This window comes from Raphanus sativus, chromosome 5, assembly GCF_000801105.2.
Source record: "Raphanus sativus cultivar WK10039 chromosome 5, ASM80110v3, whole genome shotgun sequence".
In the NCBI taxonomy this organism is placed as follows: Eukaryota; Viridiplantae; Streptophyta; class Magnoliopsida; order Brassicales; family Brassicaceae; genus Raphanus; species Raphanus sativus.
In genome coordinates this window covers 4,998,918-5,215,173 of record NC_079515.1, presented here as the reverse complement: position 1 = coordinate 5,215,173, position 216,256 = coordinate 4,998,918, and the positions used below count along the sequence as shown (strand labels likewise).

At 36.7% G+C, this 216,256-nt stretch overlaps 37 protein-coding genes, 2 long non-coding RNA genes, 2 other non-coding genes and 2 pseudogenes across 48 annotated transcripts; 18 read left to right on the top strand and 25 right to left on the bottom strand.

Annotated features, from left to right (window-relative positions):
- Nucleotides 1–1,867: 1,867 nt before the first annotated feature.
- LOC130495316 (small nucleolar RNA R71) lies at nt 1,868–1,972 on the bottom strand. The gene has a single exon (XR_008934588.1). It is a non-coding gene; the product is annotated as a small nucleolar RNA R71 (small nucleolar RNA).
- A 15,732-nt stretch (nt 1,973–17,704) lies between these two features.
- LOC108859115 (beta-fructofuranosidase, insoluble isoenzyme CWINV1) lies at nt 17,705–20,623 on the top strand. The gene is made up of 7 exons (XM_018632967.2): nt 17,705–17,941; nt 18,057–18,065; nt 18,287–19,158; nt 19,237–19,395; nt 19,498–19,745; nt 19,925–20,012; nt 20,267–20,623. Exons 1-7 carry the CDS (start codon nt 17,746–17,748, stop codon nt 20,444–20,446), a joined length of 1,752 nt encoding a protein of 583 aa, XP_018488469.1. The 5' UTR covers nt 17,705–17,745; the 3' UTR covers nt 20,447–20,623.
- A 1,362-nt stretch (nt 20,624–21,985) lies between these two features.
- On the top strand, nt 21,986–24,306 carry LOC108857599 (beta-fructofuranosidase, insoluble isoenzyme CWINV5). Of its 2 annotated transcripts, none has more exons than XM_018631602.2 (4): nt 21,986–22,189; nt 22,468–23,336; nt 23,417–23,917; nt 23,998–24,306. In XM_018631602.2, the coding sequence occupies exons 1-4, from the start codon at nt 22,024–22,026 to the stop codon at nt 24,169–24,171; spliced, it is 1,710 nt and encodes a 569-aa protein (XP_018487104.1). In that variant the 5' UTR covers nt 21,986–22,023; the 3' UTR covers nt 24,172–24,306. The 2 variants fall into 2 exon arrangements, with proteins under 2 accessions (XP_018487104.1, XP_056867350.1); XM_057011370.1 differs by lacking the exon at nt 21,986–22,189 and adding an exon at nt 22,196–22,342.
- On the bottom strand, nt 24,083–26,128 carry LOC108858026 (nucleosome assembly protein 1;4). The gene is made up of 10 exons (XM_057011371.1): nt 25,912–26,128; nt 25,767–25,807; nt 25,589–25,672; nt 25,407–25,499; nt 25,212–25,316; nt 24,925–25,118; nt 24,657–24,840; nt 24,521–24,564; nt 24,296–24,425; nt 24,083–24,216 (listed from the first exon to the last, which is right to left on the bottom strand). Exons 1-9 carry the CDS (start codon nt 26,126–26,128, stop codon nt 24,308–24,310), a joined length of 1,080 nt encoding a protein of 359 aa, XP_056867351.1. The 3' UTR covers nt 24,083–24,216; nt 24,296–24,307.
- Nucleotides 26,129–26,247: 119 nt separating this feature from the next.
- LOC108861458 (uncharacterized) lies at nt 26,248–27,737 on the bottom strand. Its single transcript, XM_018635323.2, has 2 exons — nt 27,227–27,737; nt 26,248–26,919 (listed from the first exon to the last, which is right to left on the bottom strand). Exons 1-2 carry the CDS (start codon nt 27,636–27,638, stop codon nt 26,411–26,413), a joined length of 921 nt encoding a protein of 306 aa, XP_018490825.1. The 5' UTR covers nt 27,639–27,737; the 3' UTR covers nt 26,248–26,410.
- A 607-nt stretch (nt 27,738–28,344) lies between these two features.
- On the top strand, nt 28,345–31,435 carry LOC108861610 (transmembrane 9 superfamily member 7). Its single transcript, XM_018635511.2, has 7 exons — nt 28,345–28,587; nt 29,066–29,230; nt 29,351–29,460; nt 29,551–29,659; nt 29,728–29,840; nt 29,928–30,078; nt 30,161–31,435. Exons 1-7 carry the CDS (start codon nt 28,462–28,464, stop codon nt 31,316–31,318), a joined length of 1,932 nt encoding a protein of 643 aa, XP_018491013.1. The 5' UTR covers nt 28,345–28,461; the 3' UTR covers nt 31,319–31,435.
- On the bottom strand, nt 31,406–33,532 carry LOC108861611 (putative pentatricopeptide repeat-containing protein At3g13770, mitochondrial). The gene has a single exon (XM_018635512.2). It carries the CDS (start codon nt 33,346–33,348, stop codon nt 31,471–31,473), a length of 1,878 nt encoding a protein of 625 aa, XP_018491014.1. The 5' UTR covers nt 33,349–33,532; the 3' UTR covers nt 31,406–31,470.
- A 335-nt stretch (nt 33,533–33,867) lies between these two features.
- Nucleotides 33,868–38,900, bottom strand: LOC108861609 (beta-galactosidase 1). Its single transcript, XM_018635510.2, has 18 exons — nt 38,521–38,900; nt 38,321–38,416; nt 38,087–38,199; nt 37,894–37,960; nt 37,670–37,762; nt 37,416–37,559; nt 36,997–37,085; nt 36,803–36,908; nt 36,611–36,698; nt 36,412–36,530; nt 36,138–36,302; nt 35,871–36,049; nt 35,675–35,784; nt 35,476–35,585; nt 35,267–35,377; nt 35,071–35,181; nt 34,447–34,989; nt 33,868–34,357 (listed from the first exon to the last, which is right to left on the bottom strand). The coding sequence occupies exons 1-18, from the start codon at nt 38,686–38,688 to the stop codon at nt 34,247–34,249; spliced, it is 2,523 nt and encodes an 840-aa protein (XP_018491012.1). The 5' UTR covers nt 38,689–38,900; the 3' UTR covers nt 33,868–34,246.
- Nucleotides 38,901–44,121: 5,221 nt separating this feature from the next.
- On the top strand, nt 44,122–45,376 carry LOC130512898 (tubulin beta-3 chain-like; annotated as a pseudogene).
- Nucleotides 45,377–47,334: 1,958 nt separating this feature from the next.
- On the bottom strand, nt 47,335–49,207 carry LOC108857780 (uncharacterized). The gene is made up of 7 exons (XM_018631791.2): nt 48,950–49,207; nt 48,684–48,814; nt 48,454–48,543; nt 48,119–48,171; nt 47,933–48,035; nt 47,675–47,819; nt 47,335–47,547 (listed from the first exon to the last, which is right to left on the bottom strand). The coding sequence occupies exons 1-7, from the start codon at nt 49,149–49,151 to the stop codon at nt 47,522–47,524; spliced, it is 750 nt and encodes a 249-aa protein (XP_018487293.1). The 5' UTR covers nt 49,152–49,207; the 3' UTR covers nt 47,335–47,521.
- Nucleotides 49,208–51,849: 2,642 nt separating this feature from the next.
- On the top strand, nt 51,850–55,176 carry LOC108857636 (3-epi-6-deoxocathasterone 23-monooxygenase CYP90D1). 2 transcript variants are annotated; one of them, XM_057010638.1, is made up of 7 exons: nt 51,850–52,195; nt 52,387–52,510; nt 52,973–53,380; nt 53,737–53,826; nt 53,925–54,110; nt 54,201–54,322; nt 54,636–55,176. In XM_057010638.1, exons 1-7 carry the CDS (start codon nt 51,939–51,941, stop codon nt 54,718–54,720), a joined length of 1,272 nt encoding a protein of 423 aa, XP_056866618.1. In that variant the 5' UTR covers nt 51,850–51,938; the 3' UTR covers nt 54,721–55,176. The 2 variants fall into 2 exon arrangements, with proteins under 2 accessions (XP_056866618.1, XP_018487141.1); XM_018631639.2 differs by having other exon boundaries at nt 52,387–52,711.
- Nucleotides 55,177–58,645: 3,469 nt separating this feature from the next.
- On the top strand, nt 58,646–59,463 carry LOC108859306 (PRA1 family protein F3). Its single transcript, XM_018633196.2, has one exon. It carries the CDS (start codon nt 58,722–58,724, stop codon nt 59,265–59,267), a length of 546 nt encoding a protein of 181 aa, XP_018488698.1. The 5' UTR covers nt 58,646–58,721; the 3' UTR covers nt 59,268–59,463.
- Nucleotides 59,464–60,838: 1,375 nt separating this feature from the next.
- LOC108861468 (protein WHI4) lies at nt 60,839–63,139 on the top strand. Its single transcript, XM_018635337.2, has 11 exons — nt 60,839–61,106; nt 61,220–61,282; nt 61,414–61,495; nt 61,587–61,661; nt 61,751–61,811; nt 61,910–61,949; nt 62,072–62,193; nt 62,307–62,376; nt 62,459–62,541; nt 62,654–62,700; nt 62,923–63,139. Exons 1-10 carry the CDS (start codon nt 60,894–60,896, stop codon nt 62,682–62,684), a joined length of 840 nt encoding a protein of 279 aa, XP_018490839.1. The 5' UTR covers nt 60,839–60,893; the 3' UTR covers nt 62,685–62,700; nt 62,923–63,139.
- A 166-nt stretch (nt 63,140–63,305) lies between these two features.
- On the bottom strand, nt 63,306–67,438 carry LOC108861466 (inactive protein kinase SELMODRAFT_444075). The gene is made up of 9 exons (XM_018635332.2): nt 66,287–67,438; nt 66,029–66,195; nt 65,844–65,938; nt 64,694–65,733; nt 64,467–64,627; nt 64,312–64,388; nt 64,097–64,244; nt 63,871–64,020; nt 63,306–63,784 (listed from the first exon to the last, which is right to left on the bottom strand). The coding sequence occupies exons 1-9, from the start codon at nt 66,477–66,479 to the stop codon at nt 63,545–63,547; spliced, it is 2,271 nt and encodes a 756-aa protein (XP_018490834.1). The 5' UTR covers nt 66,480–67,438; the 3' UTR covers nt 63,306–63,544.
- Nucleotides 67,439–72,709: 5,271 nt separating this feature from the next.
- Nucleotides 72,710–74,964, top strand: LOC108858025 (lysine-specific histone demethylase 1 homolog 2-like; annotated as a pseudogene).
- An 11-nt stretch (nt 74,965–74,975) lies between these two features.
- LOC130494353 (casein kinase 1-like protein HD16) lies at nt 74,976–78,913 on the bottom strand. Its single transcript, XM_018635333.2, has 16 exons — nt 78,295–78,913; nt 78,066–78,194; nt 77,934–78,007; nt 77,774–77,843; nt 77,633–77,688; nt 77,477–77,548; nt 77,254–77,348; nt 77,107–77,176; nt 76,891–77,020; nt 76,586–76,804; nt 76,355–76,497; nt 76,005–76,179; nt 75,835–75,925; nt 75,562–75,719; nt 75,254–75,442; nt 74,976–75,168 (listed from the first exon to the last, which is right to left on the bottom strand). The coding sequence occupies exons 1-16, from the start codon at nt 78,649–78,651 to the stop codon at nt 75,109–75,111; spliced, it is 2,088 nt and encodes a 695-aa protein (XP_018490835.1). The 5' UTR covers nt 78,652–78,913; the 3' UTR covers nt 74,976–75,108.
- A 1,711-nt stretch (nt 78,914–80,624) lies between these two features.
- LOC108861467 (casein kinase 1-like protein HD16) lies at nt 80,625–84,491 on the bottom strand. The gene is made up of 16 exons (XM_018635336.2): nt 83,929–84,491; nt 83,708–83,833; nt 83,548–83,621; nt 83,389–83,458; nt 83,251–83,306; nt 83,094–83,165; nt 82,849–82,943; nt 82,701–82,770; nt 82,480–82,609; nt 82,169–82,387; nt 81,930–82,072; nt 81,590–81,764; nt 81,411–81,501; nt 81,151–81,308; nt 80,883–81,071; nt 80,625–80,776 (listed from the first exon to the last, which is right to left on the bottom strand). Exons 1-16 carry the CDS (start codon nt 84,238–84,240, stop codon nt 80,717–80,719), a joined length of 2,040 nt encoding a protein of 679 aa, XP_018490838.1. The 5' UTR covers nt 84,241–84,491; the 3' UTR covers nt 80,625–80,716.
- Nucleotides 84,492–85,777: 1,286 nt separating this feature from the next.
- LOC108859727 (dirigent protein 7) lies at nt 85,778–86,635 on the bottom strand. Its single transcript, XM_018633635.2, has one exon. The coding sequence runs from the start codon at nt 86,553–86,555 to the stop codon at nt 85,995–85,997; it is 561 nt and encodes a 186-aa protein (XP_018489137.1). The 5' UTR covers nt 86,556–86,635; the 3' UTR covers nt 85,778–85,994.
- A 1,441-nt stretch (nt 86,636–88,076) lies between these two features.
- Nucleotides 88,077–88,958, top strand: LOC108858024 (ABC transporter E family member 1). The gene is given in 8 exon segments (XM_057010747.1): nt 88,077–88,115; nt 88,117–88,170; nt 88,173–88,266; nt 88,304–88,483; nt 88,486–88,620; nt 88,623–88,771; nt 88,838–88,921; nt 88,923–88,958. Coding segments are annotated over 8 exon segments (771 nt in total).
- A 1,360-nt stretch (nt 88,959–90,318) lies between these two features.
- LOC108856970 (probable polyamine transporter At3g13620) lies at nt 90,319–92,143 on the top strand. The gene is made up of 2 exons (XM_018630884.2): nt 90,319–90,657; nt 90,779–92,143. Exons 1-2 carry the CDS (start codon nt 90,405–90,407, stop codon nt 91,942–91,944), a joined length of 1,419 nt encoding a protein of 472 aa, XP_018486386.1. The 5' UTR covers nt 90,319–90,404; the 3' UTR covers nt 91,945–92,143.
- LOC108856971 (feruloyl CoA ortho-hydroxylase 1) lies at nt 92,072–93,702 on the bottom strand. Its single transcript, XM_018630885.2, has 2 exons — nt 93,142–93,702; nt 92,072–92,788 (listed from the first exon to the last, which is right to left on the bottom strand). Exons 1-2 carry the CDS (start codon nt 93,651–93,653, stop codon nt 92,215–92,217), a joined length of 1,086 nt encoding a protein of 361 aa, XP_018486387.1. The 5' UTR covers nt 93,654–93,702; the 3' UTR covers nt 92,072–92,214.
- A 1,106-nt stretch (nt 93,703–94,808) lies between these two features.
- On the bottom strand, nt 94,809–97,882 carry LOC108856928 (IQ domain-containing protein IQM2). The gene is made up of 7 exons (XM_018630833.2): nt 97,689–97,882; nt 96,942–97,388; nt 96,578–96,758; nt 96,399–96,487; nt 96,215–96,305; nt 95,783–96,127; nt 94,809–95,694 (listed from the first exon to the last, which is right to left on the bottom strand). The coding sequence occupies exons 2-7, from the start codon at nt 97,361–97,363 to the stop codon at nt 95,074–95,076; spliced, it is 1,749 nt and encodes a 582-aa protein (XP_018486335.1). The 5' UTR covers nt 97,364–97,388; nt 97,689–97,882; the 3' UTR covers nt 94,809–95,073.
- Nucleotides 97,883–118,929: 21,047 nt separating this feature from the next.
- LOC108859617 (uncharacterized) lies at nt 118,930–121,030 on the top strand. Of its 3 annotated transcripts, none has more exons than XR_001950505.2 (4): nt 118,930–119,013; nt 119,105–119,424; nt 119,857–120,397; nt 120,505–121,030. It is a non-coding gene; the product is annotated as an uncharacterized LOC108859617 (long non-coding RNA). The 3 variants fall into 3 exon arrangements; XR_001950506.2 differs by having other exon boundaries at nt 119,105–119,217; nt 120,505–121,028; XR_001950507.2 differs by having other exon boundaries at nt 118,931–119,009.
- Nucleotides 121,031–121,791: 761 nt separating this feature from the next.
- Nucleotides 121,792–124,442, top strand: LOC108863329 (glucan endo-1,3-beta-glucosidase 4). The gene is made up of 4 exons (XM_018637721.2): nt 121,792–122,072; nt 122,503–122,625; nt 122,700–123,959; nt 124,057–124,442. The coding sequence occupies exons 2-4, from the start codon at nt 122,553–122,555 to the stop codon at nt 124,230–124,232; spliced, it is 1,509 nt and encodes a 502-aa protein (XP_018493223.2). The 5' UTR covers nt 121,792–122,072; nt 122,503–122,552; the 3' UTR covers nt 124,233–124,442.
- A 429-nt stretch (nt 124,443–124,871) lies between these two features.
- On the top strand, nt 124,872–126,315 carry LOC108859196 (constitutive photomorphogenesis protein 10). Its single transcript, XM_018633064.2, has 4 exons — nt 124,872–125,205; nt 125,286–125,359; nt 125,826–125,973; nt 126,064–126,315. Exons 1-4 carry the CDS (start codon nt 124,968–124,970, stop codon nt 126,159–126,161), a joined length of 558 nt encoding a protein of 185 aa, XP_018488566.1. The 5' UTR covers nt 124,872–124,967; the 3' UTR covers nt 126,162–126,315.
- Nucleotides 126,316–129,025: 2,710 nt separating this feature from the next.
- LOC108860718 (transcription repressor MYB5) lies at nt 129,026–130,658 on the bottom strand. Its single transcript, XM_018634573.2, has 2 exons — nt 130,236–130,658; nt 129,026–129,611 (listed from the first exon to the last, which is right to left on the bottom strand). Exons 1-2 carry the CDS (start codon nt 130,550–130,552, stop codon nt 129,170–129,172), a joined length of 759 nt encoding a protein of 252 aa, XP_018490075.1. The 5' UTR covers nt 130,553–130,658; the 3' UTR covers nt 129,026–129,169.
- Nucleotides 130,659–134,125: 3,467 nt separating this feature from the next.
- Nucleotides 134,126–134,212, bottom strand: LOC130495379 (small nucleolar RNA U30). The gene has a single exon (XR_008934650.1). It is a non-coding gene; the product is annotated as a small nucleolar RNA U30 (small nucleolar RNA).
- Nucleotides 134,213–136,870: 2,658 nt separating this feature from the next.
- On the bottom strand, nt 136,871–137,358 carry LOC108857785 (arabinogalactan protein 12). Its single transcript, XM_018631798.2, has one exon. The coding sequence runs from the start codon at nt 137,258–137,260 to the stop codon at nt 137,075–137,077; it is 186 nt and encodes a 61-aa protein (XP_018487300.1). The 5' UTR covers nt 137,261–137,358; the 3' UTR covers nt 136,871–137,074.
- Nucleotides 137,359–139,904: 2,546 nt separating this feature from the next.
- Nucleotides 139,905–142,412, bottom strand: LOC108805118 (uncharacterized). The gene is made up of 7 exons (XM_018577087.2): nt 142,033–142,412; nt 141,605–141,691; nt 141,255–141,518; nt 140,997–141,161; nt 140,863–140,916; nt 140,638–140,784; nt 139,905–140,562 (listed from the first exon to the last, which is right to left on the bottom strand). The coding sequence occupies exons 1-7, from the start codon at nt 142,204–142,206 to the stop codon at nt 140,185–140,187; spliced, it is 1,269 nt and encodes a 422-aa protein (XP_018432589.2). The 5' UTR covers nt 142,207–142,412; the 3' UTR covers nt 139,905–140,184.
- Nucleotides 142,413–145,554: 3,142 nt separating this feature from the next.
- Nucleotides 145,555–149,076, top strand: LOC108856645 (lysine--tRNA ligase, chloroplastic/mitochondrial). The gene is made up of 14 exons (XM_018630494.2): nt 145,555–145,885; nt 146,042–146,260; nt 146,366–146,477; nt 146,569–146,677; nt 146,757–146,814; nt 146,968–147,036; nt 147,125–147,232; nt 147,330–147,422; nt 147,503–147,607; nt 147,693–147,899; nt 147,978–148,072; nt 148,180–148,270; nt 148,375–148,518; nt 148,654–149,076. The coding sequence occupies exons 1-14, from the start codon at nt 145,619–145,621 to the stop codon at nt 148,744–148,746; spliced, it is 1,770 nt and encodes a 589-aa protein (XP_018485996.1). The 5' UTR covers nt 145,555–145,618; the 3' UTR covers nt 148,747–149,076.
- A 388-nt stretch (nt 149,077–149,464) lies between these two features.
- LOC108857606 (uncharacterized) lies at nt 149,465–150,778 on the bottom strand. The gene is made up of 3 exons (XM_018631608.2): nt 150,074–150,778; nt 149,776–149,907; nt 149,465–149,690 (listed from the first exon to the last, which is right to left on the bottom strand). The coding sequence occupies exons 1-3, from the start codon at nt 150,166–150,168 to the stop codon at nt 149,528–149,530; spliced, it is 390 nt and encodes a 129-aa protein (XP_018487110.1). The 5' UTR covers nt 150,169–150,778; the 3' UTR covers nt 149,465–149,527.
- An 832-nt stretch (nt 150,779–151,610) lies between these two features.
- Nucleotides 151,611–152,849, top strand: LOC108859620 (uncharacterized). Its single transcript, XM_057010197.1, has 3 exons — nt 151,611–151,658; nt 151,902–152,400; nt 152,489–152,849. The coding sequence occupies exons 1-3, from the start codon at nt 151,628–151,630 to the stop codon at nt 152,544–152,546; spliced, it is 588 nt and encodes a 195-aa protein (XP_056866177.1). The 5' UTR covers nt 151,611–151,627; the 3' UTR covers nt 152,547–152,849.
- A 130-nt stretch (nt 152,850–152,979) lies between these two features.
- Nucleotides 152,980–155,499, bottom strand: LOC108858023 (chaperonin 60 subunit beta 2, chloroplastic). Its single transcript, XM_018632016.2, has 12 exons — nt 155,471–155,499; nt 155,283–155,343; nt 155,072–155,188; nt 154,694–154,996; nt 154,375–154,612; nt 154,114–154,283; nt 153,960–154,037; nt 153,812–153,883; nt 153,617–153,721; nt 153,479–153,547; nt 153,306–153,405; nt 152,980–153,196 (listed from the first exon to the last, which is right to left on the bottom strand). The coding sequence occupies exons 2-12, from the start codon at nt 155,334–155,336 to the stop codon at nt 153,180–153,182; spliced, it is 1,323 nt and encodes a 440-aa protein (XP_018487518.1). The 5' UTR covers nt 155,337–155,343; nt 155,471–155,499; the 3' UTR covers nt 152,980–153,179.
- Nucleotides 155,500–156,404: 905 nt separating this feature from the next.
- Nucleotides 156,405–159,909, top strand: LOC108862559 (YTH domain-containing protein ECT2). Its single transcript, XM_018636721.2, has 9 exons — nt 156,405–156,661; nt 156,975–157,051; nt 157,125–157,269; nt 157,364–157,431; nt 157,514–158,056; nt 158,144–158,731; nt 158,827–159,039; nt 159,132–159,278; nt 159,374–159,909. Exons 1-9 carry the CDS (start codon nt 156,634–156,636, stop codon nt 159,536–159,538), a joined length of 1,974 nt encoding a protein of 657 aa, XP_018492223.1. The 5' UTR covers nt 156,405–156,633; the 3' UTR covers nt 159,539–159,909.
- A 2,930-nt stretch (nt 159,910–162,839) lies between these two features.
- LOC108860938 (uncharacterized) lies at nt 162,840–168,898 on the bottom strand. Its single transcript, XR_001950772.2, has 3 exons — nt 168,713–168,898; nt 168,330–168,594; nt 162,840–162,963 (listed from the first exon to the last, which is right to left on the bottom strand). It is a non-coding gene; the product is annotated as an uncharacterized LOC108860938 (long non-coding RNA).
- Nucleotides 168,899–170,763: 1,865 nt separating this feature from the next.
- On the bottom strand, nt 170,764–172,861 carry LOC108857075 (TATA-box-binding protein 1). 2 transcript variants are annotated; one of them, XR_001950300.2, is made up of 10 exons: nt 172,604–172,861; nt 172,215–172,295; nt 172,046–172,133; nt 171,874–171,945; nt 171,709–171,759; nt 171,580–171,624; nt 171,412–171,504; nt 171,211–171,312; nt 171,017–171,131; nt 170,764–170,948 (listed from the first exon to the last, which is right to left on the bottom strand). XR_001950300.2 is itself a non-coding variant. In XM_018631001.2 (10 exons), coding segments are annotated over exons 2-10 (603 nt in total). In that variant the 5' UTR covers nt 172,292–172,295; nt 172,604–172,861; the 3' UTR covers nt 170,764–170,947. The 2 variants fall into 2 exon arrangements, 1 of the variants encoding a protein (XP_018486503.1); XM_018631001.2 differs by having other exon boundaries at nt 171,017–171,090.
- A 207-nt stretch (nt 172,862–173,068) lies between these two features.
- LOC108863547 (uncharacterized) lies at nt 173,069–174,384 on the bottom strand. Of its 2 annotated transcripts, none has more exons than XM_018638009.2 (2): nt 174,160–174,384; nt 173,069–173,944 (listed from the first exon to the last, which is right to left on the bottom strand). In XM_018638009.2, exon 2 carries the CDS (start codon nt 173,936–173,938, stop codon nt 173,177–173,179), a length of 762 nt encoding a protein of 253 aa, XP_018493511.1. In that variant the 5' UTR covers nt 173,939–173,944; nt 174,160–174,384; the 3' UTR covers nt 173,069–173,176. The 2 variants fall into 2 exon arrangements, with proteins under 2 accessions (XP_018493511.1, XP_018493510.1); XM_018638008.2 differs by having other exon boundaries at nt 174,156–174,381.
- Nucleotides 174,385–174,766: 382 nt separating this feature from the next.
- On the bottom strand, nt 174,767–176,455 carry LOC108863546 (E3 ubiquitin-protein ligase SIRP1). Its single transcript, XM_018638007.2, has 2 exons — nt 176,247–176,455; nt 174,767–175,962 (listed from the first exon to the last, which is right to left on the bottom strand). The coding sequence occupies exon 2, from the start codon at nt 175,945–175,947 to the stop codon at nt 174,970–174,972; it is 978 nt and encodes a 325-aa protein (XP_018493509.1). The 5' UTR covers nt 175,948–175,962; nt 176,247–176,455; the 3' UTR covers nt 174,767–174,969.
- Nucleotides 176,456–176,807: 352 nt separating this feature from the next.
- Nucleotides 176,808–178,889, bottom strand: LOC108859368 (uncharacterized). Of its 2 annotated transcripts, XM_018633265.2 has the most exons (5): nt 178,628–178,886; nt 178,338–178,531; nt 177,855–178,239; nt 177,306–177,453; nt 176,808–177,108 (listed from the first exon to the last, which is right to left on the bottom strand). In XM_018633265.2, the coding sequence occupies exons 1-4, from the start codon at nt 178,718–178,720 to the stop codon at nt 177,319–177,321; spliced, it is 807 nt and encodes a 268-aa protein (XP_018488767.1). In that variant the 5' UTR covers nt 178,721–178,886; the 3' UTR covers nt 176,808–177,108; nt 177,306–177,318. The 2 variants fall into 2 exon arrangements, with proteins under 2 accessions (XP_018488767.1, XP_056866299.1); XM_057010319.1 differs by lacking the exons at nt 176,808–177,108; nt 177,306–177,453 and adding an exon at nt 177,473–177,774 and having other exon boundaries at nt 178,628–178,889.
- A 126-nt stretch (nt 178,890–179,015) lies between these two features.
- LOC108856481 (uncharacterized) lies at nt 179,016–181,367 on the top strand. The gene is made up of 8 exons (XM_018630291.2): nt 179,016–179,252; nt 179,442–179,544; nt 179,611–179,670; nt 179,927–179,989; nt 180,086–180,286; nt 180,382–180,493; nt 180,581–180,792; nt 180,987–181,367. The coding sequence occupies exons 1-8, from the start codon at nt 179,137–179,139 to the stop codon at nt 181,077–181,079; spliced, it is 960 nt and encodes a 319-aa protein (XP_018485793.1). The 5' UTR covers nt 179,016–179,136; the 3' UTR covers nt 181,080–181,367.
- A 6,594-nt stretch (nt 181,368–187,961) lies between these two features.
- On the bottom strand, nt 187,962–190,631 carry LOC108859782 (L-ascorbate oxidase homolog). Its single transcript, XM_018633690.2, has 3 exons — nt 190,262–190,631; nt 188,607–189,713; nt 187,962–188,386 (listed from the first exon to the last, which is right to left on the bottom strand). Exons 1-3 carry the CDS (start codon nt 190,510–190,512, stop codon nt 188,086–188,088), a joined length of 1,659 nt encoding a protein of 552 aa, XP_018489192.1. The 5' UTR covers nt 190,513–190,631; the 3' UTR covers nt 187,962–188,085.
- A 5,867-nt stretch (nt 190,632–196,498) lies between these two features.
- On the top strand, nt 196,499–198,819 carry LOC108862804 (L-ascorbate oxidase homolog). Its single transcript, XM_018637050.2, has 3 exons — nt 196,499–196,802; nt 197,041–198,150; nt 198,250–198,819. Exons 1-3 carry the CDS (start codon nt 196,549–196,551, stop codon nt 198,554–198,556), a joined length of 1,671 nt encoding a protein of 556 aa, XP_018492552.1. The 5' UTR covers nt 196,499–196,548; the 3' UTR covers nt 198,557–198,819.
- Nucleotides 198,785–202,947, bottom strand: LOC108862803 (receptor-like protein kinase BRI1-like 3). Its single transcript, XM_018637049.2, has 2 exons — nt 202,403–202,947; nt 198,785–202,314 (listed from the first exon to the last, which is right to left on the bottom strand). The coding sequence occupies exon 2, from the start codon at nt 202,174–202,176 to the stop codon at nt 198,895–198,897; it is 3,282 nt and encodes a 1,093-aa protein (XP_018492551.1). The 5' UTR covers nt 202,177–202,314; nt 202,403–202,947; the 3' UTR covers nt 198,785–198,894.
- Nucleotides 202,948–216,256: the final 13,309 nt, after the last annotated feature.

Sequence of the window (216,256 nt, the reverse complement as noted above, 5' to 3'; positions counted from 1 at the left end):
TGGTTGATATATGGTGTTTTATACATCATTGTATATGTTTTCTAATTGGTTTTCAAGTCTTTATCGAGTCTTTCTAGTCCTTTTCGAGTCATTACAGGTCTGGAGTTGCACTGGATGGGAGATGGACCTGCTGGAACAAAGAAGCAGAAAAACAGTGCAGTTTGGTGATTTTCACGCAGAACAGTCTGATGACTGTTCCCGATCAAGCGGAACAAGCAGACGGAGTGATCCCGCGGTTGTTCCGGACGAATAAGGAAAATACAACATCTCGGGATTTGCCCTAATTATCCTCTTTTTCTCTCTGGCCGCCTGTGGCTTTGATATATCATATTTTCTGTTTCTCTTATCATTCTACGCTATTCTAGACACAGAAACCATTGGAGACTTTTAGATTATTGGATTTTGCTTATTGTAAAGGGAGAAGGCTCCATCTCTCTCTCCATAGAGAAGATTATCCTGAACCCTCTCTTTGTTTCTGTTATATTTATGCAGTATTATTCAGTATGAACTCTGTGTTTTCTCTGTCATGGCTGAGTAGTCGGCTAGCTTGTCTAGGGTTCTAGGGTGTTGATTTCGTGAGCTAAACATAGATAAGTGAATCACTCGATTGTCTTCATTCATAACCATTCTTACTGCTTGCATTAAACTGGCCGCTTAATGTTAGATCATAGGTTTAATCTGATCATCAAAAGTGCTTAGGTTGCTAGATCTGTTTTGAATGAGCATTGCATCCCTAATCAGCGAAAGTAGATATTAGGGTGTTCTGTGAACCTATCGGACTTGATCTCTATTGCTTGTTGTCGCTTCTCACCTCAACGACAGTTAGACGGTGAGATCGATCAGCATAGGGAGCAGTACCACGACAGTGGACTGTTCTACTTGAGTGATCCGAGTTCTAGACTGTTCTATTAGCACTTGAATAATTGTTTGGCTCACAAGTATTGACACCCGATGAAGTAACCCTAGGCTGGCTTCTCTTTAATCTGAATTCACATTTACTTTATTTTATTTGCTGCTTGTTACAAAACTCAAAACCCCCATATTGTTTTAGCTTAATATTGATCCTATAGAAATAAAGTGTAAGAGTTGGTCTCTGTGGATTCGATCCTAAAGTGCTACATCGACATACCATTCGATTGTGGTAGTGTGCACATTAGGTTAATTGGTGTGCGTGAACACGAATATCAATTTGGCGCCGTTGCCGGGGACCATCTTTTTTACCTTTATTTTTTCGGTTATTTATTTAGTCTAAGACCTCTAACTTGCTCTTTTCTCTTTGTTGCAGGAGATCGCAAGGTTTAGAAAATCAGAACAGACAACAGCCAAGGCCTACTGACACCACCATGGGTGATCACGGTCATCAGGATGATCTCGCTGCAGCAATGCAACTGATGCAACAGCAGATGCTTCAGATGCAGCAGACCATCCAAGCTCAGCAAGCAGCTGCAGAACAATCTGCTCAACAGGCTGCTCTCGCGCGGCAAGAACAAGCAGCGCAGACTGTTCCAATCGGGGAGAGAAACTTCCGCGGAACATTCCTACTACGCGCTCTGCCATTGTTCCTCCACTCTGCACCAGGCAGGACTTCGAGATCAAGCCTGCTCTGATTGATCTGGTGCAGCGAAAAGTGTTCTCTGGTCTCTCTGCAGAAATTCCAATGGAGCATATTGAGAATTTCGAAAAAGTCTGCAGTTTCACTCGTGCGAATGGTGTGCCACCAGACTACATCAAGTGCATGCTATTCCCATTCTCTCTTGATGGAAAAGCTGCACGGTGGTTGAACTCTCTCCCTACCGGCTCTCTCACTTCATGGGAACAGGTCCGATCAGCGTTCCTCAACCATTTCTACTCTAAGGCGAGAACAGCTACATTGAGGAACAAGATCACCTCATTCAGACAGCTCCATGATGAGCCTTTTTGTGACGCATGGGAGCGCTTCAATGACTACCAGAGAGAATGTCCACCATGGATTTGATGATGATTTACCTCTGGGCATTTATGGGTGGACTGGGAAAATACCAAGGTGCTCTAAACTCTTCGAGCAATGGAGACTTCATGACTCAGACCACTGATGGAGCGCTCCAGCTGATTGAGAACATGGCAGCTAGCTCAGCCAATGAGAATCAGGAGAGCAACCGCTCCAAGAAAGGGAACAGTGTACACACCCAGAAAATTGATGAGCTAACAGCTAAGGTCGATCAGCTACTGCAGAACAACCAGGCACAAGGATCTGGGTATCAGAACACCATCCCGCAGAGCAATCAGCAAGTTGTTCCAGCCGCGAGTGCTCCGACTGCAGGGAACAGTCCGCCAGATGATCTGAAAAATCTGAACATTATGATGCAGCAGATGCTCCAGAGCCAGCAACTTCAGGTCAAGGCACTGAATCAGGTTACCACAGACATCAACACCAGGATGGACAGCATGTTCACCGAGCTGAATTCAAAATATGATACTGTGAGCAACCACATAAAGAAGATTGATGTTCAGCTTGCTCAAACTGCTGAAACTGTTAAAAGACAGCAAGAGATCATTCGTGGAAAAAGTGTGATGAATCCTAGGGTTGAGCACTGTAATGCAACCGAGCAGAGACGTGAGAAATCTGAGGAAAAACAAGCGGAACAACTGTTCGCTGAGACTGTTCTGGCGCAGAACAGAGAACAGAGCAGTCTGCTAGCTCTAGAGTGACTGCTCCGCGACTGCTCCCGCGCGACTGCTCCCGCGACTCCGCTCCGACGGATCTACTGATATTCCACCAGTGCGAGTCTATGTTCCTAAGGTTCCCTATCCGATTCCACCTAGACACCTGAAGGTGTTGCCTAAGGTTGATGACCCTGGAAAGTTTGCTTTTCCATGTTCCATTGCTGGAGTAGAATTTGAGGAAGCTCTTTGTGACTCTGGATCTTGTGTGAATCTTGTCTCAAAGGCGATTGTAGACAAGTTGGGCATTGCTGATGTTGAGCCTTCTCAGGTGACTCTGACTTTTGCAAACTCTTCCAGAGCAGTTCCTTATGGCACCATTCGCAACCTTCCTGTCCAAGTTGGGGACTGTGTTCTCCATACTGAATTTCAGGTTGTTGAGATGAACAAGGATCATGAGATGCCTTTGATCTTAGGAAGGACATTTATGGCTACAGTGGGAGCAATCGTTGATATGCCTAATAAGAGAGTCTCCTTCTCCCACATCAACAAGAATGTCTTCTATCAGGCTGTTCCCACCAGATTTCAGAAACTACACGCCTCTTGCATCTCAGTGTTCAGTGGAGAAAAGCTGAAGGTTGTTCCAAGGAAGGAGCTTGGTAAAAACAGTGAGTTCAAGAAAGTCTGAATGGAGATCCTCACACTGATACCAAGAAACTCAGTGGGAATGCAAGGGTGAAAGAGAAAGTCCAGAAGAAAAGGGTCAAAGGAGATCCTACTATGACTTTGACACCTCACTGGTGTGATGAGAAATCCATTGAGTATGAGGTAAAGTGCAAGGGTACCTCTAAACCTTTCTCTAAAGTCAGAGTTATTCTCACTGATGAGCTGAAAGAGAAAGGAGAAGCTGCTGTGAAAGGGTTGTTGAGCAGAGTTTTGAAGCTGAACATGTCTGATTGTGGAGCTTGTTTTGGAACAAGCCCTCATGCTCAACCCGACTGATCCCTGTCACCAAGTCAAGCTAGTGACTTTAACCAAGCGCTTGGTGGGAGGCAACCCACTGGTAAGTGTAAATATAACTTGGTTTTGTTTTTGTTTGCTTATTTTCGTTTTAGTTTATTGAGTTTCAGGTCAAAAAGCAGAAAAATTCGAGATACTTCGAAAAATTCTGGGTTGCAGAAACGGAGCTCCCTGTTCTGCAGGAGCCAAGAACAACCGCCCAGGTGAAAATCTGGCGACAGAACACCCAGAATTTTTCGGAGCACCCGCTCCAGGTAAGTATCTCGACCAAAAAAAAAAAAATTGTAAATTCTTGTTTTCACCTTCTCTCTCTGATTTATTTTCACACCGAGACGTTGTGAAGTAAGTCTGGGGGAGGGTCTTCGTCGTTTACTAACTCGTTTCTTTCTTTGTTTTTTCTCTTGAGTCAGTTTGAGTCAGTTTTTAGGATCGAGTCAGTCAAAGTTTTGTGGGAATTAGGACCTTATTCTGTGTTGATCACTAACCACCTCGTGCTTTAGTTGTCTTATTCAGTGACCTTAGCAGTGGCGAAAGACACACATGTGGACCTGGAACACCCTGACATATCTCACTTGATTCTCCAGAAGTTCTCAGCCGATCAGGTTACACTGGGTAGACTTAACTCCAAATAACTTGAACCTAATCTTGACTGAAATTCTTCTTGTTATGGGCACTAGATCAGGGAAACGAGAACTACACTCAGGACTTCTTATTCTTTCTATCCATCTTGTTGTTCCTGAGTGGCTAGCTCATCTTTAGCTAGTTCCCACCCTGAACCTTAGCCTTTATTCCACCTTCATGCATTTGTTTTTCAGTGTTCTATGTGCAGATATGTGCAAAAAGGTCGGAGAGGAAAGGATCGACGCAGCCTCTTACTCGTTACTACTGCTGCGCAGATTCAGTCAGAAGGAGAACAAGCAGATTAAGGGAGCAACCGCTCCATAACCAATGAGCTGTGCAAGAACATGGGTGGAGAACCAGAATGATTTGAACCAGAAGAACCACCAGTGGCAATCCAAACATCACATGTTACCTCCTTCTTCGTCACCCCACCATCTTTGTAAAAAAAAAAAAAAAAAAAAAAACTATCTTTCATTTTATTTAGCATATGGTGATGGAGAAGGAGAAGAATTCAGGATACATGAGCCACTGGAAAGGTCGAGCAGAAGAGTAGGTATCAATATGAAGGGATGAGGAGCAGACAGATGAGCGGAGCAGTCTGATGATTGTTCTCGAACGAAAAGAACAGTCGCTCCTGAGATAGCAAAACGAGTAAGGGGCTGTGGACATCAATGGAGCCGTCCTCTCACGACTATTTTGCGCATATCCTGCATCCACTACGAAAAGTTGGTAGCCCCTAAACACTCTTTAGCTCCACCATAAAATTAGCCTGTTCCACACCTAGCCCGTCTACCCTGAATAGTGCCTGTGATGAGAAGCTCACGCTGCTCTTAAATGAATGTAGGGAGTTCTGTCTCGATAGTGTTGCTTTTTCAGGTTTGAGATGTAGAGTATGGAGCCGATTCGAACAGCAGTCAGTGGGGTTCTGGTAAGGGTGTGTTGTCCTAGTTTACTGCTTGTATGGTTCAGAGATTCGTGGTTAAGGTATGGTTGCTGAGAATAGGAGAGTTCCCACACTTTCAAACCTTTCTCCCTGTTCTTGATACTTGGCTTTGTTCGAGGACAAACAAGGATCTAAGTCTGGGGGAATTGATATATGGTGTTTTATACATCATTGTATATATGTTTTCTAATTGGTTTTCAAGTCTTTATCGAGTCTTTCTAGTCCTTTTCGAGTCATTACAGGTCTGGAGTTGCACTGGATGGGAGATGGACCTGCTGGAACAAAAGAAGCAGAAAACAGTGCAGTTTGGTGATTTTCACGCAGAACAGTCTGATGACTGTTCCCGATCAAGCGGAACAAGCAGACGGAGTGATCCCGCGGTTGTTCCGGACGAATAAGGAAAATACAACATCTCGGGATTTGCCCTAATTATCCTCTTTTTCTCTCTGGCCGCCTGTGGCCTTTGATATATCATATTTTCTGTTTTCTCTTGATCATTCTACGCTATTCTAGACACAAGAAACCATTGGAGACTTTTAGATTATTGGATTTTGCTTATTGTAAAGGGAGAAGGCTCCATCTCTCTCTCCATAGAGAAGATTATCCTGAACCCTCTCTTTGTTTCTGTTATATTTATGCAGTATTATTCTTCTATGAACTCTGTGTTTTCTCTGTTCATGGCTGAGTAGTCGGCTTGCTTGTCTAGGGTTCTAGGGTGTTGATTTCGTGAGCTAAACATAGATAAGTGAATCACTCGATTGTCTTCATTCATAACCATTCTTACTGCTTGCATTAAACTGGCCGCTTAATGTTAGATCATAGGTTTAATCTGATCATCAAAAGTGCTTAGGTTGCTAGATCTGTTTTGAATGAGCATTGCATCCCTAATCAGCGAAAGTAGATATTAGGGTGTTCTGTGAACCTATCGGACTTGATCTCTATTGCTTGTTGTCGCTTCTCACCTCAACGACAGTTAGACGGTGAGATCGATCAGCATAGGGAGCAGTATCACGACAGTGGACTGTTCTACTTGAGTGATCCGAGTTCTAGACTGTTCTATTAGCACTTGAATAATTGTTTGGCTCACAAGTATTGACACCCGATGAAGTAACCCTAGGCTGGCTTCTCTTTAATCTGAATTCACATTTACTTTATTTTATTTGCTGCTTGTTACAAAACTCAAAACCCCATATTGTTTTAGCTTAATATTGATCCTATAGAAATAAAGTGTAAGAGTTGGTCTCTGTGGATTCGATCCTAAAGTGCTACATCGACATACCATTCGATTGTGGTAGTGTGCACATTAGGTTAATTGGTGTGCGTGAACACGAATATCAATGGTCAAAGAGTTTAGAACCTCTGTTGTCTCAGTTTTCTCAAGATAATGAATATTTTATAATGCTAATTCCACTAATCTAGGCACTAATAAAATTTTAGTAAACTAAATATTAAAAAATTAGAATGATTCCTATGTACCATGAAAGATCATTTAAAATACATTAATTCAAATATAGAATGTGGTTTGAAATCTTTAAACTAAAGTGAAGAGTATAAACTTCGCTATATAGAGCATTTACTGAAAACTCAATATTTTTGAAGGGGTTAGTTAACCCACAGATTTTGAAAAAATTCAAAAATATAAAAATCTAGTTTTATTGTATAGTTTCATCGAGCACTAACATAAGAGATGGTCAAAGAGTTTAGAACCTCTGTTGTCTTCGTTTCTCTAGATAATGAAGATTTTAGAAGGGTTTAACCCCACGGATTATAGAAAGTTTTCAAAAATATGAAAATCTAGTTTTAGTGTATAGTTTCATTAAGCCCTAACATAAAATGATGGTCAAAGAGTTTAGAACCTCTGTTGTCTCAGTTCATCTAGATAATGAAGATTTTATAATGCTAGTTCTTCTAATCTCGGCAGTATATGAAATTTTAGTAAACTAAATATTAAAAAATTAGAATAATTCCTATATACCATGAAAGATAGTTTAGAAAACGTTAATTCAAATGTACAATGTGGTTTGAAATTTTTAAACTAAAGTGAAGAGTATAAACTTCAGTATATAGAGCATTTACCGAAAACTCAATATTTTTGAAGGGGTTAACCACGGATTTTGAAAAAAAAAAAATCAAAAATACGAAAATCTAGTTCTAGTGTATAGTTTCATCGAGCACTAGCATAAGATGATGGTCAAAGAGTTTAAACCTCTGTTGTCTTCGTTTCTCTAGATAATGAAGATTTTATAATGCTAATTCCACTAATCTAGTCAGTATATGAAATTTTAGTAAACTAAATATTAAAAAATTAGAATGATTCATATATACCATGAAAGAGACTTTAGAGTACATTAATTAAAATATAGAATGTGGTTTGAAATTTTTAAAACAAAGTGAAGAGTATAAACTTCAGTATATAGAAAATTTACCGAAAACTCATTATTTTAAAAAGGGTTATTAACCCACGGGTTTTGAAAAAAATTAATAAATATGAAAATCTGGTTTTGGTGTATAGTTTCTTAGATCACTGACATAAGATGATGGTCAAAAAGGTTTAGAACATTTGTTCTCTCCGTTTCTCTAGATAATGAAGATTTTATAATGCTAATTCCACTAATCTAGTTAGTATATTACATTTTAGTAAACTAAATATTAAAAAATTAGAATAGTTCATATATACCATAAAATATAGTTTAGAACACATTAATTTAATTGTGGTTTGAAATTTTTAAACAAAAGTGAATAGTATAAACTTCAGTTTATAGAGCATTTACAGAAAACTCATTATTTTAGAAGGGATTAACTCACAGATTTTAGAAAAATTTCAAAAATATGAAAATCTGGTTTTATGTATAGTTTCATCGAGCACTAACATAAGATGATGGTCTCTATTGTCTTTGTTTCTCTAGATAATGAAGATTTTATAATGCTAATTCCACTAATCTAGTCAGTATATAAAATTTCAGTAAACTAAATATGAAAAAATTAGAATGATTCCTATATACCATGAAAGAGACTTTAGAGTACATTAATTCCAAATAAATATTAAAAATGAAGATTATAAACTTCAGTATATAGAGGATTTACCGAGACTCATTATTTTAAAAGGGGTTGACCCACAGATTTTGAAAAAATTTCAAAAATATGAAAATTTGGTTTTAGTGTATAGTTTCATCAAACACTAACATAAGATGATGGTTAAGAGTTTAGAACCTCTGTTGTCTCTGTTTCTCTAGATAATGAAGATTTTATAATGCTAATTCCACTAATCTCGGCAGTATATGAAATTTTAGTAAACTAAATATTAAAAAATGAGAATATTCCTATATACCATGAAAATAGTTTAGAATACATTAATTCAAATGTAGAATGTGTTTTGAAATTTTTAAACAAAAGTGAAGATTATAAATTTCAGTAGATAGAGCATTTACCAAAAACTCATTATTTAAAAGAGGTGGATGAATATACCCGTAGCGAGCCTGTGGTGGACGACATGGCTGAACAAGAGGGATATGACAAGAGGGAGTCCTTGTATATGAAGGAACTGTAGGTGTTTGGGAAGTATTATAGCCAGGGTGAGGCTGAGATGCGTGTGTCGGATAAGCCGCTGCAGCTAGAGGTGCATAAAGTATGTGTTAGGTGTTGGCCATAAGCAGTGTTCCACTGATGTGGAGGTTGTGCAGGAGCAGCTTGGAAAGCTTGTGGCAGCGGGGGTCCCACTGATGTGTTAGGTGTTGTTTTGCAGGAGCTTATGACGAGGTCATTGTTAGTTTTCGCCCTTTTCATCCTATCTGATTCGAGAGCCTCAAACTTTTTAAGCTCAGAACCGATCAGGGGATCAAGAAAGAGTTTTGTGGTTGCAGAAGTATTAACTCCCAACTAACAGTTTTTATTTTAATGAAATATGTGTTCCAAAAAAAATGATGACTATGAAAATTTTATGTATAACATTTATATACTGTTATATATATATATGTGTAGCATATATATATATATATATTCATGTTTATTTGTAACAGTATGTTATTTTGATTAGTTATATTTATAAGAAAAACCTTTTTTTTTACAAAATCTATTCAGAACTGAAACTGAAGTTTATTGATTTTTATAGTTTCTTATTTAACTTTATATGATTTTAAAATAGATAATCATTTATTTTATATTAATTAATTTAATATATGTATTATAATGTGTCCCCATCAAATTATTGGTCTAAATCCGCCACTGAAACCGATCAATGTTTCTTGGACGTGGCAGAATAGACTCCAGATACAACAGTTCGTGGATCAACTGTGTTGACGGTTCCACACGTGGCCAAGTGCTTCCACTACAATACTCCTAGCTTTCTCAGCATCATTTAACACCAAGTATGAAAACTTTTGAGTATTGAGCATACAGCTGCGGCAGTATTTTTATAGAGTCCTTTTTGCTCTTTTCAGCAGCAATCACACCATCGTACACAGAGCAGGCATCATCCAAAGTCCCATTGCGGTGTTCCATGTTCGCATGTCTTATTACCGCTTCAACATGCCCTGGGGATATTTGAGAATACAGTAGTTTGAACGAGGCTCTAGCACCAGCTATATCCTCATTCTGCTCTTTAAACTCAGCTGCAAAAAGATGAATATTTTCTATACTTGACTGCTCGGGTACCTATGTATTCCTTCATCAACTCCTCTGGATCAGCTTCAGATTCTCCTTGAGCATCGCTAGTATCAGCAACTGACACATCACTCCTTAGTTCCGACAGAGGCAGTGATTGAGCTAGTTCCTTAAACCTGTCGAAGTATCAATCAAGAACTTGAATAGGATTATCAAATATTGTGGTGTAAATCATGGCAAGACGGCCGCAGTCCTTGGACTCATGTTCAAGGTACTTGTCCCACAGTGGAGATGACAGATAATCAGTTCCAACGAAAGCCAAATCTCGTTTTTCAAAAAGGCATTTGATGACGAATGCTATATCGACAGCTATTAGTGATGGACCTAACTCACACCCAAAAGGTAGCTCATGAGTGGAGGATTGTCCATACACTTATATATTGCCCAAGAATCTCTTATCTAAGCGATGTGGGACAACTAATAGCCCCTCTCGAGATGTGGGTGGGAAACGGTCCAACGGAAATAGCCCAAACCCAACATCTCGGAAATACCACAATAAGATGGGTTATTTTTATAGGCTACATAGGTAGACAACTATTTATATGGGAAATCATCTGCTGGACTTAACCATGGGCTATGATACCATATTAGTGATGGGCCTAACTCACACCCAAAAGCGCTAGCTCATGAGTGGAAGATTGCCTATACACTTATATATTGCCCAAGAATCACTTATCTAAGCAATGTCGGACAACTAATATCAGCATCAGATGTATTGATGACAGTCACATGAGCGCAATAGTGCAACCAGAAATCCACTGAATACTTCAACTCATCCACTGCTCTTTGATAAAGGCACAAGGCCTTGTCTGTTTCCCCTACACGAGCCTCACAAACTGCATAGTTTTTCCAATAGCCGTGACACAAAGGATACTCAGCTAGGAAAGCATCATACACCTTCCGGAATTTTGCTAGGTTCTAGAGAAAATAATACTTGTATCATGTATGAGACGTCATTTATTAATTAGATAATGACTACTGTTTTATTTTCTATATAATGTCAAGATCATCAATTATTAGATTTGAAAAATGGTCGACTTAACCTTTTATATATTCACTGTATTCGATATGTACGGTACTGATGATGGATATATATGTTACACAAAAGGTCCAAATCGTTGACGGAAGCAAAATTAGATAAAGGACAAAAGATTCTGAAATTAGGGAAACTTTTGAAAATATCAAACTAAAGACAAATAAGTAAACATAAAGAAACATATGAATGATGTAGGTAGAATATGTGTAATTTTCGTCAAGGTTTTTCTACTCAAAGACGCAATTTTTCTCAAAATCGTATGCTGGCTGTTATCGCTTGAAACAGGAATATATCACTTGTTATCATATTTATAATTTTCCGCATATCTCATACGGAGATATTTTAAGCTATTTACACCTTTGCTTGTGTATGTTTTTCCTTGAAGCGGAATGTACATGTAGTCAACTTTGATGCCCTGACAAATCTATAAAATTGTTTTAGGTGATTGTTTAATAAAATTATTGGACATTGTTAATAAAATATCATTTTATTTCTCCTGAAAATAATGTTCATATTGTCAATTAGCCATATGCCGTTTTTATATATTATATATATCACAAAAGGGAAAATTATTTTGCTATCTTTTCTGCCAATAATATGATTAATTTATACGTCACATGTTTCGTATGGGGTGGAAACTGGAGCATGGTAAGAGTAGAGGACCGATCAAAAGTTGAGGGCTGGAAGCCACAGTGAGCAGCAGAAGGTGTTAGTGCAAAGATGACACAAACAATAGTACTGCAGAAGGTAAACCAAGAGAGACAATTACACAAGCACACACCAATAGCTTTATTAGAAATCGCCTTGTACAACTCAATTACAAGTTCTGCTTAATCAGCCTCGCTAGCCTGTTAACACCCTAACAGCTGCTACTGAACAATTCCTAAGCTACCCGCTTATGTCTCTCCACCGTCAAGTACTTCAGCCCCTGCTTCAGCACGACCCAGAACACTTCCAAGCGCTTCTTTCTCTCTATAAGATCAGCCTCTGTGTCTCTGTCTCAATACAGACGACCACATAGCTATCTTATACTAACTCCACGTTCCCGAAACCCTAGTCTCCAAGGAACCACAATATGGACATCTTCCATATCAATAAGTGCAACTTTCCTTTTCTTGGAATGCACTTATTCCTTTTCCTTTAAGTCATAAACTTGCTCCTCAAGTTTATTCCTCTTTGCCTTTTCTTCAAGATACTCCCTCGCTCTCCAAATCTACACGACTCCAGCTCAGCATCTCGACTCCACATGGCTTCACCACTCACTACGACGTCTGCTTCAGCAACTACGTCAGCAACTACTTCAGGGCGGACATCTTTACATCAACAATCTCCCCCTTTTAGCTTTGTGTGCCGATCAAGCACAACCTTCTTCTGGTTCAACAACCACGTTCCCCACCTGAAAACTTCCACGCTTAATGTGCTCTTCTCCCCCACGAGATGTGCACCACACCATGCTCTTCTCCCCCATGAGACAAGCATCATCTACTTCAGGACGTCCATCACTATGCTCTTCTCCCCCACGAGATATGCACTCCTTGGACCAGAACGTCACCATTCTCCCCCTGCTTGATTGCATACTAAGCTAAAACAGATGCTTAGATGTCAAGCCTTACAGACAAACCCGTCTGCTACTCCATGCGTAATCAGGATACAGCCTCTGCTGCAGCGGAATAGATTACCAGTACTGCATCACGATCTGACGCACCTATCGAGCTACCTCTCGACCCACTTCTGTTGAGGACCAGGCTTCCTTCATGCATCGTCTCCTTGACCATGAGCCTCTTCTCAACCACCCCGAGTGCCCTCTGCACTCGTTGCTATAGCCTTGGAGTGATTTCGCTATCACCCTCCTGAAGATCCTCTCGCATCACTTCCTGACGCACTTCGATCTCCTTCCCCTTTGTGCTACGGACAACTCCGTGTCCTAGCTCCAGACTTGATGCTTCTTGATCTTCCTCAAGATCACTCCTACCAGAGCTGCATCCCTCTTCTGATGTCTCTTTCTTGATCTCATCAAGTAAGCCACTCTTGGCTACAGACACCTCTTCAACCCTCTTAGATTTAGTGAACGCCTTGTTCACCCTCTTGGTCATGTTTCTGCTCTTCTCACGAGCAAAACACTCCACCTTCTTGTGTCCAACCTTCCCACAGAACCAGCAGCACATCCGATGTTGCTTCTTCTTTGGCCTGACACAGTTGTTGATGCACCGATCAACCTCCTTCCTCGTACCAGCTGCACACCCATGCTTCAGAACCCCCTGTCTGACCTTCATGTTGCTGCACTGATGTATCACTTTCGGCTTGTTACTCACAGCCACGCGCTGTAGAACTTCCTGCCGCACTTCTTGTCGTACGTCCCGACGCACTTCCTGACAAGCTTCTTTGGCTCCACTTTTTGATGTGCTCCCATGCACGAAATGTGACAGCCCCTTCTGTACTTCCTTAGTACCCTCAGCTCCTCGATATCCCAGACCCCAGTTCACCTTGGCTGGTTGTCCCATCGAGAGTATCTTATCCAACTCCTTGGATCCACTATTGAGCATCCTGATCTGTTTGCGATTCTCAGCCAAATCACGTTCCAGCATCCTTGCTCTCTCTCGTTCCCAGTAGCAACTTCTCTCAGGTTGCTAACCTCCTTCTCCAGAGACTCATTCTTCTCATGTACAGCAGCAAGTTCTTCAGCAAGATCTTCATACTGCTCACGGCTCTGCACCAGATCGTGTTGCAACCTCAGATTCTCGTTCTTGAGATTCAACCACTTGTTGAGCATCACGTGATAATCCTTAGAGTCTGTAATGACATCTGAATCCGAGGATTCACTAGATCCTTCCTTGCGTGCACCAAACGCAACCATATTCTTCACTACCTTTTCATCTTCTTCAGACTCTGACTCATCAGACGACTGCGATGAAACTCTTTTACCCTTCCTTGAGTTAGGACATTCACGCCGTGTGTGTCCAACACCTCTACACTCAGAGCACTTGAGCTCTCTTCGTTGTACCAACGGACAGTTAGCCCTTATATGACCAACTCCTTCACACTCGTAGCACTTGAGATCTTCTCTTCTTCTGCTATTGTCACGATCACTTCCCTGGCGACCAACCTGATTCCTCCCACCTGAGAAATTCATCCTCTTGCCAAAATTCCTAGCCAACATGCCCACGGCATCTTCAAGCTTCTGAATTTTCTCTGCATCCTTGTCAACTACAAGGGCTATACTCCCTGGCGTACCTCCTGATGTAGACACCGAGCCACTGCCTGTCTCCATCTCTTCCGCCTTCAGCATACCCACAACCTTGTCAAACTTGAGCTCATCCGTGTTTGCAGTCATATTTAGGACCGCCTTCTGAGCTCCAAACCTTACTGGAAGACAGCGTAGCAACTTCTTCACCAGCTTCTTCTCCTTGTACTTCTTTCCAAGTACACATGCTTCATGCGCCATAGCACTGAGTTTGGCACTGAAGCTCGCCACCGTATCCGCATCTGACCACTTCAGATTCTCAAACTGCGACCCAAGATGATCCAGACGTGTCCTCTTGACACTATCATCTCCTTCAAACGAATTCAGCAGGATCTCTCACGCCTCTTTAGCTGAAGTACTCCCCTGAATCAGCTGGAACTGCTCTACTTCAACAGCTCCGAAAATCGTCGAAAGCGCCTTTGCATTAAATTTTGATGCATTGCGCTCTGCCTTTGACCAATCCTCCTTTGGCTTAGGCTTCTTCCCATCTGTTGTGACTATGGTGGGCTCCTCCCAACCAGTCTCCACAGCTGTCCACGCATCTTCATTGATTCCTCGAATCAACTGCTTCATGCGAGCCTTCCAATGACCATACTGGTCCGCATTCAACACGATTGCCTTCTGCACAGAAATAACCGTGTCCATCTTCACCTCTAGGATCACACCAGTAACTTAGGTGACCCGCTCTGATACCACTTGTTAGTGCAAAGATGACACAAACAATAGTACTGCAGAGGGTAAACCAAGAGAGACAATTACACAAGCACACACCAATAGCTTTATTAGAAATCGCCTTGTACAACTCAATTACAAGTTCTGCTTAATCAGCCTCGCTAGCCTGTTAACACCCTAACAGCTGCTACTGAACAATTCCTAAGCTACCCGCTTATGTCTCTCCACCGTCAAGTACTTCAGCCCCTGCTTCAGCACGACCCAGAACACTTCCAAGCGCTTCTCTCTCTATAAGATCAGCCTCTGTGTCTCTGTCTCAATACAGACGACCACATAGCTATCTTATACTAACTCCACGTTCCCGAAACCCTAGTCTCCAAGGAACCACAATATGGACATCTTCCATATCAATAAGTGCAACTTTTCTTTTCTTGGAATGCACTTATTCCTTTTCCTTTAAGTCATAAACTTGCTCCTCAAGCTTATTCCTCTTTGCCTTTTCTTCAAGATACTCCCTTGCTTTCCAAATCTACACGACTCCAGCTCAGCATCTCGACTCCACATGGCTTCACCACTCACTACGACGTCTGCTTCAGCAACTACGTCAGCAACTACTTCAGGGCAGACATCTTTACATCAACAGAAGGAGCCCAAAGATTCCAGCTAAAATCACAGTAAAAAAATGTGGTTTCGAGATTTAGTACCTACAGAGCATAGGACACAAGAGTGGTCAACAGCAAGAGAGGAGACGATTTCGCGTTGGTAATCGGTTCAGAACAGCAAGCCAGGTTAAAGAAAACTATGTTTTGAGATCTTTCCACGATCCCAAACAATGTTCTTCCAGGAAACTTGTGACTCATGCCGCTGCAACTTACTGTACATACTTCTAATTTTGTATTTTGCAAGCTCTTTTCTCTCAATCTGTCAGTAAAACTCATCATCACTGTCAGTAAATTGGATATTAGTCATGCTTCATTTGCACCAGCATTTGTTTATCTGAGCGAGGCGATCCGATTTTCCATTCTCTGTTGTTGTAGATATCAGCCAACGAAGCCGTCAAAGGGATTCCCATATTGTTCAGATGCCGGGGGATAAAAACTCGGTTAGCTTCCTATATGGCAACCAGTTATCAGTCCAAAATCGAACTGAAATACTTTTTCCCATTCTGATTTTAATCCAGTTGTAAGCAGTAGTAGCTGTTTTAAATAGTCTGTTTGCGAACCAGGAAAACTTAGGAGATGGGTTTATAGTCCATAGATTATTTAGGGAACCAGCTCGTTAAAATATTTATAATTGGAATATGCAACTTAATAAAATTCCTTATATGCGTGGTTAAAGCTGTCACCCAAAGGTAGTAGTGGATCTTTGACATCAAATAGAATTCTTATTCAAATTAGATGTGGTTTTAGTAATTAGATCGATGTATTAGTGGTTAAAAGGATTAGGATTGGTGTATTCTATGGATGCATTAGGAGACGTGGTACTGTTGTTTTTAGTATGTTCAAAGACTAAAGTTGTATCGAAATTTTCACCCCAAAAGGAAAAAGAAAACTTTGACCAAAAGAAAAGAAAGAAAAAAGAAAACTAAAAGTTGGGCCGAAATGTGAAGGAGGATACTACAAAGGGATAAATGTAGAGTCCAAAATTTGACTTTTCCACTATTGTATTCAAAATTTAGTCACTTTTTCATATGTTCATTTTCTAATCTTTTTGCCTCCTGTATGGATGATGGCCCGGTGGAGAGCGGAGACACGTTCTTATGAACTGTTTTGACTTTTAACTTCCGTAATCACCAAATTTTTTTTTTTTTGGATTGGCGTTTCTTAACGTACCATTATATATTTAAATACCGGAATACGATTAGATATGATATATAAATTAGAGATGTTTTTTCTGTCAACTAAATTCGAGATGTTAGACTCCCGTAACCGCCGTAATATTTTTATAGCCCAAAATAGTTGAATTTTTGTCAACTACTCTCTTTTATCCGTTCCTTTTGATCGAGCATTAAACTTGTTACGTTGCACTTGCCTTCGCGAACCAGATAATATTAGTTGGCTAGCGGAAAGGGATAGAACATCTTTATATAAAACTTCTAGTTTCACCATTCAAATTTTGATTTTATTATGTAACCCGAAACGCTAATAGCTAAGATATATATTAGATTAACAAAAATTATCTCTGACGTGCAACTATTGAATATTACATTTTAGGTTCTTATTAAAATTTGGATGACAAAAAAAGATTCTTTTTAAAATTTATCCCCCAAATCACTCTATTCAAATGTTTACCACTTTTTATTTTAATTCTCCAAAACATCATATTTCTATATTTTCTATACTTTACAAACTGTATATATATATGGTTTCGAAGAGTTTGGTACGAGTCCCAAACCATTAATTAAAAACTGATTATTTTTAAAACAACTAATAATATCTTTCTATATTTTCTAATACTTTAGAAACAACTTGTTTAGATGTCTGACTTATGGCAGTATGAACCTTCGTTATTAACATAAAGCCAACAAACAAAGAAAACTAGATTTGCTAATATAATATTTCATCCGTTTCAGAATAATATATGTTTTAGAAGAAAAAAAATTATTTCTAAAAAATATATTTTACATTTTCAATATATGTAATAATAAAAATTCGTAAATATCAAAGATATTAATTATGTTTACTAAATTTTGACTCGATAAAAATAATAAAAATAATTAAACACCAAAATAATATATTTTTGTCAAAAATTAGTGATTTCTTAATAAATGTGTAAACTTTAAATCATACATTATTTCGTAACGGAAAGAATATTCAATTTTTAATATTGACAGGCTTGCCCTCCTCATTTGCCTATAAATTTCACATGATCTATGGTCCTTCAAACAACAACCATAAACAAAAAAACAAAACAATGACCAAAGAAGTTTACTCCAAGATTGGAGTTTGGTTGTTATTCACCTTACTTATTAGTAACTATGTCGTCGATCTCGAAGCCTCACACCATGTCTACAAGAGGCTTACCCAAAGCACTAACATCAAATCTCCTGCCGGAAACCAGCCATACCGAACCGGCTTCCATTTTCAACCACCCAAAAATTGGATGAACGGTATGTCTAATACTACCATATCAGTACTGACATATTGTTTTTGTTTCTCTAACCTTTTGTTCATTCTTTATGGTTCTTGCTTGGACGAATTGGATTGATCTTTGGCTGTGAGCAGATCCAAATGGTTAGTTTTTTTTCCTCCTCTTTCTTTAGTCAACTCTTCCTATCCAATAGACAAATCATTTTCCCTAAAATCTAGCATTTTATTATTTTTAGAAACATTAATTATACCTATAAGTTAACATACCGTGTATTTGATTTTTCTAATGTACCAGCCGACCTTTTATTACGCTGAACCACGAGGCTTACATGTATTCTTGCAATAAACATTTAAAATATATGCAGGCCCTATGATATACAAAGGGATATATCATCTTTTCTACCAATGGAACCCGAAAGGCGCCGTGTGGGGTAACATCGTGTGGGCCCACTCCACGTCAACAGATTTAATCAACTGGGACCCACATCCTCCGGCTATCTTCCCATCTGAGCCGTTCGATATCAACGGATGCTGGTCCGGTTCAGTTACAATTCTACCCAACGGCAAACCGGTTATCCTCTATACCGGAATCAACCCCAAGAACCAGCAGGTCCAAAACATAGCCGAGCCTAAGAATCTCTCCGACCCATATCTCGTAGAGTGGACAAAGTCGCCGTTAAATCCTCTGATGGCTCCTGACGCCGTCAACGGAATCAACGCCAGCTCGTTCCGTGACCCAACCACCGCGTGGCTAGGCCACGACAAGAAATGGAGAGTGATCATCGGAAGCAAGATCCACCGTCGTGGACTAGCGATCACTTACACTAGCAAAGACTTTCTAAAATGGGAAAAATCTACCGAGCCGTTGCATTACGACGACGGAAGTGGAATGTGGGAGTGTCCTGATTTTTTCCCCGTGACTAGGTTTGGCTCCAATGGCGTGGAAACGTCGTCTTTTGGTGAACCTAATGAGACTTTAAAGCACGTGTTGAAAGTTAGCTTGGATGACACGAAACATGATTATTACACTATCGGTACGTACGATAGGGTTGGTGATAAGTTCGTACCCGACAAGGGTTTTAAGATGGACAGTTCGGCTCCTAGATACGACTACGGGAAGTATTACGCGTCGAAAACGTTTTACGACTCGGCTAAGAACCGGAGAATATTGTGGGGTTGGACTAACGAGTCATCGTCGGTTGAGGATGATGTTGAGAAAGGCTGGTCCGGTATTCAGGTAACTATTTTGACTGAGTTTAAACTAAGCAAGCATAGTTTGGTAGATATTGAACTTTTTTTGTTCTGTTTTTATTAGACGATCCCGAGGAAAATTTGGCTTGATCGGTCCGGGAAACAATTGATTCAATGGCCTGTTAGGGAAGTAGAGAGATTACGCACGAATCAAGTCAACTTACGGAACAAAGTTCTAGATTCAAGATCTAGACTTGAAGTCTATGGTGTGACAGCTGCACAGGTGCGATTATTTTATATAACATTTTTTAATAATTATTAGAAAACTCTTGTGAATGTTTTTTTAATGAACTTTTGACATTAAAAAATCTTGTGATTGTTACAGGCAGATGTGGAGGTTTTGTTCAAAGTGAGAGATTTGGAGAAAGCGGATGTGATGGAACCGAGTTGGACTGATCCACAGTTGATCTGTAGCCGGATGAATGTATCGGTTAAGTCTGGTTTAGGTCCATTCGGTTTAATGGTTCTTGCATCTAAGAACTTGGAAGAGCACACATCGGTTTATTTTAGAATCTTCAAAGCTAGTCAAAATAGCAATAAGTACGTTGTGGTCATGTGCAGTGACCAAAGCAGGTACGTTTCCTTGATCAAGATCCATATTATCTTTTAAGTACATTAATATAGGATCTTTTGTAAGTTTTTCAAAAGTCATTTACTTCAAAATTGAATATCTTGAAAAAAATGATGAAATATCCAAAATTTGACTTTCTAATATCTTTTGAGCTTTTGGTGATGTTGAATTTGGGATATAGATCTTCACTGGAGGAAGAAAATGACAAAACAACTTATGGAGCTTTCGTTGATGTTAATCCTCACCAACCACTCTCCCTCAGAGCATTGGTAATTAAATCTCCACGCCATACATATTTTGTATATATATATAATACTGTTACTATTTCCAGGAAATGTCAAAAACTTATGTAAATCCCCTTATGGGAATATCCCTTCTAACCGCAATAAATAATTGTGAAATAGTTTAATCAGCATCTGATCAAGACTATATAATATTTATCTTCTCTAAAGAATCAAGGGAAATAATTATATATGTTGTAGATTTCTTAAAGAAGTCTTTATTATTTTTGTTGTTGTTGCAGATTGATAATTCAGTGGTGGAAAGTTTCGGTGGAAGAGGAAGAGCATGCATTACCTCCAGAGTGTATCCAAAATTGGCAATAGGAAAAAGTTCACATCTATATGCCTTTAATTATGGATTGCAAAGTGTTGATGTCTTAAACCTAAGCGCCTGGAGCATGAATTCTGCCCAAATTAGTTGATCACATAAGGCGGAGATATACACACACGTATATGCATATCTCCCTTTGTTGAGCATTTAATTATATGATATGATTTTGAAATTTTGTAAGGTCATGTTTGTTTGGTTGTCAACATAGAGTCAAATCTGTTTGTTTGAAAATTTTCAAGTTATATGACATTTTATTTGACTTCTCATAGTATTGGTTCACTATATTAAGTATACAGTTTTTTGACCAAAAAAAATATATACAGTTATATTGTCGGTAGCCAAAATCTTCCAAGTTCCAACGAATATAATAGTGGACTTTATATGAATAGATGCGGACATATGTATACATATATAACTCGGATACAATTGAACGGGTTGGCCGCAAAATTTGACAATAAGTATATATTATTTATTTATTACGTATGTGTGCCTTGTTCTTAGCATAATTCGATTTTCATCTCGGGGAGATACCTTTTTACCAACCAAATCATCAATCTTTTGGCTATTTATCAGTGACCAAAATTTTCATTCCTAAATATTGTTGTTTTGCCTTAGCAATCCTTCATGATTACGAAACTTGCCAGTCATGAGTTTGATAAGCTCCTAGTTTCACGATCATACCCGTTTGTACATAGAAATTAGCTAAATGGTTAATGTTTTAGCTGTTATCGTATCTGGATAGCCCTAAACCCGTTAACGTAATAACTTTTGATTTTACAAAGACCCACTATGGAAGATATACCATCAAATGATTAGGAGAATGTGATGAGTGTTATGGGAGAGAACTTAGTGGGAAGATCTCACTTTGAGGATCTTTTGATTTTGTCTTTTTAATGGAGTTCTAAAAGATAGTTCAAGAAGAATCACATGTCACTGTACTTTGTAGGTATAATCCTATTCAATTTCAAATTGACTTCTCAATCTATATTCCTTTTATAGAATAGTGGGGAGCTATAAATGGTGGGGGAGGCAAAGCATGCACAACTATCAAAACTGTATCTTAAGCTGGCAATAGAAGAAAATGTACAATCTCTTTGCTTTTAACGAAGTAACTCAAAAGTGTTGTTGATGGCTCAAGCCTATGTGTTTGGAGCATGAAATATTCCCACATCAATGATGAGACAATGACACTCATTAAGTCATACTATTTGTTGTAAAAAAAAAAGTCATGTCATACTATTTGAGTGGGAAATACTTTTTTTAGTGGGAAATACTTTCAATTACGAGACAACAAAAGACTGAGATTTTGGAACAGTGTTCACCGTTTTGAATAAGTTAATTTACTTATCTAGCATACGATTTATTTTAAACATTAAACTTTCAGTTGCTTTTATGTCTAATATCAAACAAACCGGTGAAAAGTATCATCAAAACTTAACATGTATTGATAAAACAATACATTTCGGAGAAAATTAATATTGATTTCAACAAACATGAAAATGCCATTTGGCTCGAGATAATAGAGAACCTTATACCAAATATGGACCACCACCTCTAGCACGCCCAAAAAAACCTCTTCACTGCCTATAAATTGCACATTCTCATGACTTTTTAAGTAGAACTCAAAACATAAAAACTCAGAGAGATAAATAAAAAGGGTTCTAATCAATGGCTAATCTACTTTGCTGTAACAATGCCATAATCTTGTTGGCCTGTTTGTTTCTTGCTAACAATGCTATTGTTCTTGAGGCCTTGAAACACTCTCCCAATAGAATCAAGAATCAACCTTACCGGACCAGTTATCATTTCCAGCCTCCCAAAAATTGGATGAACGGTATTCTTATATACCAGACAAATTAATTTAGTTTCATTTGGTTATCTTTGTTTCACTTCTTCTAATACTTTGTGTACATTATCATTACATCTTTTCACTCATTTTTATACTTGTTATGTTGGGACTTTGCTTTAATTTTACAAGATCCTAATGGTTAGTAATCTTTTCTCCCACAATATTATTTTATGAGTTATCAGTATATGTCTAGGGGGATTAATTTGTATAGAAAATGATCAATATGTATGTTTATGTGGTTATATGTACATAAATTTGGACAGGGCCTATGATATACAACGGAGTCTACCATCTCTTCTACCAGTGGTACCCTAACGGCGCCGTCATGAAAGTCAACGAAATCGTGTGGGGCCACGCAACATCAAAGGACCTCATTAACTGGACCCCACATTCCCCAGCTATCAAACCATCTCGACCGTCCGACATCAACGGCTGCTGGTCAGGTTCCGTCACGATTCTCCCCGACGGCGAACCCGTGATTCTCTACACCGGCAACGACCGTAACAACCATCAGGTCCAAAACCTAGCCAAACCAAAAAACCTCTCCGACCCATATCTCCGGCACTGGACCAAATCTCCGGTGAACCCTCTCGTGACACCCAACGCCATCAACCACATCAACTCCACCGCGTTTCGCGACCCAACCACCGCGTGGCTCGGCCGCAACGGACGGTGGCGCATGATCACCGGAAGCCAGGAAGGTCGCCGTGGACTAGCTCTTCTCTACACGAGCCGTGACTTCATCAACTGGAAGCAGTCGGCGAAGCCTCTTCACTACAGCGACGGCTCCGGGATGTGGGAGTGTCCTGATTTTTTCCCGGTGGCGAAAACCACCTCATACGGAGTAGATACGTCGTCGTTTAGTGTGTCCGCCAATCACGTGCTTAAAGTGAGCTTATCAGACACAAGTCACGATTACTACACGATTGGTACGTACGATCAAGTGAGAGATCGGTTTGTACCGGACGATGGTTTTGTTCTAGACGATACGGCTCCGAGGTATGATTACGGCAAGTTTTACGCGTCCAAGACTTTTTACGACTCGGTTAATCGACGGAGGATCTTGTGGGGTTGGGTCAATGAGTCGTCGCCGGAGGAGGATAACATCAAAAAGGGTTGGGCCGGTTTGCAGGTAAACCAAGCAAGATTTTTATTTGACCTCTATGGTTTGATTTAGACGTGACTAACCGGTTGATTAATTAAATTAATTAGGCGATTCCAAGGAAAATATGGCTTGATGAATCAGGAAAGAGACTGATGCAATGGCCAGTTAAGGAAATAGAGAGTTTACGTACTACGCAAGTCAAGTGGGAAAATAAAGTTTTGAAAAGAGGATCTTTACTTGACGTGCATGGGATCACAGCTTCACAAGCAGACGTGGAGATTTTGTTCAGAGTGAGTGGTTTAGAGAAAGCTGATGTGATTGAACCGAGTTGGACCGACCCACAATTGATTTGCAGCCAGAAGAATGCATCGTCGGTTAAATCTGGTTTAGGTCCATTCGGTTTAGTGGTGCTAGCCTCCAAGAACTTGGAAGAGTACACATCAGTCTATCTAAGAATCTTCAAAGCTGGTCAGAAGAGTAAGGACCATGTGGTGGTCATGTGTAGTGACCAAAGCAGATCGAGTTTGGACAAAGGGAATAATGATAAAACATCATATGGTGCATATCTTGATATATCTCCTTACCAACCGATCTCTCTGAGGACTTTGGTAAGACTTTCTCCAACTCTCACAATATTAATTTGAGATATTTTTTTTACTTTTACTAATGTTTTTTTTTTGTGTTGCAGATTGATAATTCAATAGTGGAGAGCTTTGGTGGGAAAGGGAAAACATGTATTACCTCAAGAGTTTACCCAAAATTGACAACAGGAGAAAATACACATCTTTTTGTATTTAACAATGGATCTCAGAATGTTGATGTTTTAAGCTTAAGTGCTTGGAGCATGAAGTCTTCTCTCTAAAATCACTTCTTCATGTGTAAGAGATTCTTGAAACTCTTGGCGCGTCTGTAATAAAATAAAAAGCATATTTAAGTTAGAGAATGTGAAGCTCCTCTTTTAATTTGCAAACTCTATTGAAACAAACCTTTTCTTTTATCTAGTCATCATTCTCATCATCTTCATCATCATCATCGTCATATTCATCTTCATCAACAAGAGCCTCTCCAGTAAACCATGAAACTGCGTGAGGGATCAGTTTGTCTCTGATTGTCACACTGTAAAAGAAAAGAAAAAAACACCAAAACTTAAAAATACACTTACTTGAACAAATTTCAATGTTGTCAGAGACTGTAAAACAAAAAAAACTTACGCAATGTCATAGTCCTGATCCGTCAGGTTTTGGAGTTCTTCATCCTGCAAGAATTATATACAACTTTTTACTTTTACCTGATGAATAAACAATTGTCTATATCATAAGAGATAAGGTGGTTACAAATAAGTCTAACCATAGTTGTAAAACATTCATCAACTTCATCAATCTCAGGGGGCTTGAAGAAGTTAAAGAAACTCTCGCAGTTTTCGGTTTTAGTCATGGGGATGTTGTTCACTTTCTTTGTCCCCTTCTTTGGCCTCTTCTTGACAACAACCTTATGAGTCAAACACTTACCTGGACACCATTCTATCTCCGTTCTACACATCATAAAACCAATTTCAAAGATCAGTTAAAAAAAAGTAAAACCAAATTAAAAACAAGGATGATTAAATATTTTTTACCCAATCACTTTATCAAGAACAGGGCCATCATCATCGTCATCGGTCACATGGTAAGTTTTAGACAGAACCGAGTTCTTGAAGTAAGGATTAGGATCAAAGAGAAACTCCAGCTTGAAGTTTCTTGAACTGTTTTCTACTCTGCAACATCTGATGTCTTTGAGATACTTCAAAGCTCCCTCATCTCTTTCGGTTATCTACATAAAACCAAAACCATATACAGTCTTTTTTTTCAATCAGTTTCATGCTAATGAAGACACAGATGATTCCAAAAAAACGAAAATTTGAACCTCGTTTGCTAGCATCTCGTTGGTTTTCATTGCAATCAACCAGAAGTTAGGTACTCCTCCTTTCTCCGTCTCAGCTTCAGCCACACCATTCACAATTTCATATCTCTGCAGAGTTCACAGGAAAACCTCAGGAAAAAAAACAACCAAAACAATAATCCTAAGTTCCTAACCAACATATAATAAGACAATCTTTACCTTATCAAAAAGCGGCTTGTAGAGATTGTTGTATTTTGCTTCCAATGCAGATTTTTCTTGAAGAAACTTCTCCTCGAGTTCATCGTGTTTGACCTGACAAACCGAACAGTGAGTCTCTCCTCTCAGAGAATCAAGATTATAGTCTTCAGAGAGAGAGAGAGAGAGGATAATGACATTATTACCTGAATGTCCTTGAGAAACAGAACACGTTTGGTAACTTTAGGTGAGAGTTTCTTCGTATCAAAGGTTCGTTTTATTGTTAAGTTCTGTAAGTTATTAACACCAAAACAAAAAGATTATTAACAGATGAAACCGGAAAGGACTCTTGTGTGATTTTCATTGACGATAGAAGTGACTTGCCTTAAGATCCTCGGTAAGATCAGGATCCTCTGGTACAAAATCTACAAAATCACAATGGTCATTTTAACCCTAATCATTGTTGCTTCGGGAGCAAGAAAGATAAAAAACAGGGATGTTACTTAAGGCACAAGTATAGGGAAATTACCTAAGGCATTAGATGAATCGCCTCCACTGTTATGAACAGCTTCGATGGACGTGATGTTGTTCTCTTCGTTGCTCATGTTTCGTGAGAAAACAGGAAGAGAAAAAAAAAGCAGAAGAAAGGCAGAAAATGAGGACGAGGGAGGGAGAAAGGGAGGAGAGGAGGAGAAGACTTTTAGCGGCTTTGTGTTGTTATTTTTTTTTCTCAACTTGTAATTCATTCATACGTGAGAGGTGAAGAACTCATACGTGCGAGGAGAAGAACGTGGATCCTTAGTGGTGTCCCATGAGCAACGACAAGAGGATACGGTGACATTATCAGCCCCAAAGAAGCAAACAATGTAAAAAGAAAATTATTATAAGAACAAACATCTCACACGCACACACATGACACATATTCATACAAATGAACAAAAGATTGTAATTCTAGTTTAAAAAAAAAAAGATTAGCTTTGGTAACATGTCAAGTGCAGTTAAAACGTATTCAGGATGATTCCAGCTATTTAATCCTCATCTTCATCTTCTTCTACTAATTCTTCGTCATCATCTGTATTTGGCTCGTCCTCTTCTTCTAACTCAGCTTCTTCATCACTAACAATGAAACCTCCCAATGTTTCATCATCATCATCATCATCTTCCTCGTCGATATCTACTCTTCCACGCTGTTTAGTTTGAGCATGACTACTACTGCTGCTGCTACTTGCATTTACATCTTTCTTAGTCTTCTTGGATCTAGTAGAGTAAGTTGGAGTCACAACTCTTTTCGATTTCACCAACAAGTCCTTCTCTTCCTCACTTTCCGCACTCCAATCATCCTCCTCCTCATTCCCTTTCTTTCCTCTTCCTCTTCTTCTCTTTTTGCTTAATCCCTTCTTATCTCCATCATCATCATCCTCATCATCGCTATTTCCTTTGGTGGAATCCTCAAGGAACCATTCCCACTGCTTGATGTCTCGAATCCGACTCTTTGGATACTGATCAAACTCTTTCCCAATCACAAGAAAACCAAACTCTGCAAACACCACCAGTAGTACAACGCCACACATTGAGCGAGACTCATTCTAACAGCTTAAACAAGACCGTTACACTACATACTGAGACCCATTCTCACAGAAAAAAAACACCGTAAACACAAACAAAACTCTAGACATTATTAGAAAGATAAAGCAATACACTGTTCTGACAACATAAAGCAACTTCACTATTCAGACAAACACAACAAATCAGAACAGAGAATAAGAAGGACAATGAGACCCCCCTAGAATCCAGAATCAATATAGATCAAAACTACACGAATTGGGATGATGCAAAGTGATTACCTTTAACAGGATCGATATCGATACAATCCAACCCACTTTCACTAACCGAATCTCTCTCCTCTGTAGCTTCGTCGCGACTCTTCAAAGTGAACCAAACAGGGAGTTGACCCGATACGCAGAACCTATCGCCGGCGGCGATCTCTCCCGTCTCGGATCTCCGGAAAGTTCGAATCTTTTCGCCCGGTTCACGTCTCCGCACCCAAACCGGGTTTCTCCCGAGAACCTCGAACGAAACCCTATCGGAATCGGTTCCGTCGCCGGCGAGGAGGGGTTTTAGCTCGAGAGAGACGTGGCGGCGGGAGACTGTGAGGTCGTCGGTGGTGAATCCCGCCGCTCCTCCTCTTCCGAAGACGGTTTTATCTCCAGGCTTCAGGATGAGGAGCTTCGTGCCGTCTTCGCCTTCGATTTCCATTGTATTAAGTTTCTCCACTTTCAGACAAGACTCTCTTTTTTTTTTTGTTTCTTACAATTTTTCATTTGTTAGCCGGTTTTTCTATTCATTTCCCGGCGGTTTTAAATTTTTAATCGTCTTTAAAGTAACAGATTTTTATATTTTCCATTAAGGATTTTTTTTTTAATTATTGGGATTTTTCTAATTTAATTTTTGGAAAGAATATGTTAATATTTAATCAAATTGTTTTTGAGTGAAAATAGTTTCTCATGTTTGTGCACAATTTAGTATAACATTGATCAATAATAAAATACCCGTAATAATATTAATAAATTCTATAGCGACAGCACTTACCAGGATGATTATAAAAACAAATTTCATCTTAATTCCTCGATCGTAATCATCAACCAACTTTACTTAACAAATGATTCATGGCAAAAATTCTAAAGGTTAAAGCTAATTTCTTGAGATCAAAGTCATTTTGCTTATAGAAACTTAGGTTGGCAGCCCAATCATCTCTCTTTGCTTTGACATGAAGGCAAAAAAACATTTTTAATCACATTAATTTTTGGTACAGATTTGTAATTCAATTTTCTACCCCTTACATTTATGCATAAAAGATTACATTCTTGAATTCCTAAAACAATTTCTTATGTTTCCCAACATAAATAATTAACCATTTGCATAAAGTAAAGGAAGTAAATTAAGATTTTTTTTCTTTCTTATTTGTAAGCAATCACAGACGCAGGAAACGACATCGTATTTATCCATCTTTTTGTTAAATAAAAGTCCTCTCCTTTCTAATTGCTCCGGTAACTTCCATCTGAAAATTCCACAAGCTCTGATGAAGAAGACGAAAGGAAGCAGCTTTCGATTCTACACCACTCTCTTCCTCCTCTCTTTCCTCTCTTTCTCCTCCTTATCTCGCGCCTTCTATCTCCCCGGTGTCGCTCCTCGCGATTTCCAGAAGGTAAATAACTTTTTTTTTCTCTGGTTTCGTTTTCTCCGATCTCGCGTTTTCCATGAGAAGATCGATCTGGGGGTTTCGGGGTTTGAGTGATATTCGTGTGATTTCGTTTTCATCTGCTAAAAATTTTGTCTTTTATTTTTATTTTTTATGCCACCGTTTCTGTTAGGTAGCTCTAGCTAAGGTTAGGTAGGTACTATTGAGTGTAAGAGTCCTTGAACTGTTTTAAGTGTAAGCGTGTAGACAATAGAGATCTATGTGTTTCTGATAGAAGATCCCTTCATTTGTGTGTGTTTTTGATGGTTTCAGTCTGTTTTTTTTTTTTTTGCTTTTATTATTTTTGGAATCCATCTATTGAGATTTACAATTACTTGATTTCTGCGCCGAAGTCAAAAAAAGTTTAGGATCTTGTTGATTGTTAGCAACAATTTGTCTTGTCAGCTCTTGATTTGTCTTTTTTTTTTTGTTGTGTCTGGAACAGGGTGATCCCCTTTATGTGAAAGTGAACAAACTGTCTTCAACAAAGACCCAACTTCCTTATGACTACTACTACCTGAACTACTGCAAGCCTCCTAAGATCGTGAACAATGCTGAGAATCTTGGGGAGGTTCTCAGAGGAGACCGCATCGAGAACTCCGTTTATACTGTTAAGTGAAATTACCCCATTCTTTCTTACTTGTTGTCACATTGCTTTTCGTTCAATACATTATAACCTCTTCATTATCAGATTTTGACTTCTTTTTTTCCCAAATGTTTTTTTTTTTAGTTTCAAATGCTGGAGGATCAGCCTTGCAAAGTAGGTTGCCGTGTTACACTTGACGCTGAGTCCACCAAAAATTTCAAGGAAAAGATCGATGATGAATACCGGGCTAATATGTAAGTAGTTAATATATATAACACTCTTGGTTCTTTTGTGTCCTAGATATCTTTTGATTTAAACCTTAAACCCATCACCCATGTATACAGGATTCTTGATAATCTTCCTGTAGCTGTACTTAGACAAAGGAGAGATGGAAGTCAGTCAACTACTTATGAACATGGTTTCCGAGTCGGCTTCAAAGGAAGTTATGAAGGGGTATGTCTTTTAAACTCTGTTTTTACTTTCCTTTCATACAAAACTAATAGTTGCTATGCCTTTTCTAGAGCAAAGAGGAGAAATATTTTATACATAATCACTTGAGCTTCCGAGTTATGTACCACAGAGATCAAGAGTCTGATTCTGCTAGAATTGTTGGGTTTGAGGTTACTCCTAACAGGTATTGTTTTTTTGGTTATTACTTCATTTACTTAGTTTCCTGATGTATGTCTACGTATAAGCTAACGGGTCTTTGTCTTTTGGATAGTATCTTGCATGAGTACAAGGAGTGGGATGAAAACAATCCTCAGTTAACTACATGCAACAAGGATACAAAGAATTTAATCCAAAGCAATACTGTCCCTCAAGAAGTTGTGCAAGGAAAAGAAATTGTGTTTACATATGATGTCTCATTTAAGGTAAAATGTTTGGACTTCTTTTGCTTTTTACTGTTTCCGCTTGCTTAACATTTTTTTTTTCTTCCGGAATTTGAATCTTCAGGAGAGTGAAATCAAATGGGCTTCTCGATGGGACACATACCTTCTCATGAATGATGATCAAATCCACTGGTTTTCCATCATAAACTCACTTATGATCGTCCTGTTCCTCTCTGGAATGGTAGCTATGATTATGATGAGAACTCTTTACAAGGATATCTCAAACTACAATCAGCTCGAAACCCAAGATGAGGCTCAGGAAGAGACTGGATGGAAGCTTGTCCACGGAGATGTCTTCAGGCCACCGGTGAACTCTGGGTTGTTGTGTGTTTATGTCGGTACAGGTGTACAGATCTTTGGAATGTCGCTTGTTACGATGATGTTTGCGTTGCTGGGTTTCTTATCTCCATCCAACAGAGGAGGGCTTATGACTGCTATGGTTCTCTTGTGGGTTTTCATGGGCATATTCGCTGGTTACTCATCATCTCGCCTTCACAAAATGTTCAAAGGAGACAAGTGGAAGAGAATGACGTTGAAGACTGCATTCATGTTTCCCGGTATCCTTTTTGTGATCTTCTTTGTTCTGAATGGTCTCATTTGGGGAGAGCAGTCATCTGGAGCCATACCTTTTGGTACAATGTTTGCCCTCTTCTGCCTCTGGTTTGGCATCTCAGTCCCACTAGTCTTTGTCGGTAGCTACCTGGGTTACAAGAAGCCAGCAATCGAAGCCCCGGTGAAAACAAACAAGATCCCAAGGCAAGTACCAGAGCAGCCATGGTACATGAAACCGGTGTTCTCCATACTCATTGGAGGCATCCTCCCATTTGGAGCTGTCTTCATCGAGCTCTTCTTCATCCTGACATCGATATGGCTGAACCAGTTCTACTACATCTTCGGGTTCCTCTTCATAGTGTTCTTGATCTTGATCGTCACCTGCGCAGAGATCACGGTTGTACTCTGCTACTTCCAGCTCTGCAGCGAGGACTACAACTGGTGGTGGAGAGCTTACTTAACCGCGGGTTCATCCGCTTTCTACCTCTTCCTCTATTCGATCTTCTACTTCTTTACGAAGCTGGAGATCACAAAGCTTGTCTCGGGAATGCTCTACTTCGGTTACATGATCATCATCTCTTACGCTTTCTTTGTCCTGACTGGCACAATCGGTTTCTACGCGTGCTTCTGGTTCGTGAGAAAGATCTACTCTTCAGTGAAGATTGACTAGAAACCAACTGATAAATCTTGCAGAAGATGCCAACTTTTGAGTCTATGTATGTTTGGGTGATTGTACGGTTTGTTAGCTGTAACAAAGTAAAAGAATCAAATCAACTTTTTATTCCTATAGATGTTGTCTGAATCCAATATTACATGCCTTTTTCACCAGTAATCTCCACATGAACATATTCCTCCGACAATCTGATGGAACCTGTTTTTATCTCTCAAGCACACTTCTCTTTCAAAAACCTTCGAGAAGATCTTGGCAAAGTTATGACAATCAACGCATATACGTAAGTTCTTGAAAACTTTAATCGGAATCCCATCGCCAGTAGCAATCAAACCAAAAGTTAGAGCTAGTTTCTCACTATGGCCAAGTAACATCCTCTCCTTCTGCTCTTCATCCACGTCATACAACACACAGCTATGATCAGGAACGTAGCCAGCTTGCTTCATTTTTATCAGTATCTCTTTCAGTTTAGCTAACACCTCTTCCCTTCTCGGATGAGTACGATCATTCGCGTGGAAGTAATGCAAGGTTTGCTCGTGTTGAATCCAGCTTCTTCCTGGCTCTTTTGTTACAGCATTCCGCAACATCATTTCTCTTAAACTGTTTACATCTTCCCATCTTCCTGCAGAGGCATACAAGTTAGAGAGAATCACGTAGTTACCCGCGTTCTCTGGCTCAATCTCAATGAGCCTACGACCTACGTATTCTCCAATGTCTACAGATAAATGAACCCTGCAAGCTCCTAAAAGAGAGCCCAAGACACCAGCAGTTGGTTCCGACGGCATTCTTTTGACGAACTCAAACGCCTCCTCGATCCTACCGGCACGGCCAAGCATATCAACGATGCAACCATAATGCTCAGTGTCAGGCTTGATCCCGTAATCTCCCGCTCTCATGCCGTCAAATATACTCAGCCCCGTGTCTTCCATTTTCCCATGGCTGCATCCAGACAAGACAGCTAAAAGAGTAACTCCATCAGGCTTTACTCTCTTCTCATCCCTCATCAGCCTAAACAGCTCAAGAACCTCTTTCCCCAAACCGTGTTTACTATACCCCACAAGCATCGCGTTCCACGAAACGGATGTCCTCTCAGGCATGCCATCGAAAACCCTCCGAGCGTAAGAGAGGCTCCCACACTTCGAGTACATATCGATCAGAGAGTTATCCAGAACAGCGTAGAAAGGAAGCTCGCGTCTCAAAACATGGCAATGAACTTGCTTGCCGTGGTCTAACAAAGCAAGTCCAGATAAAGCTGTTAGAACGCTAGCGTAAGTGACGTAGTTCGGACTCATCCCTTCGCTCAGCAGCTTCTGGAACACTTGCAAAGCCTCTTCGTCAAGACCCAACTGCGCATACCCGGCGATGATAGCAGTACATGAGACAACATCTCTCTCGGTTAAACACTCAAAAACCTCGCGAGCTTCTTTAATACAACCAGCTTTAGCATACATGTCAAGAAGAGAGCTCCCCACGAAAACGTGAGAATCGTAACTCCACTTTATTATCAGTCCATGGACCTGCTTACCCACGGATGATCCAGAGCATGAGGTGAGAACAGAGGCGAAAGTGAAGTGATTAGGTTTCCCATCGGCTCTCATCATCTCAGCAAACACAGTGAGAGCCTCTGAAGAACGCCCGGTCTGAGAATAACGCGAGATCATAGCGGTCCAGGAAACGACGTTCTTCTCAGGCATTTCGTCGAGCACTTTGTGGGCGTCTTGCAAACGATCGCACTTTCCGTAGAAGATGAGCAGACGAGTTCGGAGGTATGTAGAGGGGAAATAAAGGGTTTTGATCATGTGGGCATGGACTCTCTGGCCTTCTCTAAGAGCCCTTTTGTTCACAGATGTATTCAGCAATGCATCGTAGTCATGGAACCCAATCTCGGGGCCTAAGGCGGACATCTCCAGCAAAGCTTCTTGGAGATGACCGTTGGAACATAGTTGAGGGATTGTTGGTAAGAAGGTTTGGAGAGGAGAGTTGGGGAACGAGGAGAAGGATCGATGAAGTAGTTTCATTAAGTTAAACATTAGACTGAAAACAGAGAAGGTATGTCTCTTCTCTGTTTTTAATTTCGAAACATAAATAGGTAAGGTTTTTTTTTTTGTTTCTTCTAATTTTAGCAAATCATTAACGTGAAACTCGGATAATCATAACTGTCAAGTTGACAAACTCTGCTGTTATAAAAGACGTAAAACTAGGTTTCTGAAAATCCACAAGTAGCTAGGATGAAACTGGCTCAGCTGTAATTAACGTTCATGGCAGAACAGTTGAGTATGACTTTCACATTTGCACCTACATGCTGGAACATGAAACCAGGTTTCATGTAGTAAAAGCCTAATAGGAGCCAAATAAGCATCCAAGGTGGACAGTGATGAAGCATTCGTTATATGCAAACGTGGAATCTGTTGTGTATTTCACCTTGGATGCTTATTTGGATCCTCTTAGGCTCTGACAAGCATCCATCCATTCACCCTGTCCTACGGATGCTTGTCAAATTCGCATTTATATTGGACTTGAATTGATTTATTCAAGAGAAATAAAAAACGTTAATACAAGTTTAGCAATGAGATAATTGCAGAGAAAATGTCTCAGCTAATACAACAATAACAAAGAACCGTCCCAAGGGAGAATAGTCTACTCTCAGTTTCTCGCCTTGAAGTTTCTAGCAAAGAATCTAAACACATGGACTAAGATTCTCCCAGTCTCAGTGTGCATCTTCTTTCTTGGATTACAATTACCAAACCCAACCCCAAGCTTATTTACATATAAATCAACGGTGTGTGTTGTTGTGTCCCTTTGTACAACTTCCACCGGAATAAATAGCCAAAACAAACTAACAAGGACCACAAAACCTGTAAGAATGCGAAAGTAACCAACCCCACTTTTTAACAGTTTTGATTGCTAGCTGCTGCCTCTGGTTTCATTTTAAGCGCAAACCGCTTCCACCGCTAGTTTCTTCATCACATTTGGACACGGGTCTCCACCAAACATCTCAGGTGCTACAGTTACAGAACACCAATTCTGCCCAACACAAAGCTGCAAGAGACAGAAAAAAAAAAACAACTTTCAGTACACATTCCAAAGTTCAAAACAGAACAAAATATCCATGCTTTTACGAAACTTACTCTGTTGAAGGCATCATAGGAGTGGTGAGCGTGACAGCTTCCTTGACGGTAACTACCACAAGTTCCTTCAGGTGTACCGAAGCTAGCAAACTTCACCGAGGTCATCTTCTGCCCAGGCCCACATTGCAAATGCACTTTGGGATGCAGCGGTTTGTTAACTTTCCCCGAAGAACGCAACTGGTAATTCACAAGCGTTGATTGCCATTCATAGATATCTGCACAGACACTGTCCACCTCCCTTCTGACAAACGAGATTCCGTTCGGATCTCCTCCCCATTCCTCAAAGACAACCAATAGATTCCCACTTGGTTTCAGCCACGACCTTGGGACATGGTACCATCTCTGGGAAGCCTCTCCACAGTTTCTTAAGCACTTGTTCTCGTTGAATGTTCCGGTATAAGAACACTCGCCGCAAGAACCAACTGCTTTATACGCAGGCCAGTGACGTCCCAGGCTCTGCCCGTTAATCCATATCTGACCTTTTCCCATGCTTCCCATGTCCACAGCCAACGGCGAGTCGCCAGCTGGTGCAGAGAATGTCGTCTGAAACAAAACCAATGGAGACATGTTAAACCACCAGAAACTAATATTGTTTTAAGGAAGATGAACTCGAGAGATGTTTACCTTGTACCAAGTGAGCGGCTGCTTTTGTGCAACATATGCACCTTCTGCCCACTCAACCGATGTGCTCCCGCTGAGTGAATGAAGACTTAGACTCTCTCCTCTGAGACCAACCTGAAAAAAGGTAAATCACTAAGTCAGTGGAGTGACAGAAACTCATAACTGGGGCAACAGAGGATTTTATCTTTATTAATGTTACCTTGTAAGTCCATTTCTGCCATGACAGATCCCTCCGTCCTCCATTGAGACCGTTCAATGAAACTGGACCCAGAACTCCAGCATTCCATGTCTCAAAATGTGGACCCACATTCTGCATTGTATCCACACAACACATAGTTTAAGACCATCTTCTTTGTCCAACTTAGGCCAATGGATCAGTTAGGAAAAAGTTTGGTGCTAGGGACTAACCGGGAGACCAACAGCGATGCTTAGTATCGCAATTTTGTTGAAACCAGCTCTTAGATTCACACCTTGTCGGAATGTTATCTTAGGAGAGTCTAAGCCGCCATAAGCAGATCCTGGATAAGAGATAGTCCAAAGACATGTCAAAATATGACCAGCGGATTATTCTTTGTGATGCTTTTAAACTAGTAAACAAAGCAGTTACCAGATAACTGGCCATTGATGAATACATGCATAGCATGTCCAGCTGATAGAACAGTAAGAGTCGGCAAGTCTCCACTCCTTAAAAACCCTTCGTTGGAATCAATCTTAACACTGTAAAACAATAGAAAGAAAACCATTTTTAAAGAAAGTCAAAAATGCATTCAGAGATTCTGAAAGGTCAATCGGATACTACTTACTCAGTCATGTACCACAGGTAGTCAGAAGTGTCTCGTGTGGTGTTGATCTGCTCCACTAATCCAACCATTGTGAAGGACTCATCAATGTAAGTTGATGGGTCTTCATTGTATGCTTGCCAAGATAATCCTCCATGAACAGGAACCTGAACCATTTTCATCCTTGAAATTTGAGCACCAACCTACAAGCCAAAACCAAGAAGAAACATGATACGTTACTCATATAGTTATATGTAGTCCAAGCATATAATGATTATTTCTTCTTCTTACCCTGGCTGTGTTGTAAACTGTGTTTTTGCAGTCTGGGAGAATACTAATAGACCATGGAGGTAGATTGTAGTGGTTGCTCCCAAAAGAAACTTTGGCGTAAGATCTTGGATTGTAATTTGCTAAGAATGCAGAACAAGCCCCAGATTTCGATTTGTACACATGAGCCTGCACATTTTTTCATATGTACATTTAAGTTTTAACAAGTTGATAAAAGCAAAAAAAAAACAATATTAACGAAGAAAAGGAAAAAAAAAGGCTTTGAGTTGAGTGAGACCTCTTGATAGTTTCCAAGGGGCATCCTGGTGGGCTCTCCTGATACTAATGCTGGCTCACACAGCTTGATCGCTCTATGCAAATCTTTCAAGTGACCCCACTTAGGCTGCCTTTCAAGTCCTGTTTGTAGAGGGCATCAGTTACTTACTATCTTTAGTAAATAGAAAAAAAAAGAAAGAGAGATTTAGCAGAAGTTTTACCGTATTCGTCCAGAGGCGCGTCATAGTCATAGCTGGTTGCAATAAACGGACCACCAGCAGTTCGGCCAAAATTTGTTCCACCGTGATACTGAAGCAAGAAACCATTTGTATGAGAGAATTGGGAATATAGCTCAAAAAGAGGGATATGATTTAACTTTGTGAAGAATTGGTGAATAAACAAAAAGCTTTTACCATGTAGTAATTGATGAAAGATCCACCTTTTTGGATAAACCTTGCAACGGAAAAGGCCATATCTTCAGCTGGACGATAAGGAACTGGGCCTCCAAACTTTGTAAACCTGTAGTAACATTAGAGAGAACAGACTGAGAACACTGCAAAGCAATAATAGAAGGAAGAGATTTCACTTTTTGAGTTTTCTTGCTTACCATCCAGTCCAGGCTTCAGTCCACATTTTGGGTTTGTAAGCCTTGTTTGGAGAGAAGTAATCGCAATAGAAGCCATTGCAAGCATTGATCTAGGCAGAGAGAGAGCAAATATAGATTCAACAAGTTAAACAAATATGTAAAAGGAGAAAAGAGACTGATCATTATTGTAATGATCCACATGTGTTTTTGTCGAGGAATTTGCTTAAAATGATTGAATAATATTTCATTATTTGAGACAGAAGAATGTGATAATAGTCAAGGAAAGAACAAAAGAGCATGAAAAGAAGTAACACCAAAGCATGTGCAACTTAAATGAATAACTAATATTTAATGAAATAATCTCATTAGAAACAAAGAAGGCTTACAGCTAATGAAGAAAAAAAATGTCCCAGGGGACAAGACAAAAGAAGAAGGCTTACAATGGGGTCGGGTGCATCGTCTTGTTTGCACATGACCCAAGGGACACCAGTGCCTAGCCCCACAGCCATTTTAGCTGCCCAGTTGGTGTAAGACCGTCCCGGTGCACCTAGCTCATATTCCAATGGTCCATATTCATTTTCAATCTGTCACAACACATACACAGACAAAAACTCTCCTTAGTCTCATTCTCAGTCTATACTAGGATTGCTAAAACCCAAGAATTCACATAAAGAAGGTTTTTTTTTATATTTACCTGAGAGAGGATTATAGGACCGCCTTGGGACTCAAACAGCCTCTCAGCTTTCATCATGTTAACAATCTTTGTAGTAAACCTTTGCATTTGAGCCTTCAGAAAGAACCAAAAAAAAAAAAAAATCTCATGAGTCAAACAAGAGTCAATGGAACAAGTGTGAGTGAGTTTTAGTAACTTCAAAATGAAGACTAGATTAGCTTAGGAAAAAAAAAACATGTTTAAACCTTGAAAGGACCGTTATCTGTTCTGAAGCTAATCCCTGGAACATACTTAAGCCAAACAGGAAATCCACTGAGAAAAAATTAAAACAGAAACAAACAATCATATTTAGATTATTCTGGGAAATTTTTATCCTTTTTTTACCTTTCTATTTTGAGGATAAGAGACAGTAAATTTAGCTAATAAATAGTTAGTTACCCGAAGTTCCATTCAGCACAGACATAAGGACCAATCCGGAGATGAAGATAAAGTCCAGATTGTTGGACCAACTTGACAAACTTAACCAAATCATAGTTGCCTTCGAAATAATACTGCAGATGAAGCCAAAAAAAAAACATTAAAGTGGAATCCAATGAATCAGTACTTCATTCACACACACACACAAAACAGATCCAATTAAATTAAAAAGGTAAGATTTTTTTTTTTACTTACTTTGCCAGGAGAAGGCTCGTGTCCATTCCAGAAAACATAAGTCTGAATCACATCCAAACCTCCTTCTTTAGCTTTCCTAATTAGATCTGGCCACATCTACACACACACACACAAACATACATATCCAGATAAGGAAACAATGTGGGGGGTATGAGAGATTACAGAACACTTTTGGAATAAACTCTAAAACTAAACAAAACCTCGGGAGTGCTTCTGGGGTAATGAATAGATCCAGAGATAAGGATTCTTCTTTTGCCATTGATGGTAATGGCTCTGCTATCGTAAGAGACAGAGGCAGAGACTGAAGAGACTAGAAACCCTAGAAGAAACAGAGCTGAAGCTGCCGCCGCTATAGCCACATTCTTCATGGCTCAGACTGTCTTCTACTCTCTTCTTTAGTTGAGCCGCAGAGAGAAGAGGAGATAAGAATGGTTATGGTCGGAAGCACAAAAGGTTGAAGCTTTCTTTTAGCTCAAAACTTTTGTAAGAGAATGGGGAAAGTTAGATTCTTGGAGTGTGAAAAGATGAAAACTTGCGTTTTTCCTTTTTTTTTTGTTCGGATGCTCTCAATTAGAGTTGCGTTGCAGCTGCTTTTAAGCACTCGAGCAATGTGAGAAGAGGTATCTAGTAGGACCTACCGTTGAGAGACTTTTTGGGACCCACCATGTTTTGGCCTTTCTCATTTGTTTCTTTTCAATAATTCCCGGATACGGTGTCGTTTACGGGTTATACAGTGTATATGACGAATTAATTTAATTTAAAAACAGACGACTGTATATTGTTAACTAAACTTAGAATTAGAACAGCTTTTCAATTAGATGACCATTTAAATCTAGGATTATGTCGATTTTGTCTATAATTTTGAGACCATCAGAAAAATCGAGATTGGACGGTGCAACCTATATATGGCTGGCGGTGTCAATATCTACAATTTCGTTCATATGTCCTATTCATATTAATGGATGGGAGAGTTAGCTATAGTTTAGTTATCTATTACTAATTTAAAACAAACTAGATCATGACCCGCGCGACTGCGCGGGTTTTATTTTGTTTTAACAAAATAACATATATTCTATAGTAGTCAATACAATTTAGAGTTTGTCTATTTCACATAATGTAGTTTTATATAATTTCGAGTTTGTCCAAAATGTATTGTTTAAAAACAATGAAAACTGTTATTTTGTATTAATAGTTTTTCATTGGTGTATTAGAGATATAATTGTATGGTGCAAACATTAATATAATATTAACCAGTACGATTTCGATTAAAATAACAGTGTATTACAGATGTATTGTGAACCACTAATCTAATAGTAACCAATACGATTTGGACTAACGTAATAGTGTATTATAGATATAGACATAAGATGGATACACTAATTTAATATTAACCAATACGATTTAGACGAACAAAACTGAAGTCTTCATTATAATTTTAATAAAATAGTTATTAATTATTATAAAATAGATAAACAGAAAATTTAATGGAAAAAAATAGCAAGAAAGATTAACCGTGCGGATACATAAATGTTTTATGTTTAGTAAAATAATTTAAATGAATCTGTATTAATCCAAAAACAATTATAGATTCAAATTTTTATTAGAAGAATAGTATTTTGAATGTGTATGCAAAAAATTCAATAAATTAAAAATGACAATGTGTTTTTTTAGAAAGTTAAGTGCAATAAAAATACACAATCTTTTTTGTTTTATATTTATTGACAAAATAACTATTATGCCCAAGAAAGAAAATTTCATTATAAATTTCCATGTCCATATAGAATTAATAAGCATATTAGTAACAACAAATTATCCAGGAAAGAGAGAAAAAAATAGCTACATCTTATTTTCCTTTTCTTTAATTTATTTTTAGGCTAGTAGACTCATAATTGATTTTTTTTAAGTTAAAATTGATGTTTCTGTTATTGAAATCCCATAATATGTCAAGTTACCTATTAAGTTAGATATACATAAATACAAAATCCCATAAAACCGAGATTTTTGGTATAGTAGATTAATCTTGGAGAAAGGGGGTTTTCCATATTTACGATATTTCAAATCTATAAATTTGATTGTGAATATTTGATTGCCACCGAGATTTTAGGTATAGTAAACTCTTAATCGATTTTTTAAAAGTTTGAATTGATGTTTCTATTATTGAAATAAGAATATATTTTTAACTTGGAGAAGGTGTTTTCCCATAATTGATTATTTTTAAAGAATAAATTGATGTTTCTATTTAGTGTATATTCATTATTTGAGCATCAAGAAAAAAATATTATGATATCTTTAGTATTGAGTTTCAACAAAAAGTACTGATGTGGTTGAAACATGCTGTTAAATTATTTGGTTAATTCAATCCATTGGTTTGGGAGATAATTGGATTAAGATAGTTAAAATTGGGCAATGACATGTTTTGGACTCGTTTATATTTTTAATAACATGTGTAACGTTTATTTTTATTTTTATTTATTTATATATTTATTTTTAAAAACTCAGACTCGTGTAATATTTATATTGGAGACATTTCTTGTATTCATTTGACTATAATAAAAGAGAGGGGTTGTTATATTTGTACTATTATATAATATATACGGTGGTGTTAAATGATAGTCAAATGATTTAGATATTTTGTAAATAATTTGCGGTGTAGTTAAGTTATAGTCAAATGATTTACGTTCATATGAAAGTTCGATGGAGTTAATGTTAAATGAAAGAATAGATAAAAAGAGGTGATGTTAAATGATAATTACGGTGGAGTTAAATGATAGGATAATATTAATTACGGTAGAGTTAAATGATATGTGCTCTACATTAAACTCTCTAAGGAAATATTTAAATGAAAGGTTAGGCTAAGAATAATAATGTGATGTCCAACTTTAAAATCTACCTAGAAGAAGTTAGAATGTTTCTGCTTTAATAAGATACTAGATTTTGACCCGCGCTTTGGAAGCGCGGAATATTTTACGATGAAAAATTTCACTAATAACTTAACAAATATTTTGGTAATTTTTAAAGAGTGTATATTTAAAATATTTTTGTATTTAAATCAGTGTTTCTAAATTCAACCCGATTGTAATTATACCGGTTAATCCGGAGATCTGACAATTCAATTTAGGTTTTTAAAATATTCATATTAAAAAAAATCACTAAAACCCGAGACTAACCGATTGAACTGATGGATGACCGATATGTAATCTAATTGGATTTAAATTGTAATAGTTTCATATTTTGTAGTCTTATAATCCAAATTTTAAAGTTCATTATTTTGCAATTTATGAAATTATAACGTTTCTACAAAATTTTAAAGAGAAAATGATAGATATAAAATAACTAAGATTAATTATTGTATTGTTTGGAAACATTGATAGTAGTATAAAAATATATTGTTTGGAAACATTGATAGTAGTATAAAGAAATAAATATATTGTTTGGAAACATGGATAGTAGTATAAAGAAAAGAATATTAGTGATTTAATGTAGGTTTAACTATAAAGTATAAATGTGTATTTAATTTAAAAACTTACAAAATAAATGTTAGGTCCAACACAATGTTTCTGTTTTAATAAGATAGATATACAACAATGTCTAAACTTTTTTTTTTGAAATATTATAGTCTTATATTATATACTCATCAAAACACGCAAACATACACACAATAATTGTTATTAGCCAAGAGACAAGGTGTCAAACAGAGGGAGATATCGTGTTTGTAAAGAATCGTTAAAGTTAACAACCCAATCGATTACATTGGATGGAAACCATTTCTTTGTCCTCGTCATCAGATAACATAAGAACAAATTATTCGAGTTGTGAAGTGGTAGTCGAGCAATCTATATACAAGATGCACGTGTACGTATGATATTATGGCAAAGAGCTAGCCACAGTCTAAACCACTAAGGGCATGTGTGAGCATTGGTAGGAGACTCATGTGAATCTCTTGGAATAAATAATTGCGTCTTGTTGTTTTAATAAATTGAGTCATTATCTTGATTTTCTAACATGTGGTACAAGAGTCTCTTGGCAGAAAGACTCTCGTTTCTTCTATTATCATTTGTTTTATTGTTGAGTCTTTTATTGAGACATCATCGTCAAATAAAGCCTAAATCATTATCAAAAATAAGTAACTATACAAACATACATGCATATATCTATTAGACGAGATTATGTGACTATATGTTATATATAGTATCAGTATGGACTATGGTCTATATGGAGTCATGGAGAGTATGCATACCTATATATATCATCTAACAACTATGATGAAAGCTTTGACATAAACAACTACCATGAGGAAAAAAAATAACAACTACGATGAAAGACTTACATTGGCATAGGTGTTTTACGAAGAAATAACGTTGTAAGTTGATCAATCACGCATTGAGTTACGTGGAGGAATTAAACTGAAAACGAAACCAAGAATAAAAATAGAAAAGTAGATCAATAATGAATGAAACCAAACCCGTTTAACTGCGACGACAACAACAGTTTCTGCGTTCTGTTCTCGTGTTCATTAGTTTATTCCTTTCCCACTTGCAAAGATTATCAATACTGCACTGGTTTGATTTTTCTTTTGTTCCGTAGGATCTTGAAAACCTGTACTGGGCGGCTGTACATAATGGGTTCTAAATTAATAATCATTTCCTAATGTTTTTTTATTAAGACAGTAATTAAATTATTTTTCAATTTTCTTTAAAATAATATAGCACTAGAAAGAGAGAAGCTAACGCGAAGGCCATGTCTCTGTACTTGTGATTATGTTAGAATATTTAGATCCGAGCAGTTTTCCTTAAATCTTGATTACTATCGTCTATAGTCAACTTTAAAAAAGTGATATAGTATTTCGTAACTTTAATATAATAGTAATACTAATGAGCGATTATATTTGGCAATCTTCAAGAATTGATTGCTCCTGCAAACGTAGTTAGTCATGTTTTCAACGACATGCATGTGGACGATGATCTTTGGGACTCATATGACCCAAGCAGAAATACTAGAGGCAAATACTGGTTTTAAATCAATCATGCAATCTAGCTACATTAGAGATAACCCTTCAACCTATAGCTGATCCAACTCATGGCACGTTAAATCATTGAAATACATATACATTATGTAACTACGTAAGACTGATTTTACCAAAAAAACCTATGTAAGACTGGTGAAAGCTAGAGAGTACAGATCGATTACTTGGGATTGGAGTTTCTTAATTACTATTGATTTTTACATTCCGTACGATCATACAAAAAAACTACATGTGCTCTTCACAATTGGAACATGAATGAAATTATTTTTGCCACTAAAAAATCAATCACAAGGAATTCGACTTTTTTCTCTAAAATCCAATTATGTATAAACATATAGGTAATTAACCAACTCAATTACACAGTGTTTTGACTCAATTATGGCGCATAGTTTACAACCACTTGCAAAGATATTTCTATTTTGTGATGATGACAAATTTAATAATTTGTAGTATAAATTATATTGACCCGCGGGGACAAGCATGCATGCATGTTGCAGCTTATTGATAATTATACGAAATGAGAATCTTGGTTCTTTCTTAGAAAAATGATCGAAATATATGTTTTTTCATCTACTGTAATTCTTACACATGAAACCCAACGCTGGTATACGTACATACGTTATAAGGCCATCTGCAACGGCAGTCCTTCCCAAATCCTTAGGAATTAATCTTACAATAAATAAAATATAATAATAATATTTTGGCTACTGTTACTACGGATCAGTCCGTAAATAAGGAATAGAAGGACCCGGTCCTTAGAACACATGACGATGGGAGATTGGGTTTCTTTTTGTAAAAAAAAATTAATTCTCCATGGAAGAGAACGTCGTCCGCGAAGAAGACGGGAGAGAAAGTTGCAAATCGAAATCGGATTTGGAGAAACCTTAAGAGAGGTGGAATCTTTGGGGTCGAGACGATCAAGAGCGACTTGAGTTTTTCTTTTTCGAACGAGGTTCCTGACGATACAATTTCTCCCAAATCCGGCACACCTATTAAGCTTCTAGGTCGTGACGATGCTGGCGTGTGAGTAAAACCTCTATTTGATTCATTGATTCAGTTTCTCCTTAGTCTCTTTTGTCATTGCTTTTTATGGTGGAAGATACTTTCACAGATACTTTCATGATTTTGGTCATTGTTTTGTATAGCAATTCTAATTTGCAGTATCTAATAGCCTTGATTGATGATCTCGCTGTATGTAACCTATTGTTTTGTGACTGTGCTTAGTTGTCTGTTCTTTTGTATGTATATGCCTTCTGTGTTTTGTGTTATTAGCTCTGTTGTTATTCTCTGGTCATCTGTATTGATCTCATCAACAGAATACATTATTGAGCTACTATTATCTTATACCAATGGCCAATATTAAGTGTCATCTGAGTCTTTGGTATGTTTTGTACTCATTTAACACAAGAGGTGTGCATGTTTATTGACGTGAAAGTATACTGCTTGCTCTTTAATAAGCATTTTTGTTTATGTGGCGAGGAGGTAACTTATATACATGTTCTCTCTCTTTTTTTTTCTTTATACAGTTGGTGACTTGAACCATTTGATATTTGCTCCTCTCACCTCAAGAGGATCTCAGCAGTACCGTTCCCTCACTGTCCCCGAACTCACCCAGCAAATGTGGGACTCCAAGAACATGATATGTGCTGCTGACCCAAGGCACGGGCGTCACCTCACAGCCTTTGCCATGTTTCGTGGTAAGATGAGCACAAAGGAAGTCGACGAGCAGATGCTGAACGTGGAGAACAAGAACTCTTCCTACTTTGTTGACAGTCTGTGACATCCCTCCCACCGGTTTGAAGATGGCATCCACTTTCATTGGGAACTCAACATCGAGACGGAGTTCACAGAAGCAGAGAGCAACATGAACGATCTTGCCTCAGAGTACCAGCAATACCAAGTGTGTGTATTGGCAAGTGTGTGTGCAATAGTTAGGAATATATAAACATATCAAGAGTGAACTAATTAGCTTCTTTTTGTGTCATCAACACTTAAGAACTCCTAATTAAGTAACACCATTGCACACACCTTTGTTGTAAGAATCCTTAACTATTTAAAAAATAAAAAATAATATTAAACTAATCCTAAGGATTCCATCCACAAATCCACCATTGCACATGCTCTAAGATAATAATCCTTTCTGTGACTGACTAATTGCACTCAAGTTTGCAGGTTAGATGCCGACGATCACACCTATTTGTGCATATATTATATTGTAACTATGTTCCCTTGTTGAGGTAATTTGTTGTAGTTAGATTTTTGTAGACCCAAATTTAAAGTTAGGCGTCACACTTATGCATATGTATTATGTATATAGTCGAGATACCTTTCAGGCTTTCACAATCGAAAATAGTATCGATAGAAACGTATACATTAACCTTATCCATATATAGCAAGAAGAGGTTCCTAAATAATTGTTTTGAGAGGGTGCATTTATTTCGACGGCTTAATTACGTTGTAGATATTGTTTTAGCTAGTTCTTGATTCTTTATCATCGATTGCCTTATCCTATATTTATATGAAAGGTCTCGTTTCTTCTTCACTTTCTCGACAGATCACATCTAACATGATAAATTTCTCTAAAATATATAACCAGTACATAAAAATACAAAGAATGATGATTATTTTCCTCTTTTTGGGATTGGACATTCCATAATTCAAGATAAAATAAAATGAAACTAGAACTCGAAAAGAGAACTATCACTAAACAAAGGAACAAATAAGCGGGTTAAAACAAGTCTCATTTGATTTTACTCTTCTATCAAAATAGTGGGGAAGAACGAGAAATCTGGATGAGAAACAAGTGGAAGAAAACGTCGGGTCCACGATAAGTGTGACACGTCAACCTTGTCGGTGGGAGCCATGATGAACATCTGCTGGATAATGTGCAATGTTATAGGACAATAAGGCATCGACGTTACAAAGAAAATGAGTGGCTGTCTATGTGTAAAAGATAGGAGCTACAAAAATATGATATGTTTTATCTTCTTTTCTTTTGTTCGTTCCCTCATATGATTTTTATCTTATTCACACAAGAAAAATAATACGGATGAGACTGCCACATATTCAAATTTAATACCATTCCCATCAATCTTGATCCTTTAATCTTTTTAGGGGTCCCTTGTGATACAAATTGAACAGATATAATTCTAGCAAAACGAGAATGTACTGTTCTTGGTGGGTTCGAAAGAGAGAAAAAGAGTTTAAGATATATCTTAACTAAAAACACTGACCATAGCCGTGTTCCATTGCATGTAGCTGCAACATGCAATCGCGACCTACAACCAAATATCATTCGCTTATGTGTCGTAGAATACTACAACTGATCGTTTCGACTAGGCGCAAGTGACATGCAGATAAACAACGCTACAACTGATATCTAATTCGGAAAATATGAAAATTGTATTTATTATTCTTACATACTATTTTCCCTTTTATGGTATCTTTGCTCGTGTCATCTAATTTTAGTAATATTAAAAAAAAAATGAGTAAAGAAAGCTAAGAAATTTGTGATATTTTGTACTACAAAGGAATCTCACATTGATTGATTTGGTCGGTCCATTGTAATCCATTGCAATAGTACAGGTTTTCGTAGGCCGGTTATGGGCCCTATAGTTCAAACTACTAGGCCTACTTAGAAAGAGAAGTCACCAATGACAACCGAATCTAAAGTCTACTGACTACTAGTGACTAGATACTTATTTCGCTTTTCATTTTTGGATAAGGATGTTGCTGTTGTGGATTAGATGAATAAAGGATCTTGCTGTTGTGGATTGGATTAAATGATGAAGGTAACATTTACAATTTAATATCGTGTTTATCAAATGAATTTAAAATACGTCCTATAGTAGCATTGTCTCAACTTGCAGAATTATAAGATGACGATTCCCATTTTTAACCGCTACTCGTTATCTATGTATAATATCTTTGTTAGTTTTGACCCAAAAAAATATATATCTTTGTTAGTAGTACAACTGTACAAGCATCATCATTGGGACAGAAGACAAAAATGAGCATTTTGATTTGAGAACCAGTAGGAGTTTTACACATTCGTATGTATCACGATGTGTACGCACAATACACATACTCTCCGGTTCAGTGAACAATGAAAAGCTAAACCGGCCTAACTCTGATGATCCTTCAGCGTTTGCATGATCTGAGAGAGTAAACGACCTTTACTATACTACTGTTGACACTTGCTCATCTAGAGATTCGCCAAAAGAAAAAGAAAAGGAGAAGATGGTTATGATATGTGTCGCTTCACCGAGAGTATTATCAACTAAATGAAATTTATGACTGATTTAAATGAAGGGAGAAAGATTTAAACTCACTGAGTACAAAGGAAGGCAGGTTTGATTCTGATGGCTTTGGCTTGGCCATTTCAATCATGATCTCAGTCGAAGAGTCGCTTGAGAATCCTAGCTTCTCCATTATCTTCTCTAATCTTTTCCCGTTCGTCAGATACAGATAACCAATCTTGAAATTAAAAACAGAGGAAAGCAGGTTTAGGTATCACGCAAAACAAGAAGGATTTTTTTTTTTTTAACTTTCAAACACAATGTAAGTTTAGCTACTCGGGAGGAGCTTACCAGTGTCTCCAATGATGATGCTTTGTTATAAACTGCAACACCTGCACGCCTTCTTGAACGTGTTCTAGCCGAGCCTAGATTTTTTCCCCACCTGAGGACATCCCTGCAGCAAATACACAATTCATCAGACCAGATACAATCAATGAGAGAAATGAAATCAAATGTGGACTTGACTGAGTAACTGACCTCTCTTCCTTTGTCAGGAAATCATCATCAACAAGTTTCTTCAGCAAAACATACTGAAACAAGATGATGACAAAAAGTTAGCAGTTAACATATTAGATAACAACAATTACTCAAAAGTTTTAAGCCCAAAATTTTGTAGTAAAATAAATGGAAAAGAAAACTACAAATATCATTGAGCTGATACCAATAGAATTTATGGTGTAACTAGATGAAAGATCTAAAGACTATATAGCAAACCCATGAAACAGAGCAAACACACACAATACTCTGCTTCTTCGAGAATGGGAGATAACACCACATTCAAATACTGATCTGAGAACAAAAAGATGACAAACCTGAGCTTCACAGCGCACCACAGCTCTAACACGATCGTTATAATCTTCAATACTAAGTGGAGGGAAAAGGAAATGCCTACGAGCATATAGCTGCAAAAAACAAAACAAAACCAAAAAGAAGAAGCTTTCCCGTGAGAGAGTAGTTACATACAATCCGCACTTAGCACAAAGATTAAGAGCAACAAAAAAAAAACTTAATTAAAAGCATGAGAGCAACAACAAAAACGAACCTCATAAATGGAATCACCTATAAAAGCCAAAGAAGCAGCATTGAAAACTGATCTGGGCTTCTCAAGCTTTGGTGGACTTGGAGACCACGTCTCATATCCCATATAACTATCATCAACTTCTTCACTCAACTCTACACACACATCAAACACACACAATCTTACTAAACCATATCATATCTCCAATCAATAGAACCAGAAAACAAAAAAATTGAAACTTTTAATCAGGGTTCGCTTAATCTACGCGATTCCGTTAAGAAAGCGTCTACCTTTACTTGCGGGTCGCTTGAGCAAATCGTCGACGGAGATGCTGATTCGAGGAGACGGTGGAGGAGGAGGTAAAGGCGGCGGTAAGAAAGAGTTGCTGTTAGGGGTTTTCTTCGCTTTCCGAGGCGCGTTAGGGTTGTACGGAAGTCTAGGCTGTGTATCCAAGGCAGCTCTCACGGAGAAGCTCCCTGATAGAATCACCATTGAAGCTTCACTCTCTTCTTTAGTCCTTCCTTTCGAGTTAGTTTCCAACGATAAGGCCACGAGACGCTTCGTTAGCTGTTACGTCGTCGTATTAGGTACATGGGCCTTAATTGGGCTTTTACTTGCTCTGTTAGGCCTTTTACTTTTCAATCGGGTTGGAGGGTTTATTGTTGATCTCTGCACCTATATGAGAGACCTAGGACTTGCATTTTGTGGTCCATGAATCTCCTCTATAGTGTAGTGTGTTATATAACTTGTCCACACCTGACCGAGGACCCTCCAGGGTTTACATGTTCTTTTACATAAGGTTATATAATGTTGAAAACCTTTTTTAATTTGATGTTTTAATTTTACCAGAGACTGTATACCTTTTGCTTGTGTGTTTCGTGTCCCGTAGTAGCTACAAATATGGGCTGGGACACATGAGCAGGTATAACTATTGAAACAACAACGAGCTAATGATCTTCAAATGCATGTTAGAGGAAAAAGGTGAACTGGTGGACAAGAAATCAAATATTAATTGATATACTTTATTAATATTCTAGCAGCATGCGTATGGTCACCAATAAAGATATTACATAGTTTGAGTTTGAGACACAATTCTTCTTGATGTCTGGGGCTGGGTTTAGTCAGACTATGGTCAATGTGTATAGACAGATTCTTACATAAAGATTACAAAAAGTATAGCATAAGTGTTATCGAAGGGTCAAAATGGTAGGTATAGTGGTTTTGCATCAATGTCATAAAGAGGACAAAGGATCATGTTCTTGGCTATCCAAACCCCTAGAGATTGTGAAATCAAATGGGGCAAAATATTCTCCAGTTTTTAACTTCAAGTGATTCTTCACATGGAGATATGGTCCAAATGAAAACAACCCCACAACTCCCCAAAATTATAAGTAATGCATATTATTTGACTCTCGTTTATGTTGAATTGTTTTTTTTTTCTTATTCTGTTCTGCAAACTCTCAATCTTTGAGACTTTTTGGGCAAGAAAATACAGATCAATAATTTCAGTTTCTGCAAAAAAAAAGAGAAGAAGAGGAGAAGAATGAAGTAAATAATAGATTTCATACACTTTATTCAAAAACCCTCTCGGATTTCCAAAGATGCACGACCTTAAATCAAAGGAACTCATGCAATAATTAGATATGATTGAAGCACTAATTTTGTATAGTGTCTTTCATTTTCTCTTGATCAAAATGTATATACAATTAATGTAATGATCATATAAAGATAGCTCCCGTGTTAGGTATTGCTTGATCGAAAAGCTTATAAATGGCGTTTATAGATATTATAAAAGAATCATAAGTTTCCCAAATAATTAATAAATACTGGGAAAACTATTATAAAGTAAATAAAAAGAGAATCGCTAAGTTTATTGTTTGGCATTAGTCAAAAGGTTAGATGTTAAATTTAATTAAAGGAGTGGCTTTTTAGGTTCAAAGTTTGTATAAACAAAGTAGTCAAGCGGCTAAACAACCTCACCTCTTTAGATTCTAATGTATTATACCAGAGATCATACATGCACAAGCTGTATGAAAGTGAGGTGGTGTGCATGTGGTCCACCCATGAGGAGATTAAATTAGCCTTAACCCTTAAATAAAAATATCATGATTTTATTGCAGAGCTTCGTTTGATTACGTAATGTGTTACGTGGTTAACATATCTGCAGTCCAAGAGTTGAGTATGGTTTTTGGATGCTGAGCGGTCTAGCATCATAATCATATACACTAAACTAAGCTTCAATACATCTCTAGTCATTAACATTTTAAGCGGGTTTTGATCTCATATGAACCAATTCAAAAGCAAACCACATTTTTCAAAGTCTCAAGGAACCGTTCTGATCTGCGTACGATATCCCTCCCAAAGTCGTAACCACTCCTACGTATTGACATATGTGTACACCCACACCCAGATACTGTAATTGTATTCTCATGAATATCTTTGCGCAATGCGCATAAATGATACATATGAGCATGCATGTCATGTATCCACTACGATCATGACAAAAAGATGTGTTATACGGTGAAATAAGATATGTGACCTAGTGGAATTTTGCACGAATGCGCACCCAAAATACCCCACAAGCCAAAAGACAATTAATTAGCACACTTTTCTTTCGATATATTCTTTATCTATTCTTTTAATTTTCTTATAGAACTTTACTTCTTTAAATGTTTTTTACCAAAATTATTGATATTTGCTTGGCTCAATTTATGGATATAAAAGTAACAGCTTGATAAAAATAACTTATTTCTTTCTTTTATTTTCATGTTCTAAGTAGAAAGATATTTTTGCAAGTCCATAAGATCATGTCTTGTAAAAATAACTTGAATACACTTGATATAATCTTTATATAATAAGGTTAGCGGTGTTAACAAAATAAGGTAAGATTTACTAAATGCTTAATTTGTTTTTTTTATCCCTGCGCATGCTTCAATTCATCTCTTACTATTTTCTGACTATACTCTATTTGTGTGTTTTTGTAAGTTGCGTTGCTTTGCAGGTTAGATTCTAACGAAATTAAGATTATTGAGTGTATGACGTACTATCTTACCAGTTATACATACTTCACATTATCACGTCTAAATTAAATAAATAAACTCGGAAATAAAATAAAATTATTATCAGCCACATGATTTGTTGCCACACCGCACCATGATTAAAGTTATATAAAGAGAGATACCAGGACAGATTCAAGTTGAAAGAAAGTCCCAAAAACAAACAACCAAATTTTTTTTAACACAAACCCATTCGTGTGCGTGCGGCTAAGTTAAAACATTAATGGACATTTCTTCATCACTTTTACTCTTGTCCTTCTTCCTCCTTGTCATCATCATCTTCATCTTTAACAAGATCAACGGTCTCAGAACATCCTCAACTTCAAAGAAGAAACTTATTGAGAATGTTAGTACTCACAGCCACGGACCAAGGTTTCCACAAGGAAGCCTGGGATGGCCTGTCCTCGGAGAAACAATCGAGTTCGTCTCTTCTGCTTACTCTGACCATCCCGAGAGTTTCATGGACAAGCGTCGACTTATGTATGAACTCTTCTCCCCCTCTTAACCCTTTAATGTTCACAGTATATTTACAAATTTAAAACTAAACTTGACTTTAATACTTATAAAGAAAAATAAGCCCTTGGAAAGTATCAAATATGCTATTTTGCCATTTAACAACGTTATTTTTCTATCATCTATAAATATATATGTTTGATTTTTTGTATGCAAAGGTATGGTAGAGTGTTTAAGTCGCATATATTTGGAACGGCTACAATCGTGTCGACGGACGCAGAAGTTAATAAAGCAGTTTTACAGAGCGACTCCACGGCATTTGTGCCGTTCTACCCGAAAACGGTAAGGGAGCTCATGGGCAAATCGTCAATACTTCTGATAAACGGGAGTTTACACAGAAGGTTCCATGGATTAGTCGGTTCGTTCTTAAAGTCACCACTTCTCAAAGCTCAAATAGTTAGAGACATGCACAAGTTTTTGTTGGAATCCATGGATCTATGGTCCGAGGACCAACCTGTTCTCCTCCAAGATGTTTCCAAGACTGTTAGTATACCCTTCCCTGATAATTTCACTAGTTAGTTTTTAATATATACGACGATTCATGCATTAAAATTGAAAATTAAAAAGGGCAATCATAATCATACCACCACGGAACATTAATTTATTTTAAAGAACATGGTTACAATCATTACATTTGATATAATGATTACAAGTTTCTGCGTTTTTTGTTTTGTTTAAGAGAACCAACTATTAACCCTTTTAGTATGTTTTCATATGTGATTAATTATTTTATTTAATTGGTAGGTTGCATTCAAGGTACTTGCAAAGGCATTAATAAGTGTAGAGAAAGGAGAAGAGTTTGAAGAGTTGAAGGAAGAATTTGAACAATTCATCAGAGGACTCATGTCACTGCCAATAAACTTGCCTGGAACCCAACTTCGTAGATCTCTCCAAGCTAAGAAAAAGATGGTGAAGCAAGTTGAAAAGATCATAGAAGGCAAAGTCAAGAGAGCTAAAAGCAATGAAGATGGTGTTGTTGTAAAAGATGTTGTGGATGTGCTGCTTAAGGACTCAAGTGAAAACTTAACTCACAATTTGATTGCTAACAATATGATTGACATGATGATTCCTGGCCACGATTCGGTACCTGTCCTTATCACCCTCGCTGTCAAATTTCTATCCGATTCTCCTACTGCTCTTCATTTTCTAACGGTAATTAACTTAAACCATAATCAAAGTTATGATAGTTTAATTAGTTCGGTACCCTTCTTCTAATCAAAAGCTAAAATTTTATTTTTAAAGTATATATACGAATTTTGATCCTAATGTTTATATCACATGATGGCTATAAGTTTTACATTGTAGTATGGACTCCAGTAAAATCTTCTAGACATGAAAAAGAAAAGCTTTATGTTATAATGAAAGACTATTCTCTCTTTCACAATTGAGTGAGGCAAATCACTCATTAAAGAATTTAACAATGGATTGGAAACTGATATTAACTCGTGGATATATGATTGCTACGATAAAACAATAAGCTCTAATTTAAAATATTTATGATTTTTCAGGAAGAAAACATGGAGCTGAAAAGTTTGAAGGAATTGACAGGAGAGCAACTATATTGGAATGACTATTTGTCTTTACCTTTTACACAAAAGGTATATATGTTCGCCTTTTGCCTGATATAAGTTATATAATTATATGTGAAAAGGTTCATTAGGCCGTTTAATAAACTTATATCACCAATTATCATCAGGTCATTACAGAGACATTGAGAATGGGAAATGTTATAATTGGAGTGATGAGAAAAGCGATGAAGGATGTTGAAATAAAAGGATACGTGATACCAAAAGGATGGTGCTTCTTGGCTTATCTCAGATCAGTTCATCTTGATAAACTTTACTATGACTCTCCCTACAAATTCAATCCCTGGAGATGGCAAGTAAGAATCACTCAAATACAGTTGTTAAACAACCAAATGTTTACGACGAATTATATATTTAATTAGATCTACGTTTTTTTTACTAACTAGGAAAGGGACATGAACACGAGTAGTTTCAGTCCTTTTGGAGGTGGCCAGAGGTTGTGTCCTGGTCTTGATTTGGCCCGACTTGAGGCTTCAATTTTCCTTCACCATCTTGTCACTCGCTTCAGGTAATCAAATAATTACATGATATTATTATAGAACTATTCATATATATGGTGTTGGTGTAAATAAAATTATTGATGACAAAAAAAGAAGATAAAGGTGTGGCAAGTGCTCTAGGCTTTAGACAAACCAGTACATTAGGACCATATAAGTCTCCATCTCTTTTTGACAAGTTGGACTCAGTTATTAAAAGACAAAAACGGAAATGTACTTCTTGAGAAAGCTTGTAGCTAGCAACTAACATTCAAATATAATGATCTAAGTCCAAATTTGTTTAATAACAACCTAATGTTTTGGACTTTTTGTTATGACAAGCAGATGGGTTGCAGAAGAAGATACAATTATAAATTTTCCTACAGTTCATATGAAGAACAAACTACCCATTTGGATCAAAAGAAGGTGACTCTCTTTCAGTGGAAAATGGAGAATCAATTTTGCATGATCAGAGTGTAAAAGGTTTAACAAGTTACACGAGTGGTTGAAAATGGGAGTGAAATGAAAGCGATAGTGAGACAGAAAAGACACATACATGGAGTGTAGAGACAAAAGGGAGTCACACGTGTGGGAGGCGTGTCAATTATTCGTCGTTTTCCGTCAAAGGACATATAACGACAAAATCACAAAACCTTTATAATTGTTGAAAGGGCTCCACGTGGATCCCAGCTGCTTATTTATTTTTTGTCAACATTAGAAATTCAGAACTTCTCGTTTTTGCTACAAAGTCAAAGTGTATGATATTTATATCAAATATATTCATGATGTAGAATTCTGATTAATTTCCACGACTGTTTTTCTTGGTATATGTACTAGGACATTATGGATTTTTTTTTTATGAACTCCGACGACTCATTCATTCTGATATCTTCGTTTCAATTCATTTTCATATACTATTTATATGTTATACATCAGTATTTTCGTTATTTTTCATTAGTTAGTAGTTCTCAGTAACTAAACCTGTGAGATATGCTTTAGATAATAGTTCTAATTGTCAAACAAAACTTGTGAGGTCTGCTTTAGTTACTAGTTCTCGATATTGAAGTAAACCTGCGAGGTCTGCTTAAAAAGGTCAGAGCTGGAGAAGAACTGAAGATACGTTGCGTTTGTTGCTTATGTTGCTTATGTGTTTATATTGATCATGTGGTATCAAGCTCTGCATCGTGATCATGTGTTTACATTTGAGTATCTCTGAGTTATTGTGAACAAGTATATTCAATCTTTTTATCTCATTAACTGGACTAAAAATTATCAATCATTATTTTGTAATTTCTAAAGTAGTTACGGAGTTTTTCGTATGTTACCAGTTTCTGATTTGATAAGGATTTTGAAATGATGAAAGTTAGGACAACCTTTGGCCTCTAATTTACATGTTAATTATATAATGAGTAAGAAAGTTATATTCCTTATCTTCCAATAAGATAAGTAGATGTAAATAAAATAACAACCCACTAAAGTTAATTTAAACGTAACAGATAAAGAAGGGTTGTTCGCACTGAACATCACTAACAGCCAACATCGTTATTTACACCATCACCAACCGATAATTTAATCTTTAACACATTTTATCCTAAGAAATCACTATAACCTTAGCGTCTAGCAGGTTGTAGGGGTGTCAAAATGAGTTACGACTCATGAGTTAGCTCAGCTCAGCTCAATTTTTTCATGAGTATGATCACTATATTTTAGGCTCATTTAATAAATGAGTTTAATGATCGAGCTTAAAAAAGATCACGAATTATATGAACGATCGTTAATGAACATGAGCTGACTCATGAGCTCGTTCATTTCTTTATGGAAAAAGATAATTTATCTTTAAAACTAAAATGTAAAATATACATACGTAATATAAGAGTAAAACTTTTAAAAGTTATCTATAATTTTTCCGAAGAAAAAAAAGAGACTATCCTGTTTAGAAATTATCAAAATCTTCTATATAAACTCACGTTAACCATATCATCTCTCTCACAAATTTCATTGATCTCAAATTTGACATACATCTCCTCTCACTTTGCTTATCGTAACTCAGAACTCACGGTAAGTTATTTATGATTAATAGTTTTATTAAATTTTAAATAATACTATAGAAGTAATTTTATCGATGTCTAATTTAATATAGTTATAATTATTTTGTGTTAGATCACGAGTTAGCTCATTTAACTCATGATCTAGATGATCCGAGTACGAGTTTACATATTGAAACTCATATAATAAATGAGGTGATCTGAGCTAACTCATGAAAGAGCCGAGCTTACTATAAGCTGAGCTGAGCTGAGCTGAGCGAGCTAGCTCATTTTGACACCCCTAGCAGGTTGGTGTCATGATAAAACTTGGGCTCATATATTGTCAAAATTGAGGCCTCATTTGTGACAGGCCCATTAAACTAAGTTCATTATATTTGTAAAAGCCCAAAATCAATGAAATTGCGTTAAGTAGGTGGAGAGAGACTCCTCATGTACTTGCCGACATAACATATGTTAAAACAGTAACTATATGCCAGAGAGACTCCTCTAGAAAGGGACCACGTGCAACCTGTAGGTCAGTTCAATAATGTCATCTCACTCGGTGACTCCTTGTCTGTCACCGTTACTTTATCAAAATCTTCATGAAGTTAATCACATGAACTAAACACATAATATCACATCTATCTACTAGTATAAGTTTATGTTTCCCAAATCTAACTTCAAGACGTTTGACCAGATCCCCACGCTAATCTATAAGAATATTATCAAAAAAATGTTTTGTAGAAAATAATCACGATCTTATCTAATCAATCTTTTTTTATTCCATAAACATACATTAACAAAATTAAAAAATGCAAATGTGCATCACCTAACAGTTTATACAAGAGTCCATTACATTATAGGACACTTTTGTATCTTTTTTAACAAGATCAGTCACTTTGTGCTTGAGGAGCACTTTTCATGAAATCGAGGCATAAACTGGACGAAAGTACCCTTTGTTTGTCTAAGATGATATCTGTTCGGTTAAGTAAATATAAAGATGTTATAAATATTGAAAAGTGTATATGGAAAAGTGTGCTATGCTTAGGACCGTCTGATTTAAAAAGTAAAGCAGATCTGAAGGTTTGGGTGAGTTTGACGTTTTTGATTTTTGAAAACTCAGAATAGAAGCGTAGTTGATGCGGGAGTTTTCTTCTCTTTTGTGGAAAAAAAGTTTTTTTTTGCTAAATTTGTGGAAAAAAGTTTGGTGTAAACTAATTATTATTATCATTATTGTTAATTATTTCTGGTTATTTTTTGTGGATGTGGACAAGTATATATGGACATGTCTAAGGGTACAAAATCATTTTCGAACTTAAAGAGATTGAAAACAATATTGTGTTTTAGGATTTTGGGACTGATGATTGGAGTTGGATGAGAGCTCGCACGATGGTTGGTTGCGTAATAATGCCTTAGTTCTGTGGACAAGAGAGTTGTGGACAGTGGAGTTGGGGATGGACAAGGTGTGAAAAGAAGAGTTGTTGACAGTTGAGTTGTGGACAGGAATTTATGTACATCAATTTCTGTCCACAACTCAACTGTGGAAAAATATAAATTGGCATCGAAAAATTTTCAGATTCTTGAAACAATTAAGTTTACTCGATCCATGGGTTTAATATATATCATCTCTGTGATGATGCCATCGCTGAGGCTGTCCCTGATACGGTCACAGGATCATGCTTGAATTTTTCTTGGTCCAGATTTATTGACCACGATTTAGATAAATTGGACGGTGGAAGTTCACGGAAAGAAGCTGTGAAAGTAAAACACGCAGCATCATGACAGTAAAACCACTAAGAAGCCAAGTAGTTTATCTCTTTTTTTTTCATACTCTGTTATTGTATGTTCAAAACAGAGTGTTGATAGTTTTACATCACTCTACAAAATTCATCTTTACAGAAACATCTTCACTTTCTATCTCCATTATGTTATGATATTTTCATTAAATTCATCTTAAACATCTTCATCTTCACTTCCACACTACGAGCTTGTCGTCGTTCTCACCATCAGCTCAGACCAACTCGCGGTCGCATCGTCCTCTCCACATTGAAGCTCCGTTCATGGATTTTTAAAGGTGAGAATCGGTTCATTGATTTCAGAAGAGGGAAATAAGTGAGATTATGGTTAATGGATCTGTGAAAGAGGTTTTGAAATTGGAGAGGAGAGAGAAAAGAATCAGATACTCTGATGCTTATCGGATGAAAACAATAGAATTAAAAGAAAAAGAAAGTCTATAGTTAGCTTAGAAAAGGGTAGAAGAGACAATATACATGAAAAAAGTGTGTGACAAGCACATTGTGTCTCTATGTGTAATTATAAAGTCAAAATGTGTCTGTAGATGTAATTTTTTCATAAACTAACAACAGTCTTTCATTTATTTCCCACTCCATACTAACACAATAAAATAATGACAAACTACGGCTCTATTCCGACGTCGTCTCACGGCTCGCCGGTGGTAGACCTCGACTCAATCTCACGCGTCAAGCAACACATCAAAGACGGACTCGCCACGCGCCGGCCATGGAGAGTGATGCTCGACTTCCACTCCATGGGACTCCCTCGCGGCGTCTCCGACGCTTTCTCAAGAATCAAGAAGAACCTCGTCTACTTCCAGACGAACTACGCGATCGTCTTCTTGGTCGTGATCTTCTTCAGCCTTATCGAGCATCCCACGTCGCTCATCGTCTTGACCGCGTTGGTCTTTGTCTGGATCTTCCTCTACTTCCTCCGCGACGAGCCTATCAGGCTGTTTAGTTATCAGGTCGATGATAAGACGGTGTTGGTTTGCTTATCGGTGATTACTCTTGTTTTGCTGTTCTTGACGAACGCGACGCTAAATATAGCTGGTGCGCTGTTGGTCGGAGCTGTGTTGGTTTTGATCCATGCGGTTGTTAGGAAGACGGAGGATCTCTTCTTGGACGAAGAGTCGGCGATGGCTGAAACTCTTGCCTGAGGTCATGTCCGTCGACATGAACCGATTAATTGATCTCGAACTTTCAATGTGTCGATTTTAGTTTTGTATATTATATTGTTTTTTCTTGTTTTATCATTTGATGTGTGATAATAACTTTTAATTTATTATATCGGGTGTGAGTTTGGTTTGGGAGTTGGGATTTTTTTTAGCTTTGTTTTGGGTGAGGAACGTTATTTCGAGTTTGAAGTCTGAACTCTGAACCATCTATCTTATTAAAACAGAAACATTCTGTTGGACCTAACATTTATTTTGTAAGTTTTTAAATTAAATACATTTTTATACTTTATAATTAAACATACATTAAATCACTAATGTTCATTTCTTTATAATACTATCAATGTTTCCAAACAATATACTTATTTCTTTATAATACTATCAATGTTTCCAAACAATATACTTATTTCTTTATACTACTATCAATGTTTCCAAACAATATATTTTTATACTACTATCAATGTTTCCAAATAATACAATAATTAATCTTAATTATTTTATATCTATCATTTTCTCTTTAAAATTTTGTAGAAACGTCATAATTTCATAAATTGCAAAATAGTGAACTTTAAAATTTCGATTATAAGATTACAAATTATGAAACTTTTACAATTTAAATCCAATTAGATTACATATCGGTCATCCATCAGTTCAATCGGTTAGTCTCGGGTTTAGTGATTTTTTAATATGAATATTTTAAAAACATAAATTGAATTGTCAGATCTCCGGATTAACCGGTATAATCACAATTGGGTTGAATTTAAAAATACTGATTTAAATACAAAAAAAATTTAAATACACACTCTTTAAAAATTACCAAAATATTTATTAAATTATTAGTAAATTTTTCATCGTAAAAAAATATCCCGCGCTTCAAAAGCGCGGGTCAAAATCTAGTTCTAAATTGTTAGAGAGTTTGTTAATTATAAATCCAAGACTCGTTAATTGTTTAGTAATAAGTTACTCTAATAAGTTGGACTAGTCCACCGATAATAACACAAATCAACTGAGAATTAGTCTATCAATTTCTTGAGCTTTAGTAACAACAAAAAATTAAAAAAAATTACTGAGCTAGCTCAATAATGTAGGTCGTTGTTTCTTTCTTCTTTGACATGCAGAACATGCTACTTAGTTTTGATCACCTTTTCAGCTTATCTTTTGTCAAATTATGAATTCTCTTTTGAAATGATTTTTTTGTGGAAATAATTATAGTAACTTGTTACCAAAAGAAGAAGTCATCAAACATTACATAAACCCCACAAAAAAAGCGATATAACTGGATATCCCTTTTTGCATCATGTAAGTTTTCCTGGTCATTCATCTTTTGGGTTTAACTTTAAAGTTAGGAAAGGGGACCCAAAGCTCACATGGGTACATTTTATTGGGCCCTTTCAAAACCCCATGAAAGCTCTCTATCAGTAAAGAGAATTAATTCAAATCTACCAAGTCACAATCAAGCCCAAAAATCACACTAGATTACGGATAAAGCCTTCAAATTAGGCCCAATATAAGCCCATTCCAAAAGAAAGCCATTGTCTATTTACATGTCAGCTCCCTTTCGCCGGCGCGTATCAACCACCGACCGCCAACCTCGCCGCCGACAAGAGAAAAATGGCGGCGTATCACCAACCGTACGATCCTTACTACGTCTACAACCCTCTTCCACAGCTCCTCCCTCAGTTCGCCGACGAACCCGGGGCGATCAACACACTCTTCGTCTCCGGCTTGCCTGACGACGTCAAGGCTCGCGAGATCCACAACCTCTTCCGCCGTCGTCCCGGGTTCGAGTCTTGCCAGCTCAAGTACACTGGACGCGGCGACCAGGTTCTGTAACTTCACTCAGAAGATTCCAATTTTGAGAGAAAAAGATGTAAACTTTATGATTCTTCTGTCAATGTCTCTAAAGCTATTGAAAGTTAGTTAGTTTTTCGTTTCAGGTTGTTGCGTTTGCAACGTTCTCGAGTCATCGTTTCGCTATGGCTGCAATGAATGAGCTAAATGTGAGCTTTATTTTGGTCTGATCTGAGTTGTTGTTGTTGTCTTTAACACATTGTCTTGTGAAGTTTCTATGTGTTTGTAAAAAAGATATTATAGTGTATTTGACTGTGGTGAATCCTTTTTTTTACCACAGGGTGTGAAGTTTGATCTTCAAACAGGGTCGACTCTGCATATAGAAGTAGCTAGATCAAACTCCAGAAGAAAAGAAAGGCCTGGTATGCATATTACATACTTTTACTCTCTTCTTGTCTCGTAAAGTTATAGAAATTGATGATGAGTGATCAAAACCAATTTTTGTGTGGGCAGGAAGTGGGCCTTATGTTGTAATTGATAACAGAAACAAGGAACCATCTAAATCTCAGGACGACCAGAGTAGTGAAGGTAATGATGTTGTTCTGTTACCTTGTCAAGTTCTTAATTTCTGAATTTTATGTTCATATGCGTGCTTGATCTTTTTGATACATCTTTAGGCGAAAGCGATTCTGATGAGGGAAACGATAATTCTCCAAAGGAAAACGATAACACCAAAAGGTTGACAAAATACGTTTAGAGGCTTGGTTTTGTAGTCCTATAATGTCGGAAGCAGGAGACTAATGTATATACTGATATCTTTTTTGCTAATTTTACAGCGAAGTGGACTCTGATCAAGATAGTAAAGCACCACCTATTGTAAGTACATTCCAAATCTAATCTATCAACCAGTTGCTATCTATAGTCCGTTGAAGAGTTAGAAAATCTCAATTGCTTAGACTTGTTTATGGTTCAAAAGCTTATAGACACATTTCTAACAGGGGCATTTGGAAAAAGCATCTGAAGGAGGTTCTGGTGGTGCTGCTCGACCATGTTCCACCTTGTTTATAGCCAATCTAGGGCCTAATTGTACTGAAGATGAACTCAAACAACTCCTGTCTAGGTAAACAGTATGCAATTGGCTTAAACTTATAGCATTAGCCATTTCTTTATTTCTTGAAGTATCATTGCTTTTGGAATAATCGATTGATCTGTGATCCCTCCCTCTGCTCACAGATATCCTGGTTTCAATACCCTTAAAATCCGAGCAAGATGCGGAATGCCAGTTGCATTTGCTGATTTTGAGGTACAAGTTGTTACTTGCTTGTGATTTTTTTTTTTTATGTTAGTCTTTGCAGTCTATAAATAATTACTGTCACCAATTACAGGAAATTGAACAAGCGACTTATGTCATGAATGATCTTCAAGGCAACCTCCTGTCGTCTTCAGACCGAGGCGGCATGCATATCGAGTAGTGTTTCTTGAATTTTCTCAGTTACTTAAAATTTTGGAAAGATTGTTACATTCATGGTTGATATAATGCTAAAATTAATGTCACTCTGTGGTTATTGTTTCTTCTATAGATATGCAAGATCCAAGATGAGGAAACAGTAGAAGATTCTCATAAATAGTAAGCCTCACTTCTCATCTGACAACGGGATTGAGAGATCATATAAGCAAATAAAGCTGTGTTTCTTATTTTTATGTCTCCACTTACTACTATTTGTTGTCATGAAATATGGATCTTCTATGCTGACACTTCAAAATAAATATGTGTATGTATTATCTATCTTAGCCAAAATTTACTGTGAAAGATCTGTAAAATCTTATGTTGTATTTTCTGTGCATGCAGGATCTTGAAAAGAGTGAATCAAGTTCTTAGTCTAGTCATGGTCCACTGAAGGTCATTTAATTACTGCCCCCACCAATGTCCTCACCAGTTTTGGGGGTTTCTTGTGTATATTATATCTTATCTTTGTTCAATTTGAGAAAAATGTTGTGTGGATAAGCACAGACCCAATGCATCACTGTATTGACAGGCATTCAGATTCACACACCTGACTTCTCTCTATCTCTCTCTCATTCATCATTATTACATTGGCAATGACTTCCACTGTCGTGCGAGTAAGAAAAGCCTTCAGTGTTTTGTTTCTCTCTCTGTCCCACACTGCATAACAATTCCCTTGACCCTTCAAAACCAACAATTCAAATTCAAAAGAAGATTGAAGCCTCTACTTGTTTTGTCATTTTATAATCATTTCCTTTTTACCAAAAACAATTTCAAGTTCCTAGATAACATATATAGGAAATCAATCTTGCATCTTACCCGCTATACAAACAAAAAGAGTCAGAAAAAAGCTTTCTTCCCAGCTTTGGACCACATTACTGAAAACATGGGACCTTTAACCCCTATCAACTAAAACTTTTCCATAAGACACTGTTATCTGATTGTACTCTCTTAATCCTTTTAGTTATCATTGCTTGCTGTGGTTTAGTTCCAACCTTTGACCTCTTTCCCTCTCCCTTATAGCTAGTCTTGGCGTTTCAACAGACACCCTTTCACTGAACCTATCCGACCCAAACCCATCTTTTGTTAGCTGACCGCTGCTGTACTGATCCGCCCAGAACCGCCCGCTTCTGTTGCCTGCATCTGACCCTGGAGTTGAGCAGCAGTTCCCATCCATTATCATATCTCCTTCCAGTATACGCAACACCTTTAGAATTTTGACCAGACAATTTATTAGTATCATCAGAAAAGTTAGAATCGTCATGACAATGAAGAGTGACTGCAAGCGTTTACCTGAGACATGCGTGGCCTCAAATGTGGGTCTCTACGTATACACAAGGAAGCTGCATGGAGCATACAAATGACCTCACTTTCCACAAAACGGTCCCCAAGTCTCGGATCGATAAGTTCTTCTACAGCATATTCTTCCAGTAGCGGACGTGCCTGAGATCACAAGGAACTCGAGCATCAGTACTATTTACTTTTGCTGAGCGAGTAATCAAAGATGTAGATTCATTACCCATTCAGTGAGGCATTGCTGGCCTTTCGGCATTGTAATGTCAATGGCTTTGCGGCCTGTGACTAGCTCAACTAAAACAACCCCGAACGAGTAGACATCCGCTTTCTCTGTTATCTGTCCGCTTTGAGCATACTCTGGAGCTAAATAGCTGCACAAATATACTTTCTTTTAGCAAAGTTTCAGGAAGAAAATTACAGCTTTAGTTGATGTCTCACCCGAAGGTTCCTATCACTCGTGTTTCTACTCCTAGTTCTCCATCAGGCTGCCATCTCGCTAGACCAAAATCTCCGACCTGATGGAATTTAACAGCTGTCTTAGGACCAAAGAGCATATGAAACAAAAACAAAAGCCAACATTAGTATATACATACCAGTGGCTCATTATCATGAGTAATGAGGATGTTGTTAGGACGCATGTCTCTGTGGACAATACAGCCAACTCTGCACTCTTCGTGAAGATACCGAAGACCTCTTGCAGCTCCAACAGCAATCTTCTGCCGTGCAGGCCATTCCAGCGTTTCCCTCTGGCGACCTGGATAAAAGCTTTATACTGAGCAAAACATTCTCTCTACCACAAATAAAAAGGCATCATCATTACCGTATAGATGGGAGTCAAGTGAACCATTGCATATGTATTCATAAACCAAGAGCCGTCTACTGTCTTCAATGCAGAAACCAATTAGCATGACGACGTTTCTATGCTGAGCACAGCTGAGAACTTCCACTTCGGAACAAAACTCCACATCTCCTTGAGAACTGGCAAGTTTGTGCTGCTTCACCGCGACTACCTGGCCTTCCGGTAGTACACCACGATGAACAGAACCATATCCACCCTCTGCCAAGAAGTTAGCCTGTGAGAACCCACCTGTTGCAAGCTCTAGCTCCGCGTATGAAAACAGCCTAGGTGGTTTCCCAAACACCGGCGCCTTGTGCTGGCAGATAGAGCACAGAGGAGGCGGACCAGGAGGAGCGTTACGAGAGAGTGATATTGCATCTCTCACGTTTCCACTAAACTCCACATCCATCCTTCGACTAGAAGACAGACCAGCTTCTACATCAAGCTTAGAGAACTTCTCAAGCAAGGCCTTTGTAGTGGATATTTGAGCTCTATCATCGTTTTTCCACAGGCCTTCTTCCTCGGCCTCTAAAGATGAATGGCGATGTGTGCCGCCAATACATTCTGATATCCAAGGCTGGAATCTCATACTCGTTGATGCTAATGATTGGCTTTCACTCTCTGTCTCAGAGCCGCCGGAATCATCGTTCTCCTTGATGACCAATGCTCCATCCTTCTTCATGTACCCACTCGTTCCCAAGGTGAAAAACGGTGAAGTTCCCGGGTCAGAGCTTGACACTGATGAAGTCCCGGCTTCTGTGCTTGTGAATGGCGTCCCCAGCTCCGGGCTGCTAGTAGGAGTTACAGGTAGTCCTCTATCGGAATCTAACGATCCTTTTGTGTTCTTTGTGTCTTTTTCAGATGCTGCTTCTGGTCCGGTTGGTAAAGGAGACGCTTTCTCAGCAACCTTCCTAGGAGATCCAACCAAGTTTAAGCGCAGAACTTTTGCCTGAGAACGCTTCATCACCACAATGTTACATTGCAATTCATCCATACACCGTTTCTCTTCGTGCTTAAGGTGTCTGCAAAACAAATCACACAGTGTAAGTTGGGAAAGTAGTAAAGATAATGGTGTTATCTACTAATTTTATCCATAAACATGTTCAAAAGCTAAAAGAAAGTGGATGATTACTTGTCTAGTACTACCCAGTTTGCTTGTGCTTTCTTCGACTCAGCAGCAACTGCTCCATAGGGTGATCCAGAAACAATCTTAATCTTGACATTTATCTATAGTAATATCACAAACAACAAGAACATGAGAAAGATGTGATGCTATTCACGGTATCATGATATGTGTATGCTATAAGAGCAAAAAACCTTATTGGGATCATAGACATCATGAAGCTGGAGAATCATTTGGGAACAAGTGTCAGTGAGGTCACTCTTTATCGCTGGAAGTGCTTCAGAATGTGGTTTCTGGTGACCACTTGCACAGTCTCCGGCAAACATAGGGAAACTCCTAGTGAAACCCCAAAGCTTTCTTCCTACACATTTCATTCATCAGAAGGTAAATTAGATGTAAGGATAAAACAGAGAAAATCAAAACATCCAAAGAGAGATGGGCAAGAAAAGTACCAGAGTTTTGAGAAGGGACAACGACAATGAGGGTAATGCAGTCGCCAGGGTGAACAACATGAGTCAAAGCCCAAATCAAAGCAGTCTTAGGGATCTCCCTAGAGGCTTTAACAGCGACGATAACCTTCTCAGCAGCACCATCAGATACTAGAGGAGGCTTTTCCTGCTTCCCTCGCTTCAGTAGACGACTCATTTAAAAGATAATATATCCAACAGCAGAGAGCAAAAAAGCGAAGAGAAATGCAAGAGAGTTTTCTTGACCCTCTTCTTTTGGTATGCCTTTATTATAACAGGATCCTCAAAGGTACTCTGTACTTTGATTGGAGAGATAAAAGGCTCACAAGATTCTGGAAGATAACAGGACTCTTCTAGCTTTTTGCATTATTTTAGCTACTGCCCCCACCAAGTTTAGAAACCTCAAAGACAAAGAATCAAAGAAGACTTTCTCTCCTCCTTGCAGATAAATACAAAACCTCCTCTCTGCTAAATTCACAAGAAACTTGAAAAGAACGGATTCAACTCCAAAAGATCCCAAAACCTCCTCCACCCTTTGAAGATGAATCACAGAGCCAGAAAAAAAAAAGCTTATTACAGCCTCTTTGATTTTTATCGATCTGACAACAACAACAAAGGAACAAAAAATCCTGTTGAGCAGAAGACAAAAAGACACGAGGAGATTCTTCCCCCTTTCAAAAAAGCTGTCCACAAACTTCAAAACTCCACCTGTTAAATAAATACACAAAAGATTAAAACGATAACGAAGCAAGGAAAGATTGTGATTGAAGAAACAAAGAGAGAAGAAGACTCTGAAGAAGGAATTTTAAAAAATAGATATGGTTAGAGAATGAAGATACTTAAACTCGAAGAGAATGAAGATTTTTTTTTTTTTTAAAAAAACGAATTTCACGAGAATGACAAAGGAATTTTTCCAGCGATTCGACTAATAAAACCAAAGAGAAGGGACAAAGAGATTAAATGCATTTTAATTATTTATCGCAAACTGCCAGAAGAAGATTATTATACGAGATAGATAAATAAATAAATAAAATCACCCAGCTAAGCTAAGCTAAAGCTCTCTCATGAATTTCACCGCCTATGAAAACGATTCAACGAAATAAGTGGAAAAAAAAACAAAAAAAAAGAGAGAGTGAGACGAGACGAGAAGAAGAACATAGGAGAAGAAAATGAAATTACCAGAAGAAGAAGAAGCATTGATTGTGTGTGAGTCTGTCCTCAAGCTTCTGTCTCTCCTTTCACTATCAAAGCACAGAACACTAATCCAAATTACTGGAGAGAGATAATAAGAAAACAAACCGCCAAGGAGGAAGAGAAGAAAGATGTGAAAACAGCTTTTTTTTTTTCTTTTTCTTTTTAGGGTTTTGGGTTTAGCCTTTTCTCTAGTAATAACAAAATAACTATCTTTCTAGTCCTACTAAAATAATGCAGAAGCTCTTTCTGCTGATTACTGTTTTCTATTCTGTCTTTCCCAATGCTGTTATCATTTCATTTAAAAAAATATAATATGGTTTGCCATTTGTAAAAAAGTAATTAATCTTATCATATAAATGATTATGTTTGAGATTTTGAATGATTTCTGCTAAAAGTTATAGTTAAAATCCTGGTTATGAATTTTATGATTAATCTTTTAAGTTTAGTGTTTAGGCATCGCATAAATCAATTTTTTAAACACTTAGCTGATTTTTAAGAATGTTGGTTATGGTATGCTGTACAAGTGGACTTGTTACTTTAATTTAAAACTGTTTTAGTTTTTTTTTTATCAGTTTCTAGTTGACCAAAACTCCTGCATTTGGAGAAATCGAATTTACCCTTGAAGAGATATACTGGTAAAAAAACACAAATTCGAAACTTTCCCTGTAATATATCAACTGGTTAGGTGATTGTTCGTCTAATTCATATTGCTGGTTAGATGTGAATAGACCCTTGTCCTCGTTGGATTTTGGAGAGACTTTGTCCCGGTTAGTTTTGCCCTTTGGGAAGCCTTTAGCTGGTCCCATTTTGAATGAGCTCAAAATTATTTTTCCAAAGAAGTTCAAAAAAATACAAATACAAAATAAACTATAGTTTTTTGTGTGGGGTTTATAAAATTCGTAAAATGATCTCCGAAGATAACTTATTTTTTTCTTACTAATCTTGTTTCACTTGTAGATATTGAGATTTCTTATTATTAGTTCCAAAATTGCTTGAACTGAAAGTAACCAATTCTACTCTTTTATCGCTCTTCTCCCTACTCTTTAGTTTGAAATTTAAATTTTTGTAGCTTTGTGACTATCTTTCAGATCTCCTTAAACACCCTCTCGATGACAGACCTCGGGAAACGAATCGACGTCTTTATATATGACAAATTTGAATCAAACGCAGTCTCCATCTCCTAAACGTGGTTTTCTAAACAAGTACGTAGTCACAGCCGACAGGTCTGATTAAATTCGATTAAACAAATACTAGTACTATTGATTACGTTGATCTTAAGATTCAATAGTTTACTATTATTTTGAACAGTTCAAATTCAAACGAGACAACACTTGGTTCTTTATACTCGAGAAAACAAATTGCTTGAAAAAGAACCGTGATTGGCTTTTGCATGAATTAAATTGATTACATCAGATCGGATTATATAGAAATTAGAAAATAATGAAGTTAATAAAATTTAATACAAAAGTGTAGAGACAAAATAAAAAGGAAATGGTCCAAAAATGTGTTAAGTATAGAACAGAGCACAATAACAGGTAGTTCAGGCTCGAGTGTCATGTAGTAATCCATCGTGGGTCCGTCCAACCCCAACCATCCCACTAATCATTACTACCTTTCTAATTTCACCAATTTTATTCTTTTCCTTATTACAAAATTTTCATAATAATACTACAAAAATATTCAGATCATGTGGTCCTCTTTCAAATTTTCCACGATGCATGATCCCACGGTATCTCTGGATACAAAACATAATAATTTGATCTAAATTTTATATCTTCTATGATTTGTGGGAACATGTTAGATGCCTTGTTTGGATTCCAAATACATTTGAAAAGATATTTCAGTGTTTAACTGATTGTTTGAAACTGATTAGTGTATTGATTAGCTGAATATAGGTCACATCATCAACGGCGGCCAATGCCGTCACTACTTCAATCAGCCTCCTTCTGTCACACTACCACCCACATATTATACTACTACAGTATATTTTAAGGGTCAACAACTATACAATATTAACATTATTGTACAGTATAATATATTAAACTAAACTAATAATAGCTTCTATAGAAACGACAACGTCATTTATATCGGGGTTGGTGCCGGCATGAGTCTGTATGATGTACTACGCAAAGACAATTAACTTTATTGATCTAATGTTAATATTGTATTAGTCACCGGTGATTACTCAACTATCATAGTAAAAACAGATAATTTATACTTTCTAAGTAGTAAACAAACATATAATGATTTAACGTTTACACCCAAAAAATATTTGATTTAACTTTTTGATACAGAACAAAGTCTGCTTAGCACACTTCGAAGCAGTACATTGTTTCATGTTCCTCGAGTTCTCGACTTACATTATTAATACATAACTAGATTTTGATCCGCTCTTAGAAGGGCGGGTATATTTTTTGTTTTAAATTCAATTTTTGATATTTTTGTTTTTTGAGTATATTTATATTTTTGTAATCATATTTGTGTATAAATTTTAGTCAAATATATTTATTAAATAATAGTAATTTAAAAAATTGATCCGGTATACGCACGGTTAAAGCTAGGTTGCGGGTCGAATTCGCTTCACTGACCCGCTAACCCGTGGATTTTCAATTTTTTTTGGTCAAAAAATCTGATCCGCACAAATCGCAAATAAATAATTGTGTACCCGAACCCACTCCGTTTAATTTTGTGGTTATCCGCGGGTAATATATATATTTTAAAAATCATTATTTAATTTAGTTATTATAAAAATATATTTATAATAAAAAATTATACATGATTTAAATTATAAATTATTATTTTCAAATTCCTGTATTTCTAAAAAATATATTTACTTTTTTACTTTTTATTTTTTAAATACTTTGGGGGTCGACGGGTAGTCGCGATCAAAAACTCACCAACCTACACTCATTCCGCATAAAATATTCATAACCCGTACCTGCAAATCGATTTTTCAAATAGTTGGACCAAATTTATGATCTGTCCTTAAAATAAATAACTTTTAGTTGATTAAATTTACAAACAAAAATGAAGAAAGTAGTTGACGTGTAAATTAGAGCGCAAAATGTATTAAAGAATATGCGGAAGACCTAACTCACACGTAGAGCCGGCCGTACTTTTTTCGAACACAAAAACGGTTTTGAAGATCACAACAACATGAGTAGAAACAGTTATATATACACACGCATAAGCAATTACATATAGTAATAATATTTATTTTAATTGAACTCAACTAATATCAATAGAACATACTTCAACTTTAATAGTATTGATAGTTATTAATTTTTTATATAAAAAAATAAACTATAGTTATAGTTTTGTTTAAGTAATCAAATAGTAATTAAATAAAAAAATTATATGTTTTTCATTAACGTTTCATGAGATGATTTTATATATTATGATATAAAACATTATTATTACACACGTAATATTATACCAAACAAAAAATATTACACATTATAATTTGTCACTGAATTGAAAATGAGTATTGTAAATCAAGGCCCATGATCCTATTTTTTTCTACATTCACGTGTGCTTTTGAAAAAGAAAGTCAAAGCCTCATATTTTCTAAAGAAAACCGATTATTATGCAGTTGGAGTGGTGGTTACAGCCACGATATATAATTTGATGAAGTTAATATTTTTTAAGTATAGACCATTAAAAATAATTGTTGGACTCAACATGATATCAACTGATCATGCTGAAGAATTAATAGAATAGATTAAGTAATGGAAGTTTTATAGTTTGTGCGGTGATATTGTCCGTAATGACATAGCAAACTTTTGTAATATGGTTTTATTAAATAGAGTGTATCGTGCGGGGAATTTTTCATTAAGAATTACACGCACGTCTTAATAAGACGTAATAAGACATTTTTGTCATATTTGTTACTATTATATTGTGCGTCTACTTAACTAATCGATCGTACATAGTAGTTTCGAGACAATGACCCTAAATTTAATCACCTAGCTCGTAACCTATGTTGCTAGCGACCCATCAGTTGTGTTGGAACACTAATAAATACTTCCTCCATTTAAAAAAAAATTCATGTTCTAGAAAAATAATTTATTTTTATAAGATGGTATTTTTATGTTTTAATATATTTCTTAAGTTGTGAACTTTAAAAATATTAATTGCATTTCTTAAAATTTATTGGTTTAGAAATATAAGAAATATAAAATTGCAAAAATATGTATCAATAATTAAGTTCTAATACATTTTATTAATAAGTTTGAAAATAATAAGTTTATGCAACCATCATTTATACAACCCACAGAAACACTCAAGCAACCAGTATTATGTAACTGTGTGTCTTCACTTTTCCTAATGACACTGGTACAGTGAATTGTCTCTTCCGTCATTAAAACTGTGTATTTTGTTCTTCTTTCAAGGTTGCGTACTGGATTCTTCAGTTCCGAGGAAAAATTGCATTTATATTCTTCACAATGGTGTTTCGCAAAAAAAAAGTTATTCAGAACGGTAATATACATTTATTACCATTTTGAATAAAAACCAATAAATAAATGAATGCGTAATTAACTCTTGTACAAGGTACTTCCACAATTAATTTTTCGGCCATCATAAACTAAAATGGTAAGAACATCTATTTTAACCCATTTTCAGAAAAAAAAACACAGAACCTAGATTTGGACCACTCAAAAACTAAAAAAGTAATTTTACACAGCAAAAGCTCCAATCAAAGAATTCCCACAAGAAGTTCAGTACTGAAAAAAAATTCTCGAATGAAAACCTTTGAAAAGGTCATTCATTTTTCTATTGATTCCACTTTTATTTCAAAACCAAAATTTAATTATATTTTAGAATAATCCTGAAAATATTTATTTTAATTTGTTGTTTGATAACCTTAAGGCGTCTCTCATGGATATGCTTTATAACATGGTTCAGTACCGTCACGATTTACTCACACACACACACACACACACGTTAGCGTGGCCTGATGAAGAGATCATAATGTAAAACTACTATAAGAAGCGAAAAATGATGGTCCACCGCATGCCATTTTCGAGCTTCTACTTGCTGCAGCTACTTTGTTCTTACCCATGCAGGTCCAAAGTGTACAACTATTAGCATGAAAAGGTATCTTATTCAACAGTCAGTACAATTATCCTTCCAACTTCCGCACATGATAATAATGACACTTTACACAAGTATCTGCATAAACACACCCGGTCCAATCCAATCATCATACATAAGATGTATATGCGTGAAGGTGCGTGAACGCAAATGATTAGAAATCCTATGTTCTAATCGAAGTCACAGAGTTTTGACCGTTTTTATTTACTTTAAACTTCAGTTTTATTACCACAAAACTGTCGAAAGAGATTGACACAAACATGGATAAGGTTTAGAGATCTTTACGTATGATTTCTCCCAGAATTGGGATCACAAGATAAATGACACGTGAGTAGGAAGATACGGAAGAGCCATGTGAGATATAATACGAATCAGATCGAGATGTCATTTTTTCATAATGTGATGAAATGAAGAGACAATGACCCTACGTTATTAAATCTGCATGATCTCTTTATCTTCAACCGTACACCATCTTTGTGTATGGGCCGCTTTGGTTATGCCAATCATGACATGTAACGTATCTTCCTTCATCCTTCAAATTTGTTTTCAAATACTAGTTTATTGTTTTATTAATATCATAAAAATTCACGTATAATGATTGTATTTGTACAACACTAAACTGTACTTGCACTACAAAATATATTATAAAGATCTGAATTTGGCAATCTACATGATGAACTCTTTGGTAGAATTTTCTCAATAATTTGCATAGTTGACAAATCACATTTAATTTGAGTTGAACCTATAAAAATTTTCTAACATAGATTAATCAATCTTAATAATTTTCTTATATACGACTGTAATTGTCTACATTACTATACTTTAATGTATCAAATCTTATTTACACAATTGAAATGCTTTACATTAATATCTTCCCAGGAACTGACAGAGAAAATATCTTCCCAGAGTTTAGTACTAAATAAAAATGGGCCTATATGATTTCTACTTGCTTCGGTCCATGTTTACTTAGCCCATGGTTTATTACTAAGTAAAAATTGGTTGTTGGTGCTGAACTTGATGGTTGTCTGCTGCAAGACAGCTTTTGTCTTTGGGGTTTAAGGTTCTTCTCTTAGAAACCAGGAGTCGTCCTAGTGGTAGAGTCTATACTCAGAAGATAGATTTGCCGCAAATGAACTCGGTGGTAGTGTGATCACGGGTCTACATGCGAACCCACTTGGAGTTCTTGCGAGGCAGCTTTCTGTTCCACTTCACAAGGTTAGAGACCATTGTCCTTTATATAATAACTCAGAGGGAGTGGTTGTTGACTCCAAAGTTGAGTTTAGGTTTAATAAACTGCTTGATAAGGTTGCTGAAGTGAGGGAGGTGATGGATGTGACTGCTAATAAGATCTCCTTGGGGTGAAATGTTGGAGACTCTCAGGGTACTCAGGTGTAGCTAAAGTTTTGTACACTCAAAGATCTGAGTGGACAGAACCATCTACCTTACTTAACAGTGTTTTGAAAAACCTCAGAGGTAATAGTTAGAGCGTAATCTACTTCCAAATTCTCGCTATAATAATGTTTTTTTCTTTTGACATATTTGCAGACATATATGGTCCTAAAGGTACTTTTGTGCCTGACCCAATACAGGCGATTTGCACGAGATGGGGAAGTGTCAAGTGATCCTTTGTCATATGGATCATATTCTCATGTAAGGGTTGGTTCATATGGCGTAGACTACGAGATTCTAGCTGAAAGTGTAAATAACCGACTATCTTTTTTGCTGGTGATGCCACGACAAGGCAACATCCAGCCATTATGCATGGTGCCTACTTAAAGCGGTTTAAGAGAAGCGTCGTGGATATAACAGGTTGTGAATGTTTCTCGCATTAACCCAAAAAAAAACTGTCCAAAGATACAGTGGAGTTAACAATCGATGTCCTTGAAGATCTGTTCAAAAGACCTGACTATGCAAATAGGGAAGATCTCATTCGTATTCAACCCATCAACGGACGATCCGAAATCAGTTGGATTAGTTAGAGTTTGTTTTGACAGCGTCGAAGACGATGATCCAACCAATCTTCTTCAGCTTTACAGTATTCCCTCACGGGAGCAAGCTCAGAAGCTTCAAGGGTTGGATGAAAGCAGTAACGAAAGCAAATTGGCTTATCTGATCAAGGCTTTCGGGTTAAAGTTGATGGTTGCCAACTCAATACCAGACACATGTGGTGCGTTGATCAGTGTGATAACTAACGCACGCAAAGGCAGAAGCAGGACCCGTGTGTTGTTGCAAGGCAATAAACCACCACCACAAAGTTTCGGTTTCTTCTGTTTTTCAGTATTTTTGTGACTCATTTTTTCAGAGAAACGTTTTGTATCAAGAGAGTTTCAGATTCCTTACTAACCCACCATCACATAGTTTCTGCTTTGACTTTACTCCTCTGTCATTTTTGGGGCCTTTTTAAAAAGTTTTGTTTGAAGCTGTAACAAGGCATACAAGCAATACATAGAGAGTGGCACCAACTGAAAAAAAAACACAATACCTTCATTCAATTTCAAATACATATTTATGAATAAATTTTAAGACACAGTTCGGCCATAACTTAAAGATGCCAGGTAGAGATTCTTTCCCCATTTTTCCTACATTAAGATAAAAAGCAAACACAAGATGAAGGGAGAACCAAAAACAAAAAAGTCTCAGGAGATTTGAGCAATCTTTACCCACCTTGACATGAGTGCTAGGGAACTGAGAGGTACGCAATGTCTCTTGTGTCTCATCAGCCAGTCTACGCCGTGGGATGCTTAGAATTAGAGCAGCTTGATCTGTTGTTGCTGCTGTTGATGTAATTCTGTATCCACCATCCCAACGCCTGTGCACGCCTTCACTCGGATACAGAAAATCCAGTTCCACAACCTACAGAGAGAGCGAGAGAGATTGGAGAATTTATGAATCAGAAATCAATATGGTAGAATTTATGAATTAGAAAGAGGAAGATTAAGAAGTCATCTCATGAAAGCAAAAAAAAATCAAACCTGTTCACTGTAGCCAGAATTGCGGGACATAACAACACCCCATCGGCTTCCAGCTGTTGCCATAGAGGTTACATGGAAGCCTTCTCTCCACTTCTTGTTTATCCACTTGAATGGAAATGAATCGCTTACTTTGTAAGATTGCTGTGTATATGCCGTGCCTTCAATACCCAATTTAAAAACAAAAACATCGAATAAGCACATCATATACCTTACCATTCATGAAGAAAAAAGCATATTATTATTTTACCAAAAGAAGGAAAAGTGTATATGTACCTTTTGACATGACAACTAAGGAGCTTCCATTGGTTGCACCGGCAATAGAACTTATGTAGTAGTTCTTTTCCCACTGCTCCATTATCCACTCCTGAGACAGAACCTAGTTATAAGATCATCTTGACAGAACAAAGGCCTAATAATAATCAACAGAGAGACACTGGACCAACCTTATGCAAGAAGACAGGTGAAAGTTCATAGACTTGGTTTGTGAAGCCAGTTCCAGCATCCATTATTAATGCCCATAGATTCGAACATGATGATACACAACTTATTAACAGACCATCTGCGATACCTCTCTCAATATGCTGTGCTAGCCTTATATCAGCTACATTATAATGGTACCTGGTTGCACAAGTAGATTGTTAGGTTTTTTTACTGGAGACATATTGAAGCTAGGAATCAAACTCACAAAACGCAATCTACGTTAGAAACTTTGACTTCCCACTGGAGGCACCGTTCGGATCAAAGACATTTACAAGTTGACTGCTGTATAATTTTAACCAGGATTTTTTTTTACCTCTGCTTCATTGGTTGCCTGGCATTGTAAATCGATATCCATTGCGTTGCAGGGACTCCTAGACGGACTTTTTTCCTAGGGACATCTTCTTCTTCGTCCCCAATGCTCAACCTACCTCGCTTCTGTCCAACTTGAAAAATGATCTAGCACCCAAATAAGATATCAAACAACAACTCCAAGATGACTATTAAATAGGAAAGATAGCAAAGATGAACAGCATGAAATCGTCACCTTTTGAGCACCCTCTGTGTTAATAGGCCTAATTGCCGGGTTTTCTCCCAAGAGTTCTTGAAAAAGAGATACTAACTTACCATAGTTAGGTTCCTCGTCAAATTTCATATTTACCACAATCTCAAGAAACTGCTTGAAAGGAGGGGGGCAGAAACAACAAAGCATATCCGGCGATGTGGCCATCTTCTTTTTGCAAACGAGGAATGACTTGTTATCTCCCTGAAAATTGAGCAATAGAAAGGATTAGCAGAGAAAGAAGAATGCTAATAACATCATTCTAAAAAAAAAAGATACGTCTGAACTACCTGATATCCTTGCCATGGCAGTCTGCCTCGATGAAGGAAGATCAGTGTATATGCCAATGATTCGAGATCATCTCTTCTGCTAGCAGTTCTCCCCAAGTGAGCATGTGCACTTGCATATCTAACTGTTCCCCTACAAAAAAAAGCAGAGAAATAATCAAGAAAAGAGTAAGAGTGAATACACAAATCAGAAATACGTAGTAGTTTGCAAATCATTACCTAAACATATCGGGACGTTGGTCATATTCAACATGTTGACCGTTACCACCTCCTTCTCTCCACTTTGTTGCTGAAAGGTTAGTTAAAAAGATGAGAAAGGTAAATAAGTACCTGGAAAAAATCACATAGATGTTGAAATCAACCAACCTAGTCCTAAATCAACAAGAAACAGCTTTTTCTCTTGAGGCGTTGAAGGCTGGCCGAGTAAGAAATTTTCTGGCTTAACATCTCCATGCACATAACTGAAACCAAAGCAAGTCATGACTTGTTAGGCTTGTTAACAGAGATAAAACATAAAAACTTGAAGGAACCTTGGGCAACCAATATAAATAAATAAATAAATAAAAAATAGAAAAGTTCAAGCACAAACCCTTTAGCATGCATCTTTTCAAGGATGGACAGTGATTCAACTGCAATGCAAGCTACCATTTCCGAGGACATTCTGCTAAGACAGGGGAAAGTATTGTGAAAAAAAATTATGAACGAAGTGATTAGAACTCTCCAAAGTTGTGTAATGGAGACTCACGCTTGCCCCGAAGTATTCCATATATCCCACAAGCTAGGCCCGAGTATGTCCATTACCTAAGGTAAAAAAATTGCATCAACAATCAATCATACCGCAGGAGAAAAACAGAAAGGAGAGAAGGAAGGGATCCACATCCAGTACCATAATATAATAGTCTCCTTGTCTCCCTTTGAAATGTACTCTAGGGACTCCATGGCTGCCACCCAACGTACTGAGTCACAGTAAAATAATAAAAATGTTAAATTTTCAAATACATCCTTAATAAAAAAAGTAAGAAAGAGTGAGAGAATGGAACACTCACTTGTAGACCTGCCACTCATGTGGAGGACCATAGTTGCAACCCTTGCTGCTTCGATGCTCAAACTTCAGAGCAACCTATCAAAGAAATGGTTATACACAGATCCTTGTGGTAAGGCAGACAGAGTTAGATTACCTCCAAGATGCTAGCCCCTGCACTACGATCATTACCACCACTAATACGACGTCCTACGAATACTTGTCCAAAACCACCCTTCCCAAGCTTCCTCTCAACCTTATATAGCGGTGATCCTCCAACTTGGACCTGATAATAAGAGACAGAATCGTATCGTTAGCCATTTCACCAAAACTATGCACAAATGATTATCTCCAAACAACAAAAGAAATCAGAGAGAAAGTTTTACTCTTTCAGGGAAAGGAGCAGTGTTTCCTTCTTCTTCCTGAGCAGCCGCCTTGTTAGAGCCACCACTATCGTTACCAATCGCCATCACTTTCTTCTCTTCTTCTTCCTCTTCTTCACCCTTCTTACTATCAATACCGCTGTCCTTTAGATTCTCCTGAAGGATCACCTTCTTATCTTCCTCTTTCAATTTCAATCTCCTCGCAGCTAACCTCGTCCTCGGCCTCTCTACTGCTTCTGCAACCGGTTCACGGGTTTTCCCGTTGCTCTGCTTCCTCTGATTCTTATCCGCAGGCTGCTGATTCGGAGCTACAGCGCCGGTAACACGGCCACGGCGGACTCCACGGCGAAGCTCAGGCATAGCTCAAACCCCATGCAATCGAGACGGGACGCCGAGAGTCCGATCATCATAGTCCTCCCGAAGCCAAGGCCTTGATCATTTCGGATTTTGGAAGGCGATTTGGAAGATATAATCGGAGATCGATTTTCCGATGAGAAAAGTTTGATTTTGGGGGATTAGGGTTCGCCGGTTAAAGTTGCGATGAAGAGCCAAAAAAAAAAAAGTTGTGGAGAGAGGAGACGATGTGAAAATGCGGTAGTTTATGCCACGTCAGCTGTTGCGAGTCTCTCTTTAGGAAAGAACCGAACCAAAAAAAAGGTTTAATAAATTTCCTTTTTTTATCAAAAATATAAATAATACAACGGTCTGTGACGTGCGGTTCATGCAAATAATCGTTCACGTTTTTTTTGTTACGAAACAAAATGTGATTACTTTTCTTACTATGAATAGATATTATTTTACAATTCTTGAGTATTTTTATTTTTCAAACAAAGATACATACATGACTAAAAATGTAGACATAGTATCTCAATTTGTAAGAAATAAAAGCTCTCTCCATCGGAATACTTCAAAGACAGCAAAATATTTATATCCTAATGTTTTGATTAGGTAGTGATTGGGGTAATCATTCTATTTGTTTAGTACTGCATAGTCTGCATACCAAATAATGTAGTTACAGTTCTGAGGAAAGACAGCTCTCTCTTTCTTTTTCTAGATACTTCTTCTTTTCGCTAAAGAAAACAGATTTACTGCGTTTGTCTTCTCTATATAGTGGTGCAAACTTCTATTACTGACGGTTCCTTCTCTCTTTCCTCAAGCTTCTTCTTTTTTTACCGCATTTGCTTCTTTTATCTGCTTGCTGATATACCAACACCTTGGTTTCACGGTGACTATTAGGATTTAGATATGTGGCCATGGCGAAGTCCTTTCTGCTATCGATGACACTGGTGTTGCGGTGAGGCCTGTTTTGATGGGGAAGCACTTGCGGTCAGCTTTTAGGGTTTGGCTGAAAGGATATCCCGATATCTGATCTGTTTGGGATATTCGTTTCTTGCTTGGTTTTAGAGGCGCGTGAAGGTTTGTGAAGTCTCTCTCGGCTGGGACCTCGTCTGGTCCACATCGATGTGGAGTAGTGTTGTCGGATTCTCCCCTTCTCCTTGGTGTCTCGGCAAAGGCAAATCCCTTAACCACGCTCAGGTAGGACTTCGCCGGCTTTGACTTTCAGTATGTACGTGATAAGATACAACGTAGAGAAAGAGATGACGTGGCTATCTTCACCAAGATTAAATCAATGGTCTCAATAATTTATCTTTATTTATATGTTTAGTGGGATTTGTGTTTCCTTAGTTTGTGGATGTGTTAGACCACGTTCACGTATGGGTTAGTTAATCTATTTTGTATTTAAGATCAGTTTACATTAAATGAAAGGCAGAAGAGAAAATTGCAGTAAACTTGTCCTTAAGAACCAAAGTGTTCTTGTTCTTGTGTTCTTGTTTTGATCAACATTGATTGCCCTATAACTGGGACCTATCAGTACGTCAGGTCTCCTTCCCCTTGGCGGTGTCTGGGGAGTTTTCTTTTGTGGATGATCCGACCATCATATAGTTTCTGCTTTGCCTTTACTCCTGTGTCATTTTTGGGGTGTTTGTAAAAAGTTTTTTTTTGAAGCTGTAACAACGTATACAAACAATGAAACAGAGAATCAACGTTTCCTAGCAAAATAGCCCATTCTCTTCAGCTTTGTAATCTTTGTCTGAGTATGTTCTTGAATTTCTGGTTATAACTTGCATACTCTTGCGCCATAGCTTGGTTTTCTACAAGCTTTCCCTGCTTCTTAAGAATCTTTCCTTACAAAAAGATCACTGCCTTCCCCAACGTTGTTTGTGTCCATACAAGTTGAGGAGTAATACTTGTTCCACGTCTTCTTTTTACCCCACGTTAGTTACTACTGTTATGAAAATTAAAAATGGTTTATGGTGTAGCTAAACTGGAAATACGGTACAATAACAGGTTTTTCGATTCACAATCCAACTGAAAAAAACACAATAGAGTCATTCAATTTCAAATACATATTTATGAATAAATTTTAAGACACAGTTCGGCCATAACTTAAAGATGCCAGGTAGAGATTCTTTCCCCATTTTTCCTGCATTAAGATAAAAAGCAATACACAAGATCACATGCATTGTTAATGAGGAGAGAACCAAAAACAAAACCAAAAGTCTCGAGAGATTTAAGAAATCATTACTCACCTTGACATGAGTGCTAGGGAACTGAGAGGTACGCAATGTCTCTTGTGTCTCATCAGCCAGTCTACGCCGTGGGATGCTTAGAATTAGAGCAGCTTGATCTGTTGTTGCTGCTGTTGATGTAATTCTATATCCACCATCCCAACGCCTGTGCACGCCTTCACTCGGATACAGAAAATCCAGTTCCACAACCTACGGAGAGTAAGAAATCAAAACAATAAATCTAAAACTGGAGGAAGAGGAAGTCATATCATGAAGACAAAAGTCTAACCTGTTCACTATAGCCAGAATTGCGGGACATGACAACACCCCATCGGCTTCCAGCTGTTGCCATAGAGGTTACATGGAAGCCTTCTCTCCACTTCTTGTTTATCCACTTGAATGGAAATGAATCGCTTACTTTGTAAGACTGCTGTGTATACGCCGTGCCTTCAATACCCAATTTAAAAACAAAACATCGAATAAGCACATTATATCTCATGAAGAAAAATATATAGTTTTTTTACGAAAGCAGGAAAAGTGTATATGTACCTTTTGACATGACAACTAAGGAGCTTCCATTGGTTGCACCGGCAATAGAACTTATATAGTAGTTCTTCTCCCATTGTTCCATTATCCATTCCTGAGACAGAACAGAGTTTGCTCTCATGTAAGATCATCTTGACATAATACAGATACCTAAGAATAAAACAGAGAAACATTGGACCAACCTTATGCAAGAAGACCGGAGAAAGTTCGTATACTTGATTTGTGAAACCAGTTCCAGCATCCATTATTAATGCCCATAAATTCGAACATGATGATACACAGCTTATTAACAAACCATCTGCGATACCTCTCTCAATATGCTGTGGTAGCCTTATATCGGCTACATTATAATGGTACCTGGTTGCACAAGTAGATTGTTAGTCACAGATTGTTTTCACGGTTGAAACCTTGACGGCAAGAATCAAAAATCTATTTAACCAAGCAACCACTAGAGACGCAAACGCAGTCCAGTAAGAAATTTGGACTTCCAATTGGAAGTATAATTAACCATGCAATTTTTACCTCTGCTTCATTGGTTGCCTGGCATTGTAAATCGATATCCATTGAGTTGCAGGAACTCCTAGACGGACTTTTTTCCTAGGGGCATCTTCTTCCTCTTCCCCAATGCTCAACCTACCTCGCTTCTGTCCAACTTGGAAAATAATCTAGCATTAAAAAAAAATACGAGACATCAAACAACAACTCCAAGATGACTTCTAAATAGGAAAGAAAAGCAAAGATGTAAAGTATGAACACGTCACCTTTTGAGCACCCTCTGTGTTAATAGGCCTAATTGCCGGGTTTTCCCCCAAGAGTTCTTGGAACAGAGATACTAACTTTCCATAGTTAGGTTCCTCGTCAAATTTCATATTTACCACGATCTCAAGAAACTGCTTGAAAGGAGGGGGACAGAAACAACAAAGCATATCCGGCGATGTTGCCATCTTCTTTTTGCAAACGAGGAATGACTTGTTATCTCCCTGAAAATTGAGCAATAGAAAGGATTAGCAGAGAAAGAAGAATGCTAACAACATCATTCTATTTTTTTTTTTAAAAGATACGTCTGAACTACCTGATATCCTTGCCATGGCAATCTACCTCGATGAAGGAAGATCAGTGTATATGCCAATGATTCAAGATCATCTCTTCTGCTAGCAGTTCTCCCCAAGTGAGCATGTGCACTTGCGTATCTAACTGTCCCCCTACAAAAAAGAAAATAGCAGAGAAATATTCAAGACAAGAGTAAGAGTGAATACAAAAATCAGAATTACGTAACAAATGGAAAACCATTACCTAAACATATCGGGACGTTGGTCATATTCAACATGTTGTCCGTTACCACCTCCTTCTCTCCACTTTGTTGCTGAAAAGTTAGTTAAAAAGATGAGAAAGATAAATAAAAACAAGGAAAAAAATCATAGAGATGTTGAAATCAACCAACCTAGACCCAAATCAACAAGAAACAGCTTTTTCTCTTGAGGCGTTGAAGGCTGGCCGAGTAAGAAATTTTCTGGCTTAACATCTCCATGCACATAACTGAAACCAAAGCAAGTCATGACTTTTTAGGCTTGTTAACAGAGATAAAACATAAAAAATTGAAGGCGCCGAAGCTCAAAATAGATATAAGAAGGAACCTTGGGCAACCAATATAAATAAATAAAAATATAGAAAAGTTTAAGCACAAACCCTTTAGCATGCATCTTTTCAAGGATGGACAGTGATTCAACCGCAATACAAGCTACCATTTCCGAGGACATTCTGCTAAGACGGGGGAAAGTATTGTGATAAAAAAATTATGAATGAAGTGATAAGAACTCTCCGAGGTTGTGTAATGGAGACTCACGCTTGCCCTGAAGTATTCCATATATCCCACAAGCTAGGCCCGAGTATGTCCATTACCTGAGGTAAAAAAGCATCAACAATCAATCATACTGCAGGAGAAAACAGAAAGGAGAGACGAGAAGGGATCCACATCTAGTACCATAATATAATAGTCTCCTTGTCTCCCTTTGAAATGTACTCTAGGGACTCCATGGCTGCCACCCAACGTACTGAGTCACAACAAAACAATAAAAACGTTAAATTTCAAATACATCTTTAAAAAAAATAGTAAGAAAGACTGAGAGGATCGAACACTCACTTGTAGACCTGCCACTCATGTGGAGGACCATAGTTGCAACCCTTGCTGCTTCGATGCTCGAACTTCAGAGCAACCTACAAAAGTAATTATGTGAGACAATGCTAACACGATTATGCAAATAACACAGATCCTTGTGGTAAGGCAGACAGAGTTAGATTACCTCCAAGATGCTAACTCCTGCACTACGATCACTACCACTAATACGACGTCCTACAAACACTTGACCAAACCCACCCTTCCCCAGTTTCCTCTCAACCTTATACAGTGGTGATCCTCCAACTTGGACCTGACAATAAGAGACAGAATCGTTAGTCATTACACCAAAACTATGCATTAGCAGATTATCTCCAAACACCAACAAAATCAGAGAGAAAGGTTTACCCTTTCAGGGAAAGGAGCAGTATTTCCTTCTTCTTCCTGAGCAGCCGCCTTGTTAGAGCCACCACTATCGTTACCAATTGCCATCACTTTCTTCTCTTCTTCACCCTTCTTCTTATCCTTAATCTCCTCCTTATCTTCCTCTCTCAATCTCCTCGCCGCCAATCTCGTCCTCGGCCTCTCCGTAACTCCGACGACGGCAACAACCGCTTTTCCGTTGCTCTTCTTCCTCTGATTCTTATCCGTAGGCTGCTGATTAGGAGCTACAGCTTCGGGAACACGGCCACGGCGGACTCCACGGCGAAGCTCAGGCATAGCTCAAACCCCATGCAATCGAGACGGGACGCCGAGTGTCCGATCATTATAGTCCTCCAGAAACCAAGGCCTTGCTCATTTCGGATTGGGAGATATAATCGGAGATCGGTTTTCCGATGAGATTTTTTTTTTTTGATTTTGGGGGGGATTAGGGTTCGCCGGTTACAGTTGCGATGAAGAGAAAATGCTATGGAGGAGAGGCGATGTAGAAAGGCTGTGTTTATGCCACGTCAGCTATTGCGAGTCTCGTTAGGAAAGAAACATGAAGGGATATTTATTTAAATTTTTAATGCGAATCAAAAATTTTGGTCGGGCTCATACAGCGGACTTGTGACGTGCGGTTTATGCAAATTAACCGGTCACGTTTTTTTTTTTTGTCACGAAGTAAAATAAGATTATTTTTCTTTCTATGAATAGGTTTTTTTTAAATATATATATACATAGCTAAAATGGTGAATGCTTTAGAAGTACTGTAACAACCCAAATTATTTCTAAAACATAAATTTGTACCAATCATGCTTTATAAATATTTTTTTTAAACCAGAATTTTTTTTTCTTCTTGTTTATTTTTTAGCCGTGAAAATCAGTTGAAAATTAATAAATCTAGAGTATTTATTTTTTGTTTAAAAAAAAATTATATGTAAATTATTAAAATTTTTGAAACTTACGGCTAAAAACCTACAGCAAAATAAGTGTCTCTTTCCGATCATCTCCGGTTATCTCCATTAGGAACAAAAACGTCTCTCCATCAGAATTCTCAAAAGACAACAACATATTTTATGTTCTAATGTTTTGAATTTGATTATCTAGTGATTGGACTAATCATTCTATTCGTCTAGTATAACAAACCTGAATAATGTAGTCACTAGTTAATTGATGGTCAAATCGTTTGGTAGGAATATAGGGCCTGCATGTAGGGATGGGCAAAATATCAGTAAATTTTGATTCGATCCGTTATTCGTTTCGATTCGATGAAAAATCCGAATATCCGTAACTTAACGAATCGAAGCAAATACTAAAATCCAATATCCGTCAAAGACGAAGCAAATCACAAATACTAATATTTTTAAAAACGGATATCCGATCCGATCCGTTATATACGTATATATGTATACATGTTTATAAAATTATATAATATACATACTTTTATATCTTTATATAAGTTTTATAATGTTTTTATTCACTAAATTAATTATTTAGTTATTAAAAATTTTGAAAGTATGTAATTTTTTATAAAAAAAAAATGAAATATTATTATTTTATTTCAGATTTTCTTTTTTTTTTTAATTTTTTTTTATTTTTTAATTTTTTATTATTTTTTACGGATCGAATCGGATATTCGGAAAAATTCGGATATTCGCGGATATTCGATGTTCCGGATATCCGAAGAGTTACGGATCGGATCGGATCGAAAAATCGAATATTCGTAAGGCACAGATCGGATCACGGATATCTTTAAAATTCCAGATATCCGCTCCGTGCCCACCCCTACCTGCATGCATGCCACTTGTTTTGACCCAAAATATGGTCTGTTTCATGTAGAAACATCCACTTTTATTTTGTAAATGAAATAAAACTATTACAATACAGTATAAAACATATTAAAAAAAAACTAACGTTTGCCCCTGTCAATGACCAGACCACACAACGTGACATGCAACAAACGCCGAACAACAACACTCGTCAATGCAAAATGCTACTTAAGTAATGACAATCACCATAAACAAAAATGCAAACACGATTATATTAGCAAGCTAGTAGTGCAAGACGTAACAGCTGTACTCAACAGTAGCATCTCCTGTCTTTTGATCAAACCACATAGTCCTAGCCTCGACATAACCTCTAGCGAACCGGAACAGTCCACTTCCTCCAATCACCGGCATCTCCCTAACCTTGGTCAACACCTCGTTCCGACCAAGTATCGAGATCGTACTTCCGTTATACTTCCCTGTCTTGAACGCAAAGTTCATAACCATAAGCGCAGACGAGTCGTGCAGTCCCACAGCAGCGTAAACCCCTTGGGCCTGGCCAACCAAAGTCGAGTTTATCGAGACCTCCGTGGTTAACCGGTTATCGATCACAAAGACGGCTCCGAAGAAGGATGAGTTGGTGACAGGAGGTCTCAGCGCGACCGAGGTAGGGTTTGAGCCGCTTTGAATGTCGTGCCAGTAGACACGGAAGAAAGTGAGTTTCTCTTTACGGAGGCCTAGGAGTTTCCGGTCAATGACTTTCGCAAAGTCATCGCCGTTTCCGGCGGAGACAACGGCTGCGAGAATGAGGATTTGGGAGGCGATGATGAGGATGAGGTTTGCCATATGTGTGGATTGTGGTATGAGATTTATTTCTGGTTGATATATATAGAATTAGATTATGGACTAATACAGTACAAGAAGAATAAAAAGCCGATGATGGCTTATGTATATTGATAAAAAAAATAAAAAATATTTGCCACGAAACAAGGGTGGAATCAATATATGATTTTTATTTGCGCCATAATTCTTATTTGCTGGCGGGAGAAAGGAAAGAAAGAGAAAAGTCGTATGAAACAGACAGTATTGTTATTTTACATTCCTAAATTTTGATCTGATTTGTTATCTGTTTCAATTTGAACTGAAAAATTCAGGTACGTCGTCCAGTCCAATCCGTTATTTGTATATCTATACATATATTTAAAGAATTACATATATATAAATATCATATTGTATTAAGTTTTATATTGTTTTTATTTAATAAATCTATTAAATAATCTATTAGAATTTTAAAAGTAAATAAAATTTTATTTTTGTGATAAAATATTATTATTTTCTATTATTTTAGATTTTTAAAATTTATTTTACAGATCAAATCGGATATCCAGTAAAAGTCTTAAAATTTCTGAATATCCAGAACACCGAATATTCGGATGACTACGAACTGAATCATATAATATAATTGATTATTCAAACGAAACATATCATATCACGAATATCTCCAAAAATCCGGATATCGGATATGTGCTCACCCCTAGTTATTTTTTCTCTATCGAACTAATTATCTAAGAAATGATTTTAAGAATGTTAAGTTAAGAGTTGATTAGTTTAAATTTTTTTCTCTTAAGTTTCAAAACAAAATAGTTCTGGACTAAAGTTAGTCTTGATTGTCCAGAGATCAATAAGTAAAATTAATTTACATTTCATTTAAGTAATTAGGTTCATCTAGGGTTAAGCCCTTCTGAATGTTGGCAATACTTTGATGAAGAAATGGGAAATGATCCATTGTTCTTTTATCTTGCTCGTATTATTTTTATGTTAAAACTTTTCCAACAATCGCCGACTAGTTAGTTACTTTATCCCAACATCAACATGTTATTATTTTGAGCAATTTGTCATATTTAATTGGATCTCTGTTCACCAACTAATACCAATTAGCAACGCGGCAGTGCACAACTGGTTACTAATGAATATTTCTTTTATTAATTCGGTGTATCAACGTTTTTATTTCGTTATGGTCTACGGGTCTAGTTCATATATATGATTATGATGATGATGATGATGATGGTTTGGTGGTCATTATCATAGTGGTTGGTGTAGTTTGAGTTGCTGTCACTAGTTGTTACTTTTTCTACGTTTCCATTAAATAAAATATAGCTCTCTCTAATAAAAAAAAACAACGTGAAATATAATCTGAACCCAAGATAAGTATCCAACTACTGAAAGCCGCCTAGAAGAATGTAATAGTTTGAAAAGGAAGAGGAATATGTTAAAGTTGACTAGTTGTTGTTTTTATGACAAAAAAAAAAGACTAGTTGTTGTTTCCTTTTCAAGGTGTCTCACTGTCTCATACTCTACAAGAGAGCGATGGAGAAAGTGAAGTCCTATTCCTATGCAAGATACAAATTATCCTGACATGAGTAAGACAATGGGAGATTCCAAGCTGGATGTGATGGAAGGAGAGAGTTCACAAACTCTCGAACTATTGTAATGCTTGGAGAAAACGGTAGTACTAGGAAAACGACAATTCATCCGGATTAGTCTGTGAAGGATCCTCGTGCAGGCAGGTGCATTCCCACGTGAAGAGGGCTTAGAATCAAAGATGCCAGAGTTTAATGTCTCGTAGAAACCGCAAGAAAATGATTCAAAGCGCGAGTGTACAGTGAAACAGTTGCTACATGATAGGATACGTGATGCATACACATCCTCAGTCTGTGTCGGAATAATAAATTAATGAGACACACTTCAGATCGAAACGTTGTTGGATCAAGCAGCAAAAACTTTTAGGGTGGAAAGAGGCAGAGGGTTGCCATGACTTTATGTCTGGTAAGCCTGCCTGCAGATATCTATCTGGTTAATGAGCCAAGTGCGCATCTAGGCTCGGAGCAAAGGCTCACAGTTTCAAAGGTAATTATAAAACGATTGCGTTTATTGTGGGAAATGGCTTCATAACGCAAACCTATCTGGCAGACAAACTCATAGTGTATGAAGAACAACCTGGCGTCAAGTGTACTGCTCATTCTTCACAGTCGCTCCTCAGCGGAAATAACCTTTTTCTAACCGTAAATCAGAGGTTATTGGAGATCAGTCCTGTCTACAAACTCGACTAACCTTTTGTCCCTTTGCAGCACCTGAAAATCACATTCAGGCAAGATCTAACTAACTTTAGGCCAAGGTTCAACAAACTAGAGTCCACCAGGGACAGAGAGCAAAAAGGATGCAGGATCATACTACTTCTTTGACGATTGATTACTGGGCAAAAGAGCTTTATCCATAATTCCATTCCATATGCATAAATGCCTAAATATGGTGTTTATTTAAAACATTATAACTATGTTTTCGAAATTTTATAGGATAATAGTCAAAGGAAACGATTGAACCTTTGTAGTATCCAATTCGTAAGTTGGTTGACCCACAAGTTCAAGATCATAGCCCTATATCACTTCCATTACTAAACTAAATGTGATTCTTTAGCTTTCTGTTTTTTTTTTTCCATTCAGTCTATAAGTCTCTGCTTAATCAAACCCAAAATGAAAAGCACATGTCAAGATTATGGTCTTTTATATCAACTTGGGAAAATACTGTGTATATACTGAAAAGCTAATACCATCAATTCCATCACTTAATCGATTTAACATTCCAACATATCAAATCACAAACGCTTATACAGAAGATTTTGATAAACACAATCTATAAATCTTTCGTATCGAAAGATAGAATCATGTAGTGCTTCTTTACCAAATCAATAAAAAGTGAGAACCATCATGAAAGACTGATTTCAATTTGTATAAGTTTTATGTTTTCCACAAACCCCAAAAGAAAATGAAGGCATTATCATAAGTGCCATCAACAATTAAAAAAAGCTTATATAGTCCTGGACAAAATATCTAAACCCGAAAAACCGATCTAAAACTTACCTTAAAATTAGGATTTCGAACCGGATCTGATCCAAAATTTGTAATATCCAACGTGATCTGGTTTCAAAATACGAAAAACACCTAAAAGAACCGACTTGTATCCAAATAGATACGAGGGTAAAACACACAAAAATCATATAGTAAAAAAACATGCAAAAATCCAGAATCTCTATTAGATGATAAATAAAATTGGTTTTAAGTATGACGGCTATGCACACTTTAAAACATGTTTTACGAGTTTTGTGACTTGATTAGTTTGGGTTGGTAGATTCTAGAGACTATACTATGCACACATGTTGACGAACACACTATATGTATAGTATGAACACTAATCCAAGGCGGAGTGGGTGGAAAGATGGTTGGAGACGAAGCCACTACCCACTAAACTACTACTATAACACATCTTTCGCCGGAAACAACTCCAGCCCTTTCTCTTTAATGTAGTAACCGACAAACGTGGAGTGTTGATTGATCTATCAACGAAAATCCAATAAAAAATAATTATTACTGGTTAAAAAATAATTATAATAATATTAAACACATTGAGATTGGATGGTCCCAAATATTCAGCTAAGATTCGGGTCTGATACGACCAACTGTCTAACCTTATCACATTACGTATCTCATATATTATTTTGGATTCTGCAACTTATATATAAAAAAGTTTCTTAATATAAATATTTTTGTAAATTTATATATTTCATTCTTCTCTTCGAGGCTATTCAATACAAGATTCCATGATCTGAATCCTAAGAGAAAAGAAATATAAACAGCACTCATGGCAATTACAGAAACATCAAGATCAAGCCATGAGCTCCCAGTAACAACCACCGCATCAACCGCGAAGAAGCTGACTTTGGTCCCTTTGATCTTCCTTATCTACTTCGAAGTCGCGGGCGGTCCGTTTGGAGAAGAACCAGCGGTTCAAGCGGCTGGACCGCTTCTAGCGATTCTAGGTTTCCTCATCTTCCCTTTCATATGGAGTGTCCCTGAAGCCCTAATCACCGCTGAACTCTCCACCGCGTTTCCAGGTAATATATTCATATCTCATAATGCGACAAAATAAAAGATCTGTGTAGACATTTATGTGAACAGAACAGTACTTGTGTTGTGGTCTGAACATTGAATTTTGGTTGGTTAACTTTGCCTCAGGCAATGGAGGGTTTGTGATATGGGCCCATAGGGCTTTTGGAGCATTCATAGGGTCACTGATGGGTTCGTTGAAGTTCCTGAGCGGTGTGATCAACGTTGCTTCCTTTCCTGTACTCTGTGTCGCTTACTTGGATAAGCTATTCCCCGTTCTTGCATCCGGATGGCCAAGAAACGTCTGCATATTCGCGTCAACCGTGGTCTTATCTTTCCTTAACTACACTGGCCTAGCCATCGTCGGCTACGCAGCTGTTGTTCTCGGTCTAGTCTCTCTCTCACCTTTCCTTGTCATGTCGGCAATGGCAATCCCTAAGATAAAGCCACACCGTTGGGGTAGCTTGGGAAGCAAGAAAAAAGATTGGAATCTCTACTTCAACACACTCTTCTGGAACCTGAACTTCTGGGACAATGTCAGTACTCTCGCGGGGGAAGTTGATAACCCTCAGAAGACGTTCCCGTTGGCGCTTCTCATCTCCGTGATCTTCACTTGCGTAGCGTACCTGATCCCTCTTTTAGCTGTCACCGGCGCTGTCTCTGTGGAACAGAGCAGGTGGGAGACAGGGTTCCACGCGGAAGCAGCTGAGATGATTGCGGGGAAGTGGCTGAAGATATGGATTGAGATCGGAGCTGTCTTGTCAAGCATAGGACTATTCGAAGCTCAGTTAAGCAGCAGTGCTTATCAGCTCGAGGGTATGGCTGAGCTAGGGTTCTTGCCTAAGTTCTTTGGGTTGAGATCGAAATGGTTCAACACTCCTTGGGTTGGGATTCTACTCTCTGCTCTCATGTCGCTTGGATTGTCCTACATGGACTTTACGGACATCGTGGCCTCTGCAAACTTCATATACACGTTAGGGATGTTTCTAGAGTTTGCGTCTTTCGTTTGGTTAAGAAAGAAACTACCTGAGCTAAAGAGACCTTACCGAGTTCCCTTGAACATCCCAGGGCTGGTGGTTATGTGCTTGGTGCCTTCAGCGTTTCTGATGTTGATCATTGCCTTTGCTACTAAGATTGTGTACCTCGTTAGCGGTTTGATGACGGTAGGAGCAGTAGGTTGGTACTTCTTGATCAATTACTTTAGAAAGAAGAAGATCTTTGAGTTCAATGATGATGTTGATTTTCTTGACAATGGCAATGGAGAACGTCCAAAGGTGGATGATCATGTCTCATGATAGCAGCATCTTCTTATCAAATATGAAATATCAGTTATGTTTTTTTTTTACCAGAGGTCTAGTCTCCGGTTCGAGTGACCACTGGTATTATATGATGTAGTTTTGGGCATGGTATAACATGTTCTGCTTTTGCAACACTTTTAGTTTTATAAAAGAGAAATTGTATACAACACAGTATTAAGAGAGTCTTCTTTATTAATTCACACGCATGCAACACACAAACATGAAACAAAACAAAGAAACCAAACTCGTTTGAGGTCTGGTTTTGGATCATATCTTGGCGAAGTCAACGGTCTTCTTTCCATCATGTGCTTTCTTGAAGAAGTACCTGACGTAATCAGAGTACACAACGTCTTTATAAATCGGTTCCTCACCCTTTGCGACCACCTCAGGGAGAGGACCAATCACGGACTCTGGTTTTGGATTCACAAAGATAGGAACCGAGATTCTGTTGTTGCTACCGTTAGCTAAGACACGATGCTCCACGCTCTTGTAACGACCGTTGCTCAAGATCTGCATAGCGTCTCCTATGTTGATCACAAAGGATCCGGGAACCGGTGGCACGTGGACCCAGTTCCCTGAGGATAGGGAACGAACGTGGAGGCCACCGATTTGGTCTTGTAAGAGAATGGTGAGGGAAGAGACGTCTGAGTGGCGACCAACGCCAACGGTTAAGTCAGGGTTAGGACAGATGGGATAGTAGTTGAGGTTGACTCGGATTGAGCCCATGAAGAGTGACTCTTTGGTCTCGTCTAGCTCTTTCACGTTGAGATTCTTTCCTAAATACTCTAGAAGCTTCCTCACCATTGTCTTTGACTTGTTCATGTACTCTAGAGCTTCATTCCTACCATCAAGAAAATCAAGAACTAATTAAAAAAGTTTGAACGGAACAACCAAAATAAATCAAACGGAACTAACCGAAATAACTAAATTAACTGAATATAACCACTGTTAATCAAATAATCTGAATTTTTAAAAGTGAAACCGAAATATAACCAAAACAAAAAAAAAATCGGTTCAATTTGATATTTAGAAAAAGAACTAACACAGAACCAAACTTAACCGAACCAAAATTTTCTTCGGTTGATTTTACCAAACCGAACTAACTGAAAACCGAATTATCTAAATCGATTTAACCGAATAAACCGAAACCTCATCCCTGACTAAAACAGATAAATATTTGATCCTTGAACTCACTTGCAAACATCAGGCCAAAACTGTTCAGCTTCAGCTTCGGACACAAAGAAGAGACTGAGGTAATCTTTCCACTCGAGAGCTTTCTCAGCCCGAGGACTGAAACTAGTACCAAACCTAACATTGGTCGAAAGAGAGTTCTCCTTTGTGTACTTGCTCTTCTCCTCAACAGGAAGATTAAAGAACCTGTGAGTGGCGGCCTTCACGTTTTCAAGAACATCTAAAGGAACTCCATGGTTGATCACTTGAAAGAAACCCCATTTCTCAGCAGCGTCACAAATAGCTTCAGCTACTTTGTGCTCGTCCGGGTCCGACATGTCGATGACTGGTATAGCCTCGTCTGTCTCGTTGACGAACTTGTTGATGAGACGCTCTTCGAATGGTTGAATATATTGGTCTGGAAGAGCTTTGATTCCTGTCTCTGATAAACCCTTCACGCCATTGCCTTTGTTGACCACGAACTCGGTTACTTCAGCTGGGTCTGCGAACTGTGCCGTGGAGAGTGTTGGAGCCATTTGTGTTGAAACTTGGAATAAAGGTTTGGAGCTTTGGATTTGGATTGTGTTGTGGAGATAATTTGCAGAGAGGAGAGAGTATATAAAAGAGAAGGTTTTGAAGATGAGCGAACCAACCTCTATGGCTCTCATCATGCTTCTTCTGCTGTTTTACTTCTTCCCGCTTTATTTATTTTATTTGAATTTTTTTCCATTTGTATTTAACTAATAATGTTTCAAATAATTAGTTCATGAGGTTAAAATTCTATTTCATTTGGATATGGACAACTGACTCAGCTTTTGTAATTGGCATGTTTTTGCTAATATAGCACGTTGATCTTGGCAAAGAAAAAAGAAAGAAAAACACGTTACTTTCTATAAAACTATTTGAATTTGTAGGTAACTCTAATGAAAAAATATTATATATCTTAAATTAGTTTTGACATTTTAAAAAAATGCAGGTTCTTGTGGTGATAAACTAATAGTTAAGTATGCAAATATAATGCTATTCATGACTCAAAAATCAAAGAAATTTCAAAGGTTATCCATTGATGTGCTAGATTAGTTTTGGATTGGTTTTGTTGGTGGCTAACTGTAGTGATCCAAAAGTCATACATACGGTTAATAAATCTAATTAATTCGTTGTTAATCATGATTACTGTAAAGTCAAGTGCATATATGTGTGTACGTCATGTATATAAACTATGTTGTGGCCTTCTTGTTTCTGATGACATATCCATCATCGACAACAAATAGTCTAGTTAAATTTAGTGTTTAACTTTTATTTGCAGTCGTAATGTTTTCTTGTGATAACAAAGACAAAACTTAATGATAAGTAATCTTGATTTATTCATTTGGTAGGTGGAGAACGCATGGGACTATGCATGGTTCTTGTTGCGCCAAACAATCCAACATTATAAACGGGGCTTGTTTTGACCAAGCCTAATGGGCCTTTCAAAATCCCCAAATTGTTATCAGCCACCAGAAGAAGAGGGTGGTTCCTACAAGAATTTTAATCTCTCTTCGAGGAGACAGTGGTCTTTCTCGCATTACTAGGGTTTGTGATTCTTGAGATGTGAACCAGAGCCTAGGGTTTTGAATCTCCACTGAGTGTTCCTGGGAACCGAGGAGAAATTTGCTGTAAAGGTTACACAAAAGTTAATAACAATATAAAAAAGAGAAGAATCTTGCATCGCTTTTGTGTATTGCAGGCTTTTACAAAAAAACCTATAAAGCGTTGAAAAAGAATCTTACACTTTTTTAACCTATCATTTCTTGTTAAACAAGAAACGAAATAAACAAATGAAATGCTTCTCTGTTACAGTAAAGGGGAAGAAAAAAAGAATACAAAAGAATTTCTAAGTCATCATCGTCACTATTCACACAAAAAGAATAGATCAGATCGAAAGAACTTTATGTGTAATTAAAAAAAATTCATCAGTTACGAACGGGTGATGATATCTGCAGGTAATGACAATCCTCGCCATAACGGTGACATCTGAGGGGTTTGCGTGTGAGACAAGGAGGAGAAACAGAGTCTTGAAACAGAAGCACTTCTCGGAGACAGGTTGACTTGTTCCAGTGCTTGAAACTGAAGCGCTGATGGGTAATCCCTTACACAACCTATCCTTGGTCCTGCACCTGTTGTCCATTTGCAGGATAGTTGTTTCCCAAGTTGGAAAGATCTACTTTCCTTCTTTGAATTGATCCTTTTTAGGATTGATTCTTCTGGAATCTTCACTACTTCTTCAATCTCTTTGGTTTCTTGTTCTCCTCCTCTTGGCGAGCTCTGCTCTGAAGGCATTGGTTCTTGTTCTAAGTCAAATATCTCTTCCTCTTCCTCCTCATCATCACCCGAATCATAGTCTTCAGATACTTCAATAGACTCCATCTTTATCAGTGTTTCAGCCATCACTGGAGTTGTTTCTTCTTCTAGTGGATCAGCCTTGTCTTGCAAGCTAATGGTCTTCTCAGGCTCCAAATCCTCTTCCAAAGAATGGTTTCTCATGTGAGTGCTTCTTTGTTTGTAAAGAGAAAACTCATCTTCATCTGTAGGACTCATCTGAAACACAAAACAAAAACACTTATATAAGAAACATAACCCTCACAGACTCAAGATCTCATTCAATCAAAATCTCTTCCCCCTTTACCTTTACATCAGTGATATCAACATTGTTCTCTCTTAGGAAAGAGAGAAAGTCCAAGAAATTCTCTTCAGTAGGTTGATAATGTCCACTGTGTGGCCAAACAGCCTTGAGAACACCATCTTCAACGACTAATCTCCCTGCAGCAACTGTAGCTCCTCCAGCTAAGAAGCTTGAATGTTGAAACGTACCCTTCTTCTTCTTCCCAACGTACAACACTTTCGACGTGCTCAGCACAAAAATCCATTTGGAATCACTTTCTTCCATAGCTGAAGTCTGAAGCATTTCTCCACTGTTCTTGTAAAAGAACTTGCCTTCTTCCACAACAACCTCATAAGCTTTCCTTTCCATCTACACAACATGACAAGAAAAAGAAATAAGTTTCTAGTTTTATCGGTAAAGTTACTTGTTGAGCAGGTAAAAGAAATAGATACTAACCGGACCAAGGTACTTGATGCACTGTTGCTGAAGTTTCAAACGAGGACACTTCTCCACAAGATTTACTTCTTTTCCCTCGCCAATATCAAGCCTGAAACATTTGAATCTAAATTTAGTTTTCTTGATTCTGCCAAAAGCTTTTTACATAAATGAGAAAAAAAAAGAGTAGGTGACAAGTAGTTACCAGTAGAAGAAAGGTTCTCTACTCTGACAGTGCAGCCACTTGTTGTAGTAAAAGTGCAGGTTGTGTCCATACCGATGCCTCGGGTCAATCTGTTATATACCAAAATGCATTAAACCAAGATCAGATTTCAATCCAAAAAGTTGTTTTAAATAAAACTAATAAGTCTCTATAAAACTTACAGCTTCAAGCCAGTGTTGTAGAGCAAGCTTTTGTGCTTTTCCATTCTTGGACAATCCTTTACCAACCTTAGCTGCTCTAGTCCTAGCTCTAGACCACCTCGAAATCGCGGTTTCGTGTTTCTCAATATCAAAGAAAGATATAGAACTTCTCTTCAGCTCAGCAAAATCCAAAAGCTTCCACCTGTGATTGGAAACAAGATTAGATCACCACAACACAACTTAAAAGGGAACGTTTTAGAGTTTTGAGATAAATTGTAAGAGATCAAGTATCTCTCGACAATATATTCTATGATACTACTTAAGGAATGTATCATAGAATATATTGTCGAGAGATACTTGATCTCTTACATAAATTACAACTAACCAGCTTTGCTCCACGAGCACTGCACAATCAGCCAGCTTTCTCCTTGTACGGAAACTCTTGTAAACTTTCTGTAACTTAATAGCAGCTTCGTGTTTAGGGTTCCTCGGATCAAGAACCGAGAGTTCTCTTGCAATCTCTGCATTGTCTAACTCAAAGCCGTTGTTCTCTTTCGTGTTGAGAGAGATCATTCTCTCCAGTTGCATCCCTTTGAAGCTGACAGACTTCTCAACGACCATTTTACCACCAGATCCCAGAGATTTCAAGATCGTGGGCTCGAGAGTTCTGTCACTGAAGTTAACGGATCTCTTGGGAGTTCTGCACTCGTCGTCATCACCGAAGCTTATGGACTTGACAGTGACAGAGTCTAGAGCTGTCTCCACGTCTTCTTGCTTGGTGAACTGACAGGAGAATGATACCCCCATTCAACAGATCCCAATAGGTTCTGACCTGAAGTGAAACATCACGAATCTGTTATAAACTTATGTCTGATCCATAGAACAGAGTTTGGAAGAAAAGGTTAAAAATCAAGACTTTTCGGATCTGGAAAACAGAGCAACCTGGAAATGCAAATATAATTAATTAAAAAAACATTTTTTTAACAAGAACCCATTACTGATAATTTCTTTCGAATTTAAGTATTATTATCAAACTCAAACCCACTTTGGTGTAGCTAGCATATAAGTAAAATCTTCAGAAAAAAAAACAGAGTAATTGAAAACAAAAATTATTTATACGTGGATAAGTTACCTAGAATATACGTTTTGGCAGTTGATAAGGTTTTGTCACTCGAGCAGAATAAAATCTTGAAACTTTCTCTTGGTTCTTCTTGAATCTTCTTTAGATTCTCTTCTGTTTCAAAAGATTTGTTTGTTCTTGTTTTTTTTTCCTTTAAGTGAAGAAGAAAATGAAGCTCAGAAATCAAGTTACAAACTCTTCAGCGAAGGAAGTTTATATATATAATACAGAGCGGCAGGACAGGAGAGAGAGAGAGAGAGAGAGAGAGAGAGAGAGAGAGAGAGAGAGAGAGAGAGAGAGGCGTCGATATTTCCAACCACGTGTTTGTGGCTGCAGAATATTCATTCTAGGTCAAAAGTTGAACTCGAGATTTTACTTTAGCCACAAGCAAAATTAATTATGTTGTGGGTTTAGCGAGAAAAGGTTTTAAAACTATATCATAAAATGACCAAATCCATTTCTTTTTATAATCTGAATTTGACTAATCCATTTTTTGAGTATTAGTTAGTATAATTTGAATGTTACTATGATAAAGTGACGTAGTTGCAGACGTGAGATTTTTGGTGAATACTATGCGCTGTTTTAAAAAGGGTACATGTTTGTCAATATATTTAAAAAGAAGCCCACAATAAAATGCGATTTAATGAAATTTCCTTCTTCCTTTCGTGGCGACCCACAGAATACTCTCTATTCGATTAAAAGTGTTTTGGTGGGTCAATAAAAACAAAAATCATGGAATTAAATAGGCATATAATAGAGTGTTATAATTTGTTTATTTTTCAAATCATAATGTAACGAGGCAACTGAACATTCAAACTTTGCATCTAGCGACACTTTATTACATTTTTTTGTCGACCATTTATTATATATATATGTTATGTATACCGCGCATAATACATTGAAATACACCACATAATACATGCACATGTACACTTCCTCAGGAAAATTAGATTGATAGCGACTTGTGTCCTTATTTACATGTTCCTCTAACGCACCAAACATATCGATTCTCTTAGCGAAATACACCTCTCCAATGAAAGTTCGAACAAAAAAACCAATAAACTTTCCCCCAAGAGAGAAAGACAAATACTGTTGTCAAACATCGGTCGAAACGTAGCATAAAGCCACCACTGTCTCCGTGCGCATGCGCGTATATGGATATGCCGACTAAACTATCTCAAAGCTCTTACGAGTTTTTTTTCAAAGAATGCCATTACGAGTTTGATTGGTAACTAATGCATATTTGAGTAGAGTAAATAATTAGAAATAGAAGCGCTGTTTTTGGTTTTAAAACAACGGCTAAGAAAACCAAATAATCACTTTTTGGACCAAACATTTGGTTGATTTTTTCGACCAAAAATAAACATATGGTTGATTTTCCTTTCAGTGGCTTTTGACAACATAAATGTGAAATTATAACTTAAGATTAAAAAAAAAAACTTGCGATTAAAAATTGTACTGTTACGAAAATACTAAATTTAATGCTGATATAGTTATTACTTGGCTTGGTGCGTACGGATTCATTTAATGCACTGATTCATTAATACTTCTTCCAAATCATATCATGTTACGCTACACTTAACTAGTACTCCTTTTAACGAATAAACATAAATTGAAAATATAGTATAAAGAGTTAATAAATTTTACAGTGACATTTATTATGAAACTGAGCGACTAAAAAAAAGATTAAATGTATTTGTTTTTATTTTAAAAAAATTTAATTGCATTTGTTTCATTCGTAATTTTTCATTTATATTTGTTTTTGCAGAAATTCACAAACTTACTTTTAACTAGAATACTATTGATTTTCATATTATATATTGTGTGTGTGTTTTCTGTTTATAAATCTAATCCACATGGATATTGTTTAATTAATAAACATTCAACAATAACAAACACAAAAATATAATTTCCAAATCACGAAATCTAGAACTTGGATTTAGTTCAATTTGTATAGACCTTAAATTGCTCAGGAAACCATTAAGAACCAAGCATCTTAGATTTTGTTCTCAGCATATAATGAAACTACTTTCAGTTATTCTTATGATTAATGTATACTCCCTCCGTTCTTAAAAATAAGATTTTTTAGATAATTCACGTATATTAAGAAAACAATTAATATTTTTAATTAATTTTTTTATTTATATTTATTATACATTTTCTAATAAATATGAACCAATAATATTTAGTCAATTCAAATGTTTTCAATTAATGTATCTTAAAAATATCTAAAATTACCTTAAATATATAGAAAGTTTATAGTATTTATGAAACCAAAAATAAAATCTAGAAAATCTTATTTTCAGGAACAGAAGTAGTACTAGAAAATGACATACTTTGACGTACCAAATGAGACCGTACATAAGATATCGGTAAGCTCGTCACGTGGAGAGTTTACATCGAAACACGAGGTTGATGTCTGCTTTCAAGTACCACACCGTACCTAACATGGAGACAACTGTATCTGTTCGACAGCATTCAAATTTATGACTCTTTTAATGTCTGCACTATTTTTTTTTGTCTGCAATGATCTTTAGATCTATGAAATGGTAATTATAGGCAGCTTGATGTATTTAACTTAGGACGGAGCAATAATATAATCGTTTAAAATGCGATTGACTTGATCTAGTTATAATTGGCTCCTGTAAAGTTTATTGGTCAACAGTTAAATGCATTCAATGATTATGAATTTATTAGCAGTAATAATACCCAACTTGTTTTTTTGTTATACTGAACTTACTTCTTACAAGTTGGCTGAACTTTCTATTATTGATTTTTGTTTTTTGAAATTATTTTACAAAAATACCTATAAGCTAAACACCGTTGATACTTGATAGTCAAAGAGATAAACTACGATGAATAAATAGGTAACTAGTAGTACATGTTTACACAGTAGGACTAGGAGTCTAGGAACAATAAAAATTTAAAAAGAGTCAAAGGATGAGAGAGTGGCCCGATGCCAGCTGGGAAGCACAGGGACGAATTAAATAATGCCAGCGAGGATTCTCTGGTAAAATCGTCCAATCAGTATCTAGTCGGAAACTCCAAGAAAAGACGCGGAGTTGGTCTCGGTAAAAGAGAAAAGTGCACCGACGCGACGACAAGTAGGAGTGAAGAGAACCACCCTATTTTTTGGTGCACCATCCCGTACTCTATTATCACCCACCTTTTCTCGAGAAGTACGGCCACTTTTGCTTTGTTGACCTTTTGCTGGATTTATAGTCTCAAGTTGACTAACTCGTTCCAAAAACTCGTCTATAGTTTCCACTGCTCTTCTGTCTCAAATAGGGCTGGGCATTTTATCCGTTAAATTTGATTCGATTCGTTATCCGTTGCTATTCGATTCGAAAATTCCGAATATCCGTAAGCTTTCGAAGCAAAGCAAATACTAAAATTCAATATCCGTCAAAATCGAAGCAAATCACAAATATTAAAATTTTGGGAAGCGAATATCCGATCCGGTCCGTCAATATATAAATACATGTATATTTTGATTATATTTAAAGTTTTAAATGTATAAAATTATATAATTATTATTCTAATATATTATTTGATAGATTCTATTCATATTATTACTTATATAAAAGTATTACATAAAAGGAAGAGAAAATATTTACGATAATTATAATTTTTTTTAAGTTTTGTGTTATTATAATTTTAACTAAGTTTAAAAATTTACAAAATATGAAGATTCATTGCTTTTTTTAATTTTTATCTTTTATATCATGCAAAAAATATATTTTACAAAACAAATTTGTATCAAATTTTTAAGATTATTTGTATTAATCAAAACAAATGAGAGATCCGTAAGTATCCGCGAATATCCGCAAATATCTATTTATTTTCCGGATATCCGTTTTTCCGAATATCCGTATTTTTCCGAAGCAAAGCAAATCGAAAAATCAGATATCCGTAACATTCGAAGCAAATCACAAATACCTTCAAAAACCCGAATATCCGATCCGTGCCCAGGCCTAGTCTCAAGCCTCTCAACGTGTGGAATGGATATGTTATTACAAAAACTTTGGTCTGAATTCGACCCAAAAAAAATTGGTCTGAAGGAAGTCATGGGTAAAAATTGAATGTGAATAATGAAAATGTTTTTTTCATTGCTTCATTTATTAGACTGTAGGAGAATAATGACCAATGAGAAGACCCAAAAAAGTAAAGGTGGGTAGATTGAATAATGCATTAATTTTTAATATTTGTGATTTACTTCGTAGCTTATATAAATTTAGTTTTTTTTCATTTTGAGTTGTTTCAAAAAAATACAGGCAGTTTTACAGATATGTTTCGAAAAATACATGCAGTTTTACAGATATTCAGAAAAGTTATAGATATTGCGAATATTTAAGAATATCTTATATACTTTATTCAATATAAGTAGTTTTAGAGAAAAAAACTATATGTTTTTTTTCAAAATTTATATTTTAGATTATATAAAACAAAAATTAGTGAAACTATATGTTCCATAAAATTTTAAAATTCATGATTTCCTTCATAAAACCCAAAATTTTATAAAATTTTAGTTTTTCTGTAAAGATTTTATATTCCTTTCTTAATTCAACACTTTTATAAGTAATTTTATAAATAAAATTAATAAAACTATATGTTAAAACAGTAATTAGATAAAATTATACATTTAAAATTATATATTTAATTGTAGATATATACCTAGTTCTATAAATGACAAAGCAAATCTGATATCCATCTTTAAATTTCTAATATCTATTTTTCTATGAAGATTTACATATACCAAATTTTTTGAACAAATAATAAATTGAATCTAGTTTAACGGATTAAATAAACTGCTCTAAAAATAGTCAGTAAAAACATCATTTCAACCAAATTAATATGTTGTCGTAATTTTTCACAAATACTTTTTTCAAATAATTAATCTCCTAGACAAGAATTGAATATTGGACTAAGTGAAAGAAAAGAAAATTGAAGTAAAATGAAAAACTACCTATTACTTGATAAAAAAAAAGGAACTGCCTATTAGGCTACTATTGTGTTAAGGTGGTAGGTCAATCACATAACATATATAAAACAAAATAAAGGGAAGATTACTAAAATGACACAAATTAGTTGTGTTATTACTAGAATGATTCATATTTTTCAAAAATTATTAGAATATTTTTCTGGACGAAATTACCCTCATCCATAGTTATAACAAAAAAAAACATTACCAAAGTGTCCTTGCCATATGATCCCCGACAGATTTATTTCCAGAAAAACAAATCTATCGACTAATAAGTCTATTTAGAAAATCTGTTTAGAAAAAAAATCTATCGTTCAAATGGTGTCAGACTTTCTTAAAAACGTCAGAATTATTTCTACGACAGAGTTAATTGTCCGATTTAAATTGTAAACAGATTTTGTGGCAGATGATATAGCAGATTTGTTATAAATGGTAGATTTTTGTGGTCGACTTTATTTTCTAATGAATAGACTTATTTTCTTATATTCAATTTATTTTCTTATGGCAGAGTTACGTATCCGATTTAATATTGTTACTAGACTTTTAACTTATGTGGTGGCAGATTTTTTAAATTATATTTTGTCAGAATTATTGACAGAAATTTGACTCAAATCAATGAATCAAAAACAATACCATTCCTTAAAAGTGCTTCCATCGGCAACAGGACGAACAGTGAGCGAGTGAGTGAGCGTACACACGTGCTGCAAAAACAGTACCTAAAACTCAGTCTCTCCCGTTGACTTAACGAAGAGTGAGTGAACCTATACACGCATATGCAAGACAAGACAACCAGAGTTGAATCTCGACAGATCTAAGGTGAAAGTGACTGTCGAGCCCAACAGACCTTAAAATCCGACCCATCCCAGTGACTCCTCTTCATGCAGCTCGCCGGAACTCCAAGAGATTCATCCTCAACAGACCTGCTCAGCCCGCCGCGGAAAAATCTGAGGCAGACACCACAGTTCGAAGGAGAAAGGTTTAGGGATTTTTTTTTCTAATATTGCTCGTAAAACTTCTAGATAAGCCTCGAGGGGTTTTTGGTACTTTCATTCATATTAAAGATTAGTCTAGTAATTACAAAAATTTAAGAGTTGAATCTCGACAGATCTAAGGTGAAAGTGACTGTCGAGCCCAACAGACCTTAAAATCCGACCCATCCCAGTGACTCCTCTTCATGCAGCTCGCCGGAACTCCAAGAGATTCATCCTCAACAGACCTGCTCAGCCCGCCGCGGAAAAATCTGAGGCAGACACCACAGTTCGAAGGAGAAAGGTTTAGGGATTTTTTTTTCTAATATTTCTCGTAAAACTTCTAGATAAGCCTCGAAGGGTTTTTGGTACTTTCATTCATATTAAAGATTAGTCTAGTAATTACAAAAATTTAAGAGTTATTCTAGTCATTATGTGTATTATTTGAGTCATAATTTCTCCAAAATAAATACTGTCATCCATCGACATCATCAGTTACATCATTGACGTCCATTTCAACATGGGGCCAAAACTTCTGGTTATATCCTAATCAATGAAACGTTCCATAGGTCATAATGTATTAAGTTATAACTAATATCTCGTTCAACTGCTTAAAAAAAATACGTATGCATCTATATTATTAAAACTGAAATATAAATAGACCGAATCATATTTTCAATAGATCTATTACATCTTTTCTTATCTTATTTTTAATCATCATAAATACTTTATTAATTACTCTTTTCTAAATAAATCAACACTATTTATTATAGAAGTATAAAAAAAATTATTTGAGACAAGAATTCAAAATAGTTAATAAAATATTTTTAATTTGTTTACATAATCAGTTAAACATAAACATTCAAATACATTTTAGCTACGAATCATTTTTTTGGATACCAGTTTTTTTTTTTAATTTTGAAATTAAACTTTATTCGGGTATTATAAATTTCCATATAGGTTTCAAGTTTGGATCTTCCTAAGTCCGAATGAATTCGATTTTGATGTATAAAATTTTTAAAATATCCAAAAACTAAGGCAGCTGAAACAAGTTCGAATATTCGTACTTGATTAAGTTCAAATATTTTGAATTCAAACTAAAATAATTTTAAAATAACCAAAGCAACTATATTACCCAATTTGATTCAAATTCGATTTTGATGTACATGAATCTAAAAATGTTCAAATATTTATAAAATTAATTATATGATAGCACATATAAAATATATAACACTCATTATGAAAAACAAAATATCAATTCAAAAAAATGTAAAACTAATATACGCACGGATGTGCAGAGAAATCTCTAGTATATATTATATCAAGACATTGTTTCTTGCCAATAAATAATGATATAGAAGTATATAGTTTTTAATAGTGAACTAGTATAAGATCCATGGTCTGCGCGAGATGAAAACTATATATAAAAATTATTTTTACAAATTATTATTAAAAAATAACAAAATAATAAATGCGTATTAAATAACTAAAAATAGTTGATTTACTATACATATAATTAAATAGGCGCAAACTCATGAAAACAATCACTTGAACCGCAAGTTGGCCTAAGAAAAGTACACGTAGAATATGAAGTCAAAACGTTAAGTGTCGGCCAAGAAAATGACGGTCAAGTCAACTAAAAATGATTTAAACAAAGAGAGGAAATGAAATACTTTAAGTAACATTGGTCTTTTGAATTATTAGTTTTACGTTTACCTGGACGAGTCCTTTTTGTAGCTACCGAAAGTAATCAAGACATTGGTGCTCCTTGTGGTGATGATGATCACCAGACCAACCACGTAGTTTTTTGTAATATTAAAATTCAAATTGTACACATTATTACGTAACTATAGGATAGGTACGACCATGCATAATCCACGCCTTTCAATTCAAAAACCATAAGGTGATCAGATCTATAAGATCATCCAAAAATTAATTAAGAGACTTGATTTATTTAAGAACCACACATATACAAGTACTACAGGTAATCATAACAATCATGCAGATTATGTAACGCATGTTTAGTCGTTGTACCAGTTTAATATTCAGATTATGATCTGGTTATCAGATTATTAAAAATTTGAGACTGTACCAAATGCACATGTAAATAGAAATACATTTAATCAACTGCTTCAATTCTGCTTCAGCTAATAAGCAGTGGCGGTCCCAGGATTGAACTTGACTGGGGTCAAAAATAGTTTAAGGCGACTTTGTTGAGGTTCGAACTCGGGCTTTGTGGGGTCAAACACCGTATTTTACCATCTCTGCTGCACTCTCTTTAATGTTTTTCTATACAAAAACAAATATTTATCAGATTTTTTGTGGTGTCAAGTGACCCCACACCTCTTCAAGTGGATCCGCCCCTGCTAATAAGCTCTAGATAAATGTGTAGAAAAATCCAACAAAAATGTTAAATATCCTCATGCCTTCATTTTACCGCTATTTACATTAGCTATCATTTGAAGCCAATAAGTATGCTTGTTAATTTGGTCAAAAAAGTATGCTTGTTAACCCTAACCAAACTATCTAAATATTAGACTACAATAGTCATCACAATATAACGGCAAAACCTTTGAGCTGCAACAATTAGACTAATTAAAAATATAGTATAAGTATGTATTATATAGGGTACTAGTGGTTTGTTTCCCTCGAAGTTTGTCAACACTTTAAACGAATATTTATATTTATTTAATTTATTGTTTGATATTTTTAATATTTATTGCCGTCTAATATCATACGTAAATAGAATGGTCGAATATGGTCCAAATAAAAAAAATAAAAAAATAAAGAACTTTTGAAATAAATATATAAATTATAGTCTTAAACCTTAAAATTTTAGATGTATATCTAAATTTAGAGCATATAATGTTTTTGACAACATTAAATATATATATATATATATAGTTAAAACTATTTCACTATATTGTTAAATATATCAATAATAGTTTTGAACATGGTCCAAAATTAAATTGAGACAGTCTGTTAGTATTTGACATGTTTTTGTTTTTATTTATTGTCAAACATGTTTTGTGAAATTTTACTATTTCATCCATTATTATCCATTTCTGTTCCGATTTCTTTTGTTTATTTGAAAGACATCTTCATTCTTGTACACACTGACCAGCAGTAGAGACGGACTAATGTGTGTATTATGTGATTTTTGAACGATGGGCTATCTTAAAGTGTTCGATTTTTGCTAATTCTTATGTGAACATGCACTCTCGTTGTTTGCTTTTGATGTGGTTTTATATTGCGTATTTCGTTTCTTGCATGGAAATTAGAAAGATTTTATTACTATATTAGTTTTGATTTTATATATTTTTCTATGTCATTGGATACTGAAAGTTAGTTGTTCCTAAGATTTGATCGGGAACAATAACTTTTGTTTTGTTGTTTGCTTCTATAAATAATATTTCTTTAGTATCACTATAAGTGATGTTTAAGACTTTTATATAAATATTAAAAAATACAAATTTATATATAATTTGTTTTGATTACATAAAATAGTATAAAATAAAATTACATCCAAAAATAAAAGAAAATATGCAGAATATTATAATTGGTTTGAAATTTCAAAAAACATTAAATTTTATCTAAAATTATGAAACATCACTTATAATTAAACAAAAATAAAATCTTTAAAAACTATTTAAAGTGATACGAAAAAAATAGCATATAAGATATATTTTCTCTAGGATGTTGTAATGGAATGTAGTTGTTTTTTTTTCTTTACTTGTAAAATCTTTAATTAATATGGAAATTTGAATATTTTGACTATGTGCGTGATTTCTGTTGTTATGTAGCTTCAGTTTCATTTTACTTTGGTTTCTTTCCATTCAAACTTGTCCGAAAATGCTATTTTAAATAATATCTTTCCCCAACAAAACATTATCATGCCTCTTAGGTATAGAACCGTCTCGAATTATTTATGGACCCTGTTAAAAAAATATTAGTGGTATATTTAACGATGTAATAGAGTTGTTTTAAAAATTTATAGTTTTATTTATATATGTATATTTTACATTTTTTCTGAAATTATCAGCTCTAAATTTAATACTATGATTAAAAAGTTTAAATTTTATATCATAACTTATATATTTATTTACAAAAATTCTTAATTTTTTTTTATTTTTCAATTTGGACCCTGTTCGACCACTCATTTTTTAATATATATTTTTATTTGTGAAACATGAAAGCACTATAAATTTTAAATTTCCTACTTTTTGTTCTTATAATTTTTTCTTTATTCTTAAAATTTATATACTTTGAATTATATTCTGTTTTTAATTTATTTTATTGTTTATTTGTTTATATATTGTATATTTTGATTATGCATTAATCTTAAACTATGGTTATCCATTTTTTGCTTACTAAATGAACATTTTTTCAAGCGATTCAGTTTTTTATTTTTTTATCTGGATTTTAGAAAACATGTTAAGGAATATTATAATGATTCTTTTCTTTCAGTTTTATTGATTCTTTTTGTATTTATTTTATTAAGTATTTTGTCTAAATTTACTATTTTCAACTAAGCTTTTCACCAAGCTCAAGTTATGATTGTCACAAAATTATCATTTATGTTTGTTATATTTTGTTATATTTATTTTCAAACAAAACTAAAAATGTTTTGATTAAGTATTAATATTTGATTGTTGTTTTCTTTCTCTTTTTATAATTATCTTTGAGCAGGTAGTGCTTCTGACCCGGCCATGCTTCCTTCAAAAATTGGAGCAGTGTTGCTTCATGTGGTATTCTGTGGACCACTGCTCCTCACCACAGGAGAGGAGGGTTTAATAGTGAGAGTCACAGCACCGGGAATATCATCTCCAGGGTAGTTATCACCTCCATGTAAGCAAAGCTTTGATGATGTAGCATTGGTCCATTAGTTGTCTCAATGTCATCGACGTGGGCAGTGCAGAGGAATTCTACCGTCTTTGGGTCCACAGGTGAAAAAAACAAAATGCATCATATAAGATGAGAAAACAGAGCCGAATAAATGCAATCTAACTTATTAAATTTTGAAAATATACTTCAGAATCACAATGTATCAAAAAGTTAACGGCGAATCCTAAAATCTCAAACATGAAAAGTAAAAATTTAAAGTCTCCACCTCAATGGCAAGTTGGCACAACAAACGAACAACATATTCCCAATTCTGCAGATAACAAGATACTTTATACAAATTAAAGAAACTCAGCGTTGATGAAAGCATCATTTATTCGAAACCCAAATAGTCTAACACGCAATAGTATAAAACCCATTGTATAAAGCAACTCATTAAACTTTACTTTTCTTGCAATCCAAGCAATTTCTTAAAGCCAACCCATATACCTTCCTTCCACAAAACGATGAGTTCTCTATAAATGTAACCAATGTTTTCTATAGACAAAGACATAAGTTTCCTAAAAACTAATAAACAAACCCTTATGGAAAATCTCATCACCACTTTTCATCCTACACATTTCCTTCAAGGGTATGCTCCCAGTTCCAACCATTATAATGGTAGGATTTGCGTTATTTGTGAAAACTGGAACTCTACTCGGCCTAATTGTACGTATTGTCATGCATGTGATTTATGCTTTCACAAAGAATGTTCAACCGGATTGATGAAGAATCTGACAATAGACCGTCAAGAGACACATGAACATACGCTCACCTTCATTCGCCAAAAGAACTCTTTCAACTGTGTTGCTTGCGGAAGGGTTTCCTCTAACAGCAAGATGAAATACTACAAAATGCACGAGATGAATATGTACGGATGTTTGCCCTGCAATTTCTTTATCCACAGAGATTGTATGTATTTACCAAAGGTGATAAAGCTCACTCGTCACTGGCACCGCTTGTTTCATACTTTGCAAGATCCTAATTATAACACGAAATGTCGACTTTGTTATGCCCCATTTGGTTGCGGAAGTGGAGGATACATTTGTATTGTCAAGACGTGTCATTATAAACTTCACTCGCATTGTGCAACGCGTGAAGATACGTGGGATGGCAGAGATTTGGAGCGAGAACCTGAAGAGACCCGTAACTCTGATCAAGATGTTACATCGTTGAAGGAGGTAGATGATGGCAAAACGTTCCGTCATTTTAGTCACCCACATGATTTAACGAGACTTTGTGTAACATCCCTGTCCCCCGGTGTCCGACCGGAGTTAACGAAAGGGAGTTATGGACACGCGTATACCCTTTAAGGCAACCCGCCGTGTCCGTTACTGGTCACAAGAGTCGACGGACGCATTGCTTTCTTTGAAATTCCGATCCACCCGTATCCATTTACTTCTACTTACAGTCCTGCGCAAGGAAAATGGAGATGGGAGGAGTGAGCAATTGAATTACTCAGTGAAGTGGCTCTAGTCCAACTTGCCCGCAAGACACTCTACACTACTCTATGCGGGAGCCAGGACTAACCAATCACTACAATCAAACAGTGCAACATAATACATTTCATAACAACACCATTTCTAGCAACCTAGCAGTCAATCAATCACAACGAACTCAGTCATTTCTACACAACACATTATAGAAGAATAGACCGACTCGACAACCTCCACAAGAGCAGACTGACTCCAATCAACTTAGACTTAGGACCATAGCCGTTTACGGACGTCCCACCTCGTGCCGGCCTATCCTGGAAGGGGTGCCCTCTCTCGGGAAAACCGTCCCCCTCTCCAGCTTCCTAAATGGCTATCCGAGTTGCAGCTCGTTGGCCCATCGGCGCTGTCCGCCCCCCGGTCATAATAGCCATAATTATGCCACGACTCGGCATTGACTTGACTCGATCCTAGGCGCCACTTACATCATTTTATATCCCGCATCTCGCGGTAGGCTCATCTCTTCACTTCCCGTGGGTACCTCGTGTTAGGCTACTGTCCCACGGTTCGCATCACATCACATCACATCACATCACATCCTAGACTCTAGACGCCCACCCGTTCTCGGTGGTCCAAACAGGACTACAAGCAAACTCGTTGACACTTCCACTTTCACATTCTCAACTCAAACTCATTCTTAACCACTTTCACTTTACTCAACCTCTTCCACTTAAACATTCACTTTCACATACTTTAACACATAGACTCATACTCAAGATCACACTTATCTCTTCTCAACTTCATAACTCATTCCACATTCACTTAGACTCTTACTCCATACTCCACATAGTATTCAATAACACTTAGCAACCAACCTTAATAAACATACACTGCTCAAGATACCATCACAACACTTAGTACAATGCAACTACTTTCTCTAGCAACCTAACTTCCATTCACATATCAACACATGGGACACAAATCATTCACACAAACATCCACATCAATAATAACCACATCAACACAAGGCAGTCCATTAAGTCCCATTTAACAGTGTGAAGGTTCTTATGCATCATGATCATCCATCTAACTCCCTAGCTTTCATCATGATCTAACACCCTAGCTTTCACTCAAGATCTAGTCAACCCTAGATCCAACCTAGGCAATATAAAGATCAAGGGAGCAAGATGGGTTCAAGACACCTCACCTTAGCCACGGGTTCTGAAGAAATCTGAGAAAACACAGAATGGACCTTGACGGCTCTAAAACAGCAACTCGTTAACTTTTCGATCCTTCCGGTCAGAATGTATTACTAGATGTCCTCTGTCCATAGACACTGATTTTACTCCGATCGGATACCATTTGATTAACCAAAATGGCTTCACACCTAGACTGGTCACGAACGCAGACTGCACCAACACCTCTCACGAAAACATGGATAATTCTCAGATAATAACTCTAAATGACGATCCGCTTGTTGGAGATGATAGATAAAAGAATCTACTACTTACTTACAAATTTCCAGGTTGTAAGCTTTCGTTTAGGTTGGCCGTTTGGTCTTTACGCTGAAACTGGTCGGAACTGTATCTGCATCGCTACAGCTTAAGCTTATTCTTGGCCAAGAAGCAACGTCTACAACTTTTGCGGTACAACTCCGATCTCGATTCCGTTTGCTGCTACAGATTTCTTGAAACGAGATCTATCCAAAGAGCCATGACTCGCAGCCTAGAATCTCCTGAATCGTACTATAAGTGTCTCACAAAACCACACCTAGGCCATGGATCCAATGATGCAAGTGAACATGATGAAGATATGCAACTGCTCCGTTTTACGACCTCACTCCCTCTTGTCTCTGCTCACGTCCAAAAATGTGTGAGATGGTATGGCAATGGATCTAGATCTGGAATAAGAGACAAGGGAAACGAGGTCAGATCCGGTCACCACCACACCACCACCCACACGGCTATCACTATCACCACCACCACCAATCCGCCGCCGGCGAGGAGGGAGAGAACGCCGAGGAGGAGAGAGACCACGAGAAGAGAGGAAGAGAGGAGAGAGAGATCACGCAGAGGGAGAGAGAGAAGAGAGGAGAGACGGCGGCGCAGGAAGAGAGCTTGACGGCTAGGGCTTCCAGTCTCCTGGAAATCTCTGCAGAGCTTCGCTTCAAGCTTTTTGATGAGACAAAGAAGGAGGCTGCAGCTCCTTTTTATAAGAGAATGGGGGGGGGGTGGTAACCTAGGTTTTAGGCAATCGGGCCGTAGAGGAGCCCGTTAACCTTAAAAAAAATTCTGGACCAGAACTGGGATGTTACAATCTCCCCCACTTAATGGAATTCGTCCCCGAATTCCGCGTGTCGAAACCTCACTTCCTAACATCCCATACCCAAGTGACCACCAACTCGTCATTTGTCATCCAACGGTTTCTACAACATCCCGGCTTACTTCCCTTATGGATATCCTTTATCCCTTTATAACTCATCCATCTTTCTAGTGTCACTGTTTCTTGTGGTTCACCAACTTCACTCGTATTCTGCTTACAGTTACGGTGAGACGTACTACTACTGACGACTTCGGAATATTATCCAAGGTACTTCTGCGATCTTTGCTCAACCAATCGTGTAGTGTCATTGTGAAGTCAAAAATCTGCGGTGATGTACTGCTGACTTGCCACCACGCTTCAGCTGCGCTACTCTGATTATCCTTGCTCTATGTGCCCACATGTACCACGGTCCAGGCATCCCACATTTGTGGATTCCGCAATCCTAAGGCATCCCTTGACACAATCCCGTTGCAGCCTTGTACTCCTCCTAGCAATTATCAGGTTGTTCCACTTGCTCCAGGATTTCATAGGTCCTCTTCTACTTTATCCTTAGTTCTCCCCCACTTTCGATCAGACATACGGAGTTCTTAAACGATATCTCATTCGTTCCTTGTACAAGTACTTCCAGAAGTCCAATAGGTTGTAAGATTGCGCAAGCTTTCATCAGTGGTATATGTACTCTCCACCTTCTTCCTAATCCAGCACATAAGCTTGCTACTCGGTCGGTCGGTCCGTCTCCGCGTCCTCATCTGACTCGAAGAAGTGGGCACTTTGGTCCTCTTTGCCCATCCTTGTGAAGCACTCCTCTGCGGCTATTGCTTGCACTGCTACCATTTTTACTAGTGCGAATTCCAACGGGGCCATGGCACCCTCAAGCTCGTCCCGAATGTCTTTGCGGAGCCCTGCCATGAACAACTGGCACCACTCCTCGGCTGGCTTTGACTTGCACTTCTTGGCCGTATCCATGAACTCCCTCAGGTAATCTCTTACAGTGCGTGGTTTCTTTTCCATCTGGACTGGTACATCACAACTATCAGGTTCCTGACTTTCCCCGAAGGCGTCTCTCCTCGGGGCTGAGAACTTGCGCGGACGTCTCCGCTTCTTCTTGGAAGGCTCCTCAACAAGCGGCTCAGGAACCCACTCCATATCTGACACTGGTTTTTCTTTCCTTGGCCGACCCCGTCCTCGCTTACCCGAAATTTCCTCCGACTGATACTTAGTCGATGCTCGAGCATACCGAATATCCCCACACATCAGATCCTCCACCCATTCCACTGCATAGTCCGGCGCTCGAACGTCGGCAATGAAGGCCCCCACCTAGGTTCCACTCTTCCCGCTACGATGCGTGGAGTCCGGATGTCGAACTGGCCCGGTTTTTCTGGTCCACTACGATCACGTCTGTCACCATGGTCACCACTGGCTGGCGAAGACATCATGCAAGTAAAGATCCGATAAGAACCATAATAGAAGCATAGATATAAGGGGTGGGTTTTTTTTTTTTTTTTTTTTTTTTGAAAACATCACACAACTTCCTCAAACATCAAAACTTTCGCAAACTCTTTTCTTTTAAAACAAGGTTTTTGAAAAACTTTGGAAATGCCGACCCCTTAGAATAGCACTAAGGGATCTTAACCCCCGCTCTGATACCAATTGTAACATCCCTGTCCCCCGGTGTCCGACCGGAGTTAACGAAAGGGAGTTATGGACACGCGTATACCCTTTAAGGCAACCCGCCGTGTCCGTTACTGGTCCCAAGAGTCGACGGACGCATTGCTTTCTTTGAAATTCCGATCCACCCGTATCCATTTACTTCTACTTACAGTCCTGCGCAAGGAAAATGGAGATGGGAGGAGTGAGCAATTGAATTACTCAGTGAAGTGGCTCTAGTCCAACTTGCCCGCAAGACACTCTACACTACTCTATGCGGGAGCCAGGACTAACCAATCACTACAATCAAACAGTGCAACATAATACATTTCATAACAACACCATTTCTAGCAACCTAGCAGTCAATCAATCACAACGAACTCAGTCATTTCTACACAACACATTATAGAAGAATAGACCGACTCGACAACCTCCACAAGAGCAGACTGACTCCAATCAACTTAGACTTAGGACCTATAGCCGTTTACGGACGTCCCACCTCGTGCCGGCCTATCCTGGAAGGGGTGCCCTCTCTCGGGAAAACCGTCCCCCTCTCCAGCTTCCTAAATGGCTATCCGAGTTGCAGCTCGTTGGCCCATCGGCGCTGTCCGCCCCCCCGGTCATAATAGCCATAATTATGCCACGACTCGGCATTGACTTGACTCGATCCTAGGCGCCACTTACATCATTTTATATCCCGCATCTCGCGGTAGGCTCATCTCTTCACTTCCCGTGGGTACCTCGTGTTAGGCTACTGTCCCACGGTTCGCATCACATCACATCACATCACATCACATCACATCACATCCTAGACTCTAGACGCCCACCCGTTCTCGGTGGTCCAAACAGGACTACAAGCAAACTCGTTGACACTTCCACTTTCACATTCTCAACTCAAACTCATTCTTAACCACTTTCACTTTACTCAACCTCTTCCACTTAAACATTCACTTTCACATACTTTAACACATAGACTCATACTCAAGATCACACTTATCTCTTCTCAACTTCATAACTCATTCCACATTCACTTAGACTCTTACTCCATACTCCACATAGTATTCAATAACACTTAGCAACCAACCTTAATAAACATACACTGCTCAAGATACCATCACAACACTTAGTACAATGCAACTACTTTCTCTAGCAACCTAACTTCCATTCACATATCAACACATGGGACACAAATCATTCACACAAACATCCACATCAATAATAACCACATCAACACAAGGCAGTCCATTAAGTCCCATTTAACAGTGTGAAGGTTCTTATGCATCATGATCATCCATCTAACTCCCTAGCTTTCATCATGATCTAACACCCTAGCTTTCACTCAAGATCTAGTCAACCCTAGATCCAACCTAGGCAATATAAAGATCAAGGGAGCAAGATGGGTTCAAGACACCTCACCTTAGCCACGGGTTCTGAAGAAATCTGAGAAAACACAGAATGGACCTTGACGGCTCTAAAACAGCAACTCGTTAACTTTTCGATCCTTCCGGTCAGAATGTATTACTAGATGTCCTCTGTCCATAGACACTGATTTTACTCCGATCGGATACCATTTGATTAACCAAAATGGCTTCACACCTAGACTGGTCACGAACGCAGACTGCACCAACACCTCTCACGAAAACATGGATAATTCTCAGATAATAACTCTAAATGACGATCCGCTTGTTGGAGATGATAGATAAAAGAATCTACTACTTACTTACAAATTTCCAGGTTGTAAGCTTTCGTTTAGGTTGGCCGTTTGGTCTTTACGCTGAAACTGGTCGGAACTGTATCTGCATCGCTACAGCTTAAGCTTATTCTTGGCCAAGAAGCAACGTCTACAACTTTTGCGGTACAACTCCGATCTCGATTCCGTTTGCTGCTACAGATTTCTTGAAACGAGATCTATCCAAAGAGCCATGACTCGCAGCCTAGAATCTCCTGAATCGTACTATAAGTGTCTCACAAAACCACACATAGGCCATGGATCCAATGATGCAAGTGAACATGATGAAGATATGCAACTGCTCCGTTTTACGACCTCACTCCCTCTTGTCTCTGCTCACGTCCAAAAATGTGTGAGATGGTATGGCAATGGATCTAGATCTGGAATAAGAGACAAGGGAAACGAGGTCAGATCCGGTCACCACCACACCACCACCCACACGGCTATCACTATCACCACCACCACCAATCCGCCGCCGGCGAGGAGGGAGAGAACGCCGAGGAGGAGAGAGACCACGAGAAGAGAGGAAGAGAGGAGAGAGAGATCACGCAGAGGGAGAGAGAGAAGAGAGGAGAGACGGCGGCGCATGAAGAGAGCTTGACGGCTAGGGCTTCCAGTCTCCTGGAAATCTCTGCAAAGCTTCGCTTCAAGCTTTTTGATGAGACAAAGAAAGAGGCTGCAGCTCCTTTTTATAAGAGAATGGGGGGATGGTAACCTAGGTTTTAGGCAATCGGGCCGTAGAGGAGCCCGTTAACCTTAAAAAAAATCTGGACCAGAACTGGGATGTTACACTTTGTGTCAATGGTGAAAAAGAAGAAGGAGACGAACGAGTATGTCAAGCATGCCTCCTTCCCATTGACTTTGATAGTTTCTTAGATTGTAAAGAATGTGATTATGCACTCCTTGACACTTGTGCAAATCTTCCTCGGAAGCTGGAACACACGTTTCACCGCCATCCGCTAACCCTAGAGGTGGACTTGATGAACATCAAAGAAGGGTTCTTCAGTTGTTCTAAATGTGAACGAGAATCATGTGGTTTCATGTACCGGTGCTGCAAAGAGGAATGTGACTTTAAAATGGATGCACAGTGTGCTTCCCTTGCTGATCCATTATACAATATAGCCCACAAAGACCACCCTCTCACTCTAATAGAAAATGGGGCAGGTTGTTTCGAATGCGAAATCTTTTTTTGGTCAAAAATCGTAACTCTGCCGGTGTTGGTAAAAAAAAAGTATGACACTCATCCACTTATCCTATGCATTAATGCGTCAGACGTTACATTTTCAGCCTCGATTCCTTGTGAAATCTGTGAAATAAGTATAATACCTTATTATCCATATTTCCGAGATATCTACGGTTGCTTTGATTGTAACACCGTTGTACACGTTGAGTGTGCACTAGGGAAATACCCGTATCTGAAACCTGGCCATACGATCAAGCTGAATGGTTTTGAGATTGAGATTGCATCCAACAGTCTTTCCCGGCCTATATGTCATGCATGCCACTCTATGTGCCAAGATAAACTGGTTTTCAAGAATAAGAGCAGTGCCATCTCTTTCTGTTCTATTAACTGTATAAACTCTTCATAGAAAACCCAACTGCAATGTTACACTTGTGTAAAAAAATAGTTTACATACTTCTCTACGCGTATTTACTTCAACCTTCTAATCTCTTTTATTTATTGTTGATATATTCTGTATGAAAAATAAGATGTTGCTTTGCTTTTCAGTTCAGTTGTAAATTAAACTACCATGAATCAAATAAATTTGTAAGATCCCCTAGACATTATTTGCGAAGTGATTTGCCACATGTCTTCTCTACAATCGTTTTCACAAAAAAATTGTGACGTGGCTATTAAGATTGATGACATGTCATATCGTTAAATATGACATGGACAATTACATTTAATGCTGATATATATTTTTGGAAATCTTTTTAGAATATGGTAATAACTCATATATTACATTTAATATTGATTTATATTTTTGGTAAACTTTGTAGAATATGGTAATAACTCATAAATCATCACTAAAATAAATATATTCAAATATGACATTTTGAATTTCGAAATATTATATAATTTTACTTTTATAATTAGAAATTTTATATTATCTAAAATTTTCTAAATTTTCTGAATTTAAAAAAAAATTAAATCGTAACATCATTAGTTTCTTTTAGATATCTACAAATTATATACATATTATTTAGTTTTAATTTTTGATAACTATACAATTTTATATGATTTTTAGTAATTTTGTACAAGTTGATTTAATACATTTAACCAAATGAAATAAATAATTTTTATCTAAGATTTTAACTTTATATATATACATATATATTCTTAAATATAATTAAAAAAAATTCTATTAATTTTATGCTTAATCGATGATATTTAAATTAATTATTGGTCAAAATAATAAAATATAATATTAATAAATTACATTTTAAAATATAAAATTTAACTTTTTAAAAATTCATCACTACACATGGTGCAAGAAAACACATATATTAATAATTGTGACATGACTACTAAAATTGATGACATGTCTTATATATTAATATGACATGAAAAATTATATTTAATGTTATATTATATTTTTGGTAAATTTTTTAAAATATGGTAATAACTCATATATTACATTTATTGTTGATTTATATTTTGGATTTTTTTTTAAAAATATGGTAATAATTCATAAATCATCATTAAAACAAATATATTCAATTATGGCATTTCAAATTTCGAAATATCATTTAAATTAAAAATATTTCAAAAATATATACATATTTTTGGAAATTATAAAAATTAAATCATAAAATCAAATTAAATCGTAAAATCATTAGTTTGTTATATTTATCTACAAATTTTATAAATATTGTTTAATTTTAATTTTTGACAATTGTGCAATTTTACATATTTATTTAATATATTTAATTAAAATATATAGATAGAAAAATCTACCTAAGATTATAATTTTAAATATATACATGCACATTCTTAAATATAATTCAAAATAAACAAAATTGTTTTTATCTTAATTTTAATGTTCAGTTAAACCAAATTTATATGAAAATATTGATAAGAAGAAAGAAAATTTATAATATTAATAAAAAAATAATATAATTTATATTTATCTATTAAAAAATATTTTAAAATTCTTTTACTGCAGTGCAGAAAAACACCTAGTAACTTCAGAAATCTCGTTACCTTCAAGAAAATAGATTTAAACGTTAAGTTATCTTATCTTATATATTAGATTCTGGAAACATACTTCACCATTTGCAATGTTTCCAAAAAAAAAAAACATAATTCCAACTCTCGGCCAGGCCCGGCCCGCTGCGGAAGCAGTAGAAGCGGCTGTTTAGGGTCCAAACGTATGTAAGACTTTTTTCTTTAGCTTGCTGTTCATTGTTTTTTTTTACAAAAAAAATACACAGCTGCAACCCAATCTGAGTGGGGCCTTGAATAGGTTTGGTCCGGCGCTGCTCTCGGCCCCATCTGCTTACCTTTAGCCAAGAGGACCTTTTTTGAACAGTCCGGTCCTCACAAGGATATCTATCTTCCAAGGGATTATTACACTGGGTGAGCATGCTCTGTAGTTAGATCATTAAATGCTTCAATTAGATCGTGTCTCTCTATCTCATCGTTTTCTTTTTGCTTCGTAAAGCACCTTATGTGAATCATGTTTGTCTTCAATCACTTTTTCTTATTCATAGTTATTCCTACATCTACAGCTCATACATTTGATACCCTGAATCCATTTTCTCCTTGGGGGTTTCCAAAGATTTAGTAAGTATAGTACTTCTAAAACTTCATCCTCTTATAGTGAGATACGTTCCATGTTCGATCACACTCAAAGAGTGTTTACTGAAGTTGTTGAGGTTCGTGTTACAGTGAATCTAGAGAACTGAAGAGACCAATTATTGAATCCTAAATCCGGTAACAGGAGATTTAGAGAGACTAACAAAGAAGTAATGAGATTAATTTAGGATCAAATTTCGTTTAGTGAAGTGTTAATACAAAAGCCAAACAGAGATACAAAACAAAGAACTCGTCGTCTCAAGATGAATATCTGATTTTCTCTCTCTCTCTCTTGCCTCCCTACTTTCTCATTCAATGCTCTCCTCTACTTATACTCGATCGAATGGATCTCTTGTTCTCCAGTGGTTGTGTGTCAGATGGTTGGTTTGGAACTCATCATTTCCCTATTGCTTGTTATAGGGTTTCTGTCTACGTTCGGCGGTTGGTGCAGGCTACGCGTCGTAGGACCGTTTTTATCTGATTCTTAATCATCCTCCAACACCAATGAAATAATTAGACTTGTTTGGAAGATGTTCTAGATGGTAGTGAAGGGTTGTTGGAAGGAAGTTGAGTTTTGAATTCAAGTTTGAAGATGTATCAAGTCTTGGACAAGTCAAGTCTTTATACTGAAATTTGCAAGGTTTGAAGGCAAGTCCATGCATGCTTTTTCTATGTTTATCATGATGGCTTCTTGGCACAGCGATATATCTTCCTTGGTTACTGTGTGTTTTGGTTCCGTAGTTTAAGATTTTTTTTTTTTTTTTTTTATTATTATTGGATTTGTTGAAGAGATCCAAGGGGGTTTGGTTTCATTCAGTATGTGGATCCTGCTGAGGCAAAACATCACATGGAAGGCTATCTGAAATCAGAACGAGGGATCGAGGTGGAAAAGGTGGAGATTCTTCGTCTCTTCAACCCTGAAAGAAGACGTTCTCCTCCCCCCTAAAAGACATCAATCTAGGTAGACTATCTCTGCCTTCATTTCATACTTTCAGATATGTCATTACTGTTCTGATGGATTAGAGATCATTCTCTTTCTACCTAACTCTGTTTTTTTTTTATCACAAGTCTGTCTCACCTCAGGAAAGACGACACTAGAAGGAGACCTCATACTCTCGCTCACCACTAAAAAGGGTTCGCAGTGGAAGTCATGAGAGAGTGAAGAGCCACAGCAGGAGCCGGGAGCTACACGCCTGAACAAGCCAAGAGCCCGGTCCTTTAGGCAGAGCAGGAGTAGAAGTCCAATCCCCTCGTGGAGAAAGAAATAGTGACGGTTCTCCAATCCAGTGATTTATTACACAAACCCCATATGTCTCTCTACACACCAGTTCTGCAGTCTTGTTTGTTAGCTAGCTCTACGTTATCAGATAGATATTCGTTTGCCACTAGGTTGAATTCTCTTAACTTTTAAGTCTTTTTTTGTTTTGATAAGTTTTCTAAGACAGCTCCTCTTGTGTTATTGTTTAATGTTTGATTCATGAATGAACTTAAAAGACATGACAATGAGATTCCATGTGCTTTTTTTGTCATCTTATCTCTCTTGTTATGGTGAAAGAAGATGGTCCTATTAGGGAATGTGGGAGCGTTTTTGACGTATTTGCATCCACTGGTTTTTGAATTATATGCCTTTTTTGCACTTTCCAGCTATTTTCAAGAATCAAATATAGTAACACTTATTTTTCCCCTCAAGTTGTAGGATGGATTTGTGAGAGGTGTTGGACCCGTTTCTTGATCCGACAAAACTCTTGGTTTCTGTATAAGTTTCAGCTCTCCCGTCGCGCACGTAGCTTTAATCTTAAAATTCAGAATATAACGTACTTGAGACTTCATTTTAAAAGGATGACCGATTCAGAGTTAAGTTTTGTGATATGGAAAATGCACACAAATCATTTTATAAGCTCACAAAACTTCCTAATGGTGAAAAGAAAATCACTGAAATATTTAGAGCATCCCAAGAAACATTTCAAAAAAGTCTCTTTACTATGAAACATTTGGAAGTCATGCACGCACATGAGATTAGCAAATCTTTCTTTTTGATTCAAATCCATACATTTTTAAATCAGATATAAAAAAAAGGTAACCGAATAGAACATGAGAAGAGCGTGGAAACTGTTGTCTGCAGCTACGCAAGCTCTTTCTTTTCTTTGTTTGTACATGATTCTTTAATTTATTCGCCGTATACAGTATATCGATGCGAAGGATAAAAGATTGTATAATTACTAGATGCAAATTATTCAATTAATTAATAAATACTTAATTATTTAGCTTTTTGAACTTTGAAGCCTCACAGTCCACATACACACGGTGTATAAACACAACACACCTCTCTGGTTTCCCACGCATTAAAGTTAGATAAACCAAGTTTAACACTGTGACTGTGAGCACCAAATTTCTCTTTTCTTTTTTTTTTCTTCTTTAATTTCGAAAAAAAATTTCGCCGAAAGAAAAGAAAAAGTCTTCACTTTTTTTTGTTGCTCCTCGGTGGGTTCATTACACACTACACACATCTCTGAACCTTGCTTTTACTCTGTTCTGTCTGAATAGCAAAACCTCGACCTTTTTTTTTCTCTCTTCTCTTTTTGTCTGTGATCTGAATCTTCTCCGAGTAAATCTGGAAGGCCGCAAGCTCTAACTAGGTACCGTACTAATAGTTTCTTGATTTTGCATCTGTGTATTTCATTTTTTTTGTCGCATTGCAACTAGCTATCACTTGAATCTTCTACATTCTTCTTTCACTCTGCAAGTCCTGTTTCCATAGAACATGTCTGAAAAGAACGAAACGACAAAAGAGTCAAAGATAAGATTTTTTTTTTTTTTTAAACAAAGAGTGTGGCTTTTCGAATGCTCTATAGGTTATTGTTGTTTACTGTTTTAGCTGAGCGTTTGATTAAATTTCTAGACCCCATTTAGCTTCCCTTCTGTCGGAATCCATGTGCTTGTATCTAAAAAAGTTGCTTACTTGATTTGATTCTAGGGTTCTTACCATATTTGACTAGTCCAACTAAGACTGAGAAATCTTACTAAGTCCATGTGATGTTTTATGACTCAATTTTTTGAACTTGACAGAGGTTTTTAAAGGTTTCGAGCTCTCTCTCTCTCTCTCTCTCTCTGGTGTGATGATGATGCTTCCGAGATGGTTTGCAGAAGCAATCTTGCTTCTAATCTCAGCTCTTGCTTTTACAAACAACGGTAACTTCACCATAAACCACATTGTATCACCTCTTTGATCAAAACTTCTCTAATATGATTCCTTTTATACACAGCTGCATTCATCGGAGTAAACATAGGAACAGATCTAACCAACATGCCACCCCCTTCAGACATCGTCACACTCCTCAAATCCCGCCAAATCACACACATCCGTCTCTACGACGCCAACAGCCACATGCTCAAAGCCTTCGCCAACACCACCATCCAAGTCATGGTCGGCGTGACCAACCAAGAGATCCTCAGAATCGGACGCTTCCCTTCGGCCGCAGCCTCCTGGGTCAACAAAAACGTCGCCGCCTACGTCCCTTCCACCAACATCACAGCCATCTCCGTCGGCAGCGAGGTCCTCTCCCAATCTCCCCACCTCGCTCCCATCCTCGCATCCGCTCTCAACAACATCCACAAGGCCTTGGTCGCCACCAACCTCAACTTCCAAGTCAAAGTCTCAACCCCTATGTCCATGGACGTGATGCCTAAACCTTTCCCTCCTTCCACCTCCACCTTCAGCCCTTCCTGGAACACCACGGTCTACCAGCTCCTCCAGTTCCTCGACAACACCGGCTCCTTCTTCATGCTCAACGCTTACCCTTACTACGGCTACACGACCGCCAACGGTATCTTCCCGCTCGATTACGCACTGTTCAAGCAGCTCAACCCGGTTAAACAGATCGTCGACCCAAACACGCTACTCCATTACGACAGCATGTTCGACGCCATGGTCGACGCTGCTTACTACTCCATGGAGGCTCTCAACTTCTCGAACATCCCCGTCGTCGTCACCGAAACCGGCTGGCCTTCTTCCGGTGGAAGCGACGAAACGGCCGCCACCGTTGGTAACGCGGAGACGTTCAATAACAACTTGATCAAGCGCGTGTTGAACAACTCCGGCCCGCCTAGCCAGCCGGGGATACCTATCAACACGTACATCTACGAGCTTTTCAACGAGGACAAAAGGTCCGGACCAGAGTCGGAGAAGAACTGGGGGATGTTTCATCCCAACGGGACTTCTGTCTATCCTCTCGGCTTAAGCGGTGGCGGCGGCGGCGGCAACTCAGCTGATTTGAACGGGACGACGTTGTTCTGCGTGGCGAAAGCTGATGCTGATGATGATAAGTTGGAGGACGGTTTGAACTGGGCTTGTGGACAGGGCCGAGCTAACTGCGCTGCGCTTCAGCCGGGACAGCCTTGTTATCTACCGAACGATATCAAGAGCCATGCTTCTTTTGCTTATAATGATTATTACCAGAAGATGAAGAGTGCTGGTGGGACTTGTGACTTTGATGGTACTGCCATCACTACCCCTAGAGATCCTAGTAAGTTCTCTCTCTCCTGATCGTGTTTATGTTTATAACCGTTGTTCAACATTGTGTAATTCTCTGTGATCGCTTGTGTGTGTGTGTGTTTTGTTAGGCTATAGAACATGTGCTTATACGGGAAGCTTAAACGCAAACGGAACGGGAGGAAACTTTCCTCCTGCGTTAGGACCCGCAAGTCAAGTGGGAGGGAACGCAAACGCACTTATCGTTTCTATCTGCCATCTTCCCTTCTTGGCAACGTTAGCTCTCACGCTACTACTAGTACTGTAACTTTCAGTGTTGTAGTAACCGGAGAAGTGTATGTACCGTCGGGTCTGGTTATATCCGGTTATCGGTATTATTTGTTTTAGTACTTTGGTTGTAGAAGTGTTTCAAGTGTAGCTAGAGAGAGAGGAGATTACATGTTCTCATTCTTTGTTTTCATCTTTGAACTGAAAATCTTTTGAATTAGAGTGATTTAAAATTTAATTATCAAGTGAATTATTTGTGTCTTGTATTTATTGAAAATTATGAAAAAATTACCATCATTCCTGCAATTAAAATAAATTTGATAATATGATATTGGAGAATTATAAAGTTTATTTCCAATGTGTTACAAAAAAAAATCTATAGATTATGAATAATGATTCATCGAAATTATTGAGCATTCACGTGGTAATAATACATGGTCCTAACAAAAAAAAAAAGAAACATGGTCCTATCACATGTGATTAACAAAATCCAAACACAATATTAATATTTGATAATCACGATTAAATAAATTATTTAGCTGTCAAAAATGAATACAAAATCATTGACTACTACTCTTCTCTTGTTTACTCGCCACGTCAGCATTTATTACTTTATTCGCATTAACCGATCAGACCGAAACGCAGCGTTTCGAACATTATTCTCTCGAGTGAGGGGGAGTTGAAGCGAAACGGTGAAGAAGTAAAAAAATGGATTGGATAAGCCGAAGAGGAGTAGGAGTAGGAGTAGGGACAACGACGATCTCGACGACAAGAGATGATGACAACACCAGGCGGAAGCAGCAGCGGGAGATTTAAACCGTTACCGACGGCGATGTACGCGGGATACTCGGGAACGGCGTCGTCTTGGGTAGCGAAGACATCGGTTTCAGCGTCGGGGAAGAGGATACAGAGGGAGATGGCTGAGCTAAACGTGGATCCGCCTCCTCAGTGTTCAGCTGGACCCAAAGGAGACAATCTCTACCATTGGATCGCCACCATCATTGGTCCCTCCGGTTAGTTCCTCCTGATTGATAGAACTTGTTTACGTTTCTTGTTTTTGATTCGAGTTTGTTTTTTTTTTGTTTTTGGGCAGGGACACCGTATGAAGGAGGGATCTTTTTTCTGGATATGATATTTCCTTCTGATTATCCTTTCAAACCACCAAAGGTATCAACTTCTTTAACTTTTATCTTTTTCTGTTTGATTGGTGGTATCAAAAAGTTGGGAGCTTTTTACTGGTTTAGCTTAGATTGGTTTATGGTTTACAAGTATAGAGTTGAAAGGTGGTGTCTTTTAGGCAACTGTATACTCTTCAACTTCAACATAGAGAGATGTTGGTCGTTTGATTTAAGGCTTGAACTGCATAGCACTTTGAAACAGCAGAGATCATGTAGAATTTTTTAGCTTCTGGCGTGTTAAATGTTTAGATCGTCTAGGTTTACTATGTATATGTTAGCAATATATAAAGTAGTTTTCTTTATTGAATCAATGTCTTATTTTTGTAGCAAAGTCTTGGCCTTTTTTGTGGGTTCTAGAGACTTTTAAGCTAACGGTTTAAGTTTTGAAGCACTTTTGTCTTCTTTTTTTTTCGTTTAAGTCTTTTTGGTTAAGAGGGTTGATGATTTATTTGCAGGTGGTGTTCAAGACTCGGATCTACCATTGCAATGTAGATACAGCTGGGAATTTAAGTGTGGAGATTCTAAGAGACAGTTGGAGCCCGGCTCTTACAATCACAAAAGTCTTACAAGCCATCAGATCCATCTTCTTAAAACCTGAGACATGTAAGTCTCTTCTACTCTATTCTACTCTCACAATTAGTTAGCTCAGGTCAGATAGATCTCTTTTATATCTTTCTTCTTTTTGTTAACCAGACAATCCAGCTTTACCAGTGATTGCACGGCTCTACTTGTCGGATAGAGAAAAGCATGAGGAGGTAGCTAAAGAATGGACATTGCGATTTGCCAAGTGAACAAAAGTTTCGGATATTTTAATACGGGGGGAAAGAAAACTGGGAGATAGTATTTTGTACGTACACCTTTGTTTCATAAATGATTCAATGCATCCCCACCAAAGTGGAACAACAATGTTAGATGACCAAAGAAATATTGTTTGCTCTTAGAATAGGTAACAATGTGAGTGTACGTAGGACCCTATCCTCCTCAATAACTCCAATTCCAATCTAGTGTCAAAACTTTTTCTTTGAGAACCAAACACTAGAGTGTGGCATTCTTCTAAGAGAAAAAAAAAAGTGAGTTATTTTTTCTTTTAAACAAGAAATAGGGATTATGAATAGAAAGACTGAAAGAGACAAGTACCTATCTTCTATGATGGCGATATCTTCAAAGATATAAAGAGAAACATGGGGTGATTAAACTGATGAAGATTATTAGTTGCTACCTAACAGGTTTCTGTAACCTTTATGATCGCTTTATGTCCAAATATTAAGATCGAGCTTTCCGTTGGAAACACAAACATTGTACCAAATCTACCAGTCAATCTATTCAGCTTTACATAGCTATCACAAATCTTTAACATATCCATCGATATATTCAGAGAGAGAGAGAGAGGAGCGCTAAAATTGTTTTTTAACCAAAACAAAAGAAAAACAAGGGAAGACATCGAACAGCAATGTTTAGAAAAGTGTAGCATTAGCATGTGTGTTTGAGTTTCTGCGACTGTTTCCAGTTCATATCGGTAAGCTTTTCTTTTGATTACTAACATAATTGCGTGTATTAGATATATATGTATGTTTTTTTTTGAACAAAAAAAATAAATATGTATGTATAATCATGCCGATGAGTAGGTTTATATATATGCCTCTCTACGTATGTATGTATTACATGTAAATATTCTTGATTTATTGCTCGGTTACAATGTTCTCCTTCGTTGAAATATTGTTTCCAACTTTCCATTGATTGTTTTAGTCACAAAGTTACACTTTTTTTTTCGGTGCAAATGTTAAAAAACAAAGTTACACTCTCTTAACGATTTTTCTTTTAAACGTTGGTACACCGACGATAGATCTTGGGAGATAAATAAAGTATCCAGCATCCAGTTTATGACGATGTTTAACTATAAATTAAAATTTCTTAAAATACATCTTATAAGTTATTCCGTAAGAACTCATTTTATTTAGTTTATTTCTATATATATTTGTTTGTGCCAAAAAAAATCGGTCATACGTTTTTATTTAATTTTCTGTGATGTGAACCGAAGGGTCAAAGAGAAGGTTAGGTCGGAGCAGAATACTCGCATGCAAAGAAGTTTGATTAAAGTCAACGTATGTAAACGTCAATCAATCTAACGGCTCTCCATGTACAATGGTTGTATGATTCAACACCATCTTTTACACATTTTTAGAATCCACATCTTCTTCCATTTATTAATTCAAAAACTATATAAATTTTATCACTACAATAATTATGTTTAATAAAGTTGACACCATACCTCACAATTTTTAATTCTTATTATTATTTCTATAATTTTTACATAGTAATTATTTTTTATTACAACTAAATTAAATAATTAAAATGACATAGTTTTAATAATTAAGTTTATTTTTATTCTTTACTAATTTTTTAAAAAAATACTAAAATTCATATTGTTAAAAGTTTAAAACAAACATACCATGACATAATTGAGTTCTTAAAAATTAAGATTTGTAAAAATATAGAAATTATAATGAAAAATAACGTACACTTTTATTATATATTCAAATAAAATGAAAATAGTTTCTATTTATATATCATGAAGCGATGAATTTTGATATGATTTTTATTTTGTAAAACAACATTGTTGTAAATTTGGAGCTTAATGTGAAACCTACATGTTGTCCTTCTTTTCGTTTTAACGGGATTATAACGGGAGAACACACACATGTTAATCACCAGCGATTATACATATAAGACGGTTAAACGGAGGATCTGTAACTGCATAATGAAACGCATGCATATACATTATAGACTTTTTTGCTAAATATATACATTATAGACTTATAGTAAGGTAATATTATAATCGTTAATCGACACTGTTCTATTTACACTAAGGAGATATATGTGAAGCTTCAGTACTTGAAACTTTGAGTATTCAACTTATTATACAACCCATATATACTGATTAATATATACATGCTCGTACATACTTATGATAATGCTTGAAAAACAGGATTAAGAAAAATACTTGACAAGGTTTGAGATTTGATTAAAATTTAGCATTCCATGGAAATGGAGCTTATCCTTTAGTATGTAAACCTTTCCCAAATAATAGGGCTAGTAGCTTTTTATATACATTACAGATGGACCGCAATTGCTTGATAGACAAAAAAAAAGAAGATCTCGTACTATAATGTAAAAGAACAACCACTATTTTCACATTTTTCTAATTTGTACTTAGTTAAGAATTAAACACGAATCTTATTTCACTTCAACTACAAGATTATACTCACTAAGATGATCATGTAATATACATGTAGACTAACTAATAAGACTATTGTTAAGAGCATAAGTATTGGTGAGATCAAGGTCATCCCTTAGGGGGAAGGGGAACCACAAAATGTGGGGACCAAAAAGAAAAGTGAAAGGGAAAACCCATACTTAAGAAAAAAAAAATCCTAGTTAAGAATGGGTCCTTATTTTCCACCGATAAAAAAGAATAAAAAAAGAGCCCTTAGTTAAGGGACTTACACGCATCCCACCAATGTTGATGCCCTAAAAACCTTAAAGAAAGCTTTATCACTAAATTACTTATTAGCATTAGGCATGAAAATATACATGATCTGCGAGAAACAAGAGAGATATATCCACATATACATATACGCAATGGATTATGTTATCAATTTTACACACATATGAGGTATTTTGTAATCACACAGATAACCACAAAAGAACTTAGCACACATATATACCAGCCTCTGAAATAACATGAGCACACTTCTCATTGAAGCATGATATCTAATAAACGACATCACGAGTCATCATATTACATATCTTTTGGTATCTGGTCATGCCCTAAGCTTGACGAGGTTCCAACAATAAAATCACGCGTCTGCAACGGCTGGGACAATACTGGAATATTACTATCAAAAGGATCATCATTGATAACCGAGTTCAGAAACGAAGAGAACTTGTCATCGTAGCAGAAACCAAAGTCTTCATCACCAAAGACGCTGTTACTGATCTTGCCAGCTCCATTTCCGCTGCTAACGGTGGTATCATCAGTGTGAGAACTAGAATTAGGCTCTAGAAGGTATTGTCCACCTGGAACTTCTTCTCCAGGTTTATGAGTGTTGCTTGCATCGAGAGGCTTGTGGGTTTGAGGATCAATGCCTTGGCTTAAGAGTTTCTTACGAAGATGAGTGTTCCAGTAGTTCTTGATCTCATTATCAGTCCTTCCAGGTATCCTCCCCGCGATCAGTGACCACCTTACAAGTTACAACACACAATATATAGAAGCAATTAGCATGACCATACATGTGGCTTTATAAATACGTACGACGATATGATTACTTACTAGCTAATCATATGTAACAAGCTCATTTTTGTTACATTTTCTTCATGCAAACAATATGAAAACAACTCAATCACTAGAACTATTAGCCTTAGAACAAGAAAACTAGAATTATCCTTCAATTGACAGGAATCTGAAAAAAGGATTTACTATTTTGTTGAAAAATTCAACCAACAATCAAAGCTTATATCTAAATATGTCTACCACTAGAATAAGACTAGATACATATGTATATAGTGATAACATGACCTAAGTAAAAAGTGATAGAATGAAAGAATCTTGGTGTTTATGTAGAAGAAATCAAACCCTGGTTAGCAAAAGAAAACCACCACTAGTTTATGCGTTAACAACACACATATAAATATACATATATATATATATATATATATATATATATATATATATATATATGCATAGAAACTATGATCGCTTATGTCATGTAATTAAAATACGAATAACTTAACTAGCTTTTGTAGTTAATCTAAATAACTATATAAAACATATATATATATATATATATATATATGTGTGTGCGCACTTGTTGCCAATGAGGCGATGAAGGCGGAGGATGAGATCTTCCTCGTCGGGAGCGATACCACCACGTTTTACGGACGGCCGGAGATAGTTCATCCACCGTAGACGGCAGCTTTTTCCACATCGGAGCAAGCCAGCTCTTTTAGGAAGCGATCTCCATCTTCCTTCACCTTCTTTCTTGATGAAGCTTACAAGAATCTCGTCCTCTTCCAACGTCCATGGTCCTCTCTTCATCCCCATCTTCGTGCAACACGGGGTCGTTATTTTCCTAGCTACCGATCTATTCCCGCTAGATGACGTCATGTCCACCGTCTTCAGCATAGTTCTCTCTCTCTCTCTTTATGCTAGGGTTTGGTGATCTCTCTGATTGGTTAGCTTTTCTCAAATATATACACTCTCTCTCTTCCTTATCTTCTGATGTTGCCAATGAACCTACCTATTTTTTGCTCACTCTCTAGTCTTGGTGTTTAGTGATTACGCGTTTGTAGTCTCAATTTTCTTTTGTCTACTTTTTTCTTTCATCTTTAAGAGTCAGTACTACTATGCAAGTATGCATAATGGTTTCGCCAAAGCATATAACCCTGAGCAAAATGAAACAACACGTACGTATTAGTTAACTGTCACATGTATAGAGGTGAAGGCATATATGTTACTCACTATTACTAACATTATATATAAGCCTTCACATTCACGTTAATGAGAAACAGAATTTACAGCAGTTCTAATTAAATCTGTAAACCCACCAACATCCAAATTGATGCTCAAGTAACCAAATAGTTCATACGCGCGTCACTCATGGTTGAACACGTTTATGTTTCAAACAAATTGGAAAATACAAACAAATTTACGTTTCAAACCACCGTGTGACGTACGCGGGTTAGATGCTTTCTTAATTACTTTTGTATTAAAGATCACGTTATCTTTTCGTGAAATTAAAGATCACATTATTTATAAAACCATAATTTGAATGGCCATAACATCCGCATATCCTTAACTCCTTGGAAATCGAAAACTATAGTGTTAAAACGTGTTGATAATACGTTCATTAATGAATACGAACCACCTCAATTTTAAAACAATTAATTAACAATGACAGAAACTAAATGAAAGCAGCATTTAATATTCGAACTGACTTTTTTAAAAATGATGAAAATTTTAATTTCATTACTGGACAAAAATACCAAATGTTTAAACAGATGAGAAAATAAATATTGGGATGAATTTTGTCAATAAGTAAAAAGGTAAGGGGGCGCCAAAAAAAATAACATTAGTCAATATCCAACTAAAAAACCTTATTTGAGTTATGTTCTTTCCTTTGTAAATTTTAATTTTATTAAATAGCCAAGGGTTAGAATTGGAGAATGGAGTCATGGAGACTTTGTGGCTATTAAACAAGTCTCTTTGGAGAATATTGTTCAAGAGGATCTCAACACTATTTCGTGTCGTCTTAGTGTGACCAGATGTAAATACTGACTTGAATCCTGGTGGTGGTGGTGTTACATATGTGGATGATTCCTGGTTGCTGGAAAAATTATTCACCAGCAAGAAATTGATCTGCCGAAGGTACCTTCTTTCTTCCATATCGTTGTTTCATTACAAATTTCCTTAGCTTTAAGATTGACTAGGCATATTACGCATGTAGTAGCTTGTCTCTGTTTCTGAACTGGTTTACAAAGTTGAGATCCTAATGTTGTAACTTAAATCATATCCACCACGTCCTTCTGAGATTTGGCTTCTTTTTTGTTAATGGTTATGCTGGTAAAGGTGCACTGCTCCTCTATCTCTTCTAAGATGATATTTGGTTGCAGAATTTGAAGACTCACTTTCACATTTTCTGGAGTAAGTAGCTTTTTTTTTGTGTGTGTCTATTTTTAGTGATCCTCCTGGTGGTGCTTCTTTGCATGATTTGTTTCATCCATTTGATAAATTAGTTCCCGAGGTAAAACCAAATGAAGCCTCAACATCATCGCCTACATCAAACGTACTCCATGCTGATTCCCCTGTGGCAGATGGCGGAAAGAATATGATCTGGCAACAAAATTGAGGGCTACAATTGCTCAGAAGTCAAATGACGGTGGTGATCTTTTCCGTTTAATGATGGGTGTTTTGAAAGATGATGATATTGACCTTGTTGGTCTCGTAAGTTTTACTTTCCATTAAAGACATTATTCTGGTCAACTGGATTATGTAAAGCACATTACTGGGTGATAGAGAGGCATGAAAGTAGACTTCCTCTTCTGCATGGTTCAAATGAAAAGAAAACTACCGGAGATCTTGATTTACTGATGGCTGAATTTGCAGGTAAGTTTCAAAGTGTTAATATTCAGCTGATAAGACTGTTTATATTGTAGGCACATATATATATGACTTATCATTGCATTGTTTCTTGCAGAGGTCTCTGGACGTGGAAAGGAAAATGTAAATCTTGATAGATATCCCAGACTCCCAGTAAAACAATTCCAAAGAAGGTTGTTGTGGCGCAAGACAACGACAACAGCCACAAGGTGGAGCAGACGTTACTCAAGAAGGAGGCGGTTCAGAAGTTGGAGCTGCCCCGAGAGACACATACTTGAGCCATTCTTGAAGATCATTAAGTAATGATTGTATCACACAAAGATCATCTAGGATCAACAAGAGACTGGCTGTGAATGGATTGACCAAGGCTAGACCACCAAGATGCGATTGCTAGACTCAATCTCCTGAAGCTCATCAAGGTTTATAGCTCCTCATATATTAATCCAACTTCTTTCTTGTCTGTTTTTTGTTTGTTTGTTTGGGTGTTGAGTGTTTTTATGTTGGACTCTCAGGAGCACCATTCAAAGCCAAAACAGCTGATAGTAGAGAACGACCTGCCTCAAAAGCTGAAGAATCTGATAGAAGAAAGACGTGATGGACAGCGTTCAGGAGGGCAAGTTCTGGTGAAGGAGATGGCAACCTCTCTACTCCAAGCACTTCACATCAACACGGTCTTGTGAGTAGTCCAACGAACATCTTTTACTAGTAGAATTCACCCCAAGTGTATCTTCTGCTTTTTTTCATTTACCAAATGCTTTCACTGTGCGATGTGATGGTGCTGATTGAATACTTAGATTAGTTGTAATCGTTAGGCTGTGAATGTTCGGCTCTCTTTGGGTTTTTTTTAAGTACATCAAGAGATGCCTACACTTCTTGTGGCTTATGTAATGTATTCGTTCAACTTCAGTACTTTTTCTAAGAGTTAAGTGTAATATGCATATTGATTAGTTATTCTTCTGGCGTGGGTCGTCCAATGTAATGTGCAATGATGCGCGTATGGCAAAACCAGTGTCAAGAGACTGTCTCCATTGATACAGAGTCTTTTAAGAACCATCCGAAACCACTAACTGGCGCATGACCAACGCACTTGTACCATAGTAATAAGTTAACTTCCACAGAGATTCAAAAACGTTTTAAGTTCTATTGACACTTTCATGGAGAGACTATTTTAACTTCTTGAGAAGATCACGTGCTAAATGTTGATTTTTGTTTTCAGATTTATAATTAGATTGACGCTCACGCACTATTTGGTTATATATTGTCCTGCTTACAGTTGAGTTTTGTTCAACAACTTGTAGTTTTAAATGTCTTAAACGAATGAGTGAAAAATTGTCTACACAGATATAAGCTATCAAATAGCAAAAAAAATGAAAAAATGCAAAAATAAATGTGAACCTATAACATTGGAGCGTATCTCTATAGTCAACAAATAACAGAGACTACTCAAGCAGATAGGATCTTTATTATACGCACAAATAAAATCCTCGAAACTACAATTTTAGAATAAATCTAAAACAAGCATCGAAGAAGAACTATGTGCGCACCTCAATATCAAAAATCAAGATTTAATCTAAATTTTCAAGAAAACAAAGAAAAGGTGCTCAGGATTTGAATGAATGGTTGGGAAGTATTTCTCCTCAAATAGATTTCAGATTAACGAGATTACATAAACCCATCATCACTGCACCAACTTTGCAGAACCATAAAAAAACATTTAAAAAAACAGACCGACTCTACGAAAGATGAAAATGTAGCTCTCAATTAGGGTTTGTAGAGGTTAACCTTATTTATAGGTGTCGCATTAGGTTTCCACGCGTTTACTCGATGTAATGGGCCTTATTACTTTGTTTGGGCCCATTATTCTTTGAATAGTGAATCTGAGGCCTATAGGGCTGTCGCTGCTCCCATTATTCTTTGATAGTGAACTTGAGGCCTATAAAGCTATCGCTGCTCCCCCAAAAAAAATAGGACAGGACTTGGGTTCAGCCCTATGATGAATCTTAAAATTCACCACTTGATTAATGACCGATCAAAGTGACATGTAGAAATTAAATAAAAAGTGTTAAATATATTTAAAAATAACTAAAAAAGAATAATGTCAATTCTAAACCTTAAATCTTAATTTCTAAACCCTAAACATTAATTTCTAAATTCAAACCCTAAACCCTAAACTCAAATCCTAAACCCTAAACCCAAATTCTAAACTCTAAACCCAAATTCTAGACTTTAAAGCCAAACCTTAAATCTAAACCCTAGATCCAAATGCTAGACCCTAAACCCAAACCGTATACCCTAAAACCAAATTCTAAACCCTAAACCCAAACCGTAAACCCCGAAGAATTACTACGTAATTTTTTATATTTTAGTGATAGCACCCCGAAGTAGGTATGGTTTGGGTTTAGGGTTTAGGATTTGGGTTTAGAGTATAGGGTTTGGATTTAGGGTATATGATTTGGGTTTAGGGTATAGAGTTTAGATTTAGGGTTTACGGTTTGCGTTTAGGGTTTAGAATTTGAGTTTAGAGTATACGGTTTGGGTTTAGGATCTAGCATTTAGATATAAGATTTGAGTTTAGGGTCTAGAATTTGGGTTTAGCGTATACGGTTTGAGTTTAGGGTCTAGGATTTGGGTTTAGGGTTTAGGATTTGAGTTTAGGGTATAGGGTTTGGATTTAGGAATTAATGTTTAGGATTTAGAAATTAAGATTTCGGATTTAGAATTGGCATTATTTTTTTTAACTATGTTTAAATATATTTAATATTTTAATTTAATTATCCACATGTCACTTTGATTGGTTATAAATCAAGTGGTGAATTTAAAGGTTCACCACAGAGGGTGAACCCAAGTCTTTTTTTTTGAACGTCTGGATCGATTATTATCGATTAATTATGCTATTACAATTATGAGAATATTACAAAGACGATTTTACAGCCGACAATTCTACCACCATGTGAGAATACCCGCCTGACTGCACCACTCTGAGCCGTACCACTCTGAGCCGTCCTATGAGATCCATGTTCGATGGTACGCCCTTTACCAAGCTGAAGATCTCATGTAACCTGTTTCTCCATAATCTGCATAATTTGGTGAACCCAATTCTTGTCCAAAAAAATATAACTAGACAAGATTTTTCTTTAAGAATTAAGACATCGCATAACTAAGAATCTTGGGATGAATGTTAACATGTACGACTGGGACATCGAATATATGTTGGAACTTGTAGATTAGATTTACATCAACGTTAACGTTGTACTGAAACTCGGCAAAAAAAAAACTCAATTAAACAAAGAAAAGCACAACTGCACCTTTTGATGATAACTCAAATCAAAGTTCATTTGCGTTAGGAAACGCACTGAAACAATTGAGGATTGTAATTTTGGTTTTAGCGTAGAGAAAACGATATTTGTCATACAATTTAAAAACAAAAACAAAAAGAGAGCAAATAATTGAGACCTAGACGGTCTAATATGCTCCTAGTTTCTTATAAGGTAAGTTATATTCAGCCAATCCTAAGAAAAGTTGTATTCATGAAATTTAGCTTTTGCTTAAGAGGATTGGTTTCCTTCCATCAACACTCTGTCTCGTCATCCACTCTTATTTTCATTTGCAAGCCGTAAAGTTGAATATGAATAAAATAATTTTATGGAACATGGATAGCATTCTGGAAAGGAGGAAACAAACGCAAAATGTTATTAATCACACAATAAAAGTAGCGGCCACTAACAAAGGCTTTTCAGAGCATTCCTCGAAGCCACAAGCATGAACTTAGAAAAAAAAACTAAAGGTATGGTCCCATTGCTTCTGTGCATCTCACATGGCTTAACATGCTAGTGTCTGATACCATCCCATTCTCCAAATATAAACCTCTTGTTTATTATATTACACTTAGTTAGTTGGTAGTTTGTGTTAGGTTAGTCTGAAACTTAGCTAGTGTAAAGTTAATTAATCCGACGCGTTGTGTTTCATCTTTTAGCTAGTTATTTGAAAATCAATATTGACTACTGTCTTTTTGAGGTGGGGGTACGATTTCCATTTGCTACAATTGTGTTTAATTGCAAAATTTGATGCAAATAAGGTTGCAAGGAGATTCCTCTCCTTGTTGCCACCTTTTGGAGTTTTTCTTGTTATACTCCATATTCTGTTTTGAAAAGTTATTCCACTAGAATATTATTGGGTAAACTCCGAGGCCATAATGATAACAACGATGATAGTAACCACACATTTCAACGGTACTAAAAGCATCGGAAATTTCACGGCTCATATCGCATCTTTGATCATACCACTCGAAGATGCGAGGTCGGTTACTACTATCTGTGCTGATTTAATGAATCCTATGAACATATATGGTGGTAATAATTATATAACATATAAACACAAACAATCTCATGCAATTACATCAAAACCCGAAGGTTATATTAATAAGAAATAGTATACAGTAGAACAAATATTAGAAACAATAACAAAAAGGCTCAAATGATGAAAATAGACAGGAAGTAAAGGGAAAACAAAGTAACAAACCCTAACTCTATATGATATGTAGAGATTGGTTTAAAAGAGAAACCCAGATGACAAAGCAACAACAGATGCAAACAATGCCGGGACGAACATAGCGGCATCAGAAGTCGGACTTGGAGCTGGAGCCTCTGCCGTCTGAGCTGCCGCCTTTCCTACGGCTGAGAAAGCCACAATAGCAACCATCAACACCACCATAAGCCTCATCTTCATTGACTCCATCTCTGCTCTTTTACACTTCAAAGAAACTTAGTCAATAGATTTGTTTCTGAGGTTTTGTTTTTGATGCGATAATGAGTTGTGGTGGGTGGCCTTGTGGTTTTGAAAGGGTATTTATAAGCCAATTGTGGGAACGTTGATTTCTAGAGACGGCTCTATGAAATAGTTTATTTCATATTTTACGTAACTTTTTAGTAAAGGAAAAGGCATCTGAATTACAGCAATAAAAGTATTAGCTCTGTAGAAGAGAAAAGCAATACGTTCTCGTCTACAATGGATGTATTAACGAAATATTTCAGTTATATCAACATTAGTTTTTGTAAATAATTCTGACTACTTTGCATAAATATTGTTGCTGGCTCTTTGAACTGTAGCTCCCAGCCTCCCAGCCTCCCAGTGTTTTAAAATATACAACTCAATAAGCACTTAGCATATAAATATTTTGAAAATAATTATCTGTTGATGTGTAGATGTGAATGTAAATTATACTATATATTCGTAAATAAGAAAGAAACAAAACAGGTTGTCCAAAGATTTTGAACAGCTGGCAGAGATTGGCTGTCGCTTGGCCCAAACTAATGTATGTTGTTGTCTTTCTCAACCACTCTGTTCTTTCTTTACAACCTCACCATTCATTCATTACTAGAGTTTCATATTCTGTTCTTTTCTTAGGTACCTTCGCGTGTGGATGAGTTATCTAGAGGGTTTAGATTCTAGAAGATGTCTTTGACATTCATCTTGATTGAAATTCGACTTTTCATAATATGGTCAATATACAGATTACAGATGGTAAACTACGAACATTCGAAAAATATCTACTGCATTTTTAGTCATTACTTCTATGACATTTCATATTCATTGTAACTAGCTTTAGGTTATAATATACGTTTGGTCTCCACGTTTAACAATTGGCTTGTTCAGAAAAAAAGAAGTTTTATTAAGATTGTGTATCCTTATTTTGACTCATGTTTCGTGAATCTAAAGATAGCGTGTGAACTATGAACACTAAATACCTAGATTAAGATTAAATTCAAGAACTTAAAGATTGTGACTTAATAAGTTATAATATGTTTTTGTTAATTTTGTAATTTCTGACAGAACTTAACTCTTAAGGTGATTGCGTAACTAAATAACTTAAACTAATGATATAATGCTTTCCCCAAGGTTCACATTTTCATATCATACCAAACTATGAAAATGACCAACCACCCTCTTTCCCAAGATCTTAATCACACCAGTTTAATTTCTTCTAGTGCCGGCCATTTATCTTGTTTAAAATCATTATTAACATACATTTCTATACTATTTGTTTTCACTATACAATAAATAAAACTAGCCGGAAAACTTGAACACCGAACATGCATTATTGTAAGCATGTGGTTTCACTACAATGTGGCCCCAACTTAAACAATTTGTTGTTTTTTCTTCGCTTCCCAAATAATACTCGGTTTGCATAAGAGAACTTGTACAAATAATACTTATGAAATCTATATATATATATATCAACCATTTCATGAATATATGTTTTCTAGTTTTTTATTAATGAAGAACGATGTTTATTTTTACCGAAAAAAAGAACGATGTTTATATTTATATATGTACTCCATATTAATCAGTCAATAGACATATACTTGGATTAGTCTTTGGGGAGCAGAGAATCCGAGCTATATCTCAAAAACTAACTAACATAGAAAATAAATCGTTAGAAAAGTCAGTTATTAAATACTTTTTAATATTGTGAAAATCATAGTTGACATACTTTTTTCTATACAATTCCACAAACAATTACGTTATATTGAAATCCTTTTCATTTGGTTAGAAGTTTCAAAAATGTAAACCTCTAGCGACCACTGCTAGATTGACAACAATGATTTCGTTCACTTTTACTTTGAAAATGGAACGTTGTGTTGTCGGTCGAGTTTGAATTCAACTCTCTTGTTTATACAACCTTTTTACGATTTCTTGTTTGAAGTCTTCACGTATTTGCCAATCCATTTCCATGCATGTTTACGTTTTTTTCAAGAGGTTGAAATAAGAAACCCAAAGTAATTAAGTAACCTAATTAAATATAGTCTTGATGATAGCTAGTAGTTGGTGGTGACTTGGTGTTTTTGATGTCTAGCTCGTAATTTCAAACAAAAACTGCAAAGTAGGAATCTTCACGGTAAACCTTAAGACTTTCACGGAAGTTTAAACCAAAACGATTTTCCGAAGCGTGGTGGCTATCATAGCACATATTAACGCGCACAAAATTGCACAGTTTGCCGCTTGGATCGTGGCAATATATATAGTTTGATTGTTGCAAAGAAACAGAAAATTGTAAGCAACTAAACGGAAGAATGGCGTGTGAGGACATCAAAAAACCGCCACTTTGAGGCATCACGCAAAAGGATTAACTGTTATGTAGCTACATCGATCATGCACCTCTAAAAAGATATATTGTGTTATACCTAGGTAAAATCCACAATCATATTAGCAATACAAGTAACATTCTAGTGAAATTTCTTTCTTTCGTTGTTATTTCCAACAGCAATGTTCTGCGTATGTCATCACCCATTTTTGTTGGCTGTGTTAGTGGAGCTAAAGAAGTTAAGAGTAAGATTTTTGTGTCACTATGAGGACAGAGAAGAGAGTTAGATGTCTGAAGTGATCAAAGAGGGAACATATTAGAAAATACATCTGAGCTTCTAAGAAACTTAAGCCACACCTTCACTACCCTCTCATCTAGTTACATGGAGAGTACTTTTCTACAAACACTTTAATACAAATTTAAAATCAGACAAACATCAAAAAACTTCCCATCACCCAAGGAGAGCTTACACAATACATCACTAACTGAGTTTTCTTTTTTTTTTTACTACAGCCATTACTACACAAGGAGGTGAAAATATTACAAGACCGAAGGAGACAGAGTATGCATGCCAGCGTTATGGGCAGTTCCTGTTCTTACCGGGACCACCATAGTAAAAGAAATGTCCCCAGTCATCATTGCTTCCCGTTTGAACATCATAACAATTAGATTTCTCAGTGAACGTTCCCATCCTCTTTGGTGCTTTGAGGTTGTTAGATCCATCAACTACTTGTATGTTCCTAAAGTAACTCGCTTTGCTGAAACCTTCTTCTGGAAAGTGCCCACTTCCCATCTGTGTCCAAGTATGGTGACCACCTGACTGCGAGTTCACAACCTCTCCTCCCCATTCGATCATTGACGCACTCTCTGTAAGGTAAGAGAAGAGGAACGATGGCCAGTACCCTAAAACATACCCGTTCCCAAACTGCATCCACCAGTGTCCCTCCTTTGGATCCTGAAGACAAGTTAAGTTTCGGTTTTTGTTTTTGTTTTTGAGCACAAGAGAGTTTCAGGTGTGGCATATAAGTACCTTCCAGATTAGGATACTGATATCATACTGAGAGTTGCGGTATCCAGAGACTGGTGAGATGCTTGCTCCCATTGCTATGTCACTGTTGATTTGAATGAAACCTGAGCAAAGAAGATTGTAGCAACCAGTAGCTTGATATGCATCACTCTGCAACAACATACAAGACTATATATTATACACATTAATAGTTTCACTCAGTGGGAGTTTAAGAAAAAAAGAACTTACAGTCCAGTAAGTGAAGAGTCTCGTATTATTGTCTCCATACAGATCCAGGCTCACCTGAGATACAAATCCAAAACACACATAATCAGGTAAAAGAATGGCACACAAGTCTCTAAGTTATGAATAAAAGTCTTTACCTGCCAACCAGCTTCAATGCTGTTAAGATCTTGTCCAAAGGAACCACCCAAAAGCCATATCTGTGACAAGCTGAACTCGTTTGCGTGCTGTATCTTTGGCTCCCACACATTTAAAGTCGCTTTAGCTCCATAATACTTATCTCCTTCCACATAAGCTATGGCGTGCTAAGAAACCAAAACCATGGAACAAGAAAAATTTAGCCTCAGAAACAAAAGAAAAGGTTAAAAAAAAACAAATGGTTACTACAGCTCTCTCACCTGATGACCATTTTGGTTGATGAGGTCAGGCTCAGCAGATTTAGGGATAGGAACAGTTCGATGTTTCTTCTTGCCGAATCTTTTAACAGAGCTTGCTCTCAACACATCATCCTCTTTTGTCCTCCTCATCGGAATGGTTCCTTCAGAACATTTACCGTAGCGATGCCACAGCTGAGGAGGGATGTGGGTTTCTTTCTTCTCCTTTGGCTTTGCAGATGCTTTGCTGTCATCAAAGAGTCCTTCAGGGTGGTAACTAGGCCTCATCTGAACACAACAAGTAACCAATAAAAAATCAGCGTTAGAAGAAAGTTAGATCAAAATCATTAGTTAAAATTTTCTTTTGTGTGAACCTGAATCTTGTGATCTTTGAGGAAAGGGTGGTCGAAAGCTGGTTGCTTTGAGATAGGAACACAGTCTATTATATCTCCATCTGGACTCTGTATTAAACCACAAAGAAGGAAACAAGGTTGAGAAAACTCCCATCAAACATAGCAAAAGTACACTCTATTTCACTTGAAACTGAACAAGAAAAAAAAACTTGAACATTAGTAACTGATGAACAGTAGCTAAACTAGTGGGGCGTAGGCGTGTAGCTATATAATAAGAAAATCATTCGTTGTTGTTGTGCTTATTAGCATACATAAAGTTACTCAAATCATCATTCCAGCAGAAGAGAGAAAGGAAGCAGTAATCTTTCATTTTGCAATCAAAACTCAAAAGGCAGAGAAAATTAAAACACAGAGTAGTAAAGAAAATAGAGAGAGCTTTTTTTCTGAACCTGAATGGTCTTAACAGCAGGTTTGTTAAGCCTATTCAAGTGCTTCTTAACTTCAAGCTTCTGCCTTGACGCGCCATACCTCGATGCGCAAGATAGAGACATCATACCCAACAGCCATAAACACACTAAGAAACCTCTACTCAACTTCACAGAGCTAAAATGCACCGCTACCATTGTCGCAGTAGCCAAGAAACTTTCTCACACACACACACAATAAGGACTAGAGTATACAATAATATCTTAGTACCCCTCGATGAAAAGACCCTATTTAGATTAGAAGATGTTCAAACAAGACAATGTCCGTGTGAAGGTGTGTCTGGTTTACTCCTCCTTAACTCGCTTTGAGTGAGAGTGGAAGCTCTCTCTCCTCCTCTCTCTCTCTCAACTACACTTTTTCTCTCCCATGGGTCCCATCCAATACTTTTAATTAATTGTTATCGTTAGCTGTAACTGTAATTAAGCTTTCTTTAAAATTTTAATTGCGATAAATAAAATATATTATCGGTAGTTATTTTTCCCGCCTCCCTATACGGTGATTAGCAGCCACATTATTAAAGCTTTTTCTTTTGAGATACTATTGATTTTAGTTAGTAGTAATTAATTAGACACAGCTGCTAGTGAACTCCACGTCAGCAAGCAGTGGGAAAGTAGAAGCATCGCAGGAGCATCCGTATAATTACCCACGTGCGAAAATTGCACCGTTCGTACACGTACCAATGAACAAGAAGAAGGGTGGAATGAAACCAATTAATCCTATTGAAGAAAATAAAAGAACATCAGGATCCTAACCTGGCTCTGATAGTTTTTAATCTTTTTCTTTCTAACAAAAAAACAAAAAAAAAACAAAAAATTAATCTAAGCAATCGCACAAAACGACATTAGGAAGCCACCCAGAACATCTCTTTTCCCTTTTACATATATATAAACTACCACATTCGTACATACATGTATTACACAATGTCCATAATAAGTCTGGTTAGATCAGACTCTATGGCTCATTCACATATGAATTGTTTATATTTGACGACTAAATACGGGTCGAAATTTATAGTCCGGAATTTTCGGTAAAAGCGAAAAGCTACCTAAACATGTATAATCCATAAAAGTCACAACGTTGTGGCAGAAGTTATGATGAAAGGAGGAGAAAAGCACGTCAAAGATTTTCGTAATAGTGACGTGACGTGACGTGATAAAGATTCACGACTCGTGACTATGCGATAGGAGGTGGAGTGGATCCACTAGCTTTTCTTGTTCCTATATTCTTGTTTAATGGTACTCCATTATTGTGTTCATCATGCGAATCTTTAAAATTTGTTTAAAATTATCCTTTTCACGTAAAAATCTTTCAAACAATGCATAAATTCGACATATAGATCCAACGATCTCTGTTCCCTACCATGATGATAGTATGTCATAAAAACGAATCGTGTGATTGAGTAATTGTGTATGCATTTTTGTCTTGGGTGGTGGAATACATATTGATACATGTGAGTCATTGTTTTCACTTTATTAATTAGTATTATTTTTAGTTGAATGATCATTAGTAAGAGAAGACCCTCAAATCAAATTTTGAGTTGTTCCTATATGTAATGGAAAGCGCCATGCAATGTGATTATAGTATTTTTCAAAAAAAAAATGTGATTATAGTAACAACAGAACACGTCCAAACTAATAACAAGCGAAAACGAGACTTTATATATTTAAGAACATCGAAATTATTTAAGCGGATACGCAACCATGAATCAAAATGAGCGACCTACATCCAGAGAGTCCACCATCGAGGAGGCCTACTTAAGCTCAGCTTATATATATGAACCAAGAGAACAATCAGTAGATTCAGCTTTCAAATACCCAGACGCCACAGAAGAGACAGATCTTTGCTCATGTAAGAGGAAACAAAAACTGATTCAGCAAGTCTATATATTAGACATGATACAGTTGCTTGGATAGTGATATTTGCTCTGATTTAATCTGATTTTTCTTGGTTTCTTCCGTGACTAATTTTGTTTTTTCTCTTGTAATGATTTTAGATGCAACCGATTCAACAAAGTATTAATCAGATTGTCAAACACAAAACAAATTAAGATGGTAACCCAAAATCACTAGAGAGAGCAGAACCAAAGACTAAAAAAGTAAAAGTCAGTTAGTATATTGTTATGATCAAAAGCAAGCATTACTGTCACTAGCATCATCGTCATCATCAGAAGAAGATAGAGTGTCCTAGGAATCATCAGAAGAAGATAGAGTGTCGTACGAATCAGGTATGGGCAAACACAAAAATTCCCATAGACAGCGAACGATATGACTATACGGGATGCAATAAGCCATTTCAAGAAGTTGTTGAGTATTCAACATCTCCGACGACGGAACCCTCATCATACGCTGACACGAGTTGGTGGAAACATCAGTCACCGCCACTATCGCCACGCTGCTGAACACCATAGCCAACAAAAGAATCTCCTCTTTCTCTGTTCGATTTGCGTACGAACTCCAACTCTCGCGGGTAGTGGTTTTGACTTTTTGTGCTTGACTTTGTTTTGATATTGCAGTTTTGTTATATTGGTTACTTTTATTGTTATAAGGCGTTGAATGGCCTTTTACAAAAAGGAATAGGAATAGCTAAAAAACACATATATGGCTTCTTACAATATCTAACTATTTATTTATATAAAGCGTCCCAAATATGTTTATAATTAGTGTATAAAACATTAACCATAAAAATAGTATATAAATGAAAAAGGTGTTTGCTTGCACATAAATATTTACGAGTATTTATTAGTTTATATTTTATTCTTTCAGAAACGAACATGATAAATTTTTATTTATGTTTTCAAAAAGTTTAAATCAAACATCAAATTATTTACATATAGCAAAAAAAATTGTGCACATATGACATGGTTTATATTAAAAATATAAATTTATTATTGTGTTAAATTTTTTTAAACACTCATATATTAGAAATATTTTAGAAAATATCTTTATAATAATGTTTTAATTGATTATTATATAATTTTAAATTGTTTTATTTCTTTAACTTTAACTTTTATAATAAAATATATTATTTAAAGATAACAATACAATATAAAAATGTATCATTTTAATTTCTTTAATGTTATTAATAATTTTTTTTAATTATAATATACATACTATATAATTTTTTAAATATATAACCGTTTTTTTGTCAACGAAATGTGTAACCGCTCTAACTTATATAAGTGAGAGTTCAAACGAAAAAATTATTTTGTAAATAACGGTATAGATTTGACTACTTGACATATATACAATCAAATTGGTATCGTAATAAAAATTCACATTTATATACTTCCACATTTCAGATTAAATATTTAAATGTACAGAAATTTATATATTTCCACTTTTCATAAACCAAATCAGTTTTGCCCACAGGCTTATAAATTTAAAAATACTTAGGAATCAGAAGCCCAAATTTAAATTGTTGACAATATTTCAGGGCCCAAAACATTAAAAGGCCCAGCAAGCTTGTTTACTTTCTGCTTCCACCTATCCATCCACAGGGAAGCAGCAGCGCTTCCTAGTCAAAAGCAGAGCACCGGAAAGAAAGAGAGCGATGGAGGCACTGAAAGTATGGAGTCTAACGGCGTCTCCGCTGAGACAATTACTCCGTCTATCTTCTTCTTCTTCTTCTGCAGCAATATATGGAAGAAGATCCCACCACTCATCACTAATGCTCCGATGTGCCTCCGCCGCTTCTTCTTCTTCCTCAAATGCCGCCACGGCTGAAACTCCCAAACCTTCCGGCCGAAACAGAAGGGCAGCTTCGTCTTCCAATTCCACCTCCGATCGCGAGGCTATCCGCTCCATTCGTCTTAAAAAGGTGTTTCCTTTTTTGCAAAAATGTATCAGCTTTTATTTGAATTTCTATTACAACTGTGATGGAGGTTTCTTAAAGTGTCGGAAGCTACTTCTCATGTATCAAGACATTGTTTTTTTTAATTGTCGTCTTCTCTCCACTTGGTGATGTTTTCATTAGGTTGAAGAACTGAGAGGTCAAGGTGTTGAGCCTTACGCATACAAGTGGGAGAAAAGCCACAGTGCAAATCAACTCCAAGAGATATACAAACATCTAGAGAATGGTGAAGAGTCAAGCAATGAGAGTGATCGTGTTTCTATAGCAGGGAGGGTCGTTGCTCGTAGAGCGTTTGGGAAGCTTGCGTTCTTGACTTTAAGGGATGACTCTGGAACCATTCAGGTTTCATCTTCTTCTTCTTCTTCCATTTTTATGTTTATTATTAAAACATTAAGATGGCTTTGGTTTGATTGAAGGAATGTAATCTCTACGTTTATGTTTTCTTAGCTTTACTGTGAGAAGGAAAGGCTTTCAGATGAGCAGTTTGAACAGCTCAAGGCATTCATAGATATTGGTGATATTTTAGGTGCTAGTGGCTCAATGAAGAGGACTGAGAAAGGTGAACCTCGAGTAAAATGGTTAAATTTATCGATAGAGAAGCATTGTTTCTGGTTTTGTGTACCAACTGTCTGCTTTTCGGAATTTTCCAGGGGAGCTTTCTATATGTGTGAGTTCTTTTTCAATCCTCACGAAGTCTCTCCTTCCACTGCCAGACAAGTATCATGGTCTAACTGATATTGATAAACGTTACCGCCAGCGGTGAGCTCTGTCTTCCGTCTATGTGATTCTGTGGTTCTGATTCTTGAAAGCTCATACATAATGTGCTCGATCTTGCTAGGTATGTGGATATGATTGCTAATCCTGAAGTGGCTGATGTGTTCCGCAAAAGAGCAAAAGTAGGTTATCAAAATATCCAAAACTTCCATTTTGAGCATCTAGTTTCGTTTGTCATGTTCCCATATCTTTCTTCAGTATCATATAAGAACGTTAGACTTAATATATTTATTTCGCCGGTCAACAAAGCTCATAATCTGTTTTTGTCTTGGTAGATAGTTTCAGAGATACGCAAGACAGTTGAGTCTTCTGGATATTTGGAGGTTGAAACTCCAGTTCTTCAGGTTTTTAGACACCTTTATCCTCAAATTTCCCTTTTAAAATATTGAATTTCTGTATGGGAGTCGGTTTCAATGAACTTGTGAAAAATAGGGAGCAGCAGGTGGAGCCGAAGCTAGACCCTTTGTAACGTATCATAACTCACTTGGAAGGGATCTCTACCTGAGGATTGCAACTGAGCTTCACTTGAAAAGAATGCTGGTGAGACTCATCTTTTATAATTACCTCTACATGAGATATATATATATATAAAAAGGTAAAATGTTTTCTCTGAATAGTATTCACTTTGTGATCACAGGTTGGAGGGTTTGAGAAAGTGTATGAAATTGGTCGTATATTTAGAAACGAAGGCCTTTCAACACGTCACAATCCTGAATTCACAACCATCGAGGTAAATCAATAGTATATGCCTTCTCTTCAATCATTTCTGTCTCTTAAATCATCAATATAGCAGTTTTATCTTTTGTTTAGATGTATGAAGCTTTTTCGGACTACCAAAACATGATGGACATGGCAGAACTAATCGTCACTGGATGTGCAATGGCAGTTAATGGGAAGCTAACACTTGATTACCAGGTGAGTATGGAGATAATAAACTCATCCCAATTCTATGATTTGTGGTGAATCTTTTGAGAAACTGATTTGTGATTGCTCTATGCAGGGAACAGAGATCTGCCTCGAGCGGCCTTGGAGGAGAGAAACCATGCATAACCTCGTTAAAGAGGCAACAGGAATCGATTTCAATGAGCTAGGGGGAGATCTTGGAAATGCTAAAGACACAGTTCTGCTGGCACTTCAAGACGTGCTTGAGCACAAGGACAAATCTGGAATCGGAGCTTGCTCTTCTCTCGGCCATCTTCTTAACGAGGTGAAGCTACTTCATTGAACAGTTTCACTATCGAATCTGTGAAATTTATGGTGCTGAAATCAGTTCTTGTTTTTTCAGGTTTTTGAACTTGTTGTAGAGCCAAAGCTTGTGCAGCCAACTTTTGTATTGGACTACCCAATCGAGATATCTCCCTTGGCCAAGCCACACCGCGGGTAAAGTTTATTTTTAGAGCTCTGTACCATCTTCTAGATCATTCATCTTATATTCTGAAGATGTTTATAAAGTGTAAAATGGCGTTTTTTTTTGTGTGTGGCAACAGTAATGCAGGTTTGACTGAAAGATTTGAGCTGTTCATCTGTGGCCGTGAAATGGCAAACGCATTCTCTGAATTGACTGATCCTGTGGACCAGGTATATATAATCTTCCACATTCCCGCAACGTCGTGTCTTCTGCTTTTTTAGTTGTCTTTGTGTACACTGGATCATAAAAGATACTATGATACAAAATTTTGTAGAGGAGGCGGTTGGAAGAGCAAGTAAGGCAGCATAACGCAAAGCGAGCAGATGATGATGATGATGATGACGATTCATATGAAGTGACACTAGACGAAGACTTTCTCACTGCCCTGGAATACGGAATGCCTCCTGCCTCTGGAATGGTACTTTTCATATCTTATTTTCTTTCTTGTATACGATTAGATTAAATAGTATAGACGTTACTTAATTTGCAAAGTCAAAAACATGACAAAGCTTGTACGCTCAAGTACTTGTATGTTGTTGTTTTTCTTCCGTAGGGGCTTGGTATTGACAGGCTGGTGATGCTGTTGACAAACTCTGCGAGTATAAGAGACGTCATTGCGTTTCCTGTTCTGAAAGTTCAGCAGTAACACTTATGCCGAACTTGGTAATACATGTTTGTAGTCTTAGCATTTCTCTGTGTATCTTTTGGGTTATTTCTCCAGCAGAGGAGGTTGGAAGAAGCATACGCAATTAGATAGCAAAAAAATCAAATCCAATGATTTTATTCTTGATGCATGTATTAGACCACATGTTGAGGGTGTACTGAATAAACAATGGTTCAGTTTTCTTGCAAGAAAAAAGAAGCTTCACGCTCTCTTCTCTCTTGCTTTTACTGATTTGCTAATTGATTATGGACAAGATATGATCTCCTGTTGTTTAGGTTAGGGACAAAGCTAATACAAAAGGAACTTTAATCATTGCTTTCCATTAATTGATTATTATTATCTTTTTCTTGGAAAATGACAAGCTAACGCTAATGTTTAGAAAGTTAAAACATGGACTATACAATGGATTTATTCTTTTTTTTTAATTTGGGTATAATAATGCTCATGGGTTTTAGTTTTAGAGTTTGATGAGGTTGCTTGTGAGATGAATCTGACCAATTATAATGATTGATGCCTAGTTGCCTACACACAATAATAATAAGCAAAATCTCACACATGTGTTAGAGCATCATTATCCCAAAGATCCATCTAAGGGTTCTTAATTTTTTTTTAATACTTTTTAGTGGTAAATGTGAATTAGGAGACAGCACTAAGAGACCCTAATATTATTGTGCTCCAATGGGAGTCTCCTATTTAGGGGTTCTTAAAAAAATTAAACATTGATTTGATCAAATGTATCATCAATTGATTCATCTAAAGTGTTTTAAGAAGAAAACAAGACAACAAGAAGAAACCTAAAGAGCTTCACGGACATAAACCTAAAGAGTTTCACGGACAACAAGTATGTATCATCAATGGCACACGGACCTGCACTGCTTGTTGGCATGGTGAGGCAGTGACAAGTCTTGCTGCTCACAGACATAAACCTAAAGAGTGAGAACACAAGAGTTGATGAAAATCAGTCTGTCAAAGAAAAAAAGAACACAAGAGTTGATGAGAAGCAGAACGTACCTTCTTCCTGTTTCTGAACTCGATATAGCTGCACGGTTGCTGTTTCCTGCATTTGCTACCATTAGAGGTAGTACATCGCTCATATCCGTGAAGCCATCTCCACCAAAAACACCAACAGCAGTTTGCATTGTTCTACATATAAACCAAAACATTGATAAACAATGTTAACATCTTCAATATATTAGTGTAAGAGGAAGTCAATAGTACACTGGTACTAGTAACTCTAGTAAGTTAAACATCTACATAATAAACCCACATGAGATTAATATCAAAGATCGACAGATGTCTAAAAGGGTACCTCATGGAGACGAGATGACCAACTCGATCTTCTTGTAAAGTCCACTGGAACGAGGTGCTAAAAGAGGTGAATTCATGAAACGTATGAGACATCATCTAGCAAACTGTGATATCTGTAACGAAAATACATGAAATTATAAAGTGATCGATATAAACAAAGACAGAGACATAAACTATCGCAAAAATGATTAACAAACAAAGACAGAGACATAACCGAGTTGAATCAGGAGACATAAAAAACACAAGAGACGCATGCAACACAACAAACAAATCAATATAAAAATGAATGATTCAGACACCAAAGGAAAAAAACTTAGCTTTTTCTTTCGGTTTGATTTCGTCGAGGATAGCCACGGGCCGGAGAGAGAGGTGGAGTGAAACTTGATCTACGTGAGCCATCGTGGAGATCGAGAGGGAGGTGGAGTCGTCGAGGAGAGCGACGGAGACACGGATTCGTCGACGAGATCGAGAGAGAGAGAAGCGGAATCGTCGAGGAGAGCGAGGGAGACGCGGATTCGTCGACGAGAGAGAGGCAATGATTCCACCGATAGAGACTCCGGCTGATGCCGTCGACGAGAGGGAGATATCATCGTCGCCGAGAGATCACCGTTTCGCTTTCGGGTTCGCCTCGAGAGAAAGAGAGAAGACGAGACGGTTGTGAGAAAGATATGTTGAATGAATGACACGTGCCCCCTGAAACCCGTCTCTTACGTGTCTTCATTAAGCGACGTATATTGCTTAATTAGCTAATTTTTAATTTTTTTTTAAATCAAAAAGACCTAAATACGCGGATAGGAAACCGCGATAAAGATGCTCTTAGAGACAAGTTGAAACTGAAAGAATGGCTTTCGAGTTTTATTGATCTCGAAACATATGTGTCAGAACTGAGAAGCATCCTATGTCGCATCATTATACTCTACATAGGCACACGCATTTACATACCTCTAGGAGTCTAGGTGTGTGTGTATATAAGATATGTGAGAGATTTTTTCGTATATTTGGTAGACCTACATGATTACATCATATAGATCATCATATCTGGATTTGTCAACTACACGATATAATATATAGAAATCGTCTTCTGATAAGTGCTTTCCTTCATGTGGGAACTTCAAGTGTGTCTTTTTCCATTAACATTAATCATTTTTTTTAAACATAGACTTGCAAGATAACAAAATTGATTACATAATCATATGATTTGCAACTAGAATTTATATTGAAGTGATTTTAATTAGTATCTTCACCATATATCATAACCAAACTTATACTGATTTTTACTAGAATTTTTAAAATACAAATATTAACTATAGATAAACACAAATATTTAATTTAAAAATAACACATTAACTATGTACATTAGTTACTTTTTAACAAAGAAAAAGATAAAATCTCTGATATCAGAGAGAGAATCCAAGACGATATATTAACCAAGGGAAGAGTTAATAAAAAAAAAAAAAAGACTTGACCTTTACAGAAAGCAAATTCGAGGAGTTACTTTTTTTTTTTTAATCTGTGAGTGAAAACAAAACAAGAAGGGTTTGAAATCCTCAAAACTATGCCATCATTGTCTGTCTCAAATCACAAAAGTAAACAAACACCTTTATTCAAATTCTTTTGCTTTTTATTACCATGGCTGATTGTTATCAACTGGAATCTATTCTTTTTTCAATTAGCACAAAGCGTTTTGCTTGGTCCCTGTACTTTTGTCTGCTCCCTCATCTGATCAACTCGTTATTTATGGTCTTTGGATTCTATCCAAGAGGGACGATACATACATAACTGTGGTTAACTAACTCTTTTGCTTTGCTGCCTTTTCTCTCAATAATCAGGACAGGTGAATGGGCACACAAAGTTTGTAACTTTACCAAAGACAAAAGAGATCTTGTTATTGAATTGGTTGATGATTTGGTGTTTTAAAGACCCAACATATGTTTTGATGAGGGTTTTGCTTTGTAAGATCCAGTGCCCTTCTTTCGTCTGCTTCTGCAAGCCTTCTCCTAACCTCTACGCATCTGGCTCTCTCAAATTGGAGGACACGCCTCCTCCTCAAGTCTCTTCGGTTGATGATGATGCTGATCAGTATATTGATGCACAAGTAGAGGAAGTTGTTGACCATAGGGAAGAAGAGTGTGCTACAGAGGGAGATTGTGGCTTAGAGGAGATAAAAGAAGGTCAAAGTAATGTAGAGATCCTGAAAAGTAGTTTCAAAAAAGAGGCTATAGATCCAGAAGATGGTGAGAGAAGGGAGAAGAAGAAGAAGAAGAAGAAGGTACAGTGGGTGGATTTGATGGGGAAAGAACTTGCTGAGATCCGTGAATTCGAGTCTAGGTTAGTCCAGTTTCTTTGGTTCTTTACTGTTATTGACAACTCCAAAGTTGTTACTTGCATTTTATCTGATTATTCATTTTATTTGCAGTGAAGAAGAAGAGATCAGATATGATGGCGACAGAAGCTGTGTTTGCGTTATTCTGTGATCAATCCTGTTTTTTTTTAGTTTTACTCGGAGATTAAAGCAATGGTGAAAGGTGAAGAAGCTGTTGGTCTTGTGGCTTTGGCTTTGGAATCCCCATATAAACATTGAGGTAGTATAGTAGTACATATATAGTAGTAGAATCTGCCACTGCCTTCTTGAACCAATCTACATTTTGCCAGCCTGATGTTATATTAAGTTTCCAGATATAACATATGGTAGCATTCTGTTTACAGTTTTAGCATTGTGAAAAGATTTGTTTTCTATTACATTTGTTTCTTTGACCAGTTAGTGAATGGCTCTCTCTCTTTCTGATTCAAGGAGCTTTAGATGTTGAATTATATTCTGGAGTTGTGCAGTTTCTCATTATTGCATATGGTTGTCTTGACCATCTATTTGCAGTTAGAGTTGCTTGTGATAATCTAATGACTTGGTGTTCTAATGAACACATTATTCTCTGGTTTAAAAGTGTGATTACAACACTGACAATTTATTGAAAATGATTCCACATAATATAGTTATTCTCTGGTTTATAAGCCATTAGATTATTACATAATTTGTTTGCAAGCTATAGAGTAATCCTTGCTTATTTTGGAATGATCATCTCTCTCATGTTTAAGAGCGAGTCCGGCTGGTCTTATCTCAGTAACCACCCTGAAACAAGACAAAAAAAAAAACCCAAAAGAGATTCAGTGATGAAGAAACATGAGTTTTTGATGTTTATTGTCTAAGCTCCCAATGTAAGAGTAGTATCTGGACTAACCAGAGATGTTCATTGGGTTGCCAGCTTCCGGCACCTTGATCTCAGACATCAAGAACGTCTTTGCAGCAGAGGCCGCATGTTCCAATGAACGTTTCAGAACCTTGCAGAAAAATTCACTCATGATTCAAAAAGATCTTGTTATGAGTTAAGAGTTTTTCTTTTGATGTGTTTACCTTCTCGCTCACAACGCTTCCATCCACGCCAGCATTACTCAGTCCCTTTTTAATGATGTCTGCTCCAACCTTTAGTCAAAGAGAATAGTTTAAAAAATGCAGTCAAGAGATAAGCTCCCAAAGGTCTTGCTTGCTGACCTTCTCTTCCTCGTTTTCAAGAGTATACTTGATGGGATCAACCTTGGCCGCAAGAGCAAGGAGAGTGCAACCACCACCAACAACAATACTTTCCTCAACTGCACCCTGGAGAAACCAAATGACATCCTAAGATTTAAAACAATTTATGAGAGTAGTCAGAATAAAAAAAAAACTCCTCTGGTTTAAGAAACTCACCTTTGTACCGTTAAGGACTGCTTCAAACCTTAACTTCTTTTCTCTGCGCTCTGTCTCAGTTTGTCCTCCAACCTTAAGAGGTAAGCAGAGTTTTCTAGTTAGGATCACTAAACATATTCTTCTATTGTGTATCAATACTATATTTTACCTGAATTACAGCAACTCCACCAGAAAGCTTAGCAAGTCTCTCGTTCAATGTTTTCTTCTCATAATCTTGCTCTGCTTGCTGCACATAACCATATACTTATTAGAATAATAATGAAATGTAGACTACTTCTGAAGTTTGACACACTAATATATACCTCAATAAGACTCTTAATCTCTGCAACACGCTTGTTCACTCCTTCATGTGTGGTTCCATCACCCACAATGGTCGTCATCTCCTTAGTGATTACAACTTTATAAGCATTACCCAAAACCTCTTTTCCAGCTTTGTCGATAGAAAGACCATCTTCCTCTCTTATCACAGTTGCTAGTAGTAGTAGTAACACAACAAGTTTTTTTTTTAAAAAAAGTGTAATGATGATTCCTAAATAGGATCAGAGGTCACATTGATTGTTTACCTCCAGTTAGAATGGCAATATCGTCAAGGTACTGGCTCTTGAGCTCTCCAGAACCACCAGGAGCCTTAACTGCTGCGACCTTCCATATCTCTCTAACCTTGTTAACAACAAGAGTATCTAAAGCTTCTTGTTCAAAGTCTTCTGCGATTATGATGATCGGGTCACCACCTCTGATTGCATCCTCCAGAACACCTTCGAGATCCTTTGCATTGGTAACCTTATGGTCAACAAGAAGCAACTGCAAGAAGTATTGTTAGTCTACGTGCCATCACAATATCTTTTCTTGTAAGTTCATATCTAATTAAACACACACACTTACCTTGCAATGATCGTACTCCACACACATTCTGTGAGTCTCATGGTCCGTAATGAAGTATGGGGACATGTAACCAGGTTCAAACTGCATTCCTTCCACTACGTAAAACTTATTCTCACCGCTTTTACCCTCGTCAATGACCACTACACTGTTCCTACCAACTTTGCTCATTGCTTCAGCAATCATACTTCCAGCCTCAGGGTCGTTGCCCGCGTTAGACATTAGGTTTAGCTCGTGAACCAAAGCCTTTTCTGTCTTCTCAATGCCTTTAGTGATCAGTGCAGGGTTTGCACCAGCAGCCACCACCTGAAAAATACAAAATATAACATTATTAAACTGAGTTTACATGAGAGAAAGCTGAGAGAAGAATGTAACAATTACCTTGACACACTCATCAATAAAACCTTGTGCAAGAACAACACCGTGACCAGCTAAGTCACTGGTCTTTGCAGCTGCTTGCCTAGCAAGCTTTCCACCAATGTTCTGGACTGGCTCCTCCTAATTAACCAGAAGAAACCCTCAAGCTTAGAAAATCCAATTTGAAATGAAATGAATTAATTATAAAATACCAAACAGACAAATAACTTTATACCTCCGAAGTAACATTAACACCATGTGATCTATACTTTCTCTCAAAAGCATCCATACTCGCACTGCAAATTCAATAGTCAGACAAAAACACTCGTGAACGATAGAGACAAAACAAAACATAGTTTGAAAACATGCATGCATGAAGGCAAACATTGAGCTCTCAACAGATGAAAGAAGGACGACACTCACCGGTGGGAGGGAGACTTTATTATTCTATCTTTGACGAAATGAAGATGACACTTACTACCATGACTTTCTCGTTCTTATAAAGGCGCGCAATGATTGCTTTGTTTTTGTTTTTTTGCGAACAAAAAAAAGACAAAAGTCTAAATACTTAGCAAATCGTTGAACGGTTGGATGTACTATTCGTTACAGTTGGATGCATTATTATTGTTTGGTTCGGACATTAATTAGAAGAAGCACCCTCGCGAACGTCAGCTGGTAATCGGTTCCCGGGCCATATTCCGGTCCGGCCTTGTCTGATTAGGGTCCGAAGAAGAATAAGAGGCCCATATTGGTTAGGCTTCAATTAGGCCCATCAACGTCGGACTAAGGTAAATGTTTTATTGTTCCACTTTTTCTCTAGAAAAGGACATTAATTTACAGTAAGGTTTGTATTGCACATATAAAACTTTCAAGAAACATTTAATTACATATAGTATTTTGATAATTACATGGAAGATTTATGAAAGAACATGACTTTTGACTTTTACCCAATAATATTACTCTATATCCAATGTATTTTCAAGTGGTTCTAAGGCAAATATAGTATTTTGATAATTATATGGAAGATTTATGAAAGAATGTGACTTTTGACTTTTACCCAATTTCTAATATTACTCATATCCAATGTATATTCAAGTGGGTTTAAGGCAAATATATTATAGATTTGAACATACTATAGATTTATATCTATTTTAAAAAGATTACCAGAGTGTGAAATTTGGTGGTAATTACCAAAAAACAGAAGGTCAAGGTCCAGTCTATATAAACAAAAGAGGAAATATCTTAAAGTGGAAGGAATAAAAAAAATATATAAATAAAAAAAAAAGATAATCAGTGGGGGATCTATTTGAATCAGTGGAAGACAGAGAAACAAAACCCTTTTTTTCCTCTTCCCCGAAGAAAAACCCTTCCCTTCCCTTCCCTTCCCTTCCCCTTCTCTCCTTTTGCCTTGTGGCGGCTGCGGCCAACTTTACCCTTTACCTTACCCCTCTCTCAGTCTCTTAAACCCTAGATTCGATCTCCTGATTCTGTTTAGGGTTTCTATCCATCTATCCATCCCTTTTGGTCGCATCCCCCTTATCCGAGAAGGATCTCTCTATCAAACCTTTTTGTTGTCCGAATCAATCATGGCTACCGTTGCTTCACCTGCTGATCGTATCCTTTGTCCACGTGTCTCGATCTGTGTTTTCTGATTTCTCTCTCTTTTTTTTTTAACGTTATTGGATCTCTCGATTCGAGCTTCGTTCAGTGATTCGATTCTCGTTTTCAGATTTGTTTGATATTACGCTGATTTAGGTTTGCTTAGTATCACTGTCGCCTATCGTGGGAGTAAATTGATGTAAACGAATGATTGATTTTGAAAAAAGTTGTTAGGGCTAAAGATGCTTCCTTTTTTCACTGTTCTAATGGTTTGATTTATGAGTTAAGTCGAAGGTCTTTTGTTTCCTTTGACTCAGTTTGTTTGTAGAATCTGCTGATATGTTGCAGAAGCTTTCTTTGGACTCACAAGCCAAACCTTCCGAGATTCCTGAGCCTAACAAGAAGGTATGGAGCAGTCTTTATTTCTCTTCTGTGTGTTTCATTTAGTTTTCTCTAACAAGCGTCTTCTTTTCTGCAGACTGCTGTTTACCAGTATGGAGGTGTGGATTTGAATGGTCAAGTCCCTACCTACGACCGTTCTTTGACACCATTGCTTCCCAGTGACGCCGTTGACCCTTCTGTTTGCTATGTTCCCAATGCTTACCCGCACTATTATTATGGAGGTTTTAGCTTCTTCCTCTACTCCTTAGTTGACATTACTTCACGAGTTTGTCACTGATGTTTTTAACAAGTTCCTCGTTTTTTATTAACTTTCAGGATATGGGACTGGCGACTGGAGTGAGTACACTGGTTACCAGACTCCTGAGGGCGTTGACATGAACTCTGTAAGTAGTAGTTCCATTGTGTCTTTTTCATTTTTTTTCTTCGCATCTGCTCTGCTTAACGGCTTCTGATGGCTTTTACCAGGGAGTTTATGGAGAGAATGGCTCTGTTGTGTATCCTCAGAGTTATGGCTATGCAGCATATCCTTACTCACCAGCAACAAGCCCTGGTCCCCAGGTTGGCGGTGATGGGCAGTTGTATGGTGCTCAGCAGTACCAGTATCCTGCCTTTTTCCCCACTGGACCTTTTGCTACCCCTACCACCCAGGGGGATCTCTCTGCAAACAAGGCTGGCGGTGTGAAGACGCTACCTGCGGAAAGCAAGGGTGTTGCATCTGGTGCTGGTATGGCCAAAGGAAGCAACGGAACAACAGCTCCAGGGAAACCAAATAACCAGAACACTGCAAGCAATTTGTATGGAAATGGTGCTCCGGGAGGAGGTTTTGCTGGTGGTTATCAGGATCCTAGATATGGTTATGATGGGTTTTATGCTCCTGTGCCATGTTACGATGGCTCCAAGTATTCAGATGTGCAGAGATCTGGCAGTGGAGTTGCATCCTCCTATTCGAAGTCAACCACTGTACCATCATCGAGGAATCAAAATTACCGCTCAAATTCCCATTACACGGTATAATAATTTTCTATATTTCTTTCGTATTGACTTAAGCTATGGTTTGTTTTATTGGCCCTTAATCAATGTTCTCTTTCGCTCCAGCCTGCATCAATGACAGGCTACGGTACAGCTCAGGGATACTACAGCAAGATGTATCAGAACAAGGTGTATGGTAACTATGGAAGCTCAGGGAGATCTGGTATGGGTTATGGTTCTTCTGGGTATGATTCAAGATCGAATGGAAGGGGATGGGTGAGCACAACGGAAAACAAATACAGAAACTGGGGAAGGGGTAACAGTTACTACTATGGAAATGAGAACAACAACATGGATGGTTTGAATGAACTTAACAGGGGACCTAGAGCGAAGGGCACAAAGAACCAGAAAGGAAATTCAGAAGATAGCTTAGAGGTTAAGGAGCAGACTGGCGAATCAAATGTAGCTGTGGCTGTGGAGACGGAGAACACATGCATTGTTCCTGACAGAGAGCAGTACAACAAAGAAGATTTCCCAGTGGATTATGAGAATGCTATGTTCTTTGTCATCAAGTCTTACAGTGAAGATGATGTGCACAAGAGCATCAAATATAATGTTTGGGCTAGTACACCAAATGGAAACAAGAAACTTGCTGCAGCATATCAGGAAGCTCAGCAGAAACCTGGCGGCTGTCCTATCTTTCTCTTTTTCTCGGTATGTTTTTTCTATAATCCTGAAATCGATCATGCAGTGCTTTTTGTACTTCGTTTGATGATATGGATCTAATTCATCTTGTGTTTGCCTTCCAGGTCAATGCTAGTGGACAATTTGTTGGGCTTGCTGAAATGACAGGACCAGTTGATTTCAACACAAATGTGGAGTACTGGCAACAAGACAAGTGGACTGGCTCTTTCCCTCTCAAGTGGCATATCGTGAAGGACGTTCCAAACAGCTTGCTGAAACACATTACCCTTGAGAACAATGAGAACAAGCCTGTTACCAACAGCAGAGACACACAAGAGGTAACAGACCTTTGACGCTTTCACATCTTTTAAGTTGTGTCCTCTATTTTGTTTTCGTGTGTTGAAGTTTCTTTTGTGGGGTCGTGTTATAGGTAAAGATGGAGCAAGGTTTGAAGATTGTGAAAGTTTTCAAGGAGCATTCTAGCAAGACTTGCATTTTGGATGACTTTTCCTTCTATGAGGTTAGGCAAAAGACTATCTTGGAGAAGAAGGCAAAGCAGCAGCAAACCCAGAAACAGGTAAGAACATGATAACAGTTTCAAAAAACTTTAGAAGTCATACTGTACAACTCGATTGTTTCCTCTTAACATCTTAATGAACTTCAATTTAACAGGTAAGTGAGGAGAAAACTGCAACAGATGAGAAAAAGGAAACCGCAACTGCTGATTCAGCTAATAATAAGGAATCTCCTACCGCTGCTCAAACTGCCAGTGATGTCAAGGCTGATGAGAATGGGTCTGTTGCTAAACCAGTCGGTGTGGTGGCAAATGGTTGCTAGAATAGGCGATGTAGCTCACGGCTGGAGAGCATAAAAACGTAACATGAGAGAAGAAGATATGAACATTCCCGTTTACAGTTTCTCTTGAGAACCAAGTGCCGTGAGCTTTGAAGCATGGAAGGAAGACCCTTAATACCTGAGACCGAGATTCTGTTTCTATGCCCTTTAGAAGTTAAATGTCCCTGTTTTATTGTTTCTTCAATCTTTTCGTTGTTCTCTTTTTTTACCTTGTCTTTACAGTTTTCAGTTTCTCTTTTTTTTTTTCATGTTCTGTTGATCCTCCTGCCTTGTAAAATGCTTATAGGACCTACTACTAAATTGTGGGAAAAGTAAGAGAAAGATGATATAATAGCAGGGTGGGAGTTGTTTCATTTCTGTTGGATTGATAGGCATATTTTTGTTTAATTTCCCCCTTTTTCTGTTTTCCTGTTTCTTGTTTGGGTTCAGATAGGACTCTATTTGAGTTCTGTTTAGCATCTGGGGTTTGTCTTCGTAGTTTCTTGCACCTTTTACTGTCCAAAGTTACTTGTGAACCATTACTAGTCTCAATATAAGATGTGCACCCTAAGAAGATTTATGATGTAGATCTTTCGGGTTGAAAACAAGTTCACCTTTGTACCTCATTTCGTTTATCTCACTCAGAAACAATATTCAAGTTACCTTAATTTAACTAGTGTTCCTGTCATGGTATAACAAATAAAAATATATTAAGTGCATGCCATCTTGTCTGATAGAAAAACTAGCTAACGTGCATGCCAACTGTTTAAATAACCAGCGAGAATGTAGGACTGTTAGGAAGAGATTAGTCAAAAGAATCGTTCTCACCAAGTTGGTGATACGTATAAGTCAATGCATATAGTAGCTTTTGTTTTGTTCCTGTTCCCTATATTTGAATGGGTAGAGAATTACAATGTTAATAATCATTTTGAGTAAAGAATAACATTGTAGTACCACTCAGTACACAATTTTAATAGGCAGTTAAGTATCAAACTAGAGAAAGTCCATTTCGTTTTATTTAAAAAGCATCACATCGCACACAATGAAACAACAACTCATCTGCAAGATCGATAGAGATCATCACAAATCGAATTAGTGATGAGGACCTTTATCACGTATAGAAGCACTGCCTTTAGAGCGGATCTTCATTCCTTTGCTGATATGTATATTTCCAACCCCTTTTCCTGTTTATTTAGTTTGATAAACCATGAATCAATTACTAATGAAATGCATTTCTTGAATTAAGGTTTCTTTACTGTTCAGAAAATGAATTTATTGACAATTTAAAAGTATATCTATCAACGATTGCATCATACATATATACAACAATAGAACTACATGTTTCCAGTTTAGTTACATATATATACAAACACGCATCCACACACACACATATATATATTAGTCTCAAAATAACCATAGAATAAACAAAGATGAGTGATGGAAACTCACTAGAGTGCAAGATGAGTAAGCTACGTTGACCAAAGTTGGGGTCAAATAGTGCAATGGACAAGAGGAACATTGAACCAATTAATAAACCCAACTTCCATTTCATCCTCTTTCTTTTTTGCTGATAGCTTAACGACGCTGACGAACACTTAATTGTGGTCCTATTTATATAGGATATAGAGATGAGAAACCCTTAATACGGATGCGTTGTTAAATTATTACAAATGTACCACGAACGATGCGTGTATAACGTTAATTGTGAAATGGAACCTTAGCCGCTCAATGCCATTGTCGTTCTGTGACCCGATCATCTCAGTGTCTTGTTTCTCACCCTTAATTTCTTGTGTTTACATTTCTTTTGTTGTTGTAGTTGTTTTATTTCTCTCCTTGTTTTTTGTTGTTGTTGTAATTTCCGTTGAAAAAAATATACAAAAACGTGGAAAATTAGTGGATTTTGACTTTTTGTTTTAATGAAATGCATCACTTTTTACATTTATACTCCCTCTGTATTAATATAAGTGGTGTTTTATGATTTTTATTTTGTTTCAGAATAAGTGAAGTTCACACTAATCTAGATAAATTTAATTGTCATTTGAAATCTCTAGCCAATTACAAAATAGTGTATCTTTTTTTAACTGGTTGAACTAGTATTATTTAATGTTATTTTTATACAACCAAAACAAATCACATAAAATTTTGTGGTTTCTTAATTTTTGTAAAAAAACCTTAAAAGTAAAGTCTCTTTGATGCGCTACGAAGGTCAAGCAGGAAAAAGGGAAGCCCTTTCTATTGTTCAGCTTCCTATGAAGCTAGGCTGGCACTTAGGAAGATTGGACGAAGGTGGAGGGGGCACATCTGGTGGTATCGTATATAAGAGAGAGCTTCTTTTAACTCACTTATAATGATACAGAGGGAATATAACGTTTTTCTTTATAAATTTAGTGGATTAAGTAAAAAGTTGGATAAATATGTTGAAAATGGATTTTTCTGCTCTTAAAAAAAAACTTTTATAATTTTTATCTAAAGAGTGAAAATTTCTACTACATGATAGCAGAATATCACTATTATAAATATAATATTTTCACAAATAATGTTCAATAGTTTTAGAAAAAAATACGAAAAAGGGTGAGAGAAATGTTATGCAAAAGCACACTGCACATATATACACCCAGGACCGGGTTTTGGAGACTAGAAACATTTTTTAAAAAACATTAATATTTTTTTTATATATTTTAGGGGTGTATGCATTTGTTAGAAATATCCAAAAATTGATGAAAAAAAAGAAATATCCAAAAAAATTGGGGGCAAAGATTAATGGTTCACTTGCGCCTAGATCCGGTCATGATACACCACTGCCATTGTGAACTGGACTGGACTCGTCCTTGACTCTTAGGTTTTGGTGAATGTGAAAATGTTTCTAAGATAGTTTTTTTGTCCGCAAAATGTTTGTTCTAGAAAAACACCAATAAGAAATTATCTTCCCACACAAAAAGCAACAAGACCAAGGGTTTCTGCCGTCTCGACGGATGAGAAATTTGACATTATGATCCTTCTTTAGCAACCATTTATTTAACTTGCTTTGGTCAAGATTTATTAATCAAAATGGCATGTCTCATCGATCCCCTTTAAAGATTAATTTCTTGATGATTAAAGGTTTATAAACCTTTAGCCTAAAAGTTGTATTTGTACCTCATTTCATTGACCTCACTCAGAATCTAGTTGTTATAATCGTCATCATCGTTGATGTCGACAACCTTAATTTAACTACTTCTCATCAAGTTTGTGCTACATATTTCTCAAAAAAAAAAGTTTGTGCTACATATAAAAGTCAATGCATGTAAATGTAAAGAGCGCATTTCGACTTTTATTTATTTACTATACTATCCTTATATTTGCATGACTTGAAATTACAATGTTAACCATCGATTTGGGTAACATTTATTAAAAAAAAAACACACACACACATTGCGACACCAAATTACCTGAAGATTGTAGTCAATGCATCCGGTCAGGTACTTCTTGGTTCAACACTAAATAGATTAAGATTGTAATCTGGTTAAGTGTAATCTAGATTGTACCGGTTCTCTCTCTTGGTTTAGATAGATACTCGGTTTGTATATCGATTAGGTGTTAACCGGGCTGGTTATCAGCTGTTACGGTTTAGTACTTAATGCAAGAGGTTGAGCTGATTAAGTTGTTAGATCAGTTGCAACGTCTTTGCACATTATCGAGAGAGAGATCGGAGAAGTTGTATTGACGGAGACTCGGCTTGTGAGTCCTCCGTTGTATCTAGTGAGTTGCCGGTTCAATCCCGGCTCCGGTGAGGTATAGCGGCCGCATCTAGTTAACGGTGCGGTGCGGTGAACACCGGGTCAACATCTCTGTGTGTTGGTTCTTGATGCGAAGAAGATCTGAAGGAAAGCTAAGGAGTTTCAACAAAGTGGTATCAGAGCAGAGGTTTAGGATCTCGATCGAGAAGCCTCGAAGCTCAAGATCAATCACTTCCAAGCTAGTGGTTGATTCTTCAATCGAAGGAAAGAACGGCGTCTATCGATTTCTCAATCGATTCGAGTACAGGCGTAACGGCGAATCTTGTGATGGCGTCTCACAAGATGAAGATGGCAATTCAGATCACGATGTTCGACGGTACTGGCGACTTCGGGATTTGGAAGAAGAGGATGATGGCGAATCTCAACGTTCAAGGTTTGAAGGACGTTCTGTCCCCCCCATCTCAGGCATTGATAATCGCAAAGACAGACGATGAAAACGATGAAGCAAAGAAGAAGCGCGAGCTTGAAGAAACAGCAAGATCTGAAAGAGATGAAAAGGCGCTCAACATCATCTTCATGAGTGTTGGAGATCATGTGCTCAGGAAGCTCGACAAGTGCACGACTGCGCTTGAAGCATGGGAACTTCTTGACAAGCTCTACATGGCAAAGACACTACCCAACCGAGTCCACGCACAGCTCAAAGTCTACTCTTTCCGTATGCAAGATTCAAGAACAATAGACCAGAATGTAGATGATTTCTTGAAGCTGGTCACGGACCTGAACAACCTCAACATAGAGATCCCCGAGGAAGTGCAAGCGATTCTACTACTCAACGCATTGCCAAACAGGTATGACTCTCTGAAAGAAACTTTAAAGTACAGTAGAGAGGCCATTAGTGTGGATGAAATTACTAGCGCTGCTAAGTCTAAGGAACTGGATTATAAGGAAACATCCACTGCTAAGTTGAATGGGGAAGGTAACTATGCTAGGGGTAGGTCCGAGTCTAGATCAGATAGTAGGAATCGTGGTAATGGCTCTGCTGCAGGTAAGAACAACAACTACAACAGGGCAAGATCTAAGAGTAAGGACGGCAAACGTCTATGCTGGATCTGCGGGAAGGAAGGACACTTCAAGAAGCAGTGTTACAAGTGGCTCGAGAGGAATAAAGATCAGAAATCGGGACCAGACAGAGGGGAAGCGTCAATGGCTAAAGATGATGCAAGAGACTTGGTTGGACTTCTGGTTGCAGAGGTTAATGCGGCAGAAACAGATCAAGATGAGTGGATAATGGACACTGGTTGCTCATTCCACATGACTCCAAGGAGAGAAGCTTTTATTACCTTGGAGGAAACCAGTAATGGAAGGGTCAGAATGGCTAACAGCTCTGTCTCAGAAGTCAGAGGCATCGGAAGCATCAGGTTCAGGAATCAGGACGGTACAACGTTTCTCCTCCACGACGTCAGATACATGCCAGATATCTCCAGAAACCTTATCTCCATGGGAACATTAGAGGAGAAGGGGTGTGCATTCAAAGCTGAAAACGGTGTACTCAAGGTGATCAAAGGCTGTACTGTTTTCATGAAGGGAACACGAAGACAGTCTCTGTATATTTTACAGGGCAAAGCTATAGTCTCGAGCTCACAAGATGGTGAGACAAGCTCAGCAACGGACGGTAACACCACCAGTGACGACACTCAGCTTTGGCATAGTCGTCTTGGCCACCTTGGTCAAAAAGGCATGGAGATACTGACGAAGAAGGGAAGTTTTGGTAAAAGCAAAATCAGTGATCTGAAGTTTTGTGAAGCCTGTGTCATTGGCAAGACTCACAGAGTCAGCTTCGCTCAAGCCAAGCATGTTACCAAAGCAAAGCTGGACTATGTTCACTCAGACATTTGGGGATCACCAAATGTGCCTCCAAGCCTCAGCAGGAAGCACTACATTATCTCATTTACAGACGACTTCTCTAGGAAAGTGTGGCTGTACTTCCTGCAACATAAAGATGAAGCATTCCCTAGCTTTGTTGCATGGAAGACCATGGTTGAGAATCAAAGTGAGAGAAGAGTGAAGAGGTTGAGAACAGACAATGGCCTGGAGTTCTGCAACCGTCAATTTGATTCTTTCTGTAAGGATCAAGGAATTGTGCGACACAAGACCTGCACGTACACTCCCCAGCAAAACGGCGTGGCAGAAAGATTGAACCGAACAATAATGAACAAAGTTCGAAGCATGCTTGCTGAGAGTGGAATGGAGTTGAAGTTTTGGGCAGAGGCAGCAGCTACTGCAGCATATCTCATTAATCGGTCTCCATCTTCTGCATTAAACTTCGAAGTACCTGAAGAGAGATGGACATCTCATATGCCGGATTTGAGCAATCTGAAGAAGTTTGGTTGCTTAGCATATGTTCACTCTTCTGAAGGGAAACTTCTACCAAGAGCTAAGAAAGGCGTTTTCACTGGTTACCCTGAAGGAGTAAAAGGATATAAAGTCTGGTTGCTGGATGAACAGAAGGTAGTAATCAGCAGAAACGTAGTGTTCAGGGAAGACCAGGTCTACAGAGACGTCAAAGCCAAAGCTACAGACGGTGACTCAGCTGGTATAACACCAAGACTGGTGGATCTTCAACTTCAGAAGGACTCAGAGACGCCAGATGATGACCAGATTGCAGTAGAAACTATCAGTGTAGAGGAAGCCAATGATGAAGTAGATGCGGAGGAATCAGAACAAGATCTTGGAGATTACCAACTGGCCAGAGACAGGACTAGGAGGAGCATAAATCCTCCACCAAGATTGAAAGACTACGTGTGTGATGAAACTGATGGAGAAGACCCGTTTGCAGGTTTCGTGTGTCTTCTATCAGAGGATGCTGCACCAGAACCTGGATCATGGCAAGAAGCAATGGCTGATCCAGACAGTGACAAATGGTTAGAAGCGGCTCAAGAAGAGATGACATCGTTGGAAGGAAATGACACTTGGGATTTGATTGAGAGACCCAAGAACCAGAAGGCAATTGGGTGTCGTTGGCTGTTCAAACGGAAGGCTGGCATTGCTGGGGTTGAACCACCAAGGTACAAGGGAAGACTTGTGGCAAAGGGCTACTCCCAGAAGGAAGGGATTGATTACCAGGAGATCTTTGCTCCGGTAGTCAAGCATGTCTCCATTCGATACATGTTGTCTGCAGTAGTTCACTTTGATATGGAACTGCAGCAGATGGACGTGAAGACAGCATTTCTGCACGGCAACCTGGAGGAGTTTATTATCATGGAGCAGCCAGAGGGGTTCGTGGATAAACGATATCCTGACAGAGTCTGCAAGCTCAAGAGATCACTCTATGGGTTAAAACAGAGTCCCCGACAGTGGAATAAGAGATTTGATGACTTTGTGAGATCAAAAGGCTATGCAAGAAGCGAGTATGATTCTTGTGTGTACTTCAGAGAGAACAAGAAGGGGGATATCATCTACATGTTGTTGTATGTGGATGATATCTTGATAGCGTCCACAGACAAGAATGAAGTACAGAGGTTAAAGTCAGTGTTGAGCTCTGAGTTTGATATGAAAGATCTGGGTGAAGCTAAGAAGATCTTGGGAATGGAAATCACAAGGAACAGGGAGAAAGGGGAGCTATTTGTTTCACAAGGTGAATACCTTTGGAGAGTTCTAGGCAAGTATCAGATGGATCAGTCTAAGCCTGTAGTTACTCCGTTGGGTGTTCATTTTGAGCTCAAATCAGCTACTGACAAGGAATGGGCAGCTCAGGAGGAGAATATGAAGAAGGTTCCTTACCAGAATGCAGTTGGGAGTATCATGTACTCCATGGTTGGGACTCGTCCTGATTTGGCTTATGTGATTGGAGTCATTAGCCGATTCATGTCCAAACCTTTAAAGGAGCATTGGCAAGCAGTGAAGTGGGCTCTCAGATACATCAGAGGTACAGTGGATACAAGGTTGTGCTTTAAGAAGAAAGGTGACTTTGTGGTTCGTGGATATTGCGACTCGGATTATGGAGGTGATTTAGATCACAGGAAGTCTACAACTGGTATGGTCTTTACCGCAGGAGGAAACCCGGTCAGCTGGAGATCATCACTTCAGAAAGTGGTAGCACTCTCAACCACAGAAGCAGAGTACATTGCTCTGTCAGAAGCAGTTAAGGAAGGTGTGTGGTTGAAAAGATTTGCTGAAGAGCTTGGCTTTCCTCAGGATTCGGTAGAAGTCTTTTGTGACTCTCAAAGTGCAATAGCACTGTCGAAGAATGCCGTATTCCATGAGAGAACGAAACACGTTGCTACAAAGTATCATTTCATTAGAGACTTGATCAAAGTGGGAGAAGTTCAAGTCCTCAAGATTGCAACGGCTAATAATCCAGCAGATATCTTCACGAAGGTTCTTCCAGTGTTTAAGTTAAAAGAAGCACTGAGGTTCCTTCGAATCTCAGAAGATTGAAGATGACTACAAGGAATCCGGTAAAGGATTCCAGGAGGAGCTCGGTGAAGAGCTCAAGGAGGAGCTTGGTAGAAAGCTTGCAAGTTCGTCTCGGTTAAGAGCACAGAAGGGATTCAGTTCAAGGTTCAGGTTTTGCATCGAGTTTTGATGTGTTACTCACGGCATTGTCTAAGGAGGAGATTTGAAGATTGTAGTCAATGCATCCGGTCAGGTACTTCTTGGTTCAACACTAAATAGATTAAGATTGTAATCTGGTTAAGTGTAATCTAGATTGTACCGGTTCTCTCTCTTGGTTTAGATAGATACTCGGTTTGTATATCGATTAGGTGTTAACCGGGCTGGTTATCAGCTGTTACGGTTTAGTACTTAATGCAAGAGGTTGAGCTGATTAAGTTGTTAGATCAGTTGCAACGTCTTTGCACATTATCGAGAGAGAGATCGGAGAAGTTGTATTGACGGAGACTCGGCTTGTGAGTCCTCCGTTGTATCTAGTGAGTTGCCGGTTCAATCCCGGCTCCGGTGAGGTATAGCGGCCGCATCTAGTTAACGGTGCGGTGCGGTGAACACCGGGTCAACATCTCTGTGTGTTGGTTCTTGATGCGAAGAAGATCTGAAGGAAAGCTAAGGAGTTTCAACATTACCAATCAATACACAATTTTAACCATCAAACAAAAGAAGTTACATTTCATTTATTCAAAGAGAATCGGATCACAACACACATAGTGAAACAGCAACGCACCAGATCGTCACAATGGGATGGGATATTTAGGGTAGATCGATAAGATTATTACAACTCGTAAAATTAGGGATGACGACCAGGTCCGTGGTATCCGCTACCACCACGTATAGAAGTACTGCCTCCAAAGCGAATTTTCCTTCCTTTGTTTATGTGTGTCTTTCCAATCCCTTTATAATTTGATAAACCAAAAAAACAATAAAATGAATTACTATTATAATTTCACGTAACATATGTAAATCCACAAATACGTCTGACGTTTGCAAATATAAAGTGATGGAAACTTACTAGCGTGCGAGATGAGTAGATTACTCTGGCCAAAGCTGGGGTTAATTAGTGCAATAGACAAGAGAAGCATCATACCAATTAACAAACCCAGCTTCATCTCTCGATAAGCTTAACGACTTTTAAGAACACATAATAGGGGTCCGATTTATATTACATTGAAGAGAAAACTTTAATGTGGAGGCGGCGTTTAACTATTATAAATGAACACATGATGCTTATAAAATGGAGTATATAACCAATGTTAGCTGTACAAGAAACATTTGTAATTTTGACTTTTTGTACAACGAATGATGCTTCTTCTTGGATCCTCCCACCATTTCATAAAAAATATTACTATCACACTTTTCATCCATATTAAAAATAATTGAAAATAGGATTAATGGTTCACTTGCGCCTAGATCCGGTCCTGAATCTGATAAACTAGAGGTCAATGAAAGTAATATGTATTTTTTTATAAATTAGTTAAAAAAGGATTAATGGTTCACTTGCGCCAAGATTAGTTAAAAAGGATTTTTTATCAATCTTATGACCAACCATTTATCAATAAGATTTTTTAACTAATTTATAAAAAAAGTACATATTACGTTAACGTTATACAAAAAGAGATGGTTAACATTTTGACCTTTTTTGTTGTAAAGATGGAGTAGAAGACTTGACGCTTCTAAGATACTAACGTTAAATTCTACAAGAAAATCTAGTCAAGAGTCCAACTCTAATGATATGATGGAAGTTTTAATAATTCGAGATTGTTTAATTCAATGATGTCAAATTAGACAGAGTGTCATGTTCGATATAATTTGGACTACATACAAAAAGCATATAAACCTAGCGACACGTGCTAAGCTAAACTAAGCTGAGCGAAATCATCGGCTTCTCAAAAGAATAACCATGTGGCCGGACCTCGCAATGGAGCTAAACGAATAACATCTACGGGCGACGTCCCTTCCATAATGTTTCCGACAAACAAGCCGTATTTGAAAGCCGGCAACGCATTGCTTTCCCCAGTAACATCTGGTTCCTCTCAGTATTCTGATAAAACAACGAACTGTTACTTTTTTGAAGTCATGAGTTGCATACGGGAGTCCAAAACCAACAGATCCTGAGAGGAAACTAGTCAGACATACTTAAAGCATCAGCTTTGATACCAGCAGTTATACCTCGTCCATTCACTTCTTCCTGGTATAGCCATCTTTTTTTTAAACCACGAACCTTTTTTTCTTGCGGAACCAGCAGATGGTACAGTTATCTTTGTTCTAGACTTGGTTCTGGATCCCTATATCTAGACAGTCATTCCTCTCAAGCCTTCCTCCTCTCACACTCAAACGCCCAGCCTAGTAGATCTTCTAGTTGCAATCAGTCTTCTGTTCTTTTATCTAGAGAGCTCCAGCAACCTCACTGAGACTAAAAACATTTCTACAATACTTGAGTGTTTATTTTTCCAACTCATCAATACTTGTGAGCTAGGTCTTCAAAACTCGCCATTTTTTCCATACAGATTTTATCACCATGTCCATGATGTGTTATGAGAGTCTAATCTCTTTCTTTCCATTTATTTTTTGTGTAAAAGATTCATCAGAAATCCTTCTTTTAGAGACAAGATGTCTGTTAATTCCAAAATTGCAGGATTTTCAGGCATACATGAAGTGAATATGGAGCTGTGATCACAGAGGCCATTGTCTGCAAATACTTCCATTAGTTGGCCAGAAAATAGAGACATGAACCTCTTCCTTACACTGTTACTCAGTTTGGTCAAAGTCAAACTACCTCCAATGCCTTGAGGTTCCACTCTTCGAGATAGCCCAAGCAATAACTAGTAACAAGTCACTAATAGGTTACTAGCCAACCAATAACGAGGCAAGGTTCATTGCTGTTGTCTGTCTATACTGTATGTCTATAGATATTCGATGGGTATTATATTCTATCATCATCACTTTATATATTTCATCTATGATCTTGAAAGTCCCCAACTCTGTTTAGAATCTTGGATGATAAAAACAAGACTATGATGCTGCATGAGTTTGTACTTTTAAACGTGTGAATAGATCTTGGAGGAGAAAAACAACAGAAAATTTGTCTCCATTTGAGTATTTACAAATGTTCTATTAGAATCTTAAACAGTAATACAAAAGTAAGAAGAATCTGGCAACTTCGAGAGCCCTTTGTTCAAGGACAAAATTCTCAGCAAGTTAAGCAGCTCCAAGGTGCTAAAAGAACCACAACGAACAAACCTGCGACTCTGATAAAAGATAAACATAACAATTAGATCCATCCAAGTAGATGTTGGAAACATCAACCATTACTTACTATTGTTGGATCTTCCTGAACTCCGTGAGGACCGGGTATATATTCTCAAAGGCTTTATAGGTCTCCTCTCTCATCTAGTAGTGAATGGAGCTCAGGATTTTTTTTATCAGAGGAGCTAGCGAGAGACAAATCATGCATTTCTCGGGGGACAATAATAAAATAAAATAAACCTAAAGAGAGAGTGAGATATTTACCTTGGCTCCAGTGATGACTATCTTGCCAGACACAAAAATTAGTAGGACAATCTTAGGCACTTTCATCCTGTAGATCAGCCCCGGAAACAACTCAGGCTCGTACTGGAAACATCAATATGAGAGAGATACAACAATCAGCTTGATTATTAAGTTCAAAACAATGAGAAGGAAGGTTGCAAAAGGTGTTCAGATCACACTTACACTAGAGAAAGCGGCGTGAGAGTATGCAAGACCTTCAAGTCTGATAGGGAACTTGACATCACAAGAACCTACTATATTCTGAATCTTGAAATCCTGCAGGACAATGTAACCATATCAATATATCTACTATCTAGTAAAGAAAAAAATAATGTCAATAAATCTAGGTACCTTGAACTTTGCAGGAAACCCAAGCTTTTGGACAATCCGAGCATACTAAACAATCAAAACATCTCCTTATTAGTAGTATACACCATTGAGTATCCTATAAGGAATTGAACAAAACAGAAGGGGAACTACCTTTCTTGCAGCCATCTTTGAAAAGTATTCACTCTTGGCTCCAGTACAGACCTACATCAGAGAATAGACGCCAGATTCACAAGTGAATACCAAAGCAAATCTTAAATGAAATTTGAATGTTATAAAGACATTAGGAAAGAAAATAGCCATCAAGATATGACTAACCATTTTACCAGAGGCAAAAATTAATGCAGTGGTCTTGGGCTCTCTAATCCGCATGATCACAGCAGCAAAACGCTGAAACATGGGTTATATAGCCAATTAGCTTTTGCAAGTACCATATAATAATATCTCTCAAAGTCATAATTAATCAGTAACACCACCACTTCTTCAAAACCTTGGGATTGTATTCAGCATTACGAGCTTGGAGAGCTATGGCTTTGAGATCTAGTTTGCAGTCCAAGTTCACCGTTGAGACAATGTTTCTGCAGAAAACAAAACGTCAGTCCACCGATGAGATAATAGTCATATCAAAACATTTTAAAAAAAAATCATAAGAGACTCACTGTAGGGTGGGAACGATCCCAGAAGGATGCTCGACTAGGTCCACTGGATTACTCCCTTCCAATCCTTGATCTGTCATTTGCCTAAAAAATTACACAAATAAAAAAAAACAAGATGTATACATCAAACTAAAATCAAGACTCAGACAAGATAATACACCCCACTATTAGATGGTCCAAGCTGACCAGAAACAAAGTCGATCATCCTAAAATCCAGTTTGGTTTATTCAATAACCGGTATAAACCGGATTTTCGATTCATCTTCAAAGCAACGACATATTTTTTTTTATCTAACTATGAAAATAATATGATTCAAATAGAACAGGTTTATCACAGAAGAGGTTACAAAACAATCATTTCCGACCAATTTAACCCAGGGAAATGGTAAAGACCTTTTAGAGATTCGGACACGAAATCTAGGGTTTCGTGCAGATGAGATTTTGCAGAGATGGTGAGGCTTTTATATACAGATCTGAGAGGATTGGGGGAGGGAAAAAGATTTGTAAAATGGGTTGTTGTTTATATATAAAGGAAGGAAGGGAGAGTGATTTGGCTCTCTTTTCGTTTCTCTCTTATGTATGTATGAACGAGGGAGGGGAAGTCTTTTAGATCTGTGAGGAAAGAGGCTATCGGTTGCGTTTTGGGATTGGTTAGCTCGTGGATATTTATAGGGTATATATATTTGCCTAATCTACCCCTGGTCGTCTTGTAATAATAAGGGTACTTCGGGAAATTCACAGAAGAATTCTATAACAACGGCCCTCGCGCTTTTATTTACGCGAACGTCCACTGTTATTATGCCACGTCAGTACTCGAAGATAGGCGTTAACAGACGGTGATTTTTGGTTTAATTCGGCTTTTGTAAAATAGATTCCACTAAACCAACACAAAACCGGGTTTTTATAACACTTCAAAGGAGTGTTTTGCAAACAACATTACAAGTTTCTTGTTAACAAAGATCAAGTTCACCGCTGTTGTTTCTCCATAAAGGATGATAAAGATCTCGAAAACTCGGACGCAAACGAAGCTGATGATGACGCCTCCTTCTCCAAGCTCTCCTCGTCTCTATCCCTCCAGAACTTGAGGATAACGAGATTCTCCTCCTCTGTCGACCTCTGAACCATGATCCTCCACGCGTAGCCTCTCTTCCTCATCATCAGACAAATCTCCGACGGGTAGTTCGAAGTCAACGTCACCAAGTAGAACCAACCCTTCTCCGAAAGCAACCGATCAACCACAGGCAACATCCTATCGATAACACTCCTCCCGTTCTCCCCTCCTGCCCAAGCAGAGGCTATACCTTCCATACCGACCTCGTACTCAGGCGTGGGAACGTAAGGAGGGTTCACCACGATCACGTCCACGGACCCGGCGAGTCTCGTCTCGAGACAGGAAGCTATGTCTGTGCAGATAACGTCGGCTTCGACTCCGTGTGCTTCCAGAGTTTCGGTCGTCACGCGTGCGGCGAGAGGGTTTGTGTCGGTGGCTAGGTAGTGGACGTTGTTGTTGGGGAGTTTTGGTTTGAGGAGGAGGATGAGTGAGGTGATGACGTATCCGCTTCCGCATCCGATCTCCATACAGAGGTTTGGGTTGTGGTTTAGAAGGTTGGTTTGGTCGGCGAGTAGTGCGTCGACTAGAGCGAATGAATCATCGCATGGTTCGTAGACCTCGCGATGCGAGCTTACGCGCATGATGTCAGCGATTTCTGGTGGTGGCTTCTCAGACATGGAAGCCTACAATAAATAACATTGAGAATGTGTGTTCAATGTGTCACAAAAATAAACAAGATTTTTACACAGAGATTCTCTAAGCGAAATCATTAGAAACATGTATACAATCAATCTGTGAGAATAACGATGGGCTCTTCCTAAAAAGAAAGGTAGACTTCTCTCGCAGTGCTAGTAAGACGTGAGATCTTTGATACATAGTAAGACAGAGAGTTACCTACTGAAGAATCAAGATTGTCTTTGGTAGTCTTTAAAAGCTTCAATTTGGTCAACTTGTTAAGAGCAGTAGAGAAAATCTACAGACGATAGATCTCCACGAATAAGGAGGCTACGGCGACGGCGAGTGAGGCATACCAAAGAAAATTGAAAACCTGCCTTTCACTCTCAATAATTACACTTTAGCCCCAAAATAACATTATTCAAACATTCCAACGGGGCCGTAGCTTATACTTTGGTCGAACGCCCTTAAGTTGATGGTTGATAAATAGCAATAACAGTGGGCCGAAGGCCCATAATTGAACTTGTTTAAGATAAAACTTTTACAGTTGTGTTCTTGCATCATGTCAATCAGTTGACTAAGGTTCAAATGGTTATAAAGATATCGAGTTATCTACACTCTTTCACATTTTTCTTATAATTTTACATGGTAGTTCAAAAGAGCTTTAAGGTTTCCAAATTACCGCGTGAAGAGCTTTGAAGCAATCGTTACATAGAGTAGGACAAGATCAAGTCTTGTGCTCAAATAAATCAACTAAATGCATAAGTTAGCTATTTTATATTCCATTTTAATGCTCTGGTTTCTATAGTAATGAACTAATCGGATCAGAAAACTTGAAACAATCAGAACGAAATTGAAAAAAATAAAAGTCGAACAAAAAAAGACTTAGAAATTCAAATCCACTTTCAACAAAACCTGAGAGAAAACTATGTACTGCAGCAGCCAGATAACATTCAACATTACCATGTATAACAGTAAAACTAATCACAAACACTTCCACCAAACCTGACTGACCCCCTCACCTTCTAACCCCTTAATCATTAACCGACGGGTTGTTCGAACCCGAGTCCACCGATGTTCCATTGTTCTCCATAGAAACATTACTCGACGTCTCCGCATCAGTCTTCGTCTCACCATCATCATCCCCCGCGGGAAGCAGATACCTACACACAGGGCACGAGCTATGAAGCTCAAGCCACGGCAGCAAACACTCGCTGTGAAACTTATGCTTACAAGGCATCTCTTTCGCCTCCACACCAATCTCAAAATCATCCAAACACACACTACACTGCACCACCAAACCCTCCTCTCCCACCACTTTAACCGTCTCCAACGACTCAACAGCCTCCTTCGTCGCGGGAGGCGTCCCGTACCTGTTGTTGGGATCGTTCTCAGCCAGACGCTGAAGCAGCGTCTCGAACCCGGGTCCGATGAAATAATCACCCAAAGATCCAGACGGGACAGAGCTCGCGTCCACACCGGAGTCTTGAATCCTGATCCTCTGGTTAAAGGAGTTGATCAAAACAACGAGCTCGCTGTCCTGATTATTATTATTATTATTATTATTACTATCCTCGCCGTTGTTCTCGGATTCAACCGATAACCCGGCCCGGATCCCTTGGAGAAGATCGAGTATCGCAGCCGAGTGTCTCCTCCTCCTCCTCATGATCTCTTCCAGGTGCCGTTCCAAATCAAACTCTCCATCATTGTTCTCACCATCATCGTCGCCGCCACCATCATCATCATCACTATCATCTTCGAGATTAGATTGTGAAGCTCTCTGATTCTGATCATGATCGTTCATCATCCCGAGCAAGATCGGAGCCCAGAGAGACTCAGCAGCCTGGTGAGGATGATCATCGTCGGTGACGGCCTGATCTGGAGTTTCGTCCATTTCTTCCACGAATCCGCCTTGGCACAAGTTGCAGTTGATTATCTCGCCTTCGATGACTGGATTCACGGATCGAGAGCACATGTGACACCAATAACTAATCGCGGTTGCATCATCCATAGCAGCTGATCCTATCTGGCTCATTCATAAGTCAAATTAAACACGCTTAGATTTAACGATAGAACCCTAGAATCAGAGATTTGACCAAACCAGCCAGATTTTTATTTTATTATCATCAGCCGAAAGTCAATCAATTGGAAGAAAAAACAGGAAAGTAATCTCGAGATCGTTTCATTAACACTAAATCTCCGAAGACATGTATAAAATGGAGATTTCAAACGAGAACAATCGAATAACAGAGGATACGAAAAACGAAACTGAAAATTAAGAGGAAGGGGAATAGGGTTTATTTAACTTACCTATTCAAAACCAGAATCACGCGTCGTCGTATGAATATTCAAAGGGACAGAGACTAGAGGATAATAAGCACGAGGGAACCCAAAGAACAAAACAATTTCTCAGCTTCGAAATTTCTGGGTAATGTGTCTGAAACGGCTGAAGATCCACGCAGACTATTAACCCCTTTTCATAAATTACTTCAAATCTAAAATAATCGGATTTTATTAAGACGTGGATAAGTTTTAGATTTTAGGTCAATGTGCGCACGACATCTTCTCATTTATTTACTAGGCCCAATTATCTAAAATAGTTTTTTACATGGGCTAGTGGTTCACAGCAAATCCGTAAATCTGATTTAGTTTTGTTTTGGTTCGGTTTGCTGCAATTCCATATGGCACATATGTAATGAAGCTTCTTCCTTGTATCCTCGTACGGATTTTGAAATAGTTTCATACCACATACAAATTACAATCATGTTCATGACCTCACCTCAATTATCTCAATATATGGTTTTAGGTCTTAACATTTTGCTCAACTGCATTAACTTGAAAAAAAAAAAACTAGGACGAATACCAAATGTATGGATGAAAAGGAGAAGAAATTTATTACTAATCCTCCAATGCACCCTCAAAAGAATGTACTTCTCCATATGTACAGAAAAGAATGGCTCATGTACATTCCGAGTTCATTATGTCAAACCCAGATCTATACAGTAAAAATGAATGATGAAAAAAGACAAGTAAAAGACGGTTCTTACTTTGTCACCCAACATCTAAATTTCCTATCTGGATTCTTCAAATTGAAAACAATTATAATGGCCCCCTTAGATTGTTGAATGAATTTGCTCTGAGTCAAGAGTTGTGTTGTGTTTCTGGTGCAAGCCTGCAAAAGTGACACAAGGAGTTGGAAACTCGCCAGGCAATCGAAGAGCAATGCTTGTAAGTAGGAATATAAATTTACGAACACAAGCAACAGATTCACTAGTAAAGGGCACAAAGCTTTCTTTCTATGTCTAATCTAATATATAAATGTGGTGTCTGGAAAGAAAATCTATCAAGAGACAAGGCGTAGTAACATACCGGTCACGATCATTTAATGTTTGAATCGATGGAGACTAAAATCAAGGGACTCCAAGGATCTGGATAGTGGAGACTTATGTCGAGAGGCTTCTGCAGCTGATAGTTGCGATCCTCCGAAAATGTTTTCAGCTGAATGATGTTTAATCACCTACAAAAAGGATACCATAGGATGAAATCCTTGCTTTGACCAAAAAAAAAAGAAAAAAAAAGATGAAATCCTTGCTATGACATGTTACGTTTTAGAGTACTATGACAAAAGAAACATCACAATATCAAGGCAAAGGGTGGTGGTCTTGTTTGTTTGTGGCAAACATATTGCATCTAAGTAAGAGTGCCGAAGGGCCAAAATGCAATAGGCTTTCTCTAGTTAGTTCATCCCTAGCCGCATCCACTAAAGCTTCAAGTTTGTTAATACAGGGTCAGATCTCTCTTTACAAAAGGATTTAAGATCCACATCAGGGAAACCTGACTGTATAACCCCACAATAAGTGAGTAGTTAAACGATAAAGAGTGCATAAACAAGTTTTGAGATCAAGAGCTAGAGCATACATGTATTGCCTTGGGTGAAGAGATATTGTTTTGGCCGCCACCATCACATGGAGGAAACTGGTAGGCTAGTCCCTCGATAGAGTCATCCAAGATTTCATCAGAACGGTGCTGAGATGTAGCAGAAGGCTCTAATAAGCTAGTTCGTAAATCAGGATCACGTGAACGCTGCTGGCTACCTAAAGTGGGAGGATCCACAAAGCTGTTCTGCGAATCTGAATCTGATCGACGGGGAAGAGAGGTGTCTACAATGGAAGCTCCCAGCCTATAAATCTGAAACCACAACAGAGAAGAAGATAGCCTCACAATGAACCCAGCGATTTCCATAGCCATGGTGAGTTTCACAGAGAAGATGTAAAAGGCTTTATACATCTCAGATGAAATGTTCCTGCATAGACAACACCAATTAAAGAGAATTAATCATCAAAACATAATGAGAGCCAATCAATAGAGCAAATTAAACAAGCCAAAAAAGGCTCTTAATACCAAATCTCACTGGAGAAGAGAATGAGCCATGAGATATCAAGAAGAATGGCGCAGAAGAGAAGCGCAGCGTAGGTGCGGCCAAGACTCTGGCTATTGCTCTCGATCGCCACAAGCGCGAATAAGGCAATCGCCAAATTGATCAGCAAGACTCCGTTGTACAATGCCCCTAGTGAACCAATCATCGCGCATCCTATCTGAAAAACCAATTAATTTAATATAGCCTGAGTGTCTTAAAACCCTAAGGCCCAAACAGATACGAACCAAAAAAGGGAAAACGAAACGGATTTTACCTGAGCGTAAATAAGGATCACGACGAGGGATTGGAGCCTAACATAGTCGCGAAGCCAATTATGTATTCGACTCCGCAGCGAAACGCAAAGCATCTTGTAATCTTCCTCGTTTACTTGTTGTTGTTGTTACTCCGATGTCGTCTCTTCATCGAGAATGGAGAATGATTCTTTGGGCGGGATCGCGTTGGAGAAGAGGAAAGGAATTATATTCTTCGCTGGAGAAAGTTTTCTGTTTCTTGTTTCAGTGACAGCTTACAAACAAGGGAGTGGGAGAAGCCGTGTCTTCAAACTCGGGCCGTTAAAAAATATATATAGAAGCCCGACCTGGGCCCAAAAACTAAACCAAAACCGGTTATTTGATTATTATTATTCGAAACGACGTCGTTGGCTCTCTACATGTCGACCTCTCCTTATGTGAGGATCGGAGATTCTGAAATCTATTTCTGGAAGGAGGAGGAGCGATCTCGACTTGTTCTTTTGATCTCTGGTAAGATTGTTCGACGACGAAGATGATGAAGATGCAGCGAATTGGTGTGCTGGCGTTTTTGGTGGCTCTATCTGCGATTGAATTTGGATTGACTTCTGCCAATACCGTTCCTGCTTTCCTCTGGTCTCCGCATCTCCAGTAAATCCTCTCTCTCTTTATACTTCTCTTTGTGTCATCTCGTTGACATTTTAGAAAAATCTCTGCTTTTTTCGTATGTGTTTGGAGATATTTTGATTTAAATTTGATAAAGCCTGAGAGACTTGTGAACTGTTATGATCTGGCGTGCGTGTGTTGGAACTTGTTTGATTTGAATCTCAAAATTTTCAGGCGTGTTAATGGTGAAGTGGATGAGGGTGTAAACTATCAGGTTATGTCTGCGAAGGATCTAGTAGGCTCTGTTTTCACTCAAGGAGGATGGTCTAACTTTCTGGTATCTTCTTCTTCTTCTTGCTCCTATCATTTCATTTCTCTATCTTACTTGGTTCTCTTCTTCTAGTGCTCGGACAAGAAAGTTGAGCAAGCTGTTGACGTTGCACTTGTGTTCATCGGCAGAGAGGTAAATAATACTACTTTGTTATCTATTAATGAAAGAGCCATCATGTCAAAGTTGTGTGATTGAATATAATGTAGGACAGTAGGAGTATTGTTTTGATCTTTCCTCACAAACGAACCCCATTTGGATCTTTGGTTTCTTGTTGTGATGCTGTGAAGAAATCTAATGTCTTTAGTATTGCAAGAAACGAAGTGTCTTTCTTCTGCATCTTCTGTTCTATCCTGCGAATTCTAATATTCACGTTCTCCTCCTCCTGCAGTTACTGTCTTCTGATGTTTCTTCCAAAAAGAACTCGGACCCTGCCCTTGTTAACACACTGAATGTATGTCCAATTTTTTCCTTTATTCGGAACATATCGCCTGCAGATAACAGATTATAAACTTGTTTTGTTTCAACCTCCACATCTTTGTTTGGGCAGAGTCTGTTCACTGCTTCCAACTTCTCATTGGCATTCCCATATATTGCTGCGCCAGAGGAAGAAAGGATGGAGAATTTACTGCTTTCAGGGCTTAAAGAAGCTTGCCCTAGCAATGTAGGAGTCAGCAATATTGTCTTCTCTGATTCTTGCTTTGTTGAAGATGGAACAGTTCAGAAACTATCAGACTTGCAGTCTTTCAAAGTAATGTGAATTGCTCTTTATGTTTTCCTTTTCACTAACTCCATGCCTACTCAACGGTGTCAACCCTGTTATTCACTCCTTATATAAATTGACAGGATCATTTGTTTGCTAGAAAAGAAACAAGAAAAGAAGGAGAAACTGACTTGGTTGTGCTCTGTTCTGAGGGTTCCGAATCAATTAGTGAATCTGGCCACTCACATTCAGAGCGTAAGTGGAAAATGGAAACATCATTATGTCATAAAAATAATATATACTCGAGAACAAAGAAGTTAAGTAATTTCTTCTATTGTGTAGGTGAAAGCATTTCGGAACTTGTTAGTTCTGTAGAACAATCTGGCAGTAAATATACAGCTCTTTATGTTTCTGATCCTTATTGGTACACATCTTACAAAACTCTCCAAAGGTTTCTAGCTGAAAGCGCTACAGGAAACAGCAGCGTTGGTGTTTCCACAACCTGTGATGAACTCTGCAAATTTAAGTCATCGCTTTTGGAGGGCATACTAGTGGTGAGAGTAGTCACTCTTTGTTTATGCTTCTGTTTTCATTTGTGAACATCACAAAACTGGCTGCAAACATTCATCTAACAGACTTTGATTAGGATAGAGCTAATATGATTCTATCTGCTTTCATTATTAAAGAAAAAAAAAAGGCCTCTGATTATGATTTTCTTCTCATTGTGATTTTCTTTATCTTTTTGCAGGGAATCGTTTTCCTTCTCATCCTCATCAGTGGACTTTGTTGTATGGCGGGTATCGATACACCAACTAGATTCGAGACTCCTCAAGATTCTTGAGCAGTTGACTTCTAAAAGAGTCATCCCCACCTTTTGCTTTGCTTTTGCTTGTGGACGGGTCTTTCTTTTCTTCTGCATAGTGCGTATGGTGAAAAAGGTATCTCAATGTCGATTGTTACATCTCAAAAACAAAAATGGATATGCGATAAAAAAATCCCCTTGTAACATTTATTCATCTTGTTTGTGAGTCTTTCCTTAACGTTATAAATTAATAATGGAGAACGAGTAAAAGAACCAGAGAGAGACTGGAAGAACAACTATATTCTTTTATAAAGTTTGTTATATTTCTTTTCTCTCTTTGATTTATAGCTATTTTATTTTAGACAGAGTTCTCTCTGGGTAGTATCGTACTCATATCAATCTGGGGATTTGGACATTGATTTCGTGGAATAACTCAGGACACTGGTGTCCGTAGAGTCAGTGATAGGACATGTTTAGTGGCATTTGTAAAAGAGTTTGGGTTAACAAAGTAAGTGAGAAGTAACGATTCAAAAGAATTTGCTTAGATTTACTAAATAACTAGTAAAATGTAAAGAGACATTTTTGACCATAGGCTTTCTAAAATTTAAAGACTTGAATGGGCATATTTATAATTTATTAATGTGCTATGAAACATCTAAAATGCTTTACTTTCTAGTATTTTGCAAATTTTATATATGCTTGGGTCCTTATGGTCCCTGCATGGATTTTATTTTCATCACATATCTGTTTGACAAAAGTCATAAAATCGATCTTTAAGATTTTCTTGTTGACCCAATCTCTCCATAAAGAAGAGCATTAATAGGGAATAAAAATGAAAATGAGGATTCCATTAATCTTTTTGACATTTTTTTTTTTTGAAACTATCTTTTTGACATTATTCTTCTCCATTAATATCAACTAGATTTTGACCCGCACGCCCGTGCGGGTGTATATTTTTTTATAAAATATGTTGTTTTCATGTTAATATTAAAATTGGGAAAAAAATCTGAATCTAAGAAATCGAACCGATCCCGATCCAAAAAGAAGTATAAAACCCGAACTGAAATTGATTAAAATATCAAAATTTTGGTATTTATAGAACTGAAACAGAATCCGATCCAAGCCGAAATATTTTAGATACTTGAATGTATCTGAAATAGATTTATATACTTATATATATTTTATTTTTTTAGACTTAATGTATATAAAAACATCCAGAATATATATGGTACTTATAAGTTGATTTAAATAATTGAAAATATATATAAATAGTCAAATGTAAATATCTAAAATAGTTAAAGTATAATCAAATCACCAAAAATGCTTAACATGATTATTGATTATCTGTCCAAATATTTAAATCAAACCAATTTATATGTTAAGTTCAGTTACTCTGATATATGTTATCCAAATTTATATGTAATACATTATTTTGTTTATATATTTTGAGAAATTTAAAGTATACAATTTTAAATGGATTATCCGAACCTGAACAACCCCGCAAAGATCAAAATCGAATCTGAACCAAAATTTAGAAATATATGAATGGGACATAAATCTTTGAATCTGAAAACCCGAAACAAAACAGACCTAAACCGAACCTGAATGTGTACCTGAACGCCCACCCCTAATTCACTATCTACTTTTTTTTTCTTTAAAAACACATCAAACATATAATTTATTGTATTTTATACGTACTATCATATAAATAATGACATATATTATATTTTCAATAATCACATATAATGAAAATATTTTTTAATAATGGTTATTGGAAAATATTTTATTAAAAATAGGTTTTTTTGAATATATGTTATTTTAAATCAATTTTTGATATAAATCAACTTTAAATTATTATTTTGATTTGAAAAAATATATAAAGTTTAAATTTTGTTTTATGATTATTTTAGACAAATGATATTTTTAGATAATTAGATTATCTCATTTTGTATATTTTAAAGTTGACACAAATAGATAGTTTCTCATAATATAATAGATTTCTATTTTTTTAATAACATAAATTCATTTTTTTAATATACTGTTATCTATGTTTCCAAACAATATTATATATTTTTATATTGTTATTCATGTTTTCAAACAAACCTATTTTTGTAATTAATATTCATGTTTCCAAATAAACCTATTTTTTGGAATGTTATCCAAATGAATTTTTTAAAAATATAATGTTTTCTCCGAGTTTTCTTTTTTGTTTGCAATTTTTTAAAAATAAAAAAAAATCTTTTTGATATATCTTTAAAGTTTATTAGCTATTTATTTATGTAGTAATTAAAATTTTAAAACCAGCATTTTAAATAGAATACTATAAGCAAATCGATTTTCACTGGAGATATGAATTTGAATTAATTAATATTCATTCCTTTTAGATTAAATCATCATAATTATCAGAATATTTTTATTTGTAAATAAGCCAAACGTGATTTGCAAGTTTATATGTAGATTGTGTTGGTTGTATTCTTCTTAGATGGTTGCATAATAATAGGATTTTTTAAAGAATATTATCAATGTTAGGAATCAAAGGAGTTAAATTGGTTTTGATTTAGTGCACCAATAATATCTAATGATATATTGGTTTTGATTCTGTAGATCAATATTTAACCGAGCATTATTTTATATGGAAACACGTTTGTTTTGAATTTTGCAGACCAAACTAAACCAAGACATTGGTATTTACATGGTTAAGAATTTACAGAATTTGTTTCTTTATGTTGTGAACCGAACTATGTATATACAAAATGTTGGATAATAATTCACACGAACATGTTTGTTTTGATTTCTATTGGAACATGTTTATAGAAATATTGGTATTTTATGTAGTGGACCGTGTATTAAAACATGTTTGTTTTGATTTCTGCAAAAAAAATAAACCGAGTCATATATAGTTGGTGGCATATTTAACTTGATTAAGTAAAGCGACATAACTGGTCAAAATTATACCCAATCATATTTAACTCTGGTTTTAAGTGAAGCGTGCGTGTCAAAATTAAACCAAGTCTTATTTCACTCCGTTTTAAGTGCACGTTAATTTATCAGATATACATAGTTTGTTAAGTCAAAAACGACTGTGTGTAAAGACAATGGCATATAATGGTAAATATTAAGGAAAACTTGGGGTTAAGTACTATTTGTACTTCACTTTTAATAGATTAGATGTATTGTTTTACATTTTATTATTCCTATTAATAACAAAGACAGACTATTATGTAATTATGAAAAAGTTGTATAAGCATCCTGCATCTATAATCTAGACCCATCTTTGACGACTTCTTTCTTTTGACACCACATAATTTCACCAAAAATGCATGGAAGAAAAACTCTTGGTTGTTTAAAAAATATTTTGGTGTTTCTAATAAATATTTCCGATTAAAATTAAATTATAGCATGAAATAATATGGAGGGAAGCACATGAGTCATAGGGGTTTGAGCCTAAAGAGCAGTGAAAATCCCACTGCTCTGCCACTCCACCAACTGACATTATCACCCATTTTCTTCTTTTTTTTTCTAATAAGTATCCATGTTCTTGTATTGCATCCCAAGAAAAATATGGACTACCTGCAATAACAACAAAATTGATAGAACTTGGCAATAATGAAAAAAATGCGAAATAACAAATCTGGTTCACCTCTTATTTATTCTATATTTTCATGTGTAACTCAGATAGAGCCTTTCCATTTTTTCCTTTTTCATTCATATTATTCTTTTCTATTCATCAACTATATTTTTTGGGGTTAAACATATTACATGTTGAAATCATAACAGTTAAATCATGTTGAAAATGTAAAGAAAATGTACGGCCACGCAGGTGATCTACTCTAGAAGAAGGTCTTTTGATCTTTTCGAGAACTTTGAGATTCCACGTTCTGATTTGTGTCTGTCTATGTAAATGCACATACATATAGATACAAATCTACATGCTTATTTATTCGTGCCCTTTCGAGTACCTGTCGGGATAACTAGGGGTTCACGTAAATGTTAAGATTCCTTGCTTCTTTTAAGAATTGTGTACGAGAATGTGTCTTTCTTCTCTCCCTATGTATATACATTTTTCTCGTGAGTTATTTTCTTCGTAAGTACTAAAATTAGAAACTTATTGCTCCTATCAACTTACTAAAACCAGGTCGATTTTGTGCAAGTGGGTCTTTCTGCCTCAAACCGCGTATATTTGTATTTGTATTTGTTCCGAGAGTCTATTTACCTAGCTAGACCAACCACAACTTCTTACTCTAAAATATACTCCCTCTACTACAAAATAAGATGTTTTAGACTAATGCACAATTATTAAGAATCAGTTTTTATCTAAAAAATCATTGGAATATAAATAAAAAATTTATATAACTAACTACAAAATATGCTATGAATTAATATATATTTGTTACAATGTTTTGATAAAACAAAAAGTTATTTAAAAATATTAAAATATATTACATATTAAAACATCAAAAATTCTATTAAACAAACATTTCAAAACGAAGGAAGTTTTTATAGATTCTATGATAGGTTATAAAATATCAAGACTTTTAAAATTACAAAATGGAAAGGGACAGTCCTTAATTTTGTCAACTGGAAGGAAATTAAACACTTCAAAAGAACAAAACCATTTTTTCAAAAAAAAGAAGAGATTGCTACCATAAATGTTTTATGTGTGTGTGTATGTATATGTATGTGAATGTATCATGTAAGACTATATATGTGAAGGTGTATGTGGACCCATATCTCTTAGCGGCATCTGTTAAAGCTGTAAAGCTTTTGCAGCTTAAGAAAATTATTACTATGAGGATGAAGCAGTATGGAGGAACCTTATCTCTTTAACTATTGTTTTTATCGAATCTCTTTATTTCTCCATTCTATTTTATTCAAGTTCTATTTATTTCGTTTTAATTTTTAGGGTTTTGCATATCTACCTTCTCGGGGGCATAAATGAAGAGAATGCATAGATCTCAAGTCTTCTCTCTTTTCATTTTAGTTATTTTATTCCCTCTCATCTTCACCATCTTCTATATAAATCGAGAGCGAGCGAGTCTTCTATTATTCATAATTGACCCAAATAAAACAGAGTATACACACCGCCTCTTCCATCTCTATCGTTACATTCGAGAAGAAAAATATCAGAAATATACATTAGTTTATGTGGTTTTCATATATACATGTGTGTGTATAGAGGAAGGCGTATGTGACCAAAGTAGTGTGCAGCCAAGGATGACTTGCCGATTTAAAATATCTGCTAAATCTTTTGTTAGTATTTTAAAGAAAAAAATCATGATCGGCAAGTTGTCCTTGGCTATACGTTTCTTTGTGTCGCGCATAGATGAGTGCGGTAAGATCGGAAGAACGCAAGTTACGCAACCTAGCTGAGGAACATATTAAGCCGAATAACAAGAGGTAAGTACGATTCACAGCTTTTTCTCTTTGGAATATATAGTTGTGAATTATTACAAAATTAAAATATTATAGAAATGGGTAGTAAAATTAATTAACACACATAATATACATATAAATGGTTCGTTGTAGATGTCAAAAAAAAATGGTTCGTTGTATTTTTTTCTTCTTTTATTATAGATACCGGAACAAAGCCCATATGGCGAACAGGCGAAGTCTAAAGTGATCTTTGTTATACGTGGAAGAACCATATATTTCTAACCAAAAAGCCGAAGATGAAATAGTTGAAGGATGGTTAACGATTATTTTACCCTACAGATATGCCTGAGAAAAAAAGAGAAATGCCTGCGTATTTATCTGATCGACACGTGTTTCTCAGGCTATTATGTAAACATTTGTTCTATGTAGGAATTAACATGTTTTACTTACTCACGACTAGAGCATTATCATTATAATTAAATCGAATCAGTGAATGTATCATGATAGTAGATGTAAAGAAAAATTCTCTTAATCCATTTTGTTTGACTTTGACCTTAAGCGTTAACCGGTTTTGCTCTCCAACGACGAAGAGATTTACATGTCAAGCTTGCTTGCGATAGAACTTAATCCTTTCAGGTGATCTAGGGTTTGTACTCGTTCTAAGGGTTTTTTTTGGCATTTCTGAACTTTTTTTTGTCAACTATCCATCTACTTCAGATCAAGTGGTGTCATCGAAAAAGAGCCGATTCTCTGACTTCCGTCTGTATGAGTCTTGATTCTTTTTCTAACACATCTGTTGGACCATTTAATATGAAACACATGTTTGAAGTCATCCTGTAATCTTTGGAATACTTCGATCTATATAGCAAATGTTAGCTAATCCATCGAGAGCTTGTAGTTATGTCAATTAGATCCGAATATTTCATGTCGAACCGTATCAAAGTTATCCTCGTGTCTTTCATACATGAGCAGGGGCGAACCCACTTGAAAGGTTGTGGGGTCAATTGACACCGCAACAATAGTATAAGTTTCTGTTTGTAAGCTATTTTTCATTGTGAGACTGTGGCTCAGTTGTTGGAAATAGCAGTACTGAACCTACAAATATTGGGTTCGATTCAACCAGTTTACACATTTTAATATTTTTTTTATATTATGAACCCACATAAATTTTTTGCTGGGACCGCCACTGTACATGAGACTGGCATCTCTGAGTTATCGTTGGTGTTCTGAGTTATCCTTGGTGTTTGGTAGGTGGAAGTAAAAATTACAAACTTCGATTCCTCTGCTTTCCAACGAAATCAAGAAGTGAAATATGTTGGGCTTGATTCCAAAATTCTAAACCCGAACATAAATTAAATTTTCATTTCACATTTACTCATCGATTTGATCGATGGGAAGAATACAGAATGTGATGTAATTATTTCTCTGCTTAAATTAATACTTTGTATGCAACTGACCAACCAGTCTATTGTGTTAGAATGAGGATTATATTAAGTGGCTAATACTGTTTACTATTAGCAAATTAACATCAATTGGATCTGTAAAATATAGTAGTAATGTTTAATGGAATTAGGAAAGGGTTATTTTAGTCGCGTAATACACTCACTTATGGAAAGTACAATTTTACATATCAATTAGAAATACAAAAAGAAACTTTGAGGAAGTGATGAGTTTAAATAGTGTAGGGTGTAGGTAATGGCAAGCCCTTGACGATACCGCAAAGGTTGGTGTTGAGTGGGATGTTGTATTCGTCTCTTAGAGATTTCTCAGGTGAGAGGACACTGACGTACATTTGCTGTCCCAAGTATCTTCTCTCCCAGTTCTCTGATCTGATGTTCCACATACCAGCATTGTCGAATGTCAAGAGGATGGCGGACCAGGACTTGGGGAACACTTGCACGGTGTGTCTGCTGACGGCATCGAGCAAGTTGTAGTTGTTTCTCTTCTCTGGTGTCCATGTTCCGGGCTCAGAGCTGTTGAGAACCAATGTTAAAGAAAATTGTTAGGAATCTTAAAATCATGAGGGAACCAGAGTTGGTTTTGGCTCGTTTTAATCCCAAATTTTAAGAGCTATTTAAATTGTTGAATCTTTTTTTAACTTAAAATTAATCTAAAAATATTTATGAGGTCCTATAAATTTCAGACCAGCCCTAAGACAGAACATAAGAAGTGAAGGTTATGAGTGGAGCTTACGCGACAGAGAAGAATGAGTAACCATCCAAATTGAAGGATTGCATGCTCTTCTCATGGTTCTCGAAGACGATTTCCACAAAGGTACGGAAAGTGATGTTCAAAACATTGGGCTCGACGGTCAGTGTTGTGATCTTGGCTGCTGGCTCGTCCTTGATGACGTTGTATTTGAAGACCTTCTCGGACATCTCGAAGTACTCAGCAAGCTTCAAGGGAGTCTCGGTATCAATGTGTGATACACCGTTGAGTCCAAACCTGACCTTTCCGTCAACCAAGTTCTTGCTGTTGGCGAGCTTGATGGTACGGGTGATGTTGATCTTTCCGTAATGGTAAGATCCTTGGGGGTTAGGTCTAGCCGCGCTGGCGGTTAAGTTCCACCTGAAGGATCTGAACTGGTTAAGAGACCAAGCCCATCCGACTGGAGCCTTGGGAAGCTCACTTGAAGCCTGAACATTGCTTCCTTCGTAGCTCATCACACCAACGGTGCTCACTTGCTTCTTGAGGAACCTAGTGGATGCAACCATGTAGTAGTTCTTGGCGGTTTGGTCAGCGGTCACGAGAACAGCGTAGCACTGTCCGACGTGGACGTCGAGTGAGTCGTAGTCGTTCTGGAGAACGTGGGAGCCTTCCATCTCAACAAGCTTCATCTTGTGTCCTTGGATCCTGAAGTTAAGTGTGGATTTGAATCCAACGTTGCAGATTCTGTACTTGTAAGTCTTTCCAGGTTTCATGGTGAAGAGCGGCACGTTGGGTCCTCCGACTTTACCGGACTTACCGTTGATGAGAACACCGTCGGGGGAGCCAAGAGTGCGACCGCTGTCGAGGAAGGTCTTGAGAGCGGTGTGGCTCTTGGTGTACCAGTCGTTGATGAGGACGGTGTAGTCGTCTTCGGGGTCAGCGTAAGGGACGGGGATAAGGAGACGGCTGTTGACACGGAGGCCACCAAAACCACCGGCGAAACGGTGGAGAGCGGTTGATGGGTAGTAGAAGTAGCTACCGATCTGGTCCTTTGGCTGGAAGTGGTAAGTGTAGTTGGTGCCTGCTGGGATTGGGCATGAGGTCCCAGTCACACCATCTTGCCATGAGTTCTTCCTGTGCTGGAGACCACTCCTGCCATGTCACCGAACCCATTGTCAGGACTCAGTATCCAAAGTTATAAACTTATAATGAAGACTAGTCATAAATTAATAGTTGGTTCATAACTGAACCACAATGTGTTTTTAATCAGTTTTGCTCACCAATTGAATAGGATAAACCCAAACATGACAATTTATTTGTTATAAATATGTAACTAATAACTATGTGCCATTTTTCAAATATAACATTTTTCAAAAATAAAGCAAAAAAATAATAATTTGAACGGAAACTAAACCAGATTTTTCCTAAACAATTATATTGACCGATCCAAGAAAAAATCATTTCAATTTGTAGAACCTAAAACCCCAGGAAACAAAAAAGAACATACGTAAACCAAGAGTTTTTAAAACCTAAAACCAATATAAGTTTATTTGAAAATGATAAATGTTATGAAAAATATGATTTGTTCTTTTGAAGACAACGTTCTTATGTAAAAAAAAACGCTTTCTACGTTTGATAAATCTAAAGAGAACAAAACCAGATAAGGTATAAAGAAGAAACGAGAGGGGATGGTTACGAACCATGTCAAGAGGAAAGGCTCGTCGAGGTTGTTGAAGACATTGATGACAACATTGTTGTTAGAGGTGGAGTTTAGGTTAGGACCAGGGAACTGTCCGTTGATGAGAATCACCTGTTGAGGGATTCCTAGAGGCGCGACGGTTCCGTAGGTCACATTCCACGTGTAGTAGAAGTAAGGATCGCCGGCGTTCACCAGAGCCACCGTCGAGACGAGGCACACAAACACTGTCAAAAGCTTACCACCCTGCATCATCACTTTTCTATCTTTTTAATTTATTTTTAATTAATAAACTAAACCCTTTCCTATAGAATAATTATTTCTTCTCAAAAGCAAGAAGAAACTATGTTCTCTTGACTTTTGACGAGTTTTTTGGTGATGTCGTGAGTAACTATTTATGCTGGTGAAGACACCTTGGTTTGCACGGAATCGTCGCCTAATCTCACGCTTGATCTCTAATTCTCTCGTCCTAATTTTTTCGTTCCTATATGCGTAAGTTCTATTTTTGAATTCCTCTCTCTGGTTCTTAGGGTTTCAACGTTTTGAACGAAAACACAGCTCGGATCATATCATATTCTAATAATGGAAACATTCTCAATCGATGCCAAATTAACAACTCACAGAGTGATTTTGTTTGTACAACTGCGGTTAATTCAACGAATAAAATATTGTGGTCTCTTAAAAGCTACATGAGTTGCTACTCTTTGTATAATTTAACATTAAGAAATCGCATTTTCTTTATTGATATATTTCAAATTTTATGTTTTTGGTTTATAGGATCTTCCATTAGATATGATATGTTGGTAGGTTGGTAGGTAATATGCATCCAGCTAATATATGCAAAATTTTCGCTACTTATTATGCTAGTTTATGTAGGTTATTTACCCACTTAAGAATGATCTTTTTATGTGAATTTCATTAATTTGTAATGTGGGGACTTATACAAAATAAAATCACAACAATGTCAAAGCAAAAAGGTATCAAGGGGCCCCAAATGAAATTAAAAAGATTCAGTGACACAAGGTTAGGTCTTCCTAAGCTCTAAAGAGCTAATGGAAAAGCTAAATGAGAAGTTATTGCTAATGGTGGCGATAGTAAACCACTCATCCGATCAATCGAAAACCAGAAACAACTCGATAGAATCAACAACACCAACAAGAGAGCTGACACCACAAATATGTAAACGGGAGAGAGCTAACTTGAGAATGATATCTTATCCAAGTTTGGACTTCTTTTAGCCGACAAGAGAAAGAGAGAAGATGGACCTTCAAACCCATACGAGACAAAATATTGAAATCGGAAAGATGGTGCCTGACGACTAAAAGTAAATACAACATACTGTATATGGGGATGAGATTCAGATCAGTGAGGGTTTAGTTTTTATATTAGTGTAGAAAAAAAATCAATAACTCTTGATGTTTTTAACATTTCTCTTATAACAATGTACCATACTCTTTAAGGGTCTGACTGGTGTAACCGCAACGGTTGCGGTTGCGGTTGCGGGAGTTTGCGGGTGTGGGTGGTTGCGGTTTTAAGCGTTTTCTAGAGATTTGTACGACTGGTACAACTGTTAGAAATTGTTACGTTTGCGGGACTCTTATGACTGGTAAACTACCAAACGCAACATCTGTTAAATAATAATTTAACAATATTTACATTTTATGTAATTATAAAAATATTAAAAATCATAATAATATGATAAATATAAAATTTATATTTATAAAATCATATTATTCAATTTTAAAAATTTATAGAAAATATTTTAGTTTTGAATTTTTATAATATAAATTGAAATATAATATGAATACATTTTACAATTTCTATTATTTCAACTAGAAAATAACCCCGTGCGTAAACGCCCGGGAATAGTGAATTTTTTATCTTCTATTTTTTATTTTATATTTAATTTTTACTTTATTTAAATTTGTAATAACTGTTAAAATTAAACTGATGAGTAATATTATAATTATTTTAGAAATAAATAATGATCCCTCTAACATAATACTTACATAATGTATGAATATTAAATAAATTGTGTGCATGAGAAATGAAAATTTTTAAAGTTATGCATGACAAAATAAATTGTGTGTTGCTGCATTGTAATATTAAATAATATATTTATCTTCAATTATTAATTTTTTTCATTTTTTTCGTTTTAGACTTCTTATCTCTTTGGTTTATTCTTTTATTGCATTTAGATTGTCATTGCTATTTGTCTTATATCTATAGCTATCATAGCTAATTTATTTTTTCTTGTATGATTATCTTCTGAAGAATTTACCATTGCACTTCCTGAAGCCTCGTGATCACTTTCATAAAATTATTGATAATCTCTTTTGTGACATCCTTTATAATATTTTTTTGTCTGTCCTTGAAATTAAATACCAAATTTTGTATATTAATCATTAACTAAAATCCCTTAACTAAAAGCATGAAGTTTTTCAATTGTATTTTGTACATCTTCCATATTAATTGGATTGCATGTGATTTATGTAACTATTTACCCAACTAAGTTGATTTATAATTAAAGGATGTGACTTTCATACTGAATTTGAAAACTTTACCAATATTTGTTTCTGACATAAAGAAGATAACTGCATTATCTCTTGAATCATCTATTGATTTTTCCTTCATTTAGGAGTTTTTAAAATATAGTCTTAGTTTATACACTATAAATTATAAAAAATAGACTTACCTGAAATTTAATCAAGTTAGTTGCTGATTAACGCAAAATTCTGGTCATGTCTTTGTTGAATGTGGTTACAAATAATGTGTATGAATCATCTTTGACGATTATTTCAAGCTTATTTTAATAAGATTAAGTATTACAAATTTGTCAATTATTTAAGTAAAGCATACTTACATCCATTTAAGTTATCTTGAGATGCCAACAACAATAACAAGATATGTAATTCCATTCATTTCTTGAATTTATTTTAATAATTTTTCGTTCAATTGTAAATTATTTCTCCTGTCAATTAATTTCGTGTACAGTAAATTTTGTATATAATTGTTATTTAGAACTGTGAACAATCAATTGTTTGTATTAAAATAATCAATAATTTAGCTACCTCAAACAAATCTTTGATAATGATGGAATCTAATATCTTTCTTATTTTGATAATGTTCTTATTTATTTAATTAAATTGCTTTCCTCCTTCGGCAGCCAAGTATTGGAGGTGTCAAGTTTAGACAATAAATTACAAAATATATGTATATTCTTAGGTTTTAGTTCAAACAGTATGATATATTAATAATTATGTTTGACTGGTTTTTTTTGTTTTCTTGTTTTACATTAATTACCTATCAAATGAAGTTCTATGTTTACATTACAATACCTGAATATGTTTCAGGATTGAAACTTGTTATTATTAGAGTTTTACCTTTTGCTTCTTTGTTTTTCATTTGTTTTTGATATGTATTTACCATATTTTTTCATATAGTAGTACATATTTTGCTTCCTCCGTTGTGTAGTTATTATTGTAAGCTTGTAACAATTTATATAAGGTTGTAACTGTGTGATACTATAAAACAGTAAATGTAAAGAAAAATGTGATATAAAAGATGTACATTAGTTGTAGAGAAGAAAAGATGAAAAGTCACAACAACCGTTTAATATAAAAGAAAAGCTATCACCACTTTCATATTTATCTCTAACTTTTTAAAATATTTTTGCTAGTATTGTTCCTTTTAATGTCATATTGGCTTTACTCCGTTGTTGGAATGGAATTTTTGTATATGTAGAACTGGACTTTATATGTGTAGTTTGTGTGATTCTGAAACTTTGCCGGCTCATGGTTGGTGTAATTTTGAATTTTCAATGGCTTCGTGGTATAATTTAAATTTTTAGTTGGTTTAGTGATAGTTACAAAAATTCAAAGAAGCGTGAATAAGTTTATAGTGAGGATAGGTCCAACGATCATAAATCGAGGAGGGACTTGTATGTATATATTATGAGTCTCTTTAGCTTTATTCAATATCCTCCAAACTGGAGTTACGTAGGCTGTGAAGTGATGAAGGTATCACTAGTAATTTGGTTGTTCTTTGGGGGAATCAAAACATAGGTTTTTGCTACTTTTCTTTTTCAAAAAAATATAGGTTCTTGTTACTGGAAAAATCTTAAAGGCTCGACAGGAGGCTGAGACTGCAGAGTGGTCTTGCATGGTTGGGCAAGCAGAAGTTTCAGCAGATGGTATTCTCTAGTGTGTGGCTCCTATGCATGAGGCTATAAGAGTTCCTTTTTATTTAACATGTTCCAACATATTAGCATGCAGTAAGTGCATTAAAGTCTCACGCTTTTGGTGACAGATGAGTCTACTGCTTGCAATTCTATTGAAAGTCTATCTTATTTCTGTAGCTCTTCTCTTTATCGGAATATGATGAATGGTCCCAAGTGAGAGAGATGATAAGTTTACTGCTTTTCGAGAATGACGACCAATTGGATCAGATGCTAATGAATAAAATCCCCCAAGAGAATAAGAAAAAAAAAACCTTTTGCAGGAAGCTCTGAAAAAAGCTTGAACTCGTCGTGACTTTTGCAAAAGATAGCAGAAGTTGGAAAAGGTCCATACGTGTTGGATAAAGGTGGCCAAGATACATTACAATTTGCTATAATAGTCTCTGGTGTAAGTGTTCAAGTGGTTGTACGTGGGCCAAAAAAAAAAAGAAGACGCAATTAACTCCATCTCATCCCAGGCATTCCTAGCCATATACAAAAAGAGAATGAATTACGGAGGCATTCAAATAGCGGCAATTAAATTGATTTGTGTTCCTAGAGCAAGCCGTCAAAAGGAAAATTGCATCGACAAATACGTGTTTACAAAAAGAGGAAGATTAACAAAAATTAAAAGTGGCAGAAATCAGACATACAACAATTACAAAGTTGATTATGTAGAAATCCAGTCTGAGATTCTGGGTGAAAGATACACTGAAAGAACATGTATGGAAGAACGATTCAACGCATATATGAATCAAATGTCCACAGAAATAATTCCCAGAAAAAAAAGTCCAGACAGAGTAAGAAACCAATTAGAGAATTTGGTGAAGGAACTACAAAATACGCAACCTTATACAGTCAATTCTATTTATAAATTTGTAAAAAGACACGACTCTTAAGGAAAATGATGACGGTTCTGCTATTTGTGTAAGAGTCGCCTTAGAAAAGGTATAACTTGGTGAGGCCTTTGATGAGATAGAAGACAACGATTGAAAAGACATAATTCTTAAAGGGCACGACGGTTCTGCAATTCATTTAGGGAAAGCCTTTGAGGAGATGTGATCAAGGCGTCTGTTGCTAATGTGAATGATGACATCATACCCTTCAACCCAAACAAAATTCTATCCCTTGGATTATATTTTTGTACATTTCTTACCGTTAGATTTTGTTTTTTTTTTCCTATAAAAAAATAATGACATCAGCGGTTATAAAAAACAGGTTTGCTATTATATATAGATTGAAAATTTTTATTAGATATTTTTAGTATTATTTTTATTTATTCTGTTTTTAAAGAAAAAAAATTTACCCTCCCGCAACCGCCCGCAACCGCAAACGCTAGCTGGAACCAGCTTTTGATTTTAAGAGGTTCGAAGCGGTTTGAAGCAATTTGTAGCGTTTTCTGTGATTGTTTCGAAACGCCAACAACCGCTATGAACCGCAAAAATTGCGTTTGCGGGTGGTAGCGGGAAAACCAGTCAGCACCTAAGTTTAAGGTGTTTCATAGCATAACAAAATAATAGTTCACTAGAATATATGGCACAATGAGTCACTTCCTGGACGTGGTTTCGAAGCATTTGCCCTTTATGACAGAAAAGTGGTCATAACTATATATGAGTGTTTAACAACAGAAAAACTAATGATGCTAATAATAATAACTATAGTTCTATAAATTTATTATTTTGTATGTGAATTAATTGAGATACATTCAAGTTATCTCTACAACTTTATCACATGACTAAATAGATTTTTCTTTCTCAAAGTACTCTTTTAAAATCTAAATTACCCAAATTCTCAGACATGGAAACCAAAGCCAAAAAAATAGAAAAGAAGAAGAAAAAAGCTAAGAGGAATTTAGACCACCAAAAATAGGGAGAGGTTAAACTTCAATATTCCCAAATATGGAAATGAATAGCGAAATGAGAGGGGATGCCAAAGAAGATGAGAAAAAGCAGGAAAAACATTCGTCTTAAGAAACCCTATAAAAACGTCTTCAGGCATTTCCACAACTCAAAATCCAAACCCCAAAGCATAATCAAATAATAAATAAACAAATTAATACCCCCACAAAAACACATATGCGAGGGGTTAAACTATTGGCCGCGTGCCTCTACCTGGCCGCAGCCGCAACACTGGTGGTGGTCCGTGCCGAAGACCCTTACTTCCACCACGTATGGAACGTGACCTATGGAACCGCTTCTCCTCTCGGTGTTCCACAACAAGTCATTCTAATCAACGGCCAATTCCCCGGTCCCAACATCAACTCTACCTCCAACAACAATATCATCATCAACGTCTTCAACAACCTGGATGAACCCTTCCTCCTCACTTGGTAATAACCACCAGTCATCTACAAATACATGTTAACTCTATATTAAAAAAAAACTTTAAGTTAAAGATTGGATCTGAAATTAAAGAGACACTAATGTTTCTAGGTCAATCTTAATAATACTAATAAAAATTTGATAATTAGAAAGCCATGTTATCTATGCATAATAACTCTTTAATTTTACAAATTAAAATGAATGTTTCATCTGACTGTGATTATTATATATATTTGTACATTTTAGGAATGGAATCCAGCACAGGAAGAACTGTTGGCAAGATGGAACTCCAGGGACTATGTGTCCAATCATGCCCGGTACCAACTACACTTACCATTTCCAGCCTAAGGATCAGATCGGAAGCTACTTCTACTACCCCACCACCGGGATGCACCGTGCCGCTGGTGGATTTGGTGGACTCCGTGTGAACAGCCGTCTCCTCATCCCGGTCCCTTACGCTGATCCTGAAGATGACTACACCGTCCTCATCGGTGACTGGTACACTAAGAGCCACACCCAGTTGAAGAAATTCCTTGATGGTGGTCGTACCATTGGTCGTCCAGACGGTATTCTCATCAACGGAAAGGCCGGTAAAGGCGATGGATCAGACGCGCCGCTCTTCACCTTGAAACCTGAAAAGACATACAGGGTTAGGATCTGTAACGTGGGTCTCAAGACATCGATCAACTTTAGGATTCAGAATCACAAGATGAAGCTCGTTGAGATGGAAGGTTCCCACGTTCTCCAAAACGATTACGACTCTCTTGACGTCCACGTTGGCCAGTGCTTCGGCACCATCGTCACCGCGAATCAAGAACCTAAAGATTACTACATGGTTGCATCCTCTAGGTTCTTGAAGTCGGTTATCACAACAACCGGACTTCTCCGCTACGAGGGAGGCAAAGGACCTGCCTCTTCACAGCTCCCGGCTGGTCCGGTCGGATGGGCTTGGTCGTTGAACCAGTTCCGATCCTTCAGGTGGAACTTGACCGCTAGTGCAGCCAGGCCTAACCCTCAGGGATCTTACCATTATGGAAAGATCAACATCACACGCACAATCAAGCTCGTGAACACTCAGGCCAAGGTCGATGGCAAGCTTAGGTACGCATTGAACGGAGTCTCCCACACTGACCCTGAAACCCCACTAAAGCTCGCCGAGTACTTTGGTATTTCCGACAAGGTGTTTAAGTATAATACCATCACCGATGACCCGACTCCGGAACAGATCAAGACCATCAAGGTCGAGCCTAACGTTCTTAACATCACTCACCGCACCTTCATCGAGGTGGTGTTCGAGAACCACGAGAAGAGTGTTCAGTCTTGGCACTTGGACGGTTATTCTTTCTTCTCCGTTGCGTAAGTAAAACATACAAATTAACCATATTCTTGCGTCACAAGTAACTATTCATTTTGACCTAATTTTCATTTTTTCTTTTCTTTTGCTCTGTTTCAAAGTGTTGAGCCAGGGACTTGGACCCCAGAGAAGAGGAAGAACTACAACCTCTTGGATGCAGTGAGCAGACACACAGTTCAAGTCTACCCAAAGTGCTGGGCAGCAATCTTGCTCACATTTGATAACTGTGGAATGTGGAACGTTCGTTCTGAGAACACAGAGAGACGTTACTTAGGACAGCAGCTTTACGTCAGCGTCTTGTCTCCAGAGAAATCACTTAGAGATGAATACAACATGCCCGAGACAAGCCTCCAATGTGGTCTCGTCAAAAACACACCTAAACCTGCTAACCCTTACGCTGGTGCCTAAGTTTAAAACTATTAAAAATGCAACGAAAGAGTTTTGACTCTTCTGTTGATTTTCTGAAATTAATTTTTAAAATTATATGGTTTACTCGTATATACATGGAATTGACATGTATTTTATGTCTACCTTAAGTAACTTTTTTTCTTTTCAAGAAGCATTAGTCTTCTCTTTGTTTTTTTGTTTCTTCACTTTTTGTAACAAATATGTAATGTATCCATAATCTTGATGAAATAAGCAAAAGAGATCTTATTTGTCCAAAAAAAAAAAACTTTACAATAAAGTATTTCTCTATAGCCTAGAACCGTGTATAATGGTAACAAACCCCTTCCATAAGAAGACCTTCAAGGCTCTTTATCTCGTGGTTCTTCCACCAAAGGCGTTTCCTTGAGAGAGAAGTCATCGAGACTATCATCATTCTCTGTATCCACCTGAACAAACTCTTTGAACATTGCCATTACTTGAATCATAGTTGGTCTTTTGAACGGTCGATCGTCCAGACACTGAGACGCAATTCTCAAGTAATGAAAAAGCTCAACGTCGCCTGATTTTTCAGTTATCAGGTCCGGATCAAGAATCTCAGCTCCTCTGTTCTCCCTGTAGAGCTGTTTAGCCCATCCCACGAGATTGTTGTCTTCACCAAACTCCTCCGGATCGATCGGTTTCTTCCCCGAGAGAAGCTCCAGAAGTATAACCCCGTAGCTATACACATCTCCTTTGGTTGTGCACCTGAAACTCTGGTAATACTCTGGTGGAACGTAGCCGGGAGTTCCCGCGAGCGTGCTCACGCTCAAATGCGTGTCCAGAGCGCTCACCAGCCTCGCCATACCGAAGTCCGAGACACGGGCCGTGAAATCTTGGTCTAGAAGGACGTTGCTAGACTTCATGTCTCTGTGGATGATGTGAGGGATGCAGCTATGGTGTAAGAACGCTAGCCCACGTGCAGCTCCCGTTGCAATCTTCTTCCTCGCCGTCCAATCGAGAAAGACTCCACCTCTCTTGGTCTTCTCGTGTAGAACGGTCTCTAAGCTTCCGTGTTTCATGTACTCATAGACGAGAAGCCTCTCTTCCCCGATCTTGCAATACCCCAAAAGAGGAACAAGGTTTCTATGTTTGATTTTCCCAATCGTCTCCATCTCAGCCATGAACTCTCTATCCCCTTGTCCCGTGACTTGAATCAGCTTCTTTATCGCTACAACAGACCCGTCTCCGAGTTTAGCCTTGTAGACATCTCCAAACCCGCCTGATCCGATCATACTATCAGCGCTAAACCCGTTGGTGGCTTCCAAAAGGTGCGCAAACGTGAGTTTCCGCAGCGGCTTCTCGAACGTCGCGACGTTGATGCTCAACGGTTCATGGACGCTAGAGAGCTTCCAGCTGCTGCTCCCAGAGGTCGGAAGGCTCTCAATGTACTTCTCCCTCTTCTTGTCTTTCTTCTGAACTTTCCTCACTCGGTAGAGCGCTATAGTAAGCATCAACATACACATGAAAGCAAACACAAGCCCGGTGATCATCCCAGTGGCGATGCTCTGCTTCTTACGGTGACCAGTGGAGCTCGTGGTGGAGCGGTGGTGGCGGGAACCAGAGCTGCAAGGCGGGAGAGGAAGCCCGCAGAGGCCCGAGTTGTTTGCGTATCTTTTGAGTGGGAACGTTGTGAGCTGCCCTCCGAATGGTATTGGTCCGGTAAGATTGTTGTTAGAGACATCTAAGTCGCTGAGGAAAGAGAGACCTCCAAGTGATCCAGGTAAGAAGCCTTGGAGGTTATTGTGAGACAGATCAAGAACACCAATTGCTTTTAATCCACCAAAGCTATCCGGTATGGTTCCAGATAACAAGTTATGTCCCAAATTCAAAACCTGAAGGTACACCATGTTACCATAACTCAAAGGAATAGGACCTGAAACCGCATTATACGAGAGGTCCAAGTAGATCATGCTCCCGTTTCCGTCGAATGTATACATTGCCAAGCCCGTGTATATCCGTGTCTCGGGACAAGAATGAACCATCGGGAAATGCTCTAACCGCTCTGCGCGAATGCCTTCGAACTCAACTAAACCACCTGCACCTCTGCAATCCGTGCCGCCTTCGTTCCTAACAAACGCAAACTGTTTACCAGCGACGCTTCCAGGCATTACCTTTCCCGCCTGGCTCGCAAGCTCAGCCGGGAGGTTCCCGGTTAGACCGTTGCTGTTCAGATCAAGCCAGATGAGACTCTTGCAGCTCCCAAGCTCAGGAGGGACGTCACCGGTCAGAGAATTGTTCCCAAGCTGAAGAATCGCCAGCTTCTCGAGCTTTCCCATCCCCGCCGGGATCTTCCCCGTAAGCAGGTTACCAGAGAGGGAGATCCAGATCATGTTGGTGCATTTGGAGATCGATTCCGGTATAGAACCGGTTAAGAGATTGTTGTTCAAGATCAGAGTCTCCAAGTTCCCTCCGTTGACACAAATGTCGTCAGGGATCTCACCGGTGAGATTGTTCGCCCACATAACTAAGTCCGATAGCTTCGGCATTGTCCATACCTCCTTCGGAATGGGACCAGCGAGAGCGTTGAAACTGAGATCTATCGTCTTCAAGCTCTTGCATCCCCCTAGCTCCACTGGAACACTCCCTGATAAGTAGTTGTTGGCGATAAGCAACTTCTCGAGAACCGGAGTGCACAATCCATACGGCACTTCCCCAGTGAACTCGTTTGAGCTAAGATCAAGAACCCGAAGACTAGTACAGTTGGCGAGCGAGAGCGGAACGGAGCCTGAGAAGTTGTTGTAAGGCAAGTGAAGAGAAGTGATTCCGGGGAGTTTACTCACTACCGTGGTTAGAAACTCCCCGGAGAGCTTGTTGCTTCCGAGGTTCAGGCTTCGCAATGAGCCGCACGAGACGAAAGACTCCGGGAGCTGACCGGTGAGGCCGTTACCGGAGAGATCAAGAACCTCTAGAGTTCCGCAGAGAAGAGAAAGCTCCGGCGGAATCTGGCCGGAGTAACGGTTGTGCGATAGAGAGAGCTTTTTCAGGCTCTTGAAACTCCCCCATTCTCCTCCGGGGAGTTTTCCGGCGAGGCTGTTCCGGGAGAGGTTCAGCGTCTCGAGGAGCTCGCAGTTCGGGAGAGTAACCGGAAACTCCTCGCCGGAGACGTTGTTGTGCGATAGACTGAAGAAGGTGAGGTTGGTGCAGAGGCCGAAGCTGAGACGGGAGAAGTCGCCGGAGAAGTTGTTCTGCGACAGGTCGAGGTGTACCAGAGCCGCCGGGAGATCGATCTCCGGGAACTCGTCGGAAAACGAATTGTTCGAGAGGTCGAGGCTCCGGAGACTCGATAACGCCGTGAGGTTGTTGAGATTTAGGGTTCCGGTGAGGCCGGCGTTCCGTAGATCTAGGCCGACGACTCGGCCTTCGTTGGAGCAGGAGACGCCTCGCCACGAACACGGGTCGCGACCCGACCCACCCGACCCGTATTTCCAGTTACTCAGGAAGTTACGAGGATCCGACTTGACGGAGGTTTGTTTAAACGCCGTTAACAGAGCGGCTTCGCTCTGGTCGTTGTCGCTGAGTAGACGTCTGTGACGAGCGTCCACCGTTAGAAACAAGACGAGCGTACAGAGGATCACGAACAGGAACAGACATTGTTGCTTCATGTTGTTTATTAAGCCCACCAAGTGTTCGATCAAAGTCCCAGCAAGAATCAAGCTCAAGGGGATCTTCTTTTCATCTACTTAGGAATCGTTATTGGACATGGCGAGAAACCTCTGTCCTCCATAACAGAGCTTGAAACACTGAAATTCAAAGTGAAATTAGGATTCATTATCTGAAAAAAAAAGTATAGATAAATAAAGTCAGTTCAAGGAAGAGGAAGATATATACATGGTATATGTCAAGAAACAGAAAAGCGGAATCAAAGGCTGACAGATACGGAAAAAGAGAGAGTGGAAGTACAGAGGAGACAGAGAGTTCTTGAAGTGAAGAAGACAAGGGAGATGGTCTTCGACAGTTTTGTCTCTCAAAACAAGTACGATGTTGCAGAGATGGTCGGACCCGTAAAAGAGAAAAGAAAAGAGAGAGTTGAATTCAACCCAAAATAAAAAGATAAAGCTGGTTTTAAGATTCTACAGCTTTTACCTACAAAAGGCAGCGTGTTTAGTACGACCACTACACAGAAGAGCAAAAGAAAAAAAAAAAGAATTTTCCAGAAAATAAAATCAAGAAAGATAAAGGAGAGTGCTTTTTTAATTTGTTTGAGAAAGTGAGAAGCTTAAGAGATTTTCTTGTTTCTTCGTCGCATCTAAAGAGGAAGATGAAGACGAGATCTTTAAGTGTTGTCACTTTTTTCCTCCTCTTTGCTGGAAAATTGCAAAAAGCAAAAGAGAGGAAAAATGGGGAGAAAAGTAGAGAAGACAAAACTACTTGAAAAGAGGATTCATAATCATATATCATTATATTCAGGACTAGTTTCTTATTAATTATTAATCCAACCTAATAGTTTTCTTTTAATTAACTTAAGTCTTGAAAATATCCTGCAATAGATTATCAAACCCGACGTCAAATGTTTCGTAATTTTGATTTAGGATAAACAAATTTTACAGGTTAGTAAGAATATTTATAAAATCTAACAAAGGATTCTGTGTTGTGGTGGCTAGATTTGTTGCTTTTAGTCGTTCTTTTGTTAGCGTCAATGATATATCTCCAAACTCATTAAAATTTGTGTAACATATTAATTACGAATTGGTTCATGAATATTCATCTTTTAAAAATTATGGATGTCTGGATCAATATTGTTTAGATAATTTTTTTAGAGGTTGAAATGGTTGAGTAGTCTAGTTTCAGACTTTTTAAATGAAGTTTAAGATATAGTTCTTCAGTGTATGGCTAAGCACATGATAAATTAGTTTTCGGTAAAAATCGAATTCGAAATCAACGAATTTATGTTTTGCCCCAAAAAAATTCCTACCACCAAACTTCCACCATTTTCAGATCCAATCATGTATATAACCGTCTAGAATGTGAAATCCTTTTTATCTTCAAGTTACTACTAATTTTTAATGTTTTGAATTTATATTAATTATGTTGCCTAATGATGATGTTTTTTGAGTCTTAATCCATGACCAATGATTTAAAATAACACACTGAGAAATCTTCTATGTTTTTTGTCCTTGCATAAGTTATAACGCATTTGACCAAAAAATAAAATGTTATAACGCATACATCTATATATCTCTTTTCCAGCCTTTCTATTCATCTCAACCCTTTAGATTCGACTCGTTTCATGTTTGACGAACCAAATAAAATCTAATCCTTTTCAGGTTTCATAGATGAACATGAACTACTCCACACGACGGCCTTCCGGTTTCCATAGACAAACATAGGCACGTATTAATATTGTTAAAAAAACAGGAAAAGATAATATTGTTAATGTTAAGAAACTATATATATATATGTATATATTTATTGTTAGAAACAAGAATTCCCTCCAAATTTTAGCAAAAAAAAAAAAAACAAGAATTCCCACCACCGTTCTCGTTTTTGCAACCTAATTCCCCACCACCGTTCTCGTATTTTTCTTCGTGTGTATGTAACTTTCTGACCCTACACGCACGGAGCACTAGCATCGTGAAATAAAAACAAACATGGTTCTTGTCTGTGGCCCAATTATTGTTTGTATTTTTATCTAAAAACATTATTGAAAATATAAATAAAATATTGATTCAACCAGTTATAAAAAATAAAATTATAATTTTTTTTTAACTTTAAAAATAAAAAATAAAAATATAATTAGTTGAACAATTTTCAAGAAAGTTAAAATTTATTTAGAAAACTCAAAACATAAGATTTTGAAACATCAAAAACTTTCTGAAACATTTATATATAACGAAAGGGAGGTTGTATTCATCTATTTATGGGTTTACCAGTGGCATATTTTTGTCAAAGTGATCTTATTGTAACATTTAACACAACGTTCAAAACTCGGAGGTCATCATTTTTCTTGAACAAAAAAAAACAGTTTCTTGAAAGCTACGTGAAGGTGATTGGTTTGCAAATAAACGATGAAATTAATTTCTACCACGAAACAAATTTTACCCAGTTTTGTTTTATAGAATTATAGTATCTCTTTAACACTCTCTATAAATCTATACTGAATAAATGCATGAAATCTTAATCGAGTGATTCCGACGATTATCATCGTTGTTTCATAAAATGTTGAACAGTTACGATTGCAAACAGACGTGACAGGAACTTCTTTCTGGTAGGTACGAGATTAAGTTAGAAAAATCAATGACCGGACCTGTTGTTACTCAAAATTATCCTTGTTCAAATTTTTAATACTTCAACAATTCGTGGTTTAATAACTGCGTACCTACTATTCGTACGTAAATCCTTTATTTATGTTGAAGCTTAATGTATTAACGACCTTTCATTTTATAAAACTAAAAATGGGATGTCGCCAGTGTGTTTATACAATTGCAGTCGTGCACGTGCATTTAATGAACTTAAATTTATATCACAAACCCAGTCAAACTTATCCAGGTCATGCTGTTCCTATCTAACTTCTACCTAAACATAGTTAGTTAATTAGAATAGCTAAGATCATCTCTAAAATACATTTTACAACTTCGAATATATAATTATTTTTTTCTTAAAAAGAACTCCTGAACTTTAAATTTGAAGTTTCCTAACTGATTGGTAAGGGTTATAGCTTTATGTTTTTGGCTGTAGAATTTAGACTGTATAATTTTTTTTTTTTGGCAGTAGTTTTATAAAGCACTAGTTTTTTTTGTTTTCAAAATAAAGTTTTCTCCAGCAATATTTTGATTTTGTACAAATATTTTTTCTGTGAGTTTTTAAGGAACGGAAAGCTTAATTGGTTGACATATATAATTCTAGATTAAATTTTTGCTGCCGAGAACATCTACAACCACAACCAATCATCTCTTTTATTTTTTTTATTTGTATTTTGATCCTAGAATTACACATTCTATGTATAATTTTTAAATATTTTCTCATAAGTTTTACATATAAAATTAAATCAAATTTTTTGAAAAAGCTTTATATTATTTTAAAAGTAAAATTAGACAACAAAAATATTACAAAACAACTTAATAAAAAACCTTTTACAAAGGTACATAAATACACAATTATTATAGAAATTCAAATATTACAACAATATTAATAATAATCAAGAATTTTTAGGTCGTAATCTACAAATTAAAAAATGAAAAGAGTTATTTCTTACTTCGAAATGCACTGGTTGATCACACATTTACATATGAGAGCACTACGAAAATAATTTTGCAGAATAATGTGGTATTTTCCTTATAGTTTAATATTTAATTATGTATTTCTGTTTTTAGTTTTATATTTTAATATAAGTTTTTATTAATTATTATTTATATAATATTTTTATATGTGTGTTAGTTATTTATAATTTTTATGAATTTATATTAGTTATGACAAATATAAAGACTATAGTGTAAAATACAGATAATTTTGAAATTAGTTTTGAATTTTTATTTTTGAAGAAAAATATTTTTAAATTTTTAAATATAGAATTTGAGAAATTTTAAAATAGAAAGTGATTTTGAAGATGCTCTAAACATATTGATGATAAAATAAGATAACCTAGATGAATATGAAAAGGTTGCGAAACTCGTACGCTAGATTGTTAATTGAATCTAGCCGGTATTTGATTGAATATTTTATTTTATAATTACATATGTTAATATCCATAACTCTAAAAAAATAACATATCAGGTCTAAAAATCCGTGATTGAGAATAAATTATGAGGAAAAAACAAAATTTCTCTCGAAGTCCTCCTTTCACGTCTTCCATAGTTTAGTCTACACAAATATTGATTATTTTAATATTCAATTCGTTGGTGTGAAGGAAGTCTTTTTGTAGATTTGGTAGACGTCTCCAACTAAAATGTATATAAAATATGGTAAATCGATGATGGCCCAAGAAGATAGATTGTTTAATCAGTGGGTTAATAACAAGAAGTATTAAAAGCGGGGGGTTTATTCAAAAAGAGTGGGCTCTAGGGCGGGGTCATAGGGTTGCATTTTGTCAGTTTATCCGGCCGCACGAGCGCACATCCTGTGAGTTGTGACCTCCAAAGATTTTTCTCGTTCTCACTTATTAGATTTTATATTTGACATTTTATCTCTAATAGTAGGTTGTTAATTTAGGACCAATATACGTAGAGAACTTGTCGGAAACCAATAAATAACAATAATACACTGGCCTTATATGTAGATTTTCAGAAAAGTTATTTTGTATTTTAAAGAATACAAACAAAATAAATTAAACTAGAGAAACTTTTGGTAGATATAAATATAAAAGGGTCGTGGTCTCAAAGAAAGGACGAATAGCTGATACGATTTGAAGATCTTACAAGTCGTTTTCATGCATTAATAATGAACATGATAACTTTTTCTTAACAGTAAGATTTTCATAAAAATAGCGGAATCATCGGATTCAAATCTGCCTGATTTCTAGTCCAACCATCCCCTTTTCACGTAAATTTATTCTTGTTCGATCTCTCTTCTTTGTTCATTTTCGTCTGAATTAAAAATTTGAGTAGTACTCGTGAATTGACAAAAAAAAAAAAAAAAAAAAAAAAGAAAAGAGTAGTACTCGTGACGTCTAATTAGCGGTATATATAATTATACAGACGCACGAAAGTTTGTCTTTATATGTGTAATTTTGAATTAAGTAATAACGACTGGAATACATCTATGAATCCTTCAACCACTTTAGGGAAACAGTATAATATACACTAGGTGATCATCCGCGTCCTGCACGGAGTGAACAGACTAAAAAAAATTATAATTTTTACTCTATAGATATCGAAACATAAAAAGTGACATATTTATTATATATGGTATAGATTATAGCATAAATAACGTTGATATAGAGATTAATGCAAGAAAAACCAATTTGAGATTAAAAGTTTATTGAATTTTTCAATCAACAAAAAAAATTACTGAAGTATCTAGATAACGATAATTTTATTATGGTTGACAAAAAAGTAATTATCTTATTATCGAAGTTAAATCGTTATATTTCGTTAAAACTATAATGGTTTTGAAGTAAAAATTGTAAAAGAATATAAATAAATTGAAGTAAATAATATTAAGTTGGAAAATAAAAGAAAAAAAGTAACTGATATGAATTTTCAAATTTAGTGAGCTTATTAGGACTCAAAATTGTAAAAGAGATCCTTTGTCGAACCTTAATATCCATTAGACTCAAATACATATGAGCCTTTTTATTTATCTTTTATTTATTTTTATTAAAAAGTCTGGAGGGGACATGAGATTATGAGCTACGGTTCGGATGTGTTCGTTCTTTTTTCTCATCACATGATATATCTAGATGTGTCAACAAAGTAAGGTTGTAAATCTCTAATTGTTCGTATATTTCCAGACAATTTTGTTCAGACTCTTATATAATTGGAAATAATTATATGTATAGTACGAAAATTAAGGAAGCCCACATTAAAAATGATGTTCTCCTTAAATTAAATCGGAAAAATTATATGAATTTCTAAATTTAATGTCTGTCACCATTTCTGATAATTTCGTAATCAAAAATTTTGTTGCAAAAATTAAGAGATTGCAGGAAATTTAATAGGGAATTCCTTTTTGAATGTATGTTATAATATTTCAAGATTGCTCATAAATTTTAATATATGACATTTTGATTTTACAATATAGAACAATTTATATCATCCCAAAATAAATGTCATGTATTCCATAAAATACAAAATATATTAATAAAAATAAAAGTCACATACCAAAGTTTTATAATCATATTTTCTCGTTCCTAGAAATGCATGTATCATTTATGAATCGTAAATAAATTGAATATTATAAAATATGAATAGTATATATATAGTCAAAACCCTATCGGTTGTGACTATATATAAGGCTATCCTATTAGTTTCATATAGGTTTATAATTGTAGATTTCAAGATAATTATAAAAAGTATTATATACATATGGCATAAATTAAGGAATTTCACACCAAAAATGGTTAGTTCTTTAAATTTAATTGAAAAGATATATAAAATTTCCAAATTTAATGTCTATCACCATTTATGATAATTTTGTATCAAACATATTATTGCAAAATTGAAGGGATTGCAAGAAAATTAATATGTAATTTTTTTGAATGTATTTCATAAATTTTCAAGATTGCTCATATTTTTTTATGTATGACTCTGATTTTACAATATAAAACAATTTATATTTTCCAGTCCCAAAATAAATGTCATGTATCCCGTAAAATAAAATAAATATTATTCAAAATAAATGTCATGTACTAAAGTTTTATAGAACATAATTATGAATATTTTATATTTTCCAGTCCCTAAAAATTGTCATATATCATTTATGAATCGTAAAGAAGTTGAATATTATACAAATATGAATTGTATATATAGTCAAAAATCTATCAGTTGTGACTATATATATCAGATTATCCTATTAATTTTGTATAAAATTATAATCGTAGATTTTCATATACTTATAGAAAGTGTTATATGCATAGGGCGGAAATTAAAGTAGTCCACATTAAATGATATTCGTCTTAAACTTAATCGGAAATAATTATATAAATTTCCAAACTTGATGTTTGTCACCATTTATGATAATTTTGTAATCAAAAAGTATTTTTTGCAAAAAATTAGGGATCGCAAGAAATTTAATATGGAAATCATTTTTGAATGTATTTTATAATTTTCAAGATTGCTCATAAGTTTTTATATACGACATTTTGATATTAAAATATAAAAAAAACTTATATTACCTATCCCAAATAAATGTCACGTATCCCATAAAATACAAAAATATTCATCAAAATAAATGTCATGTACTAAATAGAAGAACATAATTGTGAACTATTTATATTTTCGAGTCCCTAAAAATGTCATGTATAATTTAGAATCGTAAAAAAAACTAATATTATAAAATATGAATCGTATATATTTAGTCCAAACCCTATCAATTGTGACTAAAGATATCAAAAAAATCAGTAATTGATCGTCCCAGATTTATAATTTGGAATGAATCAAGATATTCAAGATTTTATGATATATATTTTCCATGTTTGGTTACTAACCGAATGTTAGCACGACAAAACAACAGAATAAATAATATGTTATGGTCGTGGATAATTATAAAATGGAATGTAGCATTTGAATCGAAAATTAATCCAATCACGTTTAATGCTAATACAATATCAATTTTTGCGTTAATTGATATAATAAACACTTAACTGACATCTCCTATCTTTACTTGCCTTATTTTTTAAAATTGAGCAATAAATTTAGAGTTAAATTAGCATGGAGATCAAGAGAACATTCAACTTTCCCTTATTTTGTATTAATAATTGAGAACATAATTTGGAAGGTCAAAAGGATGAAATCCCCGATTACGGATTACTTGCGATAATTTCTATTATATTCCTTATTTTGGTGGGATTATCGGTTGCAATAATATGGAATTAATACTAAGTGGCAACATTTCCACACAGTACAACTGGAAGACGGACATCACTGAGAAACCATTGAAAATTCAAAAAATAATAATCTGTAATAGAGCAAGTGTATCAAAAGTATTTTTCTAAAATAACAACTAAGTCACGAGAATTTGAATATGATTTTTAAATAGAACTTACTCTGCATCACGTATCAGCAATGAAAACTTCGGGATCTCTTTTCCATTAACTGAAAACATCTGAATGCGACCCACTTGCACAACATGTCCGATGACATCTATGTTAACCAAAATGGATTAGTAAAAAACTATATAACAATACGCTGCTACTTAAACAATATTTGATACTTTATTAACAAAAAAAATTAGAATTACCAATCAGAATATGAGGATTAGGCGATCTATCGAGGACGTTTTTGAAAGGCACAAAACAAAAGACAACCATTTGTGTTGGGACTGAACGAAATGAAAAACCACGGGTGGTTCGTTACTCACCTGGCTTTCTTTTTATAACAAATGTCACAAAGAGTTTTTATAATTATTGTAACTAAAAACTAAGAATATGTCTCAAATATGAAAAAGTGTAAGAAATATCGCTAATCATATCAATTAAGCCTAACAATTAGGTGGTGATTGAGTTAATACAGAAAGATTGCGATCTGATTAGGGACTGAATCCTAAATCAATCATGCTTTGCGAGATTTCATATTCAGGATACAAACATAATTATTCCTTGACTCGCATACCAAATTGGGAAATTTTATATTCATGATTTGCGATATTTCATATTCAATAATGGCATTTTTGGGATATGATTATGGTTGTATCATAAAAATAAAAATAAAAATATAAAAATAACGATAAACATAAAATATAAAAATAATAAAATATAAAAATTACGATAAAAGGATAAAATATAAATAAAGTAGAAAATATGACAATTACCACTATTATAAGTATGAGCATTATATTAACAATAAATATATAAAATATATATTCTTGGAACAAATATATATATATATATATATATTATGTTAGTATGAGCATTATAACTTCGGTTGAGAAAGAATACATCACCAAAATATAAAAGAAGTATACATAATGTTATTGTCTGTATAAACATAAACTATAAAAGAGGCGTATAAAAGTGTCATTTCCTGCGAGCATTATAACTTCTGTATAAACATAAAATATAAAAGAGACATATAAGATGTAGTTTATGGTTTAGCATGAACGTAAAGCATTGGACATTAAAAATAAGCACATCAATTCGACAAAAAGCATTCTAGGCAATAAGTTGTGCTGGATATTAATAACATTTATTCTCTTTTCAATATAACATATGTCCATTATAATGGTATGAGAGGTAAATATTCTAGGTAAAGATGGAATTTTGAAAAAATGGTATGAGGTGAAATGTGGAGATGCCACATAGAAAATAGCACATATGTAATAAACACATGAGCAAAAGGTTAATTTGATTAGTGGTCTCCTCAAATAATAGTAAGAGGATATTACTTATTATAGTTACTTTTCTGTGCATAAACTATTCGAAAAATCCATCAATCTCGTGATTATACACAGATAAGATAAAACCAAAAAAATATCTAAAGATAAAACCAAGAAAATATAAGTCACAAGGTCTCTCAGTCGTCGGTGTCTAGCACACCGAAAAGACAAAATCCACATATGATATTGAAATTGCTTTATAATTTATTCACAAATGGGGCCCTAGTCAGATGCCGTTTATGCTAAGTAGGCGCTTGACATTTCAGCGCATTGATTCAACAATCAACACTATGTTGAACCTGAGTTCTCTTGTGATTGCGTGAACCAAACGACGAAGGAAAGAAAATCAGACCAAATCAATAAGAAATTCGATCACACGCGAACATATGTTCTCTTTTGTTAAAGCAGAGTATTAATTATTGTATATTCTTTAAACATGTGATCAATTTTTTTTTGACTAAACATGTGATCAATTATAACAACAAAATAATGAATTGGTGTTTTGATGTAACATATATGATATCAAATGTATTGTCATCGGCAAAATATATGCACGACGTCTTTAATAAGTATATAATTTGTATGCGCTAATTACATCATTTTCTTCTGGAAAGTACGTTTGGTTTCTTCGAGGAATCAACTTCTGAGCAAAGTCGATTTTTAGGTAGATTTTAGGTTGAAATCTTGATCCTCGCTACACATCTACGGTAGAATTTAAAGGAAAATGAAAATAAATAAATAAGCACACGCATCATCCAAAAGATATAAACAATTTGAACATTAATGAGTCACTACAATGAATCAAATGAACTTAAAATATGAAAAATGGACAAATTAAGGGAAAGTGACATTCTCGACGACTTGACCCATGTTGACGTAGTAAGGCACTCTCGTGGATCTCTTTGTCCCTCTTTTATCCCTAAATATTAGTATATTTTAACTGTGCTGTTTGGTCAAGCCCTTCGAATTACAAGGATGACCAACATACACACTTTATGAACATAGGAGCTGTGGGCTTAGTCCAAGAAACACGTCGAATGCTTATACAATAGGTCATAGGTTAAGTGCAAGTAACAGTTCTTTTTCGACATCCACAAGAAACCAAGCATCAGAATTATTCAAACTGCATAAGAGAGGAAGAGACACGTAAGTTTTAGAATAAGTATAAAAATATAGTGGAGTTCATATATTGTTTCTACCTTAAATATTTTTATACTATGTGTGTTCTCTTCTTGTTTCTAACCATCTATACTATTAAACCAGTATCCTATTGGGTTTTTAACTAAAAATATATTTTTTTACTAACATTCCATATTTCATTAGAGGCAATCAAGTAATATTAATAACACATTTATATTAGGTCATTTTTTTTTGGATCCAGCCCACTGGCCACATCAAATCTCTCTTGGACCATTTGGGCCGATTAAAAAATTAAATCCACTTTTTTCTTCGCCAAATTCAAATAATTTTTTTCAACCATTCTTAATATTTTGTGTAGTGAACAAAAATTAATCACTTAATTATTATGTTTTTTAAATATAATTTAAGCATTCATAAAAAATTTTGAATTTTTTCATTGAAAAGTATAAATCTTTATTAAAAGTATATAATTTTTTAACCACATAATAAAATTAATTTATCAGAGTTATACCAACTTAATTCAATGAAATGTGAATAACCCGTCCTCCTCTCTTTGAAACAAGGGGCGCTTATGGTTCTGTCGGTGCTTGAAAACCTTTCCCTAGTATGAGAGGACCGGGAAGAACGCACCTCTGGTGTACCAGTTATCGTGCCCATGGTAAACGCTGGGTAGCCAAGTGCGGAGCGGATAACTGCTGAAAGCATCTAAGTAGTAAGCCCATCCACCTTTCGGCTTGTTAAAGTTTAATTTTCTAAACATAAATACTCATTAGACATGGACGTTCGGGTACCCATTCGGGTATGGATCAGTTCTTCCGAGTATCGGGTTTTTCGGATTTTGAAATTAAACCCCATTCGGGTATTATAAAATTTCGGGTCGGGTTCGAGTCGGGTCTTTACAGGTCCGGGTGGGTTCGGTTCTCATGCATAAAAACCTGAAAAATAACCAAAATATCTAAAATGAGTTCGGTTATTTGTACTCAAAGTAACCAAAGTATCTGATTCGGTTCAAATTTTTGTATCCAAATTACTCAAAAGTAACCAAAAATATCCATTCTATACAGTTTTTTGGATAAAATTTTATCCAAAATATCATATTTTATCCAAAAATACTCAAAATACCGAAAATAACTACTATAGTTAACTTATAATATTAATTTCAAATATTAAAATATTATAAAAATAATTATAACATATATTCACATTTCAGATATCTTCGGGTACTCATTCGGTTCTCGGTTAGGGTCAGATTCGAGACCGGTTCTTCGGATATAGCAATTTAGAACTCATTCAGATATTTACCCCAAGTCTGATCGGGTTCGGGATCCTGATTTTTGGGTCAGTTTTGGGTTAGTTCTTCGGTTTCGGATATTGTGCTCAGGCCTGTACTCATTTAAAATGAAACACGATAAAGAAAGATAAAAACCTTATGTCTTATAAAAAACAAATATATGAAAATATGACATTTACTAAATATTTGTCAATTTAAAAAAATAAAGGAAAATAAATCCGCGCTTTGAAAGCGCGGATCAAAATCTAGTCACGCTTTTATAAGTGATTATTGATTTAGTTGAGTTTGAGAGTAAGAGTTATCCCATAAAACACACCAGTTAAAGGCAAAAAACTCGTTAAATTGCTTGTGTTTATCATTAGCTCAACATACAAATAACAAGTTTAGTGTTTAGGTTTGAGACTCATACAAAGCTGAAACTTTACAAAGTGGTATCAAAACTTTTTGAGTTAAAGTGTGTGATTAATTTAAACCAAGAGAAATGTCAGAATGTCTAACTCACGAATTAAAGTGGACACATTTGATGATACATGCAACTTCTCGTTGTGGAAGGTCAAGATGTTAGCACACTTCGAAGTACTCGTCTCAAAAGTATCTTGGATGATGAGAAACTGCTAAAAGATACACCAACTACAAAAGAAGAACTTGAGTCAGCCATGAAAGATCTGCAAAAGGATTTTGTAGGAATTGTAGAAATAGTTCCAAGCATAGATTCAGTCGAGTTCAAAAAATCTGAGAAGGCAATATATTTAATAGTGTTGAACGTGGGTAACAAGGTTCTAAATGAGATTACATACTGCGAGACATCAGCAGCAATATGGTCAATGTTGAATAAGGGTGTACATAAAGATATCTCTGCCAAAAAGAATCTATCTTTAGCTAAAATTCTAAACATTCAAAATGTCTAATTCTAAGAGCATAGACAAAAACGCTGATGACTTTCTGAAACTGGTGACAAACTTTAACAGTCTACAAGTAGATGTGTCTGAAGATATATAAGCCATGCTATTGAACTCACTATCTCATAGGTATGATCAGTTTGAAAAAACTTTAAGATATGGTAGAGACACTGAGTATCAGTGAAAGCAACTGGAGCTGTAAGGTCAAAAGAAAGAAAGCTGATTGAAAACGGAAAAGATTCAAGATGTTCAAGAGAAAGAAAGATTGTTTGTTGACAGAGACGGATCAAGTAGCAGACCAAATCATGGCAGTAAAAGAAATGGGAAGGGAAAATCGAGGAGCAGACTGGAAAATCAAAGTCTTGATCCAAATACAATAACAATAACAAAGGCTGTTTTAGTTGTGGTAAGGAAGGACATTGGAAAAGAAGTCCTGATAAGAGATTCAATAAATCCGAAAACTCAGCGAACATTGAAGAGGAACCAAAACAATTTCTGATATTAATTGTTAGCACTTGAGACACGCAAGAAGAACATATTATGGATTCTAGTTGTTTTTCATACACTCTTGACAAAAGCTTTTTATTTTACTTAGAAGAATTCAAAGTCGGAAAGGTAATGATGACTAACAATACTCAAAGGCAGAAAATATAGCAAATGTTGTTAAAATCAAATGCAAGTTTTTAAGAAGAATACGAAGTAGTAATGGTTGAGTTTTTTTTCTTTTTTTTTTGTTTCTACAACAAGAAAAGGTGCCTTTAGTTGATATGGTATATACAAGGGATAATTTGAAAAATACTCTATTAACAGTTTCAAATTTGAAAACTATATTTTCTTTTTAATTTTTTGAAAAATACACTTTATTAAATGTGAAAAGACATTTTAACCAGATTAGAATTTAAGTAATTACAATATATATTTGAAATTATAATGATAATATTATAATTATATATGTTTAAGATAAATCTGTGTGGGATAAATTGAAATAACACACATATCATTATGTGTTTTTTTCTAATTTTTCGTGCAGAGTTTTTGGAAGCTAAAAAATATATATGTGTTATTAGAAACTAATATTTCAGAATAATTTGAAACCGGAAACATAAATTATCATCAGTTCACATTTTTCAAGAACATATAATTTAACACCTAACACATTATCATCATTCAAGAACGAAGAATTAAAAAGTGGAAATCCGGAATGTCCTCGGAACTGAATCTACAATTCCTTTTATATATTCACCCAACACAAGTCAAAGCAACCAACTAAAAGCCTACGATCAAGAACTTTATCTCATTGTCTCTGCAACGTTTCTCTTACTTTCTAGAATTATATTCCAAAACCATTGTTTCACGTAACTGTCTGTCTCATTCCTGAATTAATGT

What these genes read in the sequence shown, in the direction of transcription:
- LOC108856971 (XM_018630885.2), bottom strand. Translation starts at nt 93,653, where the DNA reads ATGGCTCCAACACTCTCCACGGCACAGTTCGCAGACCCAGCTGAAGTA. An exon ending in TTTTGGCCTGATGTTTGCAA is followed by an intron (nt 92,789 to 93,141) that starts GTGAGTTCAAGG and finishes TCTTGATGGTAG; the next exon opens with GAATGAAGCTCTAGAGTACA.
- LOC108857599 (XM_018631602.2), top strand. Translation starts at nt 22,024, where the DNA reads ATGGCTAATCTACTTTGCTGTAACAATGCCATAATCTTGTTGGCCTGT. An exon ending in TCCCAAAAATTGGATGAACG is followed by an intron (nt 22,190 to 22,467) that starts GTATTCTTATAT and finishes AAATTTGGACAG; the next exon opens with GGCCTATGATATACAACGGA. An exon ending in CGATCTCTCTGAGGACTTTG is followed by an intron (nt 23,918 to 23,997) that starts GTAAGACTTTCT and finishes TTTGTGTTGCAG; the next exon opens with ATTGATAATTCAATAGTGGA.
- LOC108861610 (XM_018635511.2), top strand. Translation starts at nt 28,462, where the DNA reads ATGAAGAAGACGAAAGGAAGCAGCTTTCGATTCTACACCACTCTCTTC. An exon ending in TCGAGAACTCCGTTTATACT is followed by an intron (nt 29,231 to 29,350) that starts GTTAAGTGAAAT and finishes TTTTTTTTTTAG; the next exon opens with TTTCAAATGCTGGAGGATCA. An exon ending in TCAAAGGAAGTTATGAAGGG is followed by an intron (nt 29,660 to 29,727) that starts GTATGTCTTTTA and finishes TGCCTTTTCTAG; the next exon opens with AGCAAAGAGGAGAAATATTT.
- LOC108859620 (XM_057010197.1), top strand. Translation starts at nt 151,628, where the DNA reads ATGCCATCATTGTCTGTCTCAAATCACAAAA. An exon ending in GTCTGTCTCAAATCACAAAA is followed by an intron (nt 151,659 to 151,901) that starts GTAAACAAACAC and finishes CTCAATAATCAG; the next exon opens with GACAGGTGAATGGGCACACA. An exon ending in ATCCGTGAATTCGAGTCTAG is followed by an intron (nt 152,401 to 152,488) that starts GTTAGTCCAGTT and finishes TTTTATTTGCAG; the next exon opens with TGAAGAAGAAGAGATCAGAT.
- LOC108862559 (XM_018636721.2), top strand. Translation starts at nt 156,634, where the DNA reads ATGGCTACCGTTGCTTCACCTGCTGATC. An exon ending in CCCGCACTATTATTATGGAG is followed by an intron (nt 157,270 to 157,363) that starts GTTTTAGCTTCT and finishes ATTAACTTTCAG; the next exon opens with GATATGGGACTGGCGACTGG. An exon ending in GCTCAAATTCCCATTACACG is followed by an intron (nt 158,057 to 158,143) that starts GTATAATAATTT and finishes CTTTCGCTCCAG; the next exon opens with CCTGCATCAATGACAGGCTA.
- LOC108863547 (XM_018638009.2), bottom strand. Translation starts at nt 173,938, where the DNA reads ATGTCTGAGAAGCCACCACCAGAAATCGCTGACATCATGCGCGTAAGC.
- LOC108861468 (XM_018635337.2), top strand. Translation starts at nt 60,894, where the DNA reads ATGGCGGCGTATCACCAACCGTACGATCCTTACTACGTCTACAACCCT. An exon ending in CTGCAATGAATGAGCTAAAT is followed by an intron (nt 61,283 to 61,413) that starts GTGAGCTTTATT and finishes TTTTTACCACAG; the next exon opens with GGTGTGAAGTTTGATCTTCA. An exon ending in GAAAACGATAACACCAAAAG is followed by an intron (nt 61,812 to 61,909) that starts GTTGACAAAATA and finishes CTAATTTTACAG; the next exon opens with CGAAGTGGACTCTGATCAAG.
- LOC108859196 (XM_018633064.2), top strand. Translation starts at nt 124,968, where the DNA reads ATGATGACAACACCAGGCGGAAGCAGCAGCGGGAGATTTAAACCGTTA. An exon ending in CACCATCATTGGTCCCTCCG is followed by an intron (nt 125,206 to 125,285) that starts GTTAGTTCCTCC and finishes GTTTTTGGGCAG; the next exon opens with GGACACCGTATGAAGGAGGG. An exon ending in ATCCTTTCAAACCACCAAAG is followed by an intron (nt 125,360 to 125,825) that starts GTATCAACTTCT and finishes ATTTATTTGCAG; the next exon opens with GTGGTGTTCAAGACTCGGAT.
- LOC108805118 (XM_018577087.2), bottom strand. Translation starts at nt 142,206, where the DNA reads ATGGTAGCGGTGCATTTTAGCTCTGTGAAGTTGAGTAGAGGTTTCTTA. An exon ending in TCAAAGATCACAAGATTCAG is followed by an intron (nt 141,519 to 141,604) that starts GTTCACACAAAA and finishes TGTTGTGTTCAG; the next exon opens with ATGAGGCCTAGTTACCACCC. An exon ending in TCAGTATCCTAATCTGGAAG is followed by an intron (nt 140,563 to 140,637) that starts GTACTTATATGC and finishes ACTTGTCTTCAG; the next exon opens with GATCCAAAGGAGGGACACTG.
- LOC108858023 (XM_018632016.2), bottom strand. Translation starts at nt 155,336, where the DNA reads ATGGATGCTTTTGAGAGAAAGTATAGATCACATGGTGTTAATGTTACT. An exon ending in TTATTGATGAGTGTGTCAAG is followed by an intron (nt 154,997 to 155,071) that starts GTAATTGTTACA and finishes TGTATTTTTCAG; the next exon opens with GTGGTGGCTGCTGGTGCAAA. An exon ending in TGGAGTACGATCATTGCAAG is followed by an intron (nt 154,613 to 154,693) that starts GTAAGTGTGTGT and finishes TACTTCTTGCAG; the next exon opens with TTGCTTCTTGTTGACCATAA.
- LOC108857606 (XM_018631608.2), bottom strand. Translation starts at nt 150,168, where the DNA reads ATGATGTCTCATACGTTTCATGAATTCACCTCTTTTAGCACCTCGTTC. An exon ending in GGTCATCTCGTCTCCATGAG is followed by an intron (nt 149,908 to 150,073) that starts GTACCCTTTTAG and finishes GTTTATATGTAG; the next exon opens with AACAATGCAAACTGCTGTTG. An exon ending in AGTTCAGAAACAGGAAGAAG is followed by an intron (nt 149,691 to 149,775) that starts GTACGTTCTGCT and finishes CTCACTCTTTAG; the next exon opens with GTTTATGTCTGTGAGCAGCA.
- LOC108862803 (XM_018637049.2), bottom strand. Translation starts at nt 202,176, where the DNA reads ATGAAGCAACAATGTCTGTTCCTGTTCGTGATCCTCTGTACGCTCGTC.
- LOC108859727 (XM_018633635.2), bottom strand. Translation starts at nt 86,555, where the DNA reads ATGGCAAACCTCATCCTCATCATCGCCTCCCAAATCCTCATTCTCGCA.
- LOC108861611 (XM_018635512.2), bottom strand. Translation starts at nt 33,348, where the DNA reads ATGTTTAACTTAATGAAACTACTTCATCGATCCTTCTCCTCGTTCCCC.
- LOC108859782 (XM_018633690.2), bottom strand. Translation starts at nt 190,512, where the DNA reads ATGATGCAGGGTGGTAAGCTTTTGACAGTGTTTGTGTGCCTCGTCTCG. An exon ending in GAGCCTTTCCTCTTGACATG is followed by an intron (nt 189,714 to 190,261) that starts GTTCGTAACCAT and finishes GTGACATGGCAG; the next exon opens with GAGTGGTCTCCAGCACAGGA. An exon ending in TACTCATTCTTCTCTGTCGC is followed by an intron (nt 188,387 to 188,606) that starts GTAAGCTCCACT and finishes GGTTCTCAACAG; the next exon opens with CTCTGAGCCCGGAACATGGA.
- LOC108856970 (XM_018630884.2), top strand. Translation starts at nt 90,405, where the DNA reads ATGGCAATTACAGAAACATCAAGATCAAGCCATGAGCTCCCAGTAACA. An exon ending in ACTCTCCACCGCGTTTCCAG is followed by an intron (nt 90,658 to 90,778) that starts GTAATATATTCA and finishes ACTTTGCCTCAG; the next exon opens with GCAATGGAGGGTTTGTGATA.
- LOC108859368 (XM_018633265.2), bottom strand. Translation starts at nt 178,720, where the DNA reads ATGCTTTGCGTTTCGCTGCGGAGTCGAATACATAATTGGCTTCGCGAC. An exon ending in CTCTTCTCCAGTGAGATTTG is followed by an intron (nt 178,240 to 178,337) that starts GTATTAAGAGCC and finishes TTGTCTATGCAG; the next exon opens with GAACATTTCATCTGAGATGT. An exon ending in CTTCACCCAAGGCAATACAT is followed by an intron (nt 177,454 to 177,854) that starts GTATGCTCTAGC and finishes TCCTTTTTGTAG; the next exon opens with GTGATTAAACATCATTCAGC.
- LOC108863546 (XM_018638007.2), bottom strand. Translation starts at nt 175,947, where the DNA reads ATGGATGATGCAACCGCGATTAGTTATTGGTGTCACATGTGCTCTCGA.
- LOC108859306 (XM_018633196.2), top strand. Translation starts at nt 58,722, where the DNA reads ATGACAAACTACGGCTCTATTCCGACGTCGTCTCACGGCTCGCCGGTG.
- LOC108858026 (XM_057011371.1), bottom strand. Translation starts at nt 26,128, where the DNA reads ATGAATTACAAGTTGAGAAAAAAAAATAACAACACAAAGCCGCTAAAA. An exon ending in TGTTTCTCAAGGACATTCAG is followed by an intron (nt 25,500 to 25,588) that starts GTAATAATGTCA and finishes TCGGTTTGTCAG; the next exon opens with GTCAAACACGATGAACTCGA. An exon ending in GTTCTTGATAAAGTGATTGG is followed by an intron (nt 24,841 to 24,924) that starts GTAAAAAATATT and finishes TATGATGTGTAG; the next exon opens with AACGGAGATAGAATGGTGTC.
- LOC108857780 (XM_018631791.2), bottom strand. Translation starts at nt 49,151, where the DNA reads ATGGTGATTCTATCAGGGAGCTTCTCCGTGAGAGCTGCCTTGGATACA. An exon ending in TAGGTGATTCCATTTATGAG is followed by an intron (nt 48,544 to 48,683) that starts GTTCGTTTTTGT and finishes TGTTTTTTGCAG; the next exon opens with CTATATGCTCGTAGGCATTT. An exon ending in TTCCTGACAAAGGAAGAGAG is followed by an intron (nt 48,036 to 48,118) that starts GTCAGTTACTCA and finishes TATTTGCTGCAG; the next exon opens with GGATGTCCTCAGGTGGGGAA.
- LOC108862804 (XM_018637050.2), top strand. Translation starts at nt 196,549, where the DNA reads ATGCGAGGGGTTAAACTATTGGCCGCGTGCCTCTACCTGGCCGCAGCC. An exon ending in GAACCCTTCCTCCTCACTTG is followed by an intron (nt 196,803 to 197,040) that starts GTAATAACCACC and finishes TGTACATTTTAG; the next exon opens with GAATGGAATCCAGCACAGGA. An exon ending in TATTCTTTCTTCTCCGTTGC is followed by an intron (nt 198,151 to 198,249) that starts GTAAGTAAAACA and finishes TCTGTTTCAAAG; the next exon opens with TGTTGAGCCAGGGACTTGGA.
- LOC108859115 (XM_018632967.2), top strand. Translation starts at nt 17,746, where the DNA reads ATGACCAAAGAAGTTTACTCCAAGATTGGAGTTTGGTTGTTATTCACC. An exon ending in ATGGTGTGACAGCTGCACAG is followed by an intron (nt 19,396 to 19,497) that starts GTGCGATTATTT and finishes TGATTGTTACAG; the next exon opens with GCAGATGTGGAGGTTTTGTT. An exon ending in CACTCTCCCTCAGAGCATTG is followed by an intron (nt 20,013 to 20,266) that starts GTAATTAAATCT and finishes TTGTTGTTGCAG; the next exon opens with ATTGATAATTCAGTGGTGGA.
- LOC108861458 (XM_018635323.2), bottom strand. Translation starts at nt 27,638, where the DNA reads ATGGAAATCGAAGGCGAAGACGGCACGAAGCTCCTCATCCTGAAGCCT. An exon ending in CGATATCGATCCTGTTAAAG is followed by an intron (nt 26,920 to 27,226) that starts GTAATCACTTTG and finishes TGGTGTTTGCAG; the next exon opens with AGTTTGGTTTTCTTGTGATT.
- LOC108857636 (XM_018631639.2), top strand. Translation starts at nt 51,939, where the DNA reads ATGGACATTTCTTCATCACTTTTACTCTTGTCCTTCTTCCTCCTTGTC. An exon ending in CTGCTCTTCATTTTCTAACG is followed by an intron (nt 53,381 to 53,736) that starts GTAATTAACTTA and finishes ATGATTTTTCAG; the next exon opens with GAAGAAAACATGGAGCTGAA. An exon ending in TCAATCCCTGGAGATGGCAA is followed by an intron (nt 54,111 to 54,200) that starts GTAAGAATCACT and finishes TTTACTAACTAG; the next exon opens with GAAAGGGACATGAACACGAG.
- LOC108860718 (XM_018634573.2), bottom strand. Translation starts at nt 130,552, where the DNA reads ATGCTGAAGACGGTGGACATGACGTCATCTAGCGGGAATAGATCGGTA. An exon ending in CATCGCCTCATTGGCAACAA is followed by an intron (nt 129,612 to 130,235) that starts GTGCGCACACAC and finishes GTAACTTGTAAG; the next exon opens with GTGGTCACTGATCGCGGGGA.
- LOC108856928 (XM_018630833.2), bottom strand. Translation starts at nt 97,363, where the DNA reads ATGGGGGTATCATTCTCCTGTCAGTTCACCAAGCAAGAAGACGTGGAG. An exon ending in GTGCTCGTGGAGCAAAGCTG is followed by an intron (nt 96,759 to 96,941) that starts GTTAGTTGTAAT and finishes TTCCAATCACAG; the next exon opens with GTGGAAGCTTTTGGATTTTG. An exon ending in GCATCAAGTACCTTGGTCCG is followed by an intron (nt 96,128 to 96,214) that starts GTTAGTATCTAT and finishes CATGTTGTGTAG; the next exon opens with ATGGAAAGGAAAGCTTATGA.
- LOC108861467 (XM_018635336.2), bottom strand. Translation starts at nt 84,240, where the DNA reads ATGCCTGAGCTTCGCCGTGGAGTCCGCCGTGGCCGTGTTCCCGAAGCT. An exon ending in TCTTGTTGATTTGGGTCTAG is followed by an intron (nt 82,771 to 82,848) that starts GTTGGTTGATTT and finishes CTAACTTTTCAG; the next exon opens with CAACAAAGTGGAGAGAAGGA. An exon ending in ATTCTGGCTATAGTGAACAG is followed by an intron (nt 81,072 to 81,150) that starts GTTAGACTTTTG and finishes TACTCTCCGTAG; the next exon opens with GTTGTGGAACTGGATTTTCT.
- LOC108856481 (XM_018630291.2), top strand. Translation starts at nt 179,137, where the DNA reads ATGATGAAGATGCAGCGAATTGGTGTGCTGGCGTTTTTGGTGGCTCTA. An exon ending in TTGTGTTCATCGGCAGAGAG is followed by an intron (nt 179,671 to 179,926) that starts GTAAATAATACT and finishes CTCCTCCTGCAG; the next exon opens with TTACTGTCTTCTGATGTTTC. An exon ending in CAGACTTGCAGTCTTTCAAA is followed by an intron (nt 180,287 to 180,381) that starts GTAATGTGAATT and finishes ATAAATTGACAG; the next exon opens with GATCATTTGTTTGCTAGAAA.
- LOC108856645 (XM_018630494.2), top strand. Translation starts at nt 145,619, where the DNA reads ATGGAGGCACTGAAAGTATGGAGTCTAACGGCGTCTCCGCTGAGACAA. An exon ending in GATAAACGTTACCGCCAGCG is followed by an intron (nt 146,678 to 146,756) that starts GTGAGCTCTGTC and finishes CGATCTTGCTAG; the next exon opens with GTATGTGGATATGATTGCTA. An exon ending in TGCCTCCTGCCTCTGGAATG is followed by an intron (nt 148,519 to 148,653) that starts GTACTTTTCATA and finishes TTTCTTCCGTAG; the next exon opens with GGGCTTGGTATTGACAGGCT.
- LOC108857075 (XM_018631001.2), bottom strand. Translation starts at nt 172,291, where the DNA reads ATGACAGATCAAGGATTGGAAGGGAGTAATCCAGTGGACCTAGTCGAG. An exon ending in CTCACGCCGCTTTCTCTAGT is followed by an intron (nt 171,313 to 171,411) that starts GTAAGTGTGATC and finishes TGATGTTTCCAG; the next exon opens with TACGAGCCTGAGTTGTTTCC. An exon ending in TAGTCATCACTGGAGCCAAG is followed by an intron (nt 171,091 to 171,210) that starts GTAAATATCTCA and finishes ATTCACTACTAG; the next exon opens with ATGAGAGAGGAGACCTATAA.
- LOC108857785 (XM_018631798.2), bottom strand. Translation starts at nt 137,260, where the DNA reads ATGGAGTCAATGAAGATGAGGCTTATGGTGGTGTTGATGGTTGCTATT.
- LOC130494353 (XM_018635333.2), bottom strand. Translation starts at nt 78,651, where the DNA reads ATGCCTGAGCTTCGCCGTGGAGTCCGCCGTGGCCGTGTTACCGGCGCT. An exon ending in AGGCAACCAATGAAGCAGAG is followed by an intron (nt 76,180 to 76,354) that starts GTAAAAAAAAAT and finishes TTGTGCAACCAG; the next exon opens with GTACCATTATAATGTAGCTG. An exon ending in TCCCTAGCACTCATGTCAAG is followed by an intron (nt 75,169 to 75,253) that starts GTGGGTAAAGAT and finishes ATCTTAATGTAG; the next exon opens with GAAAAATGGGGAAAGAATCT.
- LOC108863329 (XM_018637721.2), top strand. Translation starts at nt 122,553, where the DNA reads ATGATGATGCTTCCGAGATGGTTTGCAGAAGCAATCTTGCTTCTAATC. An exon ending in TCTTGCTTTTACAAACAACG is followed by an intron (nt 122,626 to 122,699) that starts GTAACTTCACCA and finishes TTTTATACACAG; the next exon opens with CTGCATTCATCGGAGTAAAC. An exon ending in CACTACCCCTAGAGATCCTA is followed by an intron (nt 123,960 to 124,056) that starts GTAAGTTCTCTC and finishes GTGTTTTGTTAG; the next exon opens with GCTATAGAACATGTGCTTAT.
- LOC108861466 (XM_018635332.2), bottom strand. Translation starts at nt 66,479, where the DNA reads ATGAGTCGTCTACTGAAGCGAGGGAAGCAGGAAAAGCCTCCTCTAGTA. An exon ending in TGTCCCTTCTCAAAACTCTG is followed by an intron (nt 66,196 to 66,286) that starts GTACTTTTCTTG and finishes TGAAATGTGTAG; the next exon opens with GAAGAAAGCTTTGGGGTTTC. An exon ending in ATGTCTATGATCCCAATAAG is followed by an intron (nt 65,939 to 66,028) that starts GTTTTTTGCTCT and finishes ATATTACTATAG; the next exon opens with ATAAATGTCAAGATTAAGAT.
- LOC108861609 (XM_018635510.2), bottom strand. Translation starts at nt 38,688, where the DNA reads ATGAAGAATGTGGCTATAGCGGCGGCAGCTTCAGCTCTGTTTCTTCTA. An exon ending in CAGATAACGGTCCTTTCAAG is followed by an intron (nt 37,763 to 37,893) that starts GTTTAAACATGT and finishes TTCTTTCTGAAG; the next exon opens with GCTCAAATGCAAAGGTTTAC. An exon ending in GGCAGAAATGGACTTACAAG is followed by an intron (nt 35,182 to 35,266) that starts GTAACATTAATA and finishes ACCTTTTTTCAG; the next exon opens with GTTGGTCTCAGAGGAGAGAG.